The sequence below is a fragment of the Nyctibius grandis genome, chromosome Z (assembly GCF_013368605.1).
Source record: "Nyctibius grandis isolate bNycGra1 chromosome Z, bNycGra1.pri, whole genome shotgun sequence".
Lineage (NCBI taxonomy): Eukaryota > Metazoa > Chordata > Aves > Nyctibiiformes > Nyctibiidae > Nyctibius > Nyctibius grandis.
Window position 1 is genome coordinate 98,983,700 of NC_090695.1, and position 274,089 is coordinate 99,257,788.

General features: G+C 52.2%; 4 protein-coding genes across 21 annotated transcripts in view; all 4 read left to right on the forward strand.

The window, feature by feature from the left end:
• The first annotated feature begins 11,430 nt into the window (after positions 1-11,430).
• Positions 11,431-111,863, forward strand: PRKCB (protein kinase C beta). 2 transcript variants are annotated; one of them, XM_068422153.1, is made up of 17 exons: positions 11,431-11,600; positions 11,875-11,906; positions 55,108-55,190; positions 65,544-65,655; positions 66,944-67,072; positions 73,958-74,114; positions 74,498-74,632; positions 76,521-76,617; positions 80,857-81,003; positions 87,164-87,337; positions 90,723-90,814; positions 91,700-91,762; positions 93,404-93,542; positions 96,698-96,778; positions 97,036-97,143; positions 101,479-101,619; positions 111,711-111,863. In XM_068422153.1, exons 1-17 carry the CDS (start codon positions 11,431-11,433, stop codon positions 111,861-111,863), a joined length of 2,013 nt encoding a protein of 670 aa, XP_068278254.1. The 2 variants fall into 2 exon arrangements, with proteins under 2 accessions (XP_068278254.1, XP_068278253.1); XM_068422152.1 differs by lacking the exon at positions 111,711-111,863 and adding an exon at positions 107,533-108,448.
• An 8,742-nt stretch (positions 111,864-120,605) lies between these two features.
• Positions 120,606-144,186, forward strand: CACNG3 (calcium voltage-gated channel auxiliary subunit gamma 3). The gene is made up of 4 exons (XM_068423415.1): positions 120,606-120,816; positions 140,786-140,869; positions 142,334-142,474; positions 143,675-144,186. The coding sequence occupies exons 1-4, from the start codon at positions 120,606-120,608 to the stop codon at positions 144,184-144,186; spliced, it is 948 nt and encodes a 315-aa protein (XP_068279516.1).
• Positions 144,187-164,309: 20,123 nt separating this feature from the next.
• Positions 164,310-192,731, forward strand: RBBP6 (RB binding protein 6, ubiquitin ligase). 11 transcript variants are annotated; one of them, XM_068423931.1, is made up of 18 exons: positions 164,310-164,946; positions 169,895-169,994; positions 171,948-171,986; positions 172,609-172,645; positions 177,261-177,338; positions 179,683-179,771; positions 179,892-179,988; positions 180,812-180,951; positions 181,765-181,937; positions 182,825-182,928; positions 183,371-183,726; positions 184,130-184,226; positions 184,307-184,385; positions 184,479-184,536; positions 185,677-186,039; positions 186,395-186,496; positions 187,914-189,656; positions 190,742-192,731. In XM_068423931.1, exons 1-18 carry the CDS (start codon positions 164,781-164,783, stop codon positions 192,309-192,311), a joined length of 5,391 nt encoding a protein of 1,796 aa, XP_068280032.1. In that variant the 5' UTR covers positions 164,310-164,780; the 3' UTR covers positions 192,312-192,731. The 11 variants fall into 11 exon arrangements, with proteins under 11 accessions (XP_068280032.1, XP_068280034.1, XP_068280033.1 ...); XM_068423933.1 differs by having other exon boundaries at positions 177,294-177,338; XM_068423932.1 differs by having other exon boundaries at positions 169,895-169,985.
• Positions 192,732-228,324: 35,593 nt separating this feature from the next.
• The window catches only part of TNRC6A (trinucleotide repeat containing adaptor 6A), a 50,941-nt gene continuing 5,176 nt past the window's right edge, over positions 228,325-274,089 (forward strand). For 3 of the 7 annotated variants that reach the window (XM_068424052.1, XM_068424053.1, XM_068424054.1), the window contains exons 1-20: positions 228,325-228,455; positions 229,142-229,189; positions 231,235-231,270; positions 240,623-240,713; positions 243,601-243,622; positions 251,778-252,113; positions 256,331-256,378; positions 260,647-263,235; positions 264,050-264,214; positions 264,394-264,569; positions 264,756-264,836; positions 265,391-265,442; positions 266,827-266,969; positions 267,638-267,775; positions 268,010-268,138; positions 268,249-268,326; positions 268,587-268,797; positions 272,097-272,228; positions 273,491-273,649; positions 274,018-274,089. The exon at positions 274,018-274,089 is cut by the window's right edge. In XM_068424052.1, coding sequence (XP_068280153.1) covers positions 228,451-228,455; positions 229,142-229,189; positions 231,235-231,270; positions 240,623-240,713; positions 243,601-243,622; positions 251,778-252,113; positions 256,331-256,378; positions 260,647-263,235; positions 264,050-264,214; positions 264,394-264,569; positions 264,756-264,836; positions 265,391-265,442; positions 266,827-266,969; positions 267,638-267,775; positions 268,010-268,138; positions 268,249-268,326; positions 268,587-268,797; positions 272,097-272,228; positions 273,491-273,649; positions 274,018-274,089 — 4,711 coding nt within the window. In that variant the 5' untranslated portion in view covers positions 228,325-228,450. Of the gene's footprint in view, positions 228,456-228,802; positions 229,051-229,141; positions 229,190-231,234; positions 231,271-240,622; positions 240,714-243,600; positions 243,623-251,777; positions 252,114-256,330; positions 256,379-260,646; positions 263,236-264,049; positions 264,215-264,393; positions 264,570-264,755; positions 264,837-265,390; positions 265,443-266,826; positions 266,970-267,637; positions 267,776-268,009; positions 268,139-268,248; positions 268,327-268,586; positions 268,798-272,096; positions 272,229-273,490; positions 273,650-274,017 lie in introns of those variants that run through there. The other 4 variants (XM_068424057.1, XM_068424056.1, XM_068424055.1 and 1 more) reach the window with 4 other exon arrangements.

Sequence of the window (274,089 nt, forward strand, 5' to 3'; positions counted from 1 at the left end):
CACCAGCTGAGAGCACAGGGGGGTCTGTCCCTGCCCTGCCTGCGGATGAGCGCGGGGGGCGAGGGGAGGGGGCTGCCTTGGCATAGGGGGAGGCAGCAGGAGAGCGACGGCGCTGTGTGGGCAGGGGGAGAGGAGCCAGCGCGGCAGCTTGATGTCAGCCGGGCACCCGTCCCCGTGGCAGCGCTGCCCTGACGCAGCGTGCGGGCTCCCCAGGCTCCCCCGGGGGGGTGGGATTCATAGGGACCCTGTTCCCACGGCTCGTAGGGCTGGTTGGGTGGTGAACTGGTGTCACTGGGAGGACACCCAGCCCCAGCCAGGAACCCTCGCCTTCCCTGGGTTCAGTCACTCCTAATTTTGCAGACTTTTAACATCTGTTTCTTTCCCAGCCCCTACAGGAGGGCTCTGGGGTGCCCCTGGGGAAGGGGCTGTGCCGGGGGAGCTGTGCCCCCCGCACGGGGCTGCCAGGACTCTAAGCGGGAGTCGTGGCATCGTCCCAGTGCCAGGACGGGCGCGCAGGGCTGCGGCTGCCAGCGGCCCCCGAGGAAACCCCTGGGCAGAGCAAGCGCTTCCCACCCCTTCTTGGGGGCTGCTCCCCGCAGGGGCACGAAGCTGGTGCTGTGGCAGGAAGGACGTTCCCGGCTTTCTGCTGTCCCCGTGGGGCTGGCAGAGCCCTGTGCAATGTCACCTCTCTATTTTCAGCTTGCTTTCTTTTTTTTTTTCCAGCCCGGGAGGTGACCCACACATGCACACACACACACACAACCATGTTTAGAAAAGGACAAGGCTGGAGAGATGCTGAAGTGAGGGAATGCCAGAGTTAAAGCATCCTGACTCGGGGCGTGCGTGTCTGCCCGCACCCCTTCCCGCAGGCAGCTCCCCCGGGGCTGGGCAGGGGGATGCGGTACCCAGGGGCTGGGCAGGGGGATGTGGTACCCAGGGGCTGAGCAGGGGGATGTGGTACCCATGGTGGGCAGGGGGATGCGGTACCCAGGGGCTGAGCAGGGGGATGTGGTACCCAGGGGCTGGGCAGGGGGATGTGGTACCCATGGTGGGCAGGGGGATGCGGTACCCAGGGGCTGGGCAGGGGGATGCGGTACCCCGGGGCTGGGCAGGGGGATGTGGTACCCAGGGGCTGAGCAGGGGGATGCGGTACCCAGGGGCTGGGCAGGGGGATGTGGTACCCGTGGTGGGCAGGGGGATGTGGTACCCGTGGTGGGCAGGGGGATGCGGTACCCCGCGGTGGGCAGCGCAGGCCCCAGGTGAGCCGGGGCACAGGCAGCTGCTCGTTCAGGAAGGAAAATGATGCAACCCACGGAAGGAGACAAATAGCATGAAGATGTCACTGGGACGGTTGTCATGACAACGCCACAAAAAATGCCAAACCGAACAAGGAGCAAAGTCACTGCTTCCTCCCAGGGGGTGCGGGAGAGGGTGCTGCTGGGAGCTGGGGGCTGTGGGGAGCCGCCATGGGGGCTCCGGCCTGCCCCAGCCCCTGCTCGGGGCTGCAGACAGCTGCCACCTTCCCCTTTCGAGGGGAAACACGGCCCCGCGCCCCAGGAACCACGCTCGTGGCTGCAGCTGCCTCTGTGCGGGGACGGGTCCCCCTGCACCCTCCCTGCACCCCAGCTCCAGGGCCCTTCTCCCGGTGGGCACAGGCGGGGGGCTCGGGGCCGTGGTCTCCCCGGGGCAGTGGTGCTGCTGCCCACGGTGCCCGGGCACAGGCGAGGCGGGCAGGAGGTGGGGGACAGCCCGTGCCCGGCCGCGTGTGCTTCCCTGTTTTGCTGCTGCTGTGTTCGGCACATTCATTTTTAATTCGTCAGGGTGACTTTTAATAAAGCATCTGTAACGCCGCGTTGTTTTTTCCCTGAGTATTATTAAAGAGCTTGATTTATGCTAATTAAATACCAATTAACTTCCAAGCACTTAATGTGCTTTAAGGACATAAAATACATCTCCTTCCCATTCAATTAAATCTGCATCAGGCCTGGCCATGGGGCTGCACCATGGTTTTATCGGCACATGGATCTGCAGAGCCGGGACGTTGCCTGGCGCTTTCCAAGCTCTTCGCATCCATCGGGATGGAGACGCCACTCGAGCCGGGCAGGCGTGGGGCAGGCGTGGGGCAGGCGTGGGGCACCGATGCTGCTGGCGCTGGCACCTCATGGGGTGGTAACAGCCGTGGTTTGGGGCTGGCAGGACCCCAGCGCTCACACCCCTGCGTGGTGCAAAGCCCGGGGGGTGCCCAGGGCACCGGCTGGTCCCCGAGAGCCACCGAAGGCTCTGCAGGCGTTGGGCATGTGCTCGCCTTGGGGCTACCAGCCGTGGGAACACGGGGGAAAAAATAGGATGTGCTGTGGGAACGGCACCAGCAGGGTGTTTGTCCACCCCTGTGCCCGCCCGAGCCCTCCAGCCCTCGCCCTGCGGCTCTTCCACGCCGGATGAATTCCCTGGTTAAACATTGACCGGGAGAGAGCCCGCAGCCGGGCTCCCGGTGCCAATCCCCCACGGGGAGCAGCCCGGGTTTGTTGGCAGCGGGAGGCTCCTGCTGCAGCCCCGAGGGCCCTCGGGATGGCACAAGGGGTGAATCTTTTTGGCACGTGCCCCGTGAGAGCACCTGGGAATTCTCACTGCTCCCAACCTACCCTGGACTCATCACCCAGGTCTCTGCGCGAGCCCTCGGAGCACCCTGCTTGCCACCCTGGGTGCTGGTGCCACGGGGAGCTCCCATGGGTGCTCGCTGCCAAGTCGGGGCATCCCGGGGGTGAGCGCAGCGGTGGCTGCGTGGGCACCGGCACGGGGGACAGCGGAGGTGGGCGATGACGTGCGGAGCTGGCACCACGCGTGAGCTGGCATTTGTATGTAGGAGCCGGGGAGCGAGCGACGGGGAAGGGGGTGGGTGGCTAAATGTGCACTGGGGAAGCTTTGAAAGCCATCAGCGGGGTCCGGGCGGCGCAGGCGCGGGGACAGGCTCGTGCCCTCCTGGGCTTGGATGGTGCCCGTGGGGCTGGGGGATGCGCCCCAAGGTCGGGCAATGTCCCTTGCCGCTATGCCACGTCCCTCGCTGCCATGCCATGTCCCTTGCTGCTGTGCCACCTCCCTCACATGCCACGTCCCCCACTGCCGTGCCATGTCCCTCTCCACCGTGCCACGTCCCTCGCTGCCGTGCCATGTCCCTCTATGCCATGCCACGTCCCTCTCCACCGTGCCACATCCCTCACTGCCGTGCCACGTCCCTCGTTGCCTTGCCACATCCCTCATGTGCCACATCCCTCGCTGCCGTGCCACCCCAGAGTGCTGAGCCAGCCTCTGTATTTATTGTGCAGCCCGAAAGCAAGGCACAAATGCCAGAGCAAGCTCCCCGCCGATTAGCATATATGCAAAGAGCACTAACAAGCCCCACCGACACACACAATTCTCCGGGGGCTTCTGCAAACGATGGCAGCCAGAGAGCTGGGGGTGCTGCATGGGGGGCAGGCGGGGACGTCCCCAGCTCGGCTTTGGGGGCCCGACCAAGCGGTGCCAGCCCTGGCCCCCGCAGCAGAGCCTGGTGGAAGGGAAACAGGGGGAGAGGGGGTTATCCCTCCTCCTCCTACCCCCTGCTCCTGCTTCTGCTCCTCATTTTATTGATCTTTAATTTCTTTTCGCTGTCATCGACAGCCCACTCGGGTTCCCTGGAGATGGGCACACAGAGATGTGCCCCCTGGGAGGGAGCCCGGGGGCTGGGGTGGCGCGGGGGCCCGGGACCCCCGAGCCCTGCTCCCGCAGCGGGGGCTGCACCCACTGAGGCATCCATCCTCGCTCCCCCAGCACCAGAGCCTTCCGTTACCCGGCATCGCTGAGCTGGATTTACATTCTAAAGGGTTTTTTAACTGGATTTGGATAGATGTTTATTTCCAAGTATCTTTTTTCTTCAGCTGTTGCCAGTTTGAATGTTTGTGGAGAGGGAACAACAAGCAGGAGCCACACGAGGCAAAGCCTCAGGTGACTGCTGTGTGCTCCCGCAGATGTGGTGAGTGGAAGTTTGGGTTCAGACACGTAACTCCTGCCCCAAGGCCTGGTGTGGGTACGGGCAGTGGGGGTGTGGGAGCAGCCACAGCCCCTCCACCCCAGGGCTCGGCCCCGGGGCCGCTCTGCTCCCCGGAGGCACGGCCACCGCCTGCCCCCACCCCTGCACCCAGCGCTGGAGCTGGCACAGGCTCCTCGTCACCATGGAGACCCGGGAGGAGGGTTTGAACCATCTTAGAGAAATTTCTGTCCCCCCCAGCCGTGCACAGCTTGTTCTCTCCCCGGGCTGCAGCTTCGGGCTGTGTCCCGTCCCTGTCCCCATCCCCATCCTCCTCCAAGGGCAGCCGCGATGGAGGTGGCTGGTGCTGGCCCATGGGCTCAGCTGGGAGCGGGCAGGGTCGAGCCAACCGCTGGCATGTGCCAGCCTCGGGACAGCGGCCCCTCGCTGAGACACTGGCCTGTGCTCTGGAAATGGGCTCAGCCCACCTCCTGGCCCCGTGCTGGGGCTGCCAGCCCGAGTGGAAGGGCAGTTGCCAGTGGGCTTGTCACCCCTCCCCTGGGATGCCTCGATCCCTTACCAGGGCTTCCATCTGGATGTGCACAGGGGGCGATGGGGTGGGTCGGGGGGCACCTGCTGTCCCCACACTGCAGGACCACCACGAGCCTTGGGACAGGTGCCAAGCAGGGAGCAGGCAGGACCCCCCTAACCTGGGGTCCAAGCTGGCAAAGGGGGCACCCCCCTCACCCCAGACCCCGTGTTATTCCATCATCCCCAACACAGAGATGTACCCATAGTGGCAAGCCCCCAGGGAGTGGGTTTCACTTCAGAAACAAGAGTTCTGCTCCCCCTTCGCTGGGTTTCTCAGCTTTTGGAGGATATCAAACCTCCGTTTGTTCTTAGCAGTGAGGAACCGCAGCAGTGGGACTCGCAGGCGTGGGGGTGTCACTGGCCACGCCGGGGCCAGGGCGAGAGGGCGACGGAGCTGGGCGGAGGGGAACGGAGCTGGGCGGAGGGGAACGCTGCTCGGGTTCCGTGCTGGTGGCAGCCAGAATGCTGCACAACAAACAGCCGTTTTAATTACTGCACAATATTTACAAGATTGCTTCCTCGTTTGGGAAATTAAAACAAACGCTCCCTCAAAATGATCAACTGTACAGAGAAGCACAGGGCTGAGAGAGAAATACTTTGGCTGCTCATAAAGAGTAATTGGCACCTTGGTGCTGGTGGGGCTTCCTCTTCCTTGCAGCCACGGTGTAGATGATGGCAAGGGACACCCCCAGCCTGGCAGCTCCTGGCCGTGGCTGTGTGTCCTGCTGCTGTCACCACCAGCCCGGAGCTGTGCCAGCCCTGCCTGCTCCGCTGCCCGTCCCCTGCTGTCCCCTGCCCGGCTGCAGCCCTGGGTCTGACTCGGGACCCCCCGCCCTGCTGTCGGAAAGGGATGGAGAAACGGGGAAAACCTCCCGACCTGCGGGCACGGGGCAGGGGGTGGGTCTGTGAGTGTTTGCCGTGGCTGGCACCGCGCCGGTACCGGGGCAGCGGCTGTCACCGGCCCCAGCAGCGGCGCCGCCGCTCCCGGTGGGTGCCGGACCGGGTCCCTGCGGGGCGGGGGTGGCCTCTGGGTACCGCAACCCCCTGTGCCCGTCCATCCCTTCCCGCACTGTCCTCAGCTCCTTTCCCCTTTTCTGCCTTTTTTTTTTTGTTCCCGCAGCGCTCCCGTTGCCACGGGAACGGCGACATCCCGAGCCGGGCGGAGCTGCCGGGCGCCCCGGACAGCGGGGGGGGGCTCCCACGGGGGGGGGTCCCCGGGTGGGGGGTCCCCGGGTGGGGGTCTCCCCGCGAGTGCTCTCTCCGCGGGGCCGGGGCCGTCCAGAGCTGAAGTCCCCCGTGTGCCAGCCCGGCTGGGAAGGCAGCGGGAGATCCCCATCAGGGCGCATCGACAGCGAGAAGTACTGACCCCCTCCTGTCTTAGAGTCACAGGCCATGAAAGCCACTTACCCACCAAATGGGTTTGGAAACAAGCAGCAAAACCCCACGGATTTTTACCACTAACTTTGTTTAACCAACTGTGCAGAAGGGCGGTTTGATGTGGGCCATTTCTGGGTACATGAAACAGAATTAATTTGTTCTCCCTGGAAGCCAGCAGACAGCGATATGAAATATTTAAACAGCCCAACCGTGTCTGCGAGGCGCCGAACCACGCGGGTACCCGCGGTGTGACTGCGCTTTTTGGAGCACTCGGTTCCTGCAGCTCTTTGGCAGGTTGGTGCCTGTGCCCCTCGCCGGAGCGAGTGGAGGCAGCGAAGGACACGGGCTCCTCGTCGCGTTTATTCATCTGCAGCTCTTTGCCTTGGGGAGGGATGGAAGAAACGTTGGGGCTGGAAACCAGCAACGCATTTACACAGGCGCTGAACACCCGGAGCTGCAGATCTGCTGAGCCAGGAATCACACTGCTCCTCTGGCTCTGCCCCTCGCAGCCTGGCAGCCCCTGCTGGCACCCCCAGGCCGTCCCCGTGTCCCCTCTTGCTCTTGGGTGCCAAGGAGCACAGCCTGCAGAGCCTGGGAACAGGCAGCTCTGCTGCTGCGGGGAGTTGTGTGCTGTGGTGTGATGGGGAGATGCTCTCCTGCCCGCTCTGCCCTGGCAATGGAGCCCTGTTTAACCACCATTTGTCATCGCAGCCCCTTCACTCGCTCGTGCCCTCCTGCCCCGGGATGGATGGGTGGAGGGTCACCACGTGCCAGCTCTCTGCCAGCCCAACAACCTGCGCTCTGGGCCCTGTTAGGGGTCACGTTTCTTTGCTTGCTTTGCCCAGGTTTCCTCCTCTCTGCCCGGGACACCCTCGTGTCTCTGCTCCCTGCGTTTGAAGCCTGCCCTGGGTGAGCAGAGGTGCTCTGCGGGGCTGCAGCCATCCGGACCCCGTCACATCCCCCGGCAGCCGCCACAGGCAGCGGTCCTGATGCCCTCAGCGACAGCCCTATTTGATCCCCCTCCAGCACGTCCACACAGGCTCAGAGCAGACAGCGATTCGGCGTCTGCGCTGCTGGATCAAATCAAGGCTGCTGAAAAAGTCGGGTGGAACAAAATGAAACACGATGGCTTTCTGTGTCTGAAACTGGAGCAGCGGCTGTGCCCGCCCAGCGTCGCCGGCCGCCCGTGAGGGTTTATGTAAGGCTTTTGGGCCGCTTTGTTTTCACACAGCGGCTGGCTGCGAGGGCTGCGCTCGCCGCCGGTGGGTGGGTATCTGGGTCTCTCCTCACACGGATGCAGCTTCGCTCTTCCTCGCTCCGTCCCCGCTGCACGGAGGGCGTGAAACATGCGAAAACTGTGAGAGCAGCGAGGGAAAAACCAGCGCAGCTGTGGGGGGGCTGCCCATCACCCCCTCTGTCCCCAGTGCCCAGTGGGGACCGGGGCAGGGCCTCCATCCCCAGTGGGTGACCAGTGTGGCCAGTGCTGCCCAGAGCAGCAGCGCGGCCAGGGGTGCCCCAGCTGGGGCTCTGCCCCCCGGGCCCTGTGCCCCGTGCGATGTTACTGGGGCCGCACTCCTCTCCGGGTACCACCCGGGCAGCCTCTGCCACGGGGCTGTGAGCGACAAGAAGCTTTCCCAAAGTTTGGTGGGCTTTCCTCCAAAGAAAGAAAATGGAGGGGGGGGATATCTGCCCTTTCTTGGCAAGAACATTTTGGGTGAAAGCTTTTAAAACTATACTTATATCTCCTGGCCCCAAAGGAGCTGAGCTGGTGCCTCAGCATGTACCCCCAAGCGCTGGGGGAGCCCTCCCAGGACGCCACCAGCTGGCACCCAGCCTGCTGCTCCTGGGGGCTTTAAGTGCGCTCAGGCACGTCCTCAGAAAGCTTCACGTGAGCTCTGCAGGGCTGCGAGGGGGCGCGGGGAGATGCACGGCACCAGAGCCAGAGCTGAGCCTTGCTGCTCGCGGAGCAGCTGCCACTCGGCTGCACCCGCAGGGAGGGCACAGCAGGTCCCTGCTCCAGGGTCCCCGTCCCTGCCTCACCCCCCGGGCACGCTGGGGGGTGAGATGGCATCCGCCAACGGAGGCGAAGGCTGCTGAGACACCTTTATATTTAATTAGAGTTTGACTCTTCCTCCACCTGCTTCCTGTGGCGGATTTAGGTCCCTAAGAAACAAATGCTGAAAAAAAGAGAAAAATCTGTTCTCCAGCTGCTTTGGATTCGTTAGAGAAAGCCAACGTGGGCACCAGGGGAGCAGCACCCCTATGCCAACGCAAGGCTGGAGGCTGCAGCGCGTGTGCCAGGAGCTCCCCTGCGCTCTGGGACAGCAGCTCCTGCACACCCCGGCCAGGCTGGCAGCACGAGGGGCTCCTGCACGTGTGGAGGCAGAGCTCAGCGAGGCAACGAGGAGTTGCTGGGGTTTGGGGTGCTGGACTTTGGGGCTGGCTCTCCCCACCGCCATGCAGAGCGAGCCCCGCCGGGGCTGCAGGGCTGGAGCCGGCCGGCACGTTGCAGCGCGCCTCGGTGCCACACGCCAGGCTGTGCGATCGCAGCGGGTTTCTGACCTGAACCCCTGCAATTTGTGAGTTGTGGTTCAGGGTTGTTGTCGGAAAGGGCTTGTGTTAGGTGCCTCCTGCAGCCCCGACCCCGCAGCATCACGCCAGGCTCTTCTGCTCACCCGTCTCCCGGAGCGAGCGGCAGCCCTGCGGCGCGCCGGCACCTTGCCTTGCACAGAGCAGCTCCTCGGTTGCCGGGTGGGAGGAGGATGAGGTCCCTTCCTCAGGATGTGAATCATGTCTCTATGGGAGCCTGCTCCTGCACCCGCTGTCTCCCGCAGCTGCGGGGCTGCTCTCATACCCCCCGGGAGCGGAGGGGCCGCAGAGCCCGTGGGCGACGCGAGCCTGGATCCCCCCACACCGTGCTCCACGGGGTGCTCTGCAGCTGCGGCGGGGAAAGGAGACCCCATTGCCCGTGTCACCGTTGGGGTTCGGTGCCAACGGAGGGGAAAAATGATACAGACCCTGCGCTTTTATGGAACCAGGAAGACGTTTTATGGAACCCCGAGTGCCGGGTCAGAGCTGTCTGTGTGTGCGTCCTCGCATCGCAGCTGTGGGGACTTCATTAATGAACAGCACAGTTTCCTTGGAGGAAGGAGCTGCTGGGATGTTCAGCTTGACCTTTCAAAGCGCCGAGGGGATCTGGATGCCCAGCTCCCACGAGAATTAGCGTGGTCTTGAAAACCCTGCCTCAATGTGACACGGCTCTGAGTGTGCTAAATAATGAAATGGTAAAATAAGGGAAAAAGAAAACAACCTCCCGTGAGCAGGAGCTGTACCTGGCTTTTGTGCTGCTTGGCCCAGCAGAGAGAAGAAAGCTCGCGCATGAATGCTGATGTGATTATCGATACTTACCGGGGGAAATTAAAGACATATTCTCAGTGGTTTCTGCTGCCTCTGGGGTTTACACGCAGCAGCTATGCAGGCTGCGTTTGGAAAATGGGTACGTACAGCAAAAGAACAACAAAGAAGAACGAGGCAAAGCCCAGAGCTTACAATTAAAACGAGCAGCACTCAGCCTGGCGTGGCTGTGTGTTCAGGGTAATAACCCACTCCCCTTCGCGAAAGCACACGGGGAAGGAGTCACAACGACCTGTTATTATTTTCATTATTGCTCTCATTCCTTTGCGTGCGGGAGGAGTTATTTCTGTTGCGAAGATTTCTACGTGCAGAGCAGTGCACGGGGCCTCGCACCAAGGCAGGAGACACCCTGCAGCACGGACTGGGGCGATGGTGGGGAGTAAAAGCACGAGGAGGGATGCCTGCGACTTATTTCTCCTTCTCAGCTTTAAAATCACACAGTGCTGGGTGTTAGTAACCAGCCCGTCTGTTTATGGAAAGACGACATCAGCGGGACAGGTCAGCTCCGTTTTATGGCTGTAATGAACCTTTTAAAGCAGGCGCATAATAACAGCTCTGGGTCTATTTCTGGTAAGCCTCCTGGGTGATTAATTCCGTGGGGCATTCTTCGGAGAAAGAGCTTGTAGGATGGAGGCTGGATCGCAGCGGAGCAGGGACGGTCTTGGGCCACAGAAGGAAAACGATCATGTGGCTGCAGAGCCAGAATTAAATCCCACAAATGAGAATTCAGAAAGGCTTATTGTTCACAGGAATATTTTCATTATTATGTTTCAGTTAAAGTTGTCTCCCGTTTTGATTTGGATTTGCATTTCCTCAGCTCCCATAGAGGCACGATGCAGCTCCGGGCTGGCACGGGGAGGCCTGGGCGTCTGCGCAGGACACCGAGGAGGAGGCTGGCAGACTTTCAGTGTCCGTGACTGCCAGCAGGTAGCGAGAAAGATGAATGGCAAATGTGGTTTGAAAACTCCTGCGCGCTGGTCAGCTGAGGCGTTTTCGGGGGGTTGAGTATAAGGAGGTCATTATTTGAACTGTCAGTTTAAAAATACATTCTGGGAGGACCTCTGGGTTGGTTGGCTTTGCATCCCTTGTGCCTGTGTGTGAGCCCTGTCCTGCCTCCTGCTCCCCCGTGCCACCGTCACCCCTGTGCCCAGCCAGGCACCGGGCCGTGCCGCTCCCCTGTGCCTGCCGGAGCTCCAGCCTGGATCCCCTCTAACCTTCGCCTCCTGCTGCTGACTTGTGTCGCGCGGAAAATCAGGGTGGAGCAAAATAATCCGGCCTTGACGCTGGGAAGCCTTGGCCTGCTGAGGGAGTTTGGGAAAACCCACCCGCTCAGTGCCAGGCCCGCAGCGGGCACGTTTGCCCCCTGCGACTGCCTTGAGGACGGGATTTCCCTGGGGGGTTTCACAGTTATTACCATCATTATTACCACCATCATTATTACTTACCCACCTCCCCTGGCTCCTGCTCGCCCCCCCACCCTGCCTGCTCGGGCAGCAGCTGGCAACGGGAGGGGACAATGTCACTGCCGTGGTGCCAGCGTGGGTGAGCAGGGCTGCCTGCGGCGCTGGCACAGGGGAGTGCCCACGCTCTGCCCGCACCGCTGCCCGTCACCCCGCAGCCCCCCGCAGCATCGTGGCGGGATGCAGGTGGTGTATGCAAATGAGGTGCGTGGGCGGAGCATCTGTGGGCACCGCCCCCTGCGCCCCACGGCGGCCCAGCGGGGCCCCTGCGCCCCCCGCCGCGCGGCGCTATGCAAATCAGCATGCAAATCACGGGGGCGTGGCTATGGCCGAGCAGCGCGAGCGGGGGGCGGGGCTTAGCATGCAGATAAGGGGGCGGGGCGGAGGCGGTATGTAGATGAGGGGGCGGTGCCGCGCCGGGTGTGTGTCGGTGCCTCCCGCCAGCTGCAGCCAGAGGTGCCGGAGCGCGGCGGAGCCCCGGCCCCAGCGGCGGCGGCGGAGGGACCGAGCCGAGCCAAGCCGGAGCAGCCCGAGCGGAGCCGAGCTGAGCCGAGCCGAGCCGGCGGCCGGCAGCCCGCGCACAGCATGGCCGAGCCGCCGGCGGCCCCGGGCCCTGAGGGCGAGGAGGGCCCGGTGCGCTTCGCCCGCAAAGGCGCCCTGCGGCAGAAAAACGTGCACGAGGTGAAGAACCACAAGTTCACGGCGCGGTTCTTCAAGCAGCCCACCTTCTGCAGCCACTGCACCGACTTCATCTGGTGAGCCACCCCCCGGGGACCCCCCCCACCCCCTCCGGGACCCGCGGCCCACCGGGACCCCCCCCACCCCCTCCGGGACCCGCGGCCCACCGGGACCCCCCCTCACCCAGCCCCGCGGTGCCCAGCCTGGCGGGGCTCCCCTCAGCCCCCCCCGGGCACCCCCTCCCTGCCTGGCTCCCCTCAGCCCCCCCCATGCACCCCCGGTGCCCGCTCTCCCCGGCCCCCCCCCCCGCACCGACCCTGCCGGTGTCTCACGCCGCCTCTCTCTCCGCAGGGGCTTCGGCAAGCAGGGCTTCCAGTGTCAAGGTGAGTGTCGCGCTGCCGGGGGGCTCGGGGGGGGGGGGCAGGCACCGTCCCCCCATCCCCGGGACCGGCCCCGGGCCGCCCGCGGAGCATCGCCGGGGGCTGGCGGGCAGCACCCCCGGGCCCCGCCGTGCGCAGGCCGGGGAAGCAGCTTAGTCATTTTTTTAATTGACTGAGCAACTGGTCGGTGCTTTTAAGCCGGTCGGGTTTTGGTAGCTGAGATGAGCACCCCAGACTTCAGATAAATCGCCCCAAAAAAGGCAGCGGGAAGTTTATTGTTTTTGATGTACTTAACATGAAAACATGTGTTTAATGGCAAACAGGCTGGTGCTGGCGTGGCGGCGGTCCGACGTGTAACTGCTGCCTGGGAGAACTTGGATGGCTTAGTTGTGTTGCTGGGGAAAAATAAGGCTTTATAACAAAACACATTGCGGTAGCTTGTGGGTTATTACAACCAGAATTCTTTGTTCTGATAGTACTGGGGTTCTGGAGGGCTCCTCAGGGGTTTTGGTGTCCCCTCAGGAAATGAGGGTGAATTAACTGGGCTTTGTGTGGTCGTTTGCTGCTCTTTTAGTGCACCTGCTCGCCACCGGCCTCAGCCCGTCCTGGCCACGGTGTGGGTCACACCTGCACGAGGTTAAGGTCTGGGCTTGGGGTTCAAACCGGCCTGGTGCTTGCAGGTGCTGGCAGTGAGATTTTTTGCTCTTAGGAATATTTGGGGCAGAGTTGTGTTTTGGTGGGTGGCAGAATCCCAGGTTGAGGTATTTTGCATGAAAATGAAACTGCTGTGTGGCTCCAATATCTCAAGAACAGCTCGTCTTGGCAGCCTTCGTCTGCATCTGAAGCAGAAAACAGCCCCCACTGGGTCATGGCATGGCACAGAGTCAAAGTGTGAGGTGCCACGGCGGGGCCAGGTCTCGGGTGGCAGCTCTGCCTGCGCTGTGCCCGGTGGCGGCAGGCGGGAGGGCTTTGTCTTGGGTGCTCTCGGGAGCATCTCTGCAGATGCTCATACAGGCAGTGTAAGTCTAGCCCGGTGTGAATGGTGCTGCCACTCATCCTTAACACTTGCCTTAGGGCTATAACCTTAAAATACCAAAGGCATCTCCCTGCTGCCTCCCAGACCCCCACCTAAAGGCCTGGGCTGGTGCTGGCAAGCAGAGGAAAGCAGATGTGGAGAATAAAACGTGTCCTAGTGGTGTTACTCAAGGTCGTCGCTTCCCTCGGTACCTGAGGTTGTATACATGGGCAGTTAAGTCACGTTACTCAGAGGAGTTTTGTGCAGCTTGTATCTCTTATTGTGGGTCTTCCCGGGTTTAATCCTGTTAATTCTCTGACTGGCGGCGTCACGCCGGACATCTTTGTGCAAACACAACTCCCCTGAAATCTGAAGTGTGCTGGAAAAGCTGGTGGGGCTCAGCTGCTGGTGGGGCAGGGTTTGTCTTTCTCCCTGTATCACTTCTAGCGCTGTGCTCAGTCCTACTGATAGCATTCGATATCAGATAATTTCAGCCTTTTCAAGTCTCTCTTCCAGCTGTTAGTAACTATTGTCCAAACCTGTAATTGTGCCCTTGCTTCAAGGTTTATCCTTAAGTTATATTAACCAGTATTAAGTTAGTCTCTGGTGTGAGGTCAGTAAGTGGGACCCAGGAGGGTGGTCTCAGGCTTGCCAACGCACAGCAGCTGCCCTCCAAAGAGGGAGGCCCTCTCCTGTGGGTCCTGGAGCAGGAGCCTTCTGAGGCTGCAGTAACACCCGCAGGGTTGCCAGCAGCACGCTGTGCTCAGCGGCGGCTCCAAAGGTGCCTGATGGGTCTATAACCTTTCTGCCTTAAGAAACCACTTGCCAGGTTGCTCTGGTATTACAGGAAGCATTATTTTAGGAAGCATTTCTTCTCAGCAAGGGTCATTAGCCATTGGAAGGGGCTGCCCAGGGAGGTGGTGGAGTCACCATCTCTGGAGGGGTTTAAGAAAAGCCTGGACATGGCACTTAGTGCCCTGGTCTAGTTGCCATGGTGGTGTCAGGGCAATGGTTGGACTCGATGATCCCAGAGGGCTCTTCCAACCTGGTTGATTCTGTGATTCAGACATGAAAACTGCGTTACTGTATTGGAACAGGAGATTTTGCAGACTGTGGTACGTAGAACAGACCAATCTCTACCCCAAATACCTTCCTAAAATCAGTGATCTGTGGATTTTTGTGTCCATCCCCTTCTGCACGGTTCCGGGGTCCCCGGGTGAAGGCGCTCCCGTTAGCGAGGCAGACGGTGGGCGTCGCGCGGGCGGTGCCCCCGATGGCAGGCACGCCGTGTCCCCGTGCAGAACGCTTCCAGGTTGGGAAGTCAAGCACGAGCTAGAAGTTGCTGCTGCCTGCCATCTGCTTGGAAATCACAGCTACCCCGGGAGGCTCTTGGGTGGTGGGAGGAAGAGCTCGGCGTGCCAGGGTTGGCACCGCACAGCGCGGGTCAAGCTGTTGCGCTTGGGTCGTGCTGGGTCCCGCTCCCGTGGGCAAACAGCCCTAGACTTTGGGTTTGAGCCCCACAGGTTGTGCTGCAGCTGGTGTTGAACTTGGTAAATAAGTTGTATTTAACCTCGGGGCGAGCTTTTGTTTGGGGATTATCCTCAGCCCAAGGGGGCTTGCGGTAAGCCGTGGTTGCAGTGCTTAGCTCTCCCTTTACCGAACGCAGCTTTAATTCAACTTTAACAACTTCCCCGACTATTTTACCCCGCTGTTCAGTGGGGTGGCTGGAAATGTAGCTAAGGCATGTTCCTGTCTCGTTTCTGAGCTGTTCCTTACTGCCGTGCTTGCTGTAAGTAGGTTTTTACCTGTGCCCTGATTTTGTTCTAGGGCATTTGCAATAATTAGATAGTTAAGTAGCTCATTACTTGTGACTTTTGGCAGGAAGTTAGCAGAAACTGACTCTTTGTAGCTTGAAGTACTAATGGATACCACAAATACCACTTAATTGCTTGCTAATCGGCTTCTTATCCTTGTGTACAATCTCCTTTTTATCCTTCTATGCATCTTAAGACTTCCTGGGCTCTAACGTCTTTCTTCAGAGCCAGAAAGCGTTTCTGTGCCGGGCAGCAGGAGGTCTGTGCGCGGGCGGCCCCGAGGAGCAGGGCTGGTTCTTGCAGGTTAATGAAAAATATCGATATATTGTGGGTGTTGGGAGAGCGAAGGGCTGTGGATGCGCCTGGGGCTGCCAGAAAGATGAACTCTTCCTGGGGGCAGCTCGATGTGCGCGGGCTGGGCATCACCCTGGGGTACAGAGGGGGCTGCCTGACTGGTATAACGCTCTGTTGGAGCTGGAAGGTGCATGAGCTCTCGTGTGCACTCGTAAATAACAAAGAGAAAGGGGTGTGTGTGTCCTCCCCTTCCTGGCTTTCGAGATCTGTCTGTCCGATGCCATTACCAGGGAATCCATGAGGAGGGAGAGCGCAGCATCTTATCTGCAGGCTGTCTTGGGGAAGGCACGGCGTGGGGCTACGGCTGATGGCTTTGCTCTCTCGGTTCTCCTAAGTGAAGAAGTGCTTTGGGGACGGTAAAGGGAAGGGGACTGGTCTGAAAGCTGTCGAGAGTGAAATTCTTGGTCTCGTTCTCGGAATGTGCCGCTTCTGGGAAGTGGCAGCTTCCTCTTCGTCTTTTCTGCTCGTGTTCCCTCCCTGCCATCCTTGAGGTGTCCTTCTCTCGGGGTCCCCCTGCAGAGCCGGGTTGGAGGGTTTGTGAGGGGGCACCTCGCCGGGAGCCAGGTTTGTTTAATCCGGAGTCGCTGTCGCAGTGGCTGGGCTGGGCTTTCACCTGGGGAGCTTGGGAAGAGCTGCTCGCGAAGAGGTGAAGAGCCATGTAACGTGATTCTCACCTAGGAGCAAAAAATAACCTGTGTCTGTTACTGCTTTCACGTGTACAGAGTAAGTAGGAAAGATCTTGGAAAGAGGAATCTTGATTCCTTAAGAGAAGGGAAAAGAAGCAAGCATCGTTTGGTGATGGATGGTAATGATCTCATGCAGGAACTTGACAGGAGAAAATGTTTCCTTCGTATCCCTGGTTGTGACTCAGTAAGCAAAGACACTCTTCAGATGTGGTCTCTTTCCAAACTTCATACCAAATATAATTCCTTCTCCCAGGTTTTCTCCTCCCCACCCTCCCAATCCAGCGCTCTCGTTTTGTTTTGTAGTTTCACACTTCAGCCTTTGAGACCAAAACGAAGCGGCTGGAAAATGTCAGACGGGCCTTACCTTTCACGCCAGTATTTCTCTCTCGCTATCTGCCTTCAAAACCCACCCTTCCTTCCCCCACCTCTGCGCTGCCCTCCAGACGGAAGTGAAACCCAGAACAGCTCTGGGCTTCGCTGCAGCGACGGGGGGTTGTTTGTCGCCATTAACTTCACGCAGGCATTCGGTTTGTGCTTTTATTGACTGTATTAAGCAAGCGAGAAACAAAAGCAAAACAAACTCCAATCATTCAGAGTTGCCTCAGACCCAGTAATTTCATGTCAATGTATTGTGCACACTGGAGAAATGTTAGTGTTCAAATAGACTAATTAAAAATGTTACCGCAATTACTTTTGCGACACAAACGATGCTAATTATATAATGCTGCAGAAATTGGAAACATAATTTTGGAGAGGTTGGTTTTTTTTTTTTGTGTGTGCCTTGCAGTGGTAATGCAGTTCTCGCCGCCGTAGCCGTGGAGCCCGGGGCAGTGGGAGCCTGGCTCTCCATACCCAGGGCAGCACCTTGGAGCAGGTAGAAATAGAAAGGGGAAGTCGGTCTGGTCCCCTGCGCCGTGCCAGATGGTCTGTGGTTCTGCAGAACTGTGAATAAAAACAGCCTTCGCAGGGAAAGTGGGAAGAAGTGCCCCTTCACATCTTGGTTGAAGGATCGAGTCTACTTCAAAGACAAGTTTTAAAGCCTGCAGCCTGAGCTGGTCTCCCTGATCTTGCTCTCGCCTGCACCAGGCACCCACAGCTCAGGAGAGCGGCTGGGGAAGGAGAGCTGGAAGGAAATCTGGACCTGCAGCAGCGCAGGCTCTGTGGCTCTTGGGTTCAGCAGGGATCACTTGATCTGTTAAGCCCCGTTAGTGTCTCCTTACAGTGAAGAACGGCTCAGCCGAGTTTCTCAGTGGAAGTGGTTTCTCTTTTCCCTCCCCCTTTGCAGCTAGCGCAGTTGATTTTTCTTATCTCCTGAAGTAGCTGTCATCCTAACGTGATCTTAGACCTTGATAGTGAGGTGGTGTGTTTCCTTCCCGGGGTATCTGTCGCTGACCAGTGAGGCTGGGCAGAGGATCTCTGAGCTGGCCCCGGGGGTGCGGGTGCCTTGGGGGTGGCAGGAGGGTTTGCATCACGGCTGGCTGGTGTCTGTCAGCTGTGACTCCACTGCAGAGTTTGAACCACCCCGGTATGGAGCCTCTGCTGTGATTATTCTTCAGATATTGAGTCTTCCAGGGGAATTTAATGCCTGGGCTGTCTCTAAGGAGACTTCTCGGCAAACAGGACAGGCGTTTCTGTACGTCTGCCCGCTCACTCGCGTGTGATCCTACGGATTCCTGCAGCACGCGGGCTCCTGGAGGGGCGTGTAGGGCATCCTTGCGCTCGCAGGGAGCTGTGGGCGGACGCTCACCTGTCTCGGTGCCAGCAGAAGGTGCTGGGGCTGCAAAGCAGAGCAAGACCTTGAGGGTTTGATATCTGGTGTAGATCAGGCCGTGGGGTTGAGTCTTTTCTTGAAGCTTGGTGTGAACTGTGTTAGCTGATAGGGGTTTTATCTAGAAACTCAAGCTAGGGGTGTTGCACAAGCCCTTCTGGCGAGCTGCTGCCCTCCCAGCCAGCAAGCACGGCTCCTCCTTCCTCCGACTGCATTTGAAAAGGCAGAAATCTAAAAATGCTCCAGACGCTCGTCAATGCCATCCCGTCCCCCTTCACATTTATCAGCAAATAAGCTGCATGGTCACGGTGACTAAGAAATTAACTTCTTGCTGTGCCCATAATTCAGCTCAGGGCAGAAGTGCTGGGAACACGTCATTGTGAAGGGTACGATTGGAAGGGGAGTGTTAAAGTGCTGTCCCCTGGTCTGGATCGGGCGCGTGGGGCACCGAGGAGGGATGCTGTAGTGGTGGTGGGATGGGATTTCGCCCAAGAGAAACGTCTGGGGGGATTTTTCCTGCAGAAGCCAGCTGTGCAGAGGATTAGTGCTGTACATTAGCACAACCAGAGCTGTGGGCCTGCCAGGGTCCGACCGTGGGCTGGTCGCCTGTTGGTGCCTGGGGTAAGGCTCCAGCATGAAGGACAGCACGGAGCAGTGGTGGAAGGCGTTCGCAGCGCCGTGCGATTAATTCCTCTAGCAAGGCTTCATGAATCATTATTCTGGAAGTCCGTAAATTAGAGCCATTTAGAAAAGGTGAGTAACAAGCTCCCTGTAGGAGAGGGGTAACTATAGGTCTTCTGGGCAGCGTGTTCCTCGTGTTCGTCAAGGGCTGCAGCCCAAGACAGGTTGCTGAGAACAAGCCCTTGGAAAAAGGCGATAGAAACAAAACCAGAAGAGCAGGAGTCCTGTGCAGATCCTGGGTGCAGCCTTGGCTTTCCATTGCCGGGCTCTCCTGTTGCCAACACAAATCCCCTTGGCTCTGCTGGTGGCCGATGTGCACGCTGTCCCTGAGAGCTGGGCAAGGGGAGGAGGGAGCGTGAAGTGCTCCACAGACCCTCCAGGCTTTTCAAACGATGCTGCAGCAAACAAAGCGCAGCAGAGGAGTCTGTACCTCGAGTTTTAGCAGCAACTCTCCCTGAAGCCAGAGCCACTGCGCTCCTCCGAGCGGGACCCCTGCGGAGGCTCCCTGGGGTGAGGCATTGCGCTGACATCTCGTACCTAAACAGGGCCGTGGGGCTTGGGTGGCTGGACCTGAGTGCGGTAGGAAACGAGGGCTGTCCGTGGGTTTCACGTTCCCTGGGCAAGGACAGCTGTGGGCTGCTGCATCCCTGCTCTGAGCCAGTCCCATCATCCAGCAGCCAGGGCTGGGCCGGTGTCGGTGACCACGGTGCCTTGGCCAGGAGCCTCTTTGAAACAGAGAGACGATAGTGCCGGCAGAGATGTAAAATGGCCACAGTGAATGCTGTAGTCCTCCAGGCAGTGGATGAAGGTGAAAATCTCTCAGGAGCTTTTCAGCCCATCAGGGTGAGTGTTAGGGGCAGTTTCCCGAGCACAGGGGCTATCGGTCCGGCAGAGAAGGGGCTCTCACCGGGAGAGCCTTGACCTCCGCTGGCCCTGTCCTGCCAGCCTGGAGCAGCCGTCACCAAGGAGTCAGTTTTTCCACAAAAGCCACAGGAGGGGTGGGGGACATGAGAAGGAAGCTCTGTTTGTGAGGTGCTTGGTAGCAGCCAAATCTTTGTATTACCTCCTGTAACAGCTTCTGTCCTGTGGGAAATGCCTCTGTGGGTTTGTAGGTGGTGAGGAGCAGGGGGGCGAGCAAAAACCTCCCCTTCCTCGGGGAGCAGCAGGAATTGGGGTGCCCGGTGCCGTGCAGTGCTGGGGGGTGCCGGCCCCGGTGTGCTGCGGCTGCAGGGGCTGGTGTGGGCTGTGCCTCGGGGAGGGGGATCTCCATGGTTCGTAGCTGTATTGTGCTCTCTGCTCTGATTACCTTAATATAGGCTGCGAGTGATTTGTCTGTCCTGTTCTTAGACCAGCCTCCATTGGAAAAAGAAAATAAATTAAAGTGTTCTCCTTATGAGTAGGTCACCTGGATTCTGTATAATTAAAGCAGTCGCTTGCAAGCAGCAGTCCTTTCTTTCCTGTTAAGGATTATTTAACTGTTCATTGCTATGGGAGGAAGCGTGACGGGTCCTTACAGGGTCCCACAGTGTGTAAGTCAGCCCTCACCGTCGCTTCAGACAGGATCCTGGTTCCCTGTAGAGGGAAACGCATTTCATGGGCCGTGCTGGCTCTGCCCCTGCGCCTCGCCACGCAGAGGGAGCTGAACTCAGCATCTGCTGCAGCGACGGGCACTGTCTGTCTGCAGGGTGTAAATCCCCTGGGGATGGTTCCCCTGCAGCCGTGTCACCCGCGCTCCTCGCACGCTGGAGTAGGGCTGTTGCCTGGCTGTAATTGGCCTGAGGTGTAATTGCAGTCTGCTCACGCTGTTTGCTTTGGAGGGATTTGGGGCGACTTCCTCAGCTGTTCCCATCATGTGAAAGAGACAAAAAAACCCCCAAAACAAAACACTTCTATCATGATACTTGAATCAGCAAGTTTGGGGTGAACACCTGTAACCTCCTGAGCCTCTTGCCTTCAGGGTTTAACTCCTGCAGCACAGGAGCCTTCCTGCCCCAGCCGACGTGCATTGATCGCTGGATCTCTAACGCAGTCGAGTTACAGCTTGTCGGTTTAAATAATTTGCTTCCATATTTGGTCTTGCTTTTGTGCCAGATTTATACATCTAGTTTAAATACGACAGGCAGAATATACTTGCTGCTAATCCTAGCTGGCCAGGCAATGCCTGCCAAAAGACCCAGTATTAATAGGCCCCAGTATATGCAAGTACTAGACTTGCTAACCTGAGGCTCGTTACGGTACAACCCCCCTTAAATTGGCTCTTTTGCATCCAGTTAAACCTGTGTTTTTGCAGAGTCGGTCTACTGTGAGCTTCCCTCTTCGGGTGGGAGTGCTCGCTCCCCAGAGCACTCTTCTGAGCAAGGAAATCTTTCTAGCTCCAAGTGGGATTAAAAACAGGTGAATGTTTTCTGGGGTGGTTGGGGAAACGGGGGGATAGTCAGTGGCTCTGCAGGGAGGACTTGCCTCTGCGGTCGGTTGGGGGTCAGGGTTAAAACCTTCAGTCTCCTGTAGTTCTGATCCAACCTTCTTACATTCGGTATTGAGTCAGCAGCAGGGAAGCTAAAAAAGATTGGGATGCCTAAATCTCAGCACTGAGCTGCTCCTCTTCTTCCTCATGCTGTGACGCTGGTGCCGATGTAGCTGCCCGTGCCGGTAGGTTCCTCCCCTGAAATGATGCAACAGTAATAGCTTCACCTTTGGAGAGAACAGCCAGCTACCTTTGTTCTGAGGGGCTGCACAGCAGCACGTCTAATGGGTGACACTCTTAGCACGTGAACAAATGCGTTTTCATGGTTTCCAATTATAGCAGAAGAAGGAGAACGTGAGGTTGTGAAGAGGAGTGGAAGTCGTCTTGGCTCTCCTGAGTGGCTTCACGCAGCTCTGCTCGGTGACATAGCGATGAAGTCAGGAGCCCGTACGAAGGTGGTTTTAGAATCTCAGTACGAAGCTGGAGTGAGGGGGAAGTGGCCCACGAATTCAATTTGCATCACTGAGTGGATTAGCTCCTGACGCAGTGCAAAGTCATTATTTACCGTGTCTCCAGATCCGTTGCCTTTATCAGTGCGATGGTTTGGAGAGAGGCTGATTCAGAGATCGTCACATCTCGGTGGGCTACTTGGCGGGGACCACTCGCACTGGCCTTGTAAGCAAAATGATGGTGCTTGTCAAGGCTGTTAATACTGCGCCTACCCCAAGAGGCTGAGTAATTTGGTTCTAGGTTTTTTCTTCCTTTGCGTTCATTACACTAAATGCTTCTGCTTTAGCTTGGTCTAGGAAAAATATTTGGAAATAGTCCATAACTTGCCATTAACCTAGAGTAGCCAAGAGGAGAAAGACTGCCTAAGCAATAAATCGGTGCCACCTGAGTCCCTGCTCTCTGAGCAGATGCGTCTTCCCCACGGAGCAGCAGAAGGTGTAGCCAGGTCGTGCCGTGGCCTCGGTCACCGTGATGGAGCCGCTCCGTCCCCAGTGGTTGCTATCGCTCAGCGTAGGTCAGTGCGTTGTCGCCTTTCCTGTACTGATGGAAGATTTATGCACAGCTTGAAATAATCCCCCAAATGGTTATTTATGGGCTCTCCAGAGCCTGACACCGTCTTTGCTGCGGAGCAGCCTTTGCCATGTCGTCATGATGGAGATCAACTTTGTTACAGGCTTCCTTTTTCGTTGCCTTATGGGCTGCCTTGGGAAAACAGCCTTTAAGGGAGACACTTCTCCATGTTCGCTTGGTTTCTGAAGAGTTTCTTCTCAGCAAGGGTCATTAGACACTGGAAGGGGCTGCCCAGGGAGGTGGTGGAGTCACCATCTCTGGAGGGGTTTAAGAAAAGACTGGACATGGCACTTAGTGCCCTGGTCTAGTTGCCATGGTGGTGTCAGGGCAATGGTTGGACTCGATGATCCCAGAGGGCTCTTCCAACCTCATTGATTCTGTGATTCTGTGAGTTTGATGGAATAACTTGCTTTTTGCGGGGACTGATCAGAGCAAAGTCCCTCTCACGCAATAGTTGTGTCAGTGGAAAGAGTTTCTGGGGATGGTAGAGTGGGCAAGAGGGGACGTCCCTGTGTGCAGAGGCAGAGCAGGGCTCAGCAGGACATCTCTGCAGCCCATCCCACCCCTCAGCCTGCCACGGGAGATGCTGCTGCTTCCAGCTCGCTGCCCCAGGACTGGCTGTAAGACTGAGCTCATGTGTGGTCACATGTCATGTGTGTGGTCGTGCATCTAAGGAGCTTCTCCAATGGCTCGGCCCATTAACTTCCAAATTTGTCGTATGCGTTTGTCTTTGCTGGAAAGGTGCCTCAGGGCCAGAGTCTTCTGGAAATGAGGCTTGTAGGTCTGTGATAGCAGCGAGTTGTTCTCCTGGGTAAAACAAAGTGACCTTCATGGCAGCTGAGAAGCTGATTTCAGAGTTTGCTTCTGGGGGTTTTCCCTGCCTTGGACATCCGTATCTCCACGCTCGTGGCCTGGCAGCTCATCCTGCGAGCCGTCCTCTCTGGAGGCTGGCACATCTCTGTCCCAGAAGCCTTCTACCGTTGTGTCACCTCCTTGATGCCATCTCTTGCCAGTCAGAGCAGCTGGCTGGTGGAAGAGGACTTGTGCTGAAACACAAGTGAAGCAAGAACTTCACTGTTGAGTCTCCTGGGGCTGCCCCTTGTCCTCCAGGTCTTGCCAGGTGCCTGGAGCCACATGCCACCACACGTGGGGTGGGGTGAAGGATGCAGGTCGGCCTGGGGAGCGTGTCTGGGGGGCTGCAGCCGTAAGGACGGCTGGAGACAGAGAGATGGCTCTGTGGCACAGGCAGCGGTGGCCTGCAGGCGATGTGGGAGGGTGGAGGACTGGCCACCTTCGGACCTGCCTCTTGGACCTGTGGTGGGGTCCGTGCACAGCGGGGTGAGGTCTGCACCGGGGAGAGGTGTCCGCTGCCTGCAGCCTTTACTGGGCTGATGGGAAGAGCTGCAGAAGGTGGGATGCTGTTGGAGAGATGCCTCTGGACCCCTGCTCTCGCACCGCGTGGGGAGGAGCGGCAGGGAGAGGAGCCGGGTCTGGGTCCGTGTTCCCTCTGTCCTAGACGCTGTCCGTGGGTAGGGCATGGCAGATGTCCGTCCACGGCGGTGGTGAGAGCAGAGCTGCTGACCTGGAGTCTCCCAGGGCTTCGGGGGTGGAAAAAGTCTCCCTTACTGGGTCATTTAGAGACTCTGAATCTGGGGTTTTGGCAGGAGGAAAGGCTTTAATTAGCTGCTGCTTGGGAGGGCTGCTATTAGATCTTCAGAGCAAGATGCTGCTGGACTGGAAAAAATGTAACAATAGCTCATTTGCTTAGGAAACGAGGATGGTGATTTGCATTTGGGTTGAGCGCTAAACCCTCGTAGAGGATTTTTCTAAAATAACTTCAAACTGTATTTCAAATTTCTTCCTTCTCTGAAACCGTATGAATATCTGTCTTGGTGCCAAACGGTTTGGAGTCTGAATTCCTTTGTCTGCTCTCGCTCCTCTGGAAGGGAAGCGAGTGCTTGTCTGGGCTGTGGACAGGCACTGCCATCAAATCCTGCGTGACAAACGGCTGGCTTCTCTCAGGCTTGGAGCAGAATTAAATTCTCCCTTATTATATACCCAAAAGGATTTTTTTTTCCTCTAACAGCAGTCGCTCAGAGTGCTCAGGAGACGTGTACCAGGGTAGGAAGCTTTGCAGCATGTTTTCTGAGTCTCAGCTCTGCTGCTAGTTGAAAATAAGGCGCTTTGAGATATATTCTGGAAACTTATTTCTGCCTGTGCTGTCAGCTTGCACAAGACGCTGCTGAGCGTTGCCAATAGAAAAGAGAACAAACCTCCGTACCCGTGGGCCGGCTGTTGCTCCAGACTCTGTTACCCAACCGGTGCGGACAGCGGGTGACTGGCCCAGGTCGGGTGTTCGGAGGTGGTGGCTCTGTCCCTGGTGGGGCGATGGGGAACCTGGGGCTGGTTTTCCTCATGAGCTGGAGGATTAAGGCTTCGCTGCAAGTCCTTGCTGTTCCTGTCCCAAACGCATGTTAGAAACCTCCAGCTGTTTTGGCCCGAGTGTGCCACGCTTCAGAAAACAAAGTTCCTTCAGCCTCCACCTGGGTATAGTTTGGCCCAAATAGCAAATGACCAGGCAAGAGGCTTGTCTTCTAGGTCAGTTCTAGCACTTTCCCCGAGCTGGTGTGAGAGTCGCTCGCTTGCGTGGGTAGGAAAAATGGGACGATGGTGCTGTGACACGATGCTCTGCCTGTGTGTCCCTGCCGTGGGGTGGGAGGGCAGGTCTTGCAGGGCTGGGACGGAGCAGGGAGCCCTCCCTGCCTCCCGGGGACGGGCACCAGGGCACGGCATCCCTGGCCAGGACAGGGATGGGCACCAGGGCACGGCATCCCTGGCCAGGACAGGGATGGGCACCAGGGCACGGCATCCCTGGCTGGTGGCAGATTCCGGTGCTGCCGATGGTCCCCGGCACGGCGAAGCTCCCTTCCAAAACCACCTCCCCTGTTCTAGGCTTTGTAAATTCAGAAGCAACTTAATTTCTCTGGTGTTACTATTAACTGAGTCCAAGAGGATGAAAATAACTGGCTGTTGGGAAGGGCAGACTGACTCACTTTCTCGTTCTCCTGTAAATTTCCATTTAAGTTTCGGTTTAAGCTCAGGTATGAGGGGAGTGAAAGCTGGTAATTTGTGACAAAAACTTCTATTTTAGATCACAGTAGAACTCCCTTTCTAATTGCAGAAATTATAAGGCTGTGATTCTTGTAAAGGAGTGCCGAATCCAGCAGTTACCTGTGAACTGCCTTTCAGATGCTCCACTCCAGAGCCACCACAGCGAGCTTCGCCCCGTGCAGCCAGTGCTTTGGTGGCTTGGTGCCACGGCTCTGCCGCTCCCTTGGCCCGGGGGCTGCGGGGACGACCCGCACAAGCGGGGTGCTCTCAGGCCCCCCCCAGCCTGAACAACCCCTGACTCTTTGTTTGCTTCTGCGCTTGCTGTCGCTGGCTTTGCCTGACAGCCTCCTGCGCTGGCCCTGGCAGAGGCAGAGTAGCCACTCCTCACCCCTGCAAAGGACTTTGTAGGCTTTATGGTCTCCTCCATCATCTGTCCCACCCCCAGGCTGTGGGGTTGCAGCACACTCCGTTATTCCCCATACACAAGTAACTTCATGATTTTGATCATCTTGCCCTTTTCTGGACCTTTTCCTGGTCCGTGGGCATTCGAAGGCAGCAAGCTGCCTCTGATGCGGCTGGAGAGGCTGCCCTGCGTCCCCCTGGCCCCAGTGTGCCCCCAGGACGGGCTGCCTGCAGCAGTGGGGCCCTTCCCAGCTGTGGGGCACAGCCACTTATCTTATTCCTGAATCGGGTGCCTGGCTGCTTCAGACCCTGCAGCTCTGCTGCAAGTTCCTCCCTTATCGCTGCCTGCTTGGCTGTAATTTTTCTTCCACCATGTCAGAGTGAAACAAGAATACTTCTTTAAAAAGCAAGAGGAAAATCATGTGAGTCAGCAGTGGTATGTCAGCACTGAGGGTTCAAAATAACGTGGCCGATCTGGTCACTTCTGAAGGGGGAAGGAAAGGGCTGCCAGGCATCAGGCTGCGCTGCGTCCTCATCCCTGTGCGGGGATGCTCGGGAAGGCGCAGTGGGGCCAGTTGGGAGGTGGTGGTTGGGGCTGGTTGGTGTGGAAAGCAGTACTGGGCAGGGGGACAGAGGCCGGTGTCCCCACGGACACACTGACTGGCGTGGGTGACAGCAGGAGCAGAACTCAGTCCCAGCACCAAGTGGCGAGTGATGCTTGTCCCTCTCTGGCCAGCGTCCTTGGGGTGGGGTGGCTGATGCGAGCCTGTACGGGGGGGCTCCAGCCGAGGTCTTGGCTGCTGTGGCCGTACCCACCTGCTGCACCTCTGCACGGGTGGCAAAGCTGCTCTTGGCGCTGGGGACACGATGGACTCAAAGCTCTCGGTCTGCTCGGGGTGCTTCTCCCTCTGCACGTGCATGGCTGGGGAGGGGGGATGCTGCCACAGGGCAGCGAGCACTTGTGCAGTGCAGTGCCCTTTTTCTTCTCCTTCCTGCATTTGGGATTAGTGATGTGTGTGACTGCATTACACGTAGGAGCAAGAAGCACCTTCTCCCTCGGAGAGGACACCCGTGGTCCTGTGCCTGCTGAAGGCAGGCTCCCCGGGACAGCTCCTCAGCCCTCCTTGGCAGCACGAGGGGAAGGGTCTTTCCCCCCTTCCTAAAGAAACTCATTCCTTGGATATATTTTTGGGGCGTACGTTCTCGGCCAGTGTTTCTCTTTCCATCTTTTCTTTCTGCAGCCCCTTGCGTTTCCCAACCAGGACAAGCAGGGTGTGGAGCTGTGGCAGCACCGCGCTGCTGGAGCCGGCTGGGGAACGCTGCCTTGTTCAGCGGAGCTGGGAGGTGGGAGCAGCCATCAACCCAAGTCAGCCCGTGCCCTGAATTGGAGCTGCAAGATGCTGCAGTGGGTCCATCTGGAGACTCCTAAAATAATAGCTGCCAGCTCGGTGCTGACTTGTCTGGGGTGCTAAAGCTTCTGGCTTTGGGAACGACAGCACACGGGAGTGCTGGGGGGCTCCAGCCAGAGCTGGGGTGTGTGTGTCTTGGCCCCACAGGGCATGTGCTCAGGGATGGTCGCTCCCAGGACCATGATCCGGCTGTTAGAGCATCCCGTGGTGTTCCAGGAGCTGTTATTACTGGTCCATTTATTACAAGGCCAGAACTGAACTTTCAGGAGAGCTGGGGTCAAACAGTTTATTTGGGCACTTCTAGTCATAAAGTGTCTAGGGCAGGTGTGTGACCCCGAAACATGGAAGCTCTCAGGAGCGTGTGCCCATGAGCTGGAGACGCCGGGGCAGACGCTGCGTAATTGCCTGTTTTTTTAGTAACGAGGTGTCTGTGAATGGATCCCTGCTGCTCGCGTTTAAATTCCTGTTTATTGGCTATTGGGTTTGATGTGCTTCTCCTCTAATGAGCGAGGGCTGATGGATGCCTAATAAAGAGCTCATATCTCATATTTCCACCGCTGCGGAGACCATTGGACTCCTAATTGCTCTGCGGTGGCCTTCTGGGGGTGGCTGCCAGGCAGGACGGCTGCTCCCCTTTGATGGCGTTATTGCACATTCAGGTCTTGTCCTGCTCGGGTTTTATTTGCCGTCCAGCCCCGGCTGTACGTGAGCTGCCAAGCCACTGCACCGAAATGAGCAGCTTAATTGTGAAGGCTTGTGGCTCGGCATCGCTGATGGCGTTGGTGGGAGCAGGAGCCGTGAGTGGCCCCGGCAGAGGCTGTAACAAACCCGTGCTAGGACAGCTGAGGGAAATGGCAGTTTGTCCTGAAAAAAAACACTTTTCCTTTGTTATTGAAGCATTAATGTTTGTTTGGGGTGTGCAGCCAGCAGCCCTCTCTCCGCAGCAGTGGAGGGAAGCAGATGCTGGAGGGGATGAGCTCCGGTGGGAGCGAGCAGGGCTGATGCTGTGCGAGGATGGTTGGATCCGATGGCAGAGTCCCCTTGGACAGCAGAGGCAGACCACTAAAATCACAGAATCAATGAGGTTGGAAGAGCCCTCTGGGATCATCGAGTCCAACCATGGCCCTGACACCACCATGGCAACTAGACCAGGGCACTAAGTGCCATGTCCAGGCTTTTCTTAAACCCCTCCAGAGATGGTGACTCCCCCACCTCCCTGGGCAGCCCCTTCCAATGGCTAATGACCCTTGCTGAGAAGAAATGCTTCCTAATGTCCAACCTGACCCTCCCCTGGTGAAGCTTGAGGCTGTGTCCTCTTGTCCTATCCACGTGTTTGCTTTGGATTCAGTGATAGCGAAGCTCAGCTGGAACCTCTGGCCTCTGTGGGGCCGAGCTGGGGCTCCTCAGCTGGTGCTGGGTGCCGTTCCCATGATGTCCCCCCCCCCGAGGAGCGGAGCTCAGCTGTGCTGTCAAATAACATCCCACCGCTGCCTTATCGCTGCTCTCGGAGGGGGAAGGAAGGACGTGGTAATTACCCTGTTTTGCGTGGGAGAGCTGGGGGAGCGGTTCAGGGTGCTGCTTGTTTCTCCTGCGAAGCCTGTGGCTCCTGCGCTGCTGCAGGGCTGCCCGTCCTCCCGAAGCTGCCAGCCCTGGTCCCCCCGGCCCCTCTCCCCAGAGCTTGGTAACACTTTGCAAGGGGGGCTGTGCCGGGAAGCACGACCCCCTGCGAGGGAAACGGTCCCCAGTTCCCTTTATTTTTGTGGTCCGTGCTGTTACCACCAGCAGATCCCATCCATAGGGCAGCCCACCGATGGTGGTGACGGCACCAGTCCGGGGGCTCCTCGGTGTGGCCACAACTGGGAGCCGGACTGGAAGTTGCAATACAGGGCTGTGGGGACACTGGTGAACCGGGCAGGAGATGGCAGAACCTGGCAGGAGAATTTTATTTGTGTTGGTCCCTTCCTTGGGTGCATCTTAGAGCTCCCTGGCCCAGGCAGAGGTTGCGCAAGTAGGGCTGTGCTGAAGCAACACAGAAACCACAGAGTAATTTCCTGTGAATTACTTTCTCTCGCTGGCAGAGGGAGGAAAATTATTAGCAGAAAAGCTAAAGAGCAGGACCTGGGAGAGCTTTTGGGTCCAAGTGTGCTGGGAGGCTGCGCCGAGCCCAGCGCTCCGGGGTATCCTCTGATGCCCAGCATGTTGCCGTCAGCGGGTGGTCTGGGGGCTCTGGGGCTGTGGTGGCTGGGGGCTTGGCCATGCAGCCCCCGCTCCTTGCAGCGTTACGCTGAGAATCAGGTCAAGAACCTGGGTTTTCACCTTCATGCTTCACCCTTTAGGTTTTAGAGCACCTTTGAAAAAAACCTAAAGACTTAAATGAAGAATTAAACGGCGTGTCTCAGGTGTTTGTGTGTTACGTGTGTGAAATGGTCGTTTTTGGGAAGTTTATTTGCGTGTGTGTGACTGATTCGGGAGCCTGCGCTGTTGGGTGGCCAGCTGGGGCCTGGGGTAACTCATCGGTGTGTCTGGGGGAGGTGACAGCCAGCCTGTCTTCAGTGGCTAAACTTCACTGATTGAAGTTTGTGATTGGCAAGTCAGGAATTTTGTTCTGGATCCAGCCCAGCAGCCTCTGCTTAGGGGTCTGCTTCTTTGCATCATCATCACCTTCATCCTCCCACGCTGGCATGGAAATGGAGCAGTGGAGGATAAGAGTCCATCTCAGGCCAAGGATCAACTTCAAGTTTCCATCAACTATGGCTTTACTATCGATGGAGACCAGCTTGATGCTCTCCTGCTCCAGGAACCGGTGTCATCATGCCCAGATAAAAACTCTCCCTGCCTAGCTCAGCTCGCTTCCATGGCCTGCCCTGCCTTCCTGCTCTGCTAGCCCAGGGCGATCGTGCACTGGCCTTCGCGTCATGCTGCCGTTGGTCCTTCTGAGGCCAGGAGCACACATGCTTCTTCAGGCACAGCTTCACCTCCGTTTCCAGAAAAAACTGAAGACAAGAACTGTTGTGTGCAGTTTTCTGACTGAAGCAACGTGGCACAGAAGTTACAAAACCTGAGACGAGGGTACCCGTCGCGTGGTGGCACAGAGCCAACCTCGCTCCTCAGCAGCCCACAAAGTGAGAGCGATGGACCTCGGCAGCGTGAGGTACGGCGCTCCAGGAATGAGCTGGCGATGGGCAGAGCCGCGGGGGCCGGTGGCCACGCAGGGCGCAGGCAACGCCCCCCTTGCAGGCAGCGAGCCCGTGCTGTGCGGTGGTTGTGTGCGTTGGTGTTGGTGGGCTGATGAAAAGTGATGGAAAGGGCCAACAGAAGAACTTTGAGGACTTCGAACTCCTTGTTTCTTAATGAACCTCTTGACGGGCACCTCGATGTTGAAGAAGATGTTGAGATGTTGGAGCGAGTCCAGAGGAGGGCGACCAAGCTGGGGAAGGGTCTGGAGGGTCTGACCTCCGAGGAACGGCTGAGGGAGCTGGGGGTGTTTAGCCTGGAGAAGAGGAGGCTCAGAGGTGACCTTAGTGCAGTCTACAACTACCTGAAGGGAGGGTGTAGCGCAGTGGGAGTCGGCCTCTTCTCCCAGGCAACCAGCGATAGGACAAGAGGACACGGCCTCAAGCTTGGCCAGGGGAGGTTCAGGTTGGACATCAGGAAGCATTTCTTCTCAGCAAGGGTCATTAGCCATTGGAAGGGGCTGCCCAGGGAGGTGGTGGAGTCACCATCTCTGGAGGGGTTTAAGAAAAGCCTGGACATGGCACTTAGTGCCCTGGTCTAGTTGCCATGGTGGTGTCAGGGCAATGGTTGGACTCGATGAGCCCAGAGGGCTCTTCCACCCTCATTGATTCTGTGAGCTCACCAGCGACCGTGTGTCAGTACCTGAGCGCTGCCTGCTCCGGCCCCATCGCCGACTTCTCGCGACGCGAGCGCCTCTCGCTGTGAAGCCCCAGCTGGCAGCAGCCCCGGTTTTTGCAGCCTTTGCCGCAGCTTTTGTTGTTACTGCAATCAATATCTGTCTCTCTCTGCTTCTGCCTTGACACGTAGTGATTTTTCTTTCTGTGAAGGTTTCTGAGCGATCTAAATCGAGGAAGGGGTGGATCGCTTACAGACACGGCGCTCTCTCGGATGCGAGAACAACTATTTTGAGGCAGCGTTTGGAGGTTTGACTCAACTTTAGCAGCTTCTCTGCAGGGAGAGCTGGGTTGATAGTCAGAAGTGGTAGCAGGTCAGGTAGTCTATTTTTAGAAGTGCTGTTTAATTGTCTGGCGTTATTCTTGCAGTGTTCATAGCTGGATGGTGAGTTATCTTCTGTCAGTTTGTTAGTGTAACCCAGGCCTTATTGCATGCTTGTATTTATTAAATAATAGATCCATTATTTAATAAATAATGGATAATGGATCCATTATTTAATAAATAATGGATAATAGATCTGTTATTATTGGATCTTTGTTTTATCTTGGTTGGGAGGGAGACAAGTGGTGTGACACAGCGCTCACATCTCCGTGTTTTAACGCTAAAGAAACGCTACAGAGTTCTTGTCAATCAGTTTTCTGTGCTTCTCCCCACGTCACCGTGCCCACACCGGTGGGCTCAGCTGGCACCGCTGTCCTGGGGAGCTGCGCCGGGGGCCGGGTGCTGCTGCTGCATCTCCGTTGCACTGGCTGGATCTGGTTTCACGCTCTCATCCTCCATCTCAATCGCATAAAGGAAATGTTCTCTGCGGCACAGAGGTCTTTAACTAAATGCTTTTTATTCCTGTCGGCTGGTGATTGAAATGCTTTTGCTCCGCCTTGCTCCCGTGCTCCATAGCGGGTGGTGGTGGTGTGTGGGGATGCGCTGGCCTGGCCCACAGCCTGCGTGGGTGTCCGTGGGGGTGTGGGAGGTGTCTTCTCCACTCCTCGTGCGATGTTCGTGGTGGAGGGGTCTCCATGGCTTCTGTGTCCGCGGGGGGAAGCACCGAGGCAGCCCCGTTCCTGCCAGCTGCTGGGCACGTGGGATGCCCCCGAACGCTTACAGCAACGCGCTGTGCCCTTCCTAGCCTGAGACCTGTCCCCGAGGGTATCCCTCTGCTAATGGATGTCCCAGCATCTATTTGCATAGCATTTCCATAACACCAGCAGCGCCGGAGCGTTTAGGTCCTCCCAGGTCGCGGGGAGTTGCAGCAGACCTGGGTAAGGCCTTGCCCCTGGGCCTGGGAGACGCTGAGGGCTCACGTCCCTGCTCGCGTCAGGGTCTCTTAGTCTTGGTGAGCGATTACACTCCCACCTGTACAGAAGAGGGGTTGTGTGCTGCGTCCCACTGATGCAGTTGGCTTTGTTTAGGGTCTTGAGTGTGTTGGAACATGCTGGCTTGAGTGAATAGTTTTAATTAGCCACATGCTTAGGCTGTGGTTTGCTGTGCTGACTCACTTCCAGCTCCGTGATAACTTCAGCACATGACTTCATATCACGGCAGAAGAACGGAAATTAAAACGAGGGAAGATGGCAGCGCGCAGGCCTGGGGCAGGCTGGGCCTGGGGGCTGGTGTTTGGGGAAGGCCAGGCCAGGCTGTGCTGAGGTCAGGTGGGACAGGGCTGGAGGTGAAGGAGATCCAGCAACCACAGGCGTCCGCTCCCTGGACATGCAAAGTGGTGGAGAAAGGCCTCCAGGCCTGAGCCCTCCTCCTCGGCTTCCTCTTGGTTTTCCCCCGTTACCTGGGCCAACGCAGCGCTGTGGCTTGGCGAGGGCCTCGGGAGCTGCCGACCGGGGGCCTGGTCCGGCCAGCACCCGTGGGAGAGCAGGAAGAGCAGTGCCAGGCGCTGCGCCCCGAGAAGTCCCCGTGCGCGCCCTGAAGCGTTGTCTGTGGTATCGCTTCCCCAAAGCTATTTCTGAAGCCTGGAGGTTCTCACTAACCAGCTCGAACTTGTCCTACCTCGTGTCAGGCAGAGCTCGAGCACTAATGCCGTGGTGACAGCTCGTCCGTTGCGGGCTCCTGCTTGTCCTTGCTCCGAGGAGGAGGTTTCGGGGCAGGAGTAGTGGCTGTGGTGGCGGTTACAGGCAAGGTGTCAAACAGCTCACTCTCTGGTGACTGTCTGAGGTTTGAAGCCCCTGGTTATTCCCTGGGCAAGCAGTCGGGATCCTTCCCGCTGTGCTGTGCTCAGCATCTCCTTGGTGCCACGTGCAGTTCCTGGCTCGGAGCTGTCCATCCTCTTCCTTCTGTGCTGGAGCACAGTTCTCCTGGACCTCCCCAGTGCTACCACGGGGTCCACCACCTTTACTTTTTGAACTGGGCCACTGGGGCCAGCTTAGACTTACCCTGTTGTGATGAAGCTCCCCATGAGAGCGGTTTGGGATTTGTAAGCCCAGACTGTCCATCCCCGTCAGGGCGCAGCGGTGGCCGGTACCCCGGGAGCAGCCCGCAGGACCTCCGCGCCTTCCCTGCTCCATCTCATCACGCTGCTCTACAGCCTTTCCTCTTTGTTCTACGCTTGCTCGGTTTAAAACCAAGATGTTGACTGCAGTGCTGACCCTGAGCTGGCAGCCAGGGCTGGAGAGCTGCTTTGCTGGTGTCATCGTGCCATTTTCTGTTGGCAGCAAGAGCTTTCCAGTAGCTCATCCCTGGCCGTGGTGGGACCAGGCAGCAGCTCTATCCCCAGCCCTTCTGCAGCCTTGGCTGTCATCTCTCTGGTGATGCCCAGAGGAGCAAGTCCCACCAAGCTGGTGTTGGCACGGGGGGTCGGGGCTGCGCTGCGGGGAGGGGTGGGGGCCCTGCTGCGGCGGGGAGCCCATCGACACTGCGGCACGGTGGAAGGTGTGCGCGAGTGGGAAGGCTGGAAGGGGGAGCAGCTCGTTGCTGCTCCTCCTAATTGCTCTCCCACTTCTGTACTCGAGCGAGCGAAGAGCTGTCTTGAGCTGCGTCCCTGGGGACGCTGCCTGGTTCTGTCATCCCCGGCAGCTGCACCGGGAGCCTCCCCACAATGGGTCAATTGAAAAGGCATCCTTCTCTGTTGTGACTCGGTCCGTCGTTCCTCTGACGTGAGAGTGATCCATCTGCCTTCTGATGTGCTGGGGGATGCAAGGGCTGCAGTGAAGCCTCCGGAGCGGGGGCGAGAAGCGCTCGGGACTGTTCCCATCAGTGCTGATGAGCAGCGGGTCGGCGTGGGAGCAGGGCTAGGGTCCCTCTGCCTGCCCCTGCCCCTGCCACGTGGGCTGGGGGCACCGCCTGCTGGGTTTGTCTCTGCTCCTGCAAGGCTGCACTTTTCAAACGAAAAATCTGATGTAGCAGCGAAGTTTCAAGTGCTGAGGACGAGATAACTGTCCGTGCTCGGTGAGAGAAGTTTGTTTTCTCGAGCTGCTGCCTGTCAGCTGAGCAGCATTAGTTTGTGGTGAGCCCTTTTTTGGCAAGGAAGGCCAAAGTGCTGCCCTGGAGGGGAAGTTTCTGCTGCAGCCCCCATGAAGGTGGCAGCATTGACTACTGCTTGCTCTCTTGAGTATTTTTTTTTTTTTTTTTTTTTGCATTAAGAAATCACAGAATCACAGACTGGTTTGGGTTGGAAGGGACCTTAAAGACCATCTAGTCCCAACCCACTGCCACGGGCAGGGACACCTTCCACCAGACCAGGTTGCTCCAAGCCCCATCCAACCTGGCCTTGAACACTGCCAGGGAGGGGGCAGCCACAGCTTCTCTGGGCAGCCTGGGCCAGGGTCTCACCACCCTCACAGCAAAGAATTTCTTCCTCAGATCTCATCTCAATCTCCCCTCTTTCAGTTTAAAACCATTCCCCCTCGTCCTGTCACTACATGCCCTTGTAAAATCCTCGCTCCTGACTTGCTACTAGAAACCGGTAATAAAATTTGCAGGAGGCTTTTCTGGTAGAAGGCGTGGGGGTGCGCAGGAAGAGCTCCCCTGGTCTGCGTGGGTGGCTGCACATGGTCTGGGGTTGCACAAAGCCTCTCGTGCTGCAATCCGGAGGCTGGGCTTTGAGGTGGAAACCTGCGGGTTTGGGGCTGCCCTGTGACAAAGCAGCGTGGACTCTGCTAGCGCTGAAGCTTGTCAGATCCCAGCAGTGGGTGCGATGGAGGGTGGGCTTCCCATGGGCACACCTCTTGCCGTGCACAGGACACTTTTATTGAGGGAGTGGAAGGTTGTGCCTTCAGAAGGGGTCATTAGCCATTGGAAGGGGCTGCCCAGGGAGGTGGGGGAGTCACCATCTCGGGAGGGGTTTAAGAAAAGCCTGGACATGGCACTTAGTGCCCTGGTCTAGTTGCCATGGTGGTGTCAGGGCAATGGTTGGACTCGATGATCCCAGAGGGCTCTTCCAACCTCATTGATTCTGTGACTCGACAGCTTTCCCTCCTGCAGCACTGCTGCACCTTGCAGGTCGTTTTTTTGGATCTGCCCCATATGACTGAGAGAGAAATTAGCCAGAATTGCTTATCTGTGTGTCAGGCTTTGAAAGAGTGAGTGTGGTGGGAGCGTGGTCGTTGTTTTTCTTGGTATTGCTGTGTGATGAGATTGGGTCACTCTCGGTATTGAGCTGGTTGAAAAATGAACACCTCGATCTAAGAGGAGTGGTGAGACTGAAGAGTTGCGTTTCATTCTCGTGATTACTTTTGGATTAAAAAGGAGCTTTTTCTGCTCCGGAGTCACCCAGCAAATGTCACCTGAAAGCTGACTTCAGGCTGATTCTGCTGAAGATTAAGATTGGTATTTTTTTTTTCCCTGGTCTGTATAGCTGTAGAAATAACGATGCCTAAGCACCGTCTAACTGGCTGGTCAGGAATTCCCTGGAGAGCTGGTAACCCCCAAAGGCAGTGTTTGTGTGCTGGGAACTCCTGATCCTTGTCTGCACACCTGGGTGCTTTTTCCCCCAGAGAAAATCACCGCTTCGGCGGTGGTTAAACACTTTCTCCTCTTGGCAGATGCCACCGGCCCCTCTGTTTATTCCGAGCCATTAAAATCTCGCTGGGTTGTGCACTGACGTTGCTGCAGGGCCGGGCTCTGCGTTTTCTCGGAGGCTCCCGCAGACCCCCGACCCCCCCAGCCCTGGGGTGCAGTGCCAGGGGGGCTGCCCAGCCCCTCGGGGTGACGGTGTCAGCGGGGCTCTGCACGCACCGTACCCATCACACACACGCTGCCGTTGCCACGGGAACGGGCGTTCTTGGGCTGGAAACCCTCTTTCATGCCTTCTCCTCCTCCCCCCTGCTAGTGGAGACGCTCGGGTGCATGTGAAGCTGCCGACATAATGGTCTTTCAGGTTGTGCAGAGTTCAAGAATATCTTTTGCTAATGAAAGAGCTGCCTGAACTCTCAAGGGATTGAATGAGGTTTATTTTTTTCCCCTCATACCTGCTATCAAAAGCAAAGTTTACAAGCTCCGTGAGCCTCGGGGCTGCTCGCTAGGCCACCTGCATGGATAATTAAGACCTTTCAGGTTGCCATAGAGAGTATTTTGGCTTCCAATATTGCACCAATGGATATTTGGGATATTTTTCTTTAAAACAGCAAGAGCTGGCAGTGCTGCCTTTGTGAGGTGTGCCCGTGGCAGGTACAGAAGGGGAGGGCTTCAGCAAGCCGTGTAATTTGCAGGATGGAGGTGAAGACCAAAACTCTAGCTGTTCCTTTGGGGTTTTTAACAAATATCACAGAATCAATGAGGTTGGAAGAGCCCTCTGGGTTCATCGAGTCCAACCATTGCCCTGACACCACCATGGCAACTAGACCATGGCACTAAGTGCCATCTCCAGCCTTGTCTTAAACCCCTCCAGAGATGGTGACTCCACCACCTCCCTGGGCAGCCCCTTCCAATGGCTAATGACCCTTGCTGAGAAGAAATGCTTCCTAATGTCCAACCTGACCCTCCCCTGGCCAAGCTTGAGGCTGTGTCCTCTTGTCCTAGCGCTGGTTGCCTGGGAGAAGAGGCCGACTCCCAGTGCGCTACAACCTCCCTTCAGGTAGGTGTAGACTGCACTAAGGTCACCTCTGAGCCTCCTCTTCTCCAGGCTAAACACCCCCAGCTCCCTCAGCCATTCCTCGGAGGTCAGACCCAATATTGTCCAGAATGTTCCTTTCTCGCTAGAGGGACTTCAGCAGCCTGCTCAAGGAGTAATGGGATTTTATGTAGGCCAAATCCTGGTCTCATAATGGAGCAAGCAACTTCAGAGGAACTGTTCCTCAGTTACATCAGCCCAACCAACAATAATCTGGCCTCCTCTTGAACTCGCTCACGTGAGTGGGCACTGTCACTTAGAGCAATAATACTGCAAGGGGGGTTAACCTTCAGAGCCCATGAGTTGTTTTGTTCTGCTCCTGGGAGCTGGCTTCCCCCCTCTCGCTTTCCGAAGCCCCCCGTTAGTGGTAGTGGCTTGTTTAGGTGGTGACAAAATCACACGCACGTGTTGGACCACAGCCCCGGAGCGCTGCCCCGGGTCCTGCCACTCTCGGGGGGGCTTCGCCACTTGCTGTGGCTGGTCTGGGGACTCGCAGCGCTGAGGAGAGCAGTAGCAAAAAGCGTTTTTATTGAGTTATAACTTTACAGCAAAGAGCTGCTCTGAAATGACAGTCCCTGCACGGTGATGTTCTCACAGTACATCCCGGGTGCGAACTGGGACAGCAGCGGGATGCAGCAGGGGGGGTCTGGCGGGGAGCGGGGGCTGCGGGCGTGTGAGCACCTACCTCAGGGGAGAAAAGGCTCAGGCAGCATCGAAGCCTTGTTTCGGTTGCCTCCTTTTTACTTTTGGGTGCTACTGGGTGGTTGTGTCAGCCTGTAGCTCTGTAAAGGTGCAGCCTGTCTACTGGGGGGTCAGCGGGTGGTTAAATGTGTGCTGGGGAGCGTGGTGGGCGCGGGGCTGCAGGAGCAGGGGTAATTCTGTTAGCGATATGAATATGCTGGGTTCAGCCTTTGCCATCCGAAATAATAGTATAATAAAATAGAATTATAATGTAATTATTATTAATGGCACCACAGCTGGAATAGGGCTGACGCAGGCAGGCAAGTGTGGTGTTGGGCCGTGGCCGAGCAGCAGTGCCCTGGGGGTGATGGAAGGGGAGGAAGATCGTGGAGCTGCACTGATACAACACAGAAAAACCTGCACTAAAAAGGGGGATTCAACCATCTCAATCTGCTCTATTTGAGAACCACATTTGCAGCGAATTAGAATCCTGGCAGGGTGTAAAACAGATGAATTTTTTTGGGAAACGCCTTTTTGTGGGCGTGCGTTTCGTGTTCCCGGCGTCTGAAGGGCAGAGAAGTGTGTCCCTGGGGGCGGCTGGCAAATGAGTTTGCTGTCCCAGGCTGAACCTGCTTCCTCCTCCGTGGCTCCAGTCGCCATAAATCGTGAGATAAATAGCTGATGTGATACGCGGGGTTGTGGAGGGCCCGTGTTTACTGTGGTGGGGGGTCTCTGGGGTCTTTCACAAATCTGACAGGCTGCCCCGTGGAGATGGGAGCAGCCAGGGTGAGGTGAGCCTGAGGTTCCCCACGTTACAGGGCTCCTGTGACAAGGGGAGGGCTGATGGAGGTGTGTGCTCCTGCGTGCTCCGGCACAACTCCAGGGGGGCTCCAGAGAGGGAAGTTTACAGCTGGGAGATGCAGAGCGAAGAGCCAGGAGCCTCTGCAGCTTGGGATGAGCGAGTCCTGCGTCCGGCATCGCTCGCAGCTCCTGCTCTGGGTGCTGGGGCTTGCGGCGAGGGTGGCCCCAGGCTGGGGCAGCGGCTCGCTCTTGGGGTGGGAGCAGCGCTGGGGGCTCCCGGAGAGCTTCGCAGCGAGGAGCAGGATCTTTAACCGAGCCTCTGCAAGATGTTGTTAGTGTTTATATAAAAATAACAAACCTTTCCAAATATTTATTACTATATCATGTGCTGAGGAGCGGGTGCCGTGCATTCAGAAATGGAAAGCCGCCCCCAGGCAGCTGCCAATCTCGGATGAGGCTGAATGTGAGATGCAGCTGACAGGGCCGGGCTGGGGCTGCCCCGGGAGCAGCCGGTGCTGAGCCCGGCCCCGCTGTGGCTGTCGGTGCCCAGGGTGGGCTGGTGAGGACCCGTGGGGTGGTCGAGCACGGCAGCGTGGTGCAGGTGCGAGGGGGAGACTGGAAGGCAGGTCTTAGAATGAGAGCTGGTTGGAAAGGCACCTCTTTGAGGGGTTTGCTCACCCCAAACTCTCCAAACAGGTTGGTTTGCAGTAGGGTTTGGGTGGCTTTGCAGGGAGCTTCGAAGGCGGCGTGGTGGGGCAGCGTCCCTCGGCTGCGGGAGCATCCCTCGCTGCGCGGCCACGTGCAGCAGCTCCCTCCCCTTACCCAGCCCGCGGTGGGGCTCTGCCCACCAGCTCCACGCCTGACTGGGGACGGGGCTTTGTGTATCTGCCTCCTCGTTGGGCACCAGCAGTTCTGGGCGGCCTTTAAGCTCGCAGGAGTGTTGTCCTTCCTGCAGGGCTGTGCAGGAGGCTGCTGCATAGAGCAGCTTTGGGGACACTTCTGTGACTCTCCCTGGGCTCTGCAGGTGCTGCGAGGTGACGCAGGATGTCAGAGGTGGCTTGGTGGGGGTGATGCTGCAGTGATGCTGCACCGTACCCTCCTGCAAGGAGAAGAGGAAGCTTCAGATGACTCCAGGGAATATTGCCTGGAGGTGGGGTGGGATTTTAGATCCAGCTGCTGCAGCCCCTTTTCCTGCCCTGGCCCTATAGCATGTCACAGGTAAAGGGTGAGCATCTCTTCTGCTGAAGGTCAGGGGTTTATTCCAACAATCCAACCGAAGGACGGCACGGCAGATCTCGGCGTGCAGCCGTGGAGATGCCAGCTGAGCACGGTGGAGGAGCCGGTGGGTGTCTGCGAGGCTGGCGAAGGCGGGCACGCAGGCTGGGGGCTGCTGCGTGCCGGGGGAGCTGGGACTGCAGCTTCCAGGGAGTTACTAGAAGCTTCTGTTCAGTCTCCCCCAGCTCCACAGACAACTTCTTACAGCTCAGCAGAGGTTTCTCTCTTTTTACCCTGCGTAGCAAAGGGAAAATGGGAGAAGAGGCTGGTGTGAACTGGAGAGACTTGCTGGGGATGCTCAAGCAAAACTCAGCTCAGTATTTCTGAAATTTGCACTATTTCTTTTCCATGAAGTACTCCAGAACAGCTGGGAGAAATTTCAGGCGAGCTTAAAGATTTTTATCGTTCCATTTAGTGTCTTATATGTGGCTTTTTTCCCTTCATCGCTTCATTAAAATAAACTGGATGTGAAGCTGCCTTTGGGCTCGCCGGTGATGGCCCGTGTTTGTCATGCTGGGGGGGTGTGGACACTGTGCCAGCTGCAGTGGCACAGACACTGCGTGAGGTGACAGCGAGGGGATGCTCGGGAAAACACCTGGGCTGCCAGAGGACGAGCCACGGCCCCTGCTTGGAGGGGCTGGGAGGGCTGTGGAGGCCGGTGTGCTGGGGTAGGCTAAAGTGCTCATCCAGATTTCATTAAAAATGCAAATGGATTCTTCCCCCGGGACAGAGTCGCATTAAAAACTAGGCCATATCGTAAACATTAATAAAGTCCTGTGGGTCAGCAGGGACGTGGAGGGGGAAAGCGAGCCAAGAAAGCTCTTTGCAGAGCTCCGTGTAAATAAACCCACTCTTCTCTTTCTCTCTTCTCCCCCTCTGCAAGCTGGCAGCCGAGGTAATGTTTTAATTGCGCACAGTGGCATGTAATTGTGCAGGACCGTTGCCCGAGAAGAGCAAATTTAATTCATGGCTTGATGAGGTTTTGTTAGTGAAGCAGAAGCTGAGCGTAGGGGCCAAGAGAGCTAAAGCGAAATTCACCTGAACGGTAATTGCTTTTAAAAAAATAACAACAAAACCAAAACAAACAGAAAAAACCCAAAACAAACAAAAAACCCAAAACAAACAAAGAAAACCCGAACAAAAAAACCCCAGCTAAGCACGTCTGATTTCTTCCTGCAGTGTGTTTTAGGATGCTTCCCCTAAGGTGATGCTGCAGGTCGTGTCCCAGTCACGCTTTCTCTGCCAACCTTGCTGGGTGCCGCTCTGCGCCGTCGGCTCTCCCCGGCCATCCCGGGTTTGGGGTGCATCCTGCCCGGTGCTGGATCCCGGACCTTCCCTCGGGAGCCTGGGGCAGGGACAGCCAGTGCCCGGCTCTGTCCCGGGGCAAGGCGACGCCTCCAGCCCGCGCTGCGCCGTGCAGCAGCAATAACAATCCTGTCCTAAACGACTCTGGCTGGGAGAGAGGAGCAACCACACACCGTGAATCTACATGTTAGAAATGTTATTTTAATATCCTATGCGTATAGCACGAGGAGTGCCAAGTACAGCAGCGATCCTGCCAGCTGCAGCCCTTTGAATGTCTTAAAGGCAGTCGTGTTGCTGTGTAATAACACAGAGCGCTCCAAACTGTCGTGAGATAATGGCCTGTTTTCACGGGAAGAAAACCAACAAACCCCAGTGTGATCTGCACCCTCTCCCGCAGCAGCGCGGCTGCGGGGGCTGGAGGGGGGTAGCGCTTGTCTGGCGAGGGTCAGTGCTGGGGGTTTCGCTGCCTGCGGCTGGAGCTGCTGTGCTCTCGCCCCCCGTTTGCTAAAGCTGTTCCGCATAGGAAGCGGCTGGATTTTTTATCAGCACGCGGAGCAGGAAGCCTGCGAGACCTCCCAAAACTCCCCCGTGGAGTGTGGGGCTGAGCAGGCTTGTGATAAGGCGGAGGGTGGGTGGGGGATGCTCCAGCCATCACTGCTGGGGTGCTCCGGTCCCCAGTGCCAGTCCCTGCGCAGGGGATGCACTTTGGGGGGCTCTGGCAACACAGGGGGTGAGGTGGTTGCTGAAGCAAAACTGGGGTCTTGCAGCTCTCTGCCCAGCTCCGTCTGTGCCCAGTTTATGCCAGAGCTGGGCAAATCCCCTGCTCTTTGGGGTGAGACTTGCCTGGGGGCTGCCCGGCCCCGGTGGGTTCCCCTGGGAGCTCAGCCTCCCTGTTGCCCCTGTGAGCATCTCTTGGACTTTGCTCTGCCCTTGACCCGGCGCCACTGCGTGCTCTTGTGTGAACAGGCCTGCATTTGATAACTGGCTTTTCTCCTTGATTGGAAGTTTTCCAAATTATTAGGGGATTTTTTGTGGTGTTTTTTTTTTGCCTGCCCTCCTCACCAGCTTTCCTTTGGCCTGCTGGTGGGAGGAAAGGGTTTGATGTCAGTGGCGCTCGGAGGAAATCGGCTGTCCCAGGACAAACCCTGTGGGAGTTTCTTCATTTCACAACGTGAAATGGGGCTCGAAGTGCTGTGGGGAGAAGGGAGAGGGAGGAGCAATGGGGAGAGGTTGTGACTCAGCAAGGGGCTGGGATGGTCTACAACTACCTGAAGGGAGGTTGTAGCGCAGTGGGAGTCGGCCTCTTCTCCCAGGCAACCAGCGACAGGACAAGAGGACACAGCCTCAAGCTTGGCCAGGGGAGGGTCAGGTTGGACACTAGGAAGCATTTCTTCTCAGCAAGGGTCATTAGCCATTGGAAGGGGCTGCCCAGGGAGGTGGTGGAGTCACCATCTCTGGAGGGGTTTAAGAAAAGCCTGGACATGGCCCTTAGTGCCCTGGTCTAGTTGCCATGGTGGTGTCAGGGCAATGGTTGGACTTGATGATCCCAGAGGGCTCTTCCAACCTCATTGATTCTGTGAGAAACCAGGAAGTATCTTAAAATTGTCTTGAACGCTCCCGACAACCCTTTGATAGGTCGTGTGTGTGGGAGGTGTGTGAGTGTCCGGAGCTGCTTGTGCCGGTGTCTGACGGTGCTGTCGAGGCAAACCCGTGCCGGGGGCTGCTGCCCTCACCAGGGGCTGGTGCTGGTGGGCGCTGGGTTATCTGGGGAAGGGCTTTGCTGGCGGTGGGGAACCAGAGCAGAGAAACCGGCAGCGTTTTGCTGTAGGAAACCCAGGACTGTGGCGTGATTACACGACACGATTGCAACGCTTAATAATTCCTGTGTGGGAAACCTCACCTTAGGAGGACCCTGGCTGACCCTTCAGTTGATCTGTTACCCTTGCTGGGTGTTTGGGAAACCCTTCAAACAACACTTTGTGTGCAGAGACCGAAACTCCCGAGGTGCAGCGTGCTCCAAATAAGCCAGAGGCAGCAGCAGGGAGGTCGTTACTCCTCATATCAGCCAAAAAAAAAATCTTGCTGTTGTATTCATGATCTTTTTTTTCCCCTGCACTTCCTGAAAAGCAAAGGGACCGTGCAGCAGCTTCAGCGTGAGCCCCGGCATCCCGCGGTGCCTCACCACAGAGCTGCAGGGCTGGGCAGCGAGCGTGGGGTGCTGGTCAGTGTGTGTCATTAATACATAGAAAATGAGCTCTTAAATAAGGCGAGAAAGAAGCACCTGCACCATTCTATTGTTCTGAATAGATTGACTTTACAAATCTTCCCAAATTTGCATCAGTCTGATTTATTTAAAGCCCGTTTTTTAGAAATACCCGGGGGCAGAGGGGAACGTTACAGACCCTGCCCTCCTTTTAGCAGGACATAAACGCCTGCCAGACGTTGCAGTGCAGGAGCTCCGTGTTCATGGTCTGCTCTTGGTGTTGTCTTGCTCAAAGACCTTAAATTCATCATGTTTGTGGGGCCAGTTTTGAGCTCCAGCCCTTGACTCGCCTGGTTACGAGGTTCTGGAGGTATCACAAGCGCTCACGAGTGCTCCTGGAGGGTAACTGGGGAAGAAGAAATGACGCCTCTGGCCAAGGGTGCTTGAGAAACTTCTCGCCCGTGTACGGGCTGAGCTCTGTGCCGTAAATAGACCATCCGAAGGAAGTGAGTGCTTTATCTCGCAGTGTCTGCTCAGCACAAATTCCTCTTGCTGTAGTCTTCAGGAACAAAAAGCAGCTCAGTCTCTCTGAATCTCCAGTGCCATGGAAACTTAATTTGGATATCAGAATTACGAAGCTCTTGGCCGGAGGCTCTACAAGCACAGGGAAATTCTCTCTCTTCTCTGACTCCCATCTGTGGGTTTCAGGGGGAAGCCAGAGCCTGTCTGGAGCACACCTGCACCCCCAGACCCCGGGGTGCCTCGGGGCAGGCGGTGCGGTGGGGGCAGCAGTGGCAGAGGGTGGTTACGGGTCAGCTGCTGAAACTTCGTCATGGGCTCGGGGCTGGCACCCGGTCCCCTCGCCCCGAGGTGCTCTCAGTGTGTGCAGAGTCCGTGGGCTGTGCAGGGAGCTGGTTTAACGCTTGCTGTTGGTAGATAAGGCTCCTTAACCCGCTCGCCTTAGCGAGGTGTCCCTGTTCCCACGCTGGAGCCATCTCTGCGGTTGCTCGCCTGTGGCTTCTGGTGACCCAACGAGGCTCGTGTGACACCGAGCGAATAAACCCATGACATTCCTGGAACAGGTCGGTGCAGATCCTGGTGCCTTCGTGGGGTTGGAGCAGCAGCTGCCCCCGCAGGTCCCGCTGGGGTTCACGAGGGGAACTTGCAGAGACCGGCCCCCGTCTCCCTCTGGCAGCTGGGGGGGTCTCCTGATCCTCTCCGCAGTCCGAAAGATCCCAGCCTGGTGTCCCCGAAACCTCTGGGCTTATTCAGAGGTGACGGTAGTGTTATCTGAGCATTGCGACTTAATAATCTGATTTTGGCAATAAGACAAGGTTCAGAATATTAAAATTTAAGGGGGGGAGGAGGGATGTGAGGAAGAAAATGGGAGTGAAGTTCCTCTCTCTGTCTTGGAGATAAGTGACAAAATTCAGCTGTAACTGAGTTATATTATTAGCGCTTTGGGGACTGGGTTTTTATCTTCCTCAAATGGGATTAATACGCTGTTACAGAAAGAAACGCGTCTTCAAGGCAAGCTAGCAGCCATCTTCTAGGGCTCTGAGATGCCAGTATAATAACTGGGATGATGGGGGGTTCTCTGCCCCTGGCACTGCCCTCTTCTCACTGCCCGACTTGTTCTCTGGGCAGCGCTGATCCTGCAGGGATCCTTCCCATATTTCTGCCTCCTCTCCAGAGGCTGACCCAGAGTTTCAATTACAATATTAAATTACCAGGTCACCAGAGTTAAAGTAGGCTGCCAAGTTTTTAATGATCTTCTCTTTCTTGTCATGTGCGGGGTGTTTTTTTTTCCTTCCTGAGCCTGCTTTCCATCTCTGCCCTTTTAATTGAGCCCATCTGTAATTTAACACATCGCAGTGGTGAGCCCGAGGAGCGAGCGGTGGGTTGTGTGAGTGGGCTCTCGGTGTGCATCCTCCACAGCTGCCGCAGCCTCCAGCGCCTGCGTAAGACACCCAGAACTAATTGCCAGGACTCTTTAATCTGGTCCTTGGGGGCTTTAGTTAATCACAGAGTACTTATTTTTCGTCTCTCGCTGGTGGAGATGCTGAAGGTGTCGTTGCGGGGCTGGGACGGGTCCTGACGCTGTTGGGGGGGGGTGTGCAAGCAGCCTGGCCGCAGGCACCGGGGTGTCCCCAGGGATGTCCCCGGGGACCCAGACCCCATCTCCTTGCAGAGGGACCAGGCTCAGAGGGGCTGCAGCGGTTCCCTCGGTGCTGCCTGTCCATCAGCCCTTCATCTGCCCGGCCTCGGCCAGCACCGGGGTGCTCTGCCCCCGATGCCTGCGGTCCCCAGCGTCCCCGCTTGCCTCGGCCGTTACAGGATGGCTCTGTGGTCCAGGAGCTGGGGCCGTCCCGCTCCAGCCCAGCGCTGTCCTTCTCACCGCCTGAGGCCGTGATGAACTTGTCTGTGTGCGATATCCCAAGGCTCATGACCTGGGCTTTTAAGAAACAGGTTAGAGGGGACGTTAACATGGAAAGAAACAAGTTCCAACTTGAAATATTACCCCCTGCCCGGGTAGCCCCCCTCCCCTTGCAGCCTGGATGTGGCTTTAGGTGTTTCTCTGGCACGTGCAGTGGGAGAAACGAGGATCTTTCCCCGATCCGAGCTCTAAAGCTGTCGTAGTCCCCTTCCCTGCCCACACCTATTCTATTGCCGTGGATGATTGATGTTCCTCATCCCCCTGCCTTCAATACACCCATTGTCATGCAGAGGATGTTGTCAATTCATTACTGGTATTTCATGTAAAAGCTGCAGGCTTTTTTTGAATGTTTTGTTCATACGTACTCAAACCCTTCCAAAAGTGCATGGCTGGGCTCAAAATATTTAACCCCTTAAAAAAAAAAGAAGGAATGTTAAAGGTGTCTCTTAGCAGAGTAGCCTTCCTCCCCCTCCTCTTCAGCGCCGCTGCCGTGGGCTCCTCCTGCGTGTTGGACGCTGCGGGCACTGCATTCGCTTAGTCTTTGTTGACGAGGTCTTAACCCCAAGAAGCCACAAATGCCAGTTGTACCCCCCAGCTCCAGCACCTGGACGCTGCTGCTGCTGCAGCTCAGCATCGATGAGCCCGGTGATGGTCTCTGGGCTGGGGTCACTGGGCTGGGGAGGATGGGGCAGCTCTGCCGCAGCACGGATGTATCTGACCCTACATCTTCTATGGGGTGTCTCTGCCCCCCAGGTGCGAAGGGAGCAGCAAGGCTTCCTCCTACGGTTCTGCCAGGCCGTCTTTTCTTTCGATTTTTGTATTCTTTGTATTTTCTTAAGTCCCTCAATGAGACAGGGAACTGAGTGCCCAGGAGCATCGCTTGCGCTGAATGGAGCGACAGGCTTCTGCTTTACGGGTGTGTGTTGGGGGGATCTGAACCGCAAGCGTGTTCCAGGGGCTGGAGCTGGAGCACGTGGAAGTCGGCTGCTCCAGGGACACGCGTAATTCCCTGGGGAGTGATCAGTGCTGCTGCGACTCTCCAGGGACCTTGCTGGGGGTCAGAGCTGCGGAGGGGGGACAGTGGGCAGCTGAGCGTGCTCCAATCTCCTGCTTCGCCCACCCCGTCCTCTCCCTCACGAGGACTGTGGGTGGGTGCCACCACTGAGGGTCGGGGCAAAACCTGTGTTGAGTTCATCTGACCCTTGAGTGTGAGAAGCTGGAGGAGCTCAAAGAGCAGATAAGTCATAACTGGCTTACAAGGAAAGGGCACAGATAAACGATAGCCACGCAGCGAGCACAGGGTAGGTGGGAGGGATGGGGACAGTTACGCTGCTGCCTGGATGTGTCGAGAGCTCTCCGGGGCATCCTGCCCACGTTGCGGTGGGGTGGCGAGGGGCACGGGCACCAGGCTCGTCTGCTGGAGGCGGGGAAGGGCTGGGTGGCTGCGTCCGAGCCAGCCTGGTCTTGGAAATTGGGTGGGTGCTGCCATGCTGAGCCGTGGGTGGGAGATGCTGTGGAAATGTGGACGAGCACCAGACCGTGGAGACAGCACAAGCTGGAAGGGTCAGTCATCCGTGACCTGCAGGAGGAGAGAGGGGAGGAGGAGATGATGGCATCTGCAGGAGCCTTCCAAAATACCTCGCCTGCGGTTGGGCGAGGAGCAGCCTGGATCCTGCCCATGAAACCCCTCGGCACCTCAGTGCTGTCCCCGGGGCAGCAGTAACACAGGAATGTTCCTGGGGAGTCCTCCAGCTCACAGTTTGGGGAGGAATCAGGGATGGGGGAAAGCCGGGCTAACACAGCCCCGGCTCTTGCCCGGCTTTGGAGGCTGTGGTGAGTCCTGCCTGCGCCGGAGCCCAATGTGAGCTGAGATGTGCCTCCTCCCTGAGCCGGCTCTGGCCGTGCAGCCGGGGCTGGGGGGCTCGGTGGGGCTCCCCGAGCTGCTGCCGGCACAGCTCGTGCCTCGCACCGGCCGGGAGCGTGCGCGGGGCTAAATTATTCAGTCTGAAAGCGAATCTCTGTTACAGCTCGGTACGGGAGAGGTGCTGATGAAGTATTTAAAGCCTGAGCCGTTTTTCTGTGAGCCGGGACGAGGCTCTCTAATGTAAAATTAATCTCTCTGTGTCTCTGGCAAGAGCTGCCAGCCCTGGGGTGGGTGCGCTGCCGGCCGGGCGCATCGCAGGCTTGGAGACAGGGCTCGGGGAGACGGGCCCTTCCTGCAGCGTCCTGGACCTCTTCAGACGCAGCCTTGTTCGAAAGCCAGCGTTACCCCTCTTGCCCTCCCAAAGAGCATGCGAGCAGAGCGGGGTCTCGGTTTTCTTGGAGAGCTGGGAACCCTCCCTGTGGGGTGAACGGGAGACGTGAGCAAAAAGCTCAGACCTGGTACTGGGTTTGTGGGCAGTCGAGGAGCCTAAATGCCTTCCACGCTCCTTGTCTGCTGCACCCCTCTTCATCTTTTGCCTGAACCAGGAGCATCTTCCCCTCTCCCTCTGCCCCTGTCCCCTCCGATACCCTTCCTGCTCGTCCCGGCCCAGGTCACGGCTGTGCGGGTCAGGAGATACTGTGTCCAGTTCTGGGCCCCGCACTTCAAGAAAGATGTTGAGGTGTTGGAGCGAGCCCAGAGGAGGGTGACCAAGCTGGTGAAGGGTCTGGAGGGTCTGACCTACGAGGAATGGCTGAGGGAGCTGGGGGTGTTTAGCCTGGAGAAGAGGAGGCTCAGAGGTGACCTTAGTGCAGTCTACAACTACCTGAAGGGAGGGTGTAGCGGGGTGGGAGTCGGCCTCTTCTGCCAGGCAACCAGCACTAGGACAAGAGGACACAGCCTCAAGCTTGGCCAGGGGAGGTTCAGGTTGGACATTAGGAAGCATTTCTTCTCAGCAAGGGTCATTAGCCATTGGAAGGGGCTGCCCAGGGAGGTGATGGAGTCCCCATCTCTGGAGGGGTTTAAGAAAAGCCTGGCCATGGCACTTAGTGCCCTGGTCTAGTTGCCATGGTGGTGTCAGGGCAATGGTTGGACTTGATGATCCCAGAGGGCTCTTCCAACCTCATTGGTTCTGTGATTCTGTGGTTCTGTACATCTGTTGTGTTGTGAGAGCTCCGGAAAGCTTTTAACCAAAACTGGGGATTAAATCCAAAGAGCACAAATTTTAGCTCAGCTTCTCCCTATGTGCTGTAAGTGACTGAAAGCTGTAAAGCACTGTCAGAAATTCAGGACTTCCCCTCCTGGAAACCTTCTCTCCCCTTAGTTTATGATTACCATGCTTCACTGACTTTGTTTGATGGAGCGAGTTTGATTTTTTAACGTGGGCGTGGAAAATTGTGGGCAAGTGCTGACTGTGGTGCATTTCAGTACATCGTCGGGGCAGAGCCGGGCTAATGCATCTGACGCCACGGGTTTGCCCAGCGTAGGTGGAGCAACACAAAGCTCCTTTAAAAAAAATCTTTTTTTTTTGGTTATTTTGTTTTCTCCAGTTTTGATAATCCAAATTCCAAGCTGTTTCCTGAGGCTCGTGTTATTTAGGAAGTGGAAACGTTATCCAAAGGAGAATTTCCACAGGTTGTAAGGGAGCAGCTACGCACCAAGATACTCTCGAAATAATCTTTAAGCTTCATGATATTGGAACCATCTGCTAAACCATGAGCTCTCTGGGGAGGCTTGAACTCCTCCTTGGGTTTGATTTTTCAGATGAATCTTGCTTGATCCTTCTCCTGGCTCTGTTAACTCCCCATCTGTTTGCATTATTTGACGTACCGTTTCTGAGATGGTTCCTGGTGCCTCCAGACCTCTCCCTTGCCCAGCAGAGGTGGGCAAAGGGCTTCCCTGCAGCGCGAGGGTGCGTTCTGGGAAGAGATGTACTGGGGGAAGCATTCGAGGTGACTTCCCTGCATTATTCATTGCATGGAGGACTCGGGGAAAATTGATTAGCCCCTTCTTCAGAACATCAGGACAAGGAGTTCATGCAACGAAATTAGAGCAGCAAACGGAGATGAAATAAAAGGCAGTGCTGCTTTACGCAGCGAGGAGTTGCTAGGCAGGGTCCGTTCCCGCAGGAAGGCATTTGTCACAGCGTCTGGGTTTTGAGGGGGGCTGGATACCTTCCTGCCGGCTAACGACGTTTCGTGTGGGGGACGAGGCTAATCGGATCTCGTGTGGCAGGCTCCGAGCCGACAGCGTGCGGGGCTCAGGGATGATTTATCACCCCCAGCCAGCCTTGCTCTGCTTGCTGGGGACGGAGCAGGTTTGTGCTCTCCTGGTGTTCTTAAGCCCTCAGCTGTGGGCTGGTGCTGGGGCCAAGAGCTTGTGTCGGGGTTGCGGTGGCTTGGAGGCAGCTTTGGGGCTCTCTGGCTTTTCTGGGCTGTGTGGAGATGTGGTGCTTCGCGGGGCACAGCGCCAGAGCTTGCCCTCTAGCATCTGTGACCCTTCGCAGGCGTCCAGCTCCTTGCACGGGGTGAATCCCTGCAGCGTGGCCAGGGCATGGCACAAGGCAGTTTTTCCCTCTAGAGTGTGCCTCCAGCAGCCCAAAAATCTGATCCAGAGCAAGGTCATAGCATGCTGGAGAAATGGGGCCCCAAAATCACAGAATCACATAGTCAATCAGGTTGGAAGAGCCCTCTGGGATCATCGAGTCCAACCATTGCCCTGACACAACCATGTCAACTAGACCATGGCACTAAGTGCCATGTCCAGGCTTTTCTTAAACACCTCCAGGGATGGTGACTCCACCACCTCCCTGGGCAGGTGTCCATACCCCAAAAGACCCGCTCTGAGCAGGACTGGCTGCTGCGTCTGGCAGTAACAGCATGGGCAGAGACTCAGCTCCAGCACTTGGGTCTGCTGCTGCTGTGCTGCTGTCCAGACAAGTCAGCAGTCTCAGGCATTTGGAGTTGTTTGCAAATAAAACGCTGACCCTGAGGTTATTCCTGGCTTTCATCTTCCTGGGAACACCCGTGCTCACGTTGGGCTGGCTCTCCGGGTAGCCTGAATGCCAGTATAAGGAGCTTAAAGCTTTGATAAAGGGCTTTTCCTGGGCAGAAGCCACTGGACTGGGAAGGATTTTGTATTCTAAGAGCAAATCTTTCAGCATTGTTGTATCTTTGGGCAAACTGCCCAGCTGTCTGCTTTTGGGAGAGCGTCTGAATGAGGCGGAGCGTGTGAGGTGAGCTGTGGTGCATATGGTGGGGGGAAACTCTTTTGCATTTGTTTACATTTTGTAAACAGAAGAAAATATGCTGAGGGAGAAGCAAGGTGCGTGTGCAGGCGATGCGCAGCAGACAGGAGCCTGGCTCGCTGTGAGCAGACCTGGCAGGGCAGCGGCAGCGATACCCACGTTGCTCGTCGGCGGGGGAAGCCAGCACGGCCAGGGCTGGCCCCATCCCCCTGACACCCCCCCTAAGGTATTTGTAAGTGTTGATAAGATCCCCCTCAGTCTGCTCTTCTCCAGCTGAACAGCCCCAGCTCCCTCAGCCTCTCCTCACAGCAGAGATGCTCCAGCCCTCTGACCATCTCCGTAGCCCTTCGCTGGACTCTCTCCACTAATTCCTTATCTTTCTTGAACTGGGTCACTGGTCATGATGACAAAAGTCCTCAGCAGTTAGGGGACTTCTACCCAGCTTCTCGCAGCAGAATCGAGGATTTTTGACCCGCACTTAGTGTTTTTTCTCTTTTCATCCTTCAAAATCAGGCTAGTTCCTAGGGTTTGAAAATACCCTGTAGCTATTGTGGTTTCTTAGCTCTGAAAACCCAACCTTGGAGGAGATTTTTCTTCCCAAAGCTGCAGCAGGATCACAGGGAGTGGAGGTGTGTGATCTTGCCCTGTGCAGTTCTCCCCGGATCTGAGAAACGGTGCTGGGGCCGCTATGAAAAATGTGTGTTCGGGCAAGTCTGGTGTGGAGAGTCACCGAGCCCAGGGCTCTGCTCTTGGCTTTCGTAGGGTTTTGTATCCTTCATTTACCCCAGGACGGAGATGTCTCCCCAGATGCCTGTGATGGAGACAGCCCTAAAGGAGAATTTAGGGCCAGTAAAACATCCTTGCGTTATGCAGTAACAAATGGTAAAGGTTAATGTTTCATTTTTGTTGTATATAAATGACTCGGGACGATTGTAGCTCACCAGTGGGATCTGATAACTTTATTATCCATATAATAAGATTTACAAATTAGCTGTCTAATTAGCAACCTGGGAAGGCTGCTCCTTGTACTGTAGTTTCTAGACTGACAAAGACACGGGCTCACGGTGCTGAAGCGTGGGGGAACCCGGAGCGGCACGGCAGAGCCTCTCCTCTGCTTTGGGGGCACAGGGAAGTGTTACGCTTCAGCAGCTTCCAACAGATTGTCCTTACAATCTGTATTAGCTCTGATTGCTGGAGAACCTGCTATTCTGCTGAATATTCATTTGCCACGAGATGACTGGCAGTGACTCGGGTATCATTTGCTTAATCGAACTGTGATATGAATGTTTTGAACACATGGCAATTATTTTGCCAATTGAAGAGAAAATACTGCGTTTCTAGTGCGTTCTTTAGGTCCCTGCTCAAAGGGCAGGAGGTGTTACCCATGTGTATATATTTAATGCCACCTTTAATAATTAAACTCTTCAGTGAAACCTTAAAAGGATATGGGGGAGAGGCTGGGATGGTTTTGAGCTTCTCAGACATTGGCTTTCTAGTCTCTCTCGCCACTAGAAACGGGCATTTCACCACTTCTGCTTATGCAAGTGAAAATGTAAAGTGAATGTGTTCTGCTTTCGGTGTCTGTGGGGAGCCCGGGTTGGTGTGCGCACACCCGTGCGCTTCGCTGGCTCCCGTCATCCTCCCGCTGTCTGTGAGGATCAGCCTCTTGGCTCTCTGCTCTCCCTTCCCTCACTGCTTCAGATTCCCTCTTTGTTCCTCCTCATCACCTAACTCCTGCCTGGCAAACGTGTCGCGAGCAGAGCGTAGAAAGCCACTGTGGATTCTCCTCACGCGCAGCAGAACTTAAGACTTTGATTTTTTTATTTATCTTTTAAATCAAATGCGTTTGACACCCCCAGCTCTGCTGACGTGCTGCATCTCCTGCCCACACCGCAGTGCGTCCCTGGTGATGGAGCAGGGCCCCGGTCCTGTCTGCCTGGTGCGGAGGGGATCCAGGAGCGTTGTGTTCTTCTGGAGGAGGCTCAGAGGTGACCTGAGTGCAGTCTACAACTACCTGAAGGGAGGTTGTAGCGGAGTGGGAGTCGGCCTCTTCTCCCGGGCAACCAGCGACAGGACAAGAGGACACAGCCTCAAGCTTGGCCAGGGGAGGGTCAGGTTGGACATGAGGAAGCATTTCTTCTCAGCAAGGGTCATTAGCCATTGGAAGGGGCTGCCCAGGGAGGTGGTGGAGTCACCATCTCTGGAGGGGTTTAAGAAAAGCCTGGACATGGCACTTAGTGCCCTGGTCTAGTTGCCATGGTGGTGTCAGGGCAATGGTCGGACTCGATGATCTCTGAGGGCTCTTCCAACCTGGTTGATTCTGTGATTGTTTGAAACTGAAGCACTGCAGCTTTCTGAGAGAGCAAAAATAGAAAGGTCAGATTTCCGACTCTCCATAAAGCAAAGCCAAAGCGACAGCCTGCCCTTGCCGTGCCCAGGGAGGGGCGCGCAGTGGAGCAGGGAGCACACAGAAATAGCCAAGGTGGTGAAGCTGCTATTACAAGGGACAGCAATGAGCTTTTTAAATCCCCATCGTACCTTGAGCACCCCGCACAGACAGCTCCTGCTTTTCTCCTTCTCCAGCTTCTGTCAAAGGCAGGCAGGTTATTTTCCCCAAGCAGGAACAAATATCGTTGTCCCCAAAGTGCAGAAGCTGCTTAGGAGCTGGGGAAGCACCAAAGGACCTGTTTTTCTTTACCTACTCTTCAGAGTCAAGTTTGCATCCAACAGCCTTTTTCTGTGTGGCCTGGAGGAATGGCATGAGGCAGTCCGGCCTAGCAGCAATCTTATTCCTTCTCTTGAGCTGGAATCGTTCCGGCTCCGCTGGGACCTTCTCGCCGCAGCCGGTGGGTTTTGTACACACACCTCAGGACAAATCTTTGCTAACAGAGTTCTAATTTCTTCCTTCCTGCTTCCCAGCTGCTTCAGCCTCTGTGTACAAATGACAAACGGTGAAAAATTGTTTTCAAGAAAGTGTTTGTTTGTTAAACTCGGCAAAGCGAGTGAGAGGTCCTGGGAGGAGAGGGCTCTTGGCAGCTGTTGTGCCTCTCAAACCTTCTGGGTTTGGTTTATTTTCACAATGAAAAATGTGGAAAGGAAAATGAGTTTAAAGCTGGAAGTGGCAGGGCACAATAAGGGGATTGTGAGCTTAACTGCAAATGTCACCTTCCTTTTCCTTGTTGCTTAGGAAGAGTCCTACACTGATGCGCTTGAAACCTGCTTGATTTTTGCACCGCTCAGTTTGTTTTACGTGCCCCGTTTCTCTGAGCGCCGCTAGACTGCACCTCATCTTCCAGGTGCTCTTTTGTTTAGTGTAACTGTGGCTCTCGGGAAAGGGATGTGGCACATCAGAGACCCCTGAGACAGAGCAGGGTTTGGTGCCTGGGTTTCCCCAGACGAAGGCAGCCTTTGCACAGCTTGGCTTTGTTCACAGAACCAGCACTTGTTCCCTGGGCTCCGTTCCTGCGTGGGCTCCCTCTGTGCACGGTGGTGCCTCGGGGCTGGGTCCCGTCCCTCGGGATGGGGCATGGTGTGAGGATGGGGCATGGCACGGATGCGGTGATGGGGCATGGCACGGATGCGGTGATGGGGCATGGCACGGATGCGGTGATGGGGCATGGCACGGATGCGGTGATGGGGCATGGCACGGATGCGGTGCAGAGCATGGTTGGACCTGGGGGGCTGGCACCCAGGAGGAGGTGACGTGGGGTGCGAGGTGGTGCCTCCGTTCTGGGGCACCCTGGCTCCCCAAAGCAGTTGTGCCACCTCCAGCTGCAGGGTGAGGTGGGCTGAGACCCTCGGAGAAGGACCTGGGCCATCAGTTGAAGGTACCTGCAGTGCCGAGTGGCCTTTTAAGGTCTGTTGCTGAAAGTAAGGGGCTTATTTGGCATTTAGGGAAAAAAATAGCCTTTAAGTACGCTGCTTTGACTGCACAGGCTGCAAAAATACCGCTGGCAGCTTCAGATTAGCATGTGCTATAAGGGTTTGGTGGTTTAAGGGATGTGGATTTAGCTCTGGATACTTATGCTTGAAAGTCTGGGTAATGGCGTGTTGGGATTAATTTTCCTGCGCTGTTCCCAGAAGGGTGACTGTCATTGACACGTGTGAGGAGAGGAGGACGTACGTGTCTTCTGGTCTGGCAAATGGAGGCTGGGGTGTTGCTGAAGCGAAGTGGAGCTGTGGGAGGAAAATTGCCCACCTGTTCCCATCGGGACCATCTTCCATTTTTGGGCACATGCACTTTTCAGCTCAGATACCCGCAAATGCCAGATTCTCCCTCTTTCTATACACGGCGGTGACCTCAGAGCGAGTGACAGTGAGCTCAAAGCGAACAGAAGGGCTCCCAGCCCTCCTTTGACGTTCACTCAACATTTTGCCTCTGCTTAGTTCACTGAAATGCCTCATCCAGTTGACGATATTCAATAAGGTTTAAAAATCTGCCACATATTTACTGAACGAAACCTGCTCAGAGTCCTGGATGTCTCCTCTCATAAATCAGACATAAGAGCTTGTGGGGTTTTTAAGCTCTGGGCTCACGCGGTGCTGATCCCTCAACGTGCCCCTGACGCTCTGTCTTCTCTTTGCAGTTTGCTGCTTCGTCGTGCACAAGCGGTGCCATGAGTTCGTTACCTTCTCCTGCCCCGGTGCTGACAAGGGCCCTGCCTCGGATGTAAGTACCTGCTCCGGCGCCTCGAGCGACGGCGCAGCACGGGGTTCTGCGGGTGTTTCACGGCGGTTTGGGGTGGTGTCCCTCCAGCCTGGCTGGTGGCACTTCTGTGCCGTTATTTCACGGGCATCTCTAATTCATCATTACTCGTAGCTGTGTGGGCTCTCTTATAATTTTGAGACACTTCAAACGCTTTCAAATCGTCCAGTAACGGGCTCTCAGCAGAGCAGGGAGAACGTACAGGAACACAGAGGTGACGCCGTTTGGGGCTGAGTCTGCAGCCTTGCCCCCTCTCCCTTTTGTCCCTCGAGTTGCAACCTCAGTTTCCCCAGTAGTAAAATGATGTTTGAGGCTCTGCCACCTGAACTGAGGTTTTAGGTTTGGGGTTAATTAATGTGCATGAAGCACGACGTGCTAAAAAGCTGTTGTAATCTTCCTGTGGAAGACAACTGGCCAGTGTGTCCTGAGCTGAAGACAACTGTCCTCTGGCTGGGCTTGGTTCAATGTCTTGATCAATTCCTTTTGTGTAACTGTAGGTAGCCTCAGGGAATGTGCCTGTCCTTGTTCCTCCTCAGCTCATCCCTTTTTCCAAAGGCATCACTGCCCCAGGTCGTTATTTCGGTGTCGGTCTGTGGTTCGGCGTTCCCCGGGGTCGGGGCTCTCGGCCGCTGGCCCACAGCATCCCTGCGCCTCACCCTGGGCCTTCTCGCCAAAAGCAGGCACAGTTTTTCAAATCTGTTTCGTATCATCTCGCAGGTTTAATTAAATCAATATATATGTTTGATCTCCTTGAGGAAAAAAAAACCCACAGGCACATTTCATGTGTGGTTGTGATGTGCACGGTCAGTGTCGCTGCGTTTGCTCCGACTCTCTCCTAAACACAGAACTGACCGGGCAGTGAAACCGAGGGCGACAGAGCTACTGGGAAATCCCAGTTGAGGTGTGACCCCAATGCCCGCTGACTAAGTGCCCATCCTTATTTTCACCAGGACTTAATTCCCTGGTGAGTCCCCGGGCTTTGGGGGCGAGTGGCGGAGCAGAGCTGGCTTAGGCTCCTCGGCGTGGCTCCGCCAGGTCTGTCTGGCGGTTTTTGTGTTTTACCGTGGAAACTGGCTAATTTGGGGAACTGCGAGGAGAAAAGAGACCGGCTTGGGGAAACGACAGTGCACCACAACTCTCGCCCTTAAAAATAGCGCCGGTGGGAGCAGGCAGTGCAACAGGCGGCAGGAGGGGGAGGCTGAACACGCCTTGTCGGTCGCCCTGCCTGGGATGGGGCTGTGATAAATGGGGGCTTTTGGGGAGGGGGTGAGGCTCGCAGGGGAGGGGCAGAGCTGGGGGGTCAGCCCCTTTGGGTCCAGCCATGGGCAGGGGCTGCCTGTGCTCCTCAGGCAGGTGCTGCTGGGGGGGTTTGGTGGTGGGATGGTACCCGACACCCCCCACGTCCCCAGAACTGCCCTTGGGCCTGGTCACCGCTCTGGCCCTAGCGAAGCGGTGACTTTATCCTGATGCCCGGCGTGTGCTGACCGAGGGACCTGCCTGTGCACATCCCTGCTTTGACCCCGAGCCACTGGTGTTGGATTTCTCGGGGCACGTGCGCCCGCAGCCCCCCAGCCCCGGCTGCGCAGCGAGGTGCCTCCAGCTTGGCAGCGCTCCCCCACCTCCGGAGAGGCTGCCTGGCAGAGTGTTAATTGTAACGAGCTGATAACGAAGCTTTTGTGTGTTCCCAGGGCTGAGCTGCCCTGGTAGGTGTCCTCCAGCTCACCCAGGTTGGTGCTGCAGCATCCCGGGTCCTGCTCCCGTGTGCTGCCAATGTGGTGCTGGGGTGCTGCAGGAGCAGCCCCGAAAACAAACGCTTTCAGACTTGGGTTTGTGCACAGTTTTATAAGCCCCGTTTCATTTCCACTTCCCATCAGACAATTAGTCAAGATGATTCTGTGATTCTGTAATTGCAAAACAGGCAGGAAGGCACCGGCGAAGGCGCTCAGGGCAGAGGGAGATGGAGATGCTGAAGCCACTTAACCTTGCCCAAGGAAAATGAGGTTTGGCAGTGGGAGAGCAGGGAGGGCCGCGAGCCAGCTGCCACCGCCGGAGCTGTGGGCAGCCTGCCCGCCCCGCGCCACGCTCCCGGCCTTGCGCATCATCTGGACGGCAGCTTGCGGCCGACAGGAGAGGCAGCAGGTACCAGGGAGATGCTTCGCCTGCTTGGCCCAAGGTGGATGCAATGCTTTTCTTTTCCTCCCCCACCAGCCCTGTCCAAGCTGGGGGGAGCCAGGAGCAGCGAGGAGCCCTCGGGCCGCCCGGTCCCGAGCGCAGCCCCTTGGCCCCTGCCCGGCAGGTCGGTCCCACGCGTGTCTCCCCCTAACCCCTGTGGGTTACTGTGAGCAGCCTCTGCCCGAGAAGGGAAAGGTCTAAATTAAATCTAAATTGTCCCATTTTAAGAGGTGCCTTTTGATACCAGGGCACACGTAAAGGCCCTTGATCAAATTCTCTGTTGCTGGGTGAGGATTGCCACTGCAACTCGTCGAGCAGACAGATAAAAGCTGCCCACTCGGTGTTAATTACTTATTATATACAGAATAATACATTATTTCTGAAAACAAAGAGAAGAATGCAGGTGCTTGGGACTTAAAGCAGGGAGCAAAACTGGCCCTTTTGTAGCTGGATTTTTTTGCCGTTTATCAAAGCCTCTGTGAGACCCTCTGGGTTGTAGCCCTGGACAGCCATCGGCTGGGGGGTGCACGCAGGGCACACTTGGCTCCTTCTGCACTGGCAGGCAGGCTTCTCACAGCAATGTAATCCTTCAGGAGCTTTGAGTCGGGAGATGGAAAACTGCTTCAGCGAACAGCAGTGTCCTGTGTGCTTCGGGAGCGAGCCGAGGACGGGGGCTTCAGTTTGGAGTGATGCAAAGCTCGCGTTTCCCTCTGCTCTGTCGCTGCTAATAACCCCGGCGTGAATCCAGAGCTGACGTGAGACGCTGGGAGCAGCTGGGCTGCAGCGATTGTGGCTGGGCATTGTTTCAGGCGGTGCAGCAGGCTGGTAACTCGTTCCTTTCACAAACGCCACCACCCAATGAAATCGTGCAGAAAGAATGGGTTTAATTTACTGCGTTTGTCTAAACCTTGCAGTGTGTTCGTCGTTACAGTGGGCCACGTGGTTTTGGCTGAGCTGGAGAGGGAAGGGATGCGTTCAGCGAGGTGGCAGCGGTGGCTGCGGAGGGGAGATGCTGCAGTCCCAGCCTGGGCTGAGCTCTGGGCTGCTGGCTGTCATCCCCCGGGCTGCTCTGGCCTGGTATGCTGGTCGTGGAGCCCAGGGGAAAAACATATATTAAAAGGAAAAAAAAATTCTGACTTTGGTCCTGGATCTGTGTGTGTTGTGGTACTTCATAGTTCCTTGGGAATCAAGGAGAAAAACATCCTGTAAAGTGCTTATGGTATATATGGATGCTTAGTTTTAAGCACCTGAGTAATACTACTTAAATAAAACTCTTCTGTTTGAAGTTAAGTATGTGCTTAAGCGCTTTACGGGATGGTGCCTTGTGTGTGTGTTGAGCAGCTAACCCGGGGGTGGGGGGCCTGACATTTCACACTTTTTGGAGCATAACAGAGTAACTGGAGAGCAGTGAAAGGTCAAAGTCTCTTTCTGTTGCTGTTGACTGGTCCTGCTTTGGAGCAGTTCCCTGTTTGAACCTCCTCGAGGAGAGGGGGCGTGTGTGTGTTTAACCTTGCAAATCCTACCGAATTGCAATCTTCCATCTGAGAGGAGGGTTAATTATACAGCCATGATGGGGCCTCAAAGTTAAAAAAGAATTAATTGCTTCTTGCAATAGAGAGTGAAGCTGTAGCTATAAGTGCTGGTACTGAAGACACTGGGGCTGCTGTCGTGCTGGATTGCTCCTAAGTCACAGCAGGATTTATTTCTTTTGGTGGCTGAAGATCACAGAATCAATGAGGTTGGAAGAGCCCTCTGGGGTCATCGAGTCCAACCGTTGCCCTGACACCACCATGGCAACTAGACCAGGGCACTAAGTGCCATGTCCAGGCTTTTCTTAAACCCCTCCAGAGATGGTGACTCCACCACCTCCCTGGGCAGCCCCTTCCAATGGCTAATGACCTTCCTGAGAAGAAATGCTTCCTAATGTCCAACCTGAACCTCCCCTGGCGAAGCTTGAGGCTGTGTCCTCTTGTCCTAGTGCTAGTTGCCTCCAAAGGGTCTGGCCTTCACCACGGCTCTCGCGTTAATGGGCTCTCGGATCGTGGTCTCTGCCCTGTGTCCCCGCGGTGGGCACTGCTGGGCTGTTCTGGAGCAGATCCCACCCAGAGCCACCAGCTCCAGTGCAAAGCTCCCCTGGTTTTTGTGACGAGCTCTGACGCTGCTGTGCTCTCCTGTTGGCAGGAGGCAGAGCTGGCCGTGACCGTTGGAGCTGAAGTTTTCTGAAATTTGGCAAGGTCTTCAGGAGCTGAAGTCAGGCATGTGTAATGTAATGCAGTTGGCAAACCTAATTATAGCCGGAGCTGTTAGTAGAATGCATAATTATTTATATTGTAGACAAAATAATCATTACAATGACCTTCTTTGCATTATCCTGTTAAAGGTCATCTGATGAGGATGCATTAATAAATATCAGAGTTGCTCTAGGAAGGTAACAGGAGGTGGTGGAGTCACCATCTCTGGATTTCTTTAAGAAAAGACTGGACATGGCACTTAGTGTCATGGTCTAGTTGACATGGTGGTGTCAGGGCAATGGTTGGACTCAATGATCCCAGAGCTCTCTTCCAACCTCATTGATTGATTGATTGATTTTGATTTTGCATTTAATTTTTCCACCATTTGCAGCTTTAGTGGAGGATCTCTGTAATGCTATCACCACGGTGCCCTCAGTCTTTCCACGCTCTGTTTGCTGGAGGCAGAATCATCTCATCTTTGTCTTGGGCTCCTCCTTTCTCGGAAAGCTCCAGAGTTGTGTTTGTACTGGAGAAAGTGTTGCTGCCACTCTCAGAGCAAGAGAGGTGCTTCGCAGGGTGTGGGTCGTACAGGCGCTATCAGAGGCAGGAGCGGTGCGTGGTCGTTACCCCTTCGTGCCCAGCCCCACAGACCCCAAGCTGTGCTGGAGCAGGATGCACAGGGTTGCTCCACTTGCCCAAGTTTGGCTTCTTCTCTGCAGCGTTTGGGCAGACGTGGGCTGACAGCAATTTGCAAAGTGAGCTGCAGGACACAGGAGATGCTGTTTGTACTGCCTGAAAATTAGCAGCTCCTACAAGCTTCTCCTTTCTGGACCCCCTCGCCTGCTGCTGGGCAATCCCCTTGCACAGGATGGCACCATGGGGTTATCACCAGGCTCTGCCTCTCGAGGGTGGAGGGGGGTTGTGCAGCCGCCTTCCTTCCTCCAGCTGTGCCCGTCAAGCCAGGACCTTCCTGCAGATGCCAGGCACCCTCTTGCCCAGGTCCTGCCTTAGAGAGCAGGACCCCGATCCCTGCTCGCATCTCCTGTACCTCCGGGGTGCCCCAGGTGCACAAGCAGACCTTCCCAGCCTTGCTGCAGCTTGCTGCTTTCGTTTGTCTCGCTAATGAACTTCCCCAGCTCTCGGGTGTGCCATCTGCCCCTCGCACCAGGGCACACGCTGCTGCTCCTCCCGGCGCCAGCTCCCGCGGGATGAAGATGTATCTGCTGTGCTCCCTCCCAGCACCTTCTGGTGCTTCCCCAGCTCTTTCTCCTGCCAGCCTGCACGTGGCTGCAGCCCTGCAACCGAAAAGCTCTTCTCTCGTGTTCTCGGGGGGGTTTGTGTCTAGTGTTGCAGGCAAGAGGGCTTTCAGGGGATCTCCATGGGCAACCCGGAGGGTGCAGAGTGCAGGGAAGGTGCTGTGGGAGCCCTGTGCTCACGGAGAGCTTCCGCTGTAATAAAATGACTCTGGAGGCGCGTGAAAGGTAACAAACGTTTCTAAACGATGTTGAGATGCTCACGTTGCTTAGGGAAAGCAGCTGAGTTTGGCTTTTTTTTTTGCTCGGTAAGAAAGTGTGTTTTATTTGGTGTTGGCAGCAGCAAGAGAAGAATAACTGTCATCCATATCCCTCTGCAGTTGGCTGACTAGCAGATGAGATCTTCTGTCAATAGAAATGTATTAACGTGCTGGGAGCTGCCAAGGAAAGCTGTCAAGGGCAGGTGTTATCTGTGGCCGCGTGTTCGACACGGAAGCAGCCCAGACGTGTTGGCTGCTGGGGGGTTCCTGGCCGTGCTTGGGGACCGCTGCCCTTCCACAGCCAAGGTCCAGCCTCGGGCCCTGCACTGCGAGAGGTTTTCTGGGGCTGTAGTACTGTAAATGATAGAAAAATAGTTTTGGTATCACTGGTGCAGCGGTGTCAAATCATCTTTAAAATGTGGCGTGCTGAAGCGGGCTTCCAGGGAGTTCCAGTGTGGATAGGAAAGATGCTCCAGCCTTTGCCGTCTTGCCTTGAACAGGACCTGTACTTTCCTCTCGTGTGGGACCTTCCTTCAGGGCAGCCTCTGTGGTTTATCATTGTTCTTCCCTTTGAAACAAAGACCCATCACTCTTGTTCACTTGTTCCTTAACCTCCTTGCTTGGTTGTTGCTGGGGCTTGGAGGTGCAGGGGGGGCATCCCCAGAGCTGTCGCCGTGGTGTATTTGCTCTGCTATACGCTGCTTAAATTGCTCTGAAATTCACTTTAAAATAGTCTCCTCACATAAACTCTGTTAATTCTTCTTCGGAAGAGATAATTTCCAGCTTTCTCTGCAATGAGGTGGGGAAAGCAGGGGTGCACAATCTTGAATCAAGCCTTTGTGGCTGTCCTGTAGAGCCCAGGAAATTTTGACAGCGCGAAGGATTAAAATAGCATCAGGTGTTGGTGTAGGTCTGGGCTGCCCCTTCCCCAGGGGGAGCGGGGGACCTGAAGAACTCAGAGTGCAACGAGTTCATTGCTCATGAATCAAATGTCGTGTTCCTGGGAGAGCAGGATCAGCCCGGCCCGCAGAGCCGCAGGGTGCAGGCACAGCCACCTGGGGTGGGACGGCTGGGGCCGGCTTGGGCAGGGGCAACCAGAGGTGTGTGTGGTTCTGGGGGAAGCCAGGGGCTGTGGGGTTTGCTCTGCAGGTCAGGGTGCAGTAAGTCAGGGGTGTGGTACATCAGGGATGCAATACATCAGGGATGCACTATTGCACGGGCTCGTTTCAGACCAGAAACCTGCTGTCAAGCTGAGCAGCAGAAGCCAGCCACCTCTGACGGGTCGGTGCCTGCAGGGTCAAAGCCAAGAGCTGCTCCTCTCCTTCCCTGGCTCCCGCTTTGCCTCCCTCCTGGGGCTCACGTCCTCCGAACACGCTCGCGTCCCTGCTCTCGGAGGCTGATGGGTCTGCGGCAGCGCTGGTTGGAAAGGTCGGACCCTCTCAGCACAGTAAAACACTCCTAAGAGCAATTTTCATTCTGCTCCCAAGAAAGCCGTTTCCCAGGGCTGCTCTGCGCTGGCAGGAGGAGGAGCAGCGCCTTTTCTTTTCTTGGCAAACTTCTCTTTAACCATTCTCGTTTTAAGTCTCTCGGCATCTGCGTACGCAACGATCTCGTCATCCCTGTCTCTGCGGTACAGAAATAGTCTCTTTGTAAAACAACTTCAGCCTTGTTCGAAAATGATACCCAGAATTTCCAGTTTCTGGCACCTTCTGAAGCACCAGCCAAGGTGAAACGGGCGACCGGAGCAGCGGCTCTGCCGTCCCCGCGCCCGGCTGCTCCGTCACCCGCACGCCTTCGGGCTCGGGTCTCTCCAGAAGAGCCCCTCGGGGGTGGGCGCAGGGGGTGAAGCCTGAAATGCCCCCGTGAGGGATCCGGCCCCCCGGGGCAGAGGGTCCCTGCTCGTGGGGCTGGGGCCTAAGGGGGCAGTTTGGGGACCTGCGGCCGCTCTGTGCCAGCACCGCTTGGTGCCTGCTGTGCTTTCTGTCCTTGGCTTTTTTAACTCCCAGCTCCAGGGGGAATTTGAAATCCTTCGCACAAAGTGGAAGTTGTCTCATTTTGCATTAAGCTTGTGTCTTTTGTGAATGACTAAAGCCTGCGTTTGCCTGAACAGGAATATCTGTTTCTAGAAGGGAGCACAGAAACTGGAGCGCTCGGGGGCTATTCCTCCCCATGTCCCACGGTGGGGTTTGGCTGGCACGTGGCTCCTGCTAGAGCTGCCCCCGTGCCCCTCATCCCACTGCTGACAGAGGGTTGGTGCCCGAGCATCCCTGGGGTTGTCCTCTCCTGCCGCGGGGGGTACGGGTGCTGTGCCCAGGGGCTCCGCGGGACCCACGGTTCAGTGTCTGACCGGCCGGCCAGAGACCTCCTTTCTCCTGGGATGGTGACAAAGCTTTTTATTTTCTGGAGTGCCCCATCTCCAGGGAGGCATCCTGAGCTGTTCCTGCACGTGTGCTGCCGGGGCTGGTCCTTGGGAGGTGCAGGGAGCTGGTTCCCCCCCAATTAAAGAGCTCCTTGTCATCCAGGTAAAGCTGCCTACCGAGACGATCCTGGGCTGCTGCACAAACAGAGCTCAGGCTGTAAAATCAAGCAGGGTGAGTTTTTAAGGGCTTACGACGTGTCCACTGGAAGGGTCTGACAACCCTGTAATGAGTACGTTGAATTAGCTGAAGCATGTACCTAATCCCTTGTGCTGACAGACTGAATGACATGAAGCTCTGTTACTTGCCCACCTTTCTGGTACCACTCAGGTTACTGGTGATGCTGGGAAGGAACGCGCAGTGTTAGTGCTTAATGCACTGAAAGCTGCAGTGCAATAGCAGCAGGGAAATTAATCTCAGGTGAAGGTGGTGTATTGGCAGCTGTGTTACAGCTCGGTTCTGACTCCACTCGTTATTTACTGAGCTCACAGTGCCCCGGAAAGGTGTCTTTGCTAACGCCCGGGCACCCTTCCAGGCCATTAAGAAGCCAGTCAGCTCGAATGACCGAGCCAGGAGCTATGCCTCATCCCTAACCCTTAAACAATTAACCCGAGATGAAATTAAGCCAGCTGCTACTTGCCGTAGTCTTCCTCCTTGCCTGTGTGTGTGCTGCTACCGAGCGTGCTGAGCTCCTCCGCAGAGCCGGGCTGCCCTGGGCTGTCCGTGGGGGACCAGCGCTGCCCACCCCTCCTCGTGCATCGCTCCGTGTTGGCTTAAAGCTGCTCTGTGTCGGGCTGAATAACTGAGGTTTGATCAGGGCTTCCAGAATCGTCTTGCCTTGCGTGGAAGATACACACAGAATCAATGAGGTTGGAAGAGCCCTCTGGGATCATCGAGTCCAACCGTTGCCCTGACACCACCATGGCAACTAGACCAGGGCACTAAGTGCCATGTCCAGTCTTTTCTTAAACCCCTCCAGAGATGGTGACTCCACCACCTCCCTGGGCAGCCCCTTCCAATGGCTAATGACCCTTGCTGAGAAGAAATGCTTCCTAATGTCCAACCTGACCCTCCCCTGGCCAAGCTTGAGGCTGTGTCCTCTTGTCCTAGTGCTGGTTGCCTGGGAGAAGAGGCCGACTCCCACTGCGCTACAGCCTCCCTTCAGGTAGTTGTAGACTGCACTAAGGTCACCTCTGAGCCTCCTCTTCTCCAGGCTAAACACCCCCAGCTCCCTCAGCCATTCCTCGTAGGTCAGACCCTCCAGACCCTTCACCAAGAAATACCCAATCCTTGGTCTGCCTCGGTCTTTTCGTTCCAGTGGCTGATCCTATCTCCCTGTTGAGAAGTTGATTCTCGTTTGAGTTGGTTTGGCTTTAGCTTCTGCAGACCCTTGTGGGAGCCCAGGAGCCCCATTTGCAAGGTGCCTGGGCAAGACTGCAAACAGTGTTGGGATAAACTGGGCTCTCCTGGGTTTGTGGGTTCTGCTGTTGGTTTGGTGAAAGCTCCAGATATTAAAGCATACCCGCAGCAGCTTGATTCCCCAGGAGCGTGCTGGGGAGGGGTGGGCACCAGAGCACAGAGGTGTTGACTGCGTAGTCTTAATATAGATGGAAATCATGGGGGGTTTTTTTCTGCTCTACCCCACTGGGTTCACGTGGAGGTTGAGCAGCGTCCAGCCCTTACGTTGGCTCTTATGTACCGTTTTCACCTGGTGTTTTCTGTGCTAAGACCGAGTTATTTAAAAACACTGAATCCCCAGGCAAGCCAATGCATTTCTTTTTCATTGTTATGGCAACACATACAAAGAGGAATAAAGCTGGATCTTGGTGACTGTTGGAAAAGGTCCCCGTCGGTCGGTGGCAGTTGACTGAAGTCCATTAACGGTGCCTTCGGAGCCAGCTGGCACGGGGAGCCCGGAGAGCGGCGGTGCCTTGCCAATATTTGATGCAAGTTTATAATCTTTATCTGTTATTTTTCCTCCTAGGATCCCCGGAGCAAACACAAATTTAAAATCCACACGTACTCCAGCCCCACCTTCTGTGACCACTGCGGGTCGTTGCTCTACGGGCTCATTCACCAGGGGATGAAATGTGACAGTAAGTGACATCAACGGTGGCTGCAGCAGCCGGGGCTCTGGCACCCCGCGGTCCCGGGCAGGGGCTCCCAGCTGTGGCCAAGAGCCTGTCCCCTCTGCCACCGGTACAGAGCGTGCTGCTGGCACCTGGGGGCTGGGCATGAGTGGCAACTTCTCGCCTCTCGTGGGGAGCCCCTGTGAGTTCTGCAGGGAGAGGGGAGGGAAAGGCATCTGGGGGGGACGACCCTGCCTGCATCCATCCCTCCTGCAGCATCACCCACACACCACACCCTGCAACATCCCCCACACCCCACACCATCCCCCCATGCCCCTGCAGAATCCCCCACGCCCCCACAGCATCCCCCACACCCCGCAGCATCCCCCACAGCATCACCCCACAACCCCACAGCATCATCCACACACCATCCCCTGCAACATCCCCCACACCCCACAGCATCACCCCATGGCATCACCCTACAGCATCCCCCACACCCCGCAGCATCCCCCCAGGCCCGGGCTCTGCGCAGACCCCGAGTGACACCCCGTGGCCGCGACAGTCAGTGCCAGCTGTGGTGACACAGTGACACGGCCGCTTCGGAGCGCTTGGGTCTGCACAGACCTCGGGCACAGGGGTACCTGGGGGGTTATTGTACAGGGGGGAGAGCAGGGGGCGAAGGAGGAGGGAGAGGATGTGCCAGGTTGGTGGTGTACAGCCCTGGTCACGCGTGCTGGCACGCCTCCGGCTGCGGGGACAGCGGGCTCTGCTGCTCGCCGGCGCTGGCTTTCTCAGAAATAGAGGAGCTTGCTGGCTGCTGTGGGAACAGTGTATTCATTATCACCCTTAACGTGTTACCAAATGGAAATGAATTTCTCTCAAATATAAATTTTTGTATTTATATATTTTATATATAAACATTTTTATCAATGTACATATGAATACACATATGCAGGTAATTTTTAATGCCCCTCATCAGCTCCTGGTGAGTCTGGCTGCATACCCAGTGTTGCACCATGTGTGTGATGGAAGAGAAGTTTGATAAATCAGCAAAACTTGAGTAATTAGAGTAAGGGCTAAAAGCCCTGTGGTCTCTGTCCCAGCAGTGCTGGTGGTGGGTCCCCGTGTCCAGGCAGGGCTCTGCTGGAGTCTCCAACTGCGTTTGATGGTCCATTTGCTGCATGTTTATCCCGGAATCCCTCACAACCATCCCGGTTTAAAAGGAGGACAAGTCCTTCCCCCCGTCCCCTCTGAGCACCCCGTGAGCTCGGGCAGAGGTGACAGGGGTGCTGAGTGTCCCTCTCTCCGCCCGCAGCCTGTATGATGAACGTCCACAAGCGCTGCGTGATGAACGTCCCCAGCCTGTGCGGGACGGACCACACCGAGCGCCGGGGACGGATATACATCAGGGCCGACATCGAGAAGGACGTGCTCACCGTCGTAGGTAGGTGATTCCCCGGAGCAAACACAACTTTAAAATCCACACGTACTCCAGCCCCACCTTCTGTGACCACTGCGGGTCGTAGCAGCCGGGCTCAGCAGCAGCTCCTGCCCTGCCCTGGGTGTCCCAGGGACCCAACAGCCACCCAAGGGGCAACGCCTTGTCCCCCATCCCGGTTTCCCATGCCCTGGAACTCCTCCGTTCTCGGTTTGTGGTAGGAAATGGGATTATATCGTCTCTAAAGGCTTTAGCCACCCAGATTTTGAGTTCCCGGGAGATATTGCTTCCCCCGTGCCCTGTAAGTATCTCATGAAACGTAAGCCATGTTCCTGTAGAGCCTCTTGTCCCCTGCATGGAGAGATCAGACCGCAGATGTGACTCTGTGGGGTGCTGGTGGTGGGTGTCCCGTGGCGCGGGGACTGGCAGGAGGCAGAGCTCTCCGCAGGGGAGGCAGCAGCTCGCGGGAGAGCTGGGGCTTGTCTCGCTGAGCTGGGGCAGGTTCCTGCCCACGCTGGGTAACCGGGAAGCCCCGGGTGGGGACGGTCTCTGCAGGGGGCTGCCAAGCTGTTCGTGGGCATTCACAGGATGAATTAAGACCGTGGGGTGTAAAATGCCACCGGCTGCCCACGCTGCCACACGGCAGGAGGTGCTGCGGCGTGCGCGGGGTTCACTTCAGCGGGACAGGGTCAGCTCTGGGGCCTTTGGTCCCAGCTGGGTGGTGAAACGCAGGTTCTGGCGTTGGGGCGAGATCCTCTCCCCATCCTACTGGGTGTGGAGACCCTCGCCCAGGAATTTATTGAGCTTTGCCATGGCAAAGAGCATCGCAGCTGTAGTGTGGAGTGGGAAAGGTCGCTCAGGGCTTGGCTGTTGGAGTGAGTGGGCAGAGCGGGCAGGGTTTGGCTGGGCAGGGAGCAGGCAGAGCAGGCAGGGAGCAGGCAGGGTTTGGCTGGGCAGGGAGCAGGCAGGGTTTGGCTGGGCAGGGGAAGCGCCTGCAGGTGGCAGCACGGGCACGGCCAATGGAGATGATGAACCAAATGCTTTTATTCTTCATCGACTTGACAAATCTGACAGGAATCGGCCATATGCTCTTTGGCAGGTTTCTTCTTTTCTCTCTCTCTGATTTTTTAAAATGTTTTTTTTCTTTATAAAGAGAACCTTTTCCTTCCAATGGAAAACGCAGCTTTTTGGTTAAGCAAAGCATGTTGTTTGGCTTAGAATGGCTCGTTTGGTTAGCTAGCGACCTGAAAAATCACAGCTATTTGCATCCCCTTTTTCCAAGAGGACCGTGACTTGCCCCAGCAGCACTTCTCGCCCCTCGCACTCCGTTGTCTGAGCCCTCCTCTGCCTGACAGCAGGTCGGAGCCGCCGCTGCTTCCCGTGCAGCGAGTGCCCACCATCCTCAGCTCCCAAATGAAGATCAGTCAAGAAGGAGACGTGTTTGAACGCAACACGAACTCGCACGGCGAACCTCAGTGCTGCGAGGTGCCGGTTTGACCCCAAACCCCCAACCCATGCCGCGGTGCGGGGAGGGAGGGAGTGTTCTGGATGGTGCCGCTTCCCCTGCAGTCAGGAGTCACGCAGGGTTTCTTCTGAAGGAAACAAGAAAAAAGAGACTTGTGAACGTAACAGCAACCCCAGCACAGGGGAGGGCACACGAGTGGGACCGACGTGGGGTGTGCGGCTCCGACGTGCCCCGCAGACGTTATGAAGCAGGGCAGGGCGTCGTTTGACTGAGGCTGGGCGAGAGCAAGTGTGTGTTCGCAGCCTGTGCTCTGCTCTGGGCTTTGATCAAGTATCTTATTAGCGGGAAAAGGCTGCTGAATAAAGTGGGAAATTGTAGCAAATTAAAATGTCATCAAGGCGTTGCACGTTTTTGCTTTCCTAATAGAAAAGCTTCCCGATGCAGATTATTCTGAGCCTGTCGTGTTGAGAGATGTGAATGTTTGAGTTTGGGAAACGGAGGAGCGAGAGAATATGAAGGCTGGGCTTCGAGTCCGTTCAATGTACTGCTTCTCCGAGGTGGTGAGTTGCCTGGAGGACTCTGCTTGGTCATTGCTTCTCTCCAGTGGCTGAGAGCTGGCTGTTCCTGCCGCTCTGTTCAGGCAGGGATTGCAGTCCGGTGTGTCGGTGCATACTGGTGGGGAGCTCCCTGTGCCAAGCAGGGGGTCAGGCAGTTCGTCCCTTGTCTCAGGGAAGTGAGCATCTACAGGGACTAAAATGCAGCAAAAACATGATGGGGTTACGCTGCAGGTTCCAGGAGATGGAGGATGTTCAGTGTGTTTAGGTGACCTGTGTGGGGGACAGCGGGGTGTGCCCTGTCCTCGTGGGAGGGCTGCCGGAGCGTGGGGACGATGTCGGGTTCCCTGGTCCCTCCCGGGAGCCTCGGCAGCCTGCTCACATCCCCGGTGGCTCCTGCAGAGCCGAGGCCCCGGTAGGACCCGTGGGAACGCGGCACCAGCTCGGCGTTACAGCCCGTACCCCTCTCGCACCTGCAGCGCTGGCAGAGCCTGCTGGCACCGGAGCTGTGCTATTTACCGAGCTGATGAAGTAAAACATTGACCAAAACTGAAACCAATTATGCTGTGATTAGATAAACGAGCTGGAAGTGCGTTAATTAATAATCACCGGCCCAGGAAGATGCAGCCGTAATGAGTCCCGTGCCTTTCCTATTGTATAAGCATGTGCAAATATATTCTTCTGCAGAGCATTAATTAAGTGTTTTAATGCACGAGGGTGTTAATCCAAGCGCCGGGTGCTCGCTGGAATGCGGCTGCTCCGGGCTGGGGATGGTACGTGCTGCTGGAGGGAGGAAGGTGAGTGCTGCAGGTCAGCCCGGGAGCCTTCCCCTCTCCAAAGCCCTGTCCAAGCGGTGGCACAGGTGTGGCACGGCGCTTCGCTGGCCAAGGCTGTGATGGGGTGGTTGAGCCCTGAGCTGTCCTTGCAGTGAGCAGGGCTCTGCGAAGGGTTTTTCCCTGCGGTGGGCAATGGGAGGCAGAATTGTCTGCGCTGAGCACGGCCTGTTTGCTGGGAGATGAAGGTGCGGGATTTGGCAGCTGCTGTAAGCTGTCTGTAGGAGCGGGGTTGGAGTGGGTTTTGTTGTAGGCTTTTTTTTTTTTTAAACATAAAAGTGAACACCCATATGGCACTGCATATTTAGCAAAGAACTTTCTGGTCTTTATTTATCCAGCACATTAATCTTGCCTTCCCGTGGAAAGCTGAGTACCAGCCGCGAGCAGACCCCCAGCCGCAGCCCCTCCGTGTAGGGCAGGGTGGGCTGGGGTGCAGGGCAGCCCTCCGGGGGCTGGGCTGTGGTCTGCCCTCCCCAGGGGCTGTCGGTGGAGCACCAGCCCCCTTGATGTGGGGTGGATTTTACCCCAGGTGAAACACGGTCCTGGGAGCAGAGGGTCTGAAACCATCCTCTGGTGCCTGCCCCCATCCTTGGCCGGCAGCGGAGCTCGGCAGGGCTGTGCCACGCGGTGGTGGGACTGTGGCACCTGGGGGGGCTTCCCTGGGGGAGCTGGGCAGGAGTCCTGCCCGCCGCTGGGTCAGGCAGGGAGGGGGATGCTGTGCACCCCCGATCCCTGCATCCCTCCCTGATCCTGGGGCATTTGGCCGCTCCGGAGCTGCCTGGCCCCCTTCTCCCGGGTACAGCTCTTGCTGGAGCCGGAGGAACGGGCTTGCCCTGCTCTTGCAGCCGCTATGAGCTCCCCGCCGTGACCTCTGTGGCCAGAACGAGCTGCCTGGAAAGGCCGTTTGCCCTCCTGCTCCGGGCAGTCATTACAGCGAGATTTCTCCCTGTGTTTTCCATTGGAGATGTGGGTGTCTGAAACAAGTGTCACTTCCCAAGCCTGTTCCTGCAGTTACGGCTGGCTGAGTAATTAAAAGATGTTGTCTGAATAATTTATTTGGAAACTATTGCAAATTTTGCAGAATAAATTATTCAAATATCATTCAACCAGCTCTACCTGCCCTTGGCCCTACAAGGCAGAGCGGGTAACATCTCGTTCCCGTGGCAGTGGAGCGGTGTCCCCAGGCCAGCACGACTGCTCCCCGCACCCATGGTGCTGTGGGTGCCCAGTGGGGAGCACCCCTGCACCCATGGGTCCCCTCAGCGTGAGGGAACCCCTTAACTGTCAAAGAAATGCCATAAACAGTTGGAGAGGAGCACATTTCTCCCAACGCGAGGCATCACTGCTGCACTTCCTGAGGTTTTTATTTGTCTTTCACTTAATTGTTGATTTCTGCTTGAAAAGTCAGAAAGTTACTTAAGGTCAAGCAGAAGCATTTTGGTTTTTTAAATGAATAGATAAGATTATTCCCATTAATGAAATTTTTAGGTCTGCATGCTGAGATAATAGCATGACGTAATCAAATCTCATGCTTCAGGGCATAAACTGATTGACTATGAGGGTCAGGAATTATTTTTCCTGTTCCTTAAAGAAGTGAACAATGGCCTGATAAATGACAAAGGCTTATTCGTTTGTCTCCAGAGGACGTTGGCGCTGGCTGTTCGGACGGTGAAACATGAAGCAAAGTCCGAACGTTGATTCGGTGTGACATGATTTCACATCCCCTATCTGTAAGGGGACATCATCTGCTTTGAGTCCCCACGTGAGGCACTTCCCACGTCTGTGAACAGCAAAAGCAGCTCCCACTGTTTGTTCACCAGCCCCACAAACGCCACTTCCCCCGCGGGCGCAGCACAGGCCTGGTCGGGCCTTGTCAGGGCCTACAGCGGGACTCTGATACACTTTTGTGTTTTATAATTCAAGAACGTGGTTATAAAGATTTGCCTTTTTTCCTATCAAAAGGGCACAGATAAAAGCTTGTAACAGTGATGAGAAAATATGTATTCTTCTCCTCCGATAAGGGGTGAGGGAGGGGAAGGCATTCCGGCTGTATCAGCGCGGCGCCTTGGCAGGGCCCTTGGAAATTAAACTCATTACGGAAAGATTTCACACAGCAGATTGCAAGCCTTTCTGCTTGGATGGCGCAAAGCTTTCCGTGGAAGATTTTGACTGAGAGTCCAAATTAAGCCTCAGAATAACTACTGTGCATCCTCTGAAGTGCAGATCTGGTATTTATGTCTAAACTTCAAAAAAAAAAAAATGATTCATTTATTAAATGGCACATGAAGATAATTGTCAGGACGTTCTAGAAATGGAGCCGTGCTGCTCGTGTCGCAGCAGGCAGCTGTAGGCAGGAGGAGGTGTGACTTGGGCCGCTCTCAAGACGCGGGGCCATGCGGGTTCGTGGTTTAAGGGTCATTAGCCATTGGAAGGGGCTGCCCAGGGAGGTGGTGGAGTCACCATCTCTGGAGGGGTTTAAGAAAAGCCTGGACATGGCACTTAGTGCCCTGGTCTAGTTGCCATGGTGGTGTCAGGGCAATGGTTGGACTCGATGATCCCAGAGGGCTCTTCCAACCTCAGTGATTCTGTGATTCTGTGGTGCCGATGGGGCTGTGCAGAGCAGGTGACACACCAGACACTGCTGCGGGTTTCGGTCCGTGGAGGGACCTTTGCTCAGTGCAAAGCTGCCCTGACTCGGGGAACAGCCTGTGCAATGCGTAAGGAATCCACAATAACCAGAGGAGCTTGAAAGCTGCTCGGGTCTGATGTTTTACTCTCCTCTGGAGATACCTGTTGTCTGTATAAAGAAATCGTGAGCCTCGGTCCTCTCAGGTACAGGAGGGTGAATCCTCCTCCTTGGGCATCTTCTCATGAGTGCTTTTAGGATGCTGCGGTGTCCCCACCCGCCTCAGCACCCTCCTGGGGACGATGGCAGATGTCGGAGCCGTACGCAGGGTCCCCGGCTCCCGGCAGGACGTTCATCCCTGCTGCCTGCGGGAGGGGGCTGCCCAGGGACCGGAGCCTCGCCGCGTGTCCTCCCCCTCTGCCAGACAACAAAGCTGCTTCTTATAAATGCCAGTGCTGAGCAGAGGCTGCATCTGCACCCCGGAGCTCCCCGGCAGAGAGATCCCTCTGTCCTGGCACGGCAGAACCCATGGCAAGGCCACGGTGCATCGGTGCTGCTGGGTGGGCAGGGTGAAGCCATTCCTTCTCCTTCTGCCAGAGGGGCAGGGGCAGCTCTGGCTCCCGCGGCTGCCTCGTCCCAGGGCTCTGAGGAATACCCAGCGCTTTTAAATCGACCCCAGACACCCGTACCTGGGCAGCAGGCAGTTCCCGGCGGGCTCGCCTCGCTCTGAGTTGCTGTCAAGGGTGTCACGTTTGATAAATGAGCTCGTTTATAAATGCAGATTTGAATTTTGGCTACAGGTTTTATTCCGTGGAGCTGGAAATTGGGCACTGCTTCAGGACAGCAGTAGATGGCAGATTTTGGAGTGTTAATTTGCTTTTCAAAACTACCCGGCTCCCAACTTCACATCAGAAATGTCTTACTGGTGATTTGGGAACCGAGCAATTGTTTTTACTCTTGCTGACTCTCTGGCACCCACTCTCCCCATCCACAGCTGTTTCGTTGCTACTTCCACTGTCCGTGGGAAGCGCCGTCCCCGTGCTCCTGCCTCTCCCAAAAGAAAAGTGCAAATCAGTGCAATTCTGCTGGCCAAGGTGCAAGAGGAAACAAAGCAGCTTTAAACTGTTTAAAGCTGAGGGCAAACAACAAATCATCCTACCAGAAAGTGAAAATAATCTCCCGAGTTGATCCTTTAGCCTCCCCTGACCGTTAGAGCTGTATTTGCTTTGCATAGGCAACTGTGTGTCGTTTCTCATGTAATCTCCATGTCTGCATGTATTCAATTTTAATTCTGTTTTTAATCGCTATTTTAATCACTACTTTCACGCTTACTCCTGGCACACAGCAAAGTTGTTAATTGTTGGGTGTTTCTATAGTTTGAATGCTGAATCTAATCCATTTTCTCTCCCCCAGTAAGAGATGCTAAAAACCTAGTTCCTATGGATCCTAATGGCTTGTCAGATCCCTACGTGAAGCTTAAACTAATCCCTGACCCCAAAAACGAAAGCAAACAGAAGACCAAAACTATCAAGTGCTCCCTGAATCCTGAGTGGAACGAGACATTTAAATTGTAAGTACAAGAGAAATGTTTAAACTTGTAAACTAATTTTTCTCACCCCTAAGAATTAATGTGATTGTGTGTGCTCTGATTTAATTATTCAGAGCCATTAAGCTGATTCAACTGAGAAATAATTCTTTTCAGTCCTGTAAGCGTGACTCAGAAACGCTCAGACCTCTGCCCTGGCCCCTGGGCAAAGCCGAGCGTTTCAGGGCAGGAGCCCTGTGTTCTCTGTTTGAAAGGGATGTGGTTGGGCAATTAAATACTAGAGCTGAACGGTCATCAAAGACCATCCCTTCATTCTGCATCCGTGTTCTTATGGAGCATGGAGGGACACGGTGGTGTAGCAATGGCTTCCAGAGTAAAACCATCCCTTGTCCTTTCCTCTCTTCCAGCCAACTGAAAGAGGCGGACAAAGACAGGCGGTTGTCTGTGGAGATCTGGGACTGGGACCTGACCAGCAGGAATGATTTCATGGGCTCCTTGTCCTTCGGGATTTCTGAGCTGCAGAAGATGGGAGTCGATGGATGGTGAGAGTTGCGATTGTTTTAAAAACGCTGTGGGGGGAAAAAGCAGTCCTGATCTCTTTCTACACGACGGAAGATGCGGCAGCCCGTCGTGCCTTACCAGCATCCCTCTGTTCAGGGACCACGGGTCGTTTTGGCCCCCATGTAAGGTGCTGTTGCACCTCTCCGACTGGTGAGGGTCACTGGTGCTGTGGTGGGCTGTGGGGTGTCCCACGGAACGGCCAGGGGTGCTGGGACACCGAGTGCCCTGTGGGGGCTGGCTTTGCGGCGCCTCCTCTGTGTCCTCCTGCCCCGTGCAGGGGGGCTCGGGGGGCTTTTCCCTGGCACGGGCACACACGGGCTGGCTCTGCCTGGCGTTCTCAGCTGGGGGCTGGCGCTCCCCTGGGCTCTCACTGCACTGGGGACAGGAGGAGATGGCATCGCCTGCCAAGCAAGGATTTCCCAGCGTTTTCTGGTTGGATTCCCTTAGTTTCTGTTCTGGGGAGGCAACGTGGCTTGGTCAGGAGAGCAGGGCTGTGAGCGGGTGAAGGGCTGGGGGGACATTGTACTTTGTGGCAGGGACAGCTGTTTTGTAGCACGCGGAGTAGCAGAGCCGGTGCTGAGGGGCACTGGCCGACAAACGGAGGGATGCTACCGAAGTGTGTAATCGCCGTCGCTCGTTACCATAGGAAAGCTGAGCACGGTGGGTCCGTCACGCCCGCGCTGAGCGGGTCTCTTCATTTCCATTTTATCTCCCCCAGCAGGACACATGCCGCCTTATTTCCTTTTTTTTTCCTCCAGCCACTGATGCCGAAGCGCTGTGTTACCTTTCCATGTCAAGTGTAATAACTGAAAATAGATATTATATGTCTTTTGGAAACCAAAACCTGCATGCTATTAATTTGCATGCCACGAGTCGGGCAAACACCCTGGACTCTCTTCCCCACCATGGGAGCTGTACGTGGCTCACAGCAGAGAAGGGAGGGGAGGAGGCGTTAGCAGACGGGCCCTGATGGAGATACGGCTTCTCTGCTGGAAAAGGGAAGAGAACTGTCGCTTCCCCCCCAATTTCCAGTCACCTGTAAGGCTGCGTGTGCCACTGGGGTTGGTGCTGCTGGCTTCTGATGCAGCCCACAGCCTGATCGTTTTCCCAGCCTCTTAAAGACCCTGTAAGGGGAGATCTAAGTAGTTTTCCTTGTCGCATCGCTTGGCTGGAATAAGCTCTAGAAGGAGCTCTGATGTGCGTTTCGCATCTAAACAAGCGCAGTTAATGGAGACGACAGGCTCAGAGGAAGAGGCTGTCCACAGATGGTGCACACAGGGCTTTGTTCCTCCGTGCAGCCCCTGCAGATGACACCCAGCCGAGAACCGTCCCCGCTGCGGGAGGGCTCCCGGGGGAGCCGGGGCTGTGTGAAACGCCTCGGATCTGAGTGACATTTCCATGATTTCTGATAATTGCCGCTTAAACTTTTTTTCCCTTTTTTGGCGAGCATCTTGGCTTTGTGCTCGGGGCTGTCGGTGCCAGCCCGGCGCTGCCAGGCTCTGCGTGCTCTCCCCACGGAGCCCGGCCTGCCTTCGCAGCTGATGGGGAAGGGGCTTGTGCCCATGGCCGTCACAAGGAAAATGTGCTTTTCTGGTGGGTTTTGGGGTCAGGATGGTGTTTGGGAAGAGGCGTCAGTGCTTTGTGGTGTCTGCCGCAGCGGGCGGTGGACGTGCTTGGTGGGGGCCCCAGTGCAGCGAGGGACCCAGAAACAACCCTCCACTCGGGCACGTGTCTGGGAGCGGGACAGTTTGGGGGGTCTTCTGGCCGTGGGGAAGGGCCCCCTGGAGACAGGCACAGCGGGGCCGAGCTGTGCCCGCAGCAGGAGGTGCGGTCCCGTCCTGACCCAATGTTCTCGCTGTGTCCCCCCAGGTTTAAGCTGCTGAGCCAGGAGGAGGGGGAGTACTTCAACGTCCCGGTGCCTCCTGAGGGAGAAGAAGGAAACGAGGAACTGAGGCAGAAATTTGAGGTGAATTGATTTTTCTTGGGAACTCGGTGGTTTTCCTCACGCCTGCCTGACGTGCCCTCAGCCAGGGGCTTTCCCAGACAGGGCACGGGGAACGCGGAGCAGGGTATGGCCCATCGCTCTTCTCTCTCCCCACTCTGCACCCACTGCTGGGACCCGTGCCCTTAGCCGGTCCCTCCCGAGGCTCTCTGTGGCACGCCTGGCTCTGGAGCACAAGCTTTGAGCGGTGTTTGCAGAAGGTAAGTTGTTCAGTTACATTTATTGTTTTTCTTCTCAGCAAGGGTCATTAGACGTTGGAAGGGGCTGCCCAGGGCGGTGGTGGAGTCACCATCTCTGGAGGGGTTTGAGAAAAGCCTGGACATGGCACTTAGTGCCCTGGTCTAGTGGTGTCAGGGCAATGGTTGGACTCGATGATCCCAGAGGGCTCTTCCAACCTCAGTGATTCTGTGATTTAGCAAAAAAAAAGCCTCTCTGAAGATTTGAAGCTTTCCAGCGCTGGTTTGGCTACGCTGAATAATGAACAAGGACCATGTGGAGTGGGAAGCTTGTGATGGATCCATGAGTGGTTCCTGCCTCACTGGGTCATGTCACCACACCAGGCTGGTGCTTTCGGGGCAGGGGAGACTGGGGAGACCGTGGGTGCTGTGAGCAGGGGTCTGATGGGGTTGACAGGGTGGGTTTTAATTGTAACTCACGGAATGAGCCATCCGTCTCGCCCTTCTGGAGCACTCGCTTCTAATCTGAAGGTACCGTGACCCCCCTGTGCACGTGCCTCTGACTGTGTGTGTGGTAGAAGCAGGCGGGGGATTAGTTGGGAAAGGGAACAGTCGTTCCCGGTGCGTGAGGAGATGAGAGAGATGAAAATGATTCTTTGGCGCTTGCGTCAGGTTGAAAATACAACAGAGAACATTGCGCAATGCAGAGTTTTGTGTAACGTCCGCTTGGTGCCTTGTGCTCCACGAAGAGCGCGCTTGATCCCGCGTCTGCTGCCTGCAGGTAGGACAGAGACTGAAATCCCATCGTTTTTAAGGAGTTGTTTCTTCTTCCTGTGAAGAAAGCAGCATAGCAAACACCCCCCTCGCATCTGCGTTGTTTCAGACTATGTCCCTTTCTGTTAGGGCTCCATAAGTCACAATTTGTGTTTGCCAAAATGAGTGTAGTGTAGCTACATAAGGAGATACTTCATTTAATGTATTTCCCACTCTATATTCCAATTAAAGAGGGAGGAAGGCCCTGGCTGGCCCAGGGTGACCTGGTGTAACCGTGCTCCTGGTGCCAGCACGTGCACACGTTGGTGCAGCAGTCCTGAGGTGCCGTAGAATAGGATCTGTTTGTCTGTTTTTTCCTGTCATGCTGCTGATTATGAATTAATATAATTAACTAAGATAAATTAAGATATTAGTATAACTGAATTTGGAGCTAATCTCAGAAGGAAACCCTTTCTTAGCCGTTAGGTGTTGTGGCAGCCTCTGTACCCTGCCTGGTGCAGTGGGACCGGGCTGGGTGCTTGGGAGGGTGACGGCTGGGTGAGCTGGCACGGGCTGTCAGCAGTCCCTGAGGGCGCTTTGCACCGAGGCGATTCTTTTTTCTCCTTTCTTTTTTTAATCTCACATTTATCTCATTTATATATAACTTTCCTGAATATCCAAGAAAATAAGATAGTTCCAATACAACAGTTGGCGTACAACTGATGGTTGTCAGCTCTATAAAGAGCTACCTACCTGCTTTTATTGCCTTTCTTGATGTTCCAGTGGTGGTAAAATGGTGTGTGTGTTGGAAGTCAGATGATGAGTTGAGATCAGAAAATACATTGTGACAGAATCAGTGAGGTTGGAAGGGATCATCGAGTCCAACCATTGCCCTGACACCACCATGTCAACTAGACCAGGGCACTAATGCCATGTCCAGGCTTTTCTTAAACCCCTCCAGAGATGGTGACTCCACCACCTCCCTGGGCAGCCCCTTCCAATGGCTAAAGGTGGCATTGTCCATTGTCCAGAGGTGTCATTCCACTCTGCCAGACTCCATCTGTACCCTCACCTTGCTGTGTCTTCCCCTATTGCATCCTCCTTCGTGAGCAAGTCAGCGTTACACGGAAAGAAGCCCCTGGACAGCGGAGCGATGGCTTGTGTGGGTGTCTTGGGGGACGAGGGGTGCCCCGGAGCCTGGGTGCGATGCAGCAGCCGGGGTGCTGTCATGGCATTGCTACATCACCTGCCAGTTCTGCTTGGTCCTTATCAGCCGCTTGCTGGGACAGCTTGATAGATGTGAACGTCAGCTGCTCTTGCATAAATTCAGATGTAGTAAATTAACTATGACAAATGGAGCTGGATAACGAAGGTCAAGTGCGTTTTAGAAAGAATTTTGTGAGCAATATTTGGCACGCTTCAGTTGTAAACCTTAAAGAGGTCTCGAGACTCTGGGAGCGTTGGGAGTGCATTAAAAACGGGCTAAAGGGTTTTTGTACTCACTTAGAGGAAGACGCTGGAGACACTTGACAGCAAAAGCAAGACACGTCACTCGGGGGTGATGGTCTTTACATCTTCCCGACTCTTACTTCGGTGCTGCTGGGCTGCAGGCTCTTGGAAATGAGAGGTGTGCTGTGAGTGTCAGGCAGTAGAAGCATCATATTGCCCTTGAGTTTTATTACAGCTTGTTTTCACGGAGGTTAATTTAGTGTCAAATCTGATCTGACAAGATTGTTTCTCAGCTGTGATGCAGTGTTTAGGAAGCTTTCACAGAATGTCACTATTTTGCCTGCTGCTAAGTACACGTTTCTTTTGGAGATAGCTTTGAAATACAATGGGGTGAGGGTTGCTGAGGGCAAGTTACACAGCACAGGGCTGGCGGCGTGGAGGCGCAGAGGCTGCTCTTGTCCGTTTGCCCACGTTTGGGTCCCTCTGGCCAAGTTCAATGAGCAGCTTTCGGTCGGTGCCAGAGCTAAAGGCTTCGCTTGGCAAAGGCTCAAGCGGTGAGTGCCCAAGGCTGAGTGCTCTCCTGACCCGCGATGGTGGTGTTTTTCACCTGGGTAAGATTTTGGAGCTTGCCGTGCTGACCCACATGGCGCGGTCATCGTCCACCCTCGGTGCCTCATGACGTGTCCATTGGAGCTCCTCGCCGAGCACCAAACCAGGTCAGGGCTGCGGTGGCAGTTACGGTGTTTGCAAATCCTGGAGACCGTTCCTCTAGTTCTCAGTGCAGGAGTTTTTCAGCTGTCTGTAGGTGCTGCAGGTGACCTTGAATGGAGAATTTTACAGCATGGAGAACCTTGTAAGAACCAATTAAGAGCAGCAAAGGCTTGGAGATTACTTGTGAGGCTCCTATCTGGAGGAGCTGCGAGCAGCAGCCAAATTGAACTGCTGGAATCGGGTTAATGGAATTTCATGCTAGACTGAGCTCAGCGCAGGCCTTCCACCGGCGCATATTTCTAAAAATTAAACCCGAATAAATTGTGAGATAGCTTTTACAAACGGTGGTTCAGCAAATTAGATAGCCCCTGGACCACTGAGGAGGTGCCGAGCCGCTGGTGGGATTTGGTGTTTAAAAAGGGGGGTTTTTGTGACGCTCCTTAATAAGCAGTTGTGACTGCAGCAGCTCGCGCGGTGGCTCGGGGATGCGGGAGGAGGGTTTTCTGTTCTGGTTCACAATCACAGAGTCATAGCTCCTTCAAAATGGGTTTGTAGCTTCCGACATTCAGCCTGAACTGGCACGGGAGTGCAGTCCTCTGCGGTATCAGATTGTGACGGAGGTGGAGCTGGATGAAAAGTCCTGTGTTTTGCCTTATTGCATTTATATTCGCCTGTCCTGTTCTGGTGAGGTGAGACAGAAGCCAGCTTTGAGGAAAAAAAAGCTCATTTAAGCCTCTGTTCTGTGCTTTGGGTGACGTAGAGCATGTTACGGGGTAGCTCCCCGTGTCCCACCGGCTGCGGGAGGGGTAACAGGGTAACGGGCAGATGCGGTTCCCAGTTGCTCTCACACAGATTAACTGGGAACCAGCCGAGCACTGCAGTGTGTTGGGGCTGGTGACATCCCCAGTGCCCTCCTTGGTGCTGTCCCTGTCATGCTACGGAGACAGTTCCCGTAGCTCAGCGTAGCATTTCACCTGGGAAAGAACTGGTGAACGTGGGATTTCAGGAGCTGATGAATCCTGAATGGGATTTCAGGAGCCCTCGCTGGGTTTATAATGACCTTTCTCCCCACTGCTCTCAGTCATTTTTTTCTCTTTTCTCCCCATCTTCGCAGAGAGCCAAGATCGGAACGGGGTCCAAGGCTGCGGATGAGAAGACGACAAATGCCATTTCCAAATTCGACAACAACGGGAGCAGAGATCGGATGAAACTTTCGGATTTCAACTTCCTGATGGTGCTGGGGAAAGGCAGCTTTGGGAAGGTGCGGTGCCGCCGGCGCCTCGGCGCGTTCGGTATTTAACATCTGCATTGCTGGTGGCCACGGGGCTGCTCCAGCGTGGTCTGTCCTGGCTCAGCCTGGGAGCACTGGTGTCCCGGTAATGGGAGCCCAGTTTGTTGGCTTGTGTCACAGCGATGAAGAGCTGAGATGTCTGATCAGACCATCACAAAAACCAGACGCTTTTGGGCAGCGGGGTGTGCGCTGTGTCTTTAAAGCTCTTTTTTATTTGGCCATTTTTTTCTCTGGTAATTACAAATACACGTGAACATTTTAATTAACTTTCCAGACCAGTTGTGAGTGGTAACAGAATTTCATTCTTCTAGTAATTATGTGACTCGGAGCCTTCGTTTTTCCTGGGGCCTTGCCAGCTTTGTCCTGCTTTCCATTAGACGCCGCGGTCCTCGGGTGCTGCTGGGGCTGCCCGGCCCGGAGCGGGCAGGAAGGTGGCTGCTTCTGCCGTGCCCAGCACCGTGTTTGCTGGTGTGCTGGGTGGCCCGACACCTCTCTGATGAGCAAATCGCCTTAATTGCAGGGAATATTGCTCTGCACTCTGGGGCGGGCAGCGGAGGCAATGCCAGGGGAGCGATGCTCCACCGTCGCCTGCTGAGCCCAAGGGGTGAACCCGCCTTTCCCAGCTGGTTCCCGCAGCCTTTTGCCGCTGGTGTTTGAGCTCTGGGTGGTCCCAGCCTCCCTCGACGGGTGTTTGCTCCTTTTCTGGGGGTGGAGAGCTTAGAGATCCGCTGAGACATCTGTGAGAGGAGGAGGACGGGGCGGTCCTGATGGTCCCCAGCACCCCGAGCGCAGCCTGCAGCTCCCGTGCCAGCGGAGGTGCCTGGGGTTGGCAGCCTGGGAAGGTGCAGGGTGTTGTGCCCACGCTGCTCTCAGTAAGGTATAGATACCCTGGTCTTGTGTCACTTTGTCCCCTCTCCCTCCCGACGCCTCGTCCCGTTTAAACTCCGTGCCTGGCATCTGCAAACTCTGCAGTTGTGTTTTTTTCACCCCCTTCTTTCTTTTAATTTGAGAAGCGTTAGCAAACCCTTCAGTCGGCATCTTGGCTTATGTAAGGGAGTGTGTGACAGAAACCGTTCCCTGGAACAGCATGTTATAAATATGCTAATTAGCGCTTATTAACACAGCACGTTGGTCTCTGCGGTGAGGTGCCGGCTCACCCTCACGTGTGCCTGTGCCCGGCTGGGGAGCGCTCCCCGGCACCCTCCCCGCTGCCCACCCCGGCACGGGGACACCCCGGTGGCAGGGCGGGGGGTGCCCGCTGTGGAGGACACTTTGCTGTCTGGAGGTGCCAGGGCAGAGGTGCCCAGCTCTGTGCCATGCTGGCAGGGAGAGGAGCCCGGCTCCTGGCAGGTCACTGCCCTTGGCCGTGTCCTTCTGTCCTTCTTCAGGCCTGGCACCGCCTGCCCCCGTGCCTGGCTGTGTGCTGCCAGCCTCCCTCTGCCAGGCCCTGCTGCTGCGTTCAAGCAGGCTGAGAGAGCTCTTGGAGCTCATCACACTGCTCTAGTGAGTCTCTGTCTGAGGCATAAGCTTGTTAACCCCTTGGCAGCACTAGCTCAGATTTACTGCTTAGTATTTTCCTCTCTCCACCGCTGCAGCCGTCCAGGGCCAGCAGCACCTACGTACTGGCCTTGGCGGAGTTTAATGAACTTGCTTCCTCTACGCTCAGCGTCAGAATATCCACAGTTATTCTGCTGGAGCGTGCCCAAACAGATAGTCCATATTACAGGAATAAATCAAGTTAAACACCAGCTTTTTCTGCACCAAAAAAAAAAAAAAAAAAGAAATTTACAAATGCAGCCTGCTTTCCAGCGAGCGAGCTGGCAGATGGAGTCCCCGCAGAGCCAGGCAGGGAGGTTTAGGGGGTGGGAAATTGCTTTGGTTTGGAAAATAGCTCAGGGGTGGGGGCTCGGGCGTGCGTGGTCCTGGCTTGGCGTGTTCAGCCCCAGGGCGCAGGGCGACCCGCAGTGCTCCTCGGTGGGGTGGGGTGTCCCCAGGCTGTCCCCAGCTTCTGGGGTGTCCCCAGGCTGTCCCCAGCGATGGGGCTGTGGGGGGTGGCAGTCCTCCACAGGCTGGCACGGCGAAGGGAGATGTTCCTGACTGAAGGCGGCAGCACTTGGCACGGCCCGCCCTGCGTTTGCTTTGCTGTAATATAAATAGAGGAAAGTTAAATTATGTGGTTTGCTCATATTTTTGCAGCTAATCAATCTACCGTGCTGTCAAGCTGTCAGTCTTTTCTGGGGGTTTTATGGTGTTTTTCTGAGCGGGGCCGATCCTTTTGCCTCTGCAGTTATGGATTGGAGTGCAATGGGAGACCGTTTCCATGTCCCGTGATAATCTTCGAGCTGTAAAACACTTTCCTCTCCTGTTTTGGTACGCAACGTGGTGGCAGGGCTGGTGGTTGGCACGCTTGGGCAGGGACTTGCTCTGTGACGTGCGGAGCTGCGCTCTGGCCCCTGGGCACGCGGTGAGGTTTGGGGGCACGCTTCCTCCTTCACCAACACACAGCTCTGCCCAGGGCGTTACCAGGCTGCGCTGGGTGCACTCGCTTGTTGGCATCGTTGTGTTTGGAGCCAGCTCTGAGCCAGCCCTCGGCACACGGCAAGCACCTACCGTGGCAGGGTTGGAGGCAGCCCTGCCTCTTGCCCTGGTGAGGCCACATCTGGGATATTGTGTCCAGTTCTGGGCCCCTCAGTTCAAGAAGGACAGGGAACTGCTAGAGAGAGTCCAGCGCAGAGCCACGAAGGTGATGAAGGGGGTGGAACATCTCCCTTATGAGGAGAGGCTGAGGGAGCTGGGTCTCTTTAGCTTAGAGAAGAGGAGACTGAGGGGGGACCTCATTAATGTTTATAAATATGTAAAGGGCAAGTGTCAAGAGGATGGAGCCAGGCTCTTCTCAGTGACATCCCTTGACAGGACAAGGGGCAATGGGTGCAAGCTGGAACACAGGAGGTTCCACATAAATATGAGGAAAAACTTCTTTACGGTGAGGGTGACCGAACACTGGCACAGGCTGCCCAGAGAGGTTGTGGAGTCTCCTTCTCTGGAGACATTCAAAACCCGCCTGGACGCGTTCCTGTGTGACATGATCTAGGTAATCCTGCTCTGGCAGGGGATTGGACTAGATGATCTTTCGAGGTCCCTTCCAATCCCTGACATTCTGTGATTCTGTGAGAACAGGCCAGGTCTGCTGGTGCTTGTGCAGCCCTGGTGCCTGTCGCTCAGGCTACAGAAGGTGTTTTCTCAGTTGGCCGTAGCCCAGAGCCTGCAGTCTCTTCTGCATATGCAAATTAGCAGTGATCACAGCATCCTGAACGGCATTCATCTCACTGTGCCCTTCTGGAGCTGCTCATTGCCAGCCCAGATGTGATACGGTGACGGGTGGTTTGCAGCATCCCTCTGCGCTCCCACGCTTGGCCTCTCCGCCCGGGCTGTCGTGCAGCTGCGAAGCCCTTTTGCCTCTGACGTTTCAGTGGTGCGGGGCCGGGTGGCTCAGCTGTGGCTCGGGATTGCCGTGGCATTGGGAACCTACAGCGTGAAACATTTACAGCCCGTGTACGCCCTGGAGCAGGGTTTTGCATTTGACATGTACACCAGCCAGGCTCCACGTCTCGCTGCGCGGCAGAGACCGAGCGCGCTGGGGTGGTGGGAGCCGCGTCCCGGCCGGGTGGGACTCACGCCCTGACATCCCGGTGGCACCTGCCACTCTCTGGGGTCTCCTCCTGTGCAGATCAGGCTCTGATCGCCTCGGCACAGTCCAGCTCCCTTATCACAGAATCACAGAATCCATGAGGGTGGAAGAGCCCTCTGGGACCATCGAGTCCAACCATTGCCCTGACACCACCATGGCAACTAGACCAGGGCACTAAGTGCCATGTCCAGTCTTGTCTTAAACCCCTCCAGAGATGGTGACTCCACCACCTCCCTGGGCAGCCCCTTCCGATGGCTAATGACCCTTGCTGAGAAGAAATGCTTCCTAATGTCCAACCTGACCCTCCCCTGGCCAAACTTGAGACTGTGTCCTCTTGTTCTATTGCTGGTTGCCCGGGAGAAGAGGCCAACTCCCAACCCGCTCCAACCTCCCTTCAGGTAGTTGTAGACTGCACTAAGGTCACCTCTGAGCCTCCTCTTCTCCAGGCTAAACACCCCCAGCTCCCTCAGCCGTTCCTCGGAGGTCAGACCCTCCAGACCCTTCCCCAGCTTGGTTGCCCTCCTCTGCACTCGCTCCAGCACCTCAACATCTTTCTTGAAGTGCGGGTCCCTCTAGGCAGTAGCAGATGCCGGGTTCGGAGGCTCCCTGGTTCAGTTACTTTTTCTCTGAAAGGGCTCTGGGTAGCGAGGCAGGTCTGTGTAGAACTGATATTGCATATAAACAACTTACTCCCAGGTGACAGGCTTCATCTTCCCACAAACTGTATTCTTGGAGCGGTCGCTTCTCTTCTCCGCCAGTTGTGAACTGCTAAAGCCCATCTGCTTTCATCACGTGAAAATCAGCCCCGTTCTTTAGTACCTGAGCTTGGTGACTTGTTAAACCTTAACTCATGAAAATGGTGAAGACAAACAGAAGCAATGAACTGAAACGGTTCAGTTTGTGCGAGGGCGGGCGGAGGGGCAGCGTGCGGTCGCTGCAGTCCCGTCCCCGCTGATGGAAATGGGGATGGCAGTGGGTTGCCAAAGCACTTGGCTCCGAGGAGCCCCGGTGCCTTTCCCGGCTCATCCTGACCAGCAGCGTGTCAAGGACAGCCAGCCTCTGCAGCACCATGGCCAAGCGCCTGGAACAAGCCAGAGCCCTGGGCCACAGGCTTTCAAAAAGGACTCGTCCCAATTGTACTGTTATTTGTACTCTAACAAGTGGGTGGGCACCTCACTCCTTGGGCTGTGTCCCCTGCCTTGTCCCCAGTCCTCGGACTGAGTCCCTGCCTTGTCCCCCCGGGGCTGGCACACCGCTGCCCCCTCCCCAAGCCCCAAAGGGGGCTGCACTGGCCAGGCTCCAGCTCCCCGGGCAGGCTCGGGGCTCTGCAGAGGAGCTGGGCATGTTGCAGCGGGGAGCACGTGGCTCCAGCCCTGTGTCATCTGCCTCGGGCCAACAAGAGGGCTCATTCCGCTGCCTTGTGTGTCTTGAAAGTCGCCCGTGCTTTTCCTCTGCCAGTCTGCTACAGCCTGAAATGCATTTCGGTTCCACCCTATTGATGTTGACTTCTCGTAATTTATTTTCAAAACATCCGAACTCCTGCTCCTGATGTGACTGGAGGATTTCTGCAGACTCTTTCAAATGGAAAGCAAGTCATTTCCACTGAGCGCTCAGATCTAACGTGATGAGAGAGGGCGAGGAGGGAAAATGGGAAGCAGAGTGTGGTTTCAGAGTCTGTTTGTTGTGCTGGCAGCCCGAGGAGCGGCTTACGCTGGTGGAGCGTGGTGGAAGGGTTTGGGATCCTCACTGGGCTGATGGGATTAATGAGGGAAATTTGCACCAGCAGCAGCAGTGCATCCCATTTCTTGTAATAAATAAACCTGCAAATGGGTGAAACCGGTTTAAAATGGGAGGTTGGATGGTTTCATCTGCATGAGAAAGGCTTTGAGTGGGTGATGGACCGGCAAGTAACGGGGCTTTGATCCCTGTGCGCGTTGTGGAGGGGGGGATGAGGCAGAGAAAATCTCACTGTTTTTTTTTTTTTTTCCTCCTGGCTCTATACTGGCTCTTTTCCACTTTAAGTTTTTACCATTTCCTAATGTGATGGACTCTGTGTTCCAACTCTTGACCCCCTCCCCCACTGCTGCTTGCACCCTGCGGGTGCTGAACCAGGGCCTGACTGGGAGGTGGAAGGTGGTGGAGGGTGATCTGTGGCTCAGGCATCAGCAAAGCCTTCGGGCTGGGTTCCTCGAGGTGGTACGGTGGCAAGGAAGTAGGTATGTTACTAGTTAGGCTTAGGTTTCCTCTGGGATCTTGGAAATACCGCTGGTACCTTTCTGATCGTTTGGTACCCATTTGGTACCCTTTAAAACCCATTTTCAGGGTTACAAAGGGACGCCCAGGACAGTAACCAAGCCGTTGTTTTAACTGTTGGCCGTGGCAGTCTAGAAGCTTTGCAGATCCCTGTTTTCCTTTACCCCGTGTGTCCTGTCCCTCGTGCAGGTGATGCTGGCGGAGAGGAAGGGCACGGACGAGCTCTACGCCGTTAAGATCTTGAAGAAGGACGTCGTTATCCAGGACGACGACGTAGAGTGCACGATGGTTGAAAAGCGCGTCCTGGCTCTCTCCGGGAAGCCTCCGTTCCTGACCCAGCTCCACTCCTGCTTTCAGACGATGGTGAGTGCCAGTGCCGCAGCCTGTCCCTGGGCACAGTGGGCTGGGGATGCTGCTGGACCCTGAACGTTGAGCGGGGGAGTCTGACCCTTTGCAAAACGGATTTTAGTCACTTGGCTTCGCTGGTGAGTTTGTGGGCAGAAACCCTCTTCTAGAGACCCAGTGTCACCAGATACCCAGGACCAGTGCCCTTCTGGGTGGCTGCAGGGTGCCCGGGAGCTGTGTGGATGGACCTGTAGGGACTTCTGTCCTGGGCACGTGTTCTAGCTTCTCTAAAACATACCTTTGCTTCTCTTCATGTTTGTTTTCTGGGTATACATCACTGTGCTTGCAAAAGCAGCCGTGTATTTTCTGCCTCGGCAACCTCACAACTTGTCCAATTTACTTGCAAAAGTGCCTCCGTGAGCAAAATGCGTGTGTTAAGCTGGAGGCGGCAATGCCACTATCGGCACCCCGGGGGTTTGTCATCAGGGAGCTGCTGAATGGCCTTAGATGTTATTTCCCAGCCCCGCAGGTGCCCCCCAGCCCACGATGCCCGTTAGGGTTTGATAGCAAAGCGCTGTGCTTCTTCTCAGGATTCATTCTTTTGGCCAAGAAACTGAGTGGAGGGTGAAACCTAATATGAACCACAGGAAATTCAGTTTGAAATGGGCTTGTGGTGGGGTTTGTATGGATCAGAAGCGGGGAGGGGGAGCGGGGAAGGGGACAGGGAACATTTATAGCAATCTGTGCCCAGCCATCGGGCAAGCTGTGAATGAAAGCGTCCAGGTCCACGTCAGCGGGAGCAGGGAGAGGGGATCAGCAGAGTCCTTTAGAACGATGACAATGCCAGCCAGGAGGATTACATTTTAATATTATCCCAGAAATTTCATTTACCAAACACATTCAGTGTATTCCAGCCTGCAGACGGGCTTTGCAGCACAGTAATCAAAATGTGGCAGGAGAAGCTATTTCACACAGCATCTCTCCAGCATCTGAAGTGAGTCAGCGCAGGATTATTCCTGGCAGACCTGTAGTAGCTTAATAGTAATCGTATTTGTAATGTAATCAAAATGTATAGCAGGGTGTATTATCAAACGCTGGCACAAAGCACTTTGATTTCTGGGAGCACAGTCCAGAGCGCGCTTCTGAGCCGGGGCTGTTCGCTCAGCGGCTGGTGGGAGAGAGAAAAGCCCTAAATCTGCGTTTTAAAGAGTGGAGATGAGCAATGAGAGAGCTCCTGTCTGGAACAGGGAGAGGAGCCTTCGCCCCGGGCTGGATCCTGGGGTGCTCTGCCCCAGCGAGGGCCTGGGTGTGAGCCTGGGCTCCCGGGAGCTGGGGTGAGCCTGGTGGCCCCGGGTGAGCCGTGCCTTCGCTGGCCACCTCCCTTCCCACTGGGGCTCGGCAGCCGCAGTGACACTGAGAGCTGATAAGTGACGGGTGGGTGGGGGACTCGGCTGTGGTCCTGGCTCTGACTCTTGCTCGTGGTGGGGGGTCAGGCAGGAGGACGCGAGGAGAGGTTCGTTGGAGGGCAGGCGTTGGCAGGAGCCCCAGGAGCCGTGCCTGGGCTGGGGGGTGTTTCACCAGCTCCGTGCCAGTCTCTGCACGGGGTATTTACGGGTCTGTAACTGCTGTTGCTCAGTGAGTTCGGATGCTCCAGCCTCAGACAGACCCCGTCCTCTTCTGCCATAGGAGCCAGGCCAGCGCTGCGTGCCCAGCCCTCTCCCCCAGCCCGTAGGCTGCCCACCCATCTGGCTGCTTTATTCGTGGTGGTTTTTTTTCTCTGAAGCACCCGCGCTCTCTCCTCCACCCAACCGAGGAAAGCTTGAACCCTGCTTTTAGAGCTCAGCTGGCTGTTTCACGAGACCATCTTCTGAACATTCTTCCTCCGTGAAGCTGATCGATGTATTTAGGCAGCAGCTGTGGACGAGCACAATATTGCTTTGCTTTCCAGTGACTGTCCCCGGCTGACTGGCGTGGCGGTGGCTGCTGAAGGTGACTTTGCCTGCCCCGTGCCTCGCTGCTGAGCTGGGCAGGGGCAGTCACTCACAGAGGGACACGCTCTGAAATTCCCACTCATCCGAGGAGCTGAAATCTGTTGTCTATGCCATCAGTGCCACATGTTTTACACAGCCTGGTCGCCCCCTGGGTGCTGTATTTAATTACACCCGAGGCCGCCCCGCTGTCAGGGTGCGCTGCGCATCGTCGGGCTGTGCTGGAGCAGAGGAGCTCATTACCCGAGTTACTCCTTAGCCCTTATTATGGTAATGCTCACATTTGCATATCTTCTGAGCTCCTTGTCCTTACTGTCTTAAAAGCAGGGCCAGGTTTATTTAACGAGGAAATGAAGACTGGGAAATATTACAAATTATTACATAATCCCATCCGAGGAAAGCGGCGTTTCAAGGGCACGGATTCCCCAGGGTAACGGTGTTGCCGGTGTGGAGCTCCTGCTCGCCCAAATCCTGTGTCTCCCAGGACTTGCAGGGCTCGTGCTAGAGCTCTGTGTGAGATGCGGCCCGATAAGATCCAGCTGCTTTTGTTTTATTAATCCACGATTCTGAGCTTTGTGGGACCTCTCTGGTCTTGTGTCGTGCCTTCTTGCTCTTCTCGGGGTTGATCGTGACATCCCTCTGTACTCGGCACTGGTGAGGCTGCACTTTCAATCCTGTGTCCAGTTCTGGGCCCCGCACTTCAAGAAAGATATTGAGGTGTTGGAGCGAGTCCAGAGGAGGGCGACCAAGCTGGTGAAGGGTCTGGAGGGTCTGACCTACGAGGAACGGCTGAGGGAGCTGGGGGTGTTTAACCTGGAGAAGAGGAGGCTCAGAGGTGACCTTAGTGCAGTCTACAACTACCTGAAGGGAGGTTGTAGCGCAGTGGGAGTCGGCCTCTTCTCCCAGGCAACCAGCGACAGGACAAGAGGACACAGCCTCAAGCTTGGCCAGGGGAGGTTCAGGTTGGACATGAGGAAGCATTTCTTCTCAGCAAGGGTCATTAGCCATTGGAAGGGGCTGCCCAGGGAGGTGGTGGAGTCACCATCTCTGGAGGGGTTTAAGAAAAGCCTGGACATGGCTCTTAGTGCCCTGGTCTAGTTGCCATGGTGGTGTCAGGGCAATGGTTGGACTCGATGATCCCAGAGGGCTCTTCCAACCTCATTGGTTCTGTGATTCTGTAGTTCCAACCCCCTGCCATGGGCAGGGACACCTTCCACTAGACCAGGTTGCTCAGAGCCCCGTCCCTGTTTGATGGGGCTTTATCCATGCAATTCATGGCAATTATTATTAATTATTTTTCATTGCCATGACAAATATAGACTGGAGCTGTCAGTTGCCTTGGTCCTTATTTCCAGCCCCTGCAGATTCCCTGCTCTAATAATTCTGCCGCTAATTATTTGCTTTTTTTCCTTTAGGATCGCCTGTATTTTGTGATGGAATACGTGAACGGTGGGGACTTGATGTACCAGATCCAGCAGGTCGGGAGGTTTAAAGAGCCCCATGCTGTGTAAGTTCAGTAGCCCTGGTCTGGCACCTTCGGGGTAGGTACTGGATGTACTTTGTCATATAGCTGGAAACAGAGTCGAAGCCACACGCTTTCGTGGTGCGAGTCCTGGGCAGAAAGGGAGGGGAGAGGAAGGACAGCAGGAGTGGGAAGATGCAGGATGATTCTTTGGTGCCTCCAGCTCATCTTTGGGATACGTTGCACTTGTTGATAGGTAAATAACTGACCTTCGTACAAGCCCCAGGCAGGGGGGTTTGGAGGCTCCCTGGGGGTTGGTGGCAGCAGCTGGTGGGCTCCACTGTGCTACAGCAGCCCCTGTTCCCCCCATGCCCTTCCCTGGGATAAAAGAGGGACGCTGAGTCTTTGGCTCCTCTCCTGCGGTTGCCAACCCGAGTGTTACCTGGTGGCTTTTGGCTCCTGCTCCCTGTAATCTGGATAGGGCAGAATGTGTCTGTGAAAGCCTTTGTGTGCTTGAATACCAAACACAAGCAGTGAGCAGAGCCCGGGGGGGCCTGTTCCTTAAAGCAGGCGGTGGCAGTGCACATTGTCTCCTCGGCCTGGAGATGACAGATAACTTTCCGAGCCGCCTTGCCAGCACACGGTAACGAGCAGCTGTAGGTCCCAGCTCTTGCTTAATGAGGATTTGTGTAACCAGAAGCGACAGCCCCCTGCTAGCCCCCAGCAGCCGGATCGCAGCCCTGCCCGATGCGAGCGGAGGGTGGTTTGTGTCATTCTTGTGGGATACTTGTCCGGTGTTTTTATTTTGTGGCTTTCTCCTTTGGTCAGGTACGCCCAAGGCGTTTTGTTTAGCGCAATTGGATTTGAAAGGTTTTCATTTTGATTCATCTCCTTTAATCATCAATTTTCCTTGTAAATCTTTCATTTCAGATTCTACGCAGCAGAAATAGCCATCGGCCTCTTCTTCCTGCAGAGCAAAGGCATCATTTACCGGTAGGTGAGCAGGTCCCTCCTGCCTCCCTTCCCCGAGCGCCCCAGGCGCAGCCAGAGCGATGTGACGCTGCGGGGCTCCTGCGGCCCCACCAGTGCCACAGCCCGGGGCTGGCAGCTGCCCCTGGTACGCACACCCGGAGCGGAGCCGGGGGCCTCGCGGTGTCCCTGGTTTACGAGAGGTTCTTGTCTTTGTCCCTGCTCTGTGGGAAAGCAGCGTTGGTTCCTCTCTTGCCTCTGTCACATGTTTCTCTCCATACGACACACACGCTCGCTGGCAGCACGGACCACTTCTGAGCCACGTGTTTCGCTGCAGGGCACTATTTTCTTACCATTAATACTAGAGTAAGTGCTCATGAATGGCTTGTTCGGAGATCTGCAGCACAAGTCTGTCACTTCTGGTTCAGACACCGAAACTTTTTCTGTTCACAACACGATTACAGCATCCAGGGTGAGCTGGGTTACTGCCAGGTGCCGGACCGGGCTCCGAGGCTGCTGGTGGAGCACTGAAACCAGTGTTCCGCTGCCTTCCCTGCTCGGGAGTATTCCCAGAGCCCAGGGCAGAGCAGAGCATCCTGATGGGTGTCAGATGCCATTAACTGCTCTGCAAAAAGACATGCCAGCTGTGCTGCTGGAGCTATGAGATGCTGAAGACTGTTTGGAAGATGAAAGAAGTGGAGCAAACCTGACGTGAAGGATGTTTTTTGCCATCAGCTGCTACAGAGAGATTCTAGGTCTGCCGGTCCCCAGTGCCCCTTCTTCCTTCCTTCCCCCGAATCCGGATCCAGGCTCCTGTCCGTCTGCCTTTGGCCCATCAGGTTTCTAAGCACTGACACAATAATTGGAAAAAACAGTCTTAAAAAACAAGAAGAAGTTGTAAATTACGCTGTTCCTTTGGTTGGGCTCTTACTTAGCCAAGGTAAGCCCCACGCAGCGTGCGGCCCCAGGGCTGCTGGGCAGGCTGTTCCCATGGGGTATTTCGTCCGGGGTCCCTAAGCAGGACTGCGTGGTGGTTACGTGGCTGATAGTGTATAAATTGCACCTGAAATACTGAGTGGTTGCTGCAAAACCGTCCTTCAGGCTGGAGCACCCACCTCTGGAGAGGGGCTGGGGGTCAGGTCAGGGGCTCTACAGCTGAAACTGTCCCCACGATTTATGCTAAAGAGCAAAGCTCCTGCGGGGTTGGGTATAACTAACAGGTATTCTGTGGGCGAGGATCAGAGAAGCACGGCTGATTTGGATTTTCATGGGGGAGCATTGCACAGGTGATGCAGGGACTTCTGCTGAGTAGGTACTTCTTCATTGCTGGGGAGCTTTTTAAGTACACTTTGATTTTCATAGGCACAGAAAAAAAAATCTATTAAATCTGTCTCCCTGCTAGATGAGAGTGTTTTCTGTCGTACACTTAAAAGCGATTTGCCCAGCGTGATGTTCCCGTGGGTTAAAAGTAAAATAAACACTTCATCCTGACAGCTCTCTGACTTATTCCTACTCATGTCCCCAAACTTTATCCTGCAAAGATAAAGGGTGTGGGGCGAAGCCAGAGCTCACTCGCCAAAGAGCACCTGGAGCCAGGAACCTCGTGTCTTTGCTGGGCAGCTTCACGCGTGTCTTTAGTGTCACTGGTTTGCTTTCTCTTTCCAGAGACCTAAAGCTGGACAACGTGATGCTGGATAGCGAGGGGCACATAAAGATCGCGGACTTCGGCATGTGCAAGGAGAACATCTGGGACGGGGTGACCACCAAGACCTTCTGCGGCACCCCGGACTACATCGCCCCTGAGGTAGGAGGTGAAGGGGAATAGATGCTCCGTGCGCCTTTCAGCAGCTTGTCTGGTGCTCCTTTCCGTGGGCTGACTTTGAGCAGCTCGCTGAGAGAAACAGGGACGTTGGTGAATTCCCTGTCAGCCTGGAAGGTTCATCCCCTCACTGTGCATCCCTGCAAAGGCTGCAGCTGCCTTTAAGGGAGCAGCAATGCTGGATCTGCCTCTCTGGCTGCCTGCCCTGCTGCTGCCTCGAAGGACAGAACAGCCTCCGTGCTGGTCCCTGCGGCGTGTTTTCCCTCTCTGGGTGTTTTTCCTAGGTCTGTGCCGCTGGTATTCCCGTGCCCGTCCAACCCTTGGCACGCTCAAACCCTCTGTGGGCTGCTCCTCGCACGCCTCCTCGCTCCTGGGAAAGACGAGCCCAGGAGCTCAGCTTTGCCCCTCGCCTTCCAGCACAACGTGACTGGTGGGAAGAATGGCATTACCAGTGGGTAGTGTCTCCATGTGAAGTGGAAATCTTTAGATCTCTCCAGCTTGCTGCTTGCAGCAAAGGGCTGCGAGCCTGATGAGGAGAGACTCCCTACATACAGCTCTAGGTCGCTCCAAAATCACTTTGCGTTCCGTTATTGTGTGATGGAGTCACATATGACACTTGCCTGAAGTGCTCTATGGGTGCTATTTAATGTCACGCTTGTGAAATTCAGGTAGGTGATTATTCCCAAACGCCTGTTCCCTTAACATAAAAATATCCCTCTCAAATCTTCTAGCTCTGCTGAATTTTCAATGATGAGATTAATATTTATTCGTTTAAATATTTTAGCGAAAGAGATTCTCTTTGCTAGGACATAGTTAGATGCGCTTGTATGCTAAACTACATTGTGTTTTGCTGCAGCCAGCGAGGTTTTTAATTACTTGTTTGAACGTGTATTACGTACCCTCATCCTACCAAGGGTAATATTGGTGTTCTCTTGGTACGTAGCTCACTTGCTCTGTGTGATTAATACTCTTTCAAAGCAGGACAAATGACCAGTTCTCTTGGTATTTGCCTGAGCATTATCACTTAAACTCTTATTTGCTTCTCCTGGCTCTGATTTTTTTTTTGCCAAAAGAAAAACAGAAAATGGGAAATTAGGCTACAAATCACGACGGTACCCAGGAACGGTGTGAAAGCCTGATGCCAGTGGGTCTCAAAAGAGGGAATGTGCACAGTCCCTGCTTTGGAACTAGCCCAAGGGGGTGTGTGGCTCTGCCGTGCTCTGCGGGGTGGCCGGGCCTGCGGCAGCGCTGGGGTCCCCGCGTGCAGCTCCGCTCCAGGGCCCTTCTGCTGCACCCAGCTTCCTCCCGTTGGGAAGCCACAATGTCCTCAAGCCAACGTGTCTGCAGGGCAAAAATGTCCCGTGATTTGCTTGGCCCATTTTAAGGGCTTTTTCTGTTCTGAGGTCCAGCTCTGCGTGCCAAGGTGACGGGTACTGAGGGCAGGTGCCCCCACGTGTGTGATTTCCTCTGAACAAATCGTGTTCTTCAGCTGGTGGGTTCTGACCTTCCCTGACGGGCAGTTGGCGACTTCAATTCTCAGGGACGACTTTTCTGCGAGCATTTCTTCTAAGTACTATTTTCTTTTAAAGACCTTTATGGTGTGAACAGTTCACACCTAAATTTTCCAGAGCGCTCGTAAATCACCCAACGAACAAGAGGGAGGAACTCCAAGCGCGCTCGGTCAAGGGGTCTCAGAGCTGAGACTCGATGTCTGTTCTCGGTGGGAAGGGCCAGGCCTGACCGTGGGACGCTGCCAAGGCTCTCAGAGTCGTGTCACCGCGTTTGGATGTGTGCCTGGACCAGGACCAGGGCAGAAGAGAGGGCTGGCATCGGTCTCGGTCTCTAATCCTGCCTGGGTGCTGGTGCTGTCGCAGGATGGAACTTGTCTCTTCGTAGGTGGGGTGGCAGCACCTGACTGGCATCTCGACGTACCTCCGGGTCGGATCCCCTTGGACGCTGCAGGGGTTTCTGCAAGGACGGGGCAGCTGAACACGAGCACTCCCGAGGTCGCAGGCGTCACCTGCAGCCACGAGCCGCGGGCCGGGCCTTGCTCCGGAGCAGACCTCTGGGCCGGGTTGCTGCCTCCATTCTCCTGCGATTAGCATGCGATTTGCATTTGTGCTCAAGTACAGGAATCTTTGCAGAATAGAATCCTGTAATTAGGATGAATAAATTGCGTGATTGTTTTGCATTAAGTAGCAGATGGCGAAGCCCGAGGCCTGTCAAACCCCAGGCGCTGAAACACCACCCAGCAGCAGCCACCCAGCAAATGAACCAGAGCTTGAAAGACCAGCTCCCCCAGGGCCGGGTCCGTCCCTCTGCCAGCCCCTCGTCCTGTCTGGGGGGGTCTGACCCCTCGCTGGGCTCAGCTCTAGGTGCCCCAGGCCCCCCCACATGGGGGTGAGGTCTAGGCGGGTCAGCTGCGTGGCTTTGCTGCAGGGTCATACGATTATGGAATCGAGGGTGTTTCAGGTTTTGCAGAGTGAATCATGGAAAAATACCAAAATTCATCTTATCCAAAATAAATGTTGATGTTTTTGAATTTAAAAAAACAAACAAACCCCAGAAGTTATCTCCTAACTCTGAAACAACCACACTGCTCAGGTAGGGGTAGGGCCGTAGGTATTGGGCTGTTTTGTGAGGGATGCTCTGCAATAAATAACAGAAAGCAGCCTGGAACGTGGAGGGGTTTGATTACCCATATGCTGCAAGTCTGTTTGGAAGGGCCACGTACCATCCACGGAGGGCCAAACTGCTGTCATTTCAAACCAACTGCACTGGAGTCGGTGGAAAAAAAATCCCACAGTGCATCAGGGTAAGCAAGAACAGTGGCGGCTGCTTCAGCGACAAATATGCTGAAGCTTCGTCTGAATCAGAAGGAATCTGTCTCAAATCACAGTGAATATTCTGGGGTTTTTTTTCTAATATTTAGTGTACATTTGAAGGCTGATGACTTTTTAGTTACCGAACCTTTTGCCTATCGTGTGTTCTGTTTATGACTCTGATTTCCCACCACTCAGGGAGCGGTGTCTCAGTAAATAACCTCGTCCTTTTGACCCATGCTACAGCTTGAAATCAGTTTGCGTCGTGCCAACAGGTTAAAAATGGGAGTGTAATCCTGCTGTTTGTGTTGCTTTCAGATAATTGCGTATCAGCCCTATGGGAAGTCCGTGGATTGGTGGGCATTCGGAGTCCTGCTCTACGAAATGTTAGCTGGCCAGGTAATTGAGTTTTAATTGATTCCTATGGGATTGTGTTAAATTCCACCGTGAGCATGTGCTGACGTGGGATTTGTTTTGTTGCTGGCACATGGTGGGGGCCATCTTGGTGCTGGAGATGAAGCCGTGGGTGCAGCCCCGGGGACTGCGATGCTGAGACACGAGTCAGCGCGTGGTGCAGCCGGGGCTGGGGATCACGGCAGCAGGCAGAAGCTCAAAGACCAAGAAATGCCACTGAACCGCCGTTTGCTTTGCTCCAGGCTCCCTTTGAGGGCGAAGATGAGGACGAGCTCTTCCAGTCCATCATGGAGCACAACGTGGCCTACCCCAAGTCCATGTCCAAGGAGGCCGTGGCGATCTGCAAAGGGGTAAGGGCTGCCCCTCGCGCCCTGGGAGGAGGGAGCAGTGCAGGCAGCAGGCGCAGGGCTGCAGGCTCCCCGATGCCTAGAGAGAAGGAATGCGATTTCTAAATAGTTTTCCTAAGCCCAGGCACAAAGCTTTCATCCTGCAGAGGTTTCCATTTAGCTACGACGAGTCGCCCTTTAGAAGCACCGGCAGCTCGGGGCTGGTGTGCGCTCTTGGGTCAGGGCAGTGTTTTCATTATCATGTCTCTTAATTTGCAGTGAAGCTCTGCATTGCCCCACGTCCTGAGCTCTCTGTGGACTGGCCCGAGGCAAGACTTAAATGCAGTCTGAATTAATTTGCGTTGTGATGAATAAAGGCTGGCTGGGTCCTGATGCCATGCATATGGTTATTGCTTGGGACTGAGCCTCCTCGCAGCCAGCCAGTGTCAAGCAGTGCTATAAATACGTGTTTGTGTAGGAATTTAAAAAATGTTTGCTTTTAATAGTTAATATTTAAAATATCTGAATGTTCTATACCTCAAAATAGTGTTTCTATCTACAAGTGACACATCTTAAGTGTCATTGCTGAATGGGTGGATGCTTAACGCTCCCACTGCGGCATTTCAAAGCCTCTTCCCAGCGTTGCCAGCCTTCAGAGCTGGTGGTGAAGAGGAGGAGTCACTTGTCCCATGGGGAGAAGCTGCTGCAGGTGTTCCCCGGGGAACGGGGTGCGGGGAGGGGACACTGGCGGGGCCGCTTGGCACTCACCTTCAGCAGAATGCAGCAAAATCGAGTCTGTAATTCAGAAACCAGCCTGGTGATGGAAGGGAGGATTTCAGCAGACTTTCTCACCCTCTCTCATTCCTCTTCTTGCTTTGATTGGGGCGTAAGGGGAAGGTCCACTGTGTTCCTGGCCGGGCAGGAGGGAGGGAAGGTGCTTGGTGATGCTGAGCATTGTCATCCCCACGGTGCCCGAGGGAGCGGAGGCTGGAACAGGGACGGATTCACCGTTGGCTTTGCTGCTGCATCAGTCAGAATGTGAATGCTGTAAATAGAGGAGAAGAGCCCACGACTGGAACATCTGCTGGGTGCAGCTGTAATGGCTTTTCTCACTTTAGGAAACGTGAGGCTGCATGGGAGGACGTTTAGCTGTGCAGGGAGGGCTTGGTTCGTTATAAATCCCTGTATTTCTGTGCAGTGAGGTGCTGGTTCCCTTTGTACAAGTGTTTCAGGGAAGGGCACAAAAACTCGTGACATTCTTTGCCACCACCAAACTGCTACAACAGAAAGTTTAATTAAAAATAGGAGTGGTATTTAAGAACTGTCAGTAAGCTGGAAGCAAAGCATTTACATTTTCCCCTGGAATACAGTGAAGTATGTCTCAGTGAACTGCAGGGGCATCAGGCCGTGCTGTTTGTGTTGGTACGTGGCAGGGCTTCCCGGAGGGCACGAGCCCAGCCTTGCGTCAGGCCAGAGAGCAAGCGATGGGTGAAGCCTCTGCTCCTAAACATGAAGGGTTTGGTGTTTCACCGCTGTGCTCTCCAAAACCATCCCGTGGTTCCCACGCGGTTTCGCTCAGCGTGCCGGTGCCAGTCGTCGCTTACTGCTGCACAGCTCGGAGATGAAAAGCATTTAATCCTGAAAGCCTTGTGTTGGCCTGAGCCAAGAAATCAGCGTTAATCAGAGAGAGCTGGCTGGGAAGCAAAACGGAGAGTTAACCAGCACACGGCTCCTTGACTCGGCGCTCGGCACCCGTTAGCGGATCAAACAGCGTCTCTGCTGTCAGCGCGGGTTTGTTCCGGAGGCTGATGTTGGAGCTGCCGTTCCGTGGTGCAGGTCGCTTAGCTTTGCTCTCCCGAGCTCTGGTTTGGTTACCGGGAGCCCAGCTCCCGTTCTGGACCCAGAGCAGCGTGTGTGTGTGCGTGCACACGGGCGCTGGCACGAGCCAGCAGCTGTTTTCCGTCCCATATGGAGGGGTTTGCCTGAGCAAAGCAGCCTGTTCCAGGTGAACAGATTGTCTGCGAATATAAGGTCCCTCTTTAATCTCTGCCTGGTAGCAAAGGCATGAAATGGCACGTTTTCCGCAGTGAAGTTTACAGGTATTTCGAGTGGTGTTTCCTCTGGTGGTGCTGCCTGAGAAAAGCACATCAGAGCTGCTCAGCGCCGCGCTGCAGCCCACTCAGAGACCAAGGCACGGAACGGCTCCCACCTTGCCAGGCTTCTTACCCTGGGGTTTGGTTTTTTGTGAAGGGCTGCGTGCTGCAATACCGAGGGAAACTCTGTTATTTCCCAAAAAAAGGAAAACAAGAGTTAGAAAATAAATCTTGCTTTTGTTTTTGCTGCCTCGCAGCCCACCGGCCGCGGCTCCAGCGTGTCCCCTCACACGGGAACGGGCTCTGCGAGGCTGGTGCTGGTGCCAGTCACATCCCTGCCCCGCGCAGAGGCAGGACTCACCATCTGGGGGAGGTCACTTGCCTGGCTTGCGCGGCTGCTGGCCCTGGCTCCTTGCAGATGGGCTGTGCAGGGGTGACGCTGGCTCTCGCTCCGTCACTCCTCCAGTCTTACTTCACATTTGTTGTTTTTTTTTTTCTTTAGGGTTGTTGGTTTTTTTTTTTCAGGCTTTTCCTTGCTCGCAGCTCCCCGTTGCAGCATTACTGTTAAAGATCAGCTGCCCTGAGGAAGTGTGTCTTGTGCAGTCATGGGTGACAGGGCTGACCCGGGTCCCGACACTTACACCTCGGGACAGAGGAGCTCTGCCTGGCCGCAGGGCCTGTGGGGTCATCATCTCCCCGTGGCACCACGGGCGCCTGCCGCCCAGCTGCAGGGGCTGGGGGGTTATTTTTGTCAGAAGATGCTTACAAAAGCCTTTTTTTTGGGGAGAGGGCCAGTCTCACCAGGCGGGTGGGGAGGGTCTCGGCTCTCCAGGTGCCCTGTCCCTCCCGGGGGCTCGCGGCAGGGCAGAGGGGCTCCTGCAGACCCCCAGCCCCAGGAGATGGAGTCAGGCTTGCTCTGGGCTCAGCTTTAGCTGCCCGGCTTTTAATAAAGCAGGCCTTTTGTTGCAGGTGTACGGCTCATATTCTCTGCGCTTATCAACGTCCTGCAAATCTCTGGAATCTCCATCTGATCTCCGAACACAGCCCAGACAATGCCCCCAGGATATTAATGTTTGTACAACTGCCCTTAATCCCTGTGGCCCGTTTCACTGTTCTTATTGAGCCCGTGAAGAGGAGAAGTTTAGATGATAAACAACATCAACGGACTGTTTGCACTTTTTTCTCCAAATTGACTCTTTCATTAGGAATGTGCCTCTTGTCTGTGCTGCCGCAGCTCCGGGTTCTGCTGCTAGGGCTGAGGAAGGTTTCTGAGGGCAGATTGTTCACCGTAGATGGGCAGTGGCCTTTAAAATTCATTATGCAGCTGCTGAGTGTTTTGCTGCCAAGCAAAGGGACTGCTAAGTCCTGCTGCCCCCGTTGGGGCAGGCTGGTGGGACTGCAAGTTATTTCTTGGTGAACCAGTTTCATGCCTAGAGGCAAAGGGGTTCTGCTCATCCCACACAGTGCTCTGCGTAGTCTGATGTCATTGTCATCCTTCCCTGTCCCTGGAGCTGCTCTGGCTTCTCCCTCTGTCCTCTGCTGCCAGCACCAAAAGCCAGGAGAGGAGCTGGGAGCCCCTCCTGGGGTCCAGGCACTGATGCGGGGTGTCCCAGGGCAGCGGCCGCGTGGTGCAGGGTGCCCAGCTGGGCACCCAGCACCCTGGGGACTTCTCAAAGTGGGCATTTTGAATACTTTTAATACCTTGAATCCTGTGTCCAGTTGTGGGCCCCGCATTTCAAGAAAGATGTTGAGGTGTTGGAGCGAGTCCAGAGGAGGGCGACCAAGCTGGTGAAGGGTCTGGAGGGTCTGACCTACGAGGAACGGCTGAGGGAGCTGGGGGTGTTTAGCCTGGAGAAGAGGAGGCTCAGAGGTGACCTTAGTGCAGTCTACAACTACCTGAAGGGAGGTTGTAGCGCAGTGGGAGTCGGCCTCTTCTCCCAGGCAACCAGCGCTAGGACAAGAGGACACAGCCTCAAGCTTCGCCAGGGGAGGTTCAGGTTGGACATTAGGAAGCATTTCTTCTCAGCAAGGGTCATTAGCCATTGGAAGGGGCTGCCCAGGGAGGTGGTGGAGTCACCATCTCTGGAGGGGTTTAAGAAAAGCCTGGACATGGCACTTAGTGCCCTGGTCTAGTTGCCATGGTGGTGTCAGGGCAATGGTTGGACTCGATGGTCCCAGAGGGCTCTTCCAACCTCAGTGATTCTGTGATTTTGGGAAGCAGTTGGACACTCTGTGAGTGACTGTTTCTCCTCTTCCTCTCCCCAAGCTGATGACCAAGCACCCTGCCAAGCGCCTGGGCTGCGGCCCAGAAGGGGAGCGGGACATCAAGGAGCACGCCTTCTTCCGCTACATCGACTGGGACAAGCTGGAGCGCAAGGAGATCCAGCCACCCTTCAAGCCCAAGGCTGTAAGTGTGCCTGCGCTCGGCAGGGCTCTCCCCTCTCGCACTCTCGCACAGTCTCTCCTGTGGGTGCCCACGTGCAGGGGCTGCTCGTCCTGCTGCAGTGGGGAGGTGCCATTTCTCTGCCTGCGCAGATCGGGTCTCCTCAGATGTGGCACATGAAAGGGTGACTCTGGGACGCCTTGTCTCCCTCTGACGTGCAGGGGTGCAAACACCACGTGTGTAGCTCACGGATTTAATTGTGTTGCGATGTCGTCTGTGTTACCCCAGGGCTCACTCTTTCTGTTCGCTTTTCCTCCCTTTTTCTTAAGCTGAACAGGTGTCTCTCTTTTTTTTTTTTTCTAAATCTAAACTTCATTTCAACATCTAGCTCAGCACCATAGTCTGTCCGAAGTGTCACTGGAGCTGTATTTCACTCCACAGTTTCTCTCCCAGGTAAAGCGGTGGAAGGCTGGAGCCGGGCTTGTGGGCACAGGGGAGCCCTGCAGGGAGGAGAACCCGGCTGCTCGCTCCTCTCTGCCTTGCTTTGGGCTGGGTGTTACTGGCTCCGTGTGCCCCAGGCACGCCGGCTCGCTGCAGTGCTCTGCCCGTCCCAAGGGGGTGCGCGGGCAGTGGTGACCCCATAGGCTTGGGATTTCTCCGTATCTCTTTGCCTCTCTTGAGACTGGCAGGGTCACAGCTGTGTCTGAGCCTCTCTGCGGTGGTCCAGGTCCTTAAGGCGGGGGGTTATTCGTGTTTCCACCTCCTGTACTCCTGTTAGCTGCTGTGCCCTCGCTGGGCACTGGTGTTTTACAAAAAACACTGAATCCGAAGTTAAATCTGCTTTACGTGGCTGATACGGACTGATATTTATGCCCAAGGATCAAGGTGGGGACATTGCTCTCTTAATCCATCATCCTGGATCACAGCTCGGAGTCCAGAGATGCTCCATGTATGTAACGGAGCTTTCCCCTGCCCCGCTGCCCTCAACAACCTTGGACACGGCTGCTTTTCCTCTGCTTTACAGTAAACCTGCTCTTTTGAAGGGAAAAAACTCTACTTTGAGGGAAAACATGGAGTGGGAGTCCCTTTGGTGTAGGGTGCTCGGCTCCTTTCGCTCTCCTCCCTCTAAACCCCCCTGTGCTCTGGCAGCCTTTTCCCTTCTCCAGCTCCTTGCTCGATCAAACACGAACAAGCCGCCCATCGGCTGGGGCTGGCGGGACCCCCACAGCTGAGAGCTGCTGCTGGGCTGCCCTTGACATCAGCAAAGTGCCCCGTTCTCCTTATCTGGCTCAGAAATGCGAGACCCAGGTTGCTGGTAGGCAGCTGGTGATGCCAGCGCAGAGATCAGAGCTGCCGCCTGCTTTGCTGTCCCTCTGAGCCCCTTTCTCCTGGAGCCCGTGGCTCCTGCTGTCCCCTCTCTGTGCTCGTTTGCTGATGAAGCTGTTGCCTTGTCCCTCCTCTGCGTCTGCTTTTCCTCCTGGGCACATCCCCGGTGATGCTCTTTGCCTCGGGCTGTGCCGTAGCGTTATTGTTTGGTGTTCTGCAGTCAGAAACAATTGAATTCTGCCCAAAGCGCTTCTTACAGGTTTTATGTTTTAAAACGTGCAATTTGTGTCCTGCTTTAAGTGACTTATTTCCTTAAAAATCCTTTTGGTGCCGGACCTTGGGAGGGGGACGGTAAGCTGCCGTCTGTCACGTCTCAGCCAGCGGCTGGTGCTGGGGGAACCTCACCGTTGGGTAGGACAGGCAGATTAGCAGGAAGGTGGGCGCAGGGGATATGGGATTCAGGCAGGATTAAGGCAGCTCAGGTGCCTGCTGATAGCTGATATTTCAGCAGCAGCGCATCTGTGCTGGGAAACGCGGCTCCTTTCGTGCCGGCTGCGAGCGCAGATCAGAGCAGCGCAGAAATGAGGGTCCGGGCTTGGGCACCTTCAGTGTGCTCAGGTGGGTCACGAGGAAGGGTGTTGCTCACAGCTTGTGACCTTCAGCCGTGACACGGGGCTTGGGCGCTTGCTGGCGTGGGGGTTTGGGCTGGCTGGCTCGGTACCTTGCCTTCAGTCATCTATTTTTTCTTTAATTAGCTCCTGTAAAGATGAGGTTACAGAGATTGTCTGCAAGCCAGAGCTTCAAAATACAGAATAACCCACAGCTGTGGGCTCAGTATGTGCCCACAGCCTTCCCGTGCTCCGGCACGGCGCGGTGCCCGAGCGCTGCAGCCCCGTGAGCACAGCCCGGTCCAGGCTGTCTTTAGCATCATCCACAAATTCTGCTCATCAGAAGGTGTCATTAATTCCTGTTTGCTCGTTGCTGGAGTAGCACAGCCCCTGCCCTTGGCTCCGGGAGGGGCAGTGGAGGCACCGGGACGGGCTTCCCATCACCTCACACCAGCAGCAGGACGGGCCCCTCGCCCTCTGCCCGGCTGGGGCGATGCGTACCCGGAGCTGGAAATAAACCCCCCAGAGCTCCCGTGGTGCTGCCTCTTGGTGCCTGATTAACCTTTATCACAGAGACAGATCGGGGCTGGGCTGTCTTTGGCACACGGGGCTCTGCTTGGCTGCTCCCTGGCTTGGCTCGTGCATAACAATTCCTTCCGTGGGTCTGCACGTCCCCTGGGAAGCATGTTCACACTTCCCTGCTTTCTCTGTCTCTCGTTGCGATAATTATTGTTTTTGGTATCTAATTACCCCTTTACTTTACATAAAGCCTCGTGATTTGAAAAGTCTCCTCATTTTGAAAGCATTGAAATCGCACGGCAGAGCGCAGGATTGCTCACAACGGGACAGCGGTTAAAAAAAATTGCTTTTAATCTAATAATTTTTAATTGCATAAATCAATTTTCCTCTAACTGCTTTGAATTAATTAATATTGAAATGCACTTTATAGACCCAGAATTGTAAGAACTCCGCTTCCCCTGCGCGTGCATTTTTGTAGCTTTGTTTTCAGTCTTTACGAGGTCAGTTCAGATGTTTGTGTAAGTGATTTCCTAATTAGATGAGATTTAAGGATTGAGGGGGCCAGCAGCGGGCAGGAGCATCCCGTGGGGAGGCGGCCGCGTGCGTCAAGGTTAGACATCTCCTCTCGTGATCGAGTCAAGATTTCCTCTGGTAGCCTCAGGGTCCCGTAAAGACTTTCTCTGATTATTCAGCCAATATTTTCAGTATCTTGGGCAGAAACTTGGCTTTGTTCATAGGGGAGAGATGGAAGCCAGGGTCCTACTGCAGAAAACCCTCACGGTGAATGGTCCAGCCTTTGCCTGGAGCAAGGATGAGCGCGCTGGAGCTCCCTGAAACACGGTGCATCTCTTGGCAGCAGTGGGAGAGCCCTGAGCCTCCCTGGGGTGGCAAGGAGCCCGGTGTCTAACCCAGAGCGGCTCCAGGAAGGTCAGACTTGCCCAGGAGATGCCTTCAAGGCCGTTGGGATGGTGGCTATACCACTGGTTTGGGCCAAACGACTGGGGAACGGAGGGTGTCTTCAGCCCTGGCTTCCCCTCGCAGCAGAACAGCCATCCTCGGCTTTTTATGAGCTCTGATTGCATCTCGGGGATCAATGGGAAATATTTTATTATGCCTTTTGTCTCTGTTTGAAATCAAGCTAGAAACTGATAAAATAAAAAGGCTATCTTCTGAGCTGACAGTTTTATTTCTGCAGCTTGGAAAAAACCGTCATTCTGTGCTGGCTATAAATATTAGACAGGACACGTTGGGGATTTATGTAAGATAAATTCCCACCCTCCCTCTTTCTCCGTTCGGGGTGGAGTGAAGCCTGTACGTTAATATAGCGCTAAAATGAGGCAGATTTTTCATGATGTGGCTTTAGATAAATGTAAAAACTCACCCAGCGTGTCTGCCGTCCTTCAAAGAGGGACTTCATTTCGGGAGCTTTAAAGCTGGTGCTCCTGCAGGTAGCGAACGTTTGCGGTCCGGAGCGGCGTGGATCCCTCTTGCTCTCTCTTACCACGCACGTGGGCCAGACCTTGTGTGTGAAGCTCCAGCAGCGTTGGGCCGTGGAGGATAAAACCTGCCACGTTCCCCAGAGCTGGTGGCTGCCGTGGCATCGTGGGGGCAGCTCGGGACAGCACAGGCACACGGTCACGGCCCTTAGGCGTTGGGTTTGGGCTTGGATGTGGCTTCTATAAACCCAAAGACAATTTCCAGCCTTAAAGTATTTCTATGATCCGTGTGAAAGCTCCCAGAGAGCAGGATGTGCTGTTTGGTTTGCTGACCTGGCTGGTTCTTAGGCATCTGAACAGAAACCCTGCAAACCTCACAAAGCTGGGCATGAAATACTGTGGGCAGATGCAATTTTTAACATTCTCTATCCATTTATTCTTGCCTTATTGCATTATGGTGAAAATTATTCCTTGCCAGTATACATATTAAAAAATTATTTGTACTTTCTATCGCAATAACTGGAAGCATTTCACAGGAATTAGTTTTTAAATCTTTCTGATGGGGTTGCTTTCGTTTGAATTTCTTTTTTTTTCAAGCCAGCACATTTCTTTGTCCTGAACAAACTGTAGCTGCTGCAGCTCTTGTTGGAGCTCCTCACGGTGGGGATTGTCCCCTCACCAGGAGATGACCTCGCTGTTGGTTTCTGGATGCCAACGAGCCTCACTGCAGTCCTGCTGCTCCAGGGAGGGGGCATGTTGAGGTGTTGGAGTGAGTGCAGAGGAGGGCGACCAAGCTGGGGAAGGGTCTGGAGGGTCTGACCTGCGAGGAACGGCTGAGGGAGCTGGGGGTGTTTAGCCTGGAGAAGAGGAGGCTCAGAGGTGACCTTAGTGCAGTCTACAACTACCTGAAGGGAGGCTGTAGCGGGGTGGGAGTTGGCCTCTTCTCCCAGGCAACCAGCGATTTTTGCATGAAAAGACTTGAAAAAGAGCAAACCACACTGCAACCTACCGCGCCAAGAGCAGCATCTGCTCCGTAGGTTGCCTGGGCTGAGCCGTGGGGCCGGAGGCAGGAGCTGTGTTTGCCGTGGCGGGTGCCGCAGCGTGTGACCGCGGCAGCCCAGAAGAGATTCAGGAGGGAAAAACTGCTGCCGAGGTCCCTGGGTTTGAGCGCTGAGTTAGAAACCGTGCTAAGCTCGTGGTCACGGGCAGGAGATGCAGCTGGGAGCAGAAGCTTGACAAATCCAGGCTAGAAACGCGCTGAAGGGTGAGACGTGGTGTTACAGAACGTGAGCGGTACGGCGGTGTGGGAGGGGGGTTCAGAGGCTGATGCATGTTCACGTTGTCTTCCCTGAAACCTCTGTGGCAGAGGAAGGAACTGGGAAATGTTGAAGTTTACATGTATTTGTCTTTAATATTTTATTATATTTAGTCTGATGTTTATTAAAAATGTAAATCTTTTTCCTTAGCAAATTAAAGTTAAATGCTGGGAAAAACTGTCCCAGCACTTGAAGCGTGTGTTCTCCAAGGGGGAGTGGAAGGAGAGAGCTGAGGGACTGCAAGGAGCTGGCTGCTGCGTCTCTTCAGAGAGCAAAGGGCCAGGGAGCATCGGGGGGGTGACGGCTCCGATGGGAGGGAGGGTTCACCGACCATTAGAGCGAAGTGTAGAGGTGAAGAGCCACGTAACATGATTCTCACCTAGGAGCAAAAAATAACCTGCGTCTGTTACTGCTTTCACGTGTACAGAGTAAGTAGGAAAGATCTTGGAAGGAGGAATCTTGATTCCTTAAGAGGAGAAGGGAAAAGAAGAAAGCATTGTTTGGTAGCTGCCCTCATGTCTCGTTCCTCTGCTGCAGTTACCTGCCGTGGCGCAGCCGGGGGTTCGCTGGTCTCTGGCTGTGCCACGAGCTGCCATCGCCTCGTAACTAACAAAGCCCACGCTGTTTTGCTCCTTTTTCTTCTCCGCCACCCGCTGCCCCGCTGGGTGGGCAGTCCTGGCCCGCCCGCTGCCTTCCCCACCCACCCAACGCTCTTCTCTTCCCCTCTCATAGTGTGGACGCAATGCTGAAAACTTCGACCGGTTTTTCACTCGCCATCCGCCCGTCTTAACACCTCCCGACCAAGAAGTCATCAGGAACATTGACCAGTCAGAATTCGAAGGATTTTCCTTTTTTAACTTTGAGTTTTTTAAACCCGAAGCCAAGAGCTAAGCAGCCGTGTAGATCTCATCCCTGCATCTCTCCCATCCAGTCCCGGCTGCTGGTGTGGTGACATTTTCCATTGCAGAACTTGCATTCGTGGTTTTCCTTTGGTACTACTACTGGAGTGACCATATTTCAAAGCCAGAAGTGTCTTCGTGTGGTTTGGGGCGTGCCTGGAGGGTGGGTGATGTGCACTCAGTGCTGCGAGTGTGCTTTTATGGCATTTTATTTGGAGTGAATGCAAACTGCTCGTTGGCTAACGGGGGTGAGATGGAGCGGTGTAGGCCAGGACAATGAGGAGATGCTTCTGAATCCATGGTCACCCTAGTAAATACCACCCACACGTCGGTTCTCCTCGCAAAACTACTTCTTTTTTTTTCAAATGCCAAAGCAACTGATCGAGTTTGTTACCTGTGCTTTAGAAGTGTCAAAAAATGGTATTAACACAAACGGGACGCTATTTAACTCCGAACAGTATTGTGAATTCTGATACGGAGCTTGTAAAGAAACTTGTTTCAACTAATAGTCCTACTTCAAAAAAATGCTGCTGGATATTTAAATGGCCTAAGTTTTGTTGCTGGCATCAGAGAAATCATTTCAGGAAGGATGAATTCCTCTTGAAACAATAACAATCATGCAGCTTCCTTTTATACTGTTCTGCAGATGTTCATGGGCTCGCACTGTATCAATCTGCTTTAACTTGTAATGTGCCAATATTTTTTCCAGTACTAAATATAAAATAAAAAGTGAGAAATAATGTCAAAGACACCTGCGTGTGTTTGGCAGTGGGGAGTTCCTGCAGTGCTGGGCTCAGAGGTGCCCAGAGTTGGGGCTGCACCGTCCAGCAGTGCAGGCAGCGGTGCAGGCAGCGGTGCAGGCAGCGGTGCAGGTGCAGGCAGCAGTACAGGCAGCAGTGCAGGCAGCAGCCCCCATCACAGCACAGCCTCCTGCACCACCGGCGGAGCCGTGGCCCCTCGTCCCCTGCAGCTATCGTCCCCAGACCGAGGTGCAACGTACTGGAAGCATCTTCCAAGCAGAGAGTAAACCCCTGCGTGTCCCCTGCTGCTCGTGCTGCTCCGAGGTGGATGGGGAAGGAGCTTCTCTGCGACGTCCTTCGGCAGAAGGAAGGTTTGGGGCACGAGGACGGCCCAGGCGAGCGGCTCTGCACTGGGGGATCTCTCTGAACACCATGAACAGGCACGGCTGCAGCGTGCTCTTGGCTGCTCACCGCCCTGCCCGCGCTCTCCGAGGAGCCCTTGTCCGAAGCAATTGGCAGCTCCAGCTAAAGAGGGATCCCAGGTTCCCGTGAACCTCCCTTCTCCTGGGCGCACGCAGGATTTCCCTTCTAATTTGGAAACCCGCTGCTGCTGGATTCTGAGCTCCGCGGGACTGCACCCACCGGCAGCACCGATGGCGTGGCAGGAGCTGCTCCCCAGCTTCCCCCACCTGCACACCCCGGGGCTGTGCCGTCCTCGGTGGTCCCAGCACAAGCGCTGTTCTGAGCCAGACGTGCCCCGCGGGCGCACTGCCCTGGGGTGCCTCTGCCCCGCTGTCCCTCCCACCCGCCTCAGCACCTCCCAGAGTCACTCAGCCCTTTGCTGGAGGCGTTTTCAGCCTTGAATTTCCCCTGCCCTCCCCTCTCTGTTCCCCAGATCCACGTAGCCGTTCCCTACCCGCTCCCAGGCTATTCATCATCTTTGACAGAGGCCAAGTTGCCACCAATTTCAGACAAAATTCAAGGTAAGAAATCAGCAACCCCCCCCCCCTTCGCAGCGCTCACGGCTGGGCCTGCCCGGTGCCCCTGCGGGAATCGGGGGGAGCTGCCAGAGGCGGCTGGCGGGGGGTGGGCTGCCCCGAGCCCCCTCCCAGGCCCGGCGCAGCCTTTGCCAGCAGAGCAGCAGGAGGTTTTGCTCCCCTGAGGGAACGCTCGGCCTCTCTGGTGCCATCAGCAGAGGCCACTCCGAAGGGCTGGGGACCATGGTGGCAGTTCACACCAGTGGCACACGTGGACGTTTCCTTCCTGTTTGCAGCACCCTGCAGCCATCCTGCCCGGGAGGAGCTCCTGGCTCGGGAGGACGCTGTCATCCTGGCACACGTTGGTCCGGGTGGATGCTGCTGTCCCTCGAGGTGGGCTCGCACTTGCATTTCGACCGCTTTGCCCTTTGCCTGGCAGAACTCTGCACCTGAAGGCGGCTCCTTCACCCCGTCTGCCCTTCCCCACTCCTGCTCTGTGCCCCAAAACTACTTCTTCTTCCTTCTGTGCTGGGGAGAGGGACTTCACCAGCTCCTGAGTGTCACTTGTCCGAAAGCGAAGGCAGAGCCCCAGCTCCTGCTCGGGGACAGGCTGGGACCCGCAGGCACCAGCAGCTCGGGACTCCAGTGCTCGTTCAAAGCCTCACTCCACGGCACGGCCACGTCCTGGCTCTTCTCCTGCCGCTTCTCTCTTTGCTCCTTGAGCTCCAGCCCCGTTCTCCTCCCACCTCGCCTCCTCTCAGCCATCCTTGGCTCTCTTTCACCTCCGGTCTTCCCTCCCAAGGCTGAAGCCATCCTCACAGGATCCCTCCTGCGGCGAGTGGAGTCTCCGAGGGGCCGTGGAGGTCCTGGTCCGCTGCTGGCGACAGGGATCGTCTCCAGAGGCTCGACCCGGCTGCAGGTGTGACGTGGTGCTCCTGGCCCGGCCGGAGGGCAGGGGGGACCTGGCTCGTGGCCGTATTCTGGCCGTGCTCCAATAAGCCAGAGCTGGAAATCTCCTGTCGTAGCAGAGCGCAGGCCAGCCCCTGGGTCTAAAAAAAGGACCGTTTTGCAGGTTTCTGCGAGGCACCAGATGTGTGACGGTCCTGGCAGTGTCACGGCAGGGGAAGGTGGCCGCCAGCGCGGCCGCTCAGGGCAAGGGGGGGCTGTGCCTGCCCGTAACACCAGAGCAGGCGGTGGGAAGCGCAGTGCTCCGGTTCCCACTCGGCCAAGGCACCGTGACCTCCTGCAGCCAGACCAGCCCGTCGCTGGGCAGCCTGAGACACACCTGTATATACACGGCCCAGGCGTTCCCCACCGACGGGCTCTGCCGTGCCAGCAGCAGGTTACCAGCCCGATGGAGTCAATAACTTACTTCTTTTTTTCTTTTCTAGCTTGGGTGTAGCTGCAAAGTTGTTGTTCTTACGAAATTAAAATGATAGAAGGTTGCACATGTGGAATTTTCATCCTTTGACATTTTGAACTACTGTATATTTTCTATATACAACCCTGGAGCAAATCACATCCTCGAATCAATGTAACACTGTGTTGGTCAATACCACATCAGAGCATAATCCTAAAAAAATCAAGCTTAAAGCAAAAGGAGCTCTTACAGCTTATGATTTTGTGCAAATTCTGAAATTGTATTGAATGTTTGCTTCCATTTCATAGAATCACAGAAGGGTTTGGGTTGGAAGGGACCTTAAAGCTCATCTCATTCCAATGAGCAGGGACACCTTCCACCAGCCCAGGTTGCTCCCAGCCCCATCCAACCTGGCCTTGAACACTGCCAGGGAGGGGGCAGCCACAGCTTCTCTGGGCAACCTGGGCCAGGGTCTCACCGCCCTCACAGCCAAGAATTTCTTCCTCGGATCTCATCTCAATCTCCCCATTTTGAGGCATGTTGCTCCCTCCAGGCTCCTTCCTCCTGTGGATCGCGGCTCTGTTTGCAGGGACGGTTTTGCACGCTCACAGACTGCCCTGTCTCTCTCTCGCAGCAGCCAGGAGAGGAGGGATGCTCGGCCACCGCAGCCCTCCCCAGTGCCCCGTGCTCCAGTTGTGTCCCTTTACCATCTGTTTGCGTGTTTCAGGCTCGTTAAACTGGTGTTCTTGTGTTCCTGCCGCGGCGCGAGGCTGCTTCTGTAGGACAGAGGCTGCTGCTGTCTGGGTGCGAGTTCCTCGTCGGATGCAGCTTTGGGGACCAGCGTGGAGGTCTGGAGCCCCGGCCACGCACCCTTGGGTGCCGCTCGCCTGCATACCCCCGTCCCACGTTTAACTCTGTGCTTTCCGTTTAACAGAAGGACAAGCGAGACACTTCCAACTTCGACAAGGAGTTCACCCGGCAGCCGGTGGAGCTCACGCCCACGGACAAACTCTTCATCATGAACTTGGACCAGAACGAGTTCGCTGGGTTCTCCTACACCAACCCCGAGTTTGTCATCACCGTGTAGCCGCCGCCCGCCCTCTCCTCGCAGCCCGGGGCTCCAGGCCGCCCTGTACATACCCACACCAGTCTTCCGGGGTTCGCAGTGCACACATACATACCCTCACGCGAAACACGCCGACCGCTTGTTTTAGGAGGCCTTTCTATGTCTGTGTCACTTGCTCGCTTGGTTTCCCTCGCTGGAGATGTTCGGGGTTCAAGTTAAGTCAGTAACACTTCTAGGAACCGTAGTGGGTGGTGGCTGATAGAGTTTTTAAACAGAAATATACCAAATTGCTGCAGTCTTTGTAACTCCCGAGCTCGGACGCTGCGGTCCCAGTGCCCCTCGCTGCCCACAAACCGTCCCTGTTGAATGCTAAGCATGGTTGATATCTTAAACCGTTGTGCCGAAGCTTGCGGTGACTGTGAGCTTGTCTTAGAGGAGCCTTTTTGTCCCAGGCGTGGGTACGTTTGATCAGTGTGGAAAACTCTGCTTATAGACATCTATTTTTAAACGCGTTGTACATACCGTCAGCCCGGCCCCCCACAGCCCCCGGCCCCCCTCGCCTCCCGCCAGCCTGTGCCCCAGCTCCCCACGGATCCCCTGCCACTCCTTGTAAATCCGAGCAAACCTTTTTCTAAGTAAAAGGTGGGATTTATTTATTTTTTTTTAAACATCTGGAGCAGTTTGCAGTTTTGATACACGCTGTCAGCACTCCCATAAATCTCTCTCCTGTTTTTTTCACAGACGCTGTCGAAATTTAACAGCTCTGTAAAGGATATTAATATTCTACCAAAACAAAACACGTTTATATTCTCGGTTTACAATTTACCGACTGAAAATGTGCCCGCTACGAAAGGGCTGTACTGAGGGCTATTTATAAAGGTAACTTTTCTACTTTACACCCTCTGCTCTTATCTTAAAGGCTCAAACCCCACGAATTTTACGGGCGTCTTGATTTACCTGATTTCAGCCAAAATTCCTGGGGGTTTTATTCAGCGATCCAGAACCTTCTGCGTCATTTTGAAAATCCTGAAATGAGAAGAGACAATTCCAGCAGCTGTTTGTGAGGCAGCAGGGGTGGGCAGGGGCTGCCCATTGGCAGCTGGGTGGCATTTGTGGCTGGCTGGCCGTGGGGTTTGTAGCAGGTGAGCCCCGCATGTGAGCATCCTTTGCATCACCGGCTCTTATCCCTCTCTTATTGCACACCACTTTGGTTGGTTTGCAAAAAAAAACCCAACCACCCTCTGTATATTTTCTGAACCACATCTAGTGTAAATACACGTTTGCTCCATGCCTATGGGGGAAAATGGGGGTGGGAGTTTATGAATCGCAAGGAATTCTGTCAAGGAAATTCTGGTTTGTAGATCTTTTCTAAACATCAAACTCTCCTTTTTGAAATTATTTTCTTCTTTTAATGATTCATTGAGGGGAAAAAAGGCTGCTAGAAGCTAAACCTAGTGTCCCACCTGCCAGGGAGTGGGTGTCCTCGCCCCGTTGTCGAAGCGCAGGCAGGCAGAGCCCTGGGCGAGCTGGGGACGGGCGCTGTGAGCCCGTGGTCTTGGGTACCGACCTGGGCTGGAGGAAACAAAACAAGTCCCAGAAAAACTGCAAATTGTGCCAGACAATTGTGCCAGAGGGTTTACGAGGCGGTCTGCATCAGGCAAAGCCCAGGGTGGCCTCACGCGTGGGCTGGTTCCTGGTGAGGGGTCTCGTAGCCCCAGCACACGTTTCAGAAGCCGTCTCGACACCCTCCGCAGCCACAGCTGGTGGCCAGAGCGTGGCTGTTGCTGTGACTTCCAAACCCGTTGCTGCAGAATCAGTATTACTTCGGTGCTGAATGTTTTTGATTTCCGTAGCCCCAGCTCTGAAGCCGCTCCCCGGGTCCCTCCAGGGCGCTGCCGTAAGGGCTCTGTGCCAAGGGGTGCCCGGGGCTGCTGCGGGGCGAGTTACATCTTTTCTGTTTGGGATTTCATGTACGTGTTGGGGTGACGCTTGGCATGGAGCAGGCGCTGCTGAACGTCCTCGGATGGGGACCCGTGGGGATGCCGGGCTGGCACACACTTCGGTGCCACGGGTGAGGCTTGTGCACATCTCCGGGGTCTGTAGGGTTCAGCTCCACGCTCCAGGGAGGGCTTAGCAGAGGCTCAGTCCTGTTTGCAGGACTTGTACCTTGAGCGTTTCTGACGTTGTCCGTTTTGCTACTTGCCAAACTCCTGTTTCAAGGTTTGTTCCCAGACGACCTGTTTCTTCTGTGGAGAAACGCACAGTGGGATGTGCCTGGCCCTGCACAGCCCTGGGATTTGTGTGAGCTCTTCCAAGGAGGGGCAGAGTGACAGTGGTTGACTCACTGCTGTAATTTGGTGATTTAATCTTCACTATTGGATGGGGAAAGCAGCACTTCAGGAAGATGCTCAGAGCGGAGAGGCAGAGGAGGGACCGAGGAGGCAGGACATGCAGCCACCCCACCTGCGGTGCGTGGCGGGTCTGGACTCTCTCCCAGGCTGCTTCAGGTCAGGGCGGTTCAGGCTCCTCTGAGGGGCGGGATGGGTTAGACATTCCCCCCCCCAGGGCTGTGTTGGCCCCTTTGCTGCTGGTGGTGGCTGCTCGGGGCAGCAGAACGTGCCCTGCTCCTGTGCCCAGCCCCGGGGCCGATGGGCTGCGGGGGGCTTTGCGAAGGCGACAAGGGGGCAGGAGGGCTGAGGCTCCTGGAGACAAAGAAATACCTGCTTGCATTCGCCCGCTGGCTAAGGGTTTCTTTCCCAGCAGTGATATTTGGAAACGCACCAGGATGCCTTGGTGCAGGAGCAGATTCCCACTCCCGTCTGCGGGGATGTTGGGGCTGCAAACGCCAGTGCTCCCCGGGCATGCCCTGGTCTTTCACTCAGACATTTTGCCAAAGCAAAGGAGAGAGGACTGCGGCTGTTGGCCCAGACCTTTGGTCCAAAGCGCAGCCCAGGCGGAGCTGGGGAGCCGTGGGGAGGCTGCCGGGGGCGTGGAGCGGTGCTGGGGAGCTCGCACGGCACGTGGGAACGGTGGGAGAGCCTGAAGGCTCAGCCCCAGGTTCCTGGTCCCGGTGATCTGCAGGGCTCTGCTGAGGGCTGCGAGGCTGCAGGGGGGCTGGAAACCCTGGTCCACCCCGACCCTGCTGTCCTGCAGCTGCGCGTGGCTGTGTGGGATGCGGCTGGTCCCCAGCAGCTCGGGGTGAGGTGCCATTTGCACGGGGCACCTGCGGCTGCTGCTGCTCTTGTCTCCCCTGGCTGGACATCAGAGCAGCCTTCTCTTGGTAAGAGCCATCCCCACCGGAGTTACTGAGCCATTTAATCCAGTTAATAAAGAAATGCACGTTTGCACAGTGGCCAACCCATGTAGGTAGTCTCAAAGACGGGAAGATGAGCGGGCGCTCTGGGCGGTAGATACGCTCTGATGATGGTGAATCCCAGGAGCTCTAATGCAGGTGAAGAACTGGGGTGGTTTCCAGCGCAGAGGGTGAGGATCCAGCTGTTCAAACCATCGGGCTCACAGCTGGATGGTGGAGCCGACTCGTACTAACAAGCGCTGGGGCTTCTCTGCTGTTGCAGGAGCGGGTGAGCCTCAGCCTGCAACAGCAAAAGAAGCAACAAGCGTCTCGCTCCGTGCATGGAAGTGTCATCCAAGCTGTTTATTTCTGGTCATTTTCAAAGCAGCAATTAAAACAAGGAAAACAAAAAAAAAGAAAATGTTTATTGTTGAACAGTTTGTGTTTGTGAATTTGATTTCACCTGCAAGTATTTGATGACTTTTCTACATCCTAGACTACCTGCTGCGTGTTGTCGAAAGATTCCCATAACGACCTCCTTTTAGATGGGCATATACTCTTTATTCTATTTGCTGCATGTATGAGAAATAAAATATATAATTTTAAAGAAACCCTGAGAGCTTGATTTCCTTTTGCCCACGGGATGCGGGGGGAGAGGCGGCGGGCTGGGCGTGCTGTGGGACCCGGCGATGCGTGGCTCGTGCCGCCTGCGTGGTCACCCGGGGGGGGCACCGCCAGGCCCTGTCACAGCAGCAAACGCTGCGATGCTGCAGCTTTTCTGTGAAAAAGATGAGTGTCTGTACAGAGAACGTCAGCACACGGAGCCTGCCTCAGCGCCGACTCCCGAGGGGGTGGGAAAGGTGCGGGGCTCAGCCCTGGCACTGCCCGTGTACCCCCGGCGTCTCCCCTCCAGCTGGGCAGCCCGGGTCTGTCCCCCTGCTCCCGGAGCAGCTGCTGCTGCTGGCACCGCTGCCTCTCCCACAGCCCCCAACACGAGCAGGGTGGGCTGCAGGGCCGTGCCAGGAAGGTCTCCTGCAGCCCCAGCACAGGGTTTCGGGGCGGCCAGTCGAGCCCCTCCCCAGCCCCGTTCCCAGCGTGTCGGAAACGCCGCGGAGCTGCAGCGAGCCTGGCTTGTGTAAGTGAAACGTTTGGTTTGGTGACACTTCCCTTAATTACGGGAGCTAATGACAAAACCATTGTGACAAATGACTCAGCTTTTGATAGTGAAGTTAATTAATTCTGAAGTGAGAGTCTCAATCGGAGTATCTGGAAGAACCCGATTAAGAAGTCTGCTTACCCAGCGTAACACGGGCAGCAAAAACCCAGGGCCCTACAACACGCCAGGTAAAACCCTCCCCACGGCGGGATGAGCCGCTCGGAGCGAGGAGAAGAAAGGCCAGCCATCAGCCCAGCGTTTGCCTCCCGAGCCGTCCCTCCATCCATCAAAGGCGTCGGGAGGAACACAGCCTCATTAATGTCTGAATGAGTGACCAGGAGCAGCTCTGCGTTACTCTGACCTTCAAGAGCCGTCCCCCTGAAGCCATCTTTCATCTCTTTCATTTGCATTACAATCCTGTTTGCCTCATTATTCGTTATCCGCTGCTTCTTCAAAGAATTTAAATCAAATCAATTAAATTGCGGTGGGTCGGAGCCGCAGCAAACCCTTTATGGTGGCTCAGCATGGCCCGGCTGGACTCAGACTACAAAATCTCTTTTAATCTCTTGCTATTTGTTCTTTTATGACTTCTGTGGTGCCACTGCCTCACAGGATCCCTTTGATAATCTTCCTCCTTTCCCACCCATCCCATGCAGACGTGCTCCGTGTAGAGGCTGGTCTTCGTATGACCTTGGGGAACGGGTTCCCCCGGCTTCCCTCCCGCAGCCCGGGATCGGGGTCGGGATGGGGATGGGGATGGGGATGGGGGTGTCCCTGGCAGGGCTGCTGAGATGGGGAGCTGCTGACCTGCAACGCAGCACCCCGTGCCCTGGGGGCCAGCACGGAGCAGCTGGGGGAACCCTGTGGCACTGGCGTGACGTTTGCTGTCCCCTGTCATCCCCTTCCCTCTCCTGGCCTCGTTTTGTCTACCCAGGGTATCAGTACAGAGGAAAAAAAAGCAGATGCAACGGTGGGGCAGGGCCGTGTGTGCAGCCGGGGCGTGGGCGAGGGGAGGTGGACGTTGGCATGCGGCTGCTGTAGGCACGTTCACCTGCGTGGCCACTCCTGCGCTCCCTTTGCAGCTTCCCAGAGCCAAGAGCCTTAATAAGAATGGATTTCTGTTTCTCTCCCCTGCTACTTTTATTGCTGCTGAGCTGTCGGGAGTCCAGCGGGGAGCTGCAGAGCTGGTGGGGAACCGCAGGAGCTCGCAGCGAGTGAGCCGGCTCGTGCCACGCGCGCTCGGGCTGGTGGCACGTACGGCATCGCTCGCTCGTGTCACGTCCTGGAGAACCTCCCTGAGCTCGGCAGAACATCACGTAAGGACACACCAGCCTCACTGCTGGAGTCCTCTGAGAGCCAGTAGGCTGCAACCAGCATCTCCAAAGCATGTGGAGATATAAATAATCTCCTCGTAGGAGTGGGGAAGGATGAACGCACGTGCCGAAGGCTCTGGGGTCCTGATCCCCTTGCAGCCCCTGGGAGCAGGGAAGTGAAGTGAGGACTAGGCAAGGCTGGAGCTCAGCATCTCCCTGCATTGCTAATGACCTAAACCCGCCTCGCTTCCTTCAAGGAAAAAACCTAATCCAGCTAGGGATTATTTCTGACTGCTCACTTTCTGTCACTTTGCCAATTCAAATGCAGCAGAGCTTTCATCGCTGGATTTGGAAGGACAAAGCCTAACACATCTCAGTTTAGGACATTTTTGCCTGCAAGGACAGGGGGTTTTTTTGTTGCACAAGTTGTACGATCTTTGCAGCATGAGCTGGTTTCTGTTATTTGTTTCCAGTTTGCCAAACTCAGAAGATCTGTGAGCAGGTAGATGATGATGGGTAAGGCAGCGAAGAGCAAGGGGTGACCGGGGCGGAGCTGGAGGAGCCCAGGCTGCACAGGGCAGGGTGCCAGGCTGGGACCACCGGGGCACAGTGCCCTCCAGGGTCTGAGCTGCCAAGTGAGATGTCAAGGTCCCCAAAGTCTTGTTGGCTGCAAATCTTAGTGAACCCCCTGCGTGTCCCCTGGGGTGGCTGCTCTGGGCAGAGCTCCGGGCTCGCTCCTGGGACTGGCTGCTCCACACAATGAGTGGTAAAAGGGGTGCAGGGCTTGGCGAGGGGTGTCCCTGCCACCAGCCCCTACGAGGGCCAAGGCGATCTGGCACGGACTTTGATTCTGTTGGAGCTCGCTTTGTTAAAAGCCTAGGAAACGGTGCATGTGCACTCTGCACACACCTACACACACTATGTTAAAATAACACAATTAAGGCTGCAAAATCCCCCACTCGGAATGCAATTTGCAGCCCCTTTGCTGTAGGTGTGAGATATCTTTGCTGCCTCCTCCCCGGGCCTCCTGCCTCTGCGCAGGATGGGGGCCGGGCAGGGCGCTGGTGCCAGGCGCTGCCCCACGCGCTGCGGGAGCTGGGTGACAGGCGGTGGGAGCGGTGGGGGTGGCAGGACGAGGGAGCGTGATGCCACGGCTGAGGCAGCTGTCCCGGAGAGGCACGGCCTCCCCCTGCACCTTGCCCCGAGCTACCTGCGTGGTACCCACGGCACCAGTCAGGAGCAGCATCCCGGTGCGGCCACGCGCGGGGCTCAGCTTGGTGGCCAGCCCGTGACACCGAGGTGTGACCCGTGACCATCGTGTACCACCACCAATGCCAGTCACAGCAACTGGGCATCTACATCCCTCCTCAAAAACTAGGCAGGCAAAAGCCCTGTGATTCAGCCTGGGTGGATGCTTCTGAGCACAGTCCCTGAGTCTCCATCCTCACCCTCCCCAGAGCACCCAGGAGAGCCCAGGCAGAGCTGCCAGCGCCCCAGACAGAGGTGGTGACCGAGGCAAAGGGCCCGTGATGAAGCAGGGGAATAAACCGGGGTGATCCACAGCCGGGCAGCTGGCACAGCTGGCACAGCGGGAGCGCAGCGTGCGGCGGGGTGCTGGGGAAGGAGCACTGCGGCGGTGCAATCAGCGTGCCCTGCCTAATGAGTATGCACAAAAGAGGTGATTTAAGGCTGAGGAGGCTACTTAATTTTCACACTTCTTCATTTCTCAGTACCTGATTTTTTGGTAACCTTCATGATTTTGTGCTTGCGTTTTGGGAGTAAATAACTAGTATTTACATAGCACATGTGAGTGCATACAAATGAGCACTGTGGAAGCGCACACTATCAGTTAAATCATGTGCTTTCCTATCTCACCCGCAGCCCTTAAAAGACTATTAATTTAAGAGGTGGGTATATTATAGGGCTTATTTGAAAGGTCGTGTGAGTCATAAGCTCATCCAACTGCCTGCAAAAATGTTGAGAGAGATGAGGAGACAGCAGAGAGGCGCAGAGAGGGGGGAGCGGGGGGGTTAGCTGGTGGCAAACAATTAAGGAGCTCGATGTGGCAAACACCCCACGGCACCGCGTCTGCTTGGTGGCACCTGCGTTGGCTTTGGGCTGCCAACGGGGCCCCGGGCACGGGCAGGCTCCCGGGCAGCGAGGGCAGGTGCCGGGGCAGCCCCAGCGCCGCTGTTGCTGTGACCCCCCCCGGGCCCGGCGGGTGCAGGCGGCCCCGAGCCCCCCCGCAGCCAGCCCGTGCCCGGAGCCCGGTACCGGGCAGCAGCTCCAGCGCCGGGGCGGACCGCGGGGGGCGGGACCGGGGAGCCGAGCTGCGCCGTGCCGGGGGGGCTGGGGGCCGCTCTGCCCGGCCATGCCGGGGCGGTGCCGGCACCCCGGGGGGGGCTCCCCTCCCGGTTCTGCTCCCAGCACCCCGCGGTGGAGATCCCCCGCCCGGTTCTGGTCTCCCGGGGCAGCCGCGGTCCCGCTCCCCGTCCCCGCCCGGTGCCAGTCCCCCCCTCCCCGTCCCAGCATCCCGGGGGGGGCTCCCCGTCCCCCCACCCCGGGTCAGTCCCCGCCCGGTCCCGGCACCCCGGGGTGGGCTCCCCGTCCCCGCTCCCCATCCCCGGCCGCTGCCCCCGCCGCCGGCGGGTCGGGGGGGCGGTTTCCCGGCGGTGCAGCCCCCCCCCCCCCCCCGCGGCCCGCCCCCCGCTGCCCCCCGCCCCCGCCGCCCCCCGCGCTGCCTTGGCCGGGCGGCGCGGGGGAGGCGCCGGGAGAGGCGCCGCGCTCCCGCCGCGGGCGCACGGCGGAGCCGCTCCGCGCCCCGCGCCGCCGCTCGGGCCATGCGGGCCGGGCGCCCGGGGGCTGGGCGGCCCCGCGCTGCGCCGCCGCGGGGGCCCGGCTCGGTGCGGGCCGCGGGGGCATGAGGCGCCGGGCGCGGAGCGCGGCGGCGGGCGGCGGCGCCGGCCCTTCCCCTGCGAGCCGCCGCCGTAGGATGAAGCAGCATGAGGATGTGTGACAGAGGCGTCCAGATGCTCGTCACCACGGTGGGAGCCTTCGCAGCCTTCAGCCTCATGACCATCGCCGTGGGCACCGACTACTGGCTCTACTCGCGCGGCGTGTGCAGGACTAAGTCCACGAGCGACAACGACACGAGCCGCAAGAACGAGGAGGTGATGACCCACTCGGGGCTCTGGAGGACGTGCTGCCTGGAAGGTACCGACCGCCCCGGCCCCAAAGTTCGGGGGAGGGCAGGGGCGCCCCCGGACCCCCCACCCCAGCCCCGGCCCCGGCGAGCGGAGCGTCCCCGCCGGCTGCCGCCGGCCCTGCCCGGGCACGGGGACGGCGCTTGCGGTGGCACGGCCGCGGGCGAAACTTCGCGGGTGGCTCCTGGCCGCGGGGTGCGGGTGGAGCCGGCCCCGGGTGCGGCCGCGGGGTGCGGGGGTTCCCCCGTGCCCGGCGCTGCGCAGCCTCCCGCAGCGCGGTGCGTGTGCCGGGGAGCGGGGAGCTCCGGGCGGAGAGGCCACAGGTCCCTCTCCCGGCCGCGGCGGCTGGTTTGCTGCGAAGCGCTCAGCCCGCAAAGCCCCGCAGCCTCTGCCCTCGCCGAGGCTCCGCACGCACCGTGTCCCTGTCACGGGAAACCCATCGCACCCGGCATCTCTATAGCCGAGCGCCAGCACCGCTGCCAGCCCTTCCCCTCCGAGCAGCGGAGCGGGGCAAGGGGTGCTGCTGCTGCTGCTGCCCCACCGCAGCCTGTCCCTCCGTCCCTCGGGGATGCGCCTCACGGCTGGGCTCCCACCTGCCCGGCCTCGCCGATTCGCCCCGTTGCTTCGCTCCCGCAGCAGCTGGAGAGGCCCCGGCAGCTGCTGCCCTCCCGCAGCGCAGGCCATGGGGGTGATTTTGACCCAAAGCTACTGGTTGAGATTTATATGAGCAACAACAGGCTGTGCTTAAACATGAGCTCGGATGGAGCCAGGTGCTGGTACCTGCGCAGCAAAAAAATGGCTGATGGAACCACACCAGGGCGTAACTTTTATAATTAGCAGCAGCAGTTGGTGTCCTGTGTACTCAGGGGGACCTGCCCCACCGTCCTGTGGGGCCCCGGGGGTGTCGGGCTCCCCCAGCCCCGGAGCGATGCCGCCAACGGTGGGGGCAAGCGAGCCGTGGCAGCCGAGCTGCTTGCTCCATGTTGGAAAGTTCTCGGTGAGTCACGGCCACGGATGCAGAAATACCCTGTCTGTTCTGGGTGCTTAGTCCTGAACCCGGTGAAGTCAGTTGGAGCTTATTGATTCAAGGAGGGTTTGGATCGTGATCTAATTCCATAATAAATAATTTGAGATAATCTGTCTCCCCTCTTGGGCCAAGGGAGCCAAGGAGGCAGCAGCCAGGGCTGTGAAAGATGGGATCACTGGAGGCATGAGTAATTTCCAAAATTCTTGTTTTTCCTGGCTGTATTTTTTTCAGTGAATGTTTTATGTTTCCCTCACTGCGATAAATCACTGCTTTGGAAGGAGCCAGTGAGGCCCCGGTCTCCTGGGCACAGCACACTCAGGAGGGGACTTAACGGTGCCGTGCTAGAGCTCCGAGCTGAATCACAGCCCATCGCCCTGAGCCCGGGCGCAGGGCTGGGAGCAGCGGGGCACGTGCTGGCCGTGGGGCTCATGGCTCCCTGCTGCACGGTGCTCCCCCAGCTGCTGGGGCAGGAGCAGGGCGGCTCTGCCCAGTGCCGTGCCGGTGCTGCTCAGCCATGCCCGTGGCACAGTCGAGGCCCCGTGCTGGGCACGGGCTCTGCCATCCCTTGTGTGTGGTGGTGAGTCGGTGGTGGGGCAGGGAGGGTCCCAGCCGGTGCTCGGGGTGAGCGTGTGGGGCTGCGATGGTGCTGGGGGGACGCGGCGGTGCTGCTCAGCACCCTCCTGAATTCTGCTGGAGACGTGAGCCGGTGCCTCACAGGCTGTTAACTGATGCGATGCTGGGAAGGGAAAACTCCCCCCAGCCGAGCTGTGCCGAGTGGTCCCGTGCGGGGTGAGGACAGTGCTGCAGCGGGGGCTGAGCCCCCCGGAGCTGAGCCGCTCTCTGCGCCCCGGGGAGCGCGGGGTGCTGAGCCCCTGCACCCAGCGCTCTAGTGTGCAGCAGGTCCTGGCTGATTCCTGCTGGCAGGGCCATTCTGCTGCTCATTTCTGTGCGCTCCGTGTGTCTGCCTTGCAAAACGGACACAGGCTGCACGCCGTCATCCCGTGCTAGGAGTGACCTCGGTCAGTGGAAAGGGCCGGTTCTCCCGTGGCGCAGAAGATGCTTCGAGCACTGAGCGGTGCTCGCTGCCCAGGGAAGCGCCTCGGCCGTGGACTTTCCACCGCTAACGGGGGGTTTAATGTGTGTAATGACGGAGGAATCAAGCTCGGGTCGCTCGTCTGGCGGAGCGTGCGTGGCAGGTTATTACAATGACCGACGCGCGCTGGGTGCGCGCTCCGTCGCAGCCGCTCTTTAAATCCGTGTCAGTCGCGCAGGCACAGCGCCTGCGTGGGGGCCGCTCGCCCCACGTGAGCGTCGGGAGCCCATAGGCGAGAGAGGATAAATCTTGAATGGAGCCGCCGCAGCCCTGTGTAGGGACACCCACGCTGGCAAACACGGATCAGGGGGTGACTCAATACCTGGAGCCCAGGCAGGCGGTCCCGGGCTGCTGTGCTGGGGTAGCCCCTCTGTTGAACTGCAGCGTTTGGATTCTAATTATCACTTTTACAATATGCAAATACTTAGGAGGTGACTTCTTGTACTTCCCACTCAAACATGACCAGCGCTTGTCGGTGTGTGTCCCCCGTGGCTGTTTGTCACCAGTTGTTTTCCTCTGTGACTTCCTTGTCTATATAAAAGGTAGGGAAACGCACGGCACTTCAGGGAGAAAGCTGAAGTGGAGAAATAGCTGCTTAGGCTGGTGGTGTGTGTAGGCAAGTAAAAGAACTTGTGTTTTCATCAAATTTAATTAAATTCCGCATCGTTAAATGCAGGGAGCCTCCGCGTCCTCCCTGCTGCGTGGTGTAGATGGGACTGGCTCCGTGGCATCATGCGGAGCTGAAACAGGCAGAAGGAGCGGGAGGATTTGGCCGAGGCTGCTTGAAATGCCACGTGTTAAGGCGATGTGGTACTTTTCCTTTCCTCCTTCATTTCCCACACCAGATTAAAGTGCTCCGTCATTTCTGGAGGGCCACGAGCGTTGCTCTGCCTCCCTTCCAGAGCGCGGTGTCCTGCCGTCCCCGGTGGTGGCCTCAGCTGGGGCAGGACGTGGGGACCCAGAGCCCTTCCTCAGCCGAGCTGTCCCCCTCCGACCTGTCCCGGCCCCCTCCAGTGTCCCCCACGGCAGCAGCAGCAGCACAACCTTTGGCAACCCGTCAGTTCTGCCAAACCTGCAGAGCTTTGCTTGGGTTTTGGTCTTTTTTTGGGGGGGATCCTGCCTAGACTGAGATAGGATATTGTGGGTGTTGTCAGCTGGCCCCTCCAGCCCCCAGGACCCTGCTGAGCCATTGCTACACCTGACCTGCCACTCTTGTGTGGCTCCTGGTGCGTTTTAGGTAGATGGTCGGTCCTGGAGGCTTCAGCTGAGGGTGAATCTGCCGCGTCCCTAGGGCAGCTGTTGCCCTGGGAAAAGACATGAACCCCTCAAACTTCCTTTGAACATAAGAAAAGATCTGCCATTTGCCTCTTTTGCCCACAATTATTTCAATTTTTCTTTAATACTCTTGATAAAGACATTGTTATAGCTCAACACTATTCTGGTAACAGGAGATCCCGTGTAGAAATATCCCATTGGACGACCAGGTACCATCTGCCTTCCCATCCCTCTAAATGTATTATGTTACTGATTTCCTTTATCAACCGAATTTGTAACCATATCAAGAAAAATTTATGAAGTTTGATTGATCTATTTTCCACGAGGGTGTTTGTCCTTTACCGCATCCCCTGTTCCTCCCTGCTGCTGCCCACCCCAGCTGGCCCACAGGCGATGCTGGGGACGCAGCTCCTGCCGCTGCCCATCGTGGCACAGGCTGATTAAACATTAAAGCAGGTTCCCCTGCCTTCTAGAAAGTCAGAAGAATGCCAAGATTTATTAAAATCCGTTTCAGATCTTCAGAAAACTTCTCAGCCAGTCCTCCGACCGCTCTGGGGAGGAAGTTCTCTAGTCCTACCAGCTCCATGGTTACCCTCAGTAGCTGCTGTTCAGCGTCCTCCCGGACTCCTGGCAGCATACAGGAGCCTATTTGTCTGCAAGTACAGAACAGAAGTATCTGATGAATAAATAATTGTGTGTCACATCTGCTTCACGACTGACAGTTGCACCGTCATGATCTGGTAGTGATTCACATCGCCGGTAAAGCTCCTTTCTTCTAACCTGACTGAAGAATTCCTCCTGGTTTTGCTTAAACCTTTCGGTTGCAGGTTTCTGTTAACTGATCCCATTAGCTTCTCTCATCAGCCACGTGAGTGTCCAAACTGCTGTTTCCAATAGCAAAAGCCCTGATTTTTAATCGTTTTAATTGCAATTTTCAATCCCCCTCTCGACGGGCCTTGGGGCGCCGGGGGAGCGCTCTGCCCTTGCTCCTGGGTAGGGATCTTGCTCCTGTATTTCCATTTTCCCACTGGTTGGTTTTGTCTGTGGTTGCTTTTGGCTCTGCTGAGCTGATGCGCACCGAAGGCGTTAAACTGGGCTGGAAGCAGCTGCCCCTGGACAGCCACCAGCTCTTCGCCTGCTCTCAGCTCCTCTCTGAGTGAGGCCAAGCAGAGAATTTCCCCAAGGTGACAGCAATATTGTTTCTGTTAGAAAGTTATTATCTTTAATTTTTAAAAGCGCCAAGCAAATGTCCCTGAGATTGCAATCAGCTGTGATGGAGCACTTTTTCTCGCTGCTCATTATAGGTGGGTATTTAAGGAGCTGCTCATCCCGTTCCTCTGTCTGGGTGGTGTCTGTAATAGATTCTCATCAACAACTTGTCTTGCCATGGAGCACTTCACCGCGCTCTTGGTCCAGCTCTGCGGTGATGCCAGCGCTGGTGATGGGGTCTGTGCTGCAGGTGCCAGCTCCACGGTGATGCCAGCGCTGGTGATGGGGTCTGTGCTGCAGGTGCCACCTCCACGGTGATGCCAGTGCCAGTGATGGGGTCTGTGCTGCAGGTGCCAGCTCTGCGGTGATGCCAGTGCCAGCAGAGGTCCATGCTGCAGGTGCCAGGCTCTCCACACGCAGCCATGCTGGCTTTCCTGGCAGGCAGCTGCTCCAGCCCACCGACCCCACAGCCCCAGCACGGCCCCTGTGCCGGTGCCACCGCGCACGGCTCTGTCCCAGGGATGCTCGCTGGCTCCAGCACCGTGGCAAGGAGAGCCCTGGGATGATGGCCATGCAGAGGGGGACTGCACAGGTGGGGGGCCGTTGGCGTGGGCTGGAGGTGACGGAGGTGGGGACAGGACAGGTCTGTGGGAGGTTTGGGGAGGTGGGTGAGGAGGGGTTACTTGCTCTTCATGATGTGAGAGCTGGGAGGCATCGAGGTAACTTGTGTGATGGAAAGCAGACGATGGAGGCATAGGATGATGGCGATGGGTGAAGGTGAAGAGGCACCGGTTACTCACTTGAGACCATCTGATGTAATTACCATTTGTGGGTTTACTAGCCCATCTCCTCCACCCCATTGCCTCCACCAGGACAGCCCTGAGGAGGGGCAGCCCCGCGCCTGGCACCGGGGTCAAAGGGGGATCGAAGCAATGCCTCGAGCGTGGGGCTCTGCAGGGTCTCACATAACCAGGCCCCAGCCCTAACCTCTGACTGGGGAAGTCCCAGAACCCCAGCTTGCTGGAGGAGGTATTGAATAAGTGTTAATTACTGTCCTCTAACAGAGATGGCAATCAGGCTAGCTGGACCCTCGCTCTGCTCCAGACCCATGGTCTTGTGGCACGTGGCCAAATGCCAAGAGCCATAAAAATCCTTGGGGACAGAGAGGGGTCCTGGCTGCTGCAGATCTCCGGGCAGCCGGGATCTCACTGCTGGTGGGACGGTGTCCGGAGAGGAGCCACGCTTCAGCGCGCTGCCACCAGCTCTGCTTCGAGACCCCGGCGCTCCCAACAGCGGGGCGCAGGATTCACCCTCCTGGGGTGCTGCAGCATTTAGCTGGACAAAACCCCTCTCTTCTGGGGTGGGGTAGAGAGCTGGGTCCCACGTTGCCTGCGAGCAGCACGTGATGAGGGGAATGTGTGCTCTGAAGAGCTCGGGAACAGGCGTTTTATTGCTGCATAGGCGTGGTGCAGAGCCTGTCATCTCCGGAGCTGTGACTGCTTAATAGAGGTGGAAGTCTGAATTTGAATGAGGCTCGAGTGGGTTTTTTCCCATGCAAGGTCACTATCTCCATTACAGCTGTAAATAATTAGCGATGGCTAATGAAGGCTGCAAGCCCCGGCGCTGGGGCTGGCGGCGGGGAGCGGAGCTGTGGTCTGGGGGAGGATGCCCCACGGATTGGTGCTGGATCCTCCTCTCCCCGGTCCCCAGAGGTGCCAGCGGATGATGTTTGCTGCGAGCAGCCAGGGAGCTTGGCTCCGCTGCAGGGAGTTACGTGGCCCTTGGTAAATCACTGCCCCTCTCTCTGCACGACGTGTTTTGCTTTTCACAACGTGGGGTTGGGTGGATTCATTAGTGTCCATCTCTCACAGCTCCCAGCAAGGCACCCAGCGCTGCTGTCGCTGCTCCGTAGGGCACAGACCCCTCCCTGGCCACTGGCACAGCCCGCCTGGCCTGCGCAGTGCTCTGGGCACCATGGGCCACCTCTTGTTGGTCCAGGCTAATGGTCTGGGTGTGGAGACCTGTGATGCTCTGCAGTTGCCCACGCTGTTTGGGACGGGATGAGGTGAGACAGCCGTGGTGGTAAACCTGCTCGGTGCTTCCCACGTCTCAGTGGTCCCTATTTCACCGCGGATGTTTAGTGAACGTGATGTGCGCTTCGTAAATAGACATTAACTTCTTTTTCCAGGGAAATCAAAATTGCTCTTAAAATTATATAAATGTGCTAACCCACAGGTACAGGGGGTCACTCAGCTGCTGCCCGAGGGGTCCCGGGTGGCGGGGGGTTCTCGCCTTGCCCGTGAGCGACTCGGGCTGACTCAGGGCAGGATGCAGATGCAGCGTCAGCGCTGATGGGCGCCAGGGGTGAGCTGGTGAAAGGCATCCGAGGGGAAGGGTGCCCAAGCTCGGGCTGTAATGAGCTGTGGCCACAGCAGCGGGCACCTCGGGATACGGCTTTGATTAAGAAGATGCCTGCTGTGATAAAGAATGACAGTGCCGGCGTGACAATGGGTGTCTTCTCCCTTGGCTCGCGCGTGCTGACAGCTCCGCGGCACCCTGGGGAGGTTGGGTGGGACAGCGGGTGCCAGGGGGGAGCAGCGGGTGCTCCCACACAGCTCACTTGCACACTGGGTGAGTGGCTGCCTTTGACAGGCTTGAAAATACCAGGGTTTTTCATAGACGTTGTGGGGAGGGGCAGGAGAAATGATTGTGGCTGCTGGACGGGTGATATTGCATGATGATTTTCTCAGATATTGCCTGTTTCTTATCTCCTGACACCACAATCTATAGACAAACCTGGTGCTGTTGGGCGGCAGAGGATGGCTGAGCCGTTCCCACGTCAGGTTATTAGGAACTGTGTTGTTTTATCGTAGGGACACGAAGAGAGTCATAAAGAAATGATAAGGCAGGCGAGGGAAGGCAGAGGACAGGCGTGGGAGCAGGAGCAGCACCTCTCCTGCCATCTCACCACCCTCGTGGGGCTTTTTGCCAGGCGGTTTGTATTGAAGGAGGAGCATGGGGCCGGGACAGGAGCCCTGGGGCTCAGGGAATCGCAAGGGGAGGGGAAAACGTCCCCCAAAGAGACTACCAACAAGTGATCACCCTTTTAAAGCATTCCTGATTTTAACTTCTTAAAATCAGTGTTGGCTTATGCTGCGTCCTGCACAATCACCCCTGGTCCCAGGGATGGCACCTCTGTCCCCCCGGAGGGGCTGGGCTGGGCTCCCTCCTGGCACGGGAGCAGAGTCCCTCGGGACAGGCTGGCTGGTGCTCGGCTGCCTGTTAAAGACCAACTTACAACTGTTTTTTTTGCAACTGTCCGAGAGCTTTGATGCATCGGCATCATCAGTTGCATCACACGACGCAATCGCAAGGGGCTGCGAGGGCCAGCGGCTGCCTCCCGCCCGGCCCCGGGGCTGCCTGCCCGGCTGGGAAAGGTCACTGTCCCTCCGTGGGACACACCGCGCTCCCACGCTGCCTTTCCCTGCGCCAGCAGCAGCTCCGGCTCTGCCGTACCCGCCGGCCGAGGCAGGCGTCCCTGCCAGGCTGCCCAGATCCCTGCCAAATCCTCCACCGGCCTCGACGGCCCCGCTCGGCTGAGCGAACCTTATCATGGCACAGCAGCTGTGCCACCGCTGAGCCGCCGGCCACGCCGGGGACACGGGGACCCCGTGGGGCAGCGGGGCAGGGTCCTCTCCGGACCTCCCCACGCGCGGCAGCAGGTCTGGAGCTTCCCGCAGCCCCGAGGCACCTTCTCTCTGCGCCAGAAGCTCTTGTCATCCCCTCGCACGCTTCAGCCAAGGATGCAAGTGTTTTCTGTGCATTAGTCTTTGGCCTTCCCTCCAGCGTGAGGAGCTGCAGAAGGACAGGAGGGATCGTGCCTTTCGTAGGGAGCAGGAGAGCCGCAGCCCGGGGTGTGAGATCTCTCAGCTGGGGGAGAAGTGGGAACCGGGTCTTCAGTTTCCACCACGGAGCAGTCACCGCGTGCTCAGGGAGGGTGCAGGGATGGCAGCGGGGCCGGGGGAGCTGGCACGCCTATTTTAAATAATTTTAAATAATAAGAATAGTTGTAAATACTGTCTGCTCTGCGTATTGCCCCAACCCGCCCCGATGCCCACTGCTGCTGCGGGAAGCGTGAGAGCTGCTGCTGCCCCCCCACCTCAGGCAGCAGGAGCAGGGCAGGTCCCCACGCCGGGGCTGGGGCCACCAGCTCGTCCCCTGGGGCAGCGGCACCCGCCTGGCCGAGCCTCTCTGTGTCCCTACAGACGCATGCCAGGGGCTGTCCTGTCGCTCCTCGCTCACACGCTGCTGAAGTGAGAGACAGACGTGTCAGCGCCTGAGCCCCGAGCCCCGCTCCCGCAGCGCAGCCCGTCTGCAGGCAGCGAGTGGCACGGCGCCGTGCGGTGCGGTACGGTGCGGTGCAGTATGGTGTGGTATGGTGCGGTACAGTGTGGTATGATGTAGTATGGTGCAGTACAGTGCGGTAGGGTGTGGTACGGTGCAGTACGGTGTGGTAGAGCGTGGCACGGTGTGGCATGGTGTGGTACGGTATGGTATGGTGTGCTATGGCACGGTAGAGCATGGTATGGTGCGGTACAGTGTGGTACAGTGTGGTACGGTGCACTGGGGTGTGGGACCGCTGCAGCAGGATGGCCCTCTCGGCCCGTTCAACCATGCAGTGGCCACGTGTGTCACGGGTGTTGGCCCGTGTGACCTGGTCTCCATCCCCGGTGGTTCAGCACGAGCACGGTGTCTGTGGAGCCGCAGCATCGTGGTGCATATGGCGGGCATCGCGTCTGTGCCGCTCACCGGAGGATCTCGGGGGCAGCCCTGTGTCTTAAGGGCTTTTCAGGGTACACAAGTTCAGACACTCGTTTAGAAATTATTTGCAGTGTCAATTTGGACAGATCTCCCCCCACCCAAGGTGAGAAACCGTTTTCCAGAAACCAGGAGAAGCAGAACATCCCGCTGGCATCAGGAGGTTTGTTCCCAGGGTCAGGGTGCTGTCGTGATCAGCCCTGGGTGCAGCTCCCACCGCCTCCTTCACCCAGAGCTGCAGGTGCCTCGTCAAGGGGGGGGCAGGTGTGTGCCGTGAGCGTTAGCGGGGCCGGGGCTGCTGGGCTGCAGCTGGGGCAGAGCCGTTAAAAGGGCTGCCACGGGGCACTGGGCTGAGTGGTGCCGAGGGTGAAGTGCTGGGCCCTGAGCTGAAAATGAGGGAATGAAGCCGTGGGAGCAGCCCCAGGTAAGGGCTGGGGGCAGCAGGGCTGGGGGCCGTGCAGGTGTAGCAGCAAGTGTCCCGGGAGGCTCGTCCCATGCCTGGGGGTGTCTCGTGCCTCTGGCAGGCACAACCCCTCTGCTCCCCGTGCTGCGCTGCGGGGCTCAGCCCTGCTCTCCTTGGAGCCGATGGCAAAACATCTCCTGGCTTCAGCAGCAGCAGGATGGGCTCTTGTGTGTGATTTAATGCAGAGTGGGAAGGAGACGGAAAGCTTTGGCATGAGCTGTGCCGCTCTCTGCTTGCCCATCCATCTCGGGGTTTTCTACATTCTTCTCCTCTCCCCCTTCAAATCTCTGGCTGCTGCTGCTGCCTCCTGGAAGGGCAGAGCTGTGGGGGAGCCGGGGTTGTTTCAAAGCCCCGGAGTTATTCTGGCAAAGTGTTTTGTGCTTTGAGTCAGGTTTGGGAAGCTGGGGGAAGGTGGGGCTGGTTTATGGCCAAGGTGATGGTGCGAGTGGCTCGGGGACCCGCGGCGCAGTTTGCCCGGGTCTGACCCGTGCGAACGCAGAGCAGGTTTGTAGCTGGCAGCGCGGTCCCGTTCCCCGTGCCGGGGTTATCCCAGTGCGGAGCTGGCAGTGCCGGGGCTGCGGCGTGGGCAGGGGAAGGGAGAGCTGTGAACAGAGGAGCCCCCCAAGGACCTCCAGGCCCGGGGAGGCTGGCTGCAGCGTGCTGGGGGCTCGGCGCTGTGAAATCCCAAAGCGATGGGTGATGGACAGGGCGTGACATCCTCCTGGAGCCGTCCCAGCGCTGCCCCGGGCAGGGAGCGTGCCACGGAGCTTCCAACAGCAAACCCCGCCGAGGGCAGCGGGGCCGAGCGCGATGGGAACGGCTCTGCCTTCCTGGAGAGCTTCCCAGGGCACCGGCAGGCGTCTGTTATTTCTTGGAGGGGGAAGGCAAGCTTGGCACCGCTCCCTCGTTCCCCAGCACAGTCCTCTCCCGATGCTCAGTCTGTAGGACGGTCCCTCCTTGTTCTCCCAAAAAAGCCCAGAGCGAAGCTACGGTGCGACTCCCGAGCATCGCTTTCCCCGTCTGGGGAGTTGGAACCGGCTTCCCGGGCTCTCCGTGCCCCGCAGATGGTGAGGAGGCGGCTCTGCCTCCAGCGGGCAGCGAGCCACAGCCCGCGGGGCCGGGTGCCATCGGTCCCCGCGATAGCGTGCAGGGCTGGGCTGGCCCCGGGGCTGCCCTGTGTGGGGCGAGCCTGGCACCGGGGAGGGGAACGCGGGCACCCCCCGTCCTGCACCAGCAAACACACAGCACGAACCCACTGAATTCCCTGGGATAAAGAGGCTTTGATGGATCAAGTCCCTTTTAGCGCGTCAGCTGGAAACTTCAAATATTTATATCGTCAGGGAGATGTGACACAAGTATATATGTGTTAAAAAAAAAGGTAGGTGCTTGAGTGGCAGCCCCGTCTTTGAAGGTCAAATACCTTCAAATCAATGCTATAAAAGAGGAAGAAAAAAAAAATAAATTTAATATCACTTTTGCAAGGAAAACAACCCGCCGAGCCTCCTCCCAGGCTAAACGCGCTTTAAAGATTGACTGTGCAGCTGTAAAAACTATTGACGAGCTGTAAACATGAAAAGATCGCCCCGCTCGCGGCCTGTCAGGAGCATTAGCCTGGAGATGCTCCGTGCTCCGCTCCGGCGTGACTCAGAGTCCTCAGCAAACGTGTTTGTTTGTAAAGATCCTTATTTCAGGAATAGTGACCTTTCTAATGCCTTGCGCAGCTCGGTAACGCGGAATTGCCTTTTGGCACCTCGCTAGCCTCGCTGAAGCTCTGACAGTGCTTTCTGTGGCCGTTTACATATTTTTTAGCCTTGATATTCTCCGCTGTGGGGCTCCTCTGGAAAATGATTTGCTTTTCGCAGCCCTTGGTGCAGTTCGGTGTCTGCAGCACTGGGCAGGGGGCACGGAGGGGTTTGCCCACCCACCTGCCGCCTCTTTGAGCCCCCCTGGTTTTATTAATGTCCTCCTTGAAAGACAGACCGTGGCCTTGGTCACACATTTGAGCAGCTGCTTCACCCTGAAACAGGGGATAAAGCTCGGATGCTGTTATCCAGGCTGCGCCAAAGCACGGGGTCAGCTCTCCTGGCCATCGCGCCCCTCGTCCCCTGCCCGAGCTGGGGTCTGCACTGGCGGCTCGGAGCCCCCCTCGCCGCACTCCCACAACCCACCAAAGCAAATTTGGTGACCAGTGGCCTCGCCGCTCGGTGCCCGTGGCCCGTCCCCGTGTTCCCAGTCCCCACTTGCACCAGCAGGTACCAGCGCGGGGCATCCCCATCCTCACCCTGTGCGGGACCGTCCCGGCGAGGCATTAGCATCGCTGTTAATTGCTCCGTCGGCTCCTTCAGCTCTGGGATGTGGATATGCTGAATATGAAATATCACAGTTGTAATAAGTTATTTAACGTTTCTCAGCCCCGTGACTGCCGCTGCTGCCGTCGGTGTTTGGTAGCGGGCGATCGCGTTGCTCCTTTCTGTTGTTGTTGTTCATCCGAATGCAGCAGGGGAAGATGTTTTGGTGGTTTTTCTACTGTTTGTTTGCATCCGTGATCAGTGCTCTACAATTTCACGTTGCTGATTTATATTCAGGGTTGTGAATATCTCCTTTCTTCTTTTTGTTGGGCATGTTTTTATTTTCATAGCTGTTTACGTATTAGCCAGGCGTTTTTTAAACCGATGAGTTTTGGGGTAAAACACTCCTAAATCATTCTCTATTCACAGTCAGGCTTTTATGCTTAAATCCATTCTAACTGATTTGGCTTATAACTGTTTTCTGCTCTGGGGATTGACCTTTCAAAGCACCAAGAATATATGCTGGTGCCTCGGACTTGCCTCTGTTTGCCCATAAGAAGCATAATCAAGTCATGATTGCCTGGACTTGAGCAGCAACTAGTGTTTAATTCTGTGATCCATTCCCCTTCTGCTGTCAACGCAGAGTCTAAAACAGCCCTCCCCTGCGCTGGGTGCCACGCTTCAGAGCCACGAAATCCTCGTTTGGAGGTTTTTAGAAATTCAGAAGACATTTTAATACTGGTGAAGTGAATCCTTCAGCTTCCCATCATAATGCAGCGCTCTCCTGCTTATTATGAACAGGCGCTGGAGCAGCCCCTGGTGCTCTGGCCTCTGGCACAGCCCGGGGTTTGAAGCAGATGCCAGAGCATCCCGTGTCTGTGGATTGTCTGTGTCTGAATTACTGGCAGCTTGTTGAACCGGAGGATCCCAGGTTTTTACACTCTTGACCCTTGTTTTTAGAATCACACAATCGGTTTGGTTGGAAAAGACCTTTAAGATCACCAAGTCCAACCATTAACCCGGCACTGCCAAGGCCACCACTAACCATGTCCCTCAGCACCACATCTACACGGCTTTTAAATCCCCCCCAGGAGAGGGGCTTTTTACAAGGGCATGGAGGGATAGGATGAGGGGGAATGGGTTTAAACGGAAAGAGGGGAGATTTAGATTAGATATTAGGAAGAAATTCTTTGCTGTGAGGGTGGTGAGACCCTGGCCCAGGTTGCCCAGAGAAGCTGTGGCTGCCCCCTCCCTGGCAGTGTTCAAGGCCAGGTTGGATGGGGCTGGGAGCAACCTGGTCTGGTGGAAGGTGTCCCTGCCTGTGGCAGGGGGGTGGAACTGGATGAGCTTTAAGGTCCCTTCCAACCCAAACCAGTCTGGGATTCTATGGTGACTCCACCACTGCCCTGAGCAGCCTGTTCCAACACTTGACAACCCTTTTGGGGAAGACATTTTCCCTGATCTCCAATCTAAACCTCCCCTGGCACAACTTGAGGCCGTTTCCTCTCGTCCTATCACTTCTTACCTGGGAGAAGAGACCAACACCCACCTCGCTACACCCTCCTTTCAGGTCATTTTCCCAGCTGGTCCCTTCTGGGCAGGCTTTACCATGGATTCCCAGCGTTCTGGCCATGTGGATCTCCGTAGGGCTCAGAAACGCTGCCTGGGTCACAGTCACTCAAAAAAACCTGTTACAGTGAAAAGAGCAAAGGAGAGAAAAAGGCATCGTTTGGTGCATGGAAGTTGTGTACAAATAAGAGAAACAGAAAAGAACATGAATTTTGACAAATTATATGACGAGACATTGTAAGGCAGGCAGAAATGATCATGAAGGACAACTTGCTGAAGGCATAAAAAGCAATAATAAAATCTTTACTCTCAAACACATCCCTGGCTGCCGTAGGGTGGGTGTGTGTTCCCTCCCCTTGGTAAAAGGCTTTGTGATCCAGGAAATCTCCCGGGGCTGAGCTGACCACCCCTATTACCGGTAGCCAGCGACGAGGCTGGAAGGCAAACTCTTCCCAGAAGCTCATCAGTTGCCCCAAGTGAGTCTAAAATGTTCATTAAAGGAAGGAGAGCAGGACCCTGCCCTGGCTGCGTCTGCGCAGAGCGGGGTCCCAGCACCTCGGGCACGGGGATGCTCATCTGGGGCTCTTACCATCAGCATCTCTGAGCAGGCAAAGAAAAAAAAGATTATTATTTTTTTTAATTGCTAGAATTGTATTAATTTAAACAGATAAAGTCAATCAATGAAGTTCATTAATTTCTAGCATATGGCTTATTTACGCTGGTTCTGGCTGCTCCAGCGCTCATTTCGCTGTCATAGGAATGTCAATTACCTTTTAAAATAAAAATCAATGTTTATTCACTCTTAAAGATAAAACATGAGACGGTTTCGTTAGACGTGCTGACAAGCACTCCTTCCCCAGCCCCATCCGAGGGCTCCCAGCTTTGGTGGCCACTGGCCATGGCCGCTGGCATGCCACAGAGGGGACAGCAGCGTGTTGGCCACCCTGCGAGGATGGGGCCACCCTGTGCCCCATCGCTGTCCGTGGGCTCCCCTGTGGGGAAGGATGGAGGGAGGAAGCCCAGGGGAGGCCCTGGGAGGCAGCTCCCGTGTGTTACCTGATTACTTTTCTAAGGAGAAAAAGCGAAGCCCTTTGAAGCAGAGTGCTGGAAATTACCCATCGTTTTCAAACTTTTTTTTCCTCCTCTATTATTCCGAATTGTTTTGCTCTTCTGAACTGCCTTGTGTAGGTTGCAACAACCCCACAGATTCCAGAATGGAAGATGATGAGTCACTGTCAAAATGCAGACTTCTTTTTTTTTTTTTATTCCTTTTAGCAGTGCGGAGGGAGGACGGTCTCTGTGACACATGCCCATCGCCGGCACCTCGCGGGCTAAAACGGGCAGAAGCTCCCGGTCCCTCCGTGGGTGCGAGCGCCCAGGTTGTGCCCACGGCCACCCCGACGTGTCCCCGCGGGGATGCCCAGCATGGAGCTGGGTGGTGCCCCCCAAACCCTGCTGAGCTGCCGGGGGGTCTCAGTTCTTGCACTGCTGTGTGTGCGTTCGCACTGGCCGGCACCGCGGAGCCACCTCTGCCGCCTCCTCGCTGTTGCGCTCCTTGCCTTGGACTTGGGTTTTTTCCACTGTGGTAGTTTTTTTTTTTACAACAGGAAAAAAATTCCTTCAGAAAAGGCGTATCTGTGTAGGTGCCTCTGCTCAGGCACAAACCCCCAGCGCAGAGAGGGGGAGAGAGTGTGAAGTCGAGATGGAGCCAGATGACGGCAGTACCCCGGTGGGAAGCTGGTGTGGGGTGTGCCGGGGCGATGGGGATGTGCTGGGGGGAGAGCTCGGTCCTGGGGAGGGGGGTCTGTCCTGCTGGCCAGCCATGGGGAGCCCAGCATCCATCCCAAGGAGGAGGGAGCTGCTGGCTAGAGAGAGTCACACGGAGCTGGCGGCTTTTGTGAGCCAACACGCAGGTTTGGCCTTAGTTGGGCTGCTCTCCGGTGGAGTTTAAGCGAGCAGATGCTGTGTGAAGCGGTGACAGCTCATGGCCTGAGGAGTCACAAACCCGATGTGGTGGCCCTGCGCGGTGGCCGCTGGTTGCTGAGTGATGGCCAGGTCTGACGTGGACCTGAAGCCCCCGAGCTTTGCAGCCTCACGCCGGGGATATTATGCAAAGAGCCTCGGGATCCCTCGCAGGGAGGGAAGCTGGGGAAGGGAAGGAATAAGGATGAATTTCTTTCCATCTCTCCAAGCATCTGGGAGGTGGGTGGGAGGTAAAAAAAGATGAGCCCTGAAGTTTTAATTCCTTGGAGATATTTAGGTATCTTGCTCTTGTTACTCAAGGGAGCGCAGAGCCTGAGCATCGCTGAGGATGTGCTGTGGGCTCGTGCCCCAGCACTTGGAGCAAAGCTTGGACCTCTGATTCTCCAATGAATATTAATTTTCAGAGAATTTAAACCATAATGACCCCACCGCTTCCTCCAAAGGGGTTTGGCGTGGCGAGGTGTCTTTAGGAAGGCCATTACCGTGAACCACAGCTTAGGGGATAACTCATGTTTATCGGGAGGTGCGGGGAGCTGAGGGCTGAACGTGACCTTGCCCCAGGACTTCTCCTCCTCCTGGCTGAGCCAACCAGTGCAAGGGGAGAGAGGAATTTTGTTCTCATTTAAGAACAGCGTTAGCTCATCTTCCCAAGCCCAAGCCTTACTTTGCACACTGAGCAGCAACAACCGGAATAGTCCCTGGAAAACTGTTCCGCTGGATGAAAAGAAATGAGATTTTAAAACTGTCACTAGAGCTCTTTAGTCTTCTGGCTCTCAGGGTTAGGATCGATGTTCTGAGCTGTATTTTCACCATCACGGGACTGGTACTTCCCTCGCAACCCCCTCCCTACCCCCACGGCCCTCCCTGGGGAAAAGGGCTTTGAGAGGAAAAAGACCGGAGATCAAATCAATTAATTGCCTTTGCATTCTGCAGCGAGTACGTACGTGGAAACACAAATGAGCTACAGCAGCAGCGACACAACCCTGCCGAAACGGAGCATCACCCCGTGTAAGGCAGGCCTGGGGAGGGGGCTGCGGGAGGCAGGCGTTGGGCGCGGTGTTTAACGTGGGGCTCGAGGATGCTCTGAGCTGCTGGGGGAGAGGGATCGGAGAGTCACATGGAGTGTGGGATGGAAAACAGCCCCGCGGGAGGGGAGGAGGGGATGCCTTTAGAGAACCAGGGGATGCAAAATATGTTATATGAGTTCATCTCTTCCAAACTAAATCCGATGTTACCTAAAAGGCCGCCGGGCAGGGAGACCCCGCCGGCGCTGCGTGGCTGATGATCCCCTTGCCACGCACGGTGCTTACGCATGGAGAACGCCCTGGTGGGTTTGCCAGCTGGAGAGGGCTTCCCTGCGGTGCCTGGGGACGCTCAGGGTGTCCCCAGGCCCCTGGGTTAAAGCGGGACCATTAGATCAAGAGCTTGAACCGCAGCTCACCGAGAAGGGCGTGGGGTGTGGATGGGTGCTGCTGCGCTGCTGGCCAAGGGCTTGTGGCAGCTGTGAAGGGCAAGGAGAGAGGTGGCCCCTGACTGATGGCAGAGCTGGGGCTGCTCACACTGACCTGCCACAGCACGGAGCCCCCAGCACCCCCCCAGGCAGGAGGGACGGGGAGAGGCTTCTGGGGGGGCACCCAGGCGGGTTGTGCAGCCGCGGATGCTCCTGCGGGGGAGAGGGCAGGAACGCGAGCCGGGAGGGCTGTGTAACGTGACAGGGGATTATCTTGCAGGGTTTGTGGCTGGCACTTGTCCAGCTGCTTCCAACTGTTGTTTCTGTGGCTCCTCGCCGGTGCCTGTCAGCCGGGCACCATCTCTGCTTGTGCATCTGGGGGTCCCTGCGCCCCGTGTGTCCTCGAGCAGGACGCTGCTGGAGGAGGGGACGGGCAGGTCTGGCTCCTCGGTACAGAACAAGGCGGGCAAGCTGGCATCACCCCTGCCTCGAGCTTTGCTACGAGAGCGTGGGCAGAGCAAGGAGGCTCTGGAGTTTGAGGACCCAGACACAACCCGCTTCCTTTATGCCCGTGACATTGTAACGCTGCCTTTAGCAGGGCCCAGCTGCAAAGCCAGGAGGGGAGAGCCCAGAGATGTGTCTGCCATCACCGGGGGACGGGGACCCGGTGGCTCGGGATGAGCCGTGCAGCCCGGCTGTGCGGGGGGGACGAGCCCCCAGCCAGGGCCAGGAGCCCCATCCCTCCCTGGAGCCCCTTCCAGGGCAGCTCCTCAGGGCCGGGCTCCATCCCCAGGGAGCGTTTTGGGGATCAGGGGGGTGTTTTTATGATCTCAGCCTTGTGGTGGTATTTGTTTGGAGCCTGGGAAGTTGTGTGTCAGGTGGCTCCGCGGTCGCCATGGCGACGAGCATCGGTTAATGAACAGGGGGATGAAGGAGCCAAAATAAATGTCAGGGTGTGACGTGGCTACAGCGGAGCAAAGGCTCTGCCCCAGCCCTGAGAAAGTCACTTGATTTTTATTATTTTTTTTTCATCCCATCTCTGTTGCAAAGGAGGCGTTTGGGTGGGACGGGCAGGGCTGGGGATAAGGGAGATGTCACGGGTGCCGGTGGGCAGAGCAGATGTGGCACAGCCGTGTGCTGTCCCGGCTCCGCGTGTCCTTTGGGGTCTGTCGGGGTGTTTTGGGGTGCTGCGGGCTGGCACGGTCCCGCTCCGGCAGCACGTGGAGAGCCAAGGGAGAAATGGGGGGTGTGCTAGGTACAGGGAGAAGGTCAGAGAAGGTGGGTGGAAACCCAGAGCTGGGAGGAGGAGGAGGATGGGGGCTGTGCTGTGCAGCTGCCCGGTGCCTCCCCAGCCCCGTTCGTGGCCCCCGTTCTCAGCCTCCCTTCGCCCGCTGTTCCCAAAGCAACAGGAGCAGGCGGTTCTCCCTCGGATGCCGTGTCTCCCGCTTGGATGACAGCTTGCCACCTCCAGAGCTTCATCTCCAGGCTTTAATTGATGCCTGTCATGATGCTTGGCTCCCCCGAGCCCGTAGTGCAGCCCGGCAGCGTGCCGCCGTGCAGGACCCCGCGCGGGCGCTTCTCTCGCCGTGAGCCCTGTCCCCTGGCAGCGCGTCCTCTCTGGTCCTGTGGGAGAGGGGACAGAGCCGGCGTGGCCTGGCCACGTGCTCCAGCACTGGTGTCATGAGGGGCCTGCTCTGCCTGCGGGGGGACACTGCAGGGATTCCTCCTGCCTCGCCCTGCCCACACTCCCTGCCTCAGTTTCCCCACATGTAACACAAGGAGCAGAGGAAGCATAGTGTATGCTCTTGCGTTAGCGTTTGCTGCTTGCTTGGGAGGAGGTGGCTCTGTGAATCCCAGGCCGTGGAGGAGCCGTGTTCCCGTCCAGTGCCGTGGCACGAGCCGAGCTCGGAGCCGTCCCCGGCAGACACCGAGTGCAGCGCTCGGTGTCTTGGCGCGCTGCCGTGAGGAGCAGGCTCGCGGCACCCACGGGAGGTGACGGGCTGCATCCATCACACAAATCCATAAGCACACTGGGCATAGCCAGGATTTCTTTATGATTTTTGTTATGCCTTTAGTTTCTCTCTGCCTGTACCTCAGTAGCACATGGACCAGGCTGCCGGGGCTGGCGGGTGGATGAGCAGCAGAGGCGAGAGCCCGTTCGCAGCCGGTCCCTTCCCAGGCAGTCCCATAAACACGGCTGAAGCTCTCCCCCTCCGTGGACACGGCTCTGCTGCCCCGCTCTCACGCCCCAGCCACGTCTTGCAGCGTGTACCTGCGTCCCCAGTACATCCCCTGCCTGAGCCTGCCTCGTCCTGGGCTTTTCCCTCTCATGGCACAGTTGCAGGGCTCTGGCACGGGAGAGAGCTGGGCCTGAGAGCGCAGCGAGGAGAAAGCCAAAGCCAACGGGCAGGCGTTTAAAAGCGAAATGCACTTGTTTTGCTTCGGAGGCAGGAGGAAAAATAAAGCCACAGAAAAAGAGCCTTTTCTCCCCCAAATGCTAAGTGGGAGGCCAGCAGATGCCAGAGCATCTGCCTCCCTCCCCGGGCTCTCCGGGCGGCGTTGCCGGTGCCCACCCGCGGCACTGGGCGCTCGTTCACGGTCGTGCGTGGGGGGGTGTGTGCGTGTGCTGTGGGGACACGTGAGATGAGGCCGTAAATGGGGTATGGACAGGTTGTCCCAGCGGCTCTGCGGCCTCTGCCCCAGCTGCCGTGTCCCTGGCATGTGCCGAGCAGTGCCCGAGCGGCTCCTGCCATGCCAGCCCCATGCGGAGGGGCCTGAGGGCTTCCTGCCTTGTGTCTCTCCAGGAACCTTCCGAGGAGTGTGCAAGAAAATCGACCACTTCCCCGAGGATGCGGATTACGAGCAAGACACGGCCGAGTATCTCCTCCGTGAGTCTGCTTTCCCGTGGCGCGTTGGAGCTGCCCGTGCTCCAGGGACCCCCCTCGCCTCCCCAGGAACCCCCTTCCCCGTCCCCCAGCACCCGGAGCTTCACTCAGCAGGTTCCCCCGTGCTGGCAGGAGGCTGGTGGGTCGCGGCTCCCCGTGCAGCAGCGGTGACCCTCCGGGTGACCTGAGCGTGGCCACGTCCCGCTGCAGCAGCAGTGTTAACGATGTGTTTGTCTGGCGCTTGCTGTCCCTGCGGCCGGTCCTGGGAGCTCCAAGCTTGTCGGGGTGTGAGGGTGGCGGGGGACCAGGACCCCGTGGGTCCCTGGGGTGACAGGGGCTGGGGGGGATCCCGGGGCGCCCATCGCCCCGTGCTCAGCCCCGTGCTCCTGCCTGGCGCAGCAGCTGCTGGCCCAGATGTGGCTCTGATCCCCCCCTTTCCTACCCTGCAGGGAGCCGTCAGCTCCGCTCACCCACCTGGGAGCGGAGCGTCTTTAATGGCATCGGTTTGCAATTCCAGTAGATGAGCGTTTAAGTTCTTCACCCACCCCCTCCCACATTTTAAAAGTCTATTTTAAAGCCCCCAGAATGGCATTTTAATGGGGCTTCTCTGTACTTCTGTGCTTTTAATAAAGGCCCTACTAGAGGGATGAGAGCCCAAACCAAGGCACCGAGTATTTTCGGTGCAGCAGGTAGTAATTTGCTGCATTAATTGCTCCCGAGTGTCATTTTGGAAGCTGAACTTCTCACAGGCCATGTAGAAAAGACCCTTCTTTGTGTAGCGCTCGGGCCATGGCTCCTGAGCGTGCAGAGACGGGCCCTGTGGAGCGAATCCCCTCAGGGATGAGCCTGGCGCCGGGGTCACCGCATCCCACGCGGTGGGCTCGGGGTCCTGGGCTTTTTGTTCGTGTTGGTAACGTTCCTCCCCTACATCGGGAAACAACTTTATGTTGAACTCCGGGTGTGTTAGGTTGTAAATTCTTGCCTCCCGAAGCGGCTGTGGTAGTTTGGGGACCCAAGGGACGAGATCCTGGCCCCTGCGGTGCTGCTCCCCGCCAGCCTGGCGAGGTCTGGGGGGTCCCTGCAGTCCGTGGGCTCCAGAGTCACGTCCGTACCCTAACCCCTGCGTGATGTGTTGGGTACTGGGGAGGTAAATTGCCAGTGCTGGCTGTGTGACAAGGCTGGAAGCAATAATTCCTTGAAATAGCCTAGGAGGGAGAAAAAAGAAATTCTGGATTTAAGGTGTTTTTGTGACCAGCAGCCTGAATCGCGGGGTTTGCAGGACTGGTGCTGAGCTCCAGAGCATGCTCAGAGCGGAGCAGCTCAGGGACAAGCGCAGGGTGCAGAGGGGGGTCGGTGCTGGGTCCCCCCCATCCCAGCAATCCTTTCCTGGCGTTGGCGCGGGAGATGCCGGCAGCCCCCGCTGCGGGAGCGATGCCGGGGCCGACCCTGCCCTGTCCCCGTCCCCAGGTGCGGTGAGAGCGTCCAGCATCTTCCCCATCCTCAGCGTGGGTCTGCTGTTCTTCGGGGGCCTGTGCGTGGCGGCCAGCGAGTTCTACAAGAGCAAACACAACGTCATCCTCAGCGCCGGCATCTTCTTCGTCTCTGCAGGTAGGAGCTGCCTGGCGGGGCCGGGAGCGGGGCGGCTCTGCCGGCGTGGGAGGACACGGGGGAGCTGGAGATGGGGTTGTGGGTCAGCACGAGGGGTTCTGGGGTTTGTAGCTGTCCCATCCAGGTGGGAAAATCCTCATCGCAGGGAAAAGCCAGCGGAGGTTTCTGGCAAGTGGCCACTGCCCTGGGCAGCACTTGCAGCGTCACCCTGCTCTGCCCCGATGGGTCTGTGTGCGGGTGCTGCCGCCCAGGGGGGGCTGCCGGGGCAGAGCCATCCAGCCCCAGGATGGGTTTTGGGGGGCTCTGCTGCAGTCCCACAAGGAGAACCACTCCCTTGAGGGGCCGTTCCTTCGGGATTACTCATTTCTCCATGCAGTTCCCCAACGCTTCCACTGATTATCGTATGACAATGTCTTTGTCTCAAGGAACTGCTCCATTTTGTGTTTTTCTTCTCCCCACAAAGAGGCAAATTACTCTCCCTCCTTCGCTGGCAGGAGCTGCTGATGCAGATGAGAAAACAACAGAAAGAACATAATCGATTCATTAAGTAAACCCAGGAATACATCAGCCGCTCCCCAGCCCTGCGGCACGGCCCCGCGGCGCTGCTGGCGGTGCAGAAATGGCCCAGATCCCACAGAAAGCCCCCAGCCCCACCAGCAGTGAAAGGAGACGGAGCCGTTCGCGCTTCCCTGCAGTGCCAGGGCTGTGGCGAGCGGGGGCTGGTGCCAGCGGGGTGCCCCGCGTGCCCCGCGGGCTGGCTCTGCTCCGGCCACCGCCCCGCGCCAGCTGGGCTCCCGCAGCCCGTGGCTCAGCGAGCGGCTCTGCAGAGCGAAACCAGCTCGTGAAATGTCCCTTTTCTAAACAAAGCAGCGGCTGTTCCTCCTGCTCCGTCAGTGTACGGGAATATCCCCGTACAGTGGGTGCGTGGGAATGTGGGTGTGTGCTGGGGACAGCAGCAGGGGTCTGGGAGGGGTTTGGCCCCGGTGCGCTGGCAGGTGGGTTGGTGTCCCCTGGGGACGTGGCCATGGTCCCCAGCACCCTCCGTGCCTGCCGGGCACCCCGCGGGTCGTGGTGGGCAGAGAAGGGCCGGGCTGCTCCACCCTGTGTCCTCCCGCGTCCAGGAGGGGATCGGGGTGCTGCTGTCCCCCGTCCCTCTCCTGCTGCTCAAGCGAGTGCCTCTCGCTCTCGTCCTCCCCAAAGGTCTCAGCAACATCATCGGGATCATAGTCTACATCTCGGCCAACGCGGGGGACCCCGGGCAGAGCGACTCCAAGAAGAGCTACTCCTACGGCTGGTCTTTCTACTTCGGAGCGCTGTCCTTCATCATCGCCGAGATGGTGGGGGTGATCGCCGTGCACATGTACATCGAGAAGCACCGCCAGCTCCGCGCCAAGTCCCACTCAGAGCTGCTGAAGAGGTCGGCCTTCACCCGCCTCCCCCCCTACAGGTACCGCTTCCGCCGGCGGTCCAGCTCCCGCTCCACCGAGCCCCGCTCCCGGGACATGTCGCCCATCAGCAAGGGGTTCAGCACCATCCCCTCCACCGACATCTCCATGTTCACCCTCTCCAGGGATCCCTCCAAGGTCACCATGGGGACGCTGCTCAACTCGGAGCGGGACCACGGTTTTTTACAGGTCCATAACTCCATCCCCAAAGAGTTCAAGGAGTCTTTGCACAACAACCCGGCCAACAGACGAACCACGCCGGTGTGAGGCGGGCAGGGGCGGCGTGGCGGGCTGCATGGCACCACCCTCGCGACGGTGTAACCTGTGAAATCCCGTTTTTAAGGACAAACCCAGATGGCTCCCCGTGGCCCGACCCGGGGGATGGTTTTTCACTCCCGAAATGCCACCGGCCGGGCCAGGCCACCGCGCCCACGGTTGGACGGGGACCCCATGCCCCTCTGTCCCCGAAGGGGCTGCGCTGTGACCGTGGTGCCCCCGCGGACTGAGCGGGGCTCCCATCGCCACCCGGGACTGTGGCTTCCCAAGGTCTCCATCGCTAATGTTGATCATAACCGCAGTGTTCCCTTAGCTGTGTGTCCCGTGGAAGTGCTGGCGCCAGCCCTGTCTGTGAGAACCCTTTCCCTGGTAGCTACATTTAAGCAGAATCGCCTGGAGGTCCGGGGTTGGAGGCGCCCAGTCGGTGCCGAGGCGAGCGCTCGTGTCCCGAACCCCCTTTCCCTGTCGTGGTGGCTGGAGCGCTCGGGCTGGGTTTCTCTCTGGCGTTTCGTGCATGCATTAAATAGCTTGGAATTCAATTTTGTCATGTCGGGTTGGAAGAAACATCCTTTTGCAATTTTCTGTGGTCTTGAAAGGGCTTCGTTCTTTCCTTCTTTCTTTCCTTTTTTTCTTCCTTCGGCGCATTCAGGCTGTGAAAGGACTCAGGAGCAGAATTCCTCCAATGACTGGTAGCAATTAGCCAGCGTTTAATTAACCTCTAATGTTGCAAGAAAACGAATTAATTCCCTAAAATTATTACACACGCAGTCACAAATGACTGGGCACAACCAAGGAGGCAACGCGTGCCCCGGTGGTCCTGAGGGAGGAGCTGGGGCGGTGGCTGGGCCGCGGGCTGCGTGCGGGCGGCGTGTGACTCTAATGGCTGGGAGAGCGTGAGAAAAATACCAATAAAATCGTCCAGTTTGGCGAGCAAGTTACTTGGCTGAGTAGGTCGCGCTGACCCCGCTGCGGGCAGCTGGCAAACCGCACGCTGTGTCCCATGGGGGGGTCACAGCAGCCTCGACCGGTCACCCAGGAATACCAGGGAGGTCGCTGGGCACAGCCCCTCCTGGAGCCCCTCTGACAGCCCCCCAAGGGCTCTGCCCTCCCCACCCGGGGACTGTGCAGGGTCTTCATCTCTGGTACCCTTTAATTGCTACTACTGCGAAGGGGGTTTGTGTGAGAAGACGGATTCAGATGCTAATTAGGCCTCTTAATTGCCATAGTTGCTGATTGCATGTATTAAAAACAGCTGAGGAAGTGTAGCTCTCCTGTCTTAGGGAAAGAGTTAAAGCAGTGAGAGGCCTGGCAGTGTGGAGTAGGGGATAAGCTGCGTACCTGGCGTGTGGCTGCCCCGCTCCCCCCGCAGCCGCCCTCGCCAGGGGCTTGTCCCGCACAAACAGCGTCTGAGCAAATGCGGGGTTTGCTTTTTTAACGTATTAATGCACCCCAGAGCTCTGACTGTCCTCGACAAAGGCCTGAAATGAAATCCCTACTGATAATTAATACAGCAGCTGGCCTGGGACCCACGGGGAAGGGGGGATGCTCGGGGGGGAAGCGATGGGCTGGCTGCGGGATCGAGGCACGCGGAGCAGCACTTTTAAGCAGGTCATTAGAGACTCAGGTCATGAAAGCCTTCATTTACCGTCCCCCATGCCGGCGGCGCTGGCCGCAGCGGTGCCGTGCGTGGGAGCCGTGCTCTGGGTGCTCCAACACCGCTGAGCAGCCCCTTCCCAGCTGCAGTCACACACACACACACGCTTTGTGGCTTACAGGAAAGGGGTATTTTTTTTTCCAGAATTATCTCTCCAGAACATGGGCTCTGGCTGAGTCACTGGCTGCTGCAGGTAAGAAACCCCTCGACAAAGCAAAGGGGATCTTTCTTTGCCCCAGGGCAGCATGGCGCGGTCTGAGCCCTCCGTGGCAGGACGGGTGGCTGTCCCTGGGACCGGGCTGGCTCCTGACGTCGGGCTGCGGGAGTTGCCAGAAGATGCCTGGCCAGCTGCGGGTGAATTAACTCCTGCGGCGTGGCAGATGTTGATAGAACAATGGGAAGCGTTGTCATCATTGTCAGTGCTGCTGCTGTTATATATTTATTGTGGCAGCAAATCAGAGCAACCGTTTGTCACGGGCCGGGATGCTGCTGTGCCACGTCCTGTGCACGCTCAGGACGCTCGGTGCCGTTGGGTGTCGTTAAAGCCACATTCAGGGCGATTTGTGGTGCCAGTGTTTTTCCTGAGGGCCAGCGAGGCAGGAGATGGGTTGGGAAAGGATTTTGCTTCATCTCAAAGAGAGGATTGATTTTCTGGAGTTAACCGAGTTATCCCCGAAGTAACTGGAGAGAAGCGGGAGGTGCCGCAGGACGTGCTGGCTGTCACCTGCCCCTGCGCCATGCCGGGTGCTGGAGGGTCACACAGCAGACAGTTTGCTCTTACATGAGGCTAAATTTATGACCTGGAATTATTTTTGAGGCAGCATAACTCCGGCCACTGCCGTTGCCCTGTGGGTCCAACCTCTGTGCCTCGTCTCAGTCCCACGGCTGTGGGGCTGGAGCCGTAAGCACCTGGTGCTGGTCAGAGGAGCGGGGAGAGGAACCAGAGAGCTGCTGCATCCGTGGTGCCTGTGGTGCTGGGCTACCTGTGAGGAGCTCCTGAGCAGAGCTGTTAGAGTAGAGCAGGATAGAACAGAATATTTCAGTTGGAAGGGACCTGCAGTGATCATAGACCCCAACTGCCTGACCACAGAATCACCGAATCAATGAGGTTGGAAGAGCCCTCTGGGATCAGCAAGTCCAACCATTGCCCTGACACCACCATGGCAACTAGACCAGGGCACTAAGTGCCATGTCCAGGCTTTTCTTAAACCCCTCCAGAGATGGTGACTCCACCACCTCCCTGGGCAGCCCCTTCCAATGGCTAAAGCCTGGTGTTAAGGGCACTGTCCAGATGCCTCTTAAACACTGACAGGGGCATCGACCACCTCGCCAGGAAGCCTCTTCCAGGGTTTGACCACCCTCTTCGTGATGAAATGCTTCCTCATGTGCAGTCCGAGCCTCCCCTGCGGCAGCTTTGCCCCATTCCCACGTGTCCCGTTCCTGGATCCCTGGGAGAGGAGACCAGCCTGTCCCTCTGCACGCCCCCTCCTCGGGTGGCAGCGGGGGCACCGGGGGCTGCAGAGCTGCCGGACAAGCGGGGCCGTTTGTTTGTGAAGGGACAGCGGGCGGGCGGTGATTGAAGGTGTTTACTGCCACGTGTAAGATCTCTCCTTCGTGCTGATGTCTTTCCCCTGGAAGAGAAAATCAATACCCAGGCTAAATCTGGAGGCTTCAATATTTTTCAGAGAAGTGCAAATCAATATGGATTTCTTAAGTTTAATTTCAATACCTGAAAGCGCACATTCTGCCTGTTTCCTGACCTTTCCAATCCTTCGGGGAGGACGATTAAAAAGATTTGTTCAAATTCAACAAATTGAATCAGCAAATGCCCCATTACCTTGTTTTCTTTCCACCAGACCTTGATAAACAGTACGATAGCCCTGCGTGGCTCCCGGCACCGTTCCTGACGCCAGCCATGCCACCCCACGCCGAGGGCGAGCCGGGCTGCAGGTCCCTACGCCGATGCCCACAGCCGCTTCCATCGCGGGCACGGCAGCCCCAGGTGGCAACGGCGGGTCCATGTGCCACCTGCTTCCCCTTCTCCGAGTCCCAGCGGACCCACATCACAGAATCCCAGAATCAATGAGGTTGGAAGAGCCCTCTGGGATCATCGAGTCCAACCATTGCCCTGACACCACCATGGCAACCAGACCAGGGCACTAAGTGCCATGTCCAGTCTTTTCTTAAACCCCTCCAGAGATGGTGACTCCACCACCTCCCTGGGCAGCCCCTTCCAATGGCTAATGACCCTTGCTGAGAAGAAATGCTTCCTAATGTCCAACCTGACCCTCCCCTGGCCAAGCTTGAGGCTGTGTCCTCTTGTCCTATCGCTGGTTGCCTGGGAGAAGAGGCCGACTCCCACCCCACTACAACCTCCCTTCAGGTAGTTGTAGCCTGCACTGAGGTCACCTCTGAGCCTCCTCTTCTCCAGGCTAAACACCCCCAGCTCCCTCAGCCGTTCCTCGGAGGTCAGACCCTCCAGACCCTTCACCAGCTTGGAGGTGTCAGCTGCCTCGTGCCTGCACCAGACAGCTTTGCTTTTCACCCTTTTTTTCCCCCAAGTCCAAATCTACACCAGGATAAAGGCACAGCCTTCCCCACGCCTTGCTGCAGGGGAAGCTGCAGCCGCCTCTTCGGCTGGTCCCATCTCGGCGTTGGCCTGTGCCCTTTCCTGCTGTGATTTGTTGGGTTTCTTTACAGTTTGCAGCAGCTCGTGAAAGCTGAGGTAAGTCCAGGCAATTTATATCGTGTGTTTATTATTTACTTGATGGACTGTAATGGCTTTTGTGGTGCCATTACTGTATGTCATCTCAATCCCAGTGCTGAGGTGCTTTAAAGGGCAGCCTTTCATTCAGGGGCTGGAATAGCTTCTCTGCCATCGTTACCATCCATGGGAGCGCCTGCGTGCCCGTAAATCTTCGGCTCACCAGAGCCACTAAACCCAGCTCTTAAAAGTTCCCCAGAAAATTTTCAACAAATGAGACTTTCACCTGCTTGCACGGTAAAGTCTCTGCTAACAAACTCCTGCCCCTCTGTCAATAACCTCCCTCTAGTCACTAGAGGAGAAAAGCAGCCTGGCAAGGACCCCAAGTCTTGTGTCTGGAGGTGGTAGGTGATGCTCAGGGACAGGCACTGCTGGTGTGGGACAGCAGGACATGGGGACCGCCGGGGACAGGGGCAGCGAAGCCCCTGCCACTGCTGGGTGGGGGCTTGGCTCCTGCCCACCCTGAACCTTCAGGCGCCAAGTTCACGTCCGTGGAGCCGCTCTGCCTTTGGAGAGCTGAAGTTTGAGTTTCTTCAATAACCTGTAGGTCCCTTGGAAAACTGCGGTGAGTGGCATTAAGCAGCAACTTGGTAGGTTTATTTTGATGAAATACAATAATTATCATGCTTAGCAGCTGTTGCTATTTAAAATAAGAAAAAACGGGGCTTGCATCGAAAATGTTTTGTAAACCATGTGCACCAACAATCTGTTCCAATGAAACCAGCCATTATGGAAACAGTATAATAGCAGGAGCTCATTATGGAAAGTTAAATTGCAAATCATATTTTGTTTTAAATGAGCTAGATGAATGCATAATTTGCCTCAAAGAAATAGTTTTGTAGTTCTGATCCTCCTGCCAAGAGCTGAAGCTCTCGGGCTGCAGCTGCCGGGGCGGCCTGATTGTCCACTTCAGACTACAGGAAGTTTTAGTTTCAAAGGAAGATTTGAGGAGAGAAAGGGAAAAAAAAGAAAGCAAAGGAAAAAGAGGCAGCACGCCGGCACCGCCTTCGGAGCAGAGCGGGTGGGAGCACCCAGTTGGTTCCCTGCACTGTGCAGGATGGGTTTAAAGGCAAACGAGGCAGAGATCTGCGTGGGCAGAGCGTGGGGCCGGCCGTGCACCTGGGCAGAGCCGTGCCCCGTGTCCTGCCACGGGCTCGGGCAGGGCGAAGCCTCCCCAGCAGCTTGGGAAGGCGCAGCACATGCTCGTGGGACGTGGGTGATGACATGGGGGCAGCTGGGCGCAGTGGGCTCCATCTCGCCTGGCTGCCCAGGGTGCCCCCCCGCCTGGCACCACCACCCCTGGCACCGCAAGGAGCCCGCAGCACAGCAGCATCGGGGGGTGGGGGGCGATGGGGGCAGCACTGGCTGCAGCTGCACCAGGGGCTGGGGCAGTGGGGGGTCAGAGCAGGGCTGCGGGACCTGCACCCACCCACGGGCTGGGTGGAATCGAGCTCGCTGCATCCCCTCGGGACCAGCCCTTGGGTGCCCCGTGGAGCCGGTGCCAGGAGCAGGAGAGCCCCTGGCCCCAGGTCACCCCGCTGCGAGCTCGGCGGCACTGCCGGTGTTGGGGATGTGGCTGAGCAGAAAGTGCTGGTGTAACTCGCCCAGGCGTACAGCAAAGGGAGACACTGGCAGCGGGCGAAGGGCTGCGAGTCGAACCTACAAAACCAGGGAGAACACACGAGCCCCGCGAGCACCATCGGCAGCGGGGATGGATGAGGCTCGGCTCTGCCCAGCGCCCGGGGAGCCGAGCTGAGCCTTTCAGCGACTCTTTAAATGCATCACGTATCTTCACAGAGGATTTCAAGCCAGTTAACCGAGCAGCAAACCGGCAAAAATAATTGAAAAGGCTAACGAGTGTTCTCTAACCTCCAAGGAAATAGCAAATATTTAAAACTGCAGGCTCATTTTTTTTTACATTTCTTTCTTTTTTAATAGGTTTTATTTTCTCGTGCAGCCTGGAGCTCCGAGCAGGTAGGTGATTTCCTTTTGCTGCCCAGTCTTAATTAGCCTCTATTTCCTGCCCCTTGTCAGCTATCTGTAGCCAGCTAATTACTTTTTACTGCTGTCAGAGCCCTCAGTGCCTGGACAGCACTGCCTGGGCAGCACCTCCCTCCTGCCCTTTGCAGTCCGGAGCTCTGACCCGGTGACATCCCCTGTCCTCGTCACGGGAACAGCCCCAACTTGTCCCACTCCAGCTGCAAAGCGCCTGTCCCAGCACCCTGCAGCCCCAGGGACTGGGGTGAGGTTTGGGGTCGCCCCAGTGTGTGCAAAGCCCGCGGCGGGTGCGAAGGGGCCGTGGAGGGCAGCGGGGAAGCTGCAGGGGCAAGGCGATGGCGTTAGCCCCACGCGTCTGCGTCCCCCTGTCCTTCAGGTGTCCGGGGTTTGGGGGCAGAGGGGCTGGGTACCAGAGGGATGCGGGTTGGGGCACGGCAGGGGGACAAGTGGCTGCGGTGCTGCTGGGGCAGGGCCAGGCTTGGCCGGGAGGGCACAGGAGGGGACAGGGATGGGGACAGGCACCCATGGCACTGGTGCTGGCAGGGAGGAGCACCCTGCTGCTGCCAGGGGCATCTCTCCCGCACGGGCTGCTCAGCCCTGAGAGGGTTAGTGCTTCAAAGTGAAATTTGACGTGTGACAGCCCTCGTGGCTGCCCCTCCGGAGCAGCGCAGCCCTCGTGGCTGCCCGAGCGATTTTCTGTGAGAACCTGACGGCTGCGAGACGCGGGATTAAGGGCGGGATCTGCCAGGCTGAGCCTTGCACCGCAGAGACCTGACCTACAAGCAGCGGCACGTGAGACGCCGCACGTGATCGGCTAATTGCATTTCCTTGTCGCCCGGGCGGCTCCGGGGACAGGACGGGCAGCGGTGGCACAGGGGACGCGGTGCCATCGCCACCGTGACACGGTCGGTGGGAGCTGCACAGAGGGTGGCAGAGCCCATGACCTGCCCGTAGCTGTGGGGGATCCATCGTCCCGGAGCCCCCCAGCACCCGGCTGCTTTGCCTCGCACTAGCTCTGCCCCGCCGCAAGCTCACTGCCAGGCTGCTCCTCTGTGCTGGCAATTTCTCTGGCTGCTTCCACAGGATTTTTCCTTTATTGTTGTTTTTTTTTTCTTTTTAATTCTGCTTTTGCCACTGTCGAGTTTTGCTCTTGGCTTTCCCCAGTGCCCTGCAGCCGAGGGGCTGGCCCTCCCTTTCCCCAGTCCCCCCACCAGCCCTCCTGGGCTGTGTTTGCGTGTTTCCAAGCTTATTTTTCATCCAGTTATGGCAGGTGGGAACTTACCATGCAGAGCAGGTTCCAGGAAAATACCTCCTGATTTGGCACGCTGTAAAATCGGGGGCCCCTGTGCCCGCCCGTGCTTTGTGCCTTGCCCTGTGGCAGGAGGGGCTGGGGCGAGACCCTGAATTTTAAACTCTTCATATTTATTTCACAGTGATAACAAGAAAAATAAATAGAAGCAGAAGGGAAGCAAGCTGGCTCTGGGCAGGTCAAGAGGCTGTAAGTCGCTCTCAGAGTGCACCCCAGGGGCTCTCGCCTCGGGGTTCAAGTGCCTTTTAACCTCTCGGATCACAGAGACCCTGCAGGGACTCTTTGTCTTGCCATCGTGAGGCCTCTCAGAGTCTCACAGCCCAAAACCAAGCTGCAAACCCTCCCCGCAGGCTGCCTGGGGGTTACAGGATCACTTTTGGCGCTGGTAAAACATCCTAAAAGGAGGGATGAAAAGCACTTTATACAGCGTGATCTTTTTAGGACAGCAAGGAAGGCAGGAGTCCCGGTCCTCCTACAAAGGGGAGCAGGCTGAGCAGCAGGTTGGAGCTGCAGCCGGCGCTGCTGGGCTTGGGAAGGAGCCTTGGGGGCAGTTTTGTGCCCTCCGACGAGCCCGTGGCCCCTGTGCCTGTCCCGTCCCCCCAGCCCCTCCGCTGGCAGCGCCCACCCAGTCGTGCTCCTCGAGCCGTGCTGGCGGCAGACACCGGCTCCAAAACTTCTGTGGATAATAATGAACTGCGTCTTTATGGCCAGCAATTAATGTTTATTGCCCGAGGTAGGTGCCTCTAACTGCTGTGCCGCAGCCTGGACATTTTTCATGGGTTTATCCTAATTGCTTTTTCCTGGGGTTTGGGCACAGCTCTGCCCAGCGCGCTGCTGCTGGGGGGCCCTGGGTGCTCCCACAGACAGCAGCTTCCCAGGGAAACGAGACCAGGAGACCAAAGAAACACGGGAGTGCTGGTTCCTTCCACCACCAGCATCACAGATCAGCAGTTTATTCTGCTCCAAGAGCCAAGTCACCCACTCATGGGCACCAGACCCCATGGCAGGGGATGGGCTGTGGGCTGACAGCAGGTCGGAGGTGGCTGGTCCCGCACAACCCTGCTCCAGGTCGGGGGCTGCTCCCCAGTCCCTGCGCTGCCATCACCTGCAGACACGGGGACACCTCGGTGCCCAGCGTCCCGCTTCCCAGGGGCAGGAGTGCTCCGGGGACAGAGGCACGGAGCACCGAGAGCCAAAGCCTGTCTGTAAAATCAACACGACATCTGCGGGACTTGCTGCAGCTGCTGCTCATCGCCTGTGTCCTATTCCTACGTCTGATCGTTGTTTTAATGAGCTGCAGCATATCATAAAACCCAGCACAGGGAAAATTATATTAAACAACTGTGAAAAGAAATCATTTATTTCCATAATGTCCGTGGTTTGGATTGAAGGAAAAACCCCACAACTCCAGCAGTATGACTCTTCCTGCCAAGGCTGCTCGTTAGCTCAGCTCATTGCTGCTCAATGTAATCATCTTGAAAATTGAGTGACAAGATAAACCCCACTGATAAGAAGTGGCAAAGGGCTTTGCACTTCCAGCCTGCCGCCCACCAGCACCCTGTGGCTTGCACTGTCACCCCCGCTCTGTCCCACCTGCAGACACCCCACAGCTTCAAGGGGTAAGTGCTGTCAGCCTGAGATGTCACCGAGCCCCCAGACCTTGCCCAGTGCCTGACCTTCCCACCAGCTTTCTCCTGCCCTCCCCAGGAAAGCAGCTCCGAGAAGAGACCGGGATGGACACACCATTGAACCAGAAGCTGAAGCAGCCACTGCCGTGTTTTTTCAGGGTCTTCAGAAAAAAAAATCAGAAGTTTTGGTCAAGAACATGCCATGGTGATGGTTTGGGCCGGGTGTTGGACCCCAACACGCTTAATTACGGTGTGATCCCGTGATGGAGCCTGCTCGGAGCCTCGCCAGCTGGGTGCAGAGCACGCTGCCCTGCTCCCTCCCTGGGCTCATTAGCGGAGCCCATTAAATCTTAGGATGCACGAGTAATACGTGAGGCAAGGAGGGAAACGAGCGTGAAATCTGATTGCAAGGTTCATCAGCGCTGAGGGACCCGGGCAGCCGGAACAGCCGCTCCTCGCGGGGGGCTCGGGCGTGAGCCATCGGGCTCTGCCGAGGCATTGTTAAATAATCATCTCTAGGAAATGATTATTCATGAGCACAATGAAGATTATCGTTTAGAATCCTGAACAGTTCAGCACAGCTCCTGTTTGATGTGGTGAGGCTCTAGCAGCGCATTTGCATTAGAGAAAGTATTACTACTTTTGATGGAGGAGAAGGATTACAGGAGAAATCTGCATAAATTTATTGGTAAATGTCATTTAGCATATGTCCAAATGTGATTTATCACGGGTTTGTAGTGCAGACTGTCTGACTCACACTGGGCTTTTTTTTTTCCTTTCAAAAGACAGATAAATAACCCTTGGGACAAAATTACCTCATTGAAAGGAACCTGATATTAAATCATCGCTGTTCCAGGTGAACAGAGCGCGCTGGAGGCAGCCCCCTGGGCAGCTGCCCACAGCCCGGGGGGCCCGTGGAAGTGCAGGTCCTGGGGGGATGCTCGGGGGGGCCGTGCCCCCCTCCTGCCCGCAGAGCTTCGCCCCAGCTCCGCGTGTGTGCTGCAGCCACCCCTGCACCGCAGCCCTCTCCATCTGCCCCAGAGATGCTCCTCCCTCCCGGCACAGCAACACGCTGGGGATTTTATCACAGCTGCCTCTCGGGCCGCGGGGGACAGGGGGGGACATCCCCGCTCCCGGCTTTCCTCGCTGAGCCCCCACGAGCCCACCCAGGGACCGGCGCTCACACAGCCGAGCCCTCTCCTTGGGAAGGGTTTCCTTGCAAAGCCGACAGCTCTCTGTTCCCACAGGCCCTTTCAAGACTGCTGTCTGGGTTCATTTCACAGCTGCTGGGGCTCATCCTGTCCTTGAGTCGCTCTCCAAAGGGATGTGCTCATCCGCAGAGGCTTTTCCAGCTGCCTCAGCTCTGATCTGCTTGGTTTTCCCCGTGTGATGTAAGGCTGTTTAACGTGCTGGCTGAACCTGAACGTCCGTGTCCATCCCCACCGCCACCAGTGCCCATCCTCACAGCCACCCATGTCCATCCCCAGAGCCACCAGTGCCCATCCCCAGAGCCACCAGTGCCCATCCCCACCGCCACCAGTGGCATTTCAATTGTGATACCAGCCTGGCAGAGGTGAAGGTCGCTACAGCGACTGCCTTGAACATGACAGGCGTGATGGCACCAGGGCAAAGAGCTCGGTCTCCTGCCCCATGCCCATCCTGCCGCCTCCCTGTCACTGTCTGGAGGAACATCTCTGGGTGGCCCTGGGAGAGTGGCCCTGGGCAGGGGACAGGGAGCTGCATCTCAAGGACCAACTGGTCATTGGCTTCTTCAACTGAACTTTCCATAAGGACAACACAATACACTCAAACACCCTGAGGCAGGGAGGAGGGCCCGTGGGCATCTTCAACATAACTGGTCTGCAATTGCGTCCAGTGTGACCTTGCCGATGTTCCTGTTTCTTGAGGAACTCAAGCCCAAGAACTGGAAATTTCAGCTGCTTTGAACTCCAGCCCTGGGAAGGCTGCAGGGTTATGCCAAACCCCGGCGCTCCCAGGCCAGGCAACGGCTTCCAGCTGTGGATATCCACATCTGCATCTCACTCCAGACACTCTGCTTCCACACGTGCTCCCAAGCAAGCAAACACATGCTCCATCATGACTGCCTGATATGTCTTATCATCTTGTTAGCAATTAATATTAGCATGGTAGAAATTGCTAATATGTGATATACAATAATTAGAATTAAATTTAATTGCCCAGTAGCTGTTAAACTCTGCATACAAATGGGGCTTCCACTCCCTGGATTACAGTGAATGACACAGGAGGAGAAAGGGATCCCTGAGAAAGGGGTGAGGCTGATGCAGCCCAGCTGAGCTCCAGGGCAGCCCTGGCGAGGGAGGATTTCCCACCCTCTGGGCTGATGGGAAAGGCTGGAGACCAGCAGAGCAGCATCGCGGGGGTGGGTGCCGAGGGGAGGGCAGGTGGGCTGGGGTCAGATGAGGCAGCACGCGATGCTCAGCTGTGCCTTATTGCAACAGAGGAAGCAATAAGAGGGTGGGACTGGAAAGGGAGCTGCTTCTCCCAGAAACAGCAGCTGCCTTGCAGACTGTGCTCCACAGTGGGTGCAGCGGAGGGTGAGGACAGGCATCCAGGAGAGAGGGGCTGGGTGAAGGGGAGCATGTCCTGCAGAGCGGTGGCTCTGCACAAGGCTCCAGGGTACGTATCAGCTGTACGTGACCCCAGCGTGATGCTGCGGCTGATGTCGTTGCTGGGTCCCAACAGGGAAAGAGCAAAGCAACACCCACAGAGAGGGTGTTATCTCTGCACAGCTCCAGTGTGGCCAGTAACGTCCTGTGGTCAGCACTGGTGTCCACACTCCCAGCAAGGTGTTAAGAAACTGCAGAGTCCTGGCAGGAGCCACGAGAGCTGCTCGAGGTCTGAAAATCTGCCCCAGAGAGAGATTACGGAGGTGAGCCTATGTGTCTTGTCAAAGAGAGGGTTAAGGGATCCCCTGATTGTGGGCTCCAAGCATGTGTCTGTGGGAAGTTTTGATAATGGATGGTACAACAAATTGTTTAGCTGAGACAGATTTAAGCTGGAAATAAAGCATGTGTTTTAACAAACGCTGAAATTAATCTGGGAGCAATTTACCAAAGGATGCGTAGAAGGTTTTAAAATGAAGGATACAAATAATTCTTGACTTCAGCTTGCCCTTGGAGGGGCGTAGCTGTTGCAGGGCAGGCTCGGGGGTCCGCATGGTGCAGTCCTGCGGCAGGGAGGGGGCCGGGCAGGGCTTACCCCCGGGGTGAGCTCGCACAACAGCGGTTCTAGTGGGGCAGGAGCCCCCGGGGCCCCTGAGCAGGGCTGGCCGAGAGCCCTGGCTCCGGCGGTGCTGGCTCACAAGGTGACCCGAGTGCTGGCGTGACAAGTGACCCCGCAGCGTGTCCTGGCGTGCTCCCACCAGCGCCGCAGCTCCCCCAGGATTTATTCCCTTTTTTGAAGTGTAAGCGCAGAGGCAAAAGTACCTGCACAGAAAGAGCTGGATGAGGCCGTTATCTCTGAGGGATTAGCGGCTGCTGGTGACTCAGAACTAAGATGACTCAAAGAAAGGCAGCATCCAAGGGATAAAGTCAACCACCACGGTCCCATCAGCAGCCAATTCCACAAGCTCAGCACCGTCTCCTGAGTGATTAGCACAACCGTGCAGGGAGTTTGCAGAGGAAAAATGCTCCATTTTGGCTCCCCATCTCCTGAAACCTGGCGTCTGTATCGTGTGATAGCTGCTGTGCAGAGCCAGGCCTGGCCAGGGCTGGGAAAGGAGGGCTCGGGAGGATAGCGAGAAGGGGCCTTTGATCCCTCTAATTAACTCTGATTTAAAATGTATTATGAAGCTAAGAATTAGAAGGAAAGCTGGGGTTGCTTTGATGTGCATGGGTGGATGTGGCCAAGAGGCTGCGCAGAGGGCAGAGATTAGCAGGGGCAGGAAAGGTTTGAGGCAAGAACCAGGGAGCAGAAGGGGCTCGTCAGCACGGATGGGGACGGACCTGTGGAGGAACATGGTGGTGCTGGGGAACGGTGCAGAAGCTGCCGAGCTCACGGCCAGTTGTGGCACGGCAGTGTTTGCCCTCTGCAGAGGGCTCTGGTGCCGTGGCTGCCCCACGTCGACGGGACCCTCACGTTCTCTGTGTGCCCTTGAACAAGGGCACTGGGACAGGCCACGTGCGTGGGGCTGTGTTGGGCATAAACCATTATCGATTTTGCTACTAGTTATCACGGTGTGTTACCAAGGGGATGATTCCTGCCCTTCCTAATGGGAACAACCACCTTTCCTAGCAGTAATTGCTGGGGCAGCCTCTCGGAGGGTCTGATGAGGGTCTAAGTGTGATGAGGAGCGGCTGAGGGAGCTGGGGGTGTTTAGTCTGCAGAAAAGGAGGCTGAGGGGAGACCTTCTCGCTCTCTACAACTGCCTGAAAGGAGGGTGTAGCGAGGTGGGGCCGGTCTCTTCTCCCAGGTAACAAGTGATAGGACAAGTGGAAACGGCCTCACGTTGTGCCAGGGTTTAGGTTGGCTATCGGGGACAATTTCTTCATGGAAAGGGTTGTCAAGCGCTGGCACAGGCTGCCCAGGGCAGTGGTGGAGTCACCACCCCTGGGGGGATTTAAAAGCCGTGTCGATGTGGTGCTGAGGGCCATGGGCTAGTGGTGGCCTTGGCCGTGCCGGGTTAACGGGGGGACTCGCTGCTCTCGCCGCTGTCCCGGTGCTGGGCTGCCCCCTAGTGGCGGGCGGGCACCGCGGGGGTCCCGCGCGGCTCCGCGGTCGCTACAGCGACCGCGGAGCCGCGCGGGGCCCCCGCGGTGCCCGCCCGCCGCCTCTCCCGTTCCTGGCACCGCAGCCCCGAGCCTCGACCGACACGGGGGGCTCCGAGGCAGCGCCGCGGCTGCCGGTCTGCCCGGCTCCCGCTGGGGACGCCCTGGGGCTGCCTCCATCTTCCGAGCATCTCATGGCGATGGTCCTCCGTGGGAGAGCCCAGGAGCGCGTAGCCCGGGGCTTCAGGGCTAGCAGAGACCTTGGTTAGCACATCATCTTCCACCCGCTGGGGCTTCCCCTCCTCAGGGCCATGGCGAAGCTCTGCGCGCAGGTGGAGAGGCAGAGTAGGGAGGCAAAACCCCGAAGTGAGAGGTAAACCCAAACCCCAGCCCATGGAGGGTGCAGAGATGATCCCACCCGCTGCTGACAGCGCTCGGAGCAGGGGCAGCCCCGGAGCGAGGGTCCCCTCCTCCCCTGGGCGCAGTGGGGCTGCAAAACCCCGCAGCCGTTCAGTGCTGCTGTGGTTGCTGAGAGGCATCAGGCTCCTCCTTTCACGAGGTGGCCATGGCAAGTTGGTTCTGTCTTCTCTGTCACTGAGCAGAATGATTAGTGGCTCGAAATTCATTAAGCAGCAAGGTCACCCCTGGCATTCTGCAGGCTGAGAGCAGGGATGAGGTTCAGCAGCGGTGCCGATGTCAGTGACAGCGAGATAACAAGCCGGCGTCTTCCCAGAGCCAGTGGATCCCCTGGGCGAGGGGAGACATCCCTGCCGGCAGCGTGATCCCCCTCCGTGCCCACGATTCGGGGTGCAAGGAGCAGGCGGGAGGGCTGGACGCCGCCGGCCTCAGAAGAGCTGCCAGTGGGCTGCTTTCAGGCCGAGGCCTCTGCTCTGCCGCTCGTCTGTTAATTATTTCTTCTCCCTTTCACTTCATAAACTGCAGAACAGTTCCTCACAGATATCCCTAATATTTATTAGCATTTAAAATAATAAATATCACCTTACTTGGGCCCCTGGGCCCATTCATCCTGCCCAGTGCCACCCCAGAAGCCATGCATCAGCAGAGCAATGGTAGGGTGGTGATGGACGATGCTGATACATCATCCAAGCACGGGCACCCTGATGCAGTGCTCCGTGCAGGGCTATTACTCTGCTCATGGATGGCTGGTGGTGCAGCCCTGACCGTTACGAACGGGTCAGATGGATCCTAATCTTTAATGGATTGTCCTGGATCTGTAATGGATTTTTTAACGAAGGAGTAACTGGACAGTTTATGGGAGGGCAGGCAGGTACTGGTGGGTGAGAAGGCTCTGAGGAGCCCTTTTCCCCATTTGGGTCACTAGTTTGAACTCAGAAAAGTAGATAATGGCCAAGCTGGGCAATCCACTGGGCAGCTGTGGGGTAAAAGGAGCTTGCAGTCTTTCCCCAGTTCCCAGGCATGGGTACAAATGTCACAGCCAAGCTCCTTCTTCACTCTCCCAGCAGAAGGGCCAATGATTCAATTAGTGACGCTGGCAGGGGACAAAATAAGAGAATTCTACTTCTTCATCCCATAATTATTCTGTATTGTTCTGAGAATAACTGGAGGATTCACAGCTCTCCAGCTGGGCTATCAGGCCAGCACATTTCACACGTATTCCCCAGGCAGTGCCCCAAACACCATTTTTCAGTCTTGAATCAGAACAATAGCACAAGATATTTATTAAAAGCAAGAGGATGTGTTCTGATTAGCTTTGGTCTGTTTCTGACAAAGTTCCTTCTAGTTACATTGGCAAAGATAAGGAAAAGTCTGGATTTCTTTCTCAGCTGATACTATTGTCTTAGGAGATAAATGTGGAGGGGTGGGCAGCCGAGGGGTGCTCTCACAAGGCGCGTGCCTCCCCTCCTGCGTCCTTCTCTGGCATTTGGGATTCTTCCTCTGCCCTTGCAAAGGCATTTCTCTCTTGGGAATCTTTGGGAGTCACGAAGCCAGAAGTTAGAAAGCTTCAGCGACTCCTTCTGGAAAATCTCCTGGGGTTAAATCACGCCCATGGGGAATCCCAGCCTCCTTTCCAACACAGAAAGGTGCCAAATGAAGTGCAAGCAGGTGATGGGGGCTCTGCGGTGCTCAGAGCTCTGCTCCCTCTGCAAATAGATTATCCTTCCTCCTGTTCTCATCAGCAGAACATGACCCACGTTAACTGTCCTTCGTCTTTTATGTGAAAAAATCGCCTTCCCTTTCTCCCTTCAAAAAAATGTTTTTAAAAGTCCTCTACAAAACCAGAAAGGTCCAACTCTGTCTGCTTGTGTGCTGCACCGACAGCTGGGGACTGCCACTGCCGAAGGGAGAGCCTGGCTGCAGGAGGCTGCATTAGATCCAGGATGAGCAGAGGTTTAAGTTGCAGGTGAGAGGGAAAATCAACAGAACTGTACTGAAATCAAATCCCACAGCTACCGTGTGGAACTGGAACCAGCAAAGGGTGGACACAGCTCAAGTGAGGACCCCCTCACAGAGCACCACAACGCCATATCCCAGTGCTAGCTTTGGTTCCAGGAAGGAGTAGCACCAAAACCTCTTGGAGTCTGTGAAGTATCCTCATCATGCCCAAGGGACCACACTTAGAGGTGGAGGAATATGGCCAACATCATGCATGATTCCTCTGCTGCTCTGAGTTATAATGCAGTATGCAGAGGATTATACTAAATTATGATGCTTTGCTGCTTATTTTTAAAGCCTGTGAGTATTTGAGTGAAGACAGCCAGCATTCAAGCAGCTGTGGGTGTGCTACACTTGGGAAGTGCATTGGTTTATAGAAATAAACATAAATGGTCTGTGGGTATGAAGACTAAGAGGGAAATTTGGTGAATGTGATGTGTTGCCGTCCCTCACGTGCTTACTGACTGCATACAGATGTCGGCGTGCTGGTTCCAAGATCTGCCTTCTTCCTTTATTCAGCAATGCAAAAGTGCAGCCATTTGCATGATATTCCTCTTGTCTAATTAGATGCCTTCGTTTACCACCATCTAGGCTCTAAGTTTTGATCATTGTGCTCAAAATGTAATGATTTATCAATGGTAATAAGTTGGTGTGATGTGGTGGTGAGACACGGTTTGCTGTGTCTGTGGTATATGCACGTGGAGCGGAGAGGAGCAAGTAGAAGAAAGGAGGAGCAGGTAAGAATCCAGGTTTTGGGGTTTGGTTTGGTTTTTTTAAGTGTATCAATGACCTTGTCATTCTTAATTAAAGCTTAGCTTTAACCAGTGCCTGCTCGGCAGCTGGACTGATGACACTGAGCTGTGGAACTGTGACTTAGGGAGCAATGTGGCTATTCCAGCACAACTGGCCACGTGGGCTCTGCGGGCGGTGACCTGGGCTCTCGCAAGGTCCTTTTCTCTTGCACAGAACTCACAGCTAAAGTTAAAAAAGAAAACAAACAAAAGAAGTAGAGTATTTGCTCCTGGTAAAACAAACTGAGAAGGAAATGCAAACACCTCCCTTCCCACTGTGCCAACCTGCTTATTTGCATGCCCTTTTCCGACAGACCTGCTCTTGCAGCAGAAGCTGTCACAAATAATTTGTCCTTTCTGGTTTTGAGGGGTGTTTTTTTTTGTTTCCTTCTGCATTGTTCAGTTGTACAACAGGTACTTTGCAGACGCTCAGGAACAATTCTGTCTCAGAATTTCGGAATTAAAGCAGCACAGACAACTGCACTCAGCACAAGGTGCTCACTGCAGCGCAGCAGAACTGTACACAGAAAAGCTGTTTCTAAATCAATGAAGTGGTAAATGAGGTGAAGTTCCCCACACAGCTCCTAATAATCTGTAATGGTAAAACATTGAAACTACATTTTAAAGCAAAAATTTTTCTTTATTGCTCTTTTTTTTTTTTAACTAATGTGTGAGTATGACCTAAAATAGTGACGACAAAACTTGGGTAACTTGCATTTTGGGCTGTTTTGCAGAATTTAGAGAACAATTTACTGCTGAATGCATTTGAAAGCAAAAGAGTTAAAAGTCACAGACGTAACTTAAAGCTACAGAAATAGTCTTGATGCCAACAGGCGTGCAGAAAACACCAAGCCTTAATGCTGCTCTCCTTTTGAATGACTTTCAGAACCTAACCCTGCTCTCTCTGAAAGCCACAGGGTATTTCCTTGCCTCCCCAGGAGGTTCCCAATTTGTTTTTTAAAGTTACAAGTGTGAGTAACTGAGAATACTTCCTCGTGTGCTGCAACAGCAAGCTAATTGTTTGTTATGAGGTGAGCCTTTCTGTTCAGTGTGGTAAGCATCGTTTAACAGGCATGTCAAACCTTTTGTGTAAGAGTACAGGCAGGGCAGCGTTCCCAGGCAGTCAGGATCTGGTCACACATCCTCCTCTGGGTGCAGCTGGGTGGCTGCTGCCCAGGTCACTGTCTTTAACTGCTCTCACCACCCTCCTGCCAGAGGTTACTCCTCCGATCTCACAGCTCGGCTGCTCTGGGAGCATCCCTTATCCTGCCTCCGTCCGAATGAGCACTGTCAGCTCCAACACCCCGAGCTGCAGATCGTCACCAGGTCAGGCCATTTTGGCTGGAATGCTTGAGGGAGCAACCAAGCAGGTTCTGCTGGACTCTGGAGGGGGATTGACCTAGGGCAGGGCTGGGCTGGGCAGCGCTGTGGGGAGCTGGGAGGCGTAAAGCAATCGGCCACCTCGGGTGCATCATCTCCTGCCTGTGTGAGCAGTCCCCAAGGCTGGGCTTCATCAGCCATTGCTTTCATTTTAGGACACCTAATACCAGATCAAAAGGGCTGGAGCTACACGATGCAACGTGCTGACCTGGCACAAACTCTGCTGATACAAATTTGTTCTGAAGTCTATTGAGGAGGTTTGCCTGCAAAATGAAAACTATAAGATGATGATGATTTTTCTGTCCTCATGGTTTATTTTGCTGTTTACACACAGCATTTAATTTCCTTATTCCTGCTTCTCAAGTTCTGTTCCCTGTTCTGATTAATTTCTTTCTCGTTTCAAACCCAGACTAACCATCCTTCCCCTTGAAAAAGAGAACATGCTTAGTCCATTTGAAATCTGCTCTCAGTTGTTTTCTCAGTCACCCTGTCAGACCTGTCTGTGATGTTGGGGTGATGCTCGGCTGCATGTTGGTAGCATAATTGCTTTGTAAATTCAGACATTTATGTTTTCATGAGATGCAGACACAAATATACAACAGTATTACTTTGTTCTGGCATTTTTGTTATCTGTGCCCTGTTCACGAGTGCCAACGCGCTCCCAAGATCTGTCTTGCGCTGCGGGGTCCTTCTCCCTCCGATGGGGTGACTGGCAGTGGGGGGCTTGACCAAACTACTGCTTTGGTGTGGCCCCTTCTGAGCAGAAGCGGGAACCTAATGACCTGCTGCTTCGTGTGTTCACTCACGTAGGAAACAAAGGAAAGGTGGGAGGTTGAAGCCCCTTGAAGCTTGTGTGGTGCCAGGGGGGATGTTCCCAGTGATGGGCCCAGGGCTGGTGGGAGAGCCACCACAGGCCCAGGGGCTGACGGGAGGTGACGCTGGGTGGTGAAGGCCTGGGGGGTGACAGGAGGGACACCACAGGCCTGGGGGTGTGACAGGACACCGGGCACAGAATCACTGAGGTTGGAAGAGCCCTCTGGGCTCATCGAGTCCAACCATTGCCCTGACACCACCATGGCAACTAGACCAGGGCACTAAGGGCCATGTCCAGGCTTTTCTTAAACCCCTCCAGAGATGGTGACTCCACCACCCCCCTGGGCAGCCCCTTCCAATGGCTAATGACCCTTTCTGGCCAGGACACGGGGCGGTGACAGGCCGGGGGCACAGCGGGGACAGCAGCGGCCCGGGGCGGGGCCAGGCCCGGGGCTGACGAGCGGTGACGGCTCTCCCCTAGGGGGCGCTCGGCGCCAGGATGAAGAGGGCGGGGTCGCCGCTCCCACGTGACGCGGGGCTTTTGCCATAATGCGCTGGGTCACGTGAGGCGCGGGTGCGGCGCGCCGCTGCGCCTGCGCAGTGCGGCGCTCGCGGCGGCCCGTGCGGTTGGCGGCCGGGAAACCCCTCGGCGCAGCGCTGAGGCAGGGGCGCCCGCGCCGCCATAGCCCGCGGCCGGGCCTGGGAGCTGTGTGCGGGACAGAGCGCGGAGGCCGAGCCGGGGCCGCGGGGCCTCTCCCCGTCGTCCGCCCGCTCGTCCGGGCTGCGAGGAGGAGCCGGGCGGGCGCCGCCGCGGCCTAGCTCGATCGCAGAGGGCCGCGGGCCGGAGTCGTTGCGGGGGCGGGGGCCGGGGCCTTACAGCGCCGCCGCGATGGAGCCCTGAGGCCTCCGCCAGCCTTGTCTGCCTGAGGCCGCGGGGCCTGGCCATGGCGGAGCGCCGCGGCCTCTGAGCGCCGCCGGCCCGCTCGAGCTCAGCCCGCGCCGCTCGCCCCGGCCCCCTCGGTGGGCCCTTCCCCGGCGCGGAGGCCGCGACGCCATCGCGGAGCAGGCGCCGCCTGGCCCCGACCATGTCGTGCGTCCATTACAAGTTCTCCTCCAAGCTGAACTATGATACGGTCACCTTCGACGGCCTCCACATCTCCCTGTGCGACCTCAAGCGCCAGATCATGGGCCGCGAGAAGCTGAAGGCGGCCGACTGCGACCTGCAGATCACCAACGCCCAGACCAAAGAAGGTGCGTGGGGCGGCGGGCGCGGGGCCCGCCCGGCTGGCGGCGGCGCGGAGCCCCTGCCGCGGCCTGCTCATTGTGCCTCGTCCCCACGCAGCGTGAGTCAGCCCGGGGCCCGTCCCGGCGGCGTGCGGGGGGACCGGGAGGGCAGCGGCGGCGGGGATTACGCCGGGTGGCAAGCGATAATGCGATTGGGCTGCGGTCGGTAGCTGTGAGTTGCGCTGGGGGCCTCGCAGAGCTGTTCTGTTGGAGTTGCCGTGCTGACAACAGCCTTCAGATGTGTGTGGTAGACGCGGAGCTAGGCGGAGGAGAGTACGTGGTTGATGTGCGACGTGTGGTGCTTACAAAAGTTTTGGTTTCCTGGAATTCTTGTAGGTAAAATGATAAGGAAATGTGGGAGGATATCTTACAATAACAAACTTGCCAGATTTCTTTGAAATCTGTCAGAGAAAGCTGAAAGTGATAGAAATAGAACAGATGGCTAATTTGAAGAAAAATGTGGGTTTGGTGACTTAATTTTGTCTTCAGCTTCTTTTACTCTGTTGCATTCGAAAACTGGTTTTGTGTCCGTTGCAGAAACTGCTCACTAGCAACATTTTGGATCAAGAGTGTGTGAGTTATGATGTGTGCAGACCCTTTAAATCCATCTTGCACATGAGTGTTCTCTGTATCTAAATTATACTCTGGAATTTCTTGTTAATAGAACTTCTGTTCTACACCAAAGACTCTGTCATTCAGATTCTATTGAGCATCATTTCATCATTAATTTCTAACTTTTTTTTTTTTTTGCCCTGGTACTACGTGTTAACCATGTCAGGGCAGTACTGAAGTTTTGTGGCAGACATTTATGGTGAATATACGTAGGAAATGTTCTTAGAGAAGTCATAAATTCTTTTAAATCTAATAAATGGTACTTGATTCTCAGAGATGATAATGGTTTCGTGTTACTTTCGGTGATATTTCAGTTTGGTAATCTGCCATCTTGATGAGTTTGAATGTGATTAAAGATTTTGGAATGTGACTTTTCAGAAATAAAAATAATTGTAAAAGGTTTTAATGCCTTAAACATTAATTTTTGATTTTTTTTTTTTCCCTGTGGTTCTGTGACATTCTTACAAACAGTCTTTTCTTTAAAATGTATACCCGTGGTTTTTTTCCTTTTTCTATTTCGTGTATTAAAACTTAAGCAGAATAATATGTTTGCTGTGGTAACTGTCACTTCAGCCCTAGCCTTTAAAGTGGTTGGACCTAAAGATTGCTGTTTATCTACAGGTATTTAAACTATTTTTTGGGGAGAATATCTGTGAAGAGACTTAGCAGCACAGTGTTAGGGGTCTTAGGGATGCCATTGGGTTGCACGACATATGTAGGTAGAGATACATTTCAGAAGTCTTGAATTTTTTTAGTAGTAGTGAATAAAATTATCAAAAGCTTTTGAAAAATGTTTAATTTGCTTTAAGGGCTTTGCTACAAAAGGGTCTCTGAATTTTGTTTTCAGTTGCTAATGTACTTTCAGCTTCACAAAGGCTAGCAGGCTGAATGGCCAACGGGCTGACCTCACTCCTGTAACAGCTGGGTCTGTAAAACGGAGCCTTAAAACCAGAGTTTTAACAACAAGAAAAAACGTTTTGAAAGAGGCCAAGTACGTGTATTCTCTTGCAGCAGGTGAAGAACAGAAAGCAAAGTTTTAGAAGAAAAATTTATGATGACAAATAAAGTGTTACTCTAATATACATAATACCAGTTTTACAAAGTGTGTTGTTTTATTTTCATACGTAATCAGAATCGGGGGAAGAAAAAGTACCTGCTTTGCTAGGTTCTGTTGAATGTGGTGTTGCCTAAAGGTGAAGTTAAAGAAGGAGTATCTTTATACTTTAAAGAGCATCTCTCTTGTTTAACAGGGACAAGATCCTCCTCTAGGTAGGTTGTGTGGCTCTTTGACCTTTGCAAAATGAGTGTAAAATTTTAAGTTATATATTAGTGACACAGATGCTTACTGAAGTTTTCATAAAGGTGCTTTCCGTGTGAAAACACAAAAATCCCCCACTGGTTTTCAGAGCAAAGCTAGAGTGTACGTTTCAGTGCAGTATATGTGTATGCCAAATTTTTGGTTTATACGTGTAACTGTGAATTTTAGTTTTTATTAATGAGATGTAGATGCTTAAACTCACCTTCAGAAGAGAAAGGAAAAAACTAGACCAGGATATTCTGCCTAAATGGGATCATTGGAATTCTTACACCTGGACAGAAAGTACTGGTTTTTTAAAACTATATCTGTGCAGGAGTCCTGAAATGATCTGGGAAAGAACAAAGTGACCCTGGAGTGAAGATGGCCTCCTTGTTCAGATTTTTCTGAGTACTCCAACCTTTTACAGCTCAGTTACTGTTCATAATGGGAGTCTAGTAATAGAAGTAATGCTAATAAAAGCTAAAAGTAAACAGGATTTTAAACATCAGTGGAAAAAAATGATGTGGTGGACTCTTTTTAAGATGCTGAGAAGGCAAAATGGATAGTTGGGACCTGTTTTAAAAGGGGGGGGGGTTGTCCTCTCCCATGCTTACTATAGAGGCATGTTATATAAAGGCAGAATTCCCTTCAAAAAGCCTGTGCTTAAGAATGATGCATTTAAACTTGGCTCCTTTTAATTTGGTCTGAATTTCTTGACTTGTCTTTTATAATAGCTGTTCTCGCAACATTGTGGAAGAACTGCAAACTCCAGTACTCAGGTTTCTGGAGTGCTCTTTCCTACCCTGTGACATTCTGACTCAAAACACTTGAAGAATGTGCGATTCTGCTTATCAGGCAAAATACAAAAAAAAAACCCACAAAACCCCACAACAGAAATAGGACTCTGAACTGGTCTTAGATGAATAGTTTTAAGGAAGAATAGTGCTCTTACAAGACTGCCTCTTGAACTCAGAACTTGCTTGAGTTCAGCGTTGCAGCCTGCACTTGACAGCTTTAGTAATGCCACGATGTGATCTCTTCAGAGCAAACTGCTAGCTCTGAATGAAATCATCTGGCCTTACAGCCGATGTCTGTCTGTCTGCTGGGATGTCTTCAACACTGTGCAAACGTAGCATTTGAGAGAGGACATTTAAGCAACTTTTAAACCTTGCCCTTCACCATGCCATTTTGTGTTGCAGTGCTGGGATGGGGGATTGCTGTGGTTACACCTCAGAGTGCAATGAATTCTTGGGCTGCCAGGCAGCTTGATTATGTAGAGCTTTGAGAAAGGAGATGGAGTTCCCTGTTTCCCTGGTTGAGTTGAGGGTAAGTCACGTAGCCATTCAAAAACCGTGATGTTACCGTGGAGCTCACACACTGCCTGACGGGGGGTCAGCTGCTCTGACTCTGTCACCAGCAGGTTTGGGACCTCCTGGGGGTGTGCTGCCAGCTCAGTTAGTGTCCCTTGGCCAGGTGCTTGGGGCAGGCTCAGTTTGGGTCATTCCCACGTTGTCTCCAGCATTGCTTTCCCTTTCCCAGTCACACTCTGAAACGGCAAGCAGTGCCAATAAGACATCAAGGCATCGTGCGGTCTGGGTAATCTGATTAACGATTGAAGGTATGGTAGATTTTATTGACTCAGCCTTTCAGAGCAATATAGGTGCTCTGTCAGAGCACAGTACTGTATGATGATAATGCAGATGAAAGGCATGAACTGGTTGGCCTACTGAACTAGCTCATTCAAGAAATGATGATATACCTGTTGTAGATGACTTTTAAGGTGAATTAATTTTTATATCAGGCTGTTATTAGATGGCTGGAGCTGTCTTCACTGTGCGCTTAACAAGCAGACTGAAAACAAGCAGATGTCTATATACATGCAAGGAGAGGCTATGCAGAAGGCAGGTGTTAATGCTCCTCATATAATGGTCAATGAATTGTCACAAAATACTAAAAGGGGACTTAACCTTTTACATCATACACCTGTTGTGTACGTTCAAATTGACCTCTGCAGGCTTGCATGATTTGTGAATCAATGCATTGGTTGCTGTCCTCATACAGAGAGTCTCTTTGTAGGAGAGGTGCTGCCACTTGTAACCTTCTACAGAACTACCACAATGCTCTGTTCGGCACAGGCATAGCAAACTCCTGCCTTTTTCTGGGGCCACTGTTGCTTATCCTGTATCTCTGAAATCCCAGTCCAGTGGTTTGTGATCTGGACCAGAAGGAATACTCTGACTCTGTTCAGCAGGTAGAAACAGCTGCTTTGGGCTTCTAGAACTGCAGCTGGCATCATCCTACAGTTGTTTGTCTGGGCCTCAGCACTGTTAGAGCTCCTTCTCCATCACAAAGTCCCAGTGCAGGCCTTTCTTGACAGGCGGCTGTGTGATGGTTAGGTTTGCCTTTTGAGAAGAGCTCTGGGCGTTTGTTTCAGGATATATGATGATGAGCTTAAGAGGGGAGGTACCACTTTAGTTTGAGCCAATTCTGCCCTGCTAGTGAAAGCAAGCTCAAAAAAAAACCCCCAGAATTTCTGTGATCCAAATTCTAGCACTGCCAGTTTTGTTTCCATTTAGATGTAAAGCCCTGAGGAGCTGAGAAGTGTGGTTATTGAGGGATACAGCTGCAAGAAATACACAGAGAAGGCGGGCTCTCTTCTGTGTTCTGCCAGTCTTGAGCACTGGCAGCACAGGTGACTCGTTTTTAGTTTACGGCTATGACAGCAGTGGCACAGAGTTCTCATGCTGGAGCTACCTGCTGAATGACCTTAGAGGCCAGAGGCTGTTGGCATTCAAACTACTTAAAAAGAAAAATATTCTGCTACTTGTGTTTGATTATGGAACCTGAAGATTTCTTGAAAGGTACTGTTAGTGCGTTGAGACAATAAAAGCATGATGTTACATATAAAATTTTGATTTTATATCTATAAAGTGCTATGTCATTACATATTAATATACATTCTTATGAATTGACTAATTTTTTTTTCTGTATTTCTGTTGTTTTCAGAATACACGGATGATAGTGCCCTGATTCCTAAGAACTCATCAGTAATTGTTAGAAGAATCCCTATCGGAGGAGTTAAAGCTACCAGCAAAACGTATGTTATGTGAGTATCCATAAAGCATTGTGTTTGTTGTTAGGGGTTTCAGTGTGTTAACTTTTTTTATGCATATTAGTTTACAGAGGCATTCAGATTCTATCTTTTTTGTTAAAGCTGCAGTTAATTTTGTTGTCATGGGGTAGATCTTAATGTATCTATCCCAAAGCAGACTTACATTTTTAGGCCTGTTGGGACATGGGGTTAAAACTGCAACAATGGCAACTTTTTAAGATGATTCTATTGGGTTTGTTCTTGGGGTTGATTTTTCTGAGACCCAAGTTGCAGATCCTGTTTCCTCTATGTGGAGAGGCTCCTTATTACATGTGTTTGCTTTTATAGTAAAGACAGATAGGCATTGTAGTGTAAACTTAGAATTTGTTCCCATCTCAGAAGAGTCTGTTTCTTGCATTTGGGGGAGGAGGGGGTGGGATATGGCAGGTATTACATCCCAAATCTGGGCTTTGACATACTAGCTGTAGAGGAAAGACCAAGGGTTGCCAGCTGGTGAGCCAAGCAAACAAGAAGTTTCATTCATAAGTGATTCCTATTAGCTTCCTAAAGACAGGGTCCATTTCAGGCAAAAGAAAAACAACAATATCCTAAAGTGTGTTGCCTTTTGTGCGAGTGCGATGAAGGAATAGTTAATCCTTTTCAAACTTGAAACTCAGGAGGCAGTTTAGCACGTTACCAAATGTTACTGTTATCTAAGTCTGTTTTTATCCTAAGCTGCTATATCTGCTCCAGGTTTTAGTTCTGTATTCCTAAGATTTATGGAGGACAGAGAATTGGATGTGTTGATTAATATTACAGCTATTCAAATGCAATCCTGACTACAGGATGATTGCTGTCATTTATGTGTTCATACAGACCAGTTCTCTGTCAGCTACATTAGCAGTGTTGGAATGGTCATGTTTTCCAGCTGCCTTAAAGATACACCTCTCTACCACAATGAGTAGATATTATTAGCTTGTGGTTTTGCCACGTCTTTCAAATGTTGGTTCTCCTTAAAGAAAGTAGACTGATGAGTTATAGTGTGTCTCGAACAAACAGTACAGCAGCATCCTGGTACCCATGAAGCATTTGCAAGCAAAAAAGCCCTGAATTTATGTGGCTCTGTATGTAAACTTTGGGCCTGTTACTGCAGTAGTCGTTGCAGTGCTTTCAGGCACTGCCTAGTAATTCTGGATGCCACAGCATTGTGCTTATAAACATGGCCTTGTTTGGGGGGTTAATTTAAATATGTGTAGTTAGTGCTGTCTTGTCAATGCCTCCTCCTTTTCTGGTTGGATGGCACCCTCTCCTGGTACTGTAATGCTGCCCTAAAATGAGAGGAGAGATGCTGCCAGCATCAAAGATCAAATAGATACCTGTCTGTGGGGATAAGGAAAGAATGGCACTGCTGTTCTGACATTGACAATTAACCAGGCAGATGAGCTTTCTGTTCCTTCAGCTGGAAACATTGCAGAAACAACTGGGAGAGGGGTTAATGTTTGGGAATGACGAATGCATGCTGTAATGGTGGAGATAACGCGTTCAAAAACGCGTTACTCGCCTTGTGGTATGTTCTTCAAGGTAAATGGATGAAGAAACCATTGTGTGGTAATCTAAAGTATTTCCTTGTGCTTCCTCATCTTCAGGAGGTACGTGGCTGTCATTGTGAGCCTGGTGATACTCCAGCAGTGGCAGGAAGCAGGAGCCTTTCTGTTTGTGCATAAATTCCACAGCAGCCTTTGAATTGCCTCTGCTCATGGGACACTTTGGATGATGTGTGAATTGTTTGTCAGCTGTGTCAGTGGTTGCATGTCTGATTCATGATGAGTAGCATGCAGGTACAGATCCATGAGTATGTGGAATCTCAGCAAGTTTTCAAATGTGAAAAATATTTCCTAAAATACTGTAGCATTTTCAAGATTATCTTAAAGAAAATTCTGGCAATTAAGACCTTTTTTTCTGTCACAGGACTCCTAAATCGCACAAAATCGTAGAAACTGCTTTCAGGTGACATTTCTACTACTATTTTTAGTCAATATAGCATATGTGACACGTTTAGTATTTTGGCACTTTCATGGCTAAATATGGTAGATATCTGAACACAGTGCTTGGGCTTCCACAGAGAAACACTGTTCTAAAGACTCTGCTGCTGACATTGTTGTTATTCCTCTGTCAGATGACTGATTTTTTTCACTTAAGTAAACTTGCACTTCAAAGCATCTAGACTATCACTGTTCTTAGAAATTAAAGTACTGTATCTAGTACCTGTTTGTAATACTGGGGATATACAGATAGGCTAAAGTTGCCCTCATATTTAGGTGGTTAATTATTTAAGAACACACAACTGTGGTACGGGCTCAATATTTTTGTTAATTGCATAGAGACAGAATGTTTGAGGACTTCCTGTTGCACTGTTGCGTTCTATAAATCTGAGAGTAATTTGTGACAAAGCAGAAATGTGATTTTGGGGTTTTTTTTTGGTTGTACTGAATGTACTGATAGAACAGTTTATATATATGACTAAATTTCCACATTCACTAGACTATTGGAGCATAATCTGTTTTCACTGCTTTATGTTGGGTACAAGTCCTTTATTTTAAGTTCTGATCACCTTTATTTCTTCTTCTAGAAGTCGAACCGAGCCAGTGAGTGGAACATCAAAAGCAGTATGTAAAAACACAATCTCACACTTTTTTCTACACACTGCACTTAATTCTAAACGATGCAGCCTTTTATTAATTTTCCAAACATTAACTTAATATATTTTCCGGTAAAACATAGTATATGTTGTAAATATAATGTATTTGATTCAGCATAGTAAAAACTGAGTAATGCCATCATTTGCACAGTTCTAATGTGAATATTGGTATTTGTGCCTAGTGATGCATTGTATTTCCTGCTGAACGCGCTAGAATATTTCCTGTATGACTTTGTGTTGTACAGATAATGTATGATCGTTTTCAGATCATGTAGATTCAAGGTTTGCACAATTGAACATGGTGCCATGTTCTGCATCTGTCTGTCTATAGCTAGTAATATGTATGTTTGTATAGGTTGTTGTGTGCTTTTTGTTTCTTGGAATAAAAATTGTTTGGAGTGTATTTTTTGCCATTTTCACATTGTATCACTTAGCTTTTGTTTTTAAATACTTTTTTTACCTAATGGTTTTTGAAAACGTTATCAAAAACCACTGAGAAGCCATTATTGTTAAACTTGGTACTGTTTCTTACTTCTGACTTGGGGGTTCAAACAAATACCAAAACCAACATATTCCATACGTTTTGGGGACGGTTCTGTGCAGCTGAATGATTCCTTTTCGTGTCCTTAAATACTTGGGTGTTTGTTCCTCAAACTGTGTATTTGAAGCGATACTGTTTGGGCCCCTCTGAGTACATAAATGTCGTTAATAGATTGCCATGAATTTAAATATTGCTACACAAAGTGGTATTCTAAAGTTCTGCATTTGATCTTTCCACTTGACCCGATGAAGCAGTTTAGCTTAATAGTTTGTCTGCAAATGAAAATATCTCAAACCCAGTGTACAAAGTTTGGCAGAAGGTTAGTAGACCCTGGTGCATTGGTGGGTAAAATCCCTATCATTTTTCTTCTGCCTGCAGTACATTTTTGGATCTGAGTGACTTCAAGGTTGGATGCTGCTTTAATTTCCCAAAGGTTAAGCCTTTCTTTAGTATACCACCACTTTGAATTTACATTTGGAAAAGGGGCAGCATTTTTCTTCTGATCTTGATTTGCCACTTGGGTCGAGTGCAATGTGTAACTACGCATTTCAAAATAGTCCTTCTAGTATAAAAATTACTATGTGGTGTTTTTTATTTTTCATCTTTATTTTAAGTATAACTGCTTTTTCTTCACTAGAATGGTGTGAGGCATTACACTAACCCTGGATCATTGGATCTGATCACTTGATAAGCTGTTAGGATAACTTAATCTAGAAATTCACGAACTCTGGGTCTGTGTTCTGTGAAGAATACAGCCTCTGATTCCTGTGGAATGGTGTACAATCAACTTAAAATTGAAAACTTTTTGTATGTAGGTCTAAAAACACCAAGTCTAAATCTGACATCTGTAATTCTGTCACTGATTGGTTCGAATTCCTTTTTGGACATGAATGTCTCTCATTGTGAGTTTGAGTTAGTTAAACTGGCCCAGTGACCCTAGTAGTTAATGTAATGCATTTATGTAAACCACGTTTATAGTATTTGATCTAATTCAGATGGGTTTTTATTTCTTGAAAACAGTAATTTTTCTTTTTGTTTACTAGCATGTGTATAAACACAAATCACATGTTCATAAATAAAGTTAACATTCTTTTAGCCTTGTGTGTTCCCTGGCATGTCTGTATTACATTTCTAAGTAGCATCTTACCATAAGCTAACATAGATGTCTCAAAAAAGAAAAAAAGGAAAAAAAAAAAGGAGAAATCCTTGAGTGGGAGGGAAGGCCTAGTGTTAGTTAGAACTGATTAAAGTAAATGAAAGGCAAAGCAAAACCATTCCTTTCTTGTTTGCTCTGACTGTACCTGATCTGGGTTGTGGGTAGCCACAGGGAGGGTGGAAGCCTTGCATCTCTCTTCACGAGTCCTCTCTCTCACTGTAGGAGCACTGCGGCCTCAGGTGCTTCTAGTGCTGGAGACACAGACAGCTTTGTTCTTAAAGCTAACTCAGGTCTTGGTCTGAAGTGGGGGAGTTTTGTTTGGGTTTTTAATACACATTTCTGTATGTATTTCAGAGCAGAACCTGGATCTTAGTGTGGTAAGAATAAATCACTGGAAAGCTTGCCAATTATTGTTGGACAATAAAGCAGCAAAATTAAAATGAGTTAAGATTTTTTTTAAAAGGATGCACAAAAGCTTCTACTTCGAATATTTCGTCCCTGTCTTGCTCTATATTAGCTGTCATTCTACACTTCCAAATTTGTGCTGCTGTCCTGCTGCTACTACAGCGAAAGCAAGAAAGTGGATCCTTTTTGGTTTACTATTACTATTTCAGTAACCGCAAGGATCTCTACTTGATACATGTCCTTAGAGGCCACAGTCATGCCCATTGTTTTAACGCTGACAAGTACAACTGTGATCCTTCCTGGCTGAATTTTTTGTTTGGCCAAACTGTCAGGTTTTAGGAAATCACTGTAATTTAAATGTAGCACTCTGGCAGTGAGATGAGCCTTTTCCTCCTATTTTCCATCCCCTTTCTGACTTGCTTTATGTTAGTTCCTGTGTAGTCTTCTGCATGAAGTGGGAGTTAATATATTGACTGTTGATTCTGGGTTTTGGGGTTTTTTTGTTTTTAATTCTTCTGCAGTATTATTTTAGGATTATTATTAGTTTCATGGAGATGTTTCTGCTTGACTGATTAGAGTGACTGGCAGGAAATACTTCAGTAAAAATTGAAAGGGAACAAAACGACACAAGAATGTAGGATCATTGGAAGATGGCCATTGGGCAGACATACTAAATAGTACATTAATGATCTATCTGCTGCTTTTGATAGCTGTTTAGTGGAAAGGAGTGCTGTCACCTCCTGTAAGAAATTATAGACTGTGTCCTGCAGGCCATATAATAATTGCTTCCTAAAAAAATACAAGAACTAGTTAATAGCTTATGAACTGTTACGTTGCAGTTCCTGGTCAATACTAGACTGTTCAATGCTAGACTCCAGCATTTCCTTCTGAAAAACCACAAAATGATCGTGGTTGTGCCTGCCATGAGAGAACATAAGCCTGTTTTTCCACATGTGAAAGAGTGGCATATGGGGCACAAAGCTTCAAAACCCTTGATCAGACTTCCTTTTAAACAGAACTAGGTACCAAGTGTTCTGAAAAGGAAAGTTGAATGTTCTGGTAAGACTTGCAGTGGAAGGAAGGTCTCTTTTTCCAGATCTGGGTGTTCCACTCCAAAGGCAAGTGTTCTAGAACTTTTTAGTTGGTATAGACTGATGTTGTGTGTGCTTTCCTAAACATAGAGAGAAGGCATGATTGACTGGAGTGAGGAACCAAGTTCTGCATGTAGGTATTTTTTCCCCCAGAGTCTGCTAAAACGACTGCCTTGAATTCTTGCACCCCATTAGGTAACAAAGGACAAGAGCGTTTTCCAAGGAAGGGTTTTAATCTCTCTCCTGATCAATTTAGTGACCTCTTGAGGAGAGTTGTTTGGTTTACATTGTGAAATGTTTTTGAGCAACTTAAGACATAATAAGCAGTGATTCAAATGTCTTTCTGATAATGTTTTACTAGAGTCAGCTTAACTGCTGCTCGTGGCATAATATAATTCAATACTCTGGAAAAGAAACAAGCTAAGAGTTGTCCTTTTTACTTGTGGAAAAAATGTGTGTCAGTACTAGTTCTCAGTAACCACTGCAGCCCGTTACTGCCCAGTGGGCTGAGGACTTCGTTCCTGCAAACTGTTTCAGTAGGTATCTGGGAGAGAGGAGAGTGGTTGCATTGGAGAAAAAAATTACAGGATTGTGCTCTGAATTCATGTTTTCATCATCATTAAAAATTAGTTTTAGTCTGATAGCAAGGAAAATATTAAATTCTCACACTTCCCAAACTAATTTTGATAGTGTGGCCTGTGGTCTAATAAAATATGAGAAATTGCTTTTCTCAATTTTTATAGGCTACTCTGTCATGGTAAACACCTTTATTTCAATAATTTGAGCAGTTTATTTTGTCTGGACAAAGTGGTGGGTTACTTTTGTTGCTGATGTTTTCAATTGGTGTTTTTATTTGGGTTTTGTGAGTTTGGCATTTTTAAACTTCCTGCAGGAGGGGCAGAGTTCAGGACTCAGGGCTGGTACGCCTGTGCTTTGTTGTGACAGGCAGCTGCTGTGTTCATAGCAGCATGACCGTGTGTATTTATAAAACCTGAGACATTAACTGATCTATTTTCAGTGCAGTTTGTAAATTAGTTTCCTGTAGTTATGATTTCTTCTCAGATAAACTTAAATATTTTTTTTTAAATCCTTTTTAGCTGCAAATTGACAGCTTCCTTGCCCCTTCAACTTTTAAGCAGTTGTGAGCATTTGAGGGGGGTCCCTCTCTGAGCTATTCTGGAGCAATAAGTTGGTCTCAAGTGGGTTTGGTTGTTTTGGTTTCTTCTCATTAACCACATAGGCACTCTTACGCTGTCATAAGTTTGGACTTTGTTTTGAACAAATACAAGTTACGCTAGATTGGAAATGCTTCTTTCAGTCACACTCGTAGGATATAGTACAGACTTTCAGACTACAGTAGAGGTTAACTATTGCTGTGTTTTGATTGTAGAACTTGAATATGTGTTTAATTTTTTGTGAACAGATTGATGACTCTTCTGCATCTATTTCTCTGGCCCAGCTTACTAAGGTATATATATATTCTTGTCAAATATTTTTTTTAAAAGTTTGCTTCATATTTTTAAATCTTACACTGTGATCTATAGCTGGATAACTGTTGTAATTTGAACAAACCTTTAATTTTTAATAATTTAAAGTATTTATCTTAACTTTAAAATGTGTGTATATTTTGATACTATCCTGTAAAGAGTAGTTCCCAGTTTGGGAAGATAGAAGGGGAGTACCTTATCAGCCTCAACATAATGTTGCAGTATTACTCATCTTCAAGACACAAAGAAGAAGCACCTCAGAAGCTGTTTACCGTTTGTCATACGTTTCGTTAATTTTTGCGTTGGAAACTAACACAATTTTTACAGAAGAATTTAATTGGCTGTAAGTTATGGACATTTCAGGGGGGTTTGCAACAGCCAAAATAGAAGCGTTTCTGTACCATGGACATTGCATGGCTATTTTGGAATTTCTAGTCATTATAGTTACAGATCCATTCTTTGAATGCTGCACAACTCCGTAAATTGTAGTATATATACACTGGACAGCACAATCTAATTTGTTTGAACACAGACTGTGTAAATTGTGTAAATGTAACTAATTGTTTATAGGAATATACCAATGTGTATGTGTGGCATATTGGCAGATGTGACCTTCTGAAGCTGTTGTAATGCCATGTTTTGCTATGGAACTGCTTTCATTTTTTGCTCAGCAATGTGTGACTCTGGGAAAGCACTAGTGATTGCACTTGTGAAAAGGCACAGTGCTAGCCAATTAAATTACTCGTCTTTAATGTCACAAAGATTAGAGAAGGCAGGGCCTAATGCAGAGGAGCTAGTTCTTTCTTCTGAAAATAAATGCTGGAGTTCATTCCCTAGAAAGAAAAATCTTTTCCCATTGGTAACTTCTTCCCTCTCTCACTGCAGAAATTAAATTGTGTACATTTGGGAACAAAAAAAATAACCACCAAAAGAACTTGGTCTGCATTAGTGCTGTCCCTAAACGTGTCCTTGGTTCTGTAAACTCACGTGAAGTTTTACTCTAAAATGTGAAAAGCTGTCCAAGTGGTGTACACTTTTAAACTTTCGAGAAAATTTAAGTATTTGACAAAAATACAGGAACATAAAGCAGCTCAAAACTGTTATTACTCTAAGCTCTTCAGTGCAGACTGGCTTAGCGTGGAGGCAATGTGTTAACAGTTTTCCGTTTTATTATTTCACTGTATTAAATGCCATATTTGAATTTTGGTCTATTCCTACTAATGTTTTGTGGTTTTTGGATGTGTTTTGTAAACCGTTTGGGTTCAAACAAATTAGTCACATATCTGTAAAGTTTTCTGTAAATGTTAATGGAAATGATTTCATAGATGTCGATCTGGATTCTGTTACTGTCGAGAAAAAACTGTGTATATGAAACAACCATTTAATAAAATGTTGAAACTAGTTGGTTGCTTTTGTGAATGAATGCATATAAAAACAAAAACATGAGTGATTGATCTGAATGATAGGTGCTTGAAGGTCCAAATAATTTACAGTCACTCCCTTAGACCCTGCTTGTATCTGGACTAGTGTGTAATAAAAACATTTTAACAAATACTACTTTAAAAAATCAGCTGGCTTCAGTAATTTGAAGATCTAGTTCTGCATAAGGTTTATGTTACAATTTGTGTGTTAAAAGGACACAGTCAACTGGAAAAAACGGCAGGTTTTGCTTATTGTAGGTAAATCAGTATGAAGAAGTTAGTAGCGGGGGGAACGTGCAGTCTGGACTGCCTACAGCACATGATGGTCAAATTTCTGCTGAAAAGAATCTGTCTTGCTGAGGGATTCTGAAAATCTTGATTCCTTTTAATGGTTCTGTGTCTGAAGCTGAATTTTTCAGCAAGCAAAACCAACTTCACCAGCTCTTGTGTGTCCTTTTAATGCTGCAAATGTAAATAATGATACTTGCATACATATTTCTCAAATGTACAGTGGCTATCTTCTCCTTCAAACAGTCTGGAGCTTAAAAATGAGTTTAAAAATACTGGATAGTATGATTTTTTCTACACATAGCTTCAGTCCACTTTGAAGAAAATTGGATCGGTTGCACCAGTCTTTATGTAAGGTACAAACAGAGCCTAAGGTTTTGAGTGCCCAAGAATGCTGTTTTCAAGGAGGTGAACAGGGACAGAAACATCATGTCATGGCGTAAGGACTCCCCAGAACATCTTCAGGACAAATGTGTTTTATATAAGCAGCTGTTTTCATGCAGCCTCAGCTAGTGCTGTGCTGCTCTTTACAGGATTGGATGAGTGGTGTTGTCTTTGGTTGTGTGGGCTTAAATGTGTTTCTAATGTGTGTGTCGCATAATTACCTGTTAAACAGACTGCCAATCTGGCTGAAGCCAATGCTTCTGAAGAAGATAAAATAAAAGCTATGATGACACAGTCTGGCCATGAATATGATCCCATCAAGTAAGTGTCGATCATGTCAAATCTATTCTTTGAAGATCATAGAAAAATTGTAGAGATGTTTGTTTTAACAAGAGACACGTGCATACCTTTTTCTTTTTTTTTTTTCCCAAAAACTTTTAGTTACATGAAGAAACCCTTGGGTCCACCTCCACCATCATATACTTGCTTTCGTTGTGGAAAACCCGGCCACTATATAAAGAACTGCCCAACAAATGGGGTAAGATTGTGGAGACTTGTGGCGTTACCTAGTTTTTAATTTTTTTACCTTGGCAGTTACTTAACAAATACATGAATTTTCATATTAAGAATTGTTTCTCTTGGGATGAAATACAGAGGTTATATGGCAGTGTTGCAAAGCCTTTCAAAATTCAAGGGAAACTTGGAATTGCAAATGGGAAATTTTATTTTTTCTAGGCATTTTTATTTTTTTATAGGACTTAAATATGTCTATAGATCTTTCTCTGTGAACTTTCATGTATATTTTTATATGTTTCAATATTATTGGAAAACTTTCTCTTTTTAATGACAGTTCACAGTTTTTGGTATTTCATCTAAAAAGATGTTTCTGTTGACCCCATCTATTGAATTTTTGCGTGTTTTAATTACACGAGTGTCTTGTTGAGTATTCATGCCATTTAACATTAGTCACTGTATATGCATGAGAGATGAATTCAATCTAGATGGTGGATATAAGTTTCTTCAGTGACTGATTGAGAGCACTGAAATAAGCTCTCGCTCTGAACTGCTCTTTGGAGGAGGAGCAGGTTTGTGTCTCTTCTCTGAGTGGATGGTGAGCTGAGGGATGTTTCACCCTTAAGGAACCTGAAGCTAAGCCAAAGAATGTTGATTGACTTCAAAACACTGCTCAAGCCTTTGGAACATTCTGGCTATATTAATTTAGGGAAATAAGTATTTTAGTCAAGCAACTCTTAACACTAAGTAGGAGGAGAGGATTAAAGGCTTTTGCTGCTTAAAATAATCATTGAAATCTCAGTTTAAGTGTGGGTCTTAAGATATGTCTCTGTTTCTTTTCTCAACAGGACAAAAATTTTGAGTCTGTTCCCAGAATTAAAAAGAGCACAGGAATTCCAAGGAGTTTCATGATGGAGGTGAAAGATCCCAATACAAAGGGTGCTATGTTGACCAACACTGGAAAATATGCGATACCAACTATTGATGCGTAAGTATGGAATTGATTGGACTGACCAAAAAGTGAACGAGAGAAACCACGTGTAAATCTCTGAGTGACACTGCAACCAAGTTGGCCAGCATCTGTAGTGACGGGGGAGGAAGCATTGTCGTTGTATCTTAACCTTAAAATCTGTGATGCTCTCTAGTACTAAAATAGGGTGGTCCGACTGTTCATGCCCCTGGAAGTTGGATAAACTTGTGGTACGCTAAGAATGTGTATTTCTGCAAAACAGTACTGTGATTCCCTCCCCCTCTGACTTCTGTCACATCCTGTGTGTGAAACAGACTGAAGTTCTGTTGCTGTAGACTAAGAAAATACTCCTATGTGCTGACAAGAGCGGCTGTTTTAAAATGCACTTGGTAGCACTTCTGTTTTTCAGTCATGGATCTCCTTTTGTAGAAAGTGTTAACATAGACTTCTGTCATTTATAAAATGTAATTACTTGGAGACTAACTTTAGCCCGAGCCTGCAATTTACATGTACCCTCTGGCAAAGGAAAGGTGGGATTTATTTCACCTGATTTCTAGCTGTCAAAAAAAATACTTTTCTAGTCTGAGCTGATTTCTTGGTTGGCCCAATGAATGGGAGAGTTCTGCAGAGGGAAAATTGTTCCGCCCCCACCCCCCCTAGTGTTGTGGCTCTAGAAAAGTAGTTTAAACTAAATGCCTGTGTTTTAGAAGGCTAATGTGGAGTGAAAAGAATTCCATCTGATGTCTTCCCTGGATAAAATCCAAAGCTTGGAAAAGTTTTCCTTTACCCATCTGTAACTTTTTTCTTTTTCCTTCCCCACCCCACCTCCAGGGAAGCTTATGCTATAGGAAAGAAGGAAAAGCCTCCCTTTTTACCAGATGACCCGTCCTCCTCCTCGGAAGAAGATGATCCTATTCCAGATGAGTTGTTGTGTCTCATTTGTAAAGATATAATGACTGATGCAGTTGTTATTCCCTGCTGTGGAAACAGTTATTGTGATGAATGTAAGTGTTAGTCCCATGTTCGTTAATGTGAAACATCAAATCTGATCTGCTGAAATCAGAAATCTGAAATAACAAAATTACTTTGTTACCTGTTCTATTTAATATTTTAAGTATGCCCTGAATAGGAAAGGGTGCTTCTTGTATAAAGGAAAAATTTAATAAGGCAGAAAGCTTTTTTCCCTTTTTACATGTCTAGTTAAATCCTCTACATGCGGAAGGAGGAGTATGAGAAAAGTGCACAATTGTGCAGGTGATGACAGTATTAGATATCATAGAATCATAGAATGGTTTGGGTTGGGAGGGACCTTAAAGATCACCTAATTCCAACCCCATTGTCACGGGCAGGGACACCTTCCACCAGACCAGGTTGCTCCAAGCCCCATCCAGCCTGGCTGAGTGCATTTATTGAATGCATTTAGCGTGTCCACAGCTCTTCCTCTCATACAAAGTCACATCTCCAGCTCTGGTGCCTTACTGTGGTCTGCAGCAAACGGATAGCTAGGCATTTAATCCACAGTCATCTTCACAGGAGAGTTGGTTAAAGCCTTCAGAACTGAAGCCTGCTAATGGTTTTTTGCAATGTGTTTTATTCATTAACCTTGAGGAGGGTGACTTCTCACTGTACTAGACAGTGGAAAGAAGACTAGTCGAAACATCAAGACAGCCTACTCTACATCTTCAAATGTTACAACGGTGGAATATCAAAACTGTGTAGTTATTTGCTGCATGCTAGAAGTCTTTTGCACTATTGGACATCTATAGCTTCATGCTCTCAATTCAGGAACATATTTACCCATTAATCATATACACGTTTTTATAATTGATTAGAACCAAAAAGATTTCCTTAGTTTGGCTAAAAACTATTTTATGATTCTAATTATTCACAGGTATTAGAACAGCGTTACTGGAATCTGAGGAACATACATGCCCAACTTGTCATCAGACAGATGTTTCTCCTGATGCACTAATTGCCAACAAGTTCCTACGCCAGGTAACATGGTGACTTTTATGTAAACTGTTGTAAGAAAAGTCTATTTGTAAAAAGCTGAAAGGGCAGGAAATATTAATTTACATCTCCTTAAGCAAAGCTAAATTGAATAAGGCTAAATTTACTTTTGAAATATGTTATCTGGTGTTACAGAAGCTTACAACTCTTTAGAGACAATCTGGCAAATTCACGTCACACTTTTCGTTAAACGTGATTGCCTCACTTTCAAATTTGGTGTTAACACTGAAGTACTTTAAATACAGATACTCTGAGTTACCAGTCATTAATACCAGTGTTTGATGTGTTGGTGTATATCTGTGTTGATCTGTTTTAGCATTAGTAGCATTTACAAGAATACACAAATAATTTTACTCTCTGGAGGCTTTTGTTCATGTATCCACTGAAGTTTCATACTACCTTTTTGTAAATGTTTTTCTGCCTCTAGGCTGTGAACAACTTCAAAAATGAAACTGGCTACACAAAAAGGCTCCGTAAGCAGGTTCAGCAGCAACAACAGCAGCAGCAGCAGCCGCCACCACCGCCGCCGCCACCACCTCCGCCACCCCTGATGAGACAAACAATAACACGCAACCTGCCGCCTCTGCTCCGGCCGACAATTGCCAGACAGCAGGATCCACTAATGATTCCGTTAGCTTCTCTGGCTTCTCGTTCTGCTTTGTCATCACTGGGCCCTGGTCAGGCAGCTGGGCTGCCAATAAATCCGTCTTCTGTCGTCGTCTCTGATCTCCCTCCAGCAGTGTCCCTGTCTCTCCGTGGTGAAAAGCCAGATGGACCTTTTCGGTGAGTAAATCTGTGGATCAACATCAATAGAAAAGACACCAAAATGCTGAAGTTAGGTTCTTCTTCTTGAGCTTCTCAGCTAGCGATGTGCGTGTCATTAGCAGCAGTTCCAGATAATTGTGGACAAGTCCTGTTTTTGGCACTGTGCCTCATGCAGGAATTTCCATGTCTTGTTTGGTTCCCTTATCAGTCATTCAGTCAGGTTTACACTGAAAGAGGAACATGTTTCCCCCAGGACCCCTTTGATTTTAAGTGGCTAGTGATTCCTGAACTAACAATTTAGTTATGTCAGACCTTCCTGAGTGCATTTACACTAGTCAGCCTTTTCTCACTTTGGACTTTATGTTTCAAGTAGCACTTCAGAACAATGTTTGAATAATAAAAAATTGGGTTTTTCTTGTAGTGATCCTGATACTGTTATACCTCCTGCTGCTCTGGTGACCGCTGCTGAACTTTCTAAAGCTTCCTCTCTGTCAATCAGCAGTTTGTTGGAAGAGAAGGTAAATTTTATTTCAAAATACACAATGATTCTTGTATTTTAGTAGAGCTTATTTTCTAACTGTTTGCATTTATTCACAAGGGCTATCAGGTTCCGGTACTAAGGCAACCAGCGTTACCAAGTCTTCTAGGCCCTCAAGGACAATCAATACCCACAACTGGTAAGTAACTATAACTTTAGAATTTCTTCTAAAAAATGGTCTTCAGGTAGACTAAATGGTATTTTTTTCTTTTTCCTCTCCCCACTCCCAAAGGCCATCCAATGAGAGCCGGTGCCATTCGCTCAGCAGGTGGCAGACCAGGCTGGGAACTGTAAGTATTCTACAGAAATTCACTATGTTACTACTTAGAACCTGTTAAATGAGGCCATAACACAGAGCTTGTACAACAGCTGATTTTTAATGAAATAAGTATGCAGAGATAGTTGCGGAGAATACAAGTGCTAATTAATTTTTAAATTACTTAATTTGAATTAGCTTTAACAAAGGGGATCTGTGCTGGCAGTGAGATTATTTAAAATAAAACTCCAGTCCATCACTGAAAAGAGGACTCTGAAAAATGAGCACTTTTGAGGAAACCATAATTCCTTATAAAAATTAAATATAATTAAAAGATCAGATGGAAAGCCACCCTTTTGTTTGCTGGCTGAATAGGACTGAAGAAGTTGATTTCCCAATAGAAATCCAACATTCTTTTTTTAACAACTTAGTTGATAGTGATTGAGCAAATCGCTGGAAAAGTCAGCACTGTTAGGACAGTTTTGAATTTCTTCAATTATTTAGTCATCTCAAACAGCCAAGCTGCTTTCTCTCAGCTGGAGAGAGAGGAGTCTGTTTTATCTATTATTGCAGTGTCAAGTTAGTCCTTCCTTTTGGTATATATTTGTTATAGGTAGATTGTAAGGGTACATTGTGTTTATAAAATCTTAAACCATAATCAGGATCCATCCCACAGATTTGACATCCAGGAAGCAAGGAAATAACAGTTCAGGGACACGAACAGGCCAAATGCATCATCGTGAGGCAACAACATACGAAGCATATGTGGGAGAAGTTAAAAGAAGTTTGAAGGAAGATGAGTTAATATCTGTGCAGTACTTTGAAGAGCAGAAGTGTGAAGTATTAAGGGTATCAGGGAGTGGCAGAGGAGCGGTGGGCACTTGGCACGTGGGAGATGGGAGTCTCTTTTAAGCACGGGCAGCCTCCATCCACAGTCGCAAAGCTGAGTATAAGGAGAGAAGACTGAGGGAACTGTTGGGGATGAGGATTTGGAAGGCAAGTATGAGGATCAAGAAATGAGTGTAGTCTCAAATGAACAGAAAGCAGAGAGAAAAATGCTTAAGTTGAGACCAAGAAGTGCTCGCCACCATGCACCCGCTTCACTCATTTTCCTCTTTAAAATCAGGGCAGAGTGTAACAAGCAGTGACACGTGTTTTTGGGTCTCTTTACCAGTGCAAACCGAGGACGCCTGCATAGTGAACGTACCCAGAGGACTCAGGCCCCAGCGCTACCAGCATCCGCACCAGTCTTTGTGCCTGTGCCTCCGCCTCCCCTGTATCCTCCGCCACCCCACGCGCTTCCTCTTCCGCCGGGGGTGCCACCACCGCAGTTTCCTCCTCAGTTTCCACCTGGTCAGCCTCCATCAGCGGGGTATGCTGTCCCCCCTCCAGGATATCCCCCGGCTCCTGCAAACATGCCGTCAGGTTGGGTACCAACAGCAGTGCCAGCGGCTCATTCAAACACCATCCCAACGACACAGGCACCTCCTTTGTCTAGGGAGGAGTTTTACAGAGAACAACGGAGGCTGAAAGAGGAGTAAGTATTTGGCTCAGTGGAGTTGTGTTGTTCTCATTTCTGTATTTTGATAGTGTATCAGACTGCAGTTAGCTAAAGTGCATCTGACATAAGCAAAAATGACACAGTGTTTTTTCCAATATACTACTTCGTTGCAGATGGTAAACATGCAAAACTAAAACAAGACAAATGTAATTCTAAAACTTTCCCTAAAACTTTTAGGAATTCTAAACTGTTTTTGCTTAAATAGGATGTTCACCTTTTGCATTTGCATGCAGTATACATTTTCTCATATTGGCCATGTTTTGTTTCTTGATGTCTTTTTGTCATAAAGGTCAAACTATCATTGTAATAAAGGTCAAACTTATTTTAACAGGGAAAAGAAAAAGTCCAAACTTGATGAGTTTACAAATGATTTTGCTAAGGAATTGATGGAATATAAAAAGATTCAAAAGGAGCGTAGGCGTTCGTTTTCCAGGTAACTGCTTTACATGTCCGTAATGGAGAAGCAGATTGTCTAGAAGAATCAGGAGGAGTTCCACTCCACCTCTATCATTAGATGGATTGGATGATTCAAGGGATTAGCAGTGATAGGAGTTTCATATGTAGGTTCCTAGCTCAGATATGGCAGAGATTACAGGTGGCTGATAGTTACAGTTGGGCAGCAGTTGTTAAGGAGCAGGTGTCTCTTTTCCTAAAGCTTCTCTGCAGTGACATCCCTCACCTCCTGACAGCTGTGAGGAGGCTGGAAGCTGGAGAGGTGGAGCTGCTGGATTTCCTGCATCTCCCTATTCATATTGTAACTGTTGCCTCAAAGCACTTGGGAGGAGATGTGTGAGACAAATTGTCTTCACTTCCTCTTGTGTTTATCTCATGTGGATGCACAGGGAGGTTTTAACCTGGACTGCAAACTGGTGGCTTTCACTAGTATTTTGTTGGCATTGATAAGTTTTTCTTAGGAATTGAAAGATCAGACTCGTTTGTAAGGAAATCTTAAATTGGTGAAGGACTTTGAGAGGAGGAATGATGCTAATGAACATATGCAGAATAACGTGAAATGGTTCTTTAAAAAATAATAAAAGAAAAACTTGTGAAGAAAAAACGCAGGGTAGCTGATGTTTTCTGTCCCCAAAAATCACTTGAGCAGGAGTGTGAATAGCTAGAGACCTTTCCTAGAGTAGTGGCATTGAGTCATATTACTAGAAGCTGAGTTCAGAAGCTTTTAGATGTGATTTTTCTTGAAGTGCGGTCACTATCCTTGGTTAGAGCTAGAGGTATGTGCAGAATTTTGCTAGGCCATCTGGCTAGAAGTGTTGATTAAATAGTCCTGTGTGTAAGGTTGCAGTACAAGTATTTTGCATGCTGTACAAATTGCCAAATAAATAGTGAAGTTAGACTAAGCTGGCATTTTAAAATTGAGCTTGACTGTCTTCAGGCTGAATCATGTTTTCTTGATGATTGATACTGCACTGTAGCCGTTAAGACTTGCTCTTCTTGCATCTTACTACAACAAAAGTGATTTGCACTGCATGTAGTTGCGGAGTAGTGAAAAATGTGTGTGTTTGTGTACCAGTAGAGGCCAGTGTGTACCGCCTTAAATCAGTCCATAGCTGTGGTAGTTTGTGTGATAGAAGTGAGTGGAAATAGACTTACCCTTCCTGTATGTTTTTACACTAACAAAGCAGCAGCTGTCCTGTCTGTAAGCAGAAACTTTTACATGTTGTCAGGTTCTTCAGTTTGCAGTAGCGTTATGTCAGCAGCTGAGAGAAGCTTTGACATAAGCATATGGAGAGGAAAAAAAAAAAACAAAACAAATTTGGGAGGAAAAAAACTGGGGAGACTGACTGTATTGAATTAACTTCATTTATTTTTTTTTGTGTTGTGTTTTTTTTAAGGTCCAAGTCTCCCTATAGTGCTTCATCCTACTCTAGAAGCTCGTATACCTACTCCAAGTCGAGATCGGGTTCTTCGCGCTCTCGCTCCTACTCTCGCTCCTTTAGCCGTTCCCATTCTCGTTCCTACTCGCGATCGCCGCCGTATCAAAGAAGAGGCAAAGGGAAGAGCCGTAATTATCGGTCTAGGTCCAGGTCACATGGTTATCACCGTTCAAGGTCAAGGTCGCCCCACTACAGAAGATACCATTCACGGTCAAGGTCTCCAGTATTCAGAGGCCAGTCTCCGACTAAGCGGACTGTACCTCAAGGGGAAGGAGAAAGGGAGTATTTTAACAGGTACAGAGAAGTTCCACCATATGATATAAAAGCTTACTATGGCAGATCTGTCGACTTTAGAGATCCATTTGAAAAGGAAAGGTACAGAGAATGGGAAAGGAACTACAGAGAATGGTATGAGAAGTTTTACAAGGGCTATGCTGTTGGCGCTCAACCTCGACCTCCGGTAAACAGAGAGAACTTCTCTCCAGATAGGTTTGGTCCACCTGGGACCAGACGAGAGAATTCGCCGTATGCTCGGGGACGTAGGGAGGATTATCCTGGTGGGCAGAGCCACCGAAATCGTAATGTAGCTGGAAATTACCCTGACAAACCTCCTGGAAGAGAGAGCCATGGCGTCAAAGATCCTACAAAATCAAAAGAGAAGGAGGTGGAAAATCCGCTGGGAGATAGCAAAGGCAATAAACATAAAAAACACCGGAAGAGAAGAAAAGGGGATGAGAATGAAGGATTTCCCAGTGCTGAGTTGTTAGAAGGTGCAAGAAAACCCAGGGAGCCAGCTGCAGCAGAGGATGTTAAAACGGACTCTCTGTTCATGCTCCCGAGCAGAGATGATGCCACCCCTGTGCGAGATGAGCCTATGGAAGCAGATTCTATTGCTTTCAAACCGGTGTCTGAAAAGGAGAAAAAAGAGAAGGATAAGCCAAAAGCAAAAGCGGACAAGACAAAGCGGAAAGTAGAAGTGGCTGTTCCTCCCAAGAAAGACAATACAACAAAACCAGCTAAAGCCTCCCAGGAGAAGGCGGACACTGATCGTGAAAAATCTCCTCGAACGGAACCTCCTGTGAAAAAAGCGAAGGAGGAGTTGCCAAAGACAGATAGTGTTAAAACATCTTCCTCTCAAAAGGATGAGAAGGCTCTTGGCACCCCACGGAAAGTTCACCCAAAAGTGACAAAAGATCACCCAGAAACCAGACCAGCCAAGGAGGAGAAGGCAAAGAAAGACCATCCGAAAGAAACCAAGTCGGAGAAGCCCTCCAACAAAGAGGACAAGTCAAAAAAACCTGCTGAAAAAGGCAAACCTTCTGATGCAAAACCTGAAAAAAGGAAAAGAAAAGCAGATGAAAAGACTGATAAAGAACATGAAGCCTCTTCCATAAAGGCGTCTAAACCAGAAACTGCCGATTCGAAAACGTCGCCGAAGGGGAAGGCTGAGCCTGATGGTGAGAAAGGAGAGCGAACGCCAGACAAGGATAAATCTTCTAACAACCCCGCAAAGAAGATTAAACTTAACCGAGAAACTGGCAAAAAGATTGTGAGTGGAGAAAATGTGCCACCTGCAAAAGAATCTGTTGAGAAACCTGAGCTGAGCAGCAGCAAAGTTAAACAAGAAAAAGTGAAGGGAAAAGCGAGAAGAAAAGTCACAGCAGCTGATGGATCTAGTTCAACTCTTGTGGATTACACCAGGTACCTCACCATTTCTTTTCCTATTCTTCCTTTCCTTCTCCCCCACCCCAAATGTAAAATTCTTCATGGTGGCTAATGAAAGGAACGGCTGAATCTGTGCTGTGAGTGAATGATCTGTGATCTTGCCTGTTAAACTGTACTTGGGTCAAAATCAAATTTTGTTAAAGAGAACAGGCAGGCTGCACTGCACAGAACGCTGATGAGGTTAATGCCTTGGTGATGCGTTTGACCCTTACTTCTGGGACTTTTTTCCCTCTCTTCTCACTCATTACATGTTGGCTCTCCGAAGTGTGTCCCCTTTATGTCTTCCTTCCAATGCAGCTTACTGCTGAAGGCCAGGATAACAGACATGTCTGTACCATGCAATATTTTGTATTTTAAAAATCACAAGGTACTGTAATCTCCTTTTGTCAGTATGACGTGACATTATACCTGGCAGAAATACCAGCTTGGTTGCCGATATATTGTACTGATTTTAGCTCTGAGCACAGTGCCGTGTTGACACAGCTACACTGCTGCCAGCTCAGGGCCAGCTTCTTTGGCACTTACCTTCTTCTGTATTCCATTGTGTGACATGTGGGAAAAAAAAAAGTGGTCTCATGTGGAGCTGTTATTACTTACATTTCAGTGCCTAAAGAAGCGAGACTAAGCAAACTCAAAACATTTAAGAAGTTGCTGGAGACTTAAGGGTGTCTTGATATTCTAAAAAGTGTACATTTTTCTAAAGAAGAACACTGAGACATGAGGATAACACTTTGGTTGTGTATACCTCTCCATAATTGCTTGCTTACATGTTGAAACAAGAATGTAGATCTAATTTATCTGCCATTGGTAGAAATAGGACATGAAGGAATTACCAGATCAGACAGTTCCCAATCTGATAATCTTGTGTCTTTGTTAATTAAATGTATAGTGACGAGATACTAAATTAATGGTTGCTCATAATCTTAGCTAGTGGACTCATCCTTCCTCTTGTCTGTTCCTTTAATTGAACATTTAGAATTGAAACATAAGCCGTTCTAGAAGCTGTTACAGAAGATGGTGTGTGTCTCACCCATTATTAATGTGAGCTTTTTTCCTCTTAGCACTAGTTCTACTGGAGGAAGCCCCGTTAGGAAGACTGAAGACAAGCCAGATACAAAACGAACTGTCATTAAGACCATGGAGGAGTATAATAATGATATAACAGCTCCTGCTGAAGACGTAATTATTATGATCCAGGTCCCTCAGTCAAAGTGGGATAAAGATGACTTTGAGTCTGAAGAGGAAGACATTAAAACTACCCAGGTGCCCACAAATGTAGGAAAACCTGCGAGCGTTATAAAAAATGTGAGTGCTAAGCCATCAAACCCCATAAAACACAGTGAAAAAGAGATGGAGCCTTTGGAGAAAACACAGAAGACGACAAAAGAGGTGAGTTACGAAAGCTCTCAGCATGATGCAAAAAGTTCAAAAAGTTCTACGTCAAATGAAAAAGGAAAGACCAAAGACCGGGATCATTCTTTGTCAGACAAGGACACATCTGAGAAGAGAAAGAGCAGTGTTCAGCCAGAAAAAGACCACTCGGAACGTGCAGCTGAACAAGGAAATGGAAAAAGTATTTCTCAATCTTCCAAAGACAGCAGGTCTTCAGAGAAACACGATACTGGCCGTGGATCTACTGCTAAAGACTTCACTCCTAACCGAGACAAAAAATCTGACCATGATGGTACCAGAGAGCATTCTAGTTCCAAACGTAGAGATGAGAAGAGTGAACTAGCGAGGAGAAAAGACTCCCCTTCTCGAAACAGAGAATCTACATCAGCACAGAAGAGTAAGCCGAGAGAGGAACGAGCAGAGCCGTCCAAAAAGGGCGCTGGAGATGCCAAGAGGAGCAGCTACAGCCCTTCGCGGGAGCGGAAGCAGTCGGATCACAAAGCTGCGCACGATTCCAAGCGTGCGTTGGAGGAACACAAACCTCTAGATAAAAATCCAGGAAAAGAGAAAGAGAAGCATGTACCAGAAGTGAAGAGCAATAAAGAGAAAGAGCCAAGTGGTACTAAACCCCCTTTGAAACAAGAATCACCGGATGTAAAAAGTGAGAAGGAGACCGTGACTGGACAAACGGATAAAAGCCTGGTCAAGCCCAAGCCTCAGGTAAGCAGCTCCTCGCGGCTCTCCTCTGACCTAACTCGAGAGACTGATGAGGCTGCCTTTGTACCAGACTACAATGAAAGTGACAGCGAGAGTAATGTATCTGCAAAGGAGGAGGAAGCTGCAGGCAAAGCTCCTAAAGAACCGAAAGAAAAGCCTGCGGATAAGGTGAAGGAGGAGACAGCAGCGCCTGCTGCAGCTGAGCAGCCCGAAGCGAGCAGGAGCCAAAGCCAGAGCAGTCCCAGCGTGAGCCGCAGCCGTAGTCAAAGCCCTTCCGAGAGTCAGACTCGGAGCCACAGCAGCAGTGCCAGCTCAGGAGAGAGTCAAGACAGCAAGAAAAAGAAAAAGAAAAAAGAGAAGAAGAAGCACAAGAAGCATAAGAAACACAAGAAGCATAAGAAACACGTTGGAAATGAAACGGAATTGGAAAAGAGCCAAAAACACAAACACAAGAAGAAAAAATCGAAGAAGAGCAAAGATAAAGAGAAAGATGACCAAAAAGTGAAATCTGTCACTACATAGAATGACAGATAATAAAAAAATGACTTAATTCCTAAGTCATCTGTATTAAATTTTGTTAAAATGTAAACGAATTCAAGCGTTGTAAATAATGACATGAAAGACCCTGTGCTGCACTTAAAATATTGCTGCTTGATTATTTGATTTTTACATCAGAGCTTTATAAAAGTGAACATTTTGTACAGAGTTGTGAGTTGTGACCATGTAACATGAAAGGTTTTGCTGGGGCATCTTATTTTTAACCACCGTTAATTAGTTTGGGTGGAGTTTACTGTACTGTGAAAATTTTCACATTTGAATTTTTTTTAATTGCCTGGCAGAGGAAGCTGGTATCAGTTCAGATACCAGCAGGATGATTTGCAGAATACATTACAGCCCTGTTATGTCACTTTTTGATTACAATAAAAAGTTTTCAGTAAACTATCCTATGTGATGAGATTTCCAGTGAGAGCTGAACGTCAGCAGAGAGGAGAGCAGTGACAGAAAAAAGCTACTTGTAAAAGCTTGCTGGTAGAGAACGTGTGAAGAATAACACAGCAGCGGGTTTAATTGTGCAAAGGCTGGTGGGACCTTAGAGCTTGTGAACGGGTGTGGGGAGGTGCTGCCACGAGGGGCACCTTCATGTGCCAAGTGGGCTGGCTTTGATGCTGTAAAAGGCAGTAAATGGCCCCAAACGTAGAGCTGCTACCAACAGCTGGTGTAAAATAGCGTTGTGTAGTAAGATGTCACATCTCAGTGGTGTTCCAGTTTGGTTACAAAGCTGTTGTCATTCGCCAGCATTTACACATAGTTTAAGGTGCCCTGTGATCTGTGTTTCCTCTCATAACTGTGCTCATCACCAAGATGTTTGTGCTTTATTAGTAGTATTTTCCTGTGGTGGTGCCATGATACAGAGCTAACCCTCCCATTCAACGCGGGGTTCGGTGGAGGAGTTTGGCAGGAGAAAGCCCACTGGAAAGGCAGGCTTCGGCTTTGAACGGCGACAGGAAATCTAGAAAATGCAAATTTAATTAGCTGGATAATTTTAAGACAGATTTAACTTAAAAAAGTGGCCGTGTGGGTGTTGCTCACGTGTCAAAGCTCATGGTGCGTTACGGGCGTAACATCCCGGTAAGGACTGAATCCCACAGGGGAAGCCCTCGTGTGGCTGTGGGATTTCCCCAGGAGTCTGTTTGAAAGGACTGTAAATGAAAGCAGCGTTTCAGGGCTTCCTGCTTGCGGAGAGTGTTTTGTTCAGAAGGTGTCACTGTTCAGAGGTGCTGTTACTGGGGCAAGCACCAGCTGTGGGGGGACGCGGAGCAGCCTCGCTCTCCCTTTGCGCAGCGCGCGGTGACGAGGCCGTGGGAAGCAGGAGCTGTGGTTGGCCCCGTTCTCCCTGGGCGTGCTCTGGTGTGATGAAATACGGAAAATTCAGGACTCGGTGACATGGGATTCGTACTCGAGTTGGACTGTGCCAAGTATGCTTTGTTATCAAGGGTCAGAATCATTAGTAAACTTGCATGGAAGTACAGTTTTGGAAGTTTCTTTATGGAATAGCTCTATAGAAACAGGCAAAATTGTGTATTTTTATATGACCTTGTCCTGCAAAAGCTGTAGTTAAAGCCTGTCTTAAAGCTCCGTTAACCTCTCCTCTGTTTTCAGAGCGCTGTAGCAGCATTACTGATGATTTTTCAGTCTCCTGTGAATTTAGTTTACTCTGCACGTGGCATTTCTTACAATTACTTTTTTCCAAGTTTTTTGGGCGGGAGGCACCTGGCACGCAGTTATCTGGGGGCCTGAGCAGGTGATTTTTACTGCAGTCATGTTGAAGTCTTGGGATGGATTCCTGCCGTTCTCCTGCGGTGCCTGCAGCAGTGTGAAGGGACGTACCGAGCAGGGCGCCCGGGGTGAGGGGGAATCCTGGCACGCGCTTGGCTTCGGGGGGTGAGATGTGGTGAAGGTGGGTTTAACCACGGGGAAGGAAAGCAAGATGTTGACTCGGTGACTAAATGTAGTCTGTTCCTTCTGGAACGATAGTGCTCAGTCGTGTGCCAGAGGCGAGGGGGGACACGGTCCCAGGTCCCTGTGTCTGTCTGCAGAGAACCTGGGACCAACATCCCTCATCTCCCTTGGGCTGCTGAAGCTGAGTGTGTCTGACTGGTTTGAGCACACTGAGAGGCAGCAGCTGCAGCAGGAAAAGCTCAGGCGGTTTGTTAATGACCAAAGAGAAAATGGCCCCAAAGTGGGCAGCGGGCTTGTAGGGTGTGACCCACCGCTCTGAGAGAAAGGAGCTGGTGGGAAGAAGGCAGGGGCGTGAGGCACAGGGTGGTGTGCGTGGGTGGAGACAGAGCTAAGAAACCTGGGACACAAAATGGATTTTAGTTAGAACCCCTAAGAGTTGTTTTGCATTTTAGAAGGAAAGGCCAGGAAGGAAAAGCTTGTATCCATCGGTGAGAAGGGACAGTGGTTGGAGCAGTAGTGGCAAATAGGCTTTTCCATCGTCTTCACCAGAAAAGGTTGGTTGTAACCAGCTTTAGGGAAATGTAGTAAAATACCGGGATCATGGGCTAGAGAGAGGAGTGTGTTAAACAATGCTGAGGTAAAACTTCTGCTCGGACAGTCAGGGGACCAGCCAGAGCACTTTTGTAAACTGAGGGATGGTGTTAGTGTCTCAGGTGACTGAAGAGCAACCTTGTACCTTCGAAGGGGAAAAGAATGTGAAGGTATTTTGGTATTTGTTGTAATATCGATCCAAGCTTGGCTGAATATTTTGTAGTGTATAGACACACAGGAGATAATAGGGTGAAGAACGGCCGTGGTCACACTGAAGAGCAAGAGCGGGACCTGGCCCTGTCTGCGCAAACCCTGGCTGTGAGAGCTGTGGGCTCTCAGCCTGGCACGGGGAGAGGGGCTGTGTGAGCTGAACTGCCAGCTGCTTCTTCTGATTCAAAATGGATTTTGTAGGTGGGATTACGAAGAGGGTGGTGGGGGGTTGTCCACGTAGGTTGTGTTGTCTGATGGGGAACAGCCAAAGAAGCGAGCAGTGGGTTAGGGGAGGTGCTGCGGGGAGCACAGGGGTTCCTCCCGTACAGGCGATGGAGGCAAACGCGTTGGGCATCGGATCCGCCCCAGAGCGGAGTGAACCGGGTCATCGGAGCCCGTGCCTGGCCGTATCGCTGGAAAAGGAATGGTGTCTGCAAAACCCCAGATCACCGCAGTCAGCAATGGGAACGGAGGCTCCGCGGTACCCGCGCTGCACTGTGAGTAACGGGTGAGTAACGGGCACGCCAGCGGGACGCTGCTCTGTGCCATCGTCCTTGGCTCCGTGTGAGCTGCACCAGCAGACCCCGACACCGAGAACAGGCTACGAGGAGGGTCTGAGCCCACAAAACCTCGACATTTACTCTGGGTGAGAGGCGTCTGGCTATGGGGGTTTGATGGACACGTCGCCTCATGGGCAGGTCACCGCAGTTAAAGGCACTAGTGTGTGGTGTTCAGTATCTTTTAGGCTTTCTTAAATAGCAAAAGCAGCGCACACCCCTCCTGTCTGTGTGATCTCCTACCTAGAGGGGTTAGACAGCAGCCAACCCCGCTCACCAGCTTTGATCAAATGCTGGGTTTTGTGGAAGGAGGGAGACCTAGCACCTTCCAGTACCTGAAGGGGCTACAGGAAAGCTGGAGAGGGGCTTTTTACAAGGGCATGGAGTGACAGGACGAGGGGGAACGGTTTTAAACTGAAAGAGGGGAGATTGAGATGAGATCTGAGGAAGAAATTCTTTGCTGTGAGGGTGGTGAGAGCCTGGCCCAGGTTGCCCAGAGAAGCTGTGGCTGCCCCCTCCCTGGCAGTGTTCAAGGGCAGGTTGGATGGGGCTTGGAGCAACCTGGTCTGGTGGAAGGTGTCCCTGCCCATGGCAGGGGGTTGGAACTAGATGATCTTTAAGGTCCCTTCGAACCCAAACCAGTCTGTGATTCTATGAATATGTTAATTACAGTTATTTAAAGCACCGGGAGGTTTCTGCTTTAAACATTGAAAAAAGCTTTTTGCTGCACTAAAGCTGTTCTTGAGGCTTTGTGGGCGTCTGCCGAGCGCTCTGCCCGCAGCTGCGCCGAGCCGACACGCTGGCGTGGCCTTAAAGACAGCAGGTAGAGCCGTTTGCTTGGGTGTAATGTCTTTCATTCAGCCTCCCTCATGTATAATCTTGGAGTCAATTTCAATTAAAAGTGAAATGTTTTGATGATTCCCAGCCTTACTTTAGTTCCCCTCTGTGCAGAATATGCTGTAAATTGATAAAGCACAAAATCAGGCTTTGAGGAGCCAGCACAGGAGCTCCTCGCTGCCCTGTCCGGGGGGCACGGGCGTATAAAACAACGGGCTGGCTTTTGTCCCAGCTCTGCCTCGTTGGGCTGCTGTTGGCAACTACTTGGTGGCTCCCCGAGCGTTTCCCTGCAGCCTGCCCCAGCGTTACACCACGTCTCCGGTAGCGTTCGGTCCCGTTGGCGGTGGGCTCTTCTCTGGTACCAAACCAAACCCAGAGCAGCCAGCGAACGAGGCCGTGGCCTCAACCCAGCCACCTCGGCTGGGCACCCGCATCCCCTTCCCACCTCGGGGAGATTCTCCCCCTGCTCCGGGGCATCTGCTTTGCTTCCCATCAGCCCGGTGTTTTTCTGCAGGAATCACGTTTTCCTGTTCCCAGTCTGACTCTACATCTTCTTTTCACCCTGATGCTGCGCGCCGACACCTCCACCCCGCCCCGAGGGCTCGCTGCCGCCAGCGAGCATCTCCCTGCCCGGCGCGGGGTGCTGGTGCCTCGGCTCGCTCTGCCGATGCCAGCGCCCAGGTGAGAGCTCGTGGGCTCAGGGCACCGGCTCGGGGCTGGCGCGTTGCACGTGGGCTCACACAGCTGCCAGCAGCACCGGTGCCAGGCGAAACGTGGTGCCCTCCTAGACGGTCCCAGCTCCACGACACGTGGGGGATGATGGCACCTTTCCAGACCCACTGCGCTGTATCCACCCTCTGCGCAACAGCAAATAATGCCACGTTGGGTCGTGCCAGGGGAGAGGGCAGGAGGGTTTTGGAGGATGACAATGGTGATGAGGAGGAAGATGATGGGGTGCCCAGGGGACGCCTGGCGCCGGTGCTGCCCCAGCTGATGTCACCGTGGGCACGAGGGGCTGGACGCGCTGCCGAGCCCCTGACCCGCTTCCCCTCCCCGCGCAGCGAGGGCTTCGCTCGCCCGCCCACAGCCCGCACCCAGCGGGTGCTGCCGGCAGAGCCCTCCCCCGGGACCCCCGAGCCTCCTCTCCTCCTCCTCCTCCTCGAGTGGAGATGCCTCCGCGAGGCCTGGCCGCGCCCGCTCCTTCCAGAGGTAAACGAGAGTTGAATAATTATCACTGATGCGGTCGGTGGTGGGATTCCTCGGCGTTAATTTATCTCAGCTCCGCTATCGCGGGGCCGGGCGGCGGCAGGGGGCTGCTCCCACCCCATCGCCCTCCATGGGACGGGGCAGGGTGAGGCTTTTCCCGGCGGTTTCCCCATCCCCATTTGTGTGTGTGTGTGTGTGAGCGCACGCCTGGGCTTTTGTCACCCTTTTGTGAGCAAAATGGTTGTTTGGTAGCAACGAGCGAGGGCTGCTGGCCAAGTCTGCCTAATTAAGATTAAGCATATGCAGATTCGCCTTGTTTTCAGCTAATGACAGCTGCAAACACTTACTTGTCGTGCTCGCTGGCTGTTGGTTGGTGAAGGCGAGGCCAGGCGAGGACTGAACACGCTCTGCCCTCCCGGCGCCCACGGCTGCCCGTGCCCTCGGTGGTCCCTGCCCTGGCGTCGCCCCCGCAGCTCTGCGGGTTGGGGTCTGATGGAGGTGGGATTTTTTTTTTGGTGGGTTTTCAGCGTCGCCATCAGCATAGACACATCGTGACGTTTTCAGAGGGAAAATAAAGATAGATGTCTGCAAACGCCTCTGACGTCCGCAGTTGCCAAGCCAGCAGCCTTCATCAATTTTCTGCCAGCTGAGAACCGGAGCAGAGACTCAATGACTCTCTGCCTGCAGTCCTGCTCCGGCTGCAGCTCGGGAAGCGCCTGGGCATCTCTCCAGAACGCCGGGGCTTTTTAAGGATACTCTCAAACTTGAATCTTGATTTAATATTTTTAGCGTCATTATTATCACGCTGATGAAAGGAGAGAGCCTTTTCGGCAGGAGGATGCCAGAGCAAATAGTGTTGCAGATGAAAAGGCTCTGCGTTGTTTTAAGGACGGCGTGGAAATGAGGGCACGGTGGAGAAATAGTCCCTGCAGAGATGTAACGATGTTCCGTTTGACATAGATCCTCGCGGGGTGTGCCTGGGGGATGCACACGCCCTCGCAGCGTCCCCTGCCCCCGTCCGCAGCCCCGAGCTCCTCGACTGCCTGTTACATTCGGGCTGCGCGTGTTGAGGTTTGCGTCCTTGACCCTGAGGGCCAGGAGCAAACCACGCTGGGACACCGAGGCGGGCAGAGGCACCCGCGTCCCGTCCCCCCTGCAGCCCCCACCCCCCGTCCCACACCAGCCCCGTCCCTGCCCACCGAGCCCTCCAGCTCTGCCACGAGCCCTGCTCCTCCCGCGAGGAGCCGAGTCAAACGCTCAGATGCTTCTGAGAACGCTTTGGATCATTCCTGATTTTAATTGGGTTTACTTAATTATTATTTACTTTGACTGAAGTAACTGTTGTAGTTAAATAACACCATTTTTGCCAAAACACTGTCACAGAGAAGCTGCTTTCCCTTTCAGAGCCCTCAAACATGGGCTTCCTTCCAAGCCCCCCGGCTCGGCGGCACGTGGAGCAGCATCGCGTGTGCTCCGGCTCCTGCCCGGCCGGGAGCAGCGGGGAGGGCGAGGGGGAGCTTTGTGCTGCTGCCAGATACACCTTTAGCATTTCTCCTTGGGGCTGATGGTCTTGTCTGTGAATGTCCTGCAGCCGGTCAGACCCCGGCGTGCCTTGAGGAGTTTGTGATGCGAAGGGAAAACAGATCCAAAGAGCATCTGCAAACACGGGCAGGGCAGTGAGTGAGCCCAGGAGAGTGGGGGGAAGAAAGCTGAGCCTCACGGGGTGAGAGCAGACAGCGACAGCACCCAGCAGTTGTGCTGAGTTGTGTACAGACATGCTCGTTTCAAATCATAGTGTGGGGTTGCTTTTCCTTCCTTTTTTTTCTTGTTTCTATTTTTTTTTTCTCTCTTAAATCACAGTTAAACAGCATCCAAGTTCTCCTTGGAGCTGGAAACACCCTCTCGCGACAGCTGTGACTTCCCACCTACTGCTGATGCTTTGCCCTGGTAGATGGCTCAGGGTGGAGCCAGGCAGGTGACGCTCCCCGGGGACCCAACTCCGGCGTCCCGACCCCGGCGCAGAGGGTCTGTGCCATGGGCAGCACGGCATGAAACCTGCCTCTGCTCAGTTCAGCATCCAAACTCGTGCTGACTGAGGGGGATCCTTTGACAACGGGGCCCTTGTCGTGTCCCCGAGGACCGCGGGGGACAGCTTGGGAAGGCTGCAGGGATGGGGCAGGGAGGAGGGTCCGGGGGTCCTGGTGGTCTGAGCCCCGCAGCCTGTTTGGGAACAGCCTTTCTTTGAAGAGCTACAAAGAAAACTGGAGCCGGGGAGCAGGGCAGGGAGGCAGCTCTTTCCTCCCTCCTCGGGGTGGGATATGCTGCAGCTCTGGTGTGTGTTTTGGTGTTGTCTAGTGAGTGTCTTCTGCGAGTGCTGCCCGGTGTGTGCGGGGGAATCTGTGGCTGTTACACGGAGGAGATGGGAAAAACCATCCGTTTGTGTGGGACTGGTTTCTGAAGCTGCTGAATATTCACCCGAAATCGTTTGTGAGCTGTGTTCAGTGTGATTGCTGTTACTGCAGGGCGGGCGATGGAAGCGTCAGGGCGAGGACCACGGAGCAGGGTCCTTGTCTCTGCATCCCGGTGCGCGAGAGGGAATTGGGACGGGGAGGGAGCGACGGTGGCAGCTCCTGAGCCTCCCCTCGGGGAGCTCTGCCTTCCCACCACCCCGACGTAAGGAGCGTGGAGTTGTGAAGGAAATACAGAGTAAATCTAAGTGTGAGAGGAGGTAAATCCAGCTCCGCAGGGTCCCGGCTCTCCCAGCCCTGCGAAAGCCCCGTCCCTTCCCGCGTGCGTCAGTGATCCTCGCGCCCAGTAACGCTACTTCTCTGTCACTTGCTCTCCTTATTTGGTATTTCTTTAATAATTAGTGGCAGATTTTTTTACTTATGTTTGCAATTATCTAAAAGCCTTTGGGACATGTTCTGCCAGATAATTGAATCTCCTCGGTACGTGACGGCAAAGATGCTGTCAGCGAGCGCGGGCTGGGGCCGGGGAGCCTCGCGCTGGCTTTTGGTGTCGTGTTAAGACAAATTAGGCTTTTTCACTTTAAAAAAACTAATGGAAACAAAGCGTTTGGCTTTGCTGTCCTCAGCAAAAGCTGCGCTAGGAGCCTGTACTGGAGAGGGAAATGCGCTGTTATCGGTAATTAACTGGCTGTGCATTTTAATCACACGCAGTGGTTCTTTCATGGGCCGGTCTTGAGAGTAAGCGCAGAACTATTTGGCTTCTAAATGCTTTTAATTGAGGGAGATTTGGTGAAATCCCTTCCATCAGCATCGCTGTTTCTTGCAGGGCCTGGGCAGGCAGGGGATACGGGGGCTTGGCTGGGTGCCCCGTGCTGGCTGCAGCCGGGTGCGAGCTGAGCCCGTCCTCAGCCCGAGCTGCCCGGGGCAGAGCAGAGCACCCGTGAACGCTCCGGCTTGGCCACAAAATGTTTTTCTCCCCTTGCCAGCTTTTGGCCAGGTCAGAGCTGCGCTGTCACTGGCCGCTGAGCTGCCGAGATGGGGCTTTGGGGTGTTGCTGCTGCTTTTCCCCCTCGCCCTTAGGGAAGGGGGTCCGCGTGGGGTCCGCTGGTGCTCTGCGAGGAGACCCCGCTGCTCTGCAGCCGAGCCGGCTGGCGTTGTGTGTCCGTGTGGGTGACGGGCGAGTTGTCACATCATGCCCGGGGAAATGTCACCGGGGATCTCGGGAGCGGAGAGGAACAGGTAAGAGGTGCTGACCCGCGGCTCATCTCGGCCTCGCACAAAGAGGGTCGGGGCAGGTGTCAGCTGGGAAGGAGGAGTGGAAGGATTTGGGGTTTGGGTGCAGCTGGCTCAGGTGTTGCAGGGGCCAAGGTCGCTCCTCAGGTACCCCCATGCATCCTCCGCTCCAGGGAGCGCCTCAATTAGTAAACAAAAAGAGAAACGGGTACGAATCAGCCCCTAAAAATGACTGACTGTGGTAAAGGAGGGGCTGGTTCTGTCTCAGCGGTAACTCAGCACCGCAGACGTTCAACCAGCCTGTTCTGAGCAGCGGCTCCTCGGGAGCCTGAAGCCCCTTGAGGGGTGCCAGGACCGTTACTTACCTTACGTTACTTTTTTCCCCCCAATATTGAATTTTCTCCTTTTTAAAATACGGATGCGATTTGCCCCACGCTGCAGCCGTCTCCCTCGCAGTGCTGTGCTGGGCAGCCCTGCAGAGCGAGCGGGTGCTGCGGGCCCGCTGGTCACCCATGGCCATGGTGCTCTGGGGCAGGGGCTCAGCTGGCACCACGTGCAGGACATCTGCCAGGAGAAGGTGAGGAGGGGCAGGGGTGGGTACCTGCCCTCGAGCTGCTGCCTGGGGCTCAGGGACACCCCTGTGACCAGGGACAAACCCACTGGGTGCCTCTTTGCTCCTGCTCATCTGGGCAGGTCGGGGCATTCGATTCCCCTGTGACAACATGGGGCATGTGTCCCTTGGGTGATGTCCCCTCCGTGGTGGTCCCGTGGGGCAGAGGTGGGGAGGGGGTGCTCAGGCAGCCCTGTGTGCCCGGGCGGCCTCATAGGAGAGCTGGGGAACCCCGCAGGGCACAGCACCCACGGGCGCTGCTGGTGCGGGGGCCACGGCAGAGCCCTCCGAGCATCCCGTAGCCTCGAGGTGCATCGGCGCTCCGTGTCCTGCCAGCCTCCTGGCTCCCATCCGAGCCATCCCCCCGCGCACCCCCTGCTCCCCTGCTTCGCCCCAGCCACAAAGCAGTTAATATTTGTTGATCGCGGCAGCGTGCTCGGCGCGCTGTGCGGCGCTCGGATGCAGCGCGCTACGCCCCGGTCTCCAGGGATCTCGTGGCATTTTGCCCAGATGGCATCGGTCTGTGTCTCAAGGACATAACACGGCGCCTACGGCTCGGTGCAGCAGCGCTGGAGCGACAGATGAAGCCGGGGTGCTCCTTCGTCTCCGCTGAGAGGGAAGAGAAGCTCCTGGCCATGCCGGGTCTGCAGCCGGCCGCTCCCTTTCGCCTCCACGAATGAGCCGGTGCCCGGCGGCCGCCCGGGTTGCTTCGTGCGGGGGCAGCGCTGGGGGGTCCCTGCTCCCCGTGGAGAAGAGCCCACGCTCCGCTCCTTCCCCTGCCGCCGGCACAGCAGGTACGTGAGACGTCCCCACCGTGTCCCTGCCACCGCGTGCCCGCTGTGCCCTGCTCTGCTGCCCACCGCGTCCCAGCGAGGCATCACCGCTCCAGGGAGGGTGGCCTCTGCCTTCTCCGCTGGCCACCCTGCGTACAGCTGCAGGCAGAGTGGGGGACCCGGCGATGCCATGGCCCTGCGATGCCCTGGCCCCATGATGCCACTGCTCTGCAGCGAGAGCCCGGGGTGCGGCGAAGGGCATTGGCGAAGCAGCCGGGTGTGGGCAGGGGGCTGGCACAGCTGCCCGGGGCTCGGGCTGGGGCGAAGGTGTGGGTTGCGCAGGAGCCCACGTGTTTGTTTTTGGTTGCGTCCGCCACACCCCAGCAGCAGCGCGGGGAGGGGGCTGCAGACCTGCCCTGGCACAGGGGCTCCCGCTCCATCCGCAGCCCCTGCCCGGGCGCAGGCCGTGAGCAGCGCCCCAGGGACCCGCTCCGTGGGCTCTGGCTCTCCCCGCGCCGACTCGCCCCCACGCTGGCAGCACCGGAGCGGCTCAGTCCTGCCCGCGGGGCCTTCGAGCGTCAAGGAGAGGCGTGTGATCTCAGCGGTGGCAGCACGAGGGACAGCGTGGTGGTTTGGGGGCAACCGGGGAAGCGTTTTGCTGCCCTTGTGCTGCGGCTGGGTGCGGGGGGGGTTTCACGGTGTGCCAGGGAGGGAGGGGGTGCACGTGCTTCCCACCCCGTGCCAGCAGTGTGGCCGTGACACCAGCCGTGTCCTCCCTCAGCGGAGCTCTCTCCGTGCGTTGGTCGGCCGGGACCAGCGGGGAGGTGACGGTGTGGGGACGGGAGCAGCCGACCCTGAGCAGGAGCGCGGGAAGGAGCTGCTCGGGGTGGGAGCTGTGGCCACGGGTCACCCACTCAGTGACAGCGGTGTCTCGGGGAGGGACCCACCAGCGGATGGGTGACAGCCTCTCACGCTGCCACGGGGTCCCCAGGCTCACGGTTGCGCCTGTCCCTGTACAGGTGGGACCTTGTCGCTACAACAGCGCCGTGGGAGAGCTGCGTTCCCACGTGCTTCGGTGGGCGCGTGTCCCGGTTTGGGGGGACAGAGGTGACCAGGCTGGCACCGCAGAGCCGGCCCGTGGGCACCGACAGCTGCAAGTTGCCTGATCCCAGTGGTTTTCCACCCATTTTGGCTGTCCTGGGGTGGGACGGTGCTGGCGTTGATCCCCCTCCCCGTCGGCTGAGCCGATTCTTGTGCCAACCCAAGGCCCTGGTGATGCTCAGGGAACTGCACACGTGAATTAACCAGCAGCACCGAGCGGGAGCTGCAGCCCCCAGCACCCCCGCGCAGGAGCCACCGCTTCCCTGCCACGTGTGCAGCTGATTTAATGCGAAATGAAAATAGGGGTTGGCTTTTTCTTTCCCCCCTTTCCTCCAGCGTGTGGCCGTTCCCTCGCCGCGGCTCCGTGCGGCCCCGCACAGCCGCAGACGCCCGTTTCCAGCAGCTGCCGTGTGCCGGGAATGCCAATGAGGCTGCCGGCACGGCGCGCAGCGAACCGCAGAGCGTGTTTGTCCTGAATGCAGAATAATTAATGGTTTGGGGGAACCGAGTGAATTACGCTGGAGCTGTTGCCCAATTAGTTAAACTAATTGTGTAGCGAGGAGGGCTACCAGGGACCCGGCGTCCCGGGCGCGCCGTGGCAGCGGCGGAGCCCCAGCCCTGCCGCGGGGACGGGGCTGTGCCCAGACCCTCTGTGCAGGGTGCAGGGTCGGCTTTTGCTGTGCTGCTCGATCCTCACAGGGAAAATGTTCCGATTTACCTGTCTGGTTTGTGTTTCTGTGCACACGCAGAGATAGATCTTTAATTCCAGCCCGCCGATGCCAGCGGGGGTGCGGTGGGTTGTAACCCCCCTCCTCTCACCGAGTAGCACTTTCTGCTTGAAATTAAGAAAATCGCAAACAATGCAAAATTCTGCACTTAATAGGGCAGGGACAAGCCTTCCGAGGCTTCCTGCCACTCATTCTGGCTGGAAAAAAATAATACAGATATACGTGTATTTTTATATATATTAGGGTTTCTATAGGGGTAGCAGGGACCGGCGTGGCGGGGCCGGGCGGGTGCTGGCCGGGTTCTGCTTCCCCCCGTATTCGCGGTGGCAGATTAGGGCTTGACAGAGCCACAAACCCCGAATAGCGACAGAGGCGTCAATGGGGTTATTAACAAAGGCTGGAATTCAAATGGCGCTGGCGCGGCTCCAAGGCGCCGGAGCTCGTGAGGAGCGCGGAGGGTGTATTAAATATTCATCGAAATCTTGGCATTTCATTCCCATCTCTCACTCTCCCGTCCCCTCCCTGCTGAAATGATTTGGTTCTAAAGGTTAGGAGCCTACTTCAAAAATTAATTATTTCATTAACGCGTTATAAATTAGATTTTTTTACAACTTAAGTTTTTTAGGGTCGACGCAAAAATGGGTCGTGGTGGCACTTCATCAGGTTTGCTCATCACGTGAGCCCTGACCCCGGGCACGTGACGGTGCCGACCGATGCTCGCAGCAGCATGTGACCCTAAATGCTACGTGAGCTCAGGAAAAAAAAAAATTAAAGACAAAAATATAAGCAGGTCTGTCTGCTGCCTTCACCTGCCCTGCCGTGGGTGAGCCGTACCTGCCGCCCGGAGCCCGGCGGGCGCGGGGAGCTCCACGCCGCCTGCAAAGCCCTGCCCTCCCCTCCGGCACCACGGCTCCCCATTCGGTGAGTTAACAGATCCTTCCAGCAATTAATTGGCGCGCTGCTCATTAGCATGCGGGGCGCGAGCGGGCGCTCCGCCGCGTGCGGCCTCGCGCTGGCCGGCCCCGAGGGGCGCGGGGCTGCCCTCCGCGGGGGGCGAGGGGCGCGGGGGCTCGGCGGCGCGTGTCGAGGTCTCTGTCTTCCCACCGTGCAAACGTCGCGATGTTCCAGGGTTTAAAACACGTCATGTCAGGAGCAGGGTGGGTTTGGGAGGACTGGTTCCCTTCCCCGCCCGAGGGGCAGTTGGTGCCGGGTCTCACGGTGCCGGTGACCCACCGCCGAGGCCGCGCAGCCGCTCCTGGAGTGGCGGCTCTTGGACAATGCGGGTTTTATTCCGGCGCTCGGCCGGTGCCTCGGTGCTCCCAGCGATGTCCCCGGCAGGGTGGGGCCGTGGCTTCCCCCACGACGGGGGCTGAATCCGTAATGGCAGGAGCCGGGAAGGGCCGGAGGGGCCGGCGACGCGGCCGCCCGTCATTAGGATGCGGGTCCATCGCCATCTCCCTGGCGACGGTGGGAAAGGAGGGCTGGGGGAGCCGGTGTCTGGCGCGGCCGGGGAGAGGGCAGCTGCGTGCAGGCGGTGCAGGGCGCCGTGAATTCCTGCCCCTGCGCCGGCACCGGCCTTTGTTCCCCACGCGTTGTCAGCGGAGACACGGGAGGGAGAAGCGAGGTGGCCGAGAGGCAGCTCAGGGCGGACGATGGGCCGGGCCTGGCTCGCGGGCCAGGCCACGCTGCAGCAGCCGATGTAGTTTTAAGCATCAGTACTTTATTTTTTTTTTTGTCCTTGAACTAATTATCCAGAAAAGCTCTTTTGAGCCGACACCGAATACGAATTGCCGTCGTGGCGTGGCGTTGTGGCTGTAGCGATCCCGTATTTAACACTCAGGGCATTCCCGGGCGATCGTCAGCCCCTTTGTGCCGCTGAAGGAAGCCATATGTTTCAGAGACATCGTTAAAGATGCTGCAGAAACAACAAAAAAAAGGGGTTTCTGTGCACTGCTGAATGCGGCTGCCAATCACCCGGCGTCCCCGCGGCTCCCTGGTGCTCGCCTGGAATGTGCCGCGGCGGCTTCGGTAGATACGGGCTTGTGGTTGTAGTCGGGATGTGCCGTGTGGGGGAATGAGCTGTGCGAGCTTTTAGTTGGCACGGATGCCCGCCCTGCCCCTCTCACGTTTGCTGCTCTCCCAACTCGGACTCCGTTTTAACTCCATCGCGAGGAAGCAGCTTCTGCGGCGTCGCTGCTTGAGGATGATTTTTCTCTGCTGCTCGTACAGATGTTTTTTGACTCGCAGCCAGCTGTCCCCGTGAACGAGCACTTAAACAAACGAGGGACCCAGGCCCTGCCGTGCCGTCCCCCGGCTCATTTCTCCAGCTCTCCCCGTGGCGCTTTGCTCAGACCCTGCGTTTTTATTCAGTTTAATTGGCTCCGTAATAGTTTCGTGGCAAGCAATCCTGCTGCCATCAAAACCTGCTCGTGTGAACGCTCCCCTGTGGCACGAGGGAGATGAGTAATGAGGAAAAGCGATGCCCGTCGGCTGCCCGGGCCCTGGGGCGGCAGAGCTGGCTGTGCCCGGCGCTGGCTGCGGCACGGGGGCTGCCAGGACCGACGTTTTCAGGGCCACAGCCCAGGCTGCGCTTGCTGCGGGGACCTCGAGGCTGCTGCCACCAGCCCTGCAAAGGGAGGATGTGTGGAGTCAGCTCAGCTGGGTTTGATTTACACGGGCTTTATGAGTGCAGCGCCCGGCCCGGGGGCTCCAGCGCAGGGACCCCACCGGGGTTGGTGGGTCCTCCCCATGCCCCCGTCCAGGGAGGCTTCCTCCCGCTCTCCTCCTCCTCCTCCTCCTCCTCACCCCATCGCCTCTCTCCTGGCTCTGGGCTGTTGGGGGGCTGACAGCAAAGGCCCCTCTTGCCAGGCCAGCTCTTGCGCTCCTGTGCTCCGCTCCTGCTGCTCTGGGGGGCCGTGCCCAGCTCCCAGGGCTGCCCCCGGGTGATTCTCTCGCAGGTTTTATTGCTGCCTGCCAGGGCCTGCACGGGCAGATCCCGCTCCTGAGGAGCTGAGAGCTGCAGATCAGCAGAGACCCCTGACGCAAACTGGGGACACAGCCACCCCCCAGGAGCCACCAGGTGCCAGCACCAGGGACCTTCCCGCAGGACCAGGGACCTTCCCCTGGGACCTTCCCGATGGTGACGCTCCGATTCGCCCAGGCGCTCCGTCCACACGGACGCTGTGCAGTGCGGGTCCCGCAGATGAGTTTGCTTCATAGCTGCGACACTAAACCCTGGAGCAGGAGAGCTGGAGCCCTGCGGGACACCAGAGCTCTGCCGAGAGACCCAGGACCCGTCTGGGCCCTGGAGCTTCCCAGCCCTTGGAAAGCCCGGGTGTCTCCGGCCAGGAAACCGGGCGATGCTGGGAGCCTCCGGTGGGAACCCCCGGCGAGCAGCCCTCCACCATCAGCGCGAGGAATTGAGAGTGGATTCATCGCAGGCTGTTAACAAACGGTCAGTAATTAAGGCCACTGGCAAATGGAGTTTGCTGTGTGCAGCCCCCCGGGAGGCTGGCGGGGGATCGGGGCGAGCGGGAGGCGTGCAGGCGTGCTTTGGGGTGTCGCTGGTGAGGAAGGAGCCCACGGGGCGGGCAGCCTCCCCCTGCTCGTGCCTCGGGAAGGAGGGCCACGACGGAGGTCCTGGGCTCGGCACAGCTCGTTCAGCTAAAGCTGAATTTTCTCACCGAGGGCCACGTCTGCTGCGCCCCGTGCTGTGACCGCGGCCACGAAGAGCAGCTTTTTCCTTTCCCCCTTGCAGCAGCTCCGTGTCCGTTGCAGAGGGTTGAGCGGCCCTTGGGACAGCAGCCAGTTCTGGGGACGGGACGGTTTGTAGGGGACAGGGATGGACAGGACCCCCAGTGCCGGAGGAGCTGTGGTGAGGAGCAGGGAGTGCCGCGGGGGACGAGCAGCAGGCAGGAGCCGGGTCCCTCCAGAGCCGCAGCCCAGCCCCGTGTCCTCTGCCCCCGCCACCCCGGGCACAGGGCCGGGGCACCCGCTCCCCCAGCTCCCCACCGGCGGAGGGGACCTGGACCCTCATCTCCAGGCGTCCTCCACTCCCCTGCTCTCCAGGTTCCCCCTCAAGGAGCCGGCACACAAAGCAGAGCTCTCCGTCTTGATTTAATAAGTATCTGGAAATGTCATAAAAGACGTGATAATGAATTACCAGCTGCAGGACAATGACCAGCCAAAAGGCATTTAAAAAAGGGACGAGTGTAAACGCAGTCGATTAAGACGCTAATTCCCATCCCTTGTACATTCTCCATCTTCCCTGTGTCCTGACAGACAGGAATAAATGCCCCCTCTCTGGGAGCACTCTCTGCCTCTCCTGCTGTACTGTCACCACGGGGCGCCCACAGCTGGAACAGCCCATTTATCCTCAAGATTTGATGCTTTATCACTTTCAAAGGAGCGGCTCGGCGCGTTCATCGGCCGTCCCCACTGCCTGCCCTGCGCTTACAGGGCAGGGAGGGTCTGGTGGTAACAGCGAAATTTGATTTTTGATGCTCTGAAGTATCTCTGCAAATTAAACAACTTGTGCCTTTGTTTAAACCCTTCAACGAGGCAACAAGACAAAACCCAAAACAGACAATAGTTTAAATGAGTTTGGGGGAGCCAGGGGGTCCTTCCATAACTCGGGCTCTGTAAAAGTAAGAGCTGTGGGTTGGTTTTTTTCTTGTAAATGTAGCTTCGAAGCAAATAAAATGCCAGTAAATTCCCAAGCCCAGTGCAATAAAGACAGCAGCCAGATCAGCAGCTAAGTGATGGATGTGTTAATGTTTTAATAGGCTGACCACCTCATAAATAATTGGCTCAGCTCTAGAGTAATTGCCCTGGTCACAGCAGTAATAAAGGGCTGTCCCCTGGGCTCTTGTTCAAAGGTTCAGCAAACCCTTCCACAGAAAGTCCCTGGTGGCTTTTAACAATATATATTTTATATTGTTACAGTCTGGTGCCCTGCTAATGCCACAGTCGGTGCAGACACCCTCCGTTCAGCTCCGTGGATATTTCAATTAAAAAAAAAAAAGAAATGATAACTGGGAGCGACTTTTGCCGGGTGAGCTCTTTGTCTGCTCTCCCGTGAGCAGGCACCTGTGGACGGGGCTCTCCCGGGGCGTTCCGCTTGTGTACTGGGTAGTCCTCTTTTATACTGGGTTTTCCTCTCATGTACTGGGTATTCTGCTTGTGTACTGGGTGCTTCTGCCATTTATTGGGTATTCCTCTCATGTGCTGGCACTGGGAGCAGCTCCCCTCGCCCAGGGCAGGGCTGCTGCTTTATCGTCAGGGTTTCTAACCTTTGCCATCGCTGGGTCAGGCGGTTCACAGCATCTGCAGCTCTACCCATAGCCAGAGTGTGTCTCTTTTAAATTTTTCTGCGCTGTTAATTCGAGCTTAACGAAGCGCCGCTGCGTCCCAGCGCGCTGATGCTGTTTTCACCGCGTGGTGCTGCAGGATTTGTCTGTGAGATGGGCCAATGTGGCCGCGTTTCTGCAGCTGCAAATAAGGAAGACACCGAACATGAGAGTTACTCATCAGATAAAATCAAAGGCAAACACCGCCAGCCTTGCCCCTCCAGTCTGAGGCGGTAATTCGGTTTGAGACAGTGAGGAATCACCCCGCTACAGAGGGGTGCTCGGCTGCACGGGCAGGGCTGGGGCTGGCGGTGGCAGGCTGGGGTGCCCGTCTGTCACCGACTGCCAGCTCTGTCTTTACCCTGATGGGAAGATGCCGCCGAGGGGAAGCCCGAAGGGGCCAGGCAGGAGAAGGGCATTGGCTGTGGCTTTGCATGTTTAGTTTGCTGCGTGCTGTCCCTTCCCATCCCCATCCGCCCTCCTGCACACGCAGCCTCATCCCAATCATCAGAGGCGAATGTGGCTGTAATGAAAAGTAAATTTAATATCCTTGCCCCCATTTTTGTAAATTAGTGTAACTGTCAGCTGCAGAATAAATGGCACCTAATTGCTGTTGGGGGAAGTTCAGGCAGAGGTGCTTAGCTGTGAGGTGATCGCGGGGAAGCACCATCAGTGACAGAAAATGAACACGAAGCCGGCTGCAGGAGACTGTAATTACGGGGGACTGACATACTGCGAGCTGTTTATGGTAATGAAGTGGTGCATCAAATCAAATTAACCTTAGTTACTTAACGCAGAACGCACCGAGGACTTGTCTCAGTAGGTGCTAAATCCAAACCCGAGCTGTTGCCCGAGTCAGAGAAGCGGCTCGAGCCGTGGGCAGTTGCTTTCATGTAAGACACGTTCGGTGAGCAGGCGCCGGGACAGCGGGGCTGTGCCATGGACGGGGCTGGCGCGGGCAGCGAGGCCACCCCGGAGGAGGGACTGGCAGCAGGGACCCCGGGGGGGTCCAGCTGGGCGCTCCCCTGCCGCCAGCCGCCCCCGATGTCAGGGCAAAGGACACGGGTGCCCCTGCACGCTTGTAGGAGGGTCTCGCTTGCCCGTCTCCCTCCCCACGAAGGCTGCGGTGCTCGCTGGAGGAGCGTTCCCGCCGGGAGCCCTGCGCGCTGACGGGTGAGTAACCTTTCGAGTTAACCCAAACGCCCTGTTAAAGATTAATGAGCTTTCTGAGCAAGGGTCCCTCTGCGCGCGGGGCTGTTTGCGGTGCTGCAGGTTCCTCCCCGCCGGAGGAAGGGGTTGTCAGGGCTCTGCTGTGCCGGAGGTGCCAGCTCGAGCTCAGCTGGGGCCGGGGGCTCCCAGGAGCACCGTGGCGAGGGGAAAAGGGGCAAATCCACCTCCTGACAGCGGTTCTGTGAATAACGCCGAAGGGCTGTCTGTGTCAGCGGTGTGTGGTTAAAAGGAGGAGGCAGGAGAGCCCCAGCCGGGCAGTCGGGATGCCGGCCAGGCTCGGGTCGCTCACGTGCGCACACTCTGCACAGGCAGAGCCAAAGGGTGAGACAAGGCAACAGCCTGGTCACAAAGCCTCTTACCGTGATGGCTTTCCGAGTACCTGATTTGCTTCTGAACGTTTTGTTACGGGTTGTTTTGAGTTGGTTTGTATCAGACGATGTTTGCTCAGTGCCCTGCGGGGCCCTGGGGAGCCGAGTCCCCCCACAGGGAGAGGATTCCTCTGCTCAGCTGCCCACTTGTTGGAAAAGCCCGAATTACATCTCCAGCAAAAGGCTTTCCTCTGTGTGACACAAATGTTGGATGGATTTCGGAGTACCTGCAGTCACATTCATCCCGAGTTTAAGAAAAGCCTGGACATGGCAGTTAGTGCCATGGTCTAGTTGCTATGGTGGTGTCAGGGCAATGGTTGGACTCGATGATCCCAGAGGGCTCTTCCAACCTGACTGATTCTGTGATTCTGTGTGATTCTGAGTTGTATTTCTGCACATGGAGTCAGGGCCCTGAGTCGGGGCTGGGCATGGGGTCCAGGCAGGCACCAGCACCGGGGACCAGCCCGCCCGGCGTGGCCACCCTGCCACGTGCGGGATCTTGCCCGACCCCATTTGCTGTCGCACCGCACTGGCACTTCCCCGCGCCCGCTGATCTCCAGCCCCGCGCTGGCGGCTCCCCAGGTGTCATCCCAATAATTCCTCCTCTCACGCTCACTTTTGAGCCCTGGTGCAGGGTGGAGGTTGCTGCTTTTGTGGCTGTGAGTTCATTTCGCTTCTTTCCATCAATATGAAAATGCCTCGTGAGTCCCGAGAGTTAATCACTATCGTACGGGCATAAAGAGAGGAGATTTTCTCTAATTCCCTTTAAATGGCCTCCAAATGAGGGCTCGGACAACGATGACTAATGACAGACACGATTAAACTAATTTAGCAGGTGAAGTTCTGACGGGAACCCTCCCAAGGCAGGTACAGCAATGAGCTTTCACTCACCAGCCCGTGCTCTGTTCTTACACACAACGCACAGCGACAGATCCCCTTTAAATCCCGATTAAAATACCAAAACCTTCGCAGAGAAAAGTGTAAGAACAGGCAGGACAAACCCAGGGTGTCCCATCCCTTCCCCGCAGTATCGGGGCTGATCAATGTGACACTGCTGCTGTCCATCTTGCTTTTGTTTAATTATCATTTCTGTATTGTTCGTGTCTCTGGAGGCCCGATCCGGCGGGACCGGCCTGATGGATCGTGTATGAAATCCAGGTCCACACGTCCACCTATTCCTGCCTCGTAATTTGCTGCGCCACAGAGGCCGATACAGATGCCTTGTGTTATTAATTATACCAATATATTTTCATGAGTAATGTGATTAATTAGGCTGCGTGTATTACAGTCGCAGGCATGTTCTGTCGGTGCGTTTGCTCTTGGATGGAGGCAGCTGGCTCGGAGCGCGGGCAGCAACATCTGTAGCTTGGCCTCGAGCTCGTTCCTTCTCTTCCAGAGCGTTCAGGGGAAGGATACAACACCCTGTGCTGCACTTGCCACTGGCTGACGGGCTCACGGCGCAGGTTTAACCTGTCACAGGCGCCGTCCTGATGAGCTGCTGTCAGTTTGCACGGTGCGAAGACAGGATGAAGTGTCTGCAGCTTTGCTGCGGTGTGAAACTATTCCCAGGAAAGCAGATTTTTGACCCCAGCAGCAGCCTCCCCAGCTTGCCGGGCACGAGGAACCTGTGCCTTGGTTCCTGCCTCTCGCTGAGTTCTGCTTCCCGCGTCGCAGCCCAGCTGAAACCTCTTCTGTCTTTTGTTTCCATAAAGGTCAAAGAAGAGTCATTGTCCATTAAGTGCCAAGGAGAGGCCTCCCACCCTCTGGGGCAAGACGACTTTGAACAGTAAGGCAGCTGCTTTTCCTTCCCGAATCGTTGCTGATTGATTGTATGTACATTGATTTTACTCCGGCCGTTTTTTTCCTCCTTGTCACGAGTTTGATGGCAAGGGTTTGTTTCTGTGCTTTTTCACGTAATTCAGCCCTGGCAGCCACACAACGATCACGTCGGTGATGGGGTGATGTCCTTTCCTCCCGGTGATGCTTTGAGATCTTGAGTTGCAATCTTCCCATCAATTTATACCTTCAGTGGGAGCGGCAGGACCCGGGGGAGGGCGGTCCTGGCTTCCCTGGAGCCTCCCTAACCCCTCTGAGAGCAGCTGGGAGCGCTTCTGGCAGAGGCAAGGGCTGAGCTCCGAGCTGGAGCAGCAGCGAGGGGCTGTTTTGCTGCCCGGTCCCGGGCAAGGGCGTGGAGCGGCGCAGACACCCTGGGTCAGCTGCGGCCGTTTGGCTCTGCAGGACCTTGATTTAATTACGCCGACGGTTGCAGTTGGCACCCAGCCCGGCGCGTGCAATCCCTGCCAGGTCGCTGTCAGGGCTCTCCAGAAGCTCTGTCTGTCCGCGGCTGCCTGCGGCCGTCAGTCCCGCCGTGCCGCCAGGCTCGGGCTCCCCACGCTCCCCAGGCTCGTTGCCTCCGCCTCGGCACGGCCAGCGAAGCCCCCGGTGCCGTTGTACCGGCACAACCGTGCCGATCCCGCGTGGGAGACGGGCTGAGACCCTGCCGGCAGCGCTGGGGATGGTGCGTGCGTGGTTTGCAGGCTGGAAAAGGTGCAACAGCTTTTCCAAATTACAGGCACAGCGTCATCACGGAGGAAAGCAGCATTAGTGTGTCCCATCAGGTCTCTGAAGTACCTTGTGGCGTGTTTCTGAGCCCTACATGTCTTCCCTGACAGCGGGACACGCTGGGAGGGAAATGATGCAAGTGGGAGCCCTTCCCCGGCTGGGTTTGGATGGACGTGTGCGCCCTGCCCCGTGTCAGAGCACGGTGCTCGGGTCGTGGTGAAGATGATCCCCCTGTCCTCCTCCCCGGCTCTGCCTGGAAGGCACTGGGGATCTCAGCATGAAGCTAAACCTTCCCGAGATGGTCCTGCCCCAGGGATTCAGCCACGAGCCAGGGAGGAGCCTCTTTTATTCTAAATTTAGTTCTTGGGGTTGACCCCCCTCCCCCTGGGACAAGCCCATCGCTGAAAATGCCTTTTAGAAGCTCCAGTCACAGTCAAAATTCAATCAGAAAATGAGCTATTACTCAAAGCGACTCGGAGTTGCTCAAGATTTATATGCTGTGGGCAGCTGGCGCTCGCTCCGCCGGGATACCTGGGGAAGCCGCCGTCACTACCCCACCGTGACCGCTGGCAATTTCACACCGCTTTAAACTCGCTCTCACTGAGACTGGGGAGATGAAAAATGTCTTTATTAAGGGAAGTCACAGGTCCCTGACTGGCTGCTGTGTCTGAACGTGAGTGGGGAGGGCAGGACGGGGCGCGGGCGGGGGCCACGCTGGTCACCGGGCTCCCGCGGGAGCCTGGCAGGGCACAGCACCTCAGACAAAGGATTTTGCTTTGGCTTTCCTGCCACTTTGGCCACCTCAAGACGGTCGGTGGCATTCACTTCAGGCCAGCAAGGTGGCGGGTTGGACCCCCCGTGGCCCCCCGGCTCAGGAGGGGTGGGAGGAGGTGAGCTCTGCTCCGCGGATGATGCTGCGCGCTGGGTTCAATGCGGAGCTGTAAAACATGGGGGTGTTGGGAAGGGCGCAGGGCTGGGGCGTCCCCGTGGGCCAGGACCCGGACGTGCATCGATATCACAGGTGCTCCCGTTCCCTCCCTTTGCAGCCGTTTGTTCCCTGCCCATAGATCCACGTCAGTCCCACCGTAACGCTTCCCCCTGCCCCCCCCGCCCCAGCACACGTGTGCAATGTGCTTTTTTAATTTACTTCGTTAAGCACGCCCTTATTTGTGCTCCAACACAAATCCCCCCGGGCATCCCGCAGTGGCTCACACCTTGAGCAGCTCCCACACGGCCACAGAGCTGCACGGGGTGGCGTTGGGGCCTCCCGCTGCTCCTGTTTCTCCAGCAGACCTTGCTGGGTGTTCGCTCCCTAATGATCTTTTATTCTCGCGTTTGTATCTTTGCTCCAGGAATCATGCACTAAACCTGGAGGGGAGTCAAGCGCAGGCCCTCCTCCCCGCTCATCCCGCCACAGTTTACAAAAGCCTCTGTTATTATCCCCGCATCCACGCGCTCCAACCCGGTAATTAGACGCTTAGGCTCTGATTGCCCCATTGTCCGCTGGATGGGTTTAATCGTTCTTTTCTCCTACAGTGGCAATTTTGTTCCAATTAATTATTTCAGTTTGAACAGCAATAGCTGGTTGAGTTTAGAGAGAAATTAAAAGGGTAGAGGAGGATAATGAAGAGTGAGCTAACTAGGGAGAGACTGCAGACAGGGCTGTGCGTATCCCTGCGTCCCTCCCAGGCTCTCGCTTGCTCCCCAGAGAACTTTCTGGGGCTGGAAACGAGGATCCCACGTGCCACAGAAGCGCTGCCTGGCTTCATCCTGGCCTGGGAGGCTTGGTCTTGGGTTGGATGGAAACAACGGGGCACGCTCACGGCCCAGCCCGGGAGGGAAAGTGTTTCTCACGCAGGCTTTACTCAGCGTGTCTTCAGCCCTGGCAGAGGCAGGGAGGCTTCGGGCTGGTTGTGCTGTGCACCTTGGGCTTTCCTGGCCAGCCAACACGCGTCCCAGTTCATTCCCAGCTGGACAGGACCCGTAGCCGCGTCCCACGAGGCTCCCCGGGGACGCAGCTGCGCAGCGACAGGGTGCACCAGGCGGGACGCGCAGAAGCAAAGCAAGGAGCAAAAGAAAAGTGATGTCTGGGCCCGGATTTGTGTGTTGGCACCTCCTGAGAACGAGGACAAGCTCCTGGAGCCCCGGTGCTCGCCACACCCCGGCCGGTGTTCAGAGCAGCGCTGCTGCCCCGGTGTGAGGGGATCCAGCTGTGGGCTGGCGGAGAAGCAGGGGGCTGGGCCCCGGCTGCGGGGTCACCCCAGCCCCACCGCCCTCCCCACCTGCTCAAGGCCAGGGGCTGCCCCTCAGCGGCACCCCCGGCTCTGCCGTGCCTGGGTGTGAGCCGGGCAGCGCGTTCACAGCAACCTGCAGAGCAACATCTGGCAGCGCTCCTCCCCACCCAGAACATCTGGCCGTGTGGCTGGCTCACAGGTACCGCGGGCAGCGGAGGGCCGGGCACACAGCACGCCCACGCTCCGGGTTACAGGGCCGTGGGAAACGGGACGGGGAAGAGGGACAGGGTGTGCGGTGAGGAGAGAGGGATGCTCCGGTGCTCCATTACCTCGGGGTCTCTCCTGTGTTTGGGTCCTTCATGGCTCTCGGTGCAGTGTGACGCACCTGCCAGGGCCACAGCACCCCTGTGAGTCCCTCTGAAACGCTTCTGGCTTCGATTACTTTCAGCCAGCCTTGTTTTTCCTGTTGGTACAGGCAGAATTTAACCCGTGCCCAGCCCTGCGATTGCTTCACCCAGCTCTGGCTGCCTGACCTGGGGGGTTTTGCTTTCGGGGTCGCTGGCTGGGACAGAACCCGTCTGGTTTGGGGTCTGCTCTCTGCCCTCGCCGGCCAGGCCAGGGGCTCACCCTGGTGCTCAGCCTCTGGCGTGCCCGGTGCTCCACGAGCTCTGGGTCCCGAAGCAGGGGGTCAGGGAGAGAGGGCACGCTCCGGGGTGCAGCCCCGCTGCTGGGGAGGGGTCCGCAGCACCCTGGCAGGGAGGGGAGGCTCCAAGGAGCTTTCTCACCGTGCTAGACTGTCCCTAAACACTCTGTGAGATATATAGTTACAGCAACGGCAAATCGTGATCACCAAATCACCCATTAATTTGGTGAAATTACTGGCTGGCGTTCTCGAGGTGATTTGGGATGCGACTGATTTGGATTTTTTAGGGTTAGACAAGGTTTTGAAAGGAGAGAAAAAAAAATTAATGCCTTTCAGGAGTTACAAAAATGCTGCCTGTGCAATTCATGTATAATGCAATGAATTCCAGAGTAGTCTGAATATTTAAATTATGTATGATCAAAGCAATAAAGAAATCTGCATTTCCTCACTCCGAGCACCCCAGACTTAGTGCTCCCGAGTGTCCCCTCCCCACAAGGCAGCTCCTCGCTCCCACCCTCCCAGATCTATTGAGCCTCAGTGCTCCAAAGACATTGAGTTCGACTGGAAAAATACAGCGTCAGGCGCAACCGCTGCTCTTTAATAAATCCGTGGCGCGTTGCATCGCCAGCCAGCGCCGTTGCCAGGGCGATGGTCATCGCCGGTGCCGCAGGGCAGGCCTGAGGAGGGGTGATGGGCACGGCGCAGGCCTTTCTCAGTGTCCGCGGAGTGGCAGCTCCAGCCTCACCGTGCGTCCCCCTGCGCTTCTCCGTGGGCCATCGGTCCCGTCCTCCAAGCCCCCGTGGACGCGTCCATCTCCCCTCCTGGCTCCTGTGCCAGGGCTGGGACACAGCAGCTCCCCTCCTCCCGCTGCAGCCGTAGCCAGCCGGGCCAGGAAAAAAGGGAGAAAAAACAACAAAATGCTCCCTCTGCCCCTTCCCCCAACCCCTCTCCAGATGCTGTAAATTTTCATTAGTATTCTGTAATTTAATGATCTATTCTCAAGAGAAAATTAGTCTTCAATTTACAAAAAAAAAACCCTGTTAATTTAAGCATAATAGTAGCAGAGCGATGCGAGCGCTGGAGCCCCGTCCTGCACCTCCCGCCCCTCCCTCTCCGCAGCCTGGCAAAGGGCAATTACGAGGCAGAATTTTAATAATACACTAAAGTCCATTTGAAATCTCCCGACAAAGACTGCAAAGAGGTTCCTGGGGGCAAGAAAAGCAATTTCCTCCTGAAGCAAGAGGTTATTTTGAACCGGGCAAACAGGGGTTCAGCTGAAGGCTGATGCCAAGAGCCTGGGAGAGGCAGGAACACGCGGGCCCGGGGCCAGGGTGCCTCTGCCCCCCACCTCGCCCTGCTCGTGCCGAGGGCAGCGTGTAAATCCTGCGTGTCAGACAGCAGCCACCCCCTCTGCAGGTATGGAGATGGATGGTGGTGGCTTTGCTCGTTAGAGGCTGTGGCAAAGGGTAGGTGCTGGGAGTCTCCGTGCTGGGGAAGAGCTGCAAGGGGAGCTCATTAACGTGAGAAATTGGGTCCAGGGGGCTCGTTTGTCTGGTATCAGCTCACTGTTTTTTCTGGTAATGTGGAAAATGAGGTGGGGGGATCTGAGCCTCTTGTCGGTGACTGACTCTTTGATTTACCCCTTTCTCATTCGTATTCTCTCTTAAATTGCCTTTAATACTGTTTATTTTCCATAGGTCTTAAGCCTATCCACGCAGAACATAACCCTTTGCTCCCGTGACGCTGCGCTGACGGGACAGATCAGACACTGCTAGACATTTTTTTACCCTAGCGCCCCAGGGATGCTTCTGACGGGGCCTGGGATGCCCTCCCGGGCAGGCCAGGGTGGGCTGAGCAGAGCCTGGGCAGGATGGAGAAAGGGTCTTTCGGCTCTGCCCCCATCCCCACAGGCAAAGGCTGCTGCTGGCCAGGGTGCTCCCTCCACCCACCTGCAACCAGCCTGCAACAAACCCAACAATTAATGAAAAGCGCTACCAGCAATCTCGTTAATTGCATCGAGCTATTAATAAAGGCAGAGTTGTCAAACCACAGCAAACATTTGAGTGGAAGCCCGGAGCGATCCCCTGCCAGCGCGGGGGGGTTTTCCCTCCGAGGACACTCCGGGAGCCCAGCTCCTGTGAGGAGGAGGATGGTGGGGCTGGGGCAGGGGCATCCGCCTCCCCCCAAACCAGGGGGTGGCATCCCCGTGACACAGCTGTAAGTCGTGTTCCCTTTGCAGCCGCTCCCCGAGATGTTGTTAAATCAGAAGGGAAATCTATTTCCTGTTTAACAAAAAAAAAGTGAGTGAACTCCGTGTTAAATATAGATATACGCTATGTAAATGAATCTGACATCTGAGCGAGTAAAAAAAGAAAGTTTAAATTATTGAAGGGTAGGAGGAGATGGCGCATGCAAATAGCGTTAGTGTGGAAAGAGGCAGCTCTGAACAGGGAAAGGAGGTTTGGAAACATAATTATTTTGTTTAAGCAAAGGGCTACATATTAAATAAAAGCCGACAGAAGGGGCACGTGTTTATTTCCGAGGCCTTTCTTTCCATCCTGGCACTTTATTCTCCTGGCTTTTTTTTTCCCCCCTGCAAAGCAATGAGAGGAATTGAAGGCTACTGAATTTTTTAGCTTTAATTAAGGTAAGATAAATTAAGTTTTGATTGCTACACGAGAACAGAAGAGTCCCAGAGATGGCCGACCATGGGCTGCTCTTGAGAGGGCTGGGAGAAGGTGTTTGCTAACTGGTGGAGCGGGGCCGGGGCTCTTTGGCTTTCAGAGCTGTCGCAGTTGCACCCGGGTTTGTCGCAGCCCCCTGGACACCACGAGGACTTTCAGCATGTTTGCAGAGAGAGCGTGGACTTAATTTAAATGGAAAAATACCTGCCTCGAGGTTTTAGCCTGCCAGGAGGAGTTAATTGCGCTTGAACTGTGAAGACACTCTGGTTGCTTTCGCTCTGGTTTCACGGCGCGTGGCGGGAGCGGAGGAGCGCGGGCTGAGCTGCGGGAGTGCCGGTGGCTCGGCGCTGAGAACAGAAGCTGCCTGGTTGTTTTTATCAGGGGTGAAGCTGACAGGGAACGCTGGCGGGATGGGCACTCTGCGAGCGCAGTAAATGTCTTCATTACCTTCCACGCAGCGATATTTATGCCTCTCTGACCCTCTTCAGGACTGACAGGGCAGGTTACGGGTTTCCTTTTCCTAATTCAGGACGTGATGGCTTGGGACGAGTTGTTAAAGCTGTAGATCAAAATGTCATTTATTGGGAAAGTGCCTCCCCAGGGATTCTTATCCTTCGTTTGCTATTTGTCGTGTGCTGACAGCGTGCTCTGTTCTGGCTAATCTGTCTTTCCAGCTCTTTATACAGCCCTCATCGCGGTGGCACCTGAGTGCCTCCCATTGCTTAACAAATGATGGTTTGTTTCCCGGTCCCTTCCCTGCTCCGTGAAGCCACTGAGGGCTTCGGGCTTTAGGAAAAGTGCACGGGATTTGTTTTCCCATTCACTTAGAGATCGGGCTTCCCTGGGGCACGGCCCCTCTCCTGCCTGACCCACCTCCCTCTGCCCTGTCCTAAGGCTCTCTTCTTCGCCCAGCCACTGCTCCTGCTCTCCTGGGGCACGCAGCAGCCTTGCTCCTCTGCTTTACACCCGGAGAGCTGCACGGAGTTTGGAGAAAGTGCTTTTCCTCCGAGCTGAGACTCTGCTGTGTTCTGCCCAGGTGAGAGCTGACATCGCTCTTCTACGACCAACCTATTCTTAGATGAGCCGCCCCATTCTCCTGCCTGGTCCCTTGGTCCTGGCAGCACAGATGAGGACCGTGATGGGGCACCTCATGGGGCCATCCCGGTGCTTGGCAGCCCCACAAGAGCCCCCAGGTTCCCACCTTTCTGTTTAAAGCACGTGTGCTTTCCGAGAGCCCCCTTCTCTGCCCTCGCCCACCGGGACAGCCCAGGTCCCAGGCACTGGCACAACGTGGAGCCAGCATCTGATCCTGCCTCATGGGTGCAACCCCTCTCTGGGTGCTGAAGGGACCAGTGCCCCTCTCACAGCTCCCGTAGCTCCCAGTCCATCCCAGTGCGGGTCCTCTCCTCCCCAGTTTGGCCGCGGTGTCTCCATGGTGACGCGCTCTCCCTGCGCAGAGGCATCCTTGGCTCACCGCTTCCAGCGCATTTGTATTCCCAGCCTTTGTCTCCTGCTCGGCGCTGGCAGCCGGCCAGGCCAGGCATCCATTTCAAAGCAGCCTTTGTTTTAGTGGTGAAAGAGCTGGTCAGAAATGTAGGTGGTTCAATCGGGGCGAGAACACTTTGTTTCTTTGCTTTTCTTCTTCCCCACAGCCAAGGTGCAGTAGCTGGGCAGAGCTGGCTGTTACCTGCGCTGGGGAGATGCCCTGCAGGCAGCAGATCACCCTGAGAGAAGGGGTCTGCGCCCGCTGCGGTGTGTGGGATGGGCAGGAGCGAGCGGGGGGGATGTTTTCTTTCTCACTCCCCCTTCCTAGGCGTATCTGAAATTGTCTTTCACAGTCAGACGTGTCATTTCCAGAGCAACCCTGTCCACGAGGTTCCTCCACAGCTGGATTTGCTGCACTGCAAAGCCCAGTAGCTGAGATCCCCGTCCCTGGGCAGGCGAAAAAGCTGCTTGGAGTGAAAGAGGAGCCCAAAGGCAGGATCCTGCCACCAGCTTTCGGCTTCTTCCCTCCTCAGCCCCCTGCTCCACGAGGGAGGCGGGGTGGAAGCCAGCTTGCTGGAGGGTGTGAGCCGGTAACTGCAGTATCCATCCTTGTTTCTAGGGGAGTTCAAGGCTTAGAAAATGGGATGATATCACACATCTGCTTAAGCGTGCAAAGAGACATGCAACAGTATGCACGTGCGTACGTAGGCGTATGGATGGAGGCTTAGTGCCTTGGTTTCCAGGCAATGTGGTCCTTGGCTCTGGTCGACTTGTTCCTTGGAGAACCTTCCCCGGGGTGCGGGGAGGCAGCCAGGAGGGGACACAAAAGGGGGACACAGAAGAGGGCAATGGTGTGTCATTGCTGAGGTCCCGTGTGCTCCCAGAGCATGCAGTGCGGCAGGAGGAAGGAGAGGATGACTGGAGAACAGCGAAGACTCTACTAAGGGCAGAGGCAGAAGCTGCCTATCTTAGCCTTGTCCAGAAATAAAATAGCTCCAGGAGCAGCCTGTCCTCTGATAAGTGTCCTTGGGAGGCAGTAGGAGCTGGCAGCCAGTCTGTGGGGAGTTTATCCAGCAGCAGGAGGAGGAGGAAGGTTTCCAGCGCTGGGAGGACCCGGAGGAGTGTGCAGGAGCACCAGGCCAGCGATGGGCACGGCGGCTGGAGCACGGCGGGTGGGCTGCGGGGAAAAACAAGAGCAGCTTATTTTAAAAAAGCCCGAGTGAAAAAAAATTAGCCTTTTGTAAGAGACACAAATGAAAATAGACAAAAAAACAATGAAATACTTGGGAAATACTCTGCAATTTTTCTCAAGTCAACAAAGATTTGGAATGAATTATTCATGCACAGCACATCTGGTAAGAGCAAAGGCAGAGATGTCAGTGCTGGCCCAGAGCAGCAGACCTCGAGGATAACTCTGGAGTCTGTTCTATCCTGTGACTCCCTGCTGTCCCGCAGCCGTATGTGGACGTACCAAATAACTGTATTTCCAGGTGTGCTTCGGAGCAATTTAAAGAATCATGACATTAAAATTAGAGTTCTTTGAAAACTGATCTCCAGACAACTTGTGTCCTCGGCTGATGTGCACAAAATCAGTGGCATGAAGGAGCTTTTTAGCGCATCGGATACCTGGAGCAAAACATCTCTCCTGCCCAGGAGGAAATGAGGAGATTTGCATCTGCCTGATCTATGGAGTATACCCAGGTCAGTGAGACCAGAGCCTAGATTTTGCATAGACCTGAGGGTTAAAGGCACTTTTCCTGAAGTTTAAACTTGTTTACATTTCTCTTGCTTGAAAAGGTGACTGGAGAAAGTTATTTTCATTAGACAGCAGAGGAAATAAGCTGTATAGTAAAACTTTAAGTCACATTTTAGGATTTTTTGCTCTTCAGTACATGCTGTGACCTTTGCAAGCATTAATGAATTAAGGTGTATCGTGTGTTTACGAACTGTTGTGGACTAGGACCACACACAGCTGGGAGAAACGGGAGCACAGGAGTTCAGAGTCGCACAGGAAGATCATGGCAGATGCCAGCCCTGGCCCAGGCACGACGACTGCTGGCAGTGCCTCCCCGGTTTGTAGCTCTGTGGGCTCTCCAGATAGTGCCCTACTGCTTTCTGCAATTGTCCTTTTATTTAGCAAAAACCTAGAAACAAGCTAGAAAGAACCATGCCTGGGGAAGAGATGCCAGCACACAGTGACCTGGCAGGCTCCGCGCAGGCAAAATCTGCTGAGCCAGCTGCAGCGGGAGGTGATGCCCAGGGGGCACAGGGACCGGACCCTGCCGCTGCAGCAGCATCTCGAGGGGAACCTTTGGGGCCGGGGGAAACCCTCCTGCCAGCCTCCATGAGCCATCTGGACTGGGCCGTATCCATGAACGCCTGAGCAGGGCCAAGCAGAGGAACTGGCGAAAAGGGAAAGACGCAGTGAGCCCATCGGTGTGATTTTCTTTTGAAGTGCAATGCAGCCCTGGTAAATAAATAAAGATTAGAAACGTCTATTGCACTGCGCCACTTAAGAGACCGGGGAAGTGAGGCCGGCGTAATTGGCTGGATGCAGAGTGAAATCCAGGCTCAGCGATTCCATTTTGCAGTTGGCAGCCTTCCCGCACGCAGAGCAGGGAAAGCAAGTTGGACTAGCTTTAAAACACAGGGAAATTCTTTATCTTTTATAATTTTTTGCTGATTTAAAGGCTAGGATTAAATTCTCACTTAATAACCCCAAGTGCCTGCTCTCCCCTGCTCTGATCACTGCAATAATGCTGGAAAGGCGCTGGGAGCCTGGAGGCAAGGCAGCGTATTTTCTCCTCCTGAGCACAGATCTAACGGTTGTTTGCTGCTGCAGCCTGTGAAATCGGCACCGACTGTTTAATCACGAGCCTCTGCAGATTTTGTTAGCTGTTTTCCAGGTCTGTTCGGAAGGCAAGCGAGCGCTTTCTGTTAGCAACTTCCGACTTTGTCACTTGTGTTTTTTCCTCCTAATTACGGATCCTACAGAGACCCAAATGCTCCTCGCTAACATATATAGTCTGGCTGACTTAACCGAGCGACTCCAGGGCAGGCATTGTTTGTATGAGTAAGCACTGCCTGCTCAGTACCTTGTATCGCCACCTCTTACCGTCAGCTGAGCTATTTTTAAATAGCTCTAAAAATGCATCCTGTAAATAAAGCCTCTACAATGAACAAGGAAAGGAGCCTCCTTGCAGAGTAACACACAGAGCCTCTGTGTTAACGAGAAGACTGTTTTCCCTTGTCTGTCAGATCAGCTCATTTAGATTATTTAAGTCAAGTGCAATTTTGAAAACAATCTGTTTTGCTCGTGACAGCGTCGTCGTTCTGTATAATGATGCTGAACATAACGAGCAGCAAAGGGTTATTGACGGCAAATTCTCCACATTCCGAGGCCTGCACCTCTCACGTCACCTTGTAAGAGCCACCCCGGCTTTATTTTCCCCAGACATTAAGCAGAAAGTGTCTTCTAACATGTCTGCTTTCCAACTCCACGCTGAAGCCTTCATTTTGCGTGCAGGCTTGACAGCAAACTGCAGATAAAGGGGAAGGGTGGAGGGGATGGGAACCGTTGAAATGGCGCCAGCTCGTTTTTAACTATTTTTAGTCGGTACGTTTGTCTCCTGCGGTTTATTCTCTCGCTCTGATTATATGAAAAGCCTAATTAAAAAGTTAATGGGGAACTGAAGCGGGGAGGACCCGTGTGTGTGTCAGGCTGGCAGGGTGCAGATGGTGGCTGCTGTTGCTGGGAAAAGATATCTGGGGATCACTGCCCAGAAGGGCATGTTTACTGAGTGGTGAAAATGTAACAGCAAAGATCCATCGCTGGCAGCTGCCTGAATGCAGGGCAGGTTGTTTGCCCTTGAATAGTTGTTGCCATTATTTCTAATTTCATGTATGACCGTAGTGCTTCGGAGCCATTCCAGTGCACAACAGAACGGTGGCTGACAGTCTAACCACCGTGCTAACAGCACAAAACACACCACTTCCCAAATCCCAAACCTCCACTGCTGTGCTTAGACCAGAGCGGTCAGACTGGGGAAGCAGCGGAGCCTGCATCGGTGCGGGAGGGTCTCCCCTGCACAGGGAGCCTTCGCTTCCACCCCTTTCCAGCTGCAGAGTCAACCCTCTGCTCGTCGCAAGCAGTGGGGCTTTTCCCTGCAACCCCCACACACCGCAGCTCCTCCTCTCGTCGTCCTGCTCCGCTCTTAGGAGCAGCGTGGAAGGGACAGCAGGAGCTCAGAAGTCGTAGCTAGAGCATGGGCCTCAGAACAGTCCAGTTTATCCAACAGCTCAGCAGCCAGCTTCATATGTGTAAGAACTTAGCTGAAGGAAAGTGTTGCCTGTGAGGGTGAAAGAGGCAGGATCATGATGTTGACGCGAGGAGATGACGGGATAAGTAACAGGGGGTTGGTTAACGCAGCAGATTTGCTGACACCATACAACCAGCTGTGGTATTCACAAGGCAGGATGGGAGCAATCGCTGCAGCAGTCTAGCTGCTAGGAGCATGTGCATAAATAAAATTAGAGAACAATCTAAAATAATAAAGCCAGCTACAGACCTTGACTGTGAGTTTTATTGACAGTGGCATAATACAGTTAACACAATGACATAACGGGAGTACATAATGCATTTATTAGCCTTCCTAACTGAGGACACACTTAACAGCAGTCCTCCCACGTCAAGCGTAGTCCCTTCAAAGACAGATAAAACAGGACTGCTGTGAATGAAACAGCAGCAGGGAGCTGAATCAGACATCAGGAAATAACGGCTTTCAGTTACACACTATTACGTGACAATCCAAACTTTTTCATAAGAAGAAAAATAAACAAGACCAAAATTAACTTCCAAGATATTAATAGAAGCTGAGAAACTGATTTCAAATTGTCAGTGCCCTTTTAAGTACACAGAAAATAACACAATCACTTTATGCATGTGCACGTTCAGCTCACAGCAATGTAAGCTGTATTATTAAGCCTCTAAGAAGAGGACAAAAATACCCTTAATGGCTATGCTGCATTGTCATAAATGCTCGTCTTTAATAATGTAGGCTCTTCTTCAGGTGAAAAATACTTTACTCCATTCATGCTGGCAGAAAGACAGCTGATACTGCAGCAGATTTCCAGAGACAATTGCTCATTTGTCCAGGGCATCCATTTATTGTGCAGGTGAATAAAACAGCATTCATTTTTTTCACTAGCATTAATAAGAATGGTAAAGGCCAGCTGAGACTGGGCTGGTAAATGCTTGTGAAAATGTACAAGCTGGGTGCAAAAAGAGAGCAAGAACTTCCCTATGCCAACAAAACCACTTTTCTCAGTAGCTCTTACAATAGAGCAGACAGGATGATGCTGATTTCTGTGTGAACAGTGGAAGTTGAGAAGAAAATTAAATTCCTGAACAGTGCTGTGGGCACATACAGTGAGAGTTATCCCCTTGAACAGCAGCTGTGCAGGCTGCTGGGGTATTTTCAACCAGTGCTTTAGAACTCAGTGCAGCAATGCCTGTAAGCAGCCATCTCAGTGACGGTTTTGCTGTGCACCGGTGACCCAGCCCTGCGACCAGACAGCATGCATCAAAAGCTAATATAGCTCAATAGATTTTTTTAAAGATCGTTCTGCAGAGACATAGCTACAAGTATGATACATCCTCAGTGTACCTGGTATGCCACTAACTCCGTCCCTGTTCAAATTTCCTAAGCAGAAACCTATTCTCTGTATTCACTCCTTTATTATCAGTTTGCTAAGAGGGGTGCGTCCGCGTCTTTCTCATTTTATCCAGTAGGCATAGGAAATTGGAAGTAGAAATTAGCCATAATGTTTTGTTAAATGGGCTCAAGAGTTCAAAATTGGTATTGTAAGAGAGCTTCTTATTCTATGTTTCTTACTTATGCCAGTAATAACACTTCACATTGCTCTAACTAAACTTAAAATACTAAAAAATACTTCCTTGCCATCATTTATTCTGTGGACTTGGACGATGACAATGAAATAATTTATTTTCATTTGGAGGAATTCTCTGATGCTCCATTTGCAGTGTTTGGGCTACGAACACCTCATCGCAATGCCGGCTCCCCCTTCCCCACAGGGACGTGCCTGTTTACTGCGGGATCTGTTTACTGTGAATTTTTGCCTCTTCTCAGTTTTGCTCTTTCTTGACGTTACCGTTCTTCATTCTCTCTCATTATCCCTGTCAGTCCTTTGACTAGTTGAATTTTTCTGATTTCTGGGATATTTTTACCGAAGTCAAGTGCAGTAACACAGTGTGTGGCTCATACATCCTTCGCTCTTCATTTTATGTATTTGAAGTTAGAATATCTCCGTGTACTTTTTGGATTAAGTGATGTGTTCACATAAACACTTTTCTAGCTAGGTTTGCAAGTGCTAGATACTTTTCCGTTCCCTCCCTCAACCTAATAAAGTCAGTGGAAGGATAAGAGAAAGGCCTGTCTTACTCTCTGGTGGCTATTTAGACATTAATGTTTCTTTTCCATCAGCCTCAGTAGTTACTGACGCCCCAAAGTTGGGAACAGAGCTGAGCACAGCAGCAGTGCCTGGGACCTGAAAGAGCTGCCCCACGGGGAGAAACACACGTGGAAATGTATGTGATGTTCCTGCCTTGTCCTGCACTGCTCGGGGAAACAACTGTCCTTTTCTGTGGGCTGTTTCATGAGATAGCACTTGGAATTATGTGTATATTTTCAGGATAAGTAAGAACTACGGTGACGCAGTAAATCCAGCGGTACCAGCCCTCGACAGGGTGACGGGGCTGTGCCGCTGCAGGGCGGAGGAGGCCAGCAGACAGCAGCCCTTGAGTGTGGGCTGAGCTCCTGCAGCGCAGGCAGCACCCCCCGGCCCTCACGGCCCTCGCGTACGGGTTAGCTCAGGCCCCTCAGCGGAGGCTCCCCTGAGGCAAGGTCGGGTCCCGTCACTGCCCGCTGCCACCCGCCTGGGGAGGCGGCTCGGGCCGGGGGGCTGCCCCGGGGGGCTGGCGGGGCGGCCGCCGGCCCTGCGAGCGGGCTCGGCCTTGCTCGGGGTCGGCCTCCATGTCAGGGCGCCGGCCCCCCGCCATCCCCTCCCCGGTGCTGCGGCGCCATGTCGGGGCCGCGCGGCGCCCCGGAAGCGCTGCCCGGGGCGGGGTTTCCCTTCCTGTGCGGCGCGGCCGGACCCGGCCGGGTGAGGAGGCAGGAAATGGCGGCGGTGCTGCAGCAGCAGCTGCCGGGCCCTCCCGCTCCGCAGTGCCGGGCCCAGGCCGCCTAGAGCCGCCGCGCCAGCGCCGGGCCCGGGCCGCAGCCACGCCGGGCCGGACTCCGAGCACTTTACATACATGAGGTAGCGGGCGGGGCCGGGCGGCGGGCAGGGCGGGCGCCGCCGAGCCGAGGCGCCAGCGGGGGCCCGGCCGCCGCGGGCGGGGGAGGGGCCGGGCGGCGGGGAGCCCCTCCGCGCCCCGGGGGAGGCCCTGCTGCGGCGGGGGGAGCCGCGGCCCGGGCTGGCGGCGCCTCCGGTGGAAGGAGACGGGGGCGCGGGCTGCGGCGGGCGGGCGCCCCGCGGGAGCGGTGCCCGCCCGGGAGGGGCCGCGGCGCTCGCCCCGGAGCGGTGTTTTCCCTGCGGAGCTGAGGTTTGGCCTCCCGCGCGTTGCGGTGCGCTCCTGCGGGGCTGGCAGCCCTCTGCGGGCGACAGGGGCTGGCGGGGCAGGAGGGCTCCCTGCGTGCTGCGGTTTAAGCCAGGTCTCGGGCTGAAGTGATGCAGCAGAACCGTTCTCCGTGAAGTACCTGAAAGGATTAAGCCGCGGTTGTGTAGCAGCGCAGGAGAGCGGCTGTCGGTTGTGCTCCGCTTGCCTCCCTGTCCCTGGGTAAACATATCATTTGAGTACTTGGCAATCTGTGGTCTCCCCGCTTCCTCCTGACAAATCAGCATATGGAGCTCGGTGTGTATCTTAACCCCGCTCCAGTGTTATTTTTTTTTGCTTTGTGCTGCATTGCTGTTGACATGGAAACCAACACCACTTTCTGTTCCAGAGAATTGGAAGCTAAAGCTACCAAAGAAGTTGAAAGAAAACTAAGCAGGTAAGATACTCATTTAAATTCACTCCTACAGTTCAGAACAAGAGTTGGCCTTGGGCTAGAAATCATTGTGGGCTTTATCGGGAGCTTTAATCTTATGTTAATAGTAAGGATAAAAAAAACCCTGAATTTGAAAACGTGCTCCTCTATTGCATAGAGGAATCTCTGCAATTTTAGTTAATTCTACAGCATAAACACCTTTTTAGCATTGTTTCTTTTGCATAATAACAATATCACGTTCTGTAATAGAATTCCTTTAACAGGGTAGGTTTTTGAAGATAAAAATAACTGGCTTTTCTGTCCTAAGTTGTGGCACCTAACAATAACTGAAAAAATGAATGAACGGTTTGGGTTTTTTTTCCCATACAGTTCAGTCAAATATTGTTGGGAGGCAAGAAATAGTTGGCTGTGGCATGAAACTTGCTTTGAGCTCAAATAAACTGTATACTGTCATATGACTGTTAGGTTTCTGTCTATTTTTCCCTGAAGAGTTGAAGGCGGTGAATTTCCCATTAGCATGTTGTGGTTTTTATTTGAGAGTTTTGTAGAACGGGCAGTTCCTTTTTTACATTATTCAGCTCAAGAGTGATGTTGAAATAAGAATTCTGTGCCAATAATACACATCATTTTTGTGTTTGAGAAGTTATTTCTTCTGCACCGTTTATTTTTAGCACGGTGACTTTCTTGCAAATACCTGCCCCTTTCTGTTGTTTACATTCCTTGGTGTCGACTTTTGTCCTACTTTCTTTTTGTGTTCTTTTTCAATTAGACCTTAAAGGGACTTTTGCTAGCAAACCTTTAAGGGGACTTTTACTAGGGCCATTTGAAATATGCTGAAACCCTGAATATAACTGATAGAATATTAGCTTCTGGTACCTTGCTTTTTTTCTTATTTACTGTGCCTAATCAGTCTCCAACTTCCAGGTTGATTTATGATTACACTGTGAAAACTGATCAGCTTTCCCCTGCTGTCAGTGTGTATCTTCCTTTTTTATGCTTAAGCATGAATGATTTTTCCTATTTTGTTGTTGAAATATGTGGAATCTTCAAGATCCACTTAGCGTATTGCTTTTAAATACAATGTCAAGTTCGTCGTTAAATGGATTTTACTTGAAGAGAATGATTTCTCTGTGTTCTGACACAGAGGTATATGTTTTATTCGTTTAAAAGGTTCAGAACTGTGTTTAAGTTAACACGAATATACCAGTTGTTTTCAGAAACCTGTGTTCTAACTGGCTGATGTTTAGCGAGGGAGTTTCATCACGTGAGCACAGAGCCTGATAAAACTGTGGCGTGCCTGCTCTGGGTAGGCCTGATTGCTTGTTTTACTGTTGTAGAACTCAACAGATAACCCTCATTCCTTCTCTAATGTCATTATTTACGATCTTATTAAATTTGCAGTGACCTAGTCAAATTGTAAAAGAGCAAATATCTTTTCCTGGGAAAGGTAAATAGACTTATGCTACAGTTTTTCTTAATCTAAAGTCCCATAGTGTATGTGCACACTGTAAACTCCATGGGATGTTGGCATTGCTTCGTGTGTGTTCTGTAGTCACCTTTGGAGTTTATGCTTATAAATTAATGGGTAGCAAATATTCTTTTTTATCTTACTAGGAATATTGGCCTAGACTGGGGGTTTGTGATAGGATAAGTATTACAGCTTTTGCTACAGCTTGCTTATCCCGTTGGAGTGATTTAAATTCAGGATTAGCAGTTTGGCTTGTTCGGCCTTTTGGAAAAGAACCTTCATTTGGTCTGCATGCTCTGTAAAAAGTGTACATGTCTAGTCCTAGGCAAATATTCCTGGTCTCAAAAACAAGCATAGCGCATGATTTGCGACAGTAATTCAAGTAAATCTGTTGTGCACTGTAGTGTTGTATAATGTCACAAGTTACACGTCACCTGTTCAGTCTGCCGCTGAACAAGAGCTGTCCACTGTTAACTGGAGAAATGTAAGAGTTAAATTTGGTTAAAATCGGGAGCAGTAAAAATCACCATTTAGTTCTTCTGATTTAAGAAATAACTTTTTAATTCTGTTTGGTAAACAGGGCTTTCCTGCCTCATTTATGTGGAACTGAGAGAAGGTAAATATCTGAAATATGTTTATGTGTTTTTTTTTTTTTCCTAAACACAGGAGTTGGGCTCTTACTTCACAAGCATGCAAATTATAGGGAAGATTCACACACTGCTTGCGTTCACCTGTGTTTCTGCTCCAGAGATTCCATCTGCATCGGTTGCAGACTCTCCATGTTCTTGCAGAGCAAGCTTTTTACCTAAATCAAGCATACCTCTAGATTTCATCCATCTATTCTACTAAGTTACTACTGTACAATTTTTTTTTTACTCTTCATGTTAGAATAACCACCATATTTCCATGAGGCTTTCCTTATTTGCTGTAGAAAAAAAAAATGAGGTGGCTCAATGACAGAGGCTCAAAGAGAGAGAAACAGTGAGAAATGTAGTCGTTTCTGTTGATATTTAAGCACTTGATTTTCTGCTGGGTTTTTTGGGAGGTGGGGTTTTTTTACTGGTAAACTTCTTATGGGAGGACTTCTGCTGTCAAATGGGAAGAGCTTATTGCACAGAGGCAGCATTCTGTTCATACCTTTCAAGACCTTCAGGCAAAATTGTGCATTCCTTTCTCCTCTACACACACCTTTCCAGGTCATGCGTAATTGTCAGGTTGTCCCCCTAAGGTAACTTGCCTTTTCTTTTCCTAGTCTTACAGCAAACCCATGTGCAGTGTAATTCTTGGCTCTGCGTTAATAAAACTGAAGCAGGCTGGAGAGTGGGTGGACTTATGGTTAAGGTGCTGGGCTTTGCAGTCGTTTGGGTTTGTGCACCTGTTACAGATATCCTGTGTGACCGGTGTGGTTATGGAAAAGCAGGTTAATCTGTCTTCTTCATTTCCCCATTCATTAAATGAAGATAGAGGTTGTTTATTGCTGCTACTGAAGTCTTGTCTATTTAGATGATAAACTTGGGAAAGGGATTTGTCTGTTGTGTGCTTGTGTAACACTGAACATCTCAGATGAAACTTCAGGGCAAAACTGTAACACAAATACTATTCCAGAACTGTGGCATATTTATAGTGCTTGTAGTTTGGAACACGGTTCTGCTGAGCCAGCTTCTGTCTTAGGAAAATGGGAAAGATGAGTGTATTCCAAGTAGTTGGTAGTGGTAGACATGGCATTTAGAATTCTATCACATTGAGGGTGATAATTTAAAGACTGAGGTATTTAAAAGCAAAAAAAGAAAGTAGCTGGTGCATATTTACTAATTAATTATTCACTGAAGTAATTGTTTCAGTTTTTAGCTTGGCAGCACCTCCTGTATACATGAATAGCTGGAGAGAATTAACACACGTACATGACATCTGTAAATAAGTGGTTTTGCTTTGTTATCAGTGCCTGAGGCTTTCTTGGTGCCTGAGGCTTTTTTGCTCCTGTGTAACGTGCTGAGTGGTTTTAGTTGCCAGAGCATTTCCATTTAAGGCACTCGTGGGTTTTGTTGGGGGGGGTTTGTTAACTTCAAAGTACTGGTTTCTATTCCATAAACGTGAAGAGTGCTCTTTTTGGTGTAGTACCCTATTTTGTGGGAAGCATTAATAAAGGAATTGAAGGATCCATTTTTAATCAAAATACACATTTTATAATTGATTCTTGTATAATGACAGAAAAGCTAGCAATTGGTTTTTTATAGAAACTGAGAAATAATTTCTATTGGCAGCTGTATGTAATTGCATAATTTCAAAAAATGTGAAGATTAGGGAACCTGTAGGTCACCATATATAAAATTTATCAAAACTTGAAAGTCTCAGCAATGTTTGAAAGTCTGTGTGGAATATCAGATCCAGGTTGAATACGTAGTGCGTGCGTGTTTACTGTCTTTGCAGAGTTGTAAAAGATGTTTCAATTCCAGATGCTTAAATGCAGTTATCTGGCAGTGTTCCACCTGTAGCATTGCGAGTTAATTTATAACTGGAGGAAAAGCAAATGGTGGAAAGGGTTGATTTGTTCGTTTATGTTCCCCCAGATTTATTTTATATATCTGTCACTGGAAATTGGAACAAATGGAAGTGATGTCTTCAGAAACGTGCTGGCACCGTATCGTGGGGCAGCGGCCCGGCAGGGGCTTGGGGGGTGTCTGTGGGGCTGGCAAACGCGGCACCTGGGCACCTGTGACACCGCTGGCATCTTCAGCAGCACTTGTGGAGAGGCATTTCAAACTGTTGGGGCCAGCTTGAGGAGTCGGGAAACCCAAGGAATGCAATTCTGTTGCGCAGGAAGTTCAGGTTTGGGGAACGCTGGGTAACTGGTGTTCATGGTGAGGGGCGACCTGTTCTTTGGAGTAGAAATTTGCTGTGTGCGAGTAATAAATGCTTTCACTCAGAGATAAATACTGAGTTCAAATCATAATAATGCAGTGCTGTGTCTTAGAGCTTAATTTCTGTCAGATTTCTTCTTGTAACCATAATTTCCTCAGTGAGGCGACTAGAATTGTAATTTTACTGTGGCATAACATGTTTCCCTGTTGTATATTACAACAGCAAAGATGGCATGCTGCACAAACAGTAATTATTGCATCCTCAGTGTGTCTTCCAGGGAAAATACCAGTGTACTTGGTTCTCCTTTTCTGTAGCGTAAGGATAGAGGTTAAATATGCCTATTTCAGCCCAGATATTTTTACAGTGCCACGCTGCAGCTTTTGAAATGACACATTAATACAACTTTTTTCAAGAATTAAAGTAATAAGTAAAGTATTATTTCATGTAAATGTTACCTGAGATGTTTACATTTTGAACATTACAGCTTTTTTCCAGTTCACAAGCCAAATAACAAATCGAGCCATACAAAAATAAAATTAGCCTTGTCAAAACTTAAGACAAAGAAGTAGTAATGAATGCTGAGTGTAGAAGTAAGAATGTAGCTGCTTTTCTTTTAGTGGCACGTGATTGTGACAGTAACGAAGTGAAAGACTTCGTATCAAAAATCACCCAGATCGCAAGGCACTTTGTCTTGCCAAAGTGACACCTGTCCTAAAAGATTCAAAAGTACCTTATTTTTTTTTTAATCGCTTAATTGAGTGAAGCGTTTTGGTAGTTAGGGGTTTTTTTTCCCTTATACAAACAAGAATTGTGCTAGTGAGGTACACAAAATTGGAGAAAAAAATATTTTTATATAAATAACGGTAATTATTTGTCTGACACTAAGGCTGTTTAAAATTATGCAGATAATAGCAGCTGCTACTTGTATGTTCTCAGAGCCATCAAATGTGCAGCCTGTCCTGAGATCAAGATCAATTTTCATTTGGTCTCGCTTGAAAATAAAGCACCTTTCAAGTTCAGCTGTTTAAACTGAAGGCCTTTGCTCCAGTCTCAGATGTGAATTGCGTGTGGCGGGGGTGGTTTATTTGCAGTTGATCTAAATTGAAAAACAAGGCTTGCATTTCTGCTAAGACCATTTAACCTTGAGCAAGCTAATCCAATACAGAGGAGGAAAAGGAAACTCCCTGTACGTGTGTTTTAGTGAAGGTGGATGGCTGATAGGGGAAATAATAGCAGTGTGTTTATAGATTCATGTTATGAATCAGAATTGTCAGTCGTTGCTTTTCCTTTGGCCAGCTGATGGACTGAGCGTGCTGCTACACACACCTCTGCCCTACGAGGACAGTGGAGTAAATCTACCCAGACGTAGGGGAGAGCCCAGCAAAAGAACTTGTTAATTTTCTGGCTTTGTCTTGTTACTATGGGACTGGGTTCCTACGGTGTTATGTGCTGTAAAGTAACACGAAGCTGATGATAGTTGGTACGCAAAGAATAATATAAAGTGGTGAGTACTTAGCAGGAGTAGGTAGCTGTTAAAGTCTGAGATGATAAATGAGAAATACGACGTAATGCTTCTGTTTCTCAAGGAGTAGCATTAAAAATGTAGCTTGTTTGTTACATGTTCTAATGGGTGTTGGAATCTGATGCATAAATACTATCATTTGCTGTCTGTGGAGAGGGTTGTGTATTGATGTGTTAGAATAAAGGAAACCTGTGCTTTCAGCTGTCAGAGGTGGAAATTCAGGAGTTCTGCTTTAGACTGTGATGGCTTAATAGGCAAAACTGAATTTGTGTTTCAGGTTTATGTTTATGTAAGAGGGTGGTGGGAACAGGCCTGCCTTCCTTGAAAGGCTCTGTTACAACATGGGCAGTAAGGGCTTTACTGTTGTTATTTAATTGTACAATGGGTTAGTTTTGCTTTCCAGTCACTGAGAATTAACATTATAATGGTAATCTAATACTCTCTTTAAAACTTGTAATGAACTATAGGTGGGTAATTTTTTTTTCAGGGGTTGCCTAGGCTCCTGATACTAATCATAGGGGCTTTTTTTAATGTGTTCTAAGCTGTCTTTGTAATCTTAAAATCTGTTTTTCTTAAATACATGAAAATAGAATGATCACAGTGTCATAATTTAGGAGTTTTATTGTTCCTGTGTGGAAGGAAAAAAAAGATGCTGTGGGTGGAATATTGCAGAGATACTGATACGTTACTTGTTAGCATCTGTATTCCAAAAATAAAATGTAATCTTGTTGATTTAGTTGTAGCAGGATTGATGAGTTGCTTTTTTTTTCCTGTGAAAATACTATTTTGCATTCTGCTTGCTCTTTAAAGTGCTACAGCTTGCTTCTAAAAGCTGGATGATTTTTCAGTTCATGTAGTTTTTGCATGTGACACTGAAATTTGTTATACAGAACAAAGTGCTAGTGGATTGCTTAACTCTGAATTCTTCTCAGGTTATTAGAAAACCTGTAAATAACCTTTTGTTCCAGTAGGCAATCCTAGGTAAGGCACCACCCTGCAGTGCTGATACACTGACTGCATCAGAGGTGTTTAGCCTGTGCCTGTAGACCCCGTTTGGCTTGATAGAACAATTAATTTGTGTGGCAGTCAAGAGGGAGCCGGAGTGTTTCCCCAGGGCTCCACAGCCAAGCAGGGGTGAGTTGCACATGGGCTGACTGTGTCTGACAGCAACAGCCTGTTCCCCAGGTGTCACCTCTAGCTCAGGTCTTGCAGCTCATCCCGTCTCACATGAAGACGTGCACACCCAGTGCTGGTTAGACCTGGGGACACGGGACCCCAGGAAGGATGGCGACCAGAACGGGCTGCTGCTTCACAACGGCTACTCTGGGTCACAGCTTGCTCCCTCCTTGGATCTAAGTAGCCTTTGGGAAAGAGGATGTCAGGGGAGGTGACAGGAATTCTGTTGCACAGCCTGCTTGTGCTGGTGCTTTTTCCTGGGGTGATCCTGGGACAAGGTGGGCAGAGATCTGCTCGTAGAACACGTGTGTTGAACTCGCGCTTCGGGGAGTTATCAGCCCAGCAGCACTTGTGCAATGAGGTGGTGAGAGAATGGCTGGGGGCATGACTTTTGCTGGCCATGGGAGGAGAAGATGGTACTTGGCCTTTTCTGTTGGGTTAGATGTGTCTTAGTGGTGCTTCAGGAAATACAGTCTTCCTGAATAGCGAATCAGTGACTCTCGGTATGGAAGTCAGCTGTAAACGGATTGTGTACTCCATCAAAAACGAACTGTGACCTACAACAGCTGGGTTTTTTCTAGCCTGATTTCAGACCTACATGCTTCATTGTTTACTGATGCAAATTACCTGTTAAAAATTGGACCATTCCAAATTAACACAAACAGCGTTGCCAGCTTCAGTTTGGTTACAAATGCCCAGGATGCCGGACAGTGATGGACAAAACTGACTTTATGTATCACCTTTATAGTGCACAGATGTCACTGCAGTTAATCATTACCTCAAATTTGCAAAGTACCCAAGGGATTGCTTTAAACGAAACTGGGTGAGTGTAATTGTTTTCTGTAGTTACGTGACTAACCTCTTAGTTGTCCGTGAAATAATTTTTGAGACCTAATTGCAAATGCAAGATTCCTTTTTGCAGTAAGCCAGTCCTCGATGAATCTTGCAGCCAGGTGATAAAACTATAATAAAATGCAAAATACCCACACTGTGTTTGGTGGTTTGTGATTTGTCTTGCAGTGCAACTGAAATACAGAGGGAGCTCGGAAATAATACTGTTAGATTTTTTTTTTTTGCGTATTTTAACACATCAGAAGCAGTTCTTTTAAAAAAGAAATAACCAATGCTTGCACTCTGTTATCAGAAAATCTTAAAAGACAGAATTCGGTCTGTGGAAACTTTTCAGAGCGGTGGTCTGTCTGTAGTGTGTTACTGTGTACGTGGGGTGGAGAGAATACGGGTATTGTTTGGCTGTTCATTGTCAAAGCACACCACAGCTCGGTGAATACCTGCGGTGTCAGACTGCTTTTGTTAACACACGCAGCGTGAGCGGGTGGGTATTGTAACAGTCACCCTAGAAGTGGTGGAGGAGAAAAAGGATGCTGGATATGCAATAAATCAGTGTTGTTCCAACAGAAGGGAGCACTGGAAAAAGAAACAAGTAGAGGATGAAATCGGATTTGCAGTGCTGCGCCCTATAAATACTTTAAGTATTGCTGGCTTTTTTTTCTTCCACAATGAGTGTCATGTGAAAGTACTACCGTATCTCTTTTGGTTTGAAACTAATATTAATAATAGCCAAGTGGCCACAAGCTTTGAAATTTAAATACAAGTATTGTTATTACGGCGTTGTTCCTGGGAGGAGAACACTTTCAACACGTTGCTGAAGGATCTCGCAACGGGACAGGAGACCGGTTTTGAAGTTTGAAGGTAGAACTCAAACGGGCAGCAGTAACGTGGTACTTGCCTCTTCCAAAAGAACGGCAGTGTTATGCAGAATAGAATAAGTGCTGGCTGCCGTGAAGACCTGATGAGCTGCTGTTCAGTATTGCTCACATTGGCACCACCTACAGCGAAAGGCAGGTGCCGTAAGAGTGCTGTTTTTTTCTAATTAAGAAGTGAGCAAGTTATATGAATTTGCCCCAGTGGAAATGGGCAACTGGAAACTGGAAGTCACGCGTAGATTTAAAAAAAAAAATCTACAAAACCCCCCAACTGATGCCTGCACTCATTTTGAAAGGGACTTGAGCTGTGTTAAAAGTAGAATTAACCAATTATTTATATATCTGAATAAGTAATGAAAGGTTTAATACTTGTGGAGTGTCTTGTGTTTTACTGTATTCAATTGGCATTGCTTCTGACATATATATTTATAATTATCTTATTTAAATGGGAGGTTTTTAGTGGTAGGTAGTTTGGGGTTTAGGCAGAATTAAACCACTTATTGACTGCCCCTTATTGACATTGTCAGTTCATTTTCCACCAAAAGTTTTGTATAACAAGGTTGTCTTTTGTTTGATAATGTGAGTATGTGCAACCCTGCGTCATCGAATGAGGGTAACTTTTTTAAAGGAGATTTTAATACACTCAAAGTAATTGTGTAATGAAATCTCTTCTCCTGTTCTGCCTTGCTTAGTACGTGAAAAGCCTGGCAAAGATAAAACAGTACTTTGTGTTCAACGCTGAATTCTGGAGATGGACACCAGGCAGGACCGCTTGTCCCAGACAGGGGTGTAAATTCCCTTCCATCAGCTGTTTCTGGGCTTTTTCTTTTGCAACAGTAAAAAACCTCAGTGGCTCTGATCGGTTTTACTGTCCGGAGCTCTCCACACCACCTCTGAATCTGAGCACCTCTGGGTAACGTTGGCTGCAGCTGGCGGGTAGAAAGTGCGTACGGATTTGGGAGAACACCAGTTACATACGAAATGTTATTTAGAAGAGAGGATTTATACTAATCTCTGAAGGTTGTTCAAAGAGTAAATTTGGTGTCGTCTTCCTTTACGTACTCAACGTGTGTGGAGTTTGTTCCCACATCTCATTCAAAGTATCACAGAAATTAGGACTTGTCTGAAGGACGTGGTTTGCCCAGCGAGAGGGTAGGTGTGCGGTGGAGCAGGTGTTGAGATTCAGGACGTCAGAGGGACGTGTGTTGTAACCTAGATATGTGCTTCAGAAGGAAGTCTGGCAAAGCATTTTCAACCTATTTTTTAGTCTCGTCCACCCAACTATATGGTCAGGGCTTGTGGGCCAAAAGCTTCCAAGCTTTTGAACTTAGAAACGTTCCCGACCCTGAAATGACAAAGAAGATTCTGGCAAGTAGGCTTTCTGGTGCACAAAACTGCTTTATTCTCTGAATATTAGCAGGCTCCCTCCCCTCTGTCTTGGTGTTCTAACAGAAGCAAGCTGCTGCCACCGTTTTATTTTTATATTCAGCTTTATTGTTGCTTTCTAAACTTCAGAATCCTTCTTTCTGTGAGCAATTGTTTTTATTCTCACGTATGAAACAGCTAACTGATCTTCACTTGCACATTCCACGTTGTCACGAGGTTTTTGCACGATTAGCCCAAATGCTTTTGTCTGCCGGTTATCGCTGCCTCTTTTGTCGGTTGTGCTTGTGTGGAGTTCGTTCCCATTCTCAGCTCTCCAAGCATGGCCTTAAAGAAAAGTTTATTTTTGTTATTAAATTTGTATCAGGTATTAGTTCCTGTTGACCCTGATAGCTTGCAAGTGTGCTTGCATGTCTCCAGTTCTTTGTGCTTTTTGTACTCTCCGTGTTCTCCGTTTTGTCTTGCCTTTGCTGAAGCCTGTTTTTAGAAGAGAATGTAGTGTCATCTGGAAAGTGGTGTTGCTGCTAAGCCTCCCGTGTTAGCATGTAAAACTTTGATTAAGTTAATTTAATGTGACAGCTTTTGTTTTCACATTTGTCAAGTTACAGTTTTGTCACTCGTTTAACGTGCTCTAAAATTGCTCTGCTACTGAAAGCTTGGTCTGACCATGTTCTGCATTTCATGTTCCTGCTGGTTCTTGTGCCCTTCATGTCATACAGATACACAGCCATTGAATTAGCTCACTGCTCAGGCAGGAAAATGTGTGTATATGGGTTGTTTCTTGGCAGAGGTGGTGGTTAAGCTCAGTGAGCTGATGCAAGCGCCTGCATGGCTGTCTGGGCACCAGTGCTGGTGCAAGAGGGCGTGCGTGGCTGGGGAGGAAGGAGCTCAGTGCTTGGCTTGGGCTGAGTGTAGTCAAACTCCATGCTGGGTCAGAGCTGACTGCATGTGACAGAGGGAAATGTCATGTGTGAGAACCCAGAGTCATAGGAATTCACAATAGCAGGTAAAGATTAAATAACATCTGAATTTGCGCTGGCTTTTGAATCAAATTAATGTCTGAGCCTTCATTCTAAGTTTTGGAAGAAAGAAAATCTTCCATGTAGCTTGACACTGCATCTGCTTGTGAAGTTTTGTCACTTATGATTTGCAGTGAAAGTACATAGTCCCTATAGAAATATTATCCAATTAGAAGTAAAATTCCCCAGTTCCTTTTGGGTGACTGTGAAATAATTGTTCTAAAATGAATCTAAGTGTGTACAGATTGTATTTTGGGAGAGTTAATTACAAACTGTGTGGTTCAGGGATTTAGTGCAAGAAGAGGAAGAACAGTTGATGGAAGAAAGGAAAAAGAGAAAAGAAGACAAGAAGAAGAAGGAAGCTGCTCAAAAAAAGGTATGTTGAACATTAAAACCCGTGCTTATGGGTTACTTTTGTTTCATCACTAGTAAATACTGGTTTAGCTGTTATTATTCAGAAGTGTTTTCTTTTTAATTTAATGTTTTAAACTCTAAATGTACTGTCAGTTACTTAGTGGTACATCTTAATTGGCTTTGGGTACAGTTTCTTCAGAGATTAAATATTCTTCTGAGATGACCATTCTTTTTCCTGGTTGTCAGTTCAGGCGGTTTCAAGTTTGAAAACTTCCTCAGTGTTAGTGCATTTATTAGCAGAATAAAATTACAGGTTTTTTAAGGTAGTGACTTTCAGCTGTATCCTTGCTTTAATGTATCTTCTTATCCTTCAGTGTGGAAACATATGTGTCATAAGACAATTTGTATTAGGGAAGGTGGATAAAAATTAAAATATTGACAGCAAAGGTGTTTTGGGATGGAAACATCACAGAAAGGCTTGTAAACACTTCAGAATTCCTGTTTGCTGTCAAGATATTAATCAGGGCCATTGATTCTAAATATTGACCCTAAGCTTGAGAGGAGCTTGTAAATCTGTTTTTAAAAACATGTCCATTTCAGGGTGTTTGCTGACTGGTGACAGCAAAGTGAACCTGCTTAGCAGTTTTTCTTTGGTTCCATTGACTAATGCTAGATATTTATTATATAGTCAAAAAATCAGTAGTCAGCTCTCCCTGTTTGCTGGCATAAATAAAGGTGTTCGTTGTGCACCTGCACAAAATGAGGTATGTCTAATCTTGCAACAAATCTAAATGAAGTAGTGCTGGAGGGGTACTCCTGGACGAGGTGTTTGCTCGTATTTCAGAATGAGAAGTTCTTTTCAGTAGCTGACAGCAAAGCTGCGTAATAATTTTTGGACCTCAATTGTAGATTTATAACTCATTTTCCTCTTGGAATTCTCTTTTAATCAGAAGTTGTAATGGGAAGGGAGCTGGTTTAGTTGTAGAATTTGAATCTTTTAAATAAGTGGTTCTTCTCCTCCAAAATGTAGCATTTTCATGAGTTTGAAAGGTATGTTTGAGAGGGAAACTTGTAGAAGAAATAAAAACATAAATATTTTTTTGGAAGTGAAGAGAACCAAACCTTTGCCTAAAATTGAAAGTTTTGCTTACACTTTCTCCTGCCATGGAGCACCTGCTAGACTGCTCTGCAGAAGCCACAGGTCTTTACTGATGTGCTGCATTCTCAGAGTGACAAAATATCGAGTGTGTGGATGTCATATCAGGAATTTAAGCAGCTTCTGTGGACAAAGAAGTAGGATGTTCACGTGCATTCCTGGAGAAGCTAAAATTTGATCTAGATTAAAGAGAATGTACCTCTGAGAAACCATGGTAACAAGCAACTGCCAGTAAACTTCGCTGTTATAAAAAAAAAAGTCCTAGTACAGATGTGGCTTGGTTCTAGATTAAAATGAAAACTTGTTAATGTAGGTCACATGGAAGGGGGAATCCCTTTTCTGTGCTGTTAATAGTCATGAGTAGTTTCAAATTGACCAAAATTGCTCTGTTTTGTAAGCTTTTTCTGTTTGAGCTCTTCAGAACGTGCTGGTTTGTTTTACCAACCACAGGCACTCCAGCAGAAACTTTAAAGCCTGTAACTGTGCCTCAAGTACTGGTATGTTCTGGAAGTCCCTAGCTAAAATGTGTTAAAGTTTTTTTTTCTTTTCGAGAACAGCACCTCAGTATAAAAAGCAATCAGTAGCCTTGTCCTGCGACCTCTTTGCTGATCTCTGTGGGTGCTGTGGATAGTCAGAAACAGCAAAATTTGAAAAAAATCTTAAGTTGTCTCATTTTCCTGTTCATGGGTCAAGTGCCAAATGTAGCAAGAGGCTTTCAACTGTTGGACAGCGTAACACATTTTTGTATGTATCCTTGCCTCTGTCAGCGTAGGAAGCTGAGAACGAGGGGCTTTCTGTTCATGTTCTCTTGATTTCCTTCAGAGCAGTGAGGATATGGCACTGAAGAGTCATTAATAAAGTTTCAGTAGTCAGCCCTAACAGTGCTGATGTTTGAATCTAACAAAGCCTCACATCAGATCAGTGAATCAATAAATTTTTCTTGTATTCACACACGCTCTTTTTTCCTCTCCTCATGGTTTTAATTATGGACAATCACAGCTTAGGTATTACTGCAAATTTATTGCAAACTGTGAATGTATGCAACATCGTAATTAAAATGGGTTGTATACAGCTGCCAAAGTGACCATATCAAATCTCATTTTGCTTGGCAACAGTGCATTTAAAAAGTGATAATTAAGAAAACTCTAGTTTCAGATAGGAAGAACAATGATTTGTGCTTTTGAGAGGTCCTTTATAAAGTCAGTTTCACTATGTTTTATAGCTAAAACCACACAATTAAGGTGCACTTCCATACAAGAAATGTTTCCTTCCTCATTTTTATCCTGTGATAAAATTTTATTCAAATAGATCTCTCATCTTGGCCATGTCACGGGTGTAACCAGTTGTATCTTGGAAATTAAAGACTTAAAGCTTTTGCATTTACTTTAAATTTCTAGGTCCCTCCCTCTTCCCCTGCCATATTTGGCAGTAAAAGTGGTGGAGGTTCCTTGCTTCCAGGCACAGTTTTAACTCACTTCAAACATCTTAATTTGCAAGTTTAATTCAGTCTGTTTCCTGTAGTTATCTTCCAAATTAATTTTGTCTTGTATAACATTTAAATAGCTTTCTAGGCATGAGGAATAATAGGCATGGGTTGGTCAAAGAGACACTTCTGAAGGAGATAATTAAATAACTTTAAAACATTTTAAAAGAGGAAAGTCAAAAGCTGGTGTTGCTTTATGAAGCGGCACGTGCACGTGTGGGTTTTCTCTTATCTGCACAAATCACTGACACTTCTTTTTTCTTGTTCTAGGCCATTGAACAAAAAATCAAAGGTAAGTTACTTTAGAGTTATTTCTATTCTGTATGTTGCTTCTGCATTTTTAAATATATTGAATCAAATGGGTCGCCTGAAAGCTCTTCTCAAACTAAAAGGTGGGATCCTTGAAACTTCAGTTGCACTTTTTCAAACAGTGACCACAAAAGACTAGAAGAGTGATGGCCAAGGGTGTATTCTGGGGATTGGAGCTTCTGTTCCTCCTATTTTCCATTCTTAATTACTTGTACAGCACCAGGCGTATACATAATACCTTGAGTTCTTTTCCTTATTTGCCTTTTTCCTTCCCCTTTTTTGCTTTGTTTGAAAAGTGCACAAACGCTCCAACACTTCAGGTGTGACCATATGTTTGAAACTTAATTTCCAGATATTTTAAGTGCAACTGGGGTTGGGAACACTTGATAGACAAGTAATAGATAAATCTAGTTTTAAGTAACTGTTGCATGTGGAGGGTTCATCTTGACAAAGTGATCAAGACGACAGTACCTGCAAGCTGTAATTTCGCTGTTCAGTGGCAGGCTGGGAACACTGCATTATTCTGAGGGTTTGTGGGTTTTATACAGATCTCCATTCCAACCAGCAGCTATAAAGGGAAAAAAAGATTCTTTTCACGTTCTTTTTAATTCTAGCTCATAACCTGTTAGTGGATAATAATTGCATAAGTGATCATGTGGAGTGCTTGCTGAATCCCTGTTTTCTGGGAACACTGGGTTTAATTTAATACTTACTTGAGCAGTGGTAGGAACGGGAGCTCGGAAGCCCCGCTTAGCGGAGATGCAATTACTGTTGGAAAAATCAAAAAGTGTTTGAAGTGCTGTTCTGGCATGAAGGTAGTAAAATGGTAGAGGACGTACTGCGCTTGAGAAGAGGCAGAGAAACAAATGAGGGGTGCGTTTGAAGAAGCATCCTCGTTCGCGCGGGGTTGAAATGGAGGAGGCAGGTTCTGTGCATAAAGAGTGTGCCAGTTCTCCTGCCGAGGACTGCAGTGCCAATTAGCAGGTATCAGGAGACACCTTTATGTCTAGTTTATTTAAGTGCAGTGTGTACTTTACTGTGTGTGCTTAAATGAAATAAAAAATTGAGCAGGACCGATAGGTTTTCAGCGTGTGCCGATGCTCCGCGGAGGGAATGAGGGCAGCCTGGCTTCTGTGTCCTGGGGAGTTCCACGTGCTGCCTAGAGGAGGCCGAGGTTTGGGCTGCGGGGTATTGATCTCCTGAGGCAATATCGATTGCTGCAGGGGCGTGAGTGCACCGCTGCTATGGCCGATGGCAGGGCTGGAAGCTCACGCTCTGGACGTGCAGCCAGCCGGTGGGTTTCCTTGGGCTGACTGTAGGTCCCGGCCAGTCCAGCTTGGCTCTGCTCACTGGAATCAGTTGGGAACTCTGTGTGTCTTTAGGGACGGAACTGAATACTTAACAGAAGTGCTGTGGAAGAGTATTACAATTAATAAATACTCTTCACTTGTTTTTTAAAGCATCCTTTTTCTAGCAGTGCGTGGAATTGCATTTGGAGGACAGGCTAAGCACTTGTTTCCTTCTGTATATCCCTGCCACATGGCTTCTAAGATAATGTACCAGATTTAAAGAATTGTGAAATTGTTTGGTTTTATTCTGAAGTAATAAACTGTATCTGAAAAGATAATGAAGAAGGAAAATGATAAAATACTTTGCTGTAAATAACGTCCATTTTGAATGACCGTTTGACCCACGTACTTACGCCGCCCTGGCATCCACGCGTCACCCCAGGGACGAGGCTGCAGAAGCAAATGGCTAAAAATAGGATGAAGGCCGGAGGGCAGTGATTCTGCTCGGTAGGCTACCTGATGGTAATCTTCAAATTGGAAGAAAACACCTTTCTCTTGAAGGACAGACTAAATATTTTTTTTTTTTCTTTTTGTTTTCATTTTCTCCTTGGAAGCCTAATGTTTACTGATGGAAGCCTTAAGTTCCCACTTTAACGTTACATTGTCACTAAAAGGGTATTTCAGGAAGTTTAGCAGGAATTGAGGGTTGTCACAGAAACACAAGCTGGCAGTCCTGAAGAAGTACAGACTTCATGGGATTCAGATACGCAACTTTTTGCAGCAGTTTCTATAGGAACAGAAGTCGTTGCTTGTGTTGCACAGAGCTCTCTCATTGTTGCAACAGTTTTGCCTACTTGTATTCAGGATGCAAATTAATGTTTCATTAGTTTCCAAGTTTCCATCGCGTTAATGTCTTAAATAATTTATTCTCTGCATGAGCTGAAGATAAAATACAAGAGTATAGGATCTCTAAATAATTCAGAATTGTGTTCCTTCTTTCAGAAAAGTAGCTGGTTAAGTGGTGGGGGTGGGTAGGGAGGTTAGTTCTTGTTTTTAAGCATAGTTTGGATGGCTCCAAAATGTTGTTTTAGCTAAGGTAGAAATTGTTGTTGTACCAGCTAGTAGCTCCCGGAGTTCATGTAAAATTATAAGACTGTCTTCCGAGGAAGTTAATAGTGCTGGTTGTTTTTTCCCCATTCAGGATTGGGAATAGAAGTAATGAAGATGATGCCAATATAAATGTTTCTGGTACAAGTAGCATTTAATTATTGCCATTAAAAATGCACGCATGTCATTCCTGTGGATTTCAGATATTCTAATCTGTCTAGTTTTATACCTCTGGTTTTATTAAGAGGGAAGAAGCAGTTGATAGGAGTCAGAGGAATGGATTATTTAGTTGCTAAGTGGAAGGTTTCTCTATTTGTGCAGCAGCTAGCATAAAAAATTCGTGCATCGACAAGTGCCCTCCAAGTGCTCTTGTACCAGGTACTTTAGGAAAAAATCAGTATCATTTGAAAGTCCTTATTTGTTGAGAACACCGCGGAATTGTCAATTGTTGTGGTGTTCCTTCTAGCTTGGCGAAATATGTACTTTTGCTGTGTTTAACGTCAGTGCTATTAAAGACAGACAAATAAATCCGTTTACCCTGAATTTCTCCTAAAACAGGACTCTGCAAACCGCTGTGGCCACAAGCAGCTAACGCTAAGCCGAGCACTAAAGTTAATGCTGTGTCAGAAGAATGTTTGGGGTTTGTTGTGTGTGCTCACTGCGGTAATCACAGCGCGCTGCTGCAGAACGAGGCGTCGTTAGGAGATGAAAATACCTTTTTGCACACGCTTTAATGTATGTACATAACACCCCAGTGAAGTAACTTACAGAATTTGAACAGCAATGTTGATGTTGGTGCCAGCGTTGTGGTTAGTTCTGAATGCCTTTGTGCTTGGCGAAACAGCACGAGCTGGAGCTGAAAACATCTGTCAGTCTTGGGTCTGAATCCCCCTGCTTCGTGGAAGGCAGAGGCATAAAGCACTACTTTTATTGCAGAACAGAATAAACTTTGAATCAACCACTGAAACGGAAAGTGCTTTTAAAAATAGCTGGGTGTGGAATTGAAATCTTTGACTCATATTTCCCACCTTGGAAACTTCGTATTCATTTTCTTCTCTGCAAAGCAGAATTGCCTGAATACACTAACTCTTCTGTTTTTTGTTGGTGTTTTTTTTTTCGCTTGCCTAACTGTGCTTTTCCTGATTGGAAAAACTGTTTTGTTAGCTTTTAAATCTTGAAAGCGAATAGCAAACATGGACAGAGTAAGAAGTGCTGTTAGAGTTACCCGTCGGCATGGCACAGAGCTCACCTTTGTGCGGATCGTCAGGGGTTAACGAATTGGCAAACAGTTAGATATTTTCCAGATCAGCTAGCTGAGCTTACAGCTGCGGCCATTTTTCCACAACGAAAATTCTAGCACTACATCTTACGTGTGTCAGCTTGAAAGCCAGACTTCCTCTGTTTGCCCTTCAGCATTCCAGCACTGACAACTCTTTGGGGCATGACACGCAGGGAGAGCGCGGTACAATACATTTTTGAGAGGTCAGCTTCAGCAGCAGCGAGAAGAAACATTTAAGTGACAGCTTGGTGCTGTTCTTTGTGTGGTTTAGGGGACGATTTGATCTTTGCGCGCTGATTTTGTGCGAGGGGGAAACTGTTTTCCATCTGCATTAAAGTTATTCAAACAGCTGCCATTTTTTTTATTGGAGGGGGAGTGTGAGTCCCTGGGCCCCTACTCCAGGAGGAGTTGGCAGGCAGCACTCCTGGAGCAGTAAAATGACACCATGCTTCTCCTCCATTTTCTAATGAAATCTGCAGAGTGGGAAAGCAACACAAGTTGGAAGCGTCTTTCTTTGGAATCTCTCTGTAAACTGTAACTCCACCATCCCCTGCTTTGTGGGTTTGCAGCAGGTTTGTTCTTTATCAAAATCTGTCATTTTTAATATGCGTTTCTGTAAACTTGCTAGTGCTAGTCACGTAAATTAACTGTGATAGACTGTGAGTCTGTTAATATTATCTTTCTGCCTTAATATGATTCAAATTAAAATACTGGAGTGCAGAACAAACTTTTATTAAACAAGCAACTTGTTTATAGCAAATTAAAATATTAAGATAATGATTAAGGGCTGTTGGAATTTGTAGTAGCCATGTTGGAATATTAATGTATTATTTAGTCTTCTGAGAAGTTGTGGACCAGAAAGTGTTGGGCAGGATAAACTGTGTAGCTTAAAACTTACTCTGTGGTACTTAGGGAAGTGAAGGCAAGGGAATTGTGCTGCACTTTGGATTAATTTCAGTTTGAAATTAGCATACGAATGTAACCTCTGCATATTCACTGGTCTAACCCTGTTATCTGGTGGGTTTCTGTTGGGTTTGCTGATCAGAGCAGAAAGAATTACCATGTTTGCTAAGGAAGTGAACGCATAGAATACGTGAGAAATATAATTTCCTTAAACTGTTTGTGAAGACTTGTTTGTGTCGTAGCTTAGGGGCTGGCTTGGCAGCAAGTCGCTTGTTTATTAGGTGCACTCTTTCATAGCTGAAAGTGATTCGATTACCTGCGAGTCCATTGGATTCTGTTATAATATTCACTTTGTCTTAAAGTAGCTTTAATTAGGAAAGTAAAATATTAATGCTGCTGTGTTGCAGTACTGCCCCAAGCATGGTACTTGCAACTCCAGCCGTCTCGTGGAATGTCACGTAGAAATTATTTTACTTTATCTGAGAGGAGCAATTGTATGTGAATGGAAGTAGTGGTGCAGGAAAACTGAATGTCTTCCATTGCCGTGTTGTGGGGTGTTGTATGTTGGATTAAAAATCTCTAAGTGGGACGTACTTTCCACTTAAGCTGACAGTGAAAAATAAAAAAAAAAAAGGCAAGCTTAACTACAGTGTGTAGAAGGCTGCAGGATGTGTGTCCCGAAGTGGTGCCACTACTGTATGACTGCTTTGTTGGCTTGATAATGACAGAGTGGCTGCAAAAAGTGGTTGTTTTCTGCGTGTCACTGTCAGCACACCTCAGGTGTAGGCTGAACGGTGCTTTGAGCTGTAAGGAGTAATTAGCGTGGATCAGTCGCAGCAGAAGGCACATTGATGGATCAAAAAGTTAAGATTTGAGCAGTAGTTACACAGATTGTGGTATGTACAGAATTTTTGTTTTTAATTTGAAAGCATGTTGCAGTACCTAGACCATGGAATTGTGCTAAATGCTTATGCATTAAGTTGTTGACAAATTCTTAGTTATTTGCTAAAATAGCTGCCCCAAAGGCTTAGTCGTTTTCAGTTATTTTAATTATTTTTAAACTAGGAAATTTGGAGAGGAATAAATGGAAACAGATTTGTTTAAGACTTCTTTGTATTTGTGAAATTCAGTTTTGATCATAATTTCTTCTTGCATTATATGCATCAAAACATTGTGTAAGGAATCTAATCTGAGTTACCTCTTTTTTAATACAGGTAACAACTTAATTTGATGGAATCTGATATGGTGCTGGTGATTTTTATCAGCTTGCCAATTTGTCTAATACCTTTTGAATACTTTCTATTCCCCGTGCTCTGTACATTAAGCTGACTTATGTCTTGGCCATTCCTCTCCGTAATTCTGTCCTTCTCCAGTCAGCTGTGAAATAGAGCGGGCTGGGTCACCGCTGTGGCAGAGCAGGGAGGTGGTGGGGCTGTGGAGGTGGGTGAGCAGCTGACGCTGGGGGCTCCTCCTCTCCCCGTGAGACTTCTGCCAAAACAAGGAGGTCCCTAAAATTTTTCCTTCCAGCTTTTCTTAAGTAGCCTAAATATAATATTCCGTTGAAACACAACTCAGCTGCTGATCCTTAGGTGACGTTTTATTCTAAAGACCTTCATGTTTGTGTTTTTCAAAGTATGTAACTGTGTATTATAGTAGAAATTTTTAAAAATATAGTCATAAGTAACATTGACAGTATTCAAATTGATTCTTTAAACAACAGTTTAAGGACTTTGTTTTCATTTATACACATATCTGTTCCTGAAAGTGAATGATAAAATGGTCTTTAAGCAAAACCAAAAAATTTACAAAGCCCCAGAAAACGACATTTTCACTCCTGTAGTAACAATATTCCTGCTGCTGACGTGCCAGGAAATTGCTGAACGGCACACGGCAGGGAGATGGTTGGAGGGTGCTGCTCTTAAGCCTCAAGTCGTGTGTGTTTAGGTGCTGCCAGTGTACAAAACTATTCTTGAAAATAAATACAGCCGTACAGTAACTGAAACCTGATGTGTCATCAGGCACCTCCTCGCCCAGCAGCGCCGAGCGAGAGCCCGTGGTGGTCCCGAGCAGTAGTGCCTGCCTGTTTCCTGGTCCCAGCACGCGGGGTCGGTCCTCTTCCACCTGCCACCACCTTCGAGGTGCTGTTGGAGCAGTTTGATGGAGCTGCGTCCTGAACTCTTCCCATAGGATCTCAATGAAAAAAACGTGGGGCTGAGTCCTTAACCCGGGTCACTTTTCCCCGCTGTTGGCTGGCAGCCCCAGAAGAGCTTGTGTTGCTGGGGAAGCAGGGACCTGTAGCTGGTAGGAACCTCTTCAAATGTTTGTCACCAGAGGAGTTGTGTTACTGAGCCGTGCCCTTGCTGTTAGCAGCAGCAATGCCACACGGATTTAACTATTTTCTTTCAGTAACTTCTAAAACTGCCACTTTCATTTTGTGGAGCTCTGAGTAGAGCTGGTGACTCGACCACGTAGGGAGGTCAGTGTCGAGGGAGGTCACGATCGAGTCTCAAGGTATCTCGGAAGGTTCCACGGTAAATGTACACACGCTTTATGATATCTCATCCAAGAACTTTGAAAAGTACCTTAGCGTATCAGTCACGTGAGGGGTTGGAAGCACAGCTGACCTGTGGCAGTGCTTGGGATGAATGGCCGTAGCACCAGCAAACACACCTCCAGCAGCTCCTGGTGTTCCCTCCTGTCTGCTGAGCCTGGTTTGCTGACCCGTTCCCTACCCCTGAACACCCCCATACTTCCCACCTCTGCTTGGGTGCTGGCTGGGGTGGAGGTGCTGAGCTGAGGATGTTGTGGTTTTCCCTTTACTCAGTGTCCGAGTGTGGTGTGTTCGCTCGCAGTTGACTTCTGCAAATTACTTGACCTTCATCTTGCCCTGAAGCAGCCGTGCTGTCAAGACTGGAAGATAATTTGGAGTTGCAGTTGCACGTTTTGCATTCTGTCAGTGCCAACGCCGTCCTGCCGAGCTGTGTGTGGGGCTACCTGTGCTGTAGCTTTTCCTGCTGGCAACAGACTGGCTTGAGGGCATTCATGGATTTCCCTTTGGATGTCAGGGTTGATAGAGCAGGCAGGTCTTCACAGTGCCCTCTGTGTGTCCTGTTCACCTCTTGTTCCTTTTGTGCCAGACCATAACATTTTTCTTCTACATAAACTTAAGCTTCCCATTGGAGTAAGATTTTTTTATTTTTTTTTAGTACTTAAATGTTTTTTAAAATAAAGTTTAAATGCCGAAATAAACTGGCATGGTGCTGATTTGTCAGAAAAAGCTACAGAAAGCTTGTTGGTAGTAGCATACTTTAACTGCGACAACTTTGTTAGCAGTGATAGCAAGACATATTTCTGCTTCCAGATCTGGGCTACTGAGCTGTGTGATTAGGGGATAAGGGAGCTTTTAATGGGGAATGAGTTACAGCTTGAATGAGGGAAAAATGCTGCCATTACATAATATATAAGCACGTCTAAGAGTATTGACTTAGTGTTCAATTTTTTAAGTTGCTGTTCTTATTCATAACTTTGTCCAACTTTCTCTTTTTTGGGGGTGGGGGTAGTGCCAGAACAAACAAAGACAAGTGTAAGCCAGCCTCAGCCTGTCACCTCCAACGGCACTTCCACAGTAACCAGCACTAATAATAATGCCAAGCGGGCCACAGCCAGCAGTCAGCAGCAGCAGACCTTGCCTCGATACCCTCCTCGTGAAGTACCACCACGATTTCGACACCAGGAACAGAAACAGCTTCTGAAACGAGGTCAGCAGTTACCAGTTATAGCTGCAAACCTGGGATCTACTCCTAAAGTATTAAACGGCCAGTCAGGAGGCAGCACTGTCACAAATAAACAGCCAGTGACCAACGGAGAAGTGCCGAACAGCAGCAAAAAACAGCCAGGTGAGGGGCAGGTACCTTGTTTTCCTTTAACTAAAATCGAATAGTTTAAGCTCAGTTATCAGTGAAATGTTCCAGATGATGTTATTTAAACTTTAAATGTAAGCTGTAGCGTGACGAGATGTTTTCCTGTGTCATGGCTTAGTATTACAGGATGGTTTCAGCCACCTTTGTGCAAGTTTCGTACTGAAACTTAAGATATCTTAGTCGCTTGTTGTTGCCAGTGGTGTACAATGGACTTGTCTGGTTTTGAACAGATGTTGAAGCCAATATGACCACTGCTGTGGTCTGAATGTCCAGTCTTTATCCTAACAATTGACCCAAGCGTGGTCATGGTACGAAGCATCTTTTTTATCAGTTTTGATACACAGATCTCTCAAGGAAGGGTCTTTCAGACAGTTCCCAGAGCGTTCTGAACAGCATCTCAAGACTTTTTTTCCCCCTTCATGTCTGGAGACACAGCTAGTGTACAGCTTGTTTTAAATATCAGAATTGCTTTTTGTTGTTAGGTCAGAGTTCTGCTTTGTTCATCTACCTGAAGCTTGGTCGTCTTACCAAATGGATCGACCTTTACCTTTATTACTATTTTAGTTTATTTGTTGTTTTGGCTTGTTATGCATTCTCTTGAAATACCCTTTTAAGAGGAAGTAAACTTACCTGTTCCATGTGCATAATTTGCTGTTCAGTGAATGTACTAGCATGCAGGTCAGTGAATTTTTTGTGACAATTAGAGCAGTCTATTTTTGGCTGGAAAAAAAGTAACTTTCTACGTAGGGATCTAGATTTTCAAAGGGATTTGGTATTAATGCATGCTTACACCTAATATGTTGGACAAATACTTTCTAATTTTTATACTTGTATTTAATTTTTGACTTGCCCGTAGCAGTGATGATGTAACTTGTTCCCACAGATAGTTTCTTCTGAAACTTTACTGAATTCCCAGTGTTTCTCAAAATCAGTGTTCTGTACACCACAAAGGATGTGACTTCTAGCCCCTTCAGTTAAAAAAAGATTTCTGGAAAATAGCCTTGATATTTCAAGTTTTAGTCAAATTTTGAGCTGTTCTGATTACTGAACCTTGAAGCAGTGGTATTTAAAAGGAAAGTAAACAATCAAAGCACTGGAAGCAGTTTATCCCTGTGCCCCTTGAGGAATGTTTCCGATATTACTTTCTAGTATTATTTTTGTAATGTACAGATAGAAGTCTTCACAATTCCAGGAAGTGATTTTTAAGCAGTTAATCTTTTAATTTTTACCTCACCTGTATAATTTTGTTCCTGACTACAGTCAGGTTTAAAGTAACCTCTCATATACTTACCTGCTTCTAAGATGAAACTTCTTCTCCAGCATACATGCTCTACTGGTCAAATTGTATGGTAGCAAGTAGTGATTTAAATAAAAATTCACATGTAAACTAATCTAAGAAGTATTGCTCCTTATACAACCTATTAAGGTTGTTTAATTGTATCCAGAGGATCTTTTGAGTATACTCTCCTTCATTTCACTTCTCCTGTGAATGCCAGCCCAATATTTAGTTAGTTGGGTCCCCATTTGTGTGTTGCATTCTTCCCAGTTTGGCCTGATTTTGTGCTGGTGTGGCTGGACAACCTTGAGGCTGGGAGCTGTCGGCGTGTCCCTGTGCGGTGCTGCCGCAGAGCTGTACCCGGTGTCTGAGGCAGCTGCTTTACTGGGAGCAGTTCCGTGGTTTGAAAAATATTTGAGTTATTTGAATAATACGTCTGCACGTCCAGCTGGTAACGAAAAGGTTCTGAGAGCCTTTAGGCGAGAGAGAGGTTGGCCAGATCGCTTTCCCATCTTAAGAAAGTGTTTGTGTTGTCTGCAGCGTCCTGTCAGGTCTTTGTCACCGTGTGCTGTGCTCAGGGCGCTCCCGTGTGTCCGGGGAGGACTGGCCAGGGCCGAGGAGCGAGGCCAGGAGACCAGGGTCTGGGTTCGTGGTGCCCTGTGTCTGTATGCGTGAAAGATGTCCTTCCTCTGGTATAACCAGAGTGACGGCTGGTGTGGGTGTTCTGTCATGTTCTTTGAGGAGCCTAGGTAAGATGAGAATGGAAAGGAAAATAACTTTTCAGTGCTGGGTTTTTGTAATCGTTTCAAAATCTCCTCTAACAAGTTCCCTGTGAGGTAACGCAGCGGTGGCCCTAGTCCAGCAGCTCGCAAGAGTGACTTCGTGTCTTCTGACACCTTTTATCTGAGAGGAAATACTGCGGTCATTCGCCTGTCTCAGTCTTGCTCGCTCTCCCTGCTTCCTCTTTTAGTCTCCAACGGCAACTTCTAGGTACTCTCCTTGTTGTTATCTCTCAAATTAAAAATCTCATGAAATTTGACATATGTGTAGATCCCTCCCTGTTGAAAGAACATCCATGGACAGGCCATCCAGGTTACAAATTTTATACTTTCAACGGAATAACTTTGAAGATTAAGTTCTTGGCTTTTTAGTTTAAAGCATTGTTTAGTGGATATTGAGATCGACCTGTATTTTAGGGCTAAAAGAAAAACTGTAGCTTGAAATGTTGAAGTCAGAATTGCTGGAATTGGTAACGGCTCCAGTTGTCTTGTCTGTCGTTCCCTGACAGACCCCGGGATAGGATCTCTCCCCAGTTCCAGCTGTGGTTATAACTGGTAGGTGCTTTCTAAGAGCCAGGGAACACAAATACTGCTAAATTTAAAGTCTTCCTTTAATTGCCCTGGCCACAGTAAGGTTTTAAATCTTTGGTATTGGGGAATTTTTTACTTATATCAATGGCCAAAAAAAAAATCTCTTCTGTTTTGTGTGGACAGTCATCTTCTGGTTTGAAAATTAACCTGCTTTGTTTAGAGTGAAGCTTAAGAAGGGGTAGTCTTGTGAGTAGGTTTTGTTCTGCTGTTTTTAGGACACTTGGTGTATCTTTTTTATAAAGGCACATAAGTGAAGCTTATGCCATGTAGTACTTCTGAATCAGATACAGTCGTGTACCAAGGTGGTTATTTTAAGAAATCTACATAAGTAGCTCTTTATCAGAATGTTTTCATACCCAATTGAGTTGTTTGCTTTACTGAAGTTTCCCCCCACGTGTAAACTTCACATGACAGAAGGTCTGGAATGCTGCCTTGGTGTGTTTGTTTGCCTCTGTGCTTTGTAACACATCAGAATAGCCAGGTGGTTATTCCACAATGAAATTACTTATATAGTGAACTAAAATATTTGCCAGCACTAATGGCTTACAACTGCGGGGCAGAACAGAACAGGAGAGCACCGTCAGGCTCCTGGCGTTAGTCCAGTGGCCAGGATTCCTCCTTGGACACGAGTGGTCTCGCTTTATCCTTGTGCATCTTGCAGTGGAGCTGCAAAATTATGTCACAGCCGGAGCCTTGGGAACCAAAAGATTCTTCCTGCAACGTGAGGGGGTTTTCTCAGTTATTGTAGGAGCAAGGGAAGAAGCGAGCAGTTGGGATTTGCAGTTAGTAGTGATGTAGGTTGACTTAATTTAGGAAACATTTCCTTAAATGTAATAGTTATGGTCTCCAACTGTGAAGTTTGTGAATTTGAAACATTAACTTTGATTTCATGTGCTGCCTGTAGGATACCGCGGAGGAAGAAGCCGTGAGAGTGGTAAATGAAAGTTTGTTATGCCCATGCTTAGGTTAAATCAGAGTTGGACCGTAGTTATTTACTTCTGTTTGCTAAATCACGTAGCAAAATAACGGCTTCCAGGTGGAGAAAGCGTGCGATTCAAAGTGATATGGACTTGCTTAAGTTTCAGGGCTGATCTCTGAAATTCTGAGTTAGTGCAGTCAGAACAGGTTTTGGTTTTGATGACTGTCAATTCTTCCTCTTCCTCTATATAAATCAAACTTTTAAAATTAAGGACCTGTTAAATTGGTTATAATTAAATGTCAAATGTATAAAAACTAACTAGTAGTGGAAATATTTAGTAAAAGCAGCGAAATTGCTCATAAATAAACCTAAGGCACTGCATGTAGACAGCTGGATTTGCTGTCGGTGTCTCTTCCCTGTGGTGTGCTCAGCACCGTGGGTGAGGCAGCTCAGAACTTGCTTGGCGCTAGCGTGGTCAGTGAGATTGAGAGGTGGCTCTTCAGAGAAACCTGTCATGAAGAAGGGGTGCTAATAAATGGTTTTAAAGTAATGAGTGGTTTGGGGACTGTTCTCAAAGGGCTTGTTCGCTTAAGTAACACCTCTGTAATTTTCTTGCTTTTTTTTGTAGGCATGCCTCCCATCCGGGACTTGGTGAGCCACTCCCCTAACCAGTCAGGTTAGCATTTACATCTCACCTTTTTTTCGCACTGCGTGTGTTTGTAGTATTTACGTGTTTCACACAAGTTTGTCTGCTTTTTTTTAAATTTTTATTCTTTGCCTTAAGTTTTTCACTAGCACGTGCTTTGTGAGTGACTGACCTAACTACACTTTCTCTGTGCCATTGCATGCTACACTTGGTTAAGCATTTTTGATTTTCTAAAATACATCAGAATTCATACCAAAAAAATATGTCTCAACTATGTGGCACCTTAGCTTTAAAATACTAAGTGTCTTTGTTTTTTTATCTTTATGCTTACATGTTAAATTGCCTCTTTGTGCTATTAAACTGAATAATCTGTGCAAGCCTGTGCTTTATATCGGAGACATTTCACAGCACAGTGGGGGGAATCATGTCTGGGGGCCTTTCTGTTTTGGATGCTGAGCTTATCCTGGGGTAGCACGTACCTGGGGTCCTACAGCCGTGCATGTTGTATGATTGTGAAGCACACCTGTTTATTTTTAAGTAATATTTTGAAGCGAACTTGGGACATGCCGTGTGAAATGCCCTGGAGTAACGCAGGTTGTGCTGCGGGGTGGTTTGTGCTGGCTCTGTTTCTGGCTGTGCCATGTACCATCGGGCTGCCGTGGGCACGGTGCTGGGGAGAACGTGTCACGTTGCATCTCTTCTGTTCACCTTGAAGGCTGCTCTCAAAGGGGGGATGTTAATCCTTCCCTCCTCTCTTCCCTCGTGTTGAATTTGGCCACTTAGCGAGTCAGTGCAGCTTCTTCATGCGATGGACAATGAACCCAAGGGTTCACCTTGTCATGTTGTAATAAAGGTGCTTTTTAGCTCGTTTGCTAAAAGCTAAAAAGCTTCGTTACTAAAATGCATTTTTTCATAGGACCGAAGGTACAATAATTGGGAAGGTGTAGTATTGACAGTCTGTGGGTGCCAGGGTGTGCTGGAAAAGGAGACAGAGGGAGCAGGTTTCAGATATTTCTTAATTTACACTTCTCAATCCTGCTGTTAATTTAGACCATGTGATGGTACTTTAAACCAAACAAACTACTGCAGAAAATACAGAGTTTCCTGCAAACATTCGTGCAGGGGTAACTCGTAGCTAGGAAGCATTATTACATTGTTAAATTACAAATTACTGAACAAATCTTAGCAGATTACTGAATTTTAAGAAACTCAGATTTGTGTAAATTTTTTTTTGTCCAGGATTTAAGCAGCAAAAGTTCAGTTGCAGTTTCTTTTGGGGAGAAAACCAGGAGTAGAACCATAGGCGGTTATTGGCTGGTGTTGCTGTGCACCAGATGTAGTATGTTGTCAACTGTAATTTTTCAATTTTGAGGGTGTTTTTGTGGTATCTGCCAGATACGAAAAATCGGAGATAATAGCTTGCTTATTCAGTATTTGTGTACTTAAGCTCAGAAGTTCGTGGGCTGTGGAGATTCAGACAGGAATATTTCAGAACAGTGGCTCATACTAGAGCTCACTAACACAGAGTTACACCCAGAAGACTGTTGGTTAAGGTAGTTTTGTATGTAATAGGATAAAATTCTGGATGACTGGAAATTAATAATTGCTTTTGTATTGGCTCATTACAAACTGTGTATTGCATCTAAATTAATATAAAAGAATTTTAATAAATACAGGCTTGCTTTTTATGTATTCTACTGTTGTGCAAATTAGGGTTTGTTTGCTGTTTCGCTCTCACTGTAGCCGTAACCTGCAGCTCTTTCTCCACGCTGAATTCAGGCTGTTTGCCATCTGTACACTTCCACGTTGTTTTTAAAATTGATCATGTTTTTGGCATCATATTTATGTGATCAAGATTTTGTTTTGTTAGGGCAGCTTTTGGTGCTGTTGATTCTGTTGTTCATGAGAGCGCAGAGAACTCTTAATTAGCCTTTTAATATAAGTTAAATGTCAGTTTTTAAAATTACGGTGTGGGATTTGGAATACTGGGGTTTGTTGGACAGTTGCTCAGACACAACAGTGTGTTTTTCAGTGACACATCAACAGACAGTTCTGGGTTATGCTCAGCTGAATGAATGTCTCCCAGTTCTCCCAGGGATGCTGTGTGGTTCCCCTCTTCGAGACAGCGGAGCTGCCAGGCACTTCTGCCCATTGCAGCCCTATTTCTACCTGCCACAGGTCTTTTTCCACTACTCCATGTTGCAAACTGCTGTGCCAGCATCCTTGTTTCTCATGTTGTAGTTCCTATGTGAAGCTTAACTGATTGCTTTGACTCTCTGAAGCTTTCATCATCCTGATGGTGGAGGAGCAGTGGGTGATCCCTGCTCTGGGCTGCTCCAGGCTGCGTGCTCTTGGAGGCAGGGTCTTTGGCTAGGTTCTTTTTCTCTGTAGGACGAATAATATTGATATTGATTAAAAATTAATGAAAAATACACCAGAACTTTTTGTGTGTCAGTGTAAAACTCAGTAAACTGTCCATAGTAACTTAAATGTAAGCTTTTTTGGTTTATTGCTTCTTGTTTCCTGTAGATCATCCAGATCATAAATTCAGATAATGTAGTATTTAAAATACATTACTCTCATTTTAAAATGTGGGGGTTTCTGCTTGTCGTGGTGTTCTCAGATTCCTTTTGAGAGATGGAAGCGCTGAAACAAGGTCTCTCTTTAAATCTACATCAACTGTGCTTCTCTTCAGATGGGTCAGTCACGCTTATACACGATAAACTACATCCACCCTTGGGCGGTTGAGTTGGAGGACCAAGAACAGGCTCCTGCCGAATGATCCCCGCGTTTTAGAGCTGAGCCATTGCCAAAAGGCAGCTCTCGTGTGTTTTTTAACCTCTATGTAGGTGGCAGTTTTGACTAACATTTTTAATAGAGTAGTTGCAACTCAGTTACTTGTTACTGAGCTGTGGGTAGGGGTTGGTGGGTGTCACCGCCCAGTGCTGGTGCAGAGTTGGCACTCCTTGTAGCAGAAGGGAGAAGATGGTGAGACTGGCAGGTTCCTTTCAGACTTCACAGTTAACATGTATTTCTTGGAAACACAAGAGGCTTATAAATTAGTGTTATATTTTAAAAGCACCGTTTTCTAGGCAGACATAAGGCATGTGCTGTAGAAATCCAGTGGGAATGAGCAGGAGCTATAAAACATTTTTCGTCTTATTTTCAGGCACATACATTTTGAATATTCTAAGTAAGGGAAAAACGGGAACGTTACAAAGCAAAGTTGACAGTTCCTTTTTTCAAAACCCTGAACGTTCGCTGGGCAGAGCAGCATACCTTGCTACACATACAGCCATGGAGCGTACACCAGCACGGTTATTCTTTCAGTTCAGGCAAATACTAAGTAACAAACTTGGCTGCCGTTTTGCCCTTGTGTTCTGTTGCCAGCTTCATCACTATTTTTCACGTGCTTCACGCTTTTACAGTTCCATCTTCTGGTGCACCTGCCCGACTGTGGTTTGATTTAGCAGTTGGGGGGAGGTCTCTGCAGTAAAGCTTTAGACATGAGATGAAAATTGATAGCCCTTCCTTTGTAGCAGATACTCCATGGTGCAGGTATTTAAGCATGAAAAGTCTTTAAGTCAATTAGGATGTATGTCCTCTTGATTCCCAGACATGATCAACTTGCTTGTTGAAAAAGAAACAGTAGTTCTTATCTAAATGAAAATGAGAAGTATCAGTTCAGCTGCTGTGCTTCATCTGTACTTCTGCAGCAGCAGAGCTTTAGATTGGTCTTGTGGGTTTTGTGTCCGATTGTTGTTGTATAAAAGAAAGTATCTTAAATAACTTGTACTTAAGAAATCTTATAGAGTATCTTTTAATAGGGGTGGGTGGGTGTTTCTCTGGCCAGTGTCACACAGCAATTGGTACTGCTAGGTCAGTTTAATGTCCTCTTTAGACTTCAGAATATATTTGATTTTATATAGTATTCTAGTTTTTAATATGTATGTTTTTACAAAATCCTTTGTATATGGTGATACAGAGTATTTTTTTATTTTTAAAAAAAATATTTCTCTAGAGAAAAAAAAGGACTGTACCTTTAGGAGTGCCTCTTCATGCTTTTTGTGAGTGCAGGTCTGCATGCTGGTGAGAAGCGTTCTAGGTTATGCGTGTGGCAGTGTTCTGAGCAGCTGTACTTGCAAGATTTCTCTGTCATCTTCAGTGACTGGAGTCTTAAAATAAGCAAAATAATTCTTGGCTTAGTATCTTTATACACTTTTTTTTCCTCTTCTGCTTAATGAAGTAATAATACTAAATTTATAATAATGCTCTTGGACTTTCCTCCTTCTCTTTAGATCTGAACCACAGTGGTCTAGGATCCCATTATGAAAATTCTCACTGGGGACCAGTCTCTTCAAATAGTGACTCCAGCACAAACTGGGATAAAGTTATTGTAGACGGCTCTGACAAAGAAGCATGGCCATCAATCACTGGCAGTGACCCAGAGTTGACATCAGAATGTATGGACACTGACTCTGCCTCTAGCTCTGGGTCAGAGAGAAACCTCGTTATAATGGCTTCAGGGAGCACAGGTGGTGACAATGATGGCATTCGAAATGGCATTGGACATGGTTCTCAAAATAAGTTTGTGGTTGGTAGCAACAGCAATAATGTGGGCAATGGAAGTATTAATGGGCCGTGGGGTTTATCCCATGGAACCATAATAAGCACATGTCAAGTTTCTGTGGATGCTCCTGACAGCAAATCTGAAAGTAGCAACAATAGAATGAATGCTTGGGGCACCATAAACTCTTCATCAAATGGAGGGTTAAATCCAAGCACTTTGAATTCAAATGGCAACCATGGTGCCTGGCCTGTATTGGAGAACAATGGACATGCCCTGAAAGGGTCTGTAGGGAGTGGTAATCCTGGCACAAGTATTCAGTGCAGTACCATAGGTCAGATATCTACTAGTCAGAGTATTAACTCTAAAGTGGGTGGTTCAGCCCATGGTTCCTGGGGAAGCCTTCAGGAAAATTGTGATTCTGAAGTAAATGGTACAAGGAAGGTTTCATTCAGTGGGCAACCTCAAAACCTTAACACTGAAATGAATGGACCAAATAACACTACTAACTTTATGACCTCTAGTTTACCAAACTCTGCTGGTTCAGTGCAGATTAACGAACTGCCTAATAATACAGGGCACGGGGCCTGGCGTGTGAGCACAATGAATCATTCTCAGATTCAGGCCTCTCCAGTTACAAACGGCACTTCCATTTCTCATCTTAGCAATGGTGAGGCGAAAAATGGTGGCTCTTATGGTACTACATGGGGTGCCTATGGTTCTAATTACTCTGGAGACAAATGTTCAGGCCCGAACAGCCAAGCTAATGGTGACACTGTGAATGCAACTCTAATGCAGCCAGGCGTTAGCGGGCCTGGCAGCACTAACTTTCAAATCAACGGGAGTAAAGGCGGAGGGGTGTGGGAGGCAGGGACAGTCAGCTCCCAGAACATGCCGTGGGGAAGTGGAAACGGTGCGAGTGCTGGCGGGAGTAGAAGAGGATGGGGCAACCCTGCACAAAACACTGGCACTAACATTTCAAACGGGGAGTGGAGTAAACTGCCTAGTAATCAGCATTCCAATGAAAGTGTGGCTGGAAGCAGCAGGAAGTTTACAAACGGATGGAAACCTACTGAGGAGGATGACCTTAACAGCCAGAGTTCTGCTGCTTCTCAGATAACCGAGCAGAACAGCGCGTGGGCCAAAACAGGTACGGGGGACAGTGAAGGTAGTTCGGAGAGCACTGGATGCCACGAAGACAGAGTAACTACAGAAGGACAGAATCGAGAGAGAAGGAAAGTTGACCAGCATGCATTACTCCAAAGTATAGTGAACAGAACTGACTTAGATCCACGTGTCCTCTCCAACTCTGGTTGGGGACAGACTCCAATCAAACAGAACACTGCCTGGGATACCGAAGCATCCCCGAGGGGTGAAAGAAAAACTGACAATGGGACAGAGGCCTGGGGAGGCTCTGGGACACAGACTTCCAGCTCAGGGGGATGTGTGGATAGACCTAGCCCTAATAATAATGATACCTCATCTGTATCAGGGTGGGGAGATCCAAAGTCTGCTACAAGGTGGGGAGACTCCAAGGGGTCAAACAGCCAAGGGGGGTGGGAAGAAGATTCTGCTGCTACAGTAATGGTCAAGAGCAATCAATCATGGGGAAGTGGCAAAGAGGAAAAGTCATCTTGGAATGACGCACAGAAGATCAAACAGGGATGGGGAGATGGACAAAAGGCCAGCCAGGGTTGGGCAGTTTCTGCCAGTGATAGCTGGGGTGAAAATTCAAGAAGTAACCATTGGGGTGAGGCTAAGAAATCCAGTTCAGGAGGTAGTGACAGTGACAGATCAGTATCTGGTTGGAATGAGCCAGGTAAATCGAATTCTGTTACTTGGGGAGGTAGTAACACAAACCCAAATAATTCTTCAGGGTGGGATGAGCCTGCAAAGTCTAATCAGAACCAGGGCTGGGGAGACCCTCCTAAATCCAATCAGCCTCAAGGTTGGGGGGATTCGTCAAAGCAAATCAACTCCCCCGAATGGAACAAACAAGATGTTGGCTCTTGGGGAGCACCATCTGCCCCAAACAAACCCCCAGGGTCAGGCTGGCTGGGCGGACCGATGCCGGCACCAGCAAAGGAGGAAGAACCCACCGGCTGGGAGGAGCCATCCCCCGAATCAATACGCCGTAAAATGGAAATTGATGATGGAACTTCTGCTTGGGGTGATCCAAGCAAATACAACTACAAAAATGTGAATATGTGGAATAAAAATGTCCCAAACAGTAGCAGCAGTTCAGACCAGCAAGCACAGGTACATCAGCAGCTACTGTCTTCAAGTGCCATGTCTAGCAAGGAGAGCAGTTCGGGTTCTGGTAAGACTTGGTTTTATGCAAATTTATGTTTTCTGTTAATTGTAAAACAATTCTTTTGTTCTTGCTTCATATAACAATGTTTTAGTTTCAAAGTGGAAAGAGGAAGGTGCCAATGAAGCACCATTTTTATTTATTCAAAAAAGGTAACAGCAATGCTCACAGACATTTGGTATTTTTATACAGATTGGAAGATCTGTTCTAGGTTTAAATAGCTTGAGTAATAAAGACTAGACAGCTCGACTTGGATTCTGGGGTGTGGGAACACAGGGAAAGTATTTAAAGCTGTATCTGAGGAATGGAAGTATTTTTCTTCATTTGATTTTAAAACAGTTAAAACTTAATGCTGCCAAAGAGCTGCCCCAAAAAAGCGTTGAGCTGCTACAAGACAAAAGGAAGGGTGATGGGTCTGCATGGACTCAAGATCAGACTTTCTGATCTTGTAGTTTTGTGAGCAGTGAATAATGATACTTGCAGATGAGCTTGCATGGTGTTTGTGAAGTATTTTGTGCTCTCTTTTTCAGCTGTGAAGAGGACTAGCTTAAATATAATGAGCAGCTCTCAGGAAGTTCATATCTTAGAAATTTCTATTATCAAAATGTAATTCTTTACATATGAAATTTGTATTTTTGTGACTATTTTTTTAATGGCACAGCTTACAGTTGTAATAACTACCTTCATACAAAATGTAAATGTGTACTAATATGCTTTTTATTGTGTGTTACGGGCCTAGAAAAGGCAAAACACTTGAGTCGCTTTAGATAGCTTTTTAAATCCTGTTTCAAAACATGCCAATAACTCGTACTGCTTTAAAAAGGTTGGGGAGAGCCTTCTACTCCAGCCACTACTGTAGATAACGGAACTTCAGCGTGGGGTAAACCCATGGACACTGGTACTAGCTGGGGAGAACCCATCAGCGACGCAGCAGGCACCTCTGGCTGGGGAAACGCTTCTCTTGGTCAACAGGCTTCAAATAAACCTGGTGAGTGCTTCCTCTGTCACCTCTGAATAAAGGTGTTTGAGGAGGGGGAAATACTTCTCTAGAAACTTTACATTTTTGAGGGCTTTTTTATCTTGAAGTAAACATCGAGCCAACTTCTGTGTTGAGGCAGTCGGTTGCTACTGAAATGTTAACGTGCTGGATTTTTTTTCCACAACCAGGGCCTAAATCTATGCAAGATAGTTGGTGTGGAGATGACGTGCCATTGACAGGCAGTCGTCAGACCAGCTGGGAGGAAGAGGAGGATGTGGAGATTGGAATGTGGAACAGCGGTGCTTCACAAGAAGCTAACCCGTCTTTAAACTGGCCACCGTACATGAAAAAAATGCCCCCAAAGGTAATGAGGAGGCTGAGTCACGGGTTTTGCACTGCTGTCGTTCTAAAAGCTGAGTCAGAACAGATTGCTGCACTCAGTGGAGTAGCACTCGGCTTTAATCTTCATTCATAACGTTTTATGATGTAATTTAAGCAGTAGGTGGTAAGCATCATCTGAGTGTCACAGTAATTCCTTTCTGTTTTTAAGGGAATAATGAAAGGTGGAAATAAGCAAGATGAAGCATGGATCAATCCATTCATTAAGCAATTCACAAATCTCAGTTTTTCAGTAAGTATTTGCCTTCACCTGGCTTTACCCTGCAGTGCTGGTTACAATGCACAAAGATTAAATGCTTCATTGCCTAGGGTTCATTTTCATAGTATTTTATTTTTCATTTTCATAGTATTTTATTTTTCATTTTCATAGTATTTTATTTTTCATTTTCATAGTATTTTATTTTTCATTTTCATAGTATTTTATTTTTCATTTTCATAGTGTTTTTATTTTTACTTCTGTTTGTCTCCCCTCTGTCACCCATCCCTTTTCTTTGCATCCTCATTACAAAAAGACCTATTTATTGATGAAAAGTGTTTCTGTGAACACTACCCAGGTATTCATCCAGTAGCCTGATGTTTGATTTAATGTTACATACGTGTTCTGGTGAAGATGCCTGTGTGCAATTAGGTAACAACTAAAGGAGAAAACGCTTTAAAACAGCATCTGATTTGTCTCGATTTTTTTTTTTCTTGCAGGTTTGAATTGAAATAGTATATATGAATCTCTTTGTTTTATCTTTTAAAAATATTATTATTAAATAATTATGATTCATTTTATTACTTCAGAGAGAATCACCAGAAGAAACCATACAGAGCAATAAGATGGACATGTCTGGAGGTAAGAATGGAAGAACCTAGCTGAGCTTTATTGCTTTCCTTTCCAGCCTCTCTCTTAGTTTATATCCTTCTGTAAATTACTTTTTAAAAACTATATATAATATATGTAGTTATAGCTGTATATAGCTGAATATATGGTTCCCTAAAAAAAGGAATGCCCTACTACAGAAAAAAAATGTGAGTAATGCTACACACCTGAGTCACCTGGTTGCTATAGAAATGTTATCCATAAATCAAGCTGAGCTTATATATATTAAGCTGACGTGAAAGAATGTTCTAAGGGTGTGGTAGGTTTGTTTCTTGTAATACAAGTATCTAGATTGCCTTCTGGATACCTTCACTAAATACAAACAGAAACGTTCCAAATACCACACTCGCTCATTGTGGTTCATTCTTGGACACACATTTTCAGCTCTAAGAACTAAAATTAGTACTGAACAGTTATTTTAGAAACATTTAAACCTGAGTGTAAAATGACTTTTGAGCAGTTTTATTTTTATTTGAATCCATTGACTGTTATGGTTCCTCTAGCAAATCAAAAATACTATAATTCTTTAATACATTAGTAACAATATAACAATAGAATATTTAATTAAAAGTAATTGTAGCATTGCAGTTTTTATTGTAGTTGCACTCTTTTTATTCAAGTTTAAAATTGGATATTTTCACTTTTGGGCTTAGTCTGTTGTGTGAAGAAATCGTTCTTTGGATTTTAGATTTTAATATTAATGGCAAGCCTCGTTTAAATTATTTCAAACTTTTAAAATTTGAATTTAAAACATCTGCTTGGAAAGTAATTCTCTTGCACTGCATGCAGGAAAGTATTAAATGGTCTCCTTTATTCCTGCTTATTTTGATCTTCTAGCTTGCCTAGTGGAGTTAATGATAAAAGATAACTTAAAATTTGCTTTTAATAAACACAAATACTTTAAGTTTGTGAGGTTTTGGGGGATTTTTTTTAGCTAATAGGTTTAAATTAAAGGGCCTCTGAAATGTTACACAAATGTAGGGGATGTGATAAAGATACTAGACAATGCTTATTGCTACCAAAAAAAAAGTGGCATTCACAACTGGAAACTCAAGTTAAATAATTACACTTTCTTGTTTTTAAGAGAAAACTGAGAATGATGTTTTTGTGAAGCCTAGCAGAATCTCCTGAAGCTTTGCTGATGCCAGGTTTTAAGTTGTCTGTAGCCATCGATTCAGAGTGTTCCCTTTCCCTTTTCAGTAAAGCCCAGAGAGTTTAAAGCTAAACTGATGTTTTATTAATATCTAGTTTGAGAGCAGTATCAGTTCAGCCCTTCATAAGCATGAACTGGTTTCTGGTGTATCTGGAAAACTGAATAATCCTTCGATGTCTGGTCCCCTCTCTCCCCTGCCCTCAGGGTTATTGCAGGATAAGCGGATGGAGATGGACAAGCACGGCCTCGGCGCTGGAGACTACAATCGGGTGGTTGGGAAAGGCCCTGGTTCTCGTCCTCAGATTTCCAAAGAGTCTTCCATGGATCGCGGTCCTTACTTCGATAAGGTGAGTGGGTGTCTTGCTGGGGGACACTTCTAAACTTTTTGACTCTGCATTCTGAGTAGTTACCGGTGTGCTCCTTAGCTTTCTGCGTTTAGTGGCGAGGGAAATCAGGGCTTTCTTGTTAATCCAGAAGATACGTTTTGTTCTTTGTAACTTACTGATGTGTAATACTAAGCACTTTCTGTAGCCCATGTGCAGTGCCAACGACTAACCTGATCTCTTTTGTTTTCTGCCTGTTTCCTGCTGGTGCTGGACTGTCATGTGACTCTGCCCTTCTGCTCCTGGCAATGGTTTCTCCCTTCTGCTTGCTTGCTGGCTGGTTGTTGCGCGTCGGTTTGTCTGTCCAAGCAGGATGGCATTGTAGCAGACGAGTCCCAAAACATGCAGTTTATGTCCAATCAAAACATGAAGCTTCCCCCTTCAAATAATGCACTACCTAACCAAGCCCTTGGCTCCCTAGCCGGGCTGGGTATGCAAAACTTGAATTCTGTTAGACAGGTAAGGCTGGGTGCATATCCTTGGCATGTTACTTGACAGCATTTAATATCTTTTGATATAACATCCTAATTACCTATGTGATTGATATGTGTTTAACGTCTAATTTGAATGTATAGGGGTGGGCGAAGTGGCAGAAGAGGTTCATTGTCACTAACTGTCCATCCTTTCCCCAGAATGGCAATCCCAGTATGTTTGGTGTTGGTAATATAGCAGCACAGCCCAGGAGCATGCAGCAGCCTCCAGCACAACCTCTTAATTCATCTCAGCCTAATCCACGTGCTCAAGTGCCTCCTCCATTACTACCCCCTCAGGTAACTGAGTACACGGACCATTCTATGTATAAACTACCAAAATGCTGCTTCAGAAAATCGTGATTTGCTTATTGGTGTTGCTGATACTTAATGTGTAAGTATTTGAAAACACACTTGGTTTGATCAGTGTTTCAGAAATGAGGCAACTGGTAACTATAGATGATAATATTCTACATCTAGTGTAACTAATTGCACATTACTGTCAGTCACGCTTCATCCTGGTCCATTTTGCAGGTTCCAGTATCATTACTGAAGTATGCACCAAACAACGGTGGCCTGAGCCCACTTTTTGGCCCACAACAGGTAGCCATGTTGAATCAACTGTCCCAGTTAAACCAGCTTTCTCAGATCTCCCAGTTACAGGTAAGCTAACAAAGCTAGTCGCTCTGTGTTCTGTTTGAAAGTCTAAGTAGAGACTTAACGTCAGCTATAAACTGTTCTTAAAAAAACCACCACAAAACACTGTCTCCTAGCGGTTGTTGGCTCAGCAGCAAAAAGCGCAGAATCAAAGGAGCATGCCTTCTGGTGGTCGTCAGCAGCAGGAGCAGCAGGTAAAGACATACGTTCATTATTAACTTCTCAAACTATCTCTAAAACCTCTTCTTTGTCCTGAGCTGCATTTCTTGTATAACTTATATTAAAACGTGCAAGAGTGAATGGGATTTTGACAAGCTTTAGAGGAGTGACTTAGCTTAGTGCTGGGGTTTTGCTGTGCTAAGACGCATGGAACCCAAAGAAGTGTTTCAATATCCTGCTTTAAAGGTGGAAAAGCTTTTGCCTATTGATATTGTAACTGCTCTGTTTTTTTAAGGGTCGATCTCTTAGTATGCAGCAACAGATGATGCAACAGTCCCGTCAGCTTGACCCAAACCTGTTACTGAAGCAGCAAACTCCACCCTCTCAACAGCAGTCACTCCATCAACCCACCATGAAATCTTTCCTTGAGAATGTCCTACCCCATGCTACTCCTGAGCTACAAAAAGGGCCATCACCAATAAATGCATTCAGCAGCTTCCCTATAGGTGGGTTTCTCCATGCTGATTTCGTACAGTCAGTGAATGCTTGTGTAACACACAGCCTTTCTTTTCACGTTGCCTGCCTCCTCTGAAACAACAGTGATTGTAATCCTGTTAGCACTTGCGATTTTAATGGAAGTCGTGATTCTTTGTGGGGCTTATCCATTTATCTTTGTTCAGCAAAGAACTTTTTTCACAAGTACACTCCTTCCCAGAAGTGACTGTCTGTATTTCAGTGCAAAATGCTTTACATTCTTAAAGAATGTCTGTCTCCTTTTATTTCTTTTTTATCCTCTGGGTCCCAAGGATGACGCAAGGTCCTTTTGCAGTTATGATTTCTGGAGCTAAAGCACTCTTAGAAGTAGAATCCATACAAAGGATCCATTGATGTGGTCTCATTTCTTTGGATTTTAAAAACCTTTTCAATAAATCTGGAATTGCATAGGTAGAACAAAAACCGTTAATTTCCCTTTCAGTGGTTTTGTCCTGGAAAGAAAGCTTTTAGCTCTGCATTGTTGAAGAATGGTTGTCTCATTTCAGGCAAGATGTCTGAACATTTATAAATGCAAACATCTCCTGTTTCTTTCTCCCTATATTTCCAGGCTTCTGTCCAATTTCTACTTCAGAAATTCCAGGCTTGTATATTTTCTCCTTACTTTAGGTCCCTTTTTAATGCTGTCTTATACTTACTACAACTGTACACCATTTACCTCTTGTTCCTTATCCCTATTTTTTTCCTCCTCTTCAGTTTGCTTTTCTTCTGCGTTATTCTAATCTGGTCGTTTCTGTTGGGCTGATTTCCTTTGCATTCTCATTGCCCTTTGTAGAAAAGTTTGTTTAACAGAGACTGCTGCTGGAAACCTTGTGGTTATGGGGGAGTGTTACGGAGCCAGGGGGTCGGTGCAGGCCACGCTGTCGCGCTGCATGTAGCACACTGGAGTTTTGCTTGTGGCCAGTCGTAAGTCCAGGCTGCTGCTTAACAGTTGCTGCTGATGATTGGCATCAAGATCTAACTACTGCTTTCATTCAAAGGGCAAGGCATAAAAATGAAGTTTGTTTAGCTGTTAGAGACACTGTGTTAGGTCTAATGAAAGGAATGTTTAACTTTCTCGCCAGACTTCATGCTGAGTAATGGCATCCTGTCTATGTTAGGTTCCTTTCTGTTTCATTTCTGGAGTTGAATTGTTGTATACTGTTGTTCAGTAGCTGCTTTCTCACCTTAATCATTGCCACGTTTCAGGAACCTGCAGTATATGTAAGATTGCTTTGAGATCCCTCAGGAATCTGCTGCAGTAGACGTAAGAATTTACTGTATAGTGATATAAGCAAGAGGAGCCACATTCAGTCCACAAATAAAAGGCTTCAGGGTAGAAATAGTAGGTTGCTGGAATTTCTTCACCCTTTAATGAAAAATTGAGTCCAGAGGAGTATTGGTAGCATCCTCCACGTGCACGAAGTGTAGTAGCATAGTCATGTCAGAAGGAGCTGGACTTGCAGGTATGTTACTTTCTCCATGTTCTAATATTAGCATCAGGAGACCTAGCAATGGAAGCAGGGAGGTCCTGTTCACATGCCAGGGAACTGAATTTGTCAAGATTCACTTGATATTTGTTCATCAAAAGCAGAAGTTGGGGGTAGGTGGGGGGTGTCCCTCTCTCTAGTTGACCAGTGCTGCAGTCACATCCTGATTCATTTATAGAATTCAGTATTTCTAATATTAAAAATGTCTTTTACTGCCAAATAGTGAGTATAGGCGAACAGTATAAAATCATCCACAATCGGAAATGAAAAATTTCTTCTTGAAAGACTGTTTAAATTATAGATTATGTCCAGGGACTGATGTTCATCCCCCAGTCCACAGGTTTCAAATACAGCGCTCTGACATGGACCTGTGCCTGGCAGGGGGCTGTCATTAACCTTCTCAGCTGGATGTGCCTGTTTGCCAGCTGGTGATCTTTCTAACCCTTCTTTTAGAGGTCTGTCTCCTGTAAGCTTCTTCAGAGTCAGAAGAAAGGTTATTGTTGGGCACAGGTTGTTGCTTTGACAACAGCAAAGTGCCAGAGGGAGAGGCAGCAGACACTGGATTGGTTGGACCTTTCCTTTCTTCTGTTTCAGCTGTTGATAGCTGTTATATTTCTTAAAACTCAGCTGTCCTGTTACAAGACACTTTCTCTGAGGCTTTTCAAGGGGCTGCTCTTCTGGCATCAACATCTGCTCATGCCTTTAAGAAAAACAAAGGGGAAAAAAACAACCAACCAACCAAACAAACAAAAAAACCCAAACCAGCTTTTATGTGGCAGTGAATATTGACTTAGGAACAAAATTCAGCACTAGTTTCCAGTGCTGAGTGAAGGTGTTTCTAATAGAGATTTGAGCGTTTCCCTGTGTGTCTCTGGCCCCAAGTTAACTGTTGTAGTGGTTTGTTTTCAGAAATGAAGTAAACAGATCTGAGGGGCTGGAAGTGTAACCAGGTATGGTTGTGAAGGAAGGATTCTTACAGACCCAGGGAGAGAGCAGGCGTGCCAAAGCCAGCAGCGTGGGCACGCTGTCCAAGCCCAGCATAGCTGGTTCTCACAGGCATTGGGACTGATCTGGGCTGGCGTTGTGGTGATTCTCTGGCACATACACGTTTTGAAACACAACAGCTTAGAACAGGCGAAGACAAGTTTTGTTTTCTCTTGCTGAGGTTTTAATATTCAGTGTGAACAGGATAGATGGAGGAGGGGAGTAGTATTGCTTGTGCAGTTCCACACCAAGTGCTTACCTGCCTGTGCTCGTGTGGTTCAGGAGCTGGCGAGGTGTCCTGTTGGACAGCCCACGTAAGAACGGGAATGAAGTGGTAACTGCAGCTATGGTACATAACATCTGCTGGATGGGGATGAGTACAGACACACCCTCCTGCTGAGAGAAGTATCTTCTATAACTGAGAGTAGCTCTTCAAAGTGCTGTACTTCTGCTTCGTACAGATGAGACCGGTTGTTGTGCTGGTGCTAGACTGGTGTTAGAAGCGCCACGTTTCTTGGATGTTTGTGTTTTAGTTTCTCTGACTTCCTCAAGGGCTTCTTCCACTGACATTTTTGCATGAAGACATCAGCTGAGAGCTTCAGAGCGCTTTGCACTGCTAAGCTTAGCTTCTGTCTGTAGTAAGTTCACTGTATTAAATGCTAGAATGTTTCTCAAAAACAGAGACTTGGAAGCATGAAATGACCATAGGAAGATGCTCTTAAATGTTTATTAGGACAGCAGTGGTAATCAGCAGAAGCAAAACATTTAGTGTGTGTTTCATAAGCTATATGTGTTTCTAGGAATGAACTCAAACTTGAATGTAAACATGGATATGAGCAGTATTAAAGAGCCACAATCTCGACTGAGGAAATGGACTACAGTAGACAGCATTTCTGTGAACACATCGTTAGATCAAAACTCCAGCAAACATGGTATGTTAAACGTGGCATTAAGTAGCATTTGACGTGACACATCAGATTTTAAGTGTGACAGTTGCTGCTAACTTTACCTCAGTCTGGTTGGGAATGCTTCCTGTACTTTTAAACCCAAAGCTTTAGGTTTTCTAGCTTTTTTTTTTCCCCCCACCCTGCTGGCCCTAGGGTAATGTGTGGGGATTTAACTCTGTGCATGCATTCTGGTCATGTCTGACATTTTTAGCTACAGGTTTTCGTTATGAATGTGTGCATTTGCATTCTAAAAATGGGGAGAGCTTAGAAGGGATAGACTAGTACCATTGCTTGCTTCATATTTCATTCCAGTAATCAGGATTCATATGACATTTTGACTGTTTCAGTTGCTTGATATCTCATCCAGCCAAAATCTGAGTCTATAGCACAAAGGTTCTGTGCCTAAAGATAGTTATAAGATGTCTCCAGTCTCCTGTTGCTGTTCAGTCTTCAGATTGTTTGGATATTTTTAGATTTGTCAGCTGTTTTACTCCTATGAAATGACTTGCTGCCTTAAGCATCTAGTGGAGATACCCTGCTGCTGCACTTCTGAACTTCACCTGAGGGGTACCCACAGAAGTGGTGGTGTTACTTTAGCTGTAGGTAATGGTTTCTGAATAGTATTAGGAATTTGATTATTTGAACTCCATATTGCATTGAATCACTAGTAAAGGTCATTGATTCCCTCGGAACTGTAGAATATCTTTGGCTTTGCTGTGTAATAACTTTTAAACTTCTCCTGACAGGGCTTGCACAGAATCAAATAGATTGTGTACAGTGCTTTCATTCCCTGTTCTGCCTCCAGTGATTTTTATTCTTTATTTTTTTCCCCTCCCAGGAATACGAGTAGAATTTACAGAGCTTTGCAGTAGCCAAAGATCCTTCAGATTTTGTAGGTGTTTCTTCCAAGAGCCCTCCCATCACTGGATATAGTCACTACCCTTGTTACCCAGATGGGGTCTCACAGAATGCTCTTACCCTCTTGAATTAATATTTTACTTATATGTAATAAGTATAATATTTAATGAGGTGATTTGATGGGAGATCCTTCTCATGGTTTTCTCCTGAATTATTCAGAGATATTTCATTTTAGATTATAGCTTGACCTCAGAAGAGGACAGTATGCTGCTATATATTTCATGAATGCTTTACACAGGCATGGTTTTGTGTATATATCGGTGTATAAAAATACAAAAATTGGCTATGAAAAAATATTTGACAACTATTTTATTTTTTTTTTTAATTAGGTGCTATTTCAAGTGGTTTTAGGCTGGAAGAGTCTCCGTTTGTTCCGTATGACTTTATGAACAGCAGTAACTCGCCAGCCAGTCCTCCCGGCTCCATTGGGGACGGCTGGCCCCGTGCCAAATCGCCTAATGGCTCTAGCAGTGTTAACTGGCCACCAGGTACGTGCTTACTGTGCAGCTGGGTGTCTGCCCTGTGCCTTGTCATGGCCTGGGGAGGGACAGGGAACCTGCCTACAGAGAAGCATTAAGGGTGTGTTTTTAGCAAATTGAAATCGAGAGCAGTAGTTTTATTGTACAAAGAGATGTGTTATCGCCCTGCTTTGAGATTTTACCCTGGTGAGATGGGACCAGAAGAACTAGAAATGAAGTGAATAAAGTGAAAAGAAGACTTAATTTAAAGTCAATTAAATGCTTAAAAGGTTTTGGATTTTCAGTCATTAAGAGTTGTATTGTTTAGACAGCTGCTTCCTGGGGAAAAAAAAAAAAAATCAAAATAAGCTTTTTTTTTTCTGACTCTCTGTTCCTAGAGTTTCGTCCTGGTGAGCCATGGAAAGGTTATCCAAACATCGACCCTGAAACTGACCCTTACGTCACTCCTG

What these genes read in the sequence shown, in the direction of transcription:
- PRKCB (XM_068422152.1), top strand. Translation starts at nt 11,431, where the DNA reads ATGGCCGAGCCGCCGGCGGCCCCGGGCCCTGAGGGCGAGGAGGGCCCG. An exon ending in AACTGAGGCAGAAATTTGAG is followed by an intron (nt 76,618 to 80,856) that starts GTGAATTGATTT and finishes CCATCTTCGCAG; the next exon opens with AGAGCCAAGATCGGAACGGG. An exon ending in TTTAAAGAGCCCCATGCTGT is followed by an intron (nt 90,815 to 91,699) that starts GTAAGTTCAGTA and finishes CTTTCATTTCAG; the next exon opens with ATTCTACGCAGCAGAAATAG.
- CACNG3 (XM_068423415.1), top strand. Translation starts at nt 120,606, where the DNA reads ATGAGGATGTGTGACAGAGGCGTCCAGATGCTCGTCACCACGGTGGGA. An exon ending in GAGGACGTGCTGCCTGGAAG is followed by an intron (nt 120,817 to 140,785) that starts GTACCGACCGCC and finishes GTGTCTCTCCAG; the next exon opens with GAACCTTCCGAGGAGTGTGC. An exon ending in CACGGCCGAGTATCTCCTCC is followed by an intron (nt 140,870 to 142,333) that starts GTGAGTCTGCTT and finishes CCCCGTCCCCAG; the next exon opens with GTGCGGTGAGAGCGTCCAGC.
- RBBP6 (XM_068423931.1), top strand. Translation starts at nt 164,781, where the DNA reads ATGTCGTGCGTCCATTACAAGTTCTCCTCCAAGCTGAACTATGATACG. An exon ending in TGAGTGGAACATCAAAAGCA is followed by an intron (nt 172,646 to 177,260) that starts GTATGTAAAAAC and finishes TTTTGATTGTAG; the next exon opens with AACTTGAATATGTGTTTAAT. An exon ending in AAACAGTTATTGTGATGAAT is followed by an intron (nt 181,938 to 182,824) that starts GTAAGTGTTAGT and finishes AATTATTCACAG; the next exon opens with GTATTAGAACAGCGTTACTG.